Source organism: Scyliorhinus canicula, chromosome 12 (assembly GCF_902713615.1).
Source record: "Scyliorhinus canicula chromosome 12, sScyCan1.1, whole genome shotgun sequence".
Lineage (NCBI taxonomy): Eukaryota > Metazoa > Chordata > Chondrichthyes > Carcharhiniformes > Scyliorhinidae > Scyliorhinus > Scyliorhinus canicula.
In genome coordinates, this window is record NC_052157.1 from 106,144,359 (window position 1) to 106,387,596 (window position 243,238).

The 243,238-nt window shown below is 46.2% G+C and overlaps 1 long non-coding RNA gene across 4 annotated transcripts; it reads left to right on the forward strand.

Moving 5' to 3' along the window:
- The first annotated feature begins 80,949 nt into the window (after window positions 1–80,949).
- LOC119974635 lies at window positions 80,950–236,420 on the forward strand. 4 transcript variants are annotated; one of them, XR_005462543.1, is made up of 5 exons: window positions 80,950–81,116; window positions 189,263–189,393; window positions 190,557–190,749; window positions 209,718–210,151; window positions 235,307–236,420. It is a non-coding gene; the product is annotated as an uncharacterized LOC119974635 (long non-coding RNA). The 4 variants fall into 4 exon arrangements; XR_005462540.1 differs by lacking the exon at window positions 190,557–190,749; XR_005462541.1 differs by lacking the exons at window positions 189,263–189,393; window positions 190,557–190,749.
- Window positions 236,421–243,238: the final 6,818 nt, after the last annotated feature.

Here is a 243,238-nt window from a genome sequence, read left to right on the forward strand (position 1 = left end):
TGGAAACTAAAAAAAAAATGAAATCCCGCCAGCTGTTTTCAGAGGCTGCCGGCGGGATTTGCACAGCGCCGGTTTTTGGCCGGTCAGAGAATTAAAAACCCTGCGGGAGCGGGATTAACGCCGCTGCCAGCGGATTTCGCCCCTGATGAGCATCGTTTGTAGCAGGTCTCTGTGTCAGCCTGCAGCCTCCGGATAGGTGACATCAGTTATGACCGCAGCAGATAACCCCTGTCATCCAAGAGCCAACCCCAGCTACTCCCCCCGGCCCTGGCAGATCCCCCCCCCCCCCCCACCACCCCTGCCAGCAGCAGCCCCGGCAGCCCACAGTGGCGCCTCCTACCCACTCTCTCTCCCTCAGCGGCCACAGTGCCTGTTTCCCAATTTGAAACACTACAAGTGAACCTTGCCATTGGTAATTCCTCCTGCCGCAGGTGGAGCATTGCAGGAGGTCCGCAGAATACCGGCGTTTCCTGCACAATTTACTGTACAATTTGCATGCCCATGCCAGCGTGTGGCGTAGAACGCATTCACGCTGCTGTCGAGGCACCGGACCACAGCATTTTGTTGGGCACCGGCCTCGATTTACGGCTCACGCACGATTCTCCACCCAATCGCGATTCCGGTGTCGCTGGATGGAGAATCCTGCCCCTAGTGTCCCAAATGGAGAATTTCACCCACTGATTTTTAATTAACCTGAGCAATCTGAAAGTAGAGTCAATTACTTGCATTCTTTGAACTATTTGAGTGGGAACCTGAAAGCAAGAGGCCAGGTTAGATGCTTCAAATCCACAGGGGACCTGTTAGTATCAATTTATAAATCTTGTAATTCCAATACATTGAAGTTCATCACAATACATCCCGTGTGACTGTCATAATACTTCCAACTGAATCAGTTATAAACGTAATATTTTTTATAAATCTGGACTATAATGTTAGTCTCATCAATGGTGACCACGCCAACTACCATTGATCATTGTGAAAAACCCATATTATTCATTAATGTCCGTTAAGGAAGGAAATCGGCCATCCTTACCTGGTCTGGCCTACATGTGACTCCAGACCTACAACAATGTGGTTAACTCTTAACTCTCCTTGAAATGGTCCTAGCAAGCCACTTTGTTCAAGGGCAATTAGGGGTGGGCAAGAAATGCTGTTTTTTTTACCAGCAATGTCCATATCCCATGAAAGAAGAAATAAAATATGATTTAGACGAGAAAAGCAAAAAGATGTTGCAGATGCTGGGATGACAAAATAAAAACAGAAAATGCCGGGGACACTCAGCAGATCAGGTAGCCTCTGCGTGGAGGAACAAAAACCTTCATGACCCCATTGTTTACAAGGGGGTGGGTAGGATGGTGTGCGGGAGGACAGGGGGTGGGGGGGGGGGGGGGGGATAGAATGAGGGTCAAATGACCCAAGAAGGTCGGGACACGGAGGCCCGACTGAAGTCAATGGCTGAGCCTCACTAACATTTTTACAGCTTCATTTATTTTTTTAAATATAAATTTAGAGTACCCAATTATTTTTTCCAATTAAGGGGCAATTTACCGTGGCCAATCCACCTATCCTGCACATCTTTTGGGTTGTGGGGGTGAAACCCACGCAGGCATGGGGAGAATGTACAAACTCCTCATGGACAGTGACCCAGAGCTGGGATTCGAACCCGGGTCTTCAGCGCCATAGGCAGCAATGCTAACCACTGTGCCACCATGCTGCCCTACAGCTTCATTTCTAACCTGCAACTGACCAAATGGACAGTCTGGTCAGTAATGGGAGGAAACAGCAGCAGCCGGAGACCTTTGGAGATGGGAGCCCACAAATGGGAGGTACAGAGTCCTGGCAATCAGGAAGGATGGAGATTTTAATGCAGCTGTACAGGGTCTTGGTGAGGCCATATCTGGAGTGTTCTGTACAGTTTTGGTCTGTTTATTTGAAAAATATATATAATTGCTTTAGAAGCAATTCAGAAAAGGTACACTTGACTAATTCCTGGAGGAGCAAATCTAATGAAGAAAGATTGGATAGGTTGGGCCTATGCACAACAGACTTTTGAAGAATGAAAGGTGATCTTAATGGAACTTATAAGATTCTGAGAGGATTTGATAGGGTAGGTTTTTTGGAGATCAGTCATCTCAGTTCCAGGAGCAACCACCTTCAGCTGCTTCATCAGTGACCTTCCTTCCATCATAAGGTCAGAAGTGGCAATGTTCGCTAATAATTGTACAAAATTCAGCATCATTTGTGATTGCTCAGGTACTGAAGCAGCCCATGTCCAAATGCAGGAATATCCATGCTTGGGCTAACAGGTGGCAGGGAACATTTGCACCACACAAAGGGTAACCAATGACTATCTCCAACAAGAGAGAATCTAACCATCACCCCTTGATAGCAATGGCATTGCCATCGCTCAATCCTCCACTATCAACATTCTGGGGGCTTTCCGTTAATCAGAAACTCAACTGGACAAGCCACATTAATACAGTGGCTACCAGGGCACATTAAAGGCTAGGAATCCTACAGCAAGAAGCTCACCTCATGACTCCCCAAAGCCTGCCAACCATCTGCAAGGCACAAGTCAGGAGAGATGAAATACTCCCCACTTGCCTGGATGAGTGCAGCTCCAACACTCAAGAAACTTGACATCATCCAGGACAAAGCAGACCACTTGATTGGCAGCCCTTCCACATACATTCACTCCATCCACTGCCACCACTGCACAGTGGCAGCTAAGAGTAGGGACCATTAAGGACCAAGGGGGAAATCTGTGGGTGGAGCAGGAGGACATTGGTAGGGTATTTAACGATTATTTCACATCCGTCTTCACTCAAGAAAATGAGGAGGTAGATATGGAACTCGGGGAGAGAGACTGAGATGTTTTTGAGCAAATTGACATAGGGAGTGACAAGGTATTGGAGGTAGTGGCGAGCTTAAAAGTGGACAAATCTCCAGGTCCAGATGTATTGTGCCCCAGGCTTCTGTGGGAGGCGAGGGAGGAGATTGCCGGGGCTCTGACCCAAACTTTTAATTCCTGTCTGGCCATGGGGGAGGTGCCAGAGGACTGGAGAACAGTTAACGTGGTCCCACTATTTGATAACGGTCGTGGAGACAAACCAGGAACTACAGACCAGAGAGCCTCACATCAGTGGTAGGGAAACTATTGGAGAAAATTCTGAAGGAGAGAATGTGTCCCCACATGGAGAGGCAAGGTTTGATCAGAAATCGTCAGCATGGCTCTGTCAGAGGGAAGTCATGCCTAACAAATTTGAATTTTTTAAGCATGTAACCAAGTGTATAGATGAGGGTAGTGCAATTGATGTAGTTTACATGGATTTCAGCAAAGCCTTTGACAAGGTCCCACATGAGAGACTTATTAAGAAGGCAAACACACGTGGCATACAGGGTGATTTGATAAGGTAGATTCATAATTGGCTGAGGAGACAGAGGGTGATGATAGGCGGCTGCTTCAGTGTCTGGAAACCAATGATCCATGCTGGATCCGCTACTGTTTGTCATTTACATAAATGACATAGATGACAATGTCGGATCAGTAAATTTACGGATGACACAAAGCTTGGCCAGGTGGTTAACAGTAAAGCTGAGTGTCTTGGGTTACAGGAAGATGTAGACGTAATGGTCAAATGGGCGAATAAGTGGCAGTTGGAATTTAACCCTGAAACGTGTGAGGTGATACACTTTGGAAGGAGTAAATTAACAAGGCAGTATACTATGAAAGGTATGAAACTGGGAAGTTCCGAAGAACAAAAGGACCTTGGCGTGTTTGTCCGTAGATCTCTGAAGCAGAAGGGCAGGTTAATATGGTGGTGGAAACGGCACATGAGACACTCACTTTTATCAATCGGGGCACAGATTACAAAAGCAAGGCGGTTATGATGGAGCTGTGTAGAACTTCGGTGAGGCTACAGCTGGAGTACTGTGTGCAATTCTGGTCGCCACATTATAGGAAGGATGTGATTGCACTGGAGAGGGCGCAGAGAAGATTCAGCAGAATGTTGCCTGGGATGGAACATTTAGGTTATAAAGAGAGGTCGGATAGGCTTGGATTGTTTTCTCTGGAGCAGAGAAGACTGAGGCGTGACCTGATTGAGGTGTACAAGATTATCAGGGGCATGAACAGGGTGGTTAGGGATCAGCTGTTCCCCTCAGTTGAAGTGGCAGTTACGAGGGGACACAGGTTCAAAGTGAGGGGTGGGAGGCTTAGGGGGAGATTTGAGGAAAAATGTTTTTACCCAGAGAGTGGTGATGGTCTGGAATGTTCTGCCTTGGAGGGTGTTAGAGGCGAGCTGCCTCACATCCTTTAAAAGTACCTGGATGAGTACTTGGCACGTCATAACACTCAAGGCTATGGGCCAAGTGCTGGCAAATGGGATTAGATGGACAGGCCAGGGCATTTCATGCGTCCATGCAGACTCGATGGGCCGAAGGACCTCTTCTGAATTGTAGTATTCTGTGATACCCTCTGTAGGATTCACTGCGAGAACTCACCATGCCACCAGAGTTAATCAGGTTCCTGATAGTTGAGGGAGTCAAGGGTTATGTACAGCAGAGAGCAAAGTGGTGTTGAGTCATAACCAGATCAGCCATGATGTTATTGAATGGTGGAGCAAGGTGATAACCTACTCCTCCTCCTAACTTCCTATGTCCCTGTGAACTGCCCTTATGCATAGAACTTGTCATTATCACAATTTCTGTCTTTTTGTCTACTCTCTTCCCTTTCATATGTTTCAAACTATTATTTACATTACCTTTTCAACTGAGCTAACCCAAAGAATTTACTAATTAAACAGTTCCTACCTCAGGGCAATACTGATACCAGTGTCCTATGAAATAGAAACCACCTTCCCAAGACCATTCATTAACCATGTACACCTCTCTAATCTGTGTAACCAAGTACTCCTCTCTAATCTGTTTATCCATGTACACCTCTCTAATCTGTTTATCCATGTACACCTCTTTAATCTGTTTATCCATGTACACCTCTCTAATCTGTGTCACCATGTACACCTCTCTAATTTGTTTATCCATATATACATCTCCAATCTGTTTAACCATGCACATATCTCTAATATGTTTATTCATGTACACCTCTCTAATCTGTTTATCCATGTACACCTCTCTAATCTGTGTAACTATGTACACCTCTCTAATCTTTTTATCCATGTACACCTCTCTAATCTTTTTATCCATGTACACCTCTCTAATCTGTTTATCCATGTACACCTCTCTAATCATGTTATCCATGTACACCTCTCTGATCTGTTTATCCATGTACACCTCTCTAATCTTCTTATCCATGTACACCTCTCTAATCTGTGTAACCATGTATACCTCTCTAATCTGTTTATCCATGTACAGCTCTCTAATCTGTTTATCCATGTACACCTCCCTAATCCTTTTATCCATATATACCTCTCTAATCTGTTTATCCATGCACACCTCTCTAATCATTTTATCCATGTACACCTCTCTAATCGGTTTATCCATGCACACCTCTCTAATCATTTTATCCATGCACACCTCTCTAATCATTTTATCCATGTACACCTCTCTAATCTGTTTATCCATGCACACCTCTCTAATCATTTTATCCATGCACACCTCTCTAATCATTTTATCCATGTACACCTCTCTAATCGGTTTATCCATGTAAAATTCTCTAATCTGTTTATCCATGCACACCTCTCTAATCTGTTTATCCATGCACACCTCTCTAATCATTTTATCCATGTACACCTCTCTAATCTGTTTATCCATGTACACCTCTCTAATCTGTGTAACTATGTACACCTCTCTAATCTTTTTATCCATGTACACCTCTCTAATCTGTTTATCCATGTACCCCTCTCTAATCTGCGTAACCACGTACACCTGTCTAATCTGTTTATCCATGTGCACCTCTCTAATCTGTTTATCCATGTACACCTCTCAAATCTGTGTAACCATGTACACCTCTCTAATCTGTTTATCCATGTACACCTCTCTAATCTGTTTATCCATGTACACCTCACTAATTTCTTTATTCATGTACACCTCATAGAATCATAGAATGTACAGCGCAGAAGGAGGCCATTCAGCCCATTGAGTCTACAATGGCCCCTGAAAGAGCACTCTACCTAAGGCCACAACTCTACCCTATGCCCGTAACTCAGCAACCCCTAACGAGAGGGTAATTTAGTGTAACCAATCCACCTAACTCGTACATCTTTCGACTGTGGGGTGAAACCGGAGCACCCGGAGGAAACCCATGCAGATCGGGAGAGAACGTGCAGACTCCGCACAGACAATGACCCACGCTGGAAATCACATCTCTGATCTATTTATCCATGTACACTTCTCTAATCTGTGTAACCACGTACACCTCTCTAATCTGTTTGTCCATGTACACCTCTCTAATCCATTTACCCATGTACACATCTCTGATCTGTTTATCCATGTACACTTCTCTAATCTGTGTAACCACGTACACCTCTCTAATCTGTTTATCCATGTACACCTCTTTAATCTGTGTAACCATGTACACCTCTCTAATCTGTTTGTCCATGTACACCTCTCTAATCATTTTATCCATGTACACCTCTCTAATCCGTTTATCTATGTACACCTCTCTAATCTGGTTATCCATGTGCACCTCTCTAATCTGTTTATCTATGTACACTTATCTAATCTGTGTAACCACATACACCTCTCTAATCTGTTTATCTATATACACCTCTCTAATCCGTTTATCCATGTATACGTCTCCAATCTGTTTATCTACGCACACATCTCTAATACGTTTATTCATGTACACCTCTCTAATCTGTTTATCCATGTACACCTCTCTAATCTGTGTAACCACGTACACCTCTCTAATCTGTTTATCCATGTACACCTCTCTAATTTGTTTATCCATGTACACCTCTCTAATCTGTGTAACCACGTACACCTCTCTAATCTGTTTATCCATGTACACCTCTCTAATTTGTTTATCCATGTACCCCTCTCTAATCTGCGTAACCACGTACACCTGTCTAATCTGTTTATCCATGTGCACCTCTCTAATCTGTTTATCCATGTACACCTCTCAAATCTGTGTAACCATGTACACCTCTCTAATCTGTTTATCCATGTACACCTCTCTAATCTGTTTATCCATGTACACCTCTCTAATTTGTTTATCCATGTACCCCTCTCTAATCTGCGTAACCACGTACACCTGTCTAATCTGTTTATGCATGTGCACCTCTCTAATCTGTTTATCCATGTACACCTCTCAAATCTGTGTAACCATGTACACCTCTCTAATCTGTTTATCCATGTACAACTCACTAATCTGTTTATCCATGTACACCTCTCTCATCCTTTTGACCATGGACACTCTAATCTGTTTATCCATGTGCAACTCTAATCCTTTTGACCATGTACAACTCTAATCTGTTCATCCCTGTACACCTCTCTAATCTGTTTAACCAGATACACCTCTCTCATCCTAAAATCTAACTAACAGCGCATGCTGTGAAATACTTTGCTCCAGAAAGATCTGGTACATACAGATAAAGGCTTAAGAATTTTAGTAATAGACTATTACCCTGAATGCTTCCAGTTTGTGGTTGCAACTTTAGTGATCACCTACCCTCATATTATTAAGCAGCTCTCAGAGCAATGTTGTAGCCATAATAATCATTCTTAATAATTGAAGTGAATAATTAAGAACTAAAAGTGATCCCTAAATTGCTAATTACATTGCGTTTAACCTTTCCGCACCATATAATTTAAAATGTAACCTTCCTGTGCTTTGCATTGTTAACCATTATTTCATTTAATCAATCGCTCTTAACCTTCTTTATCTATGACATCAAGTGAGTTAACTGCTGGCCTTTTATCTCTGAGATCTGATTTCAGAGCTATTACGAACCAGAAACAATGAGCGGAAATTTCCAATTTTTTTTTGGAGTATCAGTTCGGGTGGGAAATGTGGTTTGTCGCTTACTGGCTGCACTGCCAGCTTTTCCCAATAATGTTTTAAACACTTTTGGGGGAAAAAACAAGAAAATGGGTCCCACAACACCATGCAGACGGGATGATTCACTCGGAGTCTGCTCTGCCAGCAACTTAAGCTTGTGAGACTTTGGGGCACCCCAGTGTAAAAAGAAATGTCACGGACCCCTCCCACCTCCAGAAAGCTCTCCCCCCCCCCACCCCCCCACCCCCCCCTCACATGGACATGGAACACCCCTCCCCCAGGGAATCACCACTCCCCTCCTCCAGGAATCTCCCACTAAGGACAGATAACCCCCCCCCCCCCCCCCCCCCCCCCCCCGCTCCAAACCTCCTCAACAGAAGCCCAGCCCCTGGCATGGTCCCCTGGCACTGCCCGGGTATGACCCTCTGCCACCTTTCTAACCTTTCTTAGCATGTATCGCCAGACAGTACAATATTTGCCCCAGTTTGACAATAAATTGGTTATTTCATTCCAAGACATAAGGATGGATTTTTAAAATGTTGTCCTCCTGGAAGTGGGCAACAGTGATTCAAGAGGCACTGAGTCCACTTGGATGTCTTGTGTCTCCCAGAACAAATCCCTTCTTTCAAGGACACATGTGACTCAATTGAGTGTTAACCATCCATCATATTTTTTATATTCTTTCGCCATCACTGGCTAGGCCAGTATTTTATTGCCCATTTCTAATTGCCCTTAAGTAGGTCATGGTGAGCTGCCTTCTTAAACTGCTGCAGTCCATGTGGTGTAGATACACCCACAGTGCTGTTAGAAAGTGATTTCCAGGCTTTTGTCTGAGTGACAGTGAAGGAATGGCAATATATTTCCAAGTCAGGATGATGAGTATCTTGGAGGGGAACTTTGACCTTGTGATCCTGGAATTCGACCTTGTGATCCATCCGCTTGCTCATCTGGCACCATTAACATTCCGGTCCTGCCTCCACTACGGTGAAATTAATGTCACACAAGGACAGTGAGGGAGAAACCCCAGTCAGCAGAGAGCACCAGGGGAGGAGGTGTCTAGCAAAAACAATTGAGGATTCTTGGAAGTGTGAAAGAATGACGTCAATATTGGAGTCACAGCAAATATGGCGGTCGAACTCTGAGGGTGAATAGATGAGGTGAGTTGAGTGGAAATAATTTCTTCTTTTAACAAGTTCAAAGAGCCTTGGAGATAAGGAGAGCGGAACAAGGTTGGGAGCCAGAATATTGCATTGGGAAGGGGGAACCTGCTGCATAATGAACTAAGAGAGACGCATATCACAGTAACTTAATAGCTGGGGTCAGAGTAACAGGGAATGTAATAAGGTCTAAATTAGGCTTACACTGCATGTATGTTGGGCAACATGGTGATGCAGTGGTTAGCACTGCTGCCTCACGGCACTGAGGACCCAGGTTCAATCCCAGCACTCGGTCACTGTCCGTGTGGAGTTTGCACATTCTCCCCGTGTCTGCGTGGATCTCGCCCCCACAACCCAAGAAAGATGTGCAGGCTAGGTCAATTGGACATGCTAAATTGCCCCTTAATCGGAAAAAAAAAATTAGGTTCTCTAAATTTAAAAAAACAATGCAAGTATAGAACATAGAACAGCACAGAACTGGCCCTTCGGCCCTCGATGTTGTGCCGAGCAATGATCACCCTACTCAAACCCAAGTATCCACCCTATACCCGTAACCCAACAACTCCCCCCCTTAACCTTACTATTAGGACACTACGGGCAATTTAGCATGGCCAATCCACCTAACCCGCACATCTTTGGACTGTGGGAGGAAACCGGAGCACCCGGAGGAAACCCACGCACACACGGGGAGGACGTGCAGACTCCACACAGACAGTGACCCAGCTGGGAATCGAACCTGGGACCCTGGAGCTGTGAAGCATTTATGCTAACCACCATGCTACCGTGCTGCCCCAAGTATGTTAACTTGCCAAGTGTGGCTAATAAGGTTCATAAGCTGTAGGTGCAGATAACTATGTGTGAATACAATGTCATGGCAATAACACAGATGTGGCTTAAGAAAGGGCAGGACTGGGTACAAAATATTCCTGGATACAATGGGCGAGATTCTCCGCGCTCCTGACGGTGCGGAGAATAGCGTGGCTCGTAAAATTTTACGGCCACGCTGTTCCGACGCCCTCCCGCTATTCGGGCCCCGTGGGGGACGCCCGACTCCCGATACGAATCGCTGCCGCCGTTTTTTTACGGCCGGCAGTGATTCTCAGCTGATCGATGGGCCGAGTTCCCAGCCCTTTACGGCTGTTTTTACGAACGGCAAACACACCTGGTCTGGCCATTCGTAAAAACGGCCGTAAACACTCGCATTTTATAACCATGGCACCGATTGGCACGGCAGTACCACGGCCGTGCCAAGGGTGCCATGGGCCCGCAATCGGTGCCCACCGATCGCGGGCAGCGGGCCCGATGCCCGCGCACTATTTGTCCTTCCGCCGCCCCGCAGTATCCATTCGCGGGGCGGCTGAGGGGCATCCCGGCCCGCGCATGCGCAGGTTTCGCGCAAATACGCGATGACGTCATCCGCGCATGCGCGGGTTGGAGTCTTCCAATCCGCGCATGCGCGGCTGACGTCATATGACGCGTCAGCCGGCGCTAACTCGGGCAAGCGGGCTTAACGAAATTCGTTAAGCCCGTGATGCCGGACCTTACGGCGTCGGGCTGCTAGCCCCGACCGGGGACCAGAATCGGTTCCCGGTCGGGAAGAGGGGGGCTGCCGTCAAACCCGCCCGGGTTTGACGCCAGCCTTACGATTTCTCCCGGTTTGGGAGAATCGCGCCCAATGTGTTTAGCAACGATAGGGAAGCAAATGAAGGAGGAGGGTGGCAGTATTGATTAAGGAGAGTATTGCACTGCTGGAGAGAGGATGTCCTGCAGTCAAGGATAGAATCTATTCAGTTTGAGTGTTTAATAAATTTTGACTGATCAATTCAGCCTAATTACCACATCCGAAACTAACCCTTTAAACTGATTCAGTTCGACAGTGATATAAACATCAGGCAAAGACTCAGACACTGAATTGGCAAATCGTACCAAGCTTTATTGGACATAACGAAAATGGAACAACAATACACTTATCAATTAACCACAGACTTATGAATGAACACAAAGTGTGCTTATCAACCAAACACTACAGACCTCTGTCTGTCTCAGAAGGAAGCTGCACTATCCGGGGTCCACACAGACAGGAATTCTGACTCTGTGCCTGGGCTCAGTGCTTCACTATCCAATCCCTGCGCAGACAGGAGCTACCTCTGTCTCCAAAGGATCTGTTGATGAAACTCATTTCACTTCACTTGGTGTACACACAAAAAATAGTTCCTGAAATCTTTTGTACCTAATCCTTGCATCACCTCACCTCAGCCCACAATTGTTGCAAATAGCCAATTGGTCAGTAATGTTGTCAAGTGAAAAAAGAGATATGCTGGGCATGATTCAGCAGATTCAAGTTCAAGTTTGCTGAATTGTGTGTTTCGCAGGGTGCTGGTGAGCAGGAAGAGTACTCGTGGATCAGGACATCATTTTTAAAGGCAGCCCAGATCTTTCAACCTCCCCTCTCAGACACTGAATTATCAAATAGTGCCAAAGTTTATTGGAGTTAAAGTTTCTAGGGAAAATGGAACAACAGTAATAGCCCCCCCCCCCCACAGACACACCCCGACTTCATCCAGTTCACCTCTTCAGGGGTCTTCAAGCCCCTCCCCCCACCTCACTCCAACTCTTATGGACAAGATTCCCCCTGGGCCCTGATGTGTTAGGCAGGCTGGGTCGACGTGGACTGCACTTGATGCAGTGTAGCGAGAGACAGACCTCCAATACTTGATAAGATGCAACACGATTTTATTTAACATCTTAACTACTATACATATTCAGCTGTAGGTCGACACTATACTGACTTGACTGGAGACCTGGTACTAGCCTGACCAGATTTACTGGCTACCACATGGTGTTTGCACTGGCTAGCTCACGAACTCTGACTGTCTCAGAGGCTGCATCCCGAGAGAGCGGGAAACCTAGTGCCCTCTGGCTTTATAGTGGTGGTGTCCTGTCTGGTGATTGGCTGCCCTGTTCTGTGTGCTTACTGGTCATCCTGTGTGTCAATCGCTGCCTGTCTGCACTTCATTATATACATAGATGTATATTATGACAGGCCCAATCCCTGGATGGGAAATGTGGCATCTGAGCATCTTGGCACTGGCAGCCTGGCACCCTGCAGTGCACTTGCCAGCTTGGCAGTGCCACCCGGGAACCCTGACAGTGATAGTGTGGCACTACCAGGGTGCCCGGGTGACAGTGCCATGATACCAGGCTGGCAGTGCAAAGGTGCCCAGGTGTCGGGGGACTGCCAGGGTACCACCCTACCCTGTCCCAGACCACCAGGTGGCCTCAACCCCCGAATGAGATCCCCAAAGGTGCCATCATGAATTGGGTGAGTAAATATTTAAATTAGCCTCAAGGTTTCCTCCAAGTAGTTCAACTGATTTATCAGCGAAGGGAGAGTGGTAGGTGATGGTCAGCAGGAAGTTTCCTTGCCCATGTTTGGAGTGAACATTTTGCGCAATCCAAAACAGAGGTGGACTTACAATGAAACTGCAGCGCGGGGCCCCGTCAATGGGGGGAGGGACCCATACTGAAAAGTGACTGTGGTATGGGAGCACCAATCAGAACCTGTTGGCTCTGAATTTGCTGATATGCTCATTCAAACTTCGGGTCTTGATAGGTGGACTCCCTTTTAGAGCCGGAAAACAGTTTGCCAGAGATTGGGAGATGGTGGAGACTTTCCGAGGGGAGCAATGGGGCGACTCTCGACCTCTAGGCCAGGGCTGAGGATGTCAGGCAGGGGACCAACCAAACAAAGAACAGAGGCCAGGCCAGATAAAGCTAGCAGCAGCCAAGCAGCAAGTGGTCGTCGAGGTTTGAGGCCTGGCCACCCACCCGAGCGAGAACCAGGAGGTGAGCAGTCGGGAGGTTCGAAGGACAGGCAAGGGCCGGCATTGTGGTTTTCAGGGAGCAATGGCAAGCTGGGCAACTTGACTAGAGCCAGAAGCTGAGGTCTGAGTGGGCTAGGAGGAATCAGATCGCGAGGGCCAGAGTGTAGAGGCCAGGCCAGATAGCTAGCAGCAACGGCCAGGCAGTCAGCCAGGAGCACACATGGCCGTTGAGGATATCGTGTAGATAGTGAGTTAAAGTTTTTCCTTTTATTTAAGAACTGTTTAACTGTTAATTGTAAAGCTATTTCTTTGAAGTTACTGTGAAAAACCCTTTGTCACCACATACCTGCGCCTGATCGGGTACACAGAGGGAGAATTCAGAATGTCCAAATTACCCAACAGCACATCTTTCGGCACTTGTGGGAGGAAACCGGAGGAAACTCAGCGGACACAGGGAGAACGTGCAGACAGTGATCCAAGCCGGGAATCGAACCTGGGACCCTGGCGCTGTGGATTGAACTGCGAAGTACCACCACCACTTCCCTTTCCCCCGATAGGACTGCCCCGTTTCCCAGTTTGGACTGCCCCGACTCCCTGACAAGGCTGCCCGTTTACTTCATTACAGTGTTCTTGACGGTGAGTCTGCTTGCTGTAATGGCGGTTATTGTCATAAAATATTTTGGTGAGAATGCAAGCTCTCTTTGTGTTAGTTTATCTGGCATTGCATATTCCATTCAATCGTAAATCAGGGTCAATTGCACTTCTACATGCACGCGTATTCTCTCCCTCCCGAAAAATCAAGCTGCACTTTTCCAGATAAAATGGAATTTGCTCCATGCAAATTCTGATTGAACTAGTTGATTAAGGAACCTCAGTGGGGAATTGGAGATGCAAGTCAAGTTGCTGGGCAACGGATCGTGAAGTACCGTAAAGCTCTGTTGTGTTCTTTGGCTAAGAAATGATCATTAACTCGACATGAATTGTTTCTCAAGTGATACACAGTTTATAATTTCCTTCTGCAGAAGTAGATTTCACAACAGGTGTGCTTTGCAAGTGCAGAATGCAGCATGCTGCTTAATAGGATAATGACATTGACTCCACCCACTTAATTTGCACAAATAGAGACACATCTTTCTAAATGGAATATAGGCATATTAGCTCAAGGAGCATGAAATGAACAGATCCCGTGGGTTATCAGCGTGCCAGAAAGAAATAGGAATGACAAGTAAAAGGTTATGTCCTTTCACTGCTATGTAGTCCTTCAAAGCTAAATGATTGCATTACAGCTAGATGTAGATGTTGAACATAGAATTCCTACAGTGCAGAAGGCCATTCAGCCCATCGAGTCTGCGCTGAACCTCTGAAAGAGCATCCTACCTAGGTCCACTCCCCCGCCCTATTCCTGTAACCCCACCTAACCTGAAAATCATTTGTACACTAAGAGGCAATTTAGCGTCGCGGAGGGTGCACATGAGGCTCTCTGCAGTGGGGTGCAAGGCTCACCCGTGCCTGACACTATGTCGCCCCTCATACCCTCTGGTGGACTCCCGGAATCTGGCACATCATAATTGAAGGTTCTTTTGTTTTTTACTGCCTCCGTAGATAGTTCAGTCATTGTCCTGTTAGGCCCCATCACCCTCCTCACCCCTCTCTCACCACCACACCCCCTTCCTTTCCCTTCTGTTGGTACAGAGGCGAGGGTATCTGGGCCGCAATTCTCTGGCCTGGCGCCAGAGTGCCGGCGCCAAAACGGGAGTACTTTACCCCGGTGCCGGTTCCGAGACCCGATTCTCGGGTCCTGGGGGGGGGGGGCCAGCATGGCGCTGGGGCAGCCATGCCGTTTCAGCTGCCAGTCGCGGGGTCCGCGCATGCACAGTTGGGCCGGCGCCAACTAGCACATGCGCAGTGGCCTTCTTCCCCGCGCCGGCCCCGATCCAGGAGCCGGCCGGAGGAAAGGATGCCGCCCCGACAGAGAGACTGGCCCGCTGATCGGTGGGCTCCGATCGCGGACCAGGCCACTACAGAGGCCCTCCCCAGGGTTGGACCCCTCCTCTCCCCCCCACAAGCCACCCCGGACCCTTCAAGCCCGAAGTCCCGCCGGTCCAGAGAATGTTAGAACGGCACCGGCGGGACTCGGATTTTTTCGGACGGCTGCTCAGCCCATCCGTGCTGGAGAATCTCGGAGCCGCCGGAGCAGCGCCGCTGCGGCCGTTTGCAGCGATTCTCCATGTGGTCCGGCGCCATGCGCGCCCACCCATTTTTTCATGGGCGGGAGAATAGCGTTGTGGCACCAGGATGGCGTGGCGCGATCCGCGTGCCCCCCCCCCCCCGCCGATTCTCCGGCACGGCGGGGGGTCGGAGAGTCGCGCCCCTGGTCTCTCCAGCGCAAAGTTTAGTGCTTGTACCATTTGTTTTTTGTACAACTACATTGTGAACTGTTTTGATAATCAGAGTATCCTACAGCCCCCCCCCCCCCCCCCACCCCTGCGCGTTGGTACTGAGGGGAGGGTACTCTGTTTCTCCAACACAAAATTAATGTTTGTACCGTTTGGCCGTATCTATATTTGTTACTGTTTTAATGAAAAGATATGGCCACCCTCCTAACCTGCACATCTTTGGACTGTGGGAGAAAATCAGAGCACCCAGAGGAAACCCACGCAGACAGTCACCAAAGGCTGGAATTGAACCCGGGTCCCAGTGCTGTGAGGCAGCAGTGCTAACCACTGTGCCATCGTGCCGCCTGAAGTTAAAGTGTTTTCACCTGGAGCAGTGTTTGTCATAAAGTGCTGGAGAAAGGGCCAATCTTCCTGCCTTTGCACAAGAAATTTGCAAAAGATAATCTATTCGAAAGAAGTCAGCTGGCAAAACACAATGCTTGATGGAAGTGGCAATTTTTCCTGTCAAAACTGCATGCTGGGGTCCTCCCTCACCGGTCCTCCCAAGTGAGAAAGTGATTGGCACAAAATCAGCTTCTTCACATCCAAGGATACCGTTAATTCAGTAACCTGCAGTTTGTGGTATAATGACGGCATCATGATGTGCTGTTATTCCCACTGTGTGGAGTGAATTGGGAACACAGTCAGTGGCACTTCCTCGCCATTGCACGATGATTGAGCCCATTCACATTTGCTGCTTGGGGAAAATCACAGATCAGGCTTTGACACATAACATTCGGGATGATTTTGACTTTGGTAATGAGATGAGATGGGCATTGCAGAGATTGAATTCAATCTCTCACATTGAATTCAATAGAAAGGAAAATGAGGCCGATCCAGGCAGCTGTTTTCTGTTCTCGGTCAGAGTCATATTATTGTCCGTGTCCCTGTTTTGCTGTGTTGTCACGAGGAGGTGACCGATGCAATGCATGTGGTCAGATGGAACTTTCTGCTTCATCCTGCTGTTTGATCCCGCTTGGATTTCAGGCCTCAGCAAGGCGCCTCTGCCAAACTCATATTCAATTTGGGGTCGGGAACCTGATGCCTCCATTATTTCCATGTCCCGACCAGTGTCACATCTACACCATTCACGCGACGCAATCGAGAGTTGGGCTGGAGGCGAGTTCAGCGCTGTGCTCTGCCAGGAGGTGAGAGCTGCCTGCACAACATGAGCAGAAAAGGCAGACGGCAGCCATCACAGGGTCTGCTACTGCCTTGCAGGACAGGGGAGGTCGGACATCGGAGAGCTAGCAACCTCATTGCACAGAGAAATAGCCAAAATGCCAATTTAAGAATTCTGTGACTACTGCTGCTCACCAAAAACTTGCTTGGTGGCAAAAATTTTATTTAAAAATGTTACTTAATTTCTCTCCTCATTAAACCCTGTGCATAATGTGTACTAGACTGTCTGGGTTTAGAGATTTGTGAATTGAAGTTGCTTTCTGGCCCTCCCCAGCCAGTTACCCTGCACCTCAAGGGGCTTAATAGGCCGTTAATTGGAAGTGAATGGGTTTGTGTTTCTAGTCCCTCGCCCTCGCTTTGCAAACACCCTTAGACATCAGGGGCGGGATTCTTCCGTAATCGGTGGGGCGGGAAACTCCTGTGGGATGGAGTGGCGTTAACCACTCCGACGTCGAGCCACCCCAAAGGTGCGGAATCCTCTGCACCTTCAAGGGCTAGGCCTGCCCGGGAGTGGTTTGCGCCCCGCCGGCTGGCGGGGAAGGGGCTTGGCACCACGCCAACCGGCACCGAAGGACCTCTGCCGGCCGGCGCATGCGTGGAGTGCCAGCGCGCGCTGGCGTCATTCCCACGCATGCGCAGAGGGCTTTGTTTACGCACCGGCAATGGCGGACTGCTACAGCCGCTGGTGCGGAACAATAGAGTGTCCCGATGGCACAGGCCCACCCGCGGATCGGTGGACCCCGATCGTAGGCCAGGTCACCGTGGGGGCACCTCCTGGGGCCAGATCCCCCCATGCCCCCGAAGAACCCCGGAGGCTGTCTACAGCACCAGATCCCGCCGGTAAGGATCTACTCCAATTTACGCCGGTGGGACTTGCAAAAGACGGGTGGGACTTCGCCCCATCATGGGCCGGAGAATTTGGACAACCATGGGGCCCATTGAGTCGCGCCGGACCCCGCCATTCTCCGAGGTGGGCGGCGCGACTCACGCCGGGCCGATTTTAGGGGGTGGGAGAATATGGAGGACGGCGGGTGCGGGATTCATGCCGACTCCCGGCGATTCTCTGACCCGGCGGGGGGGTTGGAGAATCCCGCCCCAGGTCACTGACACGCCATCCAGGAGCGACATTTTCAATCATGTCCTCTCATGTTCTCACCCCCAAGGAAATTGAAAATCATGGCCCAGATATCCCAGGAAGCAGGGTCTGTATTTTGAAGCGAGTCAGTAAATGCAGAAAATATAAATGATAAAATAACAACACCACTAAATAATGAGGGAAATTAAAATCAGGGCTTACTGATAAGTCTCAAATTAGAAATAGTTAATTTAAAACCAAATTAATCTTTCAGCATTTTCAATTTGAAATTCCATAATTGGTCAAGTTCACATTTCAACAGACGTCCGGTGACAGCCATGGAGTGAACGGTCGCATATTTAGTGGCTTCCACTCAAGGTGGTATTTTTCTGTACTTTCCCCATCTGAGGGGAAAAATGTTGGATGGAAAGAGGCATAGGAGTACCTGGAGAAGGTGTAACTCCCCTGGTGTCGGCTGGTGGATCGATCCACAAACTAGTAGTGGGTGGAGGAGAAAGGAATGGTTGGAGCAGAAGAAGCTTCATGCTCCGCCATAGCTAAGACGACGTAGGGTAAAGGGGCTGTTTTGCCTGACCAGTGGTCGACGGAGCAGCTGGTGGAATTTCTGAATGCTAAATTCAGCCAGTCGAGGAAAGAGGCCCTGGAGGACCTGGCCAAAATGGTGGAGCGGGTTAAAGTAGGCATTGAGAGAGTGGAGCAGAGGCTGGAGTCACAGAAAGTGGAGGAGGTGGTGGGGGAGCATGTGGAGCAGTTGGTCACGTTGGTGGCCGTGATGGGGGTGATGCAGGAGACCCAGAAGAGGCTGAAGGAGAAGGTGGAGGATTTAGAGAACCGCTCCAGAAGTCAAAATCTGAGGATCGTGGGGATGCCTGAAGTCATCAAAGGTGCAGAGGCCGGCATGTATGTGGCCAAAATGTTGGCGCAGTTGATGAGGGAGGGGGCCATCGACCAACCATGGTGGGCTATTGACTTGTGCCTTCTAGATAGTGGACACGCTTTGGGGGGTCAGGAGGGATGTTATTACCCGCAGGATTCCTAGACTGGTAGCCAAAGTATTAATATGGCTAATCTAGTTCACGTCCGTTTCTGACAGTGATAATGCCATTGAATGTCAAGGTACGATGGTTAGATCCTCTCTTGTAGGAGATGCCTGCCACTTATGTAGCATGAATGTAACTTGCTCTTGCCAGCCCGAGCCTGGATGTTGTCCAAGTCTTGCTGCATTTGTGCACAGATTGCTTCATTATCTGAGGAATAGCGAATGTTGCTGAACATTCTGCAGCCACCTGCGAGCATTTCCACTTCTGACCTTATGATGGAAGGGAGTGCTATGGAATCTCATTATGAATGTTTGGCTGAGTTCTAAACCCCAATAACGGATTCAGCTCAACAGTAGGTGTTGATAAGCTGTCAAGGGAACTATGAGCTTGTTTATCGATACAGTTTTATTACCACTTAATAGAATTATATTATTATTAAGTGGATTTTGAATGACCGATTGGATTGGATTGGATTTGTTTATTGTCACGTGTACCGAGGTACAGTGAAAAGTATTTTTCTGCAAGCAGCTCAACAGATCATTCAGTACATGGAAGAAAAGGGAATTAAACAAAATTCAAGAAAATACTAGAAAATACATGAGAGTACATAATAGGGCAACACAAGATATACAATGTAACTACATAAGCATTGGCATCGGTTAAAGCATACAGGGTGTAGTGTTAATGAGGTTGGTCAATAAGAGGGTCATTTAGGAGTCTGGTGACAGTGGGGAAGAAGCTGTTTTTCAGTCTGTTTGTGCGTGTTCTCAGACTTCTGTATCTCCTGCCCGATTGAAGAAGTTGGAAAAGTGAGTAAGCCGGGTGGGAGGGATCCTTGATTATGCTGCCCGCTTTCCCCCGGCAGCGGGAGGTGTAGATGGAGTCCATGGATGGGAGGCAGGTTCGTGTGATGGACTGGGCGGTATTCACGACTCTCTGAAGTTCCTTGCGGTCCTGGGCCGAGCAGTTGCCATACCAGGCTCTGATGCAGCCTGATAGGATGCTTTCTATAGTGCATCTGTAAAAGTTGGTAAGGGTTAATGTGGACATGCCGAATTTCCTTAGTTTCCTGAGAAAGTATAGGCGCTGTTGTGCTTTCTTGGTGATAGCGTCGACGTGAGTGGACCAGGATAGATTTTTGGTGATGTGCACCCCTAGGAATTTGAAACTGCTAATCATCTCCACCTCGGCCCCGTTGATGCTGACAGGGGTGTGTACAGTACTTTGCTTCCTGAAGTCGATGACCAACTCTTTAGTTTTGCTGGCATTGAGGGAGAGATTGTTGTCGTTACACCACTCCACTAGGTTCTCTATCTCCCTCCTGTATTCGGACTCGTCGTTATTCGAGATCCGGCCCACTATGGTTGTATCGCCAGCAAACTTGTAGATGGAGTTGGAACCAAGTTTTGCCACGCAGTCGTGTGTGTACAGGGAGTAGAGTAGGGGGCTAAGTACGCAGCCTTGCGGGGCACCGGTATTGAGGACTATTGTGGAGGAGGTGTTGGTGTTCATTCTAACTGATTGTGGTCTGTTGGTCAGAAAGTCAAGGATCCAGTTGCAGAGTGGAGAGCCAAGTCCTAGGTTTTGGAGCTTTGATATGAGCTTGGCTGGGATTATGGTGTTGAAGGCGGAGCTGTAGTCAATAAATAGGAGTCTGATGTAGGAGTCCTTGTTTTCAAGATGCTCTAGGGATGTGTGTAGGGCCAGGGAAATGGCGTCTGATGTGGACCGGTTGCGATGGTATGCGAATTGAAGTGGGTCAAGGCGTTCCGGGAGTATGGAGGTGATGCGCTTCATGATCAGCCTCTCGAAGCACTTCATTACAACTGACGTCAGGGCCACCGGGCGGTAGTCACTGAGCCATGTTGCCTGGTTCTTCTTTGGTACCGGTATGATGGTGGTCTTCTTGAAGCAGGTGGGGACCTCGGAGTGGAGTAGGGATAGGTTAAAGATGTCTGTGAATACCTCTGCCAGCTGGTATGCGCAGGCTCTGAGTGCATGACCAGGGATCCCGTCCGGGCCCATCGCCTTCCGTGGGTTCACTTTCAGGAAGGCCGATCTGACTTCGGAAACTGTGATGGTGGGTATGGGTGAATTATGGGCTGCTAGGGCACTCGACAGCAGATTGTTAGTTACCTGCTCAAACCGAGCATAGAATGCATTAAGTTCATCGGGGAAGGGTGCGCTGCTGCCAGAGATACTGCTCGGCTTCGCTTTGTAGCCCGTTATGTAGTTTAGTCCTTGCCACAACCGCCGAAAGTCTGTCTGTGACTCTAGCTTAGTTTGATATTCTCTCTTGGCATCTCGGATGGCTTTGCGGAGGTCGTACCTGGATTTCTTGTATAGGACAGGGTCGTCTGCCTTGAACACCTCAGATCTGTCCTTCAGCAGGGAGTCAATCTCGCGGTTGAGCCATGGTTTCCGGTTGGGGAACGTATGTACTGCTTTCTTTGGCACGCAGTCGTCCACACATTTGCTGATGAAGTCTGTGACGGTGGTGGCATACTCATTTAAGTTAGTCGCTGAGTTCTTAAATATGGACCAATCCACTGTCTCTAAGCAGTCACGTAAGAGCTCTTCTGTCTCCTCGGACCAGCACTGCACAGCCTTCTTAGCTGGATTCTCCCGCTTGAGTTTCTGCTTGTAAGCTGGGGGAAGGAGCACAGTCTTATGGTCTGATTTCCCAAAATGCGGTCTGGGGATGGAACGGTAGGCGCCCTTGATTTTTGAGTAGCAGTGGTCAAGAGTGTTGTCGCCCCTGGTGGGACAGGAGATGTGCTGGTGGAAGTTTGGCAGTACACTCTTGAGGTTGGCTTTGTTGAAGCCTGTGATAAGACTGTGTCTTATCTTGACAGTTCTGACAACTTAATACGATGGCATTTTTTGAAATGGTATTTGAATAACTGTTTGCTTATCTTGACAGTTTTATGAGCATCTCAAAGATTTCTCAATGTTATACAGGGCTCAAGAGTTCCATACAATGCATACTGGGTATATGTGCATGGGGGAGCTGATAGGCTGAGAGGGCATGGGAGGTGGGGGGAGGAGCGGGCAGGAGGATATTAGGACCATGAGGGTTATGAGAGTTGAGTGGAGGCAAGTGGGTGATGGGGAAGTATGAAGGGCATGTGGGGGAGAGATATGGGTGAAAGGTAGGTGGGGGGGTGAGGTATATGGGGCCTCATGCTCATCTACCGTACTGGGTGATATCCCACTAATTGGAGTTGGGCCATCTAACCTACTGCCTCTATCTCCGTTTCTGACTCCTCTCTATTTTGGGAGGTGGTGGCCCCTGTCTTGTTATGCTCTTGGCGTACATAAGCTGCTTCCTTGATGTTAACACTGACAAAGCAAGGTTCAAACGTGGAGATAACTTCAACACGTTTATTAAACTATTTACAATTCTCCTACTCGGATTCGCCTCTACTGTTAATCCTTCTATAGCTACTCAGACTGACGAACCAGTTTGCTACAATCCACGTGGTGGGTGTGATGTTGAATAACCCTGTGTCTGTACTCACTGAGTGTCTATATTGGAAAGAGGAAGATCATGTGTGATGTGTCCTTTATTTCTGGATTGGTGTAATGCCCCCCTGTGGTAGTGTCACCTCTGTGTGTATCGTGAATGCCCATTGGTCGTGTCCTATCTTACTGACCTATTTGTTGAGTGTCTATGTGTCATATCTCTGGTGCTCCCACTAGTGTCTTGCTAGTCTACGTGTACTTACATTAACCCCTTGTGTATCTACAGTGATGCATGTCACCACAGTCCGAACTCCAGCCTGCCCCCAATATTGGGAAGTGAAAATACAATGCTTGGGCATGGCACTCAGGAGACAAAATTGCAAGGTTGGAAAGTGGCCCGATTCCCATTACCCATCTCAAATGGGGAAATTTGGCCCTATGTCTCTATAAAGCCCAGAGTCATAATCATTAAACTTTTAACACAATGCCATACAGCCTCTTTAATGAGCGCCAGCAGGCATTTATGTGGCAATCCATATCCGGTGGCTCTTTCTCGTGCTGACTTTGACTCCTTTACCAGCAGGATGACATATTGTGCTAAGCTTGGGTTAAATTGGTGTTTTAGCTCAAGAGGTGCTCATCTTGACCACCTTGGAGGAACATTACCAATGAATGTGATGATTTCCGGTGGCGGCCATGGCGTGATCGCACACAAGGTGGCTCCTGCCTAGAGGCCTTGGTTTTGGATCTTTTTACCGGATTTTTATGGGGAATTTGGTGGAAAGTCGTGAGGAAAGATGAAGGCGATCGGTTCTCTCCTGGACTGGAATGTCGATGGGATATCACATACCAGTTAAAGGCAGTGAGAACCCGGGCCCAGGAGTGGAAGGGTCTCGTGACGCAGCACAAGCTGAGAAGATGGCGGAGGGGGAAGGGTCGTCATTGATGGCGAAGCTGCCAATAGGACAGTTGATGAGTTTCATCAAGGGGGAATTTCGGCAGCAACGGAAGGAGCTGCAGGGGGACTGATCGAAGGCGATTGAGGGGGCAGTTGCACCTCTTTGCAGGACCTTGGATCAGGTGGAGAAGCGCCTGGAGGTGCAAGGAGTGATGATCCAAGAGGTGGAGAAGGTAGTGTCCGACTAGAGTGACCAGATCATGCCACTGGAAGCGGAGATGGGAAATGTTTCCAAGGTGTTGCGGATGAGGGTGGAGCAGCAAGATAATCGATCTCAGCGGCAGAATTTGTATATTGTGGGCCTGCCAGAGGAGTTATTTCATGAGGACTTTGGTGAAGTTGGTGGAGGAGAAGTTTCTAGACAAAGCCCCGGAGGTGGACCAGGCCCACGGGTCCTTGAGGCAGAAGCATATGCACAAGCTTCAGGACAAAGAAAAGATTTTGAGGTGGGCCAGGGTGAGTCAAGACTGCAGCTGGGAAGGAAATCGGGTCTGGATATACCAGGACATTGGTGCAGGCCTGGCCAAGAGACGGGTGGGGTTTAATAATGCCAAAGTGGTGCTATATCGGCGCATTTCCACTTTGGGGTACTGTACTGGCCAAACTTTGGGTAACCTTTGAGGTCCAGTATATTATGGGCGTCGGAAGAGGCAAATGACTTTGTCAAGGAGCATGGGTTGCAGTGGGGCTGAATGATGGACTTTGGTACCTGTTGTATATAATTTCACTTGTTCGCTCGCTTGTCTGAGGAATTTTGTATGTTATATGTTTGCTGCACCCTTTGTAACTGGCAGAAGTCACTGTGCCCTCCAGGCCTCTCGGTGCCAGGTCTATACTGGTTAACTTTTTTTGTACCTTTTTGTACCTTTTTGTACGCTTGGTACAGTTTATGATTGGTTAGGTTCACGTTTGCGTGGGTCCTTGGAGGTAATTGAGAACTTACTGTATGGGAGCCGCTTTGATGCGTTTTCTTCTTTTTAATAGATATGGGTTCGGGACACTAGGGGAGGGGCTGGGGTGTGGGGAAAGGAGGGGAGGCGGTGGAATAGGTGAGAAAAGGGGGATGGGTGAATAGGAAAGGGTCGGTTAACCTCTTTGTTTGGGTCTCTAGGTGGGAGTCGTCACGCTAGCAGGCAATGCTGGTGAACGGAAGCGGAGTGGGGGTGGTAGCTGCAGCGGTCAGCCAATGTACAGGAGGAGGGGGGTAGTGGGGGGGTATGGGAGATGAATTTGGGTGAGGACAAAGGTGCCGACCATCTTGGGTGGGATCGGTCTAGGGAATGGAAGAGAGACTGGGTAGAATTCGAGTTGGGTGATGATGACGGATTTTAGGGGAGCGGGGAGGCAGAGGCCTCTGGTAAGATTTGTTATGTGGAATGTCCGTGGGTTGAATGGGCTAGTCAAATGATGGGCAGCACGGTAGCATGGTGGTTAGCATAAATGCTTCACAGCTCCAGGGTCCCAGGTTCGATTCCCGGCTGGGTCACTGTCTGTGTGGAGTCTGCACATCCTCCCCGTGTGTGCGTGGGTTTCCTCCGGGTGCTCCGGTTTCCTCCCACAGTCCAAAAGATGTGCGGGTTAGGTGGATTGGCCATGCTAAATTGCCCGTAGTGTCCTAATAGTAAGGTTAAGGGGGGGAGTTGTTGGGTTACGGGTATAGGGTGGATACGTGGGTTTGAGTAGGGTGATCATTACTCGGCACAACATCGAGGGCCGAAGGGCCTGTTCTGTGCTGTACTGTTCTAAGTTCTATGTTCTATCCCGGATGTTCACGCATCTAAAAGGTTTAAGGGCAAAGATGATTAGGGCAGAGGATAAGGGCAGAGGAGACACTTGTGGGTGAAGGACCAGATGCAGCTGAGGAAGGGTGGATGGGTCAAACCCAGGGTTTGACTAGGAGTCGAGGGGTCACTATCTAGTTCAGCAAGAAAATGGAGATTGAGGTGGTGAAGGAGGTAGTTTTGTGATAGTGAGTGTGATGTTAGCGGGAGTGCCGGTTGTGCTGGTGTATGTGCATGCGCCCAACTGGGACAATATTTGAGTTTGTGAAGAAGTTGTTAGGAGTGATTCTGGACCTGGGGCGTGAATGCTGCCCATGCCGGCTGCCGAATTCTCCGGCGCCGGAGATTTGGCGGGGGCGGGAATCGCGGCGCGCCAATTGGCGGCCGCTCACAGCGCCCCCCCCCCCCCGGCGATTCTCCAAACCGCGATGGGCCAAAGTCCCGCTTGTTCTATGCAGGTCCCGCCAGCGTAAATTGGACTTACCGGCAGGACCTGGCGGCGCGAGCGGGCTCCGGGGTCCGGGGGGGGGGGGCGATCTGGCCCCGGAGGGTGTCCCCATGGTGGCCTGGCCCGCAATCGGGGCACACCGATTTGCCGGCGGGCCTGTGCCATGGGGGCACTCTTTTCCTACGCGCCGGCCGTGTAGGCCTCCGTGATGGCCGGTGCGAAGGTGGCATGCGCGGGGATGACTTCAGCAGCCACTGACGCTCCCGCGCATGCGCGGACCTATGCCTGCCAGCGGAGTCCCTTCGGCCTCGGCTGGCGAGGCGCCAAAGGCCTTACACACGGGCTGGCGGGGCGCTAACCACTCCGGCGCCGATCTGGCCCCTGAAGGTGCGGAGGATTCCGCACCTTTGGAGCGGCCTGGCGCTGGAGTGGTTCATCCCACTCCATCCCGCCGGGACCCCCTCCCGCTGGGTACGGGAGAAGCCCGCTCCTGGTCTCTCACCAATTGATTATAGGTAGGGACTTTAATTGTGTGATGGAGCCGAGGATGGACAGATCCTGTTTAATGTCAAGGGTGGGGGAGATTGGGAATGGCGAGGGAGCTAGGGGCGTTCATGGATCAGATAGGGATGGTGGACCCATGGAGGTTTAGGCACCCGGGGGAGAGGCAGTACTACTTCTTATATTCCCATATTGACTTTTTCATGGTGGGCAAGGCAATGTTGCCAGAGTTGGTGGGGACGGAATACACGGGATTGTGATCTCGGACTACATGCCGCATCTCTTGGATGTTAGGCTTAGGTCAGATCAGGCACGGAGCCCGGGGTGCAGGTTGGATTCGGCTCTGTTGCCGGATAAGGTGTTCTGTGGTAAGGTGGTAGGTCGATCATGAATTATGTGAGCTCAATCAAAATGGGGAGCCGGAGAGAATTAATGAGGTGTTTGAGGTCTTCTGTCGAGGCTTGCAAAGGGCATGGTAAGTGTGATGAAAATGAGATGAACTTGGGATACTTTGGGCTGCATAGGGGGACGAGACATGGGTGCCCACTGTCACAGTTGCTGTTCACGCTGGCAATTGAACCTCTGGCGACATCTTTGCAGGCTTCCACCAAGTATAAGAGATTGTAAGAGATTGGGTTGGGAGCACAGGGTGTTGTTGTATGCTGACTATTTATTGTTGTTTCTGGTGAACCCACTTTGATTTGATTTATTGTCACATGGACCGAAATACAGTGAAAAATATTTTTCTGCGGCTGAGGAATGTACCAGAGGCTACGTACAAGGAATATACCTAAACCAGGGGCTGGTTTAGCACAGTGGGCTAAGCAGCTGGCTTGCAATGAGGAACAATGCCAGCAGCGCGGGTTCAATTCCCGTACCGGCCTCCCCAAACAAGCGCCGGAATGTGGCGACTAGGGGCTTTTCACATTAACTTAATTGAAGCCTACTTGTGACAATAAGCAGTTATTATTATTATATTATTATTACACAGTACGTACATAGTAGGTACAAGAATAATTAACAGGGAACATTGACAAATGGTACATCGACAAAACATTGATTGGTTATAGTGCGGAACAAGGGACCAAAGAAAGCAAATACATGAGCAGGAGCAGCATAGGGCATCGTGAATAGTGTTCTTACAGGGAACAGATCAGACCGAGGGGGAGTCGTTGAGGAGTCTAGTAGCTGTGGGGAAGAAGCTGCTCCTATGACTGGATGTGCGGGTCTTCAGACTTTTGTACCTTCTGCCTGATGGAAGGGTCTGGAAGAAGGCAATGCCTGGGTGGGAGGGGTCTCTGATAATGCTGTCTGCTTTCCTGAGGCAGTGGTAGGTGTAGACAGAATCAATGTTGGGGTGGCAAGCTTATGCGATGCGTTAGGCTGAGTTCACCACAGTCTGTAGCTTCTTGCGATCTTGGACCGAGCAGTTGCCATACCAGGCTGTGATGCAGCCAGATAGGAAGCTCTCTATGGCACATCTGTAGAAGTTTGTCAGAGTCGATGCAGACATGCCAAATTTCTTTAGCTTCCGTAGGAAGTAGAGATGTTGTTGGGCTTTCTTGACTGTTGCATCAACGTGACTGGGCCAGGACAGACTGTTGGTGATGGTGACCCCCAGGAACTTAAAGCTATCGACCATCTCCACTTCGGAGCCATTGATGCAGGCGGGAGTGTGTGTCGTGCTGCGCTTCCTGAAGTCGATGATCAGTTCCTTGGTCCTTCCAACATTTAGAGAGAGGTTGTTTTTGGTCCACCATGCAACCAAGTGATTTATCTCCCTCCTGTAGTCTGATTCGTCATTGTTTGAGATACGGCTGGCCACTGGAGAGCGTGGGGAGAATTATGGCCCTGTGGAGGAAATTTGGGATCTTTTCAGTTTGTAAATTGGATTTTGGGAAAAGTGAAATCTTTCCGGTGAATGCTTCGGGACGGACAGCGAATCTGGGGGCTCTGCCGTTTAAATTGGCGGGGATTAGATTTAGGTATCTTGAGATTCAGGGGGCGCACAACTGGGCCACCATGCCGAAAAATGGAACCTGACGGGCTTGGTAGAGGAGGTTAGAGGGGATACCCTGCCCTTAACACTGGCGGGGGAGGTGGGTACAAATGGTAAAAATGAATGTACTGCCGAGTCTCTTGTTTGTCTTCCAGTCCCTTTCAACTTTTCTTCCAAAGGACTTTTTTCCGGAGGGTGGACAAGCTGATCTCGGAGTTTGTTTGGGCTGGCAGGACGCCAAGGGTTAGTAGGGCCCTGTTGCAGAGGCAGAGTGGGGGCTGGCGCTTGTTGCATTATTACTGGGCGGAAAATGCCGAAAAGATGCAACAATGGGTGTGGAGGGAAGGGGGATTGGATTGGGTCCAGTTGGAGGAGGACTCGTGTAAGGGGATGAGCCTGAGGGTCCTGATGATGATCCCGTTGTCATTCTCCCTTCGGGAAGTATACAAGTAGTATTCGATGTGATATAGAGAAAATAGCTGGAGGAAGTGATAGTGCGGGTTAGAGACCTGTTTGTGGAGTATGTTTGAGGGGCTGGAGATGCTGTGTGAGAGTTACCTGGGGTGGGGGGGGGGGGGGGGGGGGTGGGGGGGGTGTTTATTGGCAGGCGGGCAAGAAACTACTCTCATTTACCCAGATACCAGAATACACGGTGTTGGAGAATTTGTTGCTCCCGGATGTGTGGGTGGATGGAAGGATGGGGGATATATATGGGTGGTTGGGATAAAAGGGAGCGGCCTTAATGCAGGGGATCAAGCAGAAGTGGGAGGAGTTGGGTATGGAGATTGGGTGGGGAATTGGAGTGAAATAATGCACCGGGTCAACTCAACCTCCTTCTGCACAAGTTTAAGGTGGTGCATATGGTTCATTTGGTTCAGGCCCGGGTGAGTGAGTTCTTCCGGGGGGTAGCCGATGTTTGCAAGAGGTGTAGGAGGGAGCCGGAAAAACACGACTGTATGTTTTGGGGGGTTGCGAAATTGGACAGCTTCTGGGAGGTGGTGTTTGAGAATGTGTCGTGGATTATGGGGGTTAAGATGACATCCAACGCTATAGTGGCAATTTTTGGGGTGTCGGAGCTGCAGGAGGGGAAGGGGGCAATGTCGTAGCCTTCGCCTCTCTGATTGCCCGGCGATAGATCCTGTAAAATTGGAGGTCAGCTGTGCCACCGGTGATCGTGACGTGGTTAGGGGACTTTTATGAGTTCCTCAGGTTGGAGAAGATTAGATTTGCCCTCAGGGGGTCTTTGTATGAAGGCGACCATTTCTGTCCATGTTTGAGGATTTGTTTATCCCGGGGGGGGGGGATTAAAAGGGAGAAAATGAACAAACAGGAGGTGGGATTCTCCGTTTCTAAGACTAGTGTTGACACCAGCGCAGGATCTGTGGACTTTCACGACAGAAACACCTGGACCGATTTTGCTACTGTTGAGGGCCTAGCACCAACGCCACGTGGAACACAATCGAATCCAATAGGATTCACCGGTCTTGCGATTGACACTCAGGAGGTTGGCAAGGTGCAGCCGCAAATACACACTTCACTCCCCACACACACCATCCCAGCCAACAAGGTGGCAGTGAGGAGAGCAGCCCCGAGCTCTACTGATGCTGAGCTGGAGACCCTCTTGGACGAGGTGGAGGAGAGGCGGATGACCCTGTACCCCAGCCCAGGAAAGAGGCTGCCAGCCACCGCCATTCGCCATGCCTGGGCGCAGGTGGCAGAGGCCGTCAGCACAGTGGGTAACAGCATCCGGACCGGCCAGCAGTTCCGTAAAAAATGGGCGACCTCCTCAGAGTAGCCAGGGAGAGGAGGCAGCACTGTGCCCCTGGCAATAACTCCCATCCCACACACCCATAACCAACACTCCCCACCACCCCCCCCCCCCCAACCTGGGGGCTGGCCGAACTCCCACTCTGCACCACATGTCGGCACAAATACAACCGCCCTGGCCACTGAGGCCACCTTCTACCCATCCATGGGCTGCACGCATTGGACTGTCCAACACTTTGTTTTCTGTTGGCCGTCGTCCCCCCCTCCCCTCCCCCGGAGAAGGTCACGGATAACTGCCAGGAGCTGGAGAAGACAGGAGGGGGACCAACGGACCTGCAGCCCCTCATTGTGGGTTGGCAGACTGGAGGAAAGGAAGGTCAGCGAGATGGAGTGCGGCACGGGCGCGGACGTGAGACCCTACTTGGTTGCGAGTTTCCCATGACACATATCAACTGCCCCCCCAACACCACCCTCACCCCCACACCACCTCCACAATATCCTCACCCTACATCACCCCCGCACCACCGTCACCCTCACTCCACACGTAAAGGTTCATGGTAAACGTCACCTTGATGGCCACCGGAAGTGGGTGTCCTCTCCCATACACCTGCGGCACCAGGTGTGCCATCATCTGGCAGATATGTCGCACTGTTCCTCTGCTGAGCTGGATTCTTCGATGGCATGCCCGGTCCGGCAGGTCCTCGAATGACAGGTGGTGCCGGCACACACCGAGGCCTCATGCGGCGCCTCCTTGGGATCTCCTCCTCATCGGTCTGTTGGACAGCTTGCTCTCCACCCTGGGAGGCTGCCTCCTGTTCCTCTGCTGCACGCTCTGCTGTTGCAGCTTCCTCCTCCTCAAGCAGCTCCAGCTCGTACAGCCACAGGGGCATCCCCCAGGGCTGCGTCAGCTAGCAGGAAGGCCACCATTGCTGATTGAATTCCAATACCCATTGTCTGCAGGGGTGAAAGCTCGACATGTTAGCATGTTAGCATGTTGCATACCTCCATGCCCAACCAGGTCCAACGGGCTATATGGTGACCCCGGTTGGCACCGCGGCTTTGCCCCGCCTGTCTCCCGCCCAATTCCCCTGGCTCCATTGGTGGCCAGCACCGCGGGGGCATCCGACCCTTGTGCCCATCCCTGATGCCCAGGGTACTGTTGGTTCGCACTGCCGTCGCCAGCAGTACACTCCATGGCTCCCAATGGATGGGGCACTGGAGGGTGGCAGCCGGGTGGAGGGGGGGATGTGGCGGAGGGGTGTGGCAGCGGGAGTGATGCGGTGGTTGGGCCGCCCTTACGGCCGGTGTCACTCTGCAGAACCAGGGGCAGCAAAATGGCCGCGGTAATGGCAGTCCATGTTTGGACACCGCCCCAGTCTTGTGGTGGGTCACCTTGGCCGCTTGGTATTCCAGTACCACCCGCCTATCCGGCCCTGGCAGGTTGCCCACCAACCCAGCCAGCCCGACCACTGTCCAGCCCGACAGCCCAGAATCACTCTTCTCCATGTCCTACCTCTTCTCTCTCTCCTTCATCAGCCACGATGCCAGTTTCATGATTTTTAAAAGCACAAGTGAACCGCGCTTCAGAGGAGGAGAATAGCGGAGGCCCCAGAGAATATCGGGTTGGGCCCACTACTGATATGCAAATGGTGTCGACTGTACATGCATTCTGGTAAGCATTGACATCTTGTCGAGGTGACGGGTATCGCAATTTGGCATCAAACCGCCGCCCGCCGCGATTTTGATTTCGGAACCTATTCTCCAACCAATCACGTTTTGCGATTTTGGCGTCGGCCGACGGAGAACCTTGCCCGATATGTGTTTTCATTGGTGCGATGTGACTGTTTTTTTGGAGTGTTTGGGATAAAATCTATTTTTAAAAATACAATGATATGCTGTGGAAAATTGCCCTTTCTTGCTTCAAGACGGCTTCTTCATCCAGAAACACAACTATAAAAATGATGCTAATGGTGAGAACAGAGGGTGGCAAGGTGGCACAGTGGTTAGCACTGGTGCCTCACAGCGCTGAGGACCTGGGTTCGATCCTGGCCCTGTTTGAAGTTTGCACATTGTTCCCATGTCTACGTGGGTCTCACCCCCACAACCCAAAGATGTGCAGGCTAGGTGGATTGGCCACACTAAAATTGCACCTTAATTGGAAAAAAAAAGAATTGGGCACTAAAATTTCCCTTAAAAAATAGGATGAAGGTCCATGTTTTAGAATACAGGATATCACCAAGATTTGAAAGGATAGTGGAGGAGGCAAAGCAAATCAGAAAGTAATGGCTACATGGGTTTCTGAAGCCTGGATTTTAGGCAGAAAGTAAGTGTGAGGGAGGGAATGTACACCACAGCCTTAGGGTTCAGTGAAAGAAAGGATCAGAGTAAGAGTTGAATCTAGATTTAAACACTGAGGGGGTGAAATTGATCTATGCCAACAACACAAAACAGGTTTATAGAAAAACAGCAGCCGAATTTTCACCATACGAATCTACCAAGATTCACAAAGAACAATACTCCAGACCCCTTTTGCACACGCATTTTCCATACTCAGTCACTCTTCCTCAGTTTGAAATGAAAAACCTTGGCAATATTTTCCAAATCATTGTAAAATAAAAACTGGCGCAGTGAATTCTCAGCTGCTGATTTCGCTACAAGCCTATTTACAAACCACCCGGACGGCACGGTAGCACAGTGCCAGTGTCCCAGGTTCGATTCCCGGCAATGGGTCACTGTCTGTGCGGAGTCACCCTGCACCTTCTCCCTGTGTCTGCGCGGGTTTCCTCCGCGTGCTCCGGTTTCCTCCCACAAGTCCCCAAATAGCGCTGTTAGGTGAATCGGACATTCAGAATTCTTGCTCTGTGTATCCGAACAGGGGCTTTTCACAGTAACTCCATTGCAGTGTTAATGTAAGCCTACTTGTGACAATAAAGATTATTATTCACGCTGGTGGCACAGGCTGGTTTCACCCTCTGAAAGGATAAATTGGTGAAACCCTTCCAGCCAAGGTAACCCTGGGACCCAAACATGTCACTGGTTATAAAGGAAGTGAATCTTTGTGCAGCTTTGGATGTTGCCCCTGGGTATTCCAGTGTTATTTGTTTTAATAAAATGTAGCGTTACAACCCGACTTCCAGAATTTGGTCCATCTCGCAGAAGGATAAAATAACAGTTCCATCTATTTTTTCTAGGTTTGCAAGATGTCATTTATGCCATTCGAATGTTCCTTTTATTGGAATTCATGTTTCCCTGACACCACGTCAGGACTCACCCCCTGAGATCTCCTTCAGTTGAGAGGATGCTTGAGAGAACTGCACACTTATTCAAGGCTTTAATTCCCATGTGGATCAGCACTCAGATAACACAGGATACACAGAAAGCAGGTTTAGAATTAGTCAAAATGTTCTTCCCTTTGATGTGAAACACAAAAGTTTCCATAAGGCAATAACCTGTTAAGACTCATCCCGAGTAGTTAACAGATTTAAATACACGGTGAAAAGAAAAATCAAACAGCACCATAAAAGTAGAAAATGTTTGAAATGTAGAAAAGAAATATACACAGAAATATCATAGACGATAGAAAGACCTTCATCAAAGCAGCTTTCTTCATGAGCTCATTATCTTCCAAAGTACTGTACAACCAATTAAATTATTTTTGTTAAGTGTTTTTCGTCACTGTTGTAAATTAGGAAGCACAGTAACTAAATGTGGCAGTATGCCTCAGGGCAGGTCGCCTGTTCCTTTCTCCACGCCTCTCAGTCGTTTTCCGTCACTCGTAGGAACCTTCGATTTTAAGTTTCAATGAGCAACATGGCAAGGGGGAAGGATAGATCTTGCGGTTTCTGTTTTCTCCCTCATGTGTTCCAAGGAAACAGCATGTTCCCATCCCGAAGGATCCTCCTTCACCTGAAAGCGGCCGCAGTCCTGAGAGGTTCTAACTTTTTCTCTATCACCACCAGAAATTTCTTGATTCAGCTGCCAGAGGCCATGGCTCATAACGCTGAGCATGGGACACGTAACTTGGCCTGGGGCAACTCGCAAAAAGGTACAGGTAACCACCCCCTGAGGTACAAAATGGCCTTGATACTCTTCAGATGCACACCATAGACACAATTAAATAAATGATAAGATTGTTTTAGTGATGCTGGTCGAATAATCAATATTGGACAGGACACCAGAAGAACTTGCTTGGTCTTCCTCTAATACGCATCCTAGAGGGTAGGCAGGGTTTCAGTTTAATGTGTTATCTGAAAGATGGCACCGCTTGTTGTAGTATGCCTTTAAGGGATAGCATCATGCCATCACTAGAGGGGAAGTGTGTCATGTGATCCAGCCTCAGTTTCACTTTGTTCTGTGTGCAGAGAAGGCAGCTTGTAGCTCGGCCGCTGATTTCTTCAAGCTTTCTACTCATGTATATACGTTCTCATGTATCTGGTATAAATAAATCAGCCTGCAATGTATATACACAATTCCATATGAGTGATTAATCTCTTCATATCATTATAAAATGTGAAGTGGTGCTCAGCTGTGGTCAAACAGCATGGCAGCAAGCAGACATACAGGTACAACATGGTGAACAGCCTTGATCAAGCTAAGTGGCATTTGGCCCATCGAGTCTTTATTGACCCCTTGAAAGATCACCCTACCTAGACCCAATCCCCCATCCCATCCTTGCAACCCCGTAACCCCACCTAACTTTTGGACACTTAGGGACAATTTAGCATGGCCAATCCACCTAACCTGCATACGTTTGGAACTCTGAGAGAAAACCAGAGCACCCAGAGGAACTCACACAGACACGGGAAGAATGTGCAAACTCCACACAGTCACCCAAGGTCAGAATCGAACCCAGGTCCCTGGCGCTGTGAGGCAGCAGTGCTAACCACTGTGCCACTGTGCTGCCCTTGACATTTTGGTCAGACCACAATATGTTCACAACGTTGGAGAGTGTTGAAACTTCAGTGTGGCGACTGTCCAGAAAAACTTGGAAGACACAGTGAGTTAGCACTCAAATAAAGAGCTAGTAAGCAGATGGTGAGGTTGTCACACATAGCATGTCAATTCCATAAGTGGGATAGCGCATCGAGAGGACCAACATCAGGTTAGCTCAGTTGGGAATGGCGCATGATCCAGGTATGGGCCGGGTCAATTGTGAGTGAGGGAGAATAAAACAGAAAAAAGGACATAAAAACTGGTCCCAACAAGGTTGTGATTATAATGGGGTAGCTTTGGAAGTCGCTGAACAATATATTGGATAAAACAAGGAAGGTGAAAGGGATATTGTCAAAATTTCCACAAAATTCCCTGGTTTGAATTGGGAAGCAGCTGACCTGCAATCCAAATTTGAAATCTTTAAATGGCGTAACTAGCTGTGTTTCATGATTCAGGTGTGGCTGAAACAGACAAGCGAGCCATAAGAATTCGCTTAGCAATTGAGAACAAAGGTCTACACATGCTGAACATGTAAGGGTTAACAGAAGGTGAGTTCAAACATTCCCAAAAGCTAAGGAATACATGGGGCGCGATTCTCCGCAAATGCGGCGAATCGTAAAGGCTGCCGTGAAACTGGCCGTGTCTCACGGCAGCCTGCGCGCCCCCTCCCGGGACCCGATTCTCCCCCCCGGGCGGGGCTAGCAGCGGGGCCCTGTGAAGCATGGCATCGCGGACTTAGCGACTGTCGCTAAGTCCGCGCGCCAAGCGTCACGCCGGCTGACGCGCACGATGACGTCAGCCGCGCATGCGCGGGTTGGACGGCTCCAACCCGCACATGCGCAAGGATGTCATCTCCCTCGGCCGCCCCGCGGACTGATCCTGCGAGGCGGCGGAGGGACAAAGAGTGCGTCCGTTACGGACGCACTGCCCGCGATCGGTGGGCACCGATCACGGGCCCATGCCCCCCTTGGCACGGCCATGGTACTGCCATGCCAATCGGCGCCCTGGATGCCCAAAACGGGCATGTTGCGGCCGTTTTTATGACGGCAGCAAGCAGGTGTGTTTGCTGCTGTATAAAGGGCCATAAAGGCCTGGGAACTCGGCCCATCGGCCTGGGGAGAATCGCTGTTCGCCGTAAAAAACCGAGCAGCGATTCGTGTCGTGGGGCGGCCGTGGGGGGGGGGGGAGAATAGCGGGAGGGCATGAAAAATGTCGGGGACGCCCTCCCGCTATTCTCTGACCCGTCGTGGGCAGCGGAGAATCGCGCCCATGGTGTCATGTGAGCGTACCTTTAAGAAATGGGTGTTTATAAATGGGTGTGTATATAAATATCTGTAGTGAGAGTACCTTTAAGAAATGGGTGTTTATAAATGGGTGTGTATATAAATATCTGTAGTGAGAGTACCTTTAAGAAATGGGTGTTCATTACAGCAGTGATGTCAGAGAGTGGGTGGAGCTGTGCTGTCTGTCAGCTTTTTGCTTTCACTTTAGGCTTTTTGCTGCAGGGTGGGTTTGGTTTCATTTTAGTTTTGGAGAAGCTGCAATCACAGCAGGATGCGTGTGAATCTCTGCAAGCTTATGAATGTCCATTTTGCTGATTTCAATGTGGTAACCGTTCTCAGTAGTGGATTTAAACCTTAGGTGCTTCTGTTAAAAGGTTTTGTTTCAAGTCTTATGGATGTTAAAAGGAAAGCTTAAAGGATTACATAGTGTTGTAGTCTTTGGGAGTTGTATTTGAATTAATGGTTGCTAAGGTGTTCAAAAAGGTTAACTTGAGTTCATAGAATAAACATTGTTTTTCTTTAAAAAATACTTTTCCATTTCTGCTGTACCACACCTGTAGAGTGGGCCGTGTGCTCCCCGTACCACAATCTATTAAAAGTTGTGGGTCAGGTGAACTCCATGATACACTTTGGGGTTTTCTCAACCCTGGCCCATAACAATGGGAAGACTGATTTAGAATCAAGTTAACATCCAAGTTCATCGATTGGCGCTCATATCATTTGACAACAGTTGACAGAATCTATAGGCCACTTTGTCAGCAGATACAGAGAAAAGACTCTGTGGCAAATTTTCCAGACCCACCTGCTACGTCGTTAAAGGCTCGTTGTCCCCGATGGAAATTTCCGGTCTCGGGGTCGGTGCGACCAGAAAATCCCACCCTGTATATTATGATTTTCCAACTGCAGAGTTAGCAGACAGAATTGTTGAGTTGGTTATTGCATTCACTCCCATAGAAGCATTCCAGAAAGATTTGCTAGACAAGCCCAAAACATATAGCATTGAAGAGCTACTCGCAAACGGAACATGAAGGGATCCTCTCAAGTCAACAATGTTAACAGGTCCTAAGTGCAGAAATAGAAGGCCATAGCGAAACCTACTACTGTGCAACATTCAGCTTTCAATAGTTCACTCATTCGATGTGCAGGATCCATAGTCCTGGAGTGCAAATACTTTTTTTTTTCTTGTTTAAAAAAAAAATTTAGAATACCCAATTAATTTTTCCAATTAAGGGGCAATTTAGTGTGGCCAATCCACCTACACTGCACATCTTTGGGTTGTGGGGGAGAAACCCACGCAAACACGGGGAGAATGTGCAAACTCCACATGGACAGTGACCCAGAGCCGGGATTGAACCTGGGACCTTGGTGCCGTGAGGCAGCAGGGCTAACCCACTCCGTGCTACCCTCTGGAGTGCAACTACAATCAATCCTCCTGGGTGTCATGATGTTCTAAATCATGGAGACTAATGGCCCAGCAATTGCAGGTCTACCAACATGCTGTCATCTAACACTGGCAACAATCCATGGAATTAATCAGACTTCATGAGAAAGATTAACCTCATAAACTACTACTATCACCTCAGTTCACGACCTAACATCAAAATATCCAGAATGTTTTGGTAAAATTTGTAGCTTCAATTGAGCTGGAATGTTATGAGCATGAGAATAATCAATTGATCTGATACATTTTACAAAACTCATAAAGCCAACAGCTACAGACGAAATGGTGAAAGAATCCACAGTACAGAAACTGAGGAAAACCTTCATTGAAGGATGGCCTGATTCAATTCAGTATGTCCAAGAAAAAGGACATTATTTTGACCTTAGCAGGATGAGCTAGGGGAGTCATTTTTAAAGGCATTACTGGATTTTTTGCAATTGATATTCTTCAAAAACGTCATCACTTACACGTGGACATAGATTGGAGGAAAGACTCGTAAGAGAAACAGCCCAATGGCTGGGTACAAACAATGACAATGAAGTCATCATCAACACGGGGCAACACGGTAGCATGGTGGTTAGCATAAATGCTTCACAGCTCCAGGGTCCCAGGTTCGATTCCCGGCTGGGTCACTGTCTGTGCGGAGTCTGCACGTCCTCCCCGTGTGTGCGTGGGTTTCCTCCGGGTGCTCCGGTTTCCTCCCACAGTCCAAAGATGTACGGGTTAGGTGGATTGGCCATGCTAAATTTCCCGTAGTGTCCTAAAAGGTTAAGGGGGGTGGGGGAGGGTTGTTGGGTTACGGGATAGGGTGGATACGTGGGTTTGAGTAGGGTGATCATTGTTTGGTACAACATTGAGGGCCGAAGGGCCTATTCTGTGCTGTACTGTTCTATGTTCTATGTTCTAACTGTGAGGCATATCAAGAGCACATGCCAAGTCTGCACAAAGAACCACTGATTCCACATGAAGTTTCTACCATCCTTGGTCTAAAATTGCATCTGTCCTCTTTCATGTCCATGGCTTTAACTTCTTTGTCATCATTGACTACTTTACAAAGTACCCCATTATTCGACAATTACACAATACGTCAAGTACAGCTGTCGCATACATTCTAAGTGCTACTGTCAGTTTATTTGGCGAGTCTAGAGAGATTATTAAAGATAATTTATTGGTAACTCATTTCCAGATGTATGCGAGAAGTGGAATTTTGATCACACTACCTCAAGGCAGACCAGTACATATCAATCTACCTCCTCTTACCTCTTCCACTCTCTCCAAAACTAGAGACCAACTTTTAAAACTGCAAGAGAAGATGACAAATGCACACCTCCCATGAGGGGTACATAGCAACCAGTTGTGGTGACAAGGATTTGTTCCAAACCAATATCCTATGAAGTAAAGCTTCCAGAACATGTAATATTACAGAGAGCATAGAAAGCGTCAGGGATCTAACTTCAGGCACAGCAAAGAAGGGGACAGCTATGAGTAGGGGGGCGATCAACACAGGACTGAGGGTGTTGTACCCAAATGTGTACGGTAAATGAAACAAGGTAAATGAGCTTGTTACGCACATTGAAATGTTGTGGTAATCACAGATACGGGCTGCAAGTGGATCAGGGCTGATATCTAAATATCCAAGGATATGTGTCCTATCGACAGGACAGGCAGATTGGCAGAGGGGGGCGGGGTTGCATTGCTTGTAGGAAATGAGCTTAAATCGATAGCAAGAAGAATATAGGATCGGAAAGCATAGAATTTGTGTGGGTAGAGTTGAGGAACCGCAAAGGAAAAAAGACTGATGGGAGTTATGTACAGGCCCCCTGGCAGGAACACTTAGGGGGCAGTGACCACAATATGATAGAATTCACCCTGCAGTTTGAGACGGAGAAGCTAAAATCAGATGTAACGGTTTTACAATTGGATAAAGGTAACTACAAAGAAATGAGGTAGGAGCTAGTCAGAGTTGATTAGAAGGGAAGCCTAGCAGGGAAGACGCCTTTTAGCTAAGATGAACGTGAGGTCAGGTGTAATGCCTGGATGTGTCTCTCTTGTGAAGACCATGAATTGGATTCAATTTGAATTGGTTTTTGGAGCAGGCAAGGAGCTAGATTAGAAGTTTGTCCCTGTCCACGCTCTGAGCTCTAGCTTTGTAACTCTGATAAAGTAATAAAAAAAAAGACAGTTGAACAGCAATGGTAGGAGCTTTTTGGGGTTATTCAGGAGACACCACAGAAATTCATCCCAAGGAGGAGGGAACATGCCAAGGGGAGGACAAGACAACAATGGCTGACAAGGGAAGTCAACAACAGTATAAAAGCAAAGGAAAAAGCATACAAAATGGCGAGGATTAGTGGGAAGTCAGAAGATTGAGAAGCCTTAAAAAGCAGGCAGAGGACAACTGAAAACACACAAAAAGGGGAGAGAAGATTAAATACGAGTGTAAGTTAGCTGGTAATATAGAAATTTTTTTGATGTATAAACGGTAAGAGAGAGGCAAGAATGGACATTGGACCACTTGAAAATAAGGCTGGAGAAGTAGTAAAAGAAATGGCAGAGGAACTGAAGCATTACTTTGCATCAGTCTTCACAGAGGAAGACACCAGTGCAACCCAGAACTTCAACAGAGTCAGGGGGCAGAGGTGAATGTCGTGGTTATCACTAACGAGAAGGTTCTGGAGAAACTGAAAGGTCTGAAGGTGGATAAATCACCCGGACTGGATGGACCACACCCCAGGGTTCTGAAGCAGATAGCTGACGAGGTTGTAAAGGCATTCGTGGTGATCTTTCAGATATCACCGGAGGCAGGGAGGATCCAAGAGGATTGGAAAATGGCTAATGTAAGGCCCTTGTTTAAGAAGAGAGGGAGGCAGAAGACGGGAAATTATAGGCCGGTTAGCCTGACTTTGGTTGTTGGTAAGATTTTAGAGTCTATTATTAAGGAACACATTGCAAAGTACTTGGAAGTGCATGGTAAAATAGGACTGAGTCAGCACGGATTCGTCAAGGGGAGGTCATGCCTGACAAATCTGTTAGACTTCTTTGAGGAGGTAACAAGGAAGTTAGACAAAGGAGAACCAGTGGGTGTGATCTATTTGGATTTCCAGAAGGCCTTTGACAAGGCGCTGTACAGGATGTTGCTAAATAAGTTAAGAGCCCATGGTGTTAGGGCAAGGTACTAGAATGGATAGAGGATTGGCTGACTGGCAGAAGGCAGGGAGTGGGGATAAATGGGTCTTTTCCAGGATGGCAGCCAGTGACTAGTGGTGTTCCGCAGAGGTCAGTGTTGCGACCCCAGCTATTGATGATATACATTAATGATCTGGAAGAAGGAACTGAGGGCATTGTTGCCAAATTTGCAGATGATACAAATATATATAGTGGGGCAGGGTGCGTTGAGGAAGCAGGGAGGCTGCAGAAGGACCTGGGCAGGCTACGAGGGTGGGCAAAGAAGTGGCAGATGGAATACAATGTGGAAAAGTGTGAGATTATGCACTTTGGTAGGAAGAATAGAGGCATAGACTATTTTCTAAATAGGAAAAGGCTTCAGAAGTCAGAAGCACCAAGGGACTTAGGAGTCCTAGTTCAAGATTTTCTTCAGGTTAACATACAGGTTCAGTTGGCAGTTAGGAAGGCAAATGCAAGATTAGCATTAATGTAGAGAGGGCTAAAATACAAGACTAGGGATTTACCATTGAGGTTATATAAGGCTCTGGTCAGACCCCATTTGGTATATTGTGAGCACTTTTGGGCCCTGTACCTAAGGAAGGATGTGTTAGCCTTGGAGAGGGTCCAGAAGAATCTGTTCACATGAATGATCCCCGGAATGAAGGACTTGTCATATGAGAAGCGGTTGAGGACTCTGGGTCTGTATTTGTTTCAGTTAAGAAGGATGAGAGGGGATCTCATTGAAACTTACAGAATACTGAGAGGCCTATATAGAGTGAACATGGAGAAGATGTTTCCACTGGCAGGAGAAACTAGAAAAAAAGGGCACAGCCTCAGACTGAAGGGAAGAGTTTTCAAAACAGAGATGAGGAGAAATTTCTTCAGCCAGAGGGTGGTGAATCTGTGGAACTCATTGCCGCAGAAGGCTGTGGAGGCCAAATCATTGAGTGTCTTTAAGACAGAGATAGATAGGTTCTTGATAAGGGGATCAGGGGTTATGGGGAGAAGGCAGGAGAATGGGGATGAGAAAATATCAGCCATGATTGAATGGCAGAGCAGACTCGATGGCCCGAGTGTCCTAATTCTCCTCCTATGTCTTATGGTCTTATTACATTTGAAGGTGCAATGGGGAGTTGTAACCGAAGAAAAATTAGACCCATTTCAGTTCCTCAATAACCGTGCAACCCTATTCCCTCGAGGGCAAGATCCCAATGCAACCAGAAACAACATCCAAGAATGACAATCCCAGAGATCACCGTGAAAAATTAAAGAAACCTCCAGACAAGGCTACCATCATAAGATCTGAGAGTACCAGCAGTTTACCTTTATGTTTTAAAGACTCATAGATTCATCAATTCTAAACACTTCTGTAATGATAACTAAACATGAACATATATTATAAATAGTCCAATTTCTTTGGAAGGGGGAAAGCATATATTTAAATAGAAAGGAGATGCCTTAAGGGATAGCAGCATGTCACACGAGAAGGGAATGTGCCAAGCAATCCAGTCTCAGTTTCAACCTGTGAGCAGAACACTGACAACACAGCTCGGCTACTGATGCCTTCAAGTTTTCGATCGATATATACATGTATATATTCTCATTATCCCAGTTTAAATAGATAAACCCACAATGTGTTTACACATCCCTTATGAGTGATTAGTGCCTTTATATCATTAGAAGCCACAGCATACCTTCAGGCTGCACTGGAGTGTGAGTCTGAATTAAATGCTCAAGTTTCTGGCAAGCGACTTGCAACTCAAGAAGATGTCTGAAAGGGATTGGTTCCTGTTTCTGATGCTGTCGGTTATTTCACGTTGTGTCATGTTCTTTTTTCAAGAACAGATACACAATCCTGCGCCGGCGTTAACTTCATGCACCAGCCTGAAGTTCTGTGCAGCGAGAATTTATTTATAGTCAATCACAAAAGAGATTTAAAAATTGGTGGCTTACAAAGGTAGCAGGGGCATGGGAACGCCATCATGTCCAAGTCACACAGCATCCTGACTCGGAAACGCATCACCATTGCTCGATTGAAATTGCGGCGTTTCCTTTCCCAACAGGGAATACCTTCATGTAAGAACATAAGACCCAAACACTGCATCGGTCACATGCCCTTTGAGCTTGTTCTGCCATTCAAAAAAATTGTGGCCTATCTTCCTCCTCAATGTAATTTTCCCGCAATATCTCCATATCCCCATCCCTTAGTACCCAAAACCTTATAAACCTCTATCTTGAATATACTCAACTATACTTCGACACATGGACTGCAGCAGTTCAACAAGGCTCACCACCACCTTGCAATGGGCAATTAGGGAGGGGCAATAAATGCCAGAGAATGATTTTTCTTTGAAGCCAACTTTAAAAGGCAACATCATCAGTTACACACAGTGTCAGGACTATCACGTAACATATTAAACTCTCAACTTGTCTTGAAATGGGGGGGGGGGGGGGGGATCACATTTCAAACAAACTACAGGATCAGCTTTCCATGCTGATCCATTGTGGGGATTTATTATTTGCACAAAATGAAATATTGGCTGAGAGTGTGCAAATAGATGCCAGTGCTGGGTGTGAGGCAGAACTAGGAATGCAACAAGATCAATTTGTGAGAAGCTGATGCTCCACTGGATCCCCTGTACCACAGAACAAAAGGCTAGTCTGTTGAAAGTGAAAGCCACAGAGCTGGGGTCTTTTATATGGTTGGAGAGGGCGGCCTGTGCCTCAAAACCTGTTCTGAATTGACAGCTCACAACTTCCCCAATAGGGGGAATCCAGAGGCTCACCCAGGAGCTTGGGAAAATATGAAAGCTTTTTAGTCTTCAGCTCCTAGGGGAATGCAAATGTCTTTTTATTAAGACAATCCATTTTCTCTGAGATTTACTATCTTGAATTCAACAAATCCTGAAACCTCTGCAAGAGCTTCAGTAAAATTTACAGAATCTTTCAATAGAGGATGCAGCCACAGTGCAGGATGTGGTCATAGACGTTCCCTGAAACACAGTGCCTTATGAAAAGTTAGTTGTGAAAATGTTGCTCTAAGGGGTCCTCAGGATGAGCAGGGATGAAAGAGAGAGCATCGTTAGTGTGTTACCATCTCAGCCCAGCACAAGTCATTGAACATCCTTGGGCATCATTCTGCAGACACCAAGAATCATTATCAACCAATATTGACTATAACCCCACCAATTCCTACAGCTGCCATAGGCTGGAACTTCCTGTCCTGCTGAAGACGACCCCCCGTGGTGTGCTCCCCAGCAGCTGAACGGACGAGCCACACAAAACACCGTAGACGTCAGCAGGACCTGAAGATCCCACCAGCGGCCAATGATGAGCCACCTCTGAAGCCGAGATATGTCTTCTTTTGATACGTCTTCCTTTTTTCGCTACCAAGGATTTTCCCCACCACTGTGGTCAACAAGACACTCAGCCAAGCCCATTCCATTTCCAGTCATTTGTTCCAGATTTGTTCAGTGCTGAATGTACCACTCAATTTGGTCTGCAAATTTACAAAATGTGTTTTTCATTCCAAACCCTAAATTGCTCATATAAATTGTGAACAGCTATGGTCCCAGCACCGATCCTTGTGGGACCCTGTTTTCTATCTTCTGTCATTCACAATACCACTCTCTGCCTTTGGCCTTGCAATTCGCCAGCTGTCTGGGTTTCAGGATTTTGCAGAAAGGAATTACTTGTGCATTCCGGGGGTGGCAGGACTGACTACCCACACACCCCAGAATTAGAATCTGGCCATTCAGGCAGTGTTTCCTAAGATGGGTACATTGAGCTAAATGGGACATTGCTGAGCACATGTTAGAAGCCATGTTTATCTACATCACAATAGTGACCAGACTTTTTTGAAACACCTCATTAGTTGAGCGGAACCTCAGAATTTAATCCCCTCAACAAGCAGCATACTTGTCAATGGCCACACTGCCGATCCGTGCCTGCATCTGCCGACTGAAATATCGAGCAGATGCACAATGTTGTTGCGATAAGCACCTGTCTGGTGCGGCACGGTGGCGCAGTGATTAGCACTGCTGCCTAATGGCGGCAAGGACCCAATTCAATCCTGGCTCTGGGTCACTGTCCATGTGGAGTTTGCACGTGTCTGCACGGGTCTCATCCCCAAAGATGTGCAGGGTAGGTGGATTCGCCATGCTAAATTGCCCCTTAATTGGAATTTTTTAAATAATTGGGTACTCTAAATTTCTTTTAAAAAGGGATCAGTGCACGATGTTATCTCATGCTTTTTAATGTGCTTGCCTGTCTGCCTGGCAGACAAAAAATTCTATCCATAGAGTGAGCCATTCAGAAATGTCAAAAGTGGGAAGATACTTTTTCTTTAAACATATCTTTAGGGTGTAGACAGCTCTGGTAAAGTTTGATTTTGTTGTTTGTTCCTCAATGCCCTTTCAGGGTCAGCAGGGGCAATTTAGCATGTGGAGGCAGCCACAGGGGCTGTTTAAAAGACTGACCCATGGTCCACTCACTCATCCCTATGACCCTTCTAGCCCCTATGTCACTTAGTGTCAATTCATGCCAATCCACGTCTCCTATCCACCGTATTTGGTCCTTACATCGCCAATGCTAACTCACCCAGTATCCATCATAGGCGGACATCATGAACCATGTTGAGGTTAAATGAAATGCTTCATCTCATATGAAAACAAAAATGTGTATTCATCGTCCCACATCAAGAACTTCTAATCCCTTTATAACCTCTTGAAGCTGTCAATCAAACTATGAATTTACAGCCACCCATCCCCACCATTGTGACAATGATAGATGGTAAAGCAGTCTGTGGTACTGGCTGTTAACAGAAATGGCCCTCTGAGCCCCTAGCTGAATTGATACTGGCGGCCTGCAAGAGCACTCAATTCAACACATAAACTCATTATCGCTATATGGACTTTGTGATTGCCCACTCAAGTTTACACAAAACCACAAAGCCATGATATGAATATGTAACAAATTTTCAGACACAGGTGATCAACTTTGTAGCAGGATGAAGGACAAACAAAAGAAGCCATCAGACTCCATAATGGGCTACTAGCTGGTCAGATGAGGGTATTTCAAAGGACAAAGGATGATTGAATCACCCTGGATGATAGGAGTATCCTGTTTATTTCCATTAACGACTTTGGGTTTGGATGTCCAATTCAGAGAAACAATGGAACTCAAGCCAGCTGTGGCCGTATACCAATGAGTCAATGCTAGCAGACCAGTAGAAAGGAAGGAACATTGGAACAGATCTTCAGCGATAACCTAGGAGTACCCCAGGCACAACCATCGTATGAAGGGACCCTGGGTTCAGAAGCCGAGAAAAGATATCCACATCGAGTGACCGTAGCTTGGTCAACCTCCTTCACTAAGTGTAAGTAATACCTAGAGCTCAGCTGTGTCTGGATGAGTCATATTTTGTGTGAGTGACAGAATTGTGAATTAAATTGTATGAAACCGTGTACCTGTTTTGTCCTTTGTTCATCTCGCAACTAAAACGTAACACATTTGAATAATAAACTGGTCAAATTTTCTGCGATTTTACAGATGCAACAAGTCAAGCAGCAATAATATAATAATAACAGCCCTCAGGATTATGTCAATAGCCAGTTATTAAAATTGCAAACACCATTTCTTTTCCAATCCAGAGACACAGCAAGTTGGGTTTTCTTCAAAATTTAAAGAGCTGGTTATTTAAATAACGTGACAATGTGACAGTTCCACAGACCTTATTTATCTTTTTGCACATTCACATCTACTCCTACAAATTGTTGGTCAATCACTACAGGAAACAAATCTCACCCCAGCACTGAGTTTAAATCATTGTGCTAGTTTCATGTGTCCCCCTCACATGAAACACACCCTGCTCCCATCCCCCTCTCATCGATGAAAGTAGAATCTGTTGGAAAGGGGGGGGGGTGGATTCCAGACATTGTTTTGGGTAAGGTGCATTGTGTTTTCCTCCTTAAATCTCTGGGCCTGGGTCTCAGATGAACATTTCATCCAAGCAACTGCCCCTCTGACAGTGTAGCACTTACTCAGCTGGGCACTGGATTGTGCTCAACTCTCTGAGGTGAGAGGACTACCAGGGGACAAACATTGACACCTGATACTACACACATTGTAGTCCATCGATTTAATTGCATAATTTATGTAAAATGTAGTTCACCTTTGTTATAATATGCTAATTAAGCTATGAAATTAGCATTTTGTAACAAATGAAAAAAAACTTGTCAGTAATTGATTAAACCCTGTGCTGCCACCTGTTATGGATGTCTTGTTTCAGTTGTGATAGCACCATAGGGGCGCCACAAGGGCACTGTGGTTAACACTGCTGCCTCACAGTGCCAGAGACCAGGATTCAATTCCAGCCTTGGGTTACTGCCCGTGTGGAGTCTGTACGTTCTCCCCATGTCTGCGTGGGTTTCCGCTGGGTGCTCCGGTTTCCTGCTACAACCCAAAGATGTTCAGGTTAGGTGAATCGGCCATGATAAAATTGCCCCTTAGTGTTCAGGGATGTGCAGGCTAAGTGGGATTACAGGGACAGGGCAGGGGAGTGGGCCTGGGTGGAGTGCACTTTCAAATTGTTTGTGCAGACTCGATGGACCAAATGGCCCTTTTCAGCACTGTAGAGATTGTATGGTTCTATAAAAGTTTAAGTCGGCTTTGTGGTGTTGTTTGTGTTGCTAAATTTAGGACGGTTGGCATAGTGTTCACAAAGACTACAAAATAGCTTTAAATTGAACAAAGCTATAAATTTATTAACACTACTAATTTGGATTTGATGCTTTCTCCTAGATAATACACAGTTGATAATAAACATATAGGGCGGAATTCTCCGCTCCCAGGAAAAATCGGGAGGGCCGTCGTGAACTCGGCCGAGTTTCATGACGGCCTCAGAGGCCGTTCCTCGCTCCTTATTCTCCCCTCCCGGCGGGGCTAGGAGCAGAGCTCCATAAATCTCGGCCGCGGGGGCATCGCGCCGAGAATGACACAGCCGGCGCACCTAATGATGTCAGCCACGCATGCGCAGGTTGGCCGGCTCCAACCCGCGCATGCGCGGCTGACGTCACAACGTGACAGCTCGAACCTGCGCATGCGCGGTGGCCGTCTTTCCCCTTCAGCCGCCCCGCAAGATGTGGCGGCTTGATCTTGCGGGGCGGCGGAGGGGAAATAGTGCGTCCGATTGAGACGCCGGCCCGACGATCGATGGGCACTGGTCGCGGGCCTGTCCCCTCCCGAGCACAGTCGTGGTGCTCATTCCCCACCAGGCCCCCTACAAGCCCCAAACGGGCATCTCCACACCCGTTTCATGATAGCAGCGACCAGGTGTGGTTGCCGCCGTCGTGAAACGGTCGCAAACGGCAGGCCGCTCGGCCCATCCAGGTCGGAGAATCGCCGGTCACTGTGAAAAATGGCGAGACATGAAATTTGTCAAGGGGCCCTCCCGTGATTCTCCCATGCGGCTTGATGAGTGGAGAATCGCGCCCATAATCTGCACTCATCTACTACTAATCTTTACATTGTAACATTAACTATGATATGCTCTCACTCACACTATCTTTTCTTTCAGTCTGTTCTCTCGCTTTCTCCTCAACCTCTCACCCATTAGGCTTAGCATCAATGTCTTATATACTTGTACATCTAGCTCCCTCGAGTGGTTAAATTAGACATTTCACTAACCCTTGCAGTTCTTAAATTTATGGTTGGATTTATGGAGGGGCTGCTTTAGCTCACTCAGCTAAATCGCTGGCTTTTAAAGCAGACCAAGCAGGCCAGCAGCACGGTTCAATTCCCGTACCAGCCTCCCCGGACAGGCGCCGGAATGTGGCGACGAGGGGCTTTTCACAGTAACTTCTCGTGCCTACTCGTGACAATAAGCGATTTTCATTTTCATTTCATTTCATTTTCATTCACGATAAAGCCACAGGGTAGTTCATAAAGACCTCACAATAAGATGATCAGTTATGAGATCTTGCAGCAGTAACTAATTTGGAATGGAAATATTTACATTTCCAGAGCAACATTCACAAATCCAGGATGTCCGGAAGCTCTTGTCGCTAACAAAACAATCTTGATGTGTTACTATTGCAGTGTTGGAAAACTGGCAGCCAGTTGGCGTACATGATGTCCTCAGAAAACAGTATGGTAATGGCAAATAATTTTTTTTTCATTGATTTTGGTTTGAACCTGTTTGAAATAAGTGAGTTAATGCCAGAGCTAAGATAGCATTGACTGTAAAATCTAGGCGACTGTCAATGTGTGAGAGCCATCAGCAGTGTAATTTAAAATGTGTGGAGTTGATTTTTCCCCACAGCAGATTGTTTTTATATTGAAAGCCAGGCGTGAAGGACAAGACTTATAACGCGGAACATTAGCGAGTCTGGAGTTGGGGGAAAGTAATGATTAAATGCTGTTGAGTATAGATTTTAAAAGCCTGTAGGTTTGGCTGGAGGGAATTCTGTTCCTTCACAAAGAGAAAAGCAAAGGTTTGTTTGGCTAGGGGTACTCTAGAAATGCATTCCATGTGTTCATTTAGATTGAATTGTTGAGTGACTCCTTAAACGAATAACATTCTGTGGAAGAATAGTTTTGTGTTTACCAATACTCAAGCTGCAATGGCAAACAGATCTTTGAGTGTGAAAGAATTTGCAAAGAAATAAGACATGAATAACGCTGACAATAGCAGCAAGATAATGTTCATGCAATCAGATTGGATGTAATACATTCCAAACGTGACCATTCATCACTAAACAGCCCTGTTTTGAATCGCCCTGACAAGCTGTCTAGAATAATAAAACTGGAGGAATGGGAAAATGTCAGTGGACCTATCAAGCTGGCTGGACTCGACATCGCCCAGTTAAATTCTTGAGAAAAAATCCTGCATTAATATTCCCTAACTCCAAAGATAAAACATTACGTAACTTAGTCGCACGTTGCTATTAATTAACAGTGGTTTATTCTTCTCCAAACAATTTTCTCTGTCCCCACATATTGCATCCCAGCAAAACCATTGCGCTTCATAGAATATTGGATTAAAATTTATATTCTATATCTCGATATTTGAATCCTATTTTAGTAAAGTCCTTGAAGGGGAAGTTTTATCTTAATGAGCTACCTCAGATAAGCAGGTACCTAATTTCAGTAGTTTAATCAACATTCTATGTAAATTTAACAGTAATTTCTCTGCCTTCCATTCCTTTGGAGGCCAGTTTAGCTCAGTTTGCTGCACAACTGGTTTGTGATGCAGAGTAAGCACAGGTTCAATTCCTGTACCAGCTGAGGTTATTCATGAAGGCCCTTCCTTCTCAACTTTGCCCCCCCCCCCCCCCCCCCCCCCCCCCTTGCCTGAGGTGTGGTGACCCTCAGGTTAAATCACCACAAATCAGCTCTCCCCTCAAAAAGCAAAGCAGCCTGTGGTCATCTGGGACTATGGCAACTTTACTTTATTCCTTTAGAAATGAACTCCAGTGCATTGCTCATCATATACATGATGAGTACAACTGTAGAAAGAAATAAAAACAGAAAATGTTGATACTCTTCACGTCGGTCAGCATCTGTGCAAAGAGAAACAAAGTTAATGTTTTAGGTCGATGACCTTTGATTAGGGCAGTGGGGTGAAAATGTTCTGCTCTGATGCAGCGAAGGGCAAAAATTTGCTTGCATCACACCAACTTCCCACATGATCCATCTGCCATTCCTCATTAACATCACCAAGAAACTCACGGGGGTAGCGTAGATAGTCTGACCGCAGGGAATCAACTTTGTCTGCTAAGTAGGTTGCAAACTGTGCTTTTCCATATTCTACTTGAAGAAATCTTTCTCCCCAAGTGTCCTAAGTGATCGGTCTTTGGGCAGACTTAACTCAGCTTTTAGTCAATGAGCGGAATTTTGAGCCTGTGTTAGCCGTCAGCATAAATGGTGATGTTGGTCCAGAATTCCTTAAGAGTCAGGCAACGACATTCCCGCTGGTGAGATCCGTTTCCTGTTTTACCACGCCTGTTGCACGTGATATAACAAGGTTCCAACCCAGGAAGGTCGGGAACCTCATGTTAATAAATTATAATATAATAAGCGAGTCGTCCCACCATCACTTTCCCCCTCAGTCATGTCCGCGAGGTTTATAACAGCTATATAAAAACGTGACCCTGGTGACTGCACCTCCGAAGGGCATATCAGAGGTGCGTCCCACTGGGGAGGCCAAAGGAGAGGGGTCACTGGAGAGGGTGTGAGAAAACCAGATAAGTCATTCTCAGGGAAGGGGTGGGATTGAGTCCCAGCAGTTTGGAGGGGGTTTGTTCCTTGCCGCACTTTGCGCGCCTTCGTTATTGTGATGCTGTTGGTCTCCAATGGAACTGGTGCTTGATTGGAGGAGGGGGCCTTAGTGTGGATTTTGAGCCTCTCGAGCCGTCCTTTCTGGGGTTGAGGCGATGTTTCCTTGGAGAGATTGCCTTTTTATCGTGACAACTAGAGGTGGGATCATCCACAGGGTCAGCATAGGGGGCAAGTGCGAGGTCCCAAGGTAGGGTTTGGTGACACTCCAGGTCAGATGGGTGATGCGGGGTACTGTGACATGAGGTTCTGATTAGCTCTATGAGGGCAATAGGACCCCAACACAGAGGGGATGATGAGGCCAGTCACAATTATCCCTCCCGCCCTCAGGCTGCAAGGGACAACTGGAGGGCATGAGCAGTGCTGCTGGGCACTGCCTATGGTCCAGGAGGCCAGGCCATATGGGATGTTATCATGGATGGCTGGGTGTATAAGATGGGAGACTAGTATGATCTGCTACTCATGAGAGCTGGGGGAATGCAAGTTAAAGTTAATGATCAACCTGAGGGTAATGTGGAAACTTAAAATAAATCAGGTGAACCTTGCCTGCAATGGGAGGAACTGATTTCCTAAGAATATCCCTTGCCCTTCTTTGATGAGTCAATTATGCCCATTAAGTCAGCATTGTAATGCATGATTCTGCCACTGATTGGCACCTACTAGTCTGAAAAAGTCTGTTCTTGGAAGCTAAGCAGACTCGGGTCTGGCTAGTAATTGGATGGGAGACCGCTTGAGAATATCAGGTAAAGTAGGCTCCAGGATGGTATGTTGCCTCTTTGGTGCAAGGGTCAAGGATGTCTCGAAGCAGCTGCAGGACATTCTGGGGACGGAGGGTGAACAGCCAGCTGTCATGGTGCACATAGGCACCAACGATATAGGTAAAAAACGGAATGAGGTCCTACAAGCTGAATTCAGGGAGTTAGGAGTTAAACTAAAAAGGTAGGACCTCAAAGGTAGTAATCTCAGGATTGCCTCCAGTGCCACGAGCTAGTCAGAGGAGGAATGTCAGGATAGAGAGGATAAATGCGTTGCTCGAGAGATGGTGAAAAAGGGAGGGATTCAAATTCCTGGGGCATTGAAACCGGTTCTGGGGAGGTGGGACCAGTACAAACCGGCCGCCCTGCACCTGGGCAGGACTGGAACCGATGTCCAAGTTGAGGGGGGGGGGGGGGTTTGCTAGAGCTGTTGAGGAGGGTTTAAACTAATGTGGTAGGGGGTGGTATCCAATGTAGCAAGTCGGAGGGAAGTAAAACAGGGTCAGAAACAAAAAGCAGTAAGGGGGAAAGTGTAAGGCAGAGAAATCATATTCAAAAATCAAAAAGTGCCACAGTACAGGGTACAGTAACTGAGGAGAGTGTGAAAAGAGAGGTGGCCAATGCAGGATTGAGGGTGTTGTACCTAAATGTGTGCAGTATACGGAACAAGGTAAATGAGCTTGTTGTGCACATTGAAATTGGCCGGTGCGATGTTGTGGGCATCACAGAAACGTGACTGCAAGGGGATCAGGGCTGGGATCTAAATATCCAAGGATACATGTCCTATCGAAAGGGCAGGCAGATGGGCAAAGGGGGTGGGGTTGCATTGTTAGAAAGGAATGAAGTTAAATCGAGAGCAAGGAGCGATATAGGATCAGAAGACATAGATTCTCTGTGGATCGAGCTGAGGAATCACAAAGTTAAAAAGACCCTAATGGGAGTTATGTACATGCCCCCTAGCAGTACTCAGGATGTAGGGCAGAAAATAAATCAGGAGATAGAAAAGGCATGTAAAAAAGGCAATATTACAATCATGCGGGACTTCAATATGCAGGTGGACTGGGAAAATCAGGTTGGAAGTGGATCCCAATAAATGGAATTTGTGGAATGTCTAAGCGATGTTTTTTTGGAGCAGCTTGTGACAGAGCCTACTAGGGAACAGGCAATTCTGGATTTGATGACGTGTAATGAGGCAGACTTGATTAGGGAACTTAAGGTGAAGGAACTCTTAGGGAGCAGGGATCACAACATCATAGAATTTACCCTGCAGTTTGAGATGTAATCAGATGTAACAGTATTACAATTAAATAAGGGTAACTACAAAGACATGAGGGAGGAGCTGACCAGAGCTGTTTGGAGAAGGAGCCTAGCAGGGAAGGCAGTGGAACAGTAATAGCAGGAGTTTTTGGGGATTATTAGGGAGGCACAACAGAAATTCATCCCAAGGAGGAGGAAACATGCTGAGGGGAGGAGAAGGCATCCATGGCTGACGAGGGATGTGAAGGACAGCATAAAAGCTAAGGAAAAAGCATACAAAGTGGCGAGGATTAGTGGGAAATCTGAGGATTGTAAAGCCTTTAAAAGCGAGCAGAGGAGAACTAAAAAAGCACGAAGGGGGGGAGAAGTTGAAGTACAAGTGCAAGCTAGCTAGTTATATGAAGGAAGATAGGAAGAGATTTTTTCATTATATAAAAGGTAAGAGAGAGACAAAAATAAACATTGGACCACTAGAAAATGTGGCTGGAGAAGTAATAATAGGAAACAAAGAAATGGCAGACGAACTGAATAGTTACTTTGCTTTCAGTCTTCACGGTGGAAGACACCAGTGGGATGCCAGAGCTCCAGGAGAACCAGGGGGCAGAAGTGAGTGCAGTGGCCATCACTAAGGAGAAGGTTCTGGTGAAACTGAAAGTTCTGAAGGTGGATAAGTCACCTGGACCAGAGGGACTAGACCCCAGGGTCCTAAAAGAGATAGCTGAGGAAATTGTGGAGGCTTTACTGACAATCTTTGAGGAATCACTGGAGGCAGGAAGGATCCCAGAGGACTGGAAGGTGGCTAATGTAACACCACTGTTTAAGAAGGGAGGGAGGCAGAAGATGGGAAATTATAGGCTGGTTAGCCTGACTTCGGTCATTGGTGAGATTATAGAGTCTGTTATTAAAGATGAGATCGCGAAGCACTTGGAAGTGCATGGTAAAATCGGACTGAGTCAGCACGGCTTTGTCAAACGGAGGTCGTGTCTGACAAATCTTAGAATTCTTTGAGGAGGTAACAAGCAAGTTAGACAAAGGAGAATCAGTGGACATGATTTATTTAGATTTCCAGAAGGCCTTTGACAAGGTGCCGCATAGGAGACTGTTAAATAAGTTAAAATCCCATGGTGTTAAGGGTAAGATCCTGGCATGGATAGAGGATTGGCTGACTTGCAGAAGTCAAAGAGTGCGGATAAAGGGGACTTTTTCAGGATGGCAGCCGATGACTAGTGGTGTGCCTCAGAGGACTGTGCTGGGACCACAATTTCTTACAATATACAGTAAGGATCTGGAAGAAGGTACTGAAGGCACTGTTGCTAGGTTTGCAGATGATACAAAGATCTGTAGAGGGACAGGTAGTATTGAGGAAGCAAGGGGGCTGCAGAACAACAAAGAACAAAGAAAATTACAGCACAGGAACAAGCCCTTCGGCCCTCCCAGCCTGCACTGATCCAGATCCTTTATCTAAACCTGTCCCCTATTTTCCAAGGTCTACTTCCCTCTGTTCCCCGCCTGTTCATATATCTGTCTAGATGCATCTTAAATGATGCTATCGTGCCCGCCTCTACCACCTCTGCTGCCAAAGCGTTCCAGGCACCCACCACCCTCTGTGTAAAAAACTTTCCACGCACATCTCCCTTAAACTTTCCCCCTCTCACCTTGAAACCATGACCCCTTGTAATTGACACCCCCAATCTTGGAAAAAGCTTGTTGCTATCCACCCTGTCCATACCTCTCATAATTTTGTAGACCTCAATCAGGTCCCCCCTCAACCTCCGTCTTTCCAACGAAAACAATCCTAATCTACTCAACCTTTCTTCATAGCTAGCACCCTCCATACCAGGCAACACCCTGGTGAACCTCCTCTGCACCCTCTCTAAAGCATCCACATCCTTCTGGTAATGTGGCGACCAGAACTGCACGCAGTATTCCAAATGTGGCCTAGCCAAAATCCTATACAACTGTAACATGACCTGCCGACTGTTGAACTCAATACCCCATCTGATGAAGGCAAACATGCTGTATGCCTTCTTGACCACTCTATCAACCTGCGTTGCCACCTTCAGGGTACAATGGACCTGAACTCCCAGATCTCTCTATACATCAATTTTCCCCAGGACTCTTCCATTGACCATATAGTCCGCTCTTGAATTTGATCTTCCAAAATGCATCACCTCGCATTTGCCTGGAGTGAACTCCATCTGCCATTTCTCCACCCAACTCTCCAATCTATCTATATTTTGCTGTATTCTCTGACAGTCCTCCTCGCTATCTGCAACTCCACCAATCTTAGTATCATCTGCAAACTTGCTAATCAGACCACCTATACCTTCCTCCAGGTCATTTATGTAGATCACAAACAACAGTGGTCCGAGCACGGATCCCTGTGGAACACCACTAGTCACCCTTCTCCATTTTGAGACACTCCCTTCCACCACTACTCTCTGCCTCCTGTTGCCCAGCCAGTTCTTTATCCATCTAGCTAGTACACCCTGAACCCCATATGACTTCACTTTTTCCATCAACCTGCCATAGGAAACTTTATTAAACGCCTTACTAAAGTCCATGTATATGACATCTACAGCCCTTCCCTCATCAATTAACTTTGTCACTTCCTCAAAGAATTCTATTAGGTTTGTAAGACATGACCTTCCCTGCACAAAACCATGCTGCCTATCACTGATAAGTCTATTTTTCATAGAATTTTCAGAGAATTTACAGTGCAGAAGGAGGCCATTTGGCCCATCGAGTCTGCACCGGCTCTTGGAAAGAGCACCGTACCCAAGGTCAACACCTCCACCCTATCCCCATAACCCAGTAACCCCACCCAACACTAAGGGTAATTTTGGTTACTAAGGGCAATTTATCATGGCCAATCCACCTAACCTGCACATCTTTGGACTGTGGGAGGAAACCGGAGCACCCGGAGGAAACCCACGCACACACGGGGAGGATGTGCAGACTCCGCACAGACAGTGACCCAAGCCGGAATCGAACCTGGGACCCTGGAGCTATGAAGCGATTGTGCTATCCACAATGCTACCGTGCTGCCCTATCCCTCAGTATCTTCTCCAACAGTTTGCCTACCACTGACGTCAAGCTCACAGGTCTATAATTCCCTGGATTATCCCTGCTACCCTTCTTAAACAAAGGGACAACATTAGCAATTCTCCAGTCCTCCGGGACCTCACCCGTGCTCAAGGATGCTGCAAAGATATCTGTTAAGGCTCCAGCTATTTCGACCCTCGCTTCCCTCAGTAACCTGGGATAGATCCCATCCGGTCCTGGGGACTTGTCCACCTTAATGTCTTTTAGAATACCCAAAACTTCCCCCTTCCGTATGACGACTTGACCTAGAGTATTTAAACATCCATCCCTAGCCTCAACATCCGTCATGTCCCTCTCCTTGGTGAATACCGATGCAAAGTACTCATTAAGAATCTCACCCATTTCCTCTGACTCCACGCATAAATTCCCTCTTTTGTCTTTGAGTGGGCCAATCCTTTCTCTAGTTACCCTCTTACTCCTCATATACAAATAAAAGGCTTTGGGATTTTCCTTAACCCTGTTAGCCAAAGATATTTCATGACCCCTTTTAGCCCTCTTTATTGTGCATTTGAAATTCGTCCTACTTTCCCGATATTCCTCCGAAGCTTCATCAGTTTTGAGTTGCCTCAATCTTATGTATGCTTCCTTTTTCGTCTTAGCTAGTCTCACAATTCCACCCATCATCCATGGTTCCCTAATCTTGCCATTTCTATCCCTCATTTTCACAGGGACATGTCTGTCCTGCACTCTAATCAACCTCCTTAAATGACTCCCACATTTCAAATGTGGATTTACCCTTAAACAGTTGCTCCCAGTCCACATTCCCTAGCTCCTGCCGAATTTTGTTATGCTCTGCCTTTCCCCAATTTAGCACTCTTCCATTAGGACCACTCTCGTCTTTGTCCATGAGTATTCTAAAACTTACAGATTTGTGATCGCTATTCCCTAAGTAATCACCGACTGAAACTTCAACCACCTGGCCGGGATCATTCCCCAATACCAGGTCCAGTATGGCCCCTTCCCGAGTTGGACTATTTACATATCTTTTATTGTGATCACAATTGGACTATTTACATACTGCTCTAAAAAACTCCCCTGGATGCTCCTTACAAACTCTGCTCCATCTACGCTTCCAACACTACAGAAGGACTTGGACAAGCTAGGAGAGTGGGCAATGAAGTGGCAAATGAAATACAATATGGAAAAGTGTGAGGTTATGCACTTTAGAAGGAGGAATCGAGGCATAGACTATTTTCTAAATGGGGAAATGCTTCGGAAAGCAGAAGCACAAAGGGACTTGGGAGTCCTTGTTCACTATTCTCTTAAGGTTAATGTGCAGGTTCAGTCTGCAGTTAAGAAGGCAAATGCAATTTTAGCATTCATGTCAAGAGGGCTAGAATACAAGACCAGGGATGTACTTCTGAGGCTGTAAAAGGCTCTGGTCAGACCCCATTTGGAATATTGTGAGCAGTTTTGGGCCCCATATCTAAGGAAGGATGTACTGGCCTTGGAAAGGGTCCAGTGGAGGTTCACAAGAATGATCCCTGGAATGAAGAACTTGTCGTATGGGGAACATTTGAGGATTCTGGGTCTGTACTTGTTGGAGTCTAGAAGGATGAGAGGGGATCTTATTGAAACGTACAAGATACTGCGAGGCCTGGATAGAGTGGATGTGGAGAGGATGTTTCCACTTGTCAGATAAACTAGAACGAGAGGACACCATCTCAGATTAAAGGGACGATTCTTTAAAACAGAGATGAGAAGGAATTATTTCAGCCAGAGGGTGGTGAATCTTTGGAACTCTGCCACAGAAGGCTGTGGAGGCCAATTCACTGACTATCTTTAAGACAGAGATAGGTAGTTTCTTAATTAATAAGGGGATCAGGGGATCTGGGGAGAAGGCAGGAGAATGGGGATGAGAAAAATATCAGCCATGATTGAATGGCGGAGCAGACTCGATGGGCCAAGTGGCCTAATTCTTCTCCTATTCCTTATGGTCTTCAGCTGATGTAGAGAAGGGCAGGAGTGGAGGAGCACTTCTCGTGAACCTGCTCCTGAGCCTGGCCATACACAGCATAAACAGATCCAGGCAGTGGGCGATTGAGGGGATTGTCTGACCTGACTGTCTGACCCTCTACCTTGGCTACACTCGTCGGTGGGTGTCCCTGGAGAGGGAGCATGTGGTGTCCACTGGCATCCTTGAGACTTTCTGTGCCCATTGGGCACCGCAGGGGCTGGGGTGCTTTACTGACCCCGTCAATCACATTTTGGTTTAATGTTTAAGGTCTGATTTGTGATTCGCCTTTTGGTTGAGGCAGTTTCCCTTTAAGGGACTGTCACAATTTGTCCCTCAGTTCATTTGATTTAGTTTACTTGGATATTTATGTCAATGAAAATAATTTGGAACTGAGCTCCCAAGTATTGAACTTCGTGGTTTGTGCTCACCTCTCAATGAGAGAGAGGTGACACAGGTTTAGCTCCAAATACAAACGGCAAAGGTAACAGTGTTCAGCAGGCAGCCCTGAAACGTGAGGTGGTGTGGCAGCATTTCATACCCCCGGGACGTCAGCGCACAGGGCCAGTCAATGTACGCATGTGCCCTCAGCCCTCACCTTTGGGGGATTCTGAGAGCCACTATGGCTACCCAAGGTAGATACCCATCTGTCATGCGGAGTTGAGAGCGTTTGTGTGGGGACATGTCCACTGTTTGTGAGAGTAAGGGATTGTAGCTCATTGAAATGGTGCTGACATAAGGAAGTATGCATGTGTGGATGTCCCATGTCCTGATAGGGCAATGAGTCAAGGCATTGACATGACTCCTCGTTGCTCACAGTTCTTCACTTTCAGTTCAAAGATCATAGAATTTACAGTGCAGAAGGAGCCCATTCAGCCCATCGAGTCTGCATCGTCCCTTGGAAAGAGCACCTTACTTCAACACGTGTCTCCTCCCCATCCCCGTAACCCAGTAACCCAACGTAACCTTTCAGACACTAAGGGCAATTTAGCATGGCCAATCCACCTAACCTGCACATCTTTGGACTGTGGGAAGAAACCAGAGCACCCGCAGGAAACACACGCACACACGGGGAGAAAGTGTAAACTCCGCACAGACAGTCACCCGAGGCCGGAATTGAACCTGGAACCTGGGGGTTTGAGGCAGCAGTGCTAACCACTGTGCCACCGTGCTGCCCTCTTGGATTGTGAGGATGATGGAGCCAGTGGAGTTCGCTGTTTTTTTGATTGCAGTGGAACAGGAGAGAGGATGTCAATGTGCGGCTGCACGTGTACAGGACCAGCACCCTGCAGAGGAGGACATGGCAAGGCCTGCTTTGTGACCGGGGGTAGGGCCACACATTGAGCCGACTTGGAGGTGACGGGTTTACTGGAGGAAAGTATGCCTCCAGATGACGGCAAACCGGTGCCGGCGATGACTGTGTCTACCCCTGAGGGATGGTGAGCCACCTGTGCCAGGTCATGCAGGAGCTGGCGCCATGTGGACTGGGAGGTCACCCATTTCCTGTGACCCTGACGGTTACAGGATCATTGAACTTTAATACTAACGACTCATTTCAAGGCTGCACAGGAGACTTCTGCTGTAAATCCCATTCCATCATACATAAGCGCATAAGGGTGGTGACGGATGCTTCATTTGCAAGGACTCATAACCACATAAACTTTGACCGGGACCAGGCCAGCCAGGATGCCAGAGCCATGAGCTATGCCTGCATGGCTAGCCTGACCAAAGTGCAGAGTCTAAATGATTGTACTCACTGGCTCTGTGTTGCCCATGGCAGTATGGAGTCCTTTCATCAACCCAAGTGATGCCACTCCTTCAAGGTGCAGATCATCTGCGACAGCGCAAGTGTGTGCCCGGTTCCCAGGGAGTCTCCACGACACGTACGTTCTTGGACCTTCTCAAATCCCAGCCAACTGTGAGGGAGACCACCAGCTGACCGGATGGCTCCTTGGGGACAGGGCTCCCCTCGGGTGGTAGCTGATGATGCCAATTTGGAGGACACAAACACCTGCTGAGACTGAATGAACCTCATGCTTCTTCGCATGCACAGTTTGAGCAGGCAATTGGTCTGCTGAATATGCAGTTCTGGTGCCTGGACCGGTCAGGAGAAACATTCCTACAGCTCCCAGAGGACATCATGCTGAGCTCTCCATAACCTGCCACTACAACAGGGCAAGGAGCTGGATGAGGAGATGGAGGAATGCCACTACGCTTCAGATGAGAAGGACGGCAAGGAGGGAGGTGAGGCGCAACCCTGAAGGAGGCTGAGGAAGGACGTAGGGCGATGGCCAAGGCCCAAATGGGGCGCAAGGCTCAGGACACCTTGATAGCCTCTCACTTTGGGAAATACCAGGACTCGGGTGGGTATATATGTCCCCCCATGGGCTCTGGGATTTTATAACGTGTGTTGCCAGTGGGAGATCTCCTGGATAATCGCTCCTTTCATGGGCAGGGCACTGAACACAATGACCAGACAATGCAGGAGAATGATGATGGCTTGCAGTGAGGACAGAGCCATACTCCTCAAATCTCCCGTGAATGTGTGACTCCTGCCTGACTGAAACCTGATCATGATTTACCACTGAACAGGGTGATCGTAGTCGATGACACATCTCAGCCGCTATTGCCTCCTCCAAGGTTAGGGATGCTAGTGTGGGTCTGCACCTATAGTGCAGGCGGACAGACTCTCACAAGTTGTCAGACGAAGACTCCCTCCTGCTGAAGGAATGCTTCCACAGATGCCAGTGCAGTGGGCTGGGTTGGGGTGGGGGGTGTCTGTGACCAGGATTACATCAGCATGACTGCGCTGTTACAGTGGGAGGGGAGGAATACCATTGAGCTGCCATCCTCTCTGGAGAGGATGTTGAGAATGAGACAATGTTCTGCTTCCAGCCTGAAAATGGAGGTTGGCTGTGCACACTGCAATGAAATGAGAGCAGGCGGGGGAGCTGTACTTTAAGGGTGCAAAACATGATTTGCAATGCATTAAGTGGTGCTAACATTGGTGGTTAATATCTACTATTGCCTAAACTCACTAGTACCAACACTGTGACTATAATTCCTTTGCTTCACTAGCGCTGCCATCTCCTCCCACATGGGAGGTTCGCCACCTGGCTGACAGGCCATTTGCTGCATACCCCACTGGCCATTCACCTTGGCCCCTTGATCTGCAGAGTGACACCGGCCGAATGGCTGTCACACCCACCCCCCAGCCTGCATCCTCCACTCTATCACCCCTGCACCGACTCTCCACCGTATCAACCCCCGCCCCTCCCAAACAAGCTGCCACCCTCTGAGGGGGCATAATGCAGCCCATGCAAGGGCAACGCCCACAGTAGCCCCTACAGGAGGGCAGCAGACGTGGTGTGGAGCATACTGCTGGCGAGGTTTGCTCCCGTTGATGATACCCCTGGCATCAGGGACAGGCCAGGGCCAGTGCCCCCCATGGTGCTGGGCACTGATGGGGCTAGAAGCATGGGGATAGGGTGGTGGGGCACCCGGGAGCAGAGTCTGCAGTGCCACCTGCGGCCATCGCGTAGCCCATTGGACCTCATTGGGCAATGGGTTTGCACCACACTAACATGTCAACAATAGTGGCTTTCCTCCTAGTTGCCATAGCTCTGGGGGATGCACTGTGATTGTACAAGCTGGAGCAGCTTGAAGAGGAAGAAGCTGCAGCAGTAGAACCTGCCCCAGGGGTACTGGAGGCAGCCGCTGATGATGCAGAGCCAGCCACGCAACTAGCCAAAGAGGAGGAGGTGCAAATGAGGTGCCCCATGAGGCCTCGTGTGTACTGGCAGCGCCTGTTTAGCCACCGAAGTTGGCCATTTCCCGAATACAAAATGGAGGAACGCAAAGCATACAGGATAAAATGGACAATGTTTGCAGCCCCAGTAGGCTGCACCTAGCAGGTGTGGATTCTGTCTGCTAAGAAAGCAGACAGCACCGAAACGAACATTCTGCATACTAATGAGGCAATCACCTGGATAATTAGCATGTTAATGGAACGATTCCAGAGACAATGGACACAATTGGGGAAGCAACTGCAACATTGTAAAGGATACCAGACACTCAGGCACCAGCAAGGTCCGAAAACAAAGAGCCTGAAGGCCCGCCCAGTATCTAAGGAACAGCCTCAATATTGGGGGGATTCAAACATATCGATTGGGAAGAGACCCAATCGATTCCAAGCAGGTAAGGGTGTCCGCCCAAAGGGGCGCGGATCCCTGGGACCTATAAAAGACAGGTCCCACACATGGTTCAGTCTTCTCGTCCAGCCCTCCTCTCTCTTTGACTAGTACTCCTCCGTGGACCAGCACCTCGACCAGCTTTTGCCAAGAAGACCCTGAAGGAGAGAGAGAGAGGTTCGGACAGCAGCCGCCATCAAGTAAGTGCCTCACATCGATCGCTACCAGAGATCCTGACCCCTTTTAACTTATACCAACCTGAAGTCTGCAGACCAGAGCAGAGCAAGAGGCCTTGTTCCCTGACCCGGCAGTTCTTTCGAGATAAGTATTAATTTATTTAGCGGTAGGAATAAGTTTAATCCTTTTAGCGTGTGCATGGGTAGTTATTATAAATGTATTATAATAAACTCAGTTGTTTGAACTTACTAATTGGTGTATGGTTTTATTGCTTTGAACTTCACCTTGAACTTGTGGCGGTGTCTTAACGATACCCGGCGACTCCAGAGCTAAGTAAAGAAACAGAGCCAAATTGAGTGTTAAGCACACTCACCCAGAACGACCAACATTTAGTGGCAGACTCTGCCAGGACTCGATTAGAAGTGGCCCCCCCACTCCGAGAGAACCCAGAAATTTGAATTGGAAATCCAATTGGGAAAAGGAAAAACCACAAGTGTTCAAGGAGTTCAAATCAATAGTCATAATTCGAAAGTGTGTTTCTGCATGCGTAACTAACAGGGTTGTGAGGTTAAACCGAGAGATTTTTGTTGTGTCAAACTGTCGGGAGTTTTATAATCGGAACATAGTGAAAGCCGTACCCATATTTTAAAAGCATTACCTTATCAACCCTTGTTCCAAATTAAAGAGAGAAAGAGGAAATGGCCATGCAGGCAATGGAACGCCTCATGAACCCAGAGCAGTTCGTGGTCGCAGCGACCAGCAGTAGCAGAGTAGGCCAGTGTCCCGTATGGGAGCTGGAACTTAGGAAATATCTCAAAGGGAAAGGATGGCCCCTTTGGAGTGAGTTTTGTGTGAATGAGGAGACAGGTCCCGGGAGTATAGGACATACTTGGTGGGAGAACCTTTCTCAAATTCACAAGAAGAGTTTAGGAAAAGCACGCAAGCTGATGGCAATGGTGTCCTGCTTGGAACAATTGCGAGGCACAGAGGAGGTCGTTCGGACGCTCCACAAAGAATTAGAGGAAAGGAATAGGATGAGCAAAGTGGATGTCAGGGACATCGAAAAGGAAAACCTAGAGTTAAGAAGGAAGCTGGCAGAGAAGGATAGAGAGGTGGATGATGCCAAGAGGGCATATCAGCCTTGTCTAGCCCATCTGAGCAGTTCCCAAACCCAGTATGAGATAGTCTATCAGGATGTGCAGCGAGCAGTTCTGATAAGGGAAAATTCAGAGAAGCAGGTAGAGGCACTACAAAGGCAATGCTCTGACCTAAAGGCAGCTTTAAGGGCACTCCATGCTGCCACCACTGAGCAAAGGCAAAGCACAGTGGATCACGCAAAGTGTAGGAAGCAGATTGCGCAGCTGCAATCTCTGCTTTCCGTACAGAATGGGTTCCAAGAAACATTTGGAACCCAGTTAGATGAGGAAAATGCCCCAGATTGGCAAGAATTGAGCGAGACAGCACAGCGCTATGTTCAGGGAACATGTGCGTCAGCAGTGCAACAGAAAAGGAAAGCGCCCCAACCCCCCACAGATCAGATAGCACCCGCAACTATTAACCCAGTCACCACCCAAAGAAAGGCAACCACAGAAGGCGCACCCGACATCACCTACACCACCCCCTTAACTGTAACACAACTCAGGGACGCTTGTGAGAAAATCACCCCGTTCCTCCCCACTGTAGACCCCCACCAATTTTTCGCAAAAGTGAAGCAACAGGCTACCATGTACGGCCTGGATAAGCGAGAGCAAGTGAAGCTCATAGTTTTGAGTTTAGACTCATCGGTTGTAGCAGCCCTCCCCGACCCACAGAACGTTGGAGGAGGCACACTAGAGGAAATGCATACATCTATTTTAGACGCGATAGGGTACAATAGAGGAGACCCAGTCGAAGGCCTAAATAAGTGTAGGCAGAAAAGGACAGAGCATCCCACAGCTTTCGCAGGAAGGCTGTGGATCCATTTCACTGCTGTTTTTGGCGATTTAGACCGCGCTCATTTAACCCGCGATAATATGGTTAAATGGACCCGCACCATAATCTTCCACGCCACAGATGCAGGACAGAATGTCTGCAGCAGTTATGACCCCTCAGAAGAGGCCCATAATGAAAAATGGGTATTGAAAAGATTGTCCCGCGCTTGGGAGAAATCTGTCCAAGGCAAAGTAAAGGTAAAAACCCCAGAAGAAGCTCAGGCCGCAGCAGATATACAGGCAGTAAGAGCGCACCAAAACCCCGCATGGGTAAATGAAGGAAAGAACAGCCCCCCACAGAAGTCGCAGGAATGTTACAACTGCGGACAGTTAGGGCATTTCGCTAGGAAATGCAACGGCCCACAGAGATCTCAGAGAGGCCAGCAGACAGGCACTCTGAACAGGAACAAAGCGAAGCCAATACACAGTATAGAGACGCAGTCAGGACAGACCAATGTGGACGGAACGGACTGACGGTGTTCGGGCTCCCCCACTTGGGTCTGTGACACCCTCTGGGACCGATCCGGAAGGCCGGTGGTCACAGCAAAGATTAGAGGGAAGCCCATAGAATTACTTTGGGACACAGGAGGGTCCCGCACAACCATTAACTCATCCACTACAGCACAGGCAGACACGTGGCCCACCACATCCACAATTACACTCAGCGGATTTACAGGTCACTCGCAGCAGGGACACATTACAGCCCCTGTATCAATTCAGCTAGGGAACATCTCCACCAGACACCCCATTGTTTTAGTTAGTCTGCCCCACACAGCAGAACACATACTGGGTATTGATTTTATGAATGCCCACAGCCTATCGTTTGATCCAGTTAATCAATGTGTCTGGAGAATGGCAAAATCTGACAGAGCACCCGCAACTCTCACAGTGGGAGAGTATGCAAACAGGATTAGCGCAGTAGGCGACTATTGTTTTGACCCGACCACGCTTAGCACGGACAAACAGGTTAGGGCAGTTTTGAACCGACACAGGACAGCATTTGCCAGTCACCGGCACGACTGCAGCAGAATGACTGGACAAGTTCAAGTTACTGGACCTGACCCAAGACCACAGAGACAGTACCGATTTCCCCTAGAAGCAGAGGGAGAAATTGGAAAAGTTATAGAGAGCTTATTAGAGCAGGGTGTACTTAGGACAGTACCCTCAACTAATAATGCCCCTATTTGGCCAGTGAGAAAGCCCGACGTATCATGGCGTCTGACCATTGATTATCGGGAACTCAACAAAGTAACCCCAGCAGTAGCCCCCACGGTAGCAACAGGTCCCGAGACCATGCTCAAGCAGGGACTCCACTCCAAATATTTCACGGTATTGGACATTAGCAATAGCTTCTGGTCAATCCCATTGGCAAAAGCGTGCCAGTACAAATTTGCCTTCACATTTAAAGGACAGCAGTATACGTGGACATGCCTCCCACAAGGATTCCACAATTCCCCCTCCATTTTCCACCGACAGCTGGCAAATGGATTAGCCAAATTTTCCCAACCCGAATGTCTGGTACAGTATGTGGACGACCTATTACTGCAGACAGACACCAAGGCAGAGCACATCACGCTTCTGTCCGAGCTCCTGGAAATTTTACAAGAGATTGGATGTAAAGTTAACTCCAGAAAGGCCCAGATATTGGAGAATCAAGTGATGTATTTGGGTACAGTCATCACGCACGGCAAACGCGAGATCGAGTTCAAAAGAATTGAATCGATTGTCAAATTGCCCCTTCCCCAGAATGTTTCAGCCCTCCGGTCGTTTTTAGGACTGGTTGGGTATTGTCGGAACCATATCGATGGTTTCGCGACAAAGGCAGCCCCACTCTCAGGCCTCCTTAAGAAAGGAGCCCCTTGGGAATGGCTTCCACAGCATACAGAGGCTGTGGAAGAGTTAAAGAAGGCCCTTAGCACAGCACCCGCGCTACAAGTTCCAGACCAACTCTCCCCCTATGCAATAGAAGTAGCTAGCACCGATCTGACCCTCTCAGCCGTGCTCCTTCAGGAACGGCACGAGCAGCTACGACCAGTGGCTTATGCCTCCAGACTTTTAGACCCCGTAGAACAGGGATTTTCAGCCTGCGAGAGGGACCTACTAGCAGTTTTTTGGGCAGTTCAGTACTTCTCGTACATTACCGGACTTAATCCCATCACCATTTTGACCGAGCACACCCCCACACAGTTACTTTTAGACGGTCGACTGCAGGACGGTTCAGTGAGCCAGATAAGAGCAGCTAGGTGGACACTACTGTTACAAGGACGGGACATAACAGTTAAAAGGACAAAAACACACACATTTTTAGCGGACAACCTCCAATATCCAGGACAACCCCATGAATGCGAGATTGTATCACCTCTACACAACACAGGACCCTTCATTGCAAAGACGCCCCCCAGGAAGATAGGAAATTCAAGACAGAGCCCCCAGCACACAGACACGTGTGCCCCATTGAAAATATATGTGGACGGTTCATCCACAGTTTTAGATGGAGAACGCATCACTGGATGCGGGATCTATGTTGAGGATGCGCAGGGTCGCGCACTAGAAGAGATTGCATTCAAATTACCAGGTAACTTAGGCGCGCAGGCAGCAGAGCTCGCGGCCATTGCATATATAGTGGACCACCCAGATTCGTTCCCCAGGCCAGCAGACATATATTCGGACAGCTTATATGTCTGTAACAGCCTGACCGATTTTCTACCTTTGTGGAGGACAAGAGGTTTTGTCTCCGCGGACGGGAAGCCCCTTCCATCAGCCCCATTACTCCGCCATATCCTAGAGAAGGCAAAGGACAGGACGTATGGCATTATTAAAGTTAGAAGTCACCATAGATCATCCCCCCCCGGAAGTATAAAAGCCGACGCACTGGCAAAAGCAGGTTCCAGGCGAGGTCACTTTTGGACACCCCCAGCTAGCGCACCAGCTAGCGCCCCTGTGAGTGCAGTTCAGGTCTCACAGACAGAAATCGAAGATTTAGTACAGGCACAGAAGCAGGACGAAAATCTCCGGGAAATTTCTAAAGGAAACTTTGTGGCCCAGTACGATAAATTCAAACACGCTTTGACCACACATGAGGGTGTGATCATAAAAGATAAATTGTATGTGGTTCCTGAACAGGACAGGAATCAAATGATTGCCTTATTCCATGACAGTCATGGACACCAAGGGATCGACCCTACCACAAGACACCTTAGACAACTCTGTTGGTGGCCCAACTTACAACAAGATGTAACCCACTATATTGAGAATTGTTTAATTTGTGCACAGAATAACCCGGAGAGGTATTCAAAGAAGGCACAACTCAGCCACACTCGCCCCGTTAATGGCCCCTGGACAAACCTCCAGATCGATTTTATAGGACCATTGCCCCCTTGCAGGAATGGCTATAAATATGTTCTGGTGGTCATAGATACCTTTGCCAAATGGGTAGAGGCATTCCCTTCACGCACCAACACAGCTAAGACAGCTGCAAAAATCCTGACCCACCACATCTTTACGAGATGGGGTCTCCCCAGAAGTATAGAATCAGATCAGGGATCTCACTTTACAGGATGGTCATGAAGAACGTCCTGACCATATTCGGAATAAAACAGAATTTCCACATTGCGTATCACCCCCAGTCAAGTGGGATAGTAGAACGCATGAATCGGACCCTAAAATCGACCCTTAGGAAGATGGTACAGGAGAAAAATGTGATTTGGGATTCAGTGCTCCCATTCGCACTAATGTTCATCCGAAATACAGTTTCATCATCTACAGGTTTCACCCCACACACACTCATGACCGGACGCCCTATGAAAGGATCAGAATTCCTTTTAGGACTGGACATGACCAGCCTAGAAGTGACGGCCCTCACACACGAAAAAGCAGTCAAAGAATTAGTTGAGACTGTAAGGTCTGCACAGTTAGCAGCCGCAGTAACATTGGGAAAAAGACGGAAACAGAGCAGGGCCTGTTTCAACAAGAATGTACACCCCACAGAATTTCAGGTTGGGCAACAGGTTATGCTATCTGTTTATAACCCCAGCACGTTTTTGGCTCCTAAATTTTCCGGCCCGTACTCAATTTCGGACAAAATCAGCCCCTCAGTATACAGAATAAAATACCCAAACGGTAAGACTGTGTGGTTTCATATTAACCAGCTAAATGCTTATGGAACACAGTCAAACCACACGCACCATGTCCTGCTGGATGCAGCAGAACACCTCGCTCCGCCCACAAGAGACACATTTCCACCCTCCCCCTCACAGACCAGTTCCTCATCGGACTCGACCTCGACTCCGCCCACTGACTTCAGACCACGCCCCGGAACGCCCACAAGCTGCCACAGCAGAGACAGTGACACTGACTGTGAAACTGAGGACAGCCACAGCACTCCACCCTACAGCCCCCACTTCAGCGACTACGACCCCGACTCCAGTGACCCCATGGAGATCACCTACATTAAAAATCCGGACCCACACCTACACTCACCAGCCAACACTGACAACCCCGACAACGCTCCTTCAATTTTAGACCCCACAATTTGGCACAGGGACAATTCTTGGCGACTTGTCCGCAATGACGAGAGTGACCCCCGGTCACATAATGCAAAGATTGCATGCCTGATCCGTACAAGGATATGGGATCCGGGAGAAGAGGATGACTTGATGTCTGACTCCCGACACGGCAACCCCTTTGCGACCCTGTTCGCAGAGCATGAGGAGAAGTGAGGTGTCCAGATGATGTAAAAAGAGGAACCGCTTGAGAGAAGCGCTGTCCTTTCTGATGGAACTGCACGTATGTTTGTTTGTTTGTATGTTAAATGTTTGATTTGGAGATTGGCCACTTACTTTTCAGCTGAAAAGCTTGTGACCACCTCACATGCACGTCAGTTTATCCGCCGATATTTCTGAGAACTTCACTCAGTTGAAATGTCCTCTGGTGAACCGACAATGTTCACGACTTGTCTTCTGTTTACAGATGTTGGAGCATCTTGGCTCCTCCCTTTTTTTAAGTGCCCCTCTATTCTGGGAATAGAGGCTGCAATTCCTCTATGACTAGATTCCTGCCCGTTCATTTCAGGTTGCTTAGGCAGTGGAGAAACGGCATTGAGGACCCGCCCTGTCTGAGGACCCCCCTTTGGTCAGCTAAGCTCGGGTACAGCACAGCATGCCCTACCCGGGGATCCCATACAACTCTTACCCGTCGCGGCCCATACGCAACTCATTCGACCTTTTCGTTTCTAAACCTTGGTTTCATTTTTGTTTAAGGTAGCCCTTCGGCCGCCACTCCATATGCTATTTACATCCAAGAACATTTTGGGATGGTAAATTTCAACACTCTGCGAGACGGCTCGCACTGGTTTAAGATAAGTATATGTCTGGTCCTAAATCTGTTTTTGAAAAAAATAATGAGGGAGTCACATGGAGGTGACCATCATAAAGGGAAAATTGGAACAAGAGGACAGATATACTTAAAGTCAAGATATTAAGCTGAACACTAACAGATAATATGCTTGATCCCCTTAGCTTTCGGAGGTTTGCGAGAGGAACCGAAGAAACAGCACAGCAAGATCCCAGAAGAGAAGAGGAAAGAAGAGAAGAGAAGATGAAGAGCACTCGAATTGCTATGGTTTTAGCTATTGTGGCATCTGTGTGGTTGCGCGTGGACGCGGGCCCCCTTTCCCACAGTACAACGTTTGCTAACTTCTCCCAAACCCAGACCACCCCCAGCCCAGTCAATGGTAACAGTACCCCGACCTGGTGTACCAAATTTCTGACATGGTACTCCTTGTCATATGTAATAGAATCACTTTTGGTGATTGCAATCTGTATCATAGTCCAGACCCTCAGGATGAGGAAATGGAGAAGGAGAGCCCACCGCTCGCGGGCCTCAACAGTGTACAGAGTACAATCCCCCATTTTCGGATTCCACCAATCCCCCCAACCCCTTGATGTATAATAAAAGATTTAATTTTGATACGATCTGTAAATAAAGATTATTGCGGATGTATTATAATGTTCTACGCTCGACTGCCGAGTCAGAAAACAAAATGTAAAGATGCTGTTGTATGAATAAGGGTTTAGAATGTTATAGGATGTTTTAAATGTGAGATGAGAATAGTTTATTGAGATAGTTAAAGGTTCCCGATTCGAATTGGTAATGCATGTCCCCTTTGACATAGCGCCAATCAGACACTGTTAGTTAACATTTTTTGCCATATTTGAGGAAAGATTAGAAGCCATGGAACTCGCTGAGGTCAGCGGACCCAAAGACACCGTAGTTAGGTGATCCTTCATGATTTCTCATGAGGATCACAAGGAGGGAGTGTAGCCATCGAAGTAGGCCATTTCCCTAAATACAAAATGGAGGAACGCAAAGCATACAGGATAAAATGGACAATGTTTGCAGCCCCAGTAGGCTGCACCTAGCAGGTGTGGATTCTGTCTGCTAAGAAAGCCAACAGCACCGAAACGAACATTCCACATACTAATGAGGCAATCACCTGGATAATTAGCATGTTAATGGAACGATTCCAGAGACAATGGACACAATTGGGGAAGCAACTGCAACATTGTAAAGGATACCAGACACCCCGGCACCAGCAAGGTTCGAAAACAAAGAGCCTGAAGGCCCACCCAGTAGCTAAGGAACAGCCTCAGTATTGGGGGGATTCAAACATATCGATTGGGAAGCGACCCAATCGATTCCAAGCAGGTAAGGGAGTCCGCCCAAAGGGGCGCGGATCCCTGGTACCTATAAAAGACAGGTCCCACACATGATTCAGTCTTCTCGTCCAGCCTTCCTCTCTCTTTGACCAGCACTCCTCCGTGGACCAGCACCTCGACCAGCTTTTGCCAAGAAGACCTTGAACGAGAGAGAGGAGAGGGTTCGGACAGCAGCCGCCAGCAAGTAAGTGTCTCAACGATCGCTACCAGAGATAGACACTCCTGACCCCTTTTAACTTATACCAACCTGAAGTCTGCAGACCAGAGCAGAGCAAGAGGCCTTGTTCCCTGACCCGGCAGTTCCTTCGAGATAAGTATTAGTTTATTTAGCGGTAGGAATAAGTTTAATCCTTTTAGCGTGTGCATGGGTAGTTATTATAAATGTATTATAATAAACTCAGTTGTTTGAACTTACTAATTGGTGTATGGTTTTATTGCTTTGAACTTCACCTTGAACTTGTGGCGGTGTCTTAACGATACCTGGCGACTCCAGAGCTAAGTAAAGAAACAGAGCCAAATTGAGTGTTAAGCACACTCACCCAGAACGACCAATACCTGTCATTTGAGGACCTGTTGGATCGGGCATGCCATCGAAGGCTCCGGTTGATCATGGCCCACTTGAAGGCCACAACGCTTCAGATGAGAAGGACGGCAAGGAGGGAGGTGAGGCGCAACCCTGAAGGAGGCTGAGGAAGGACATAGGGCGATGGCCAAGGCCCAAATGGGGCACAAGGCTCAGGACACCTTGATAGCCTCTCACATTGGGAAATACCAGGACTCGGGTGGGTATATATGTCCCCCCATAGGCTCTGGGATTTAATAACTTGTGTTGCCAGTGGGAGGTCTCCTGGCAGGACCGGCCCAAGGTACCGGCAACTCGGGCAGTCGCCCGGGGCGCCATGTGCTCAGGGGCGCCAGAGACTCGGGTCCCGCGCATGCGCAGTTGGGCCGGCGCCAACCAGCGCATGCGCGGTGGCCGCCCGCCCCCCTCCGTCCGCCGCCACCCCCTCCATCCCCCTTCCGTCCGTCCCTCCCCTCGGCCCCCCCCCCCCCCCCCTCAGCCCGCCCCCCCCCTCGGCCCGCCCCCCCCTCGGCCTCGGCCTCGCCCCCCCCCCCCCCCCCGGGCCCGCCCCCGCCCGAAGGCCGCCGAAGTTCAGCTTGCCCGGGGCGCCAGCAACCCTAGGGCCGGCGCTGTCTCCTGGATAATCGCTCCTTTCATGGGCAGGGCACTGAACACAATGACCAGACAATGCAGGAGAATGATGATGGCTTGCAGTGAGGACAGAGCCATACTCCTCAAATCTCCCGTGAATGTGTGACTCCTGCCTGACTGAAACCTGATCATGACTTACCACTGAACAGGGTGATCGTAGTCGATGGCACATCTCAGCCGCTATTGCCTCCTCCAAGGTTAGGGATGCTAGTGTGGGTCTGCACCTATAGTGCAGGCGGACAGACTCTCACAAGTTGTCAGACGATGACTCCCTCCTGCTGAAGGAATGCTTCCACAGATGCCAGTGCAGTGGGCTGGGTTGGGGTGGGGGGTGTCTGTGACCAGGATTACATCAGCATGACTGCGCTATTACAGTGGGTGGGAAGGAATACCATTGAGCTGCCATCCTCTCTGGAGAGGAGGTTGAGAATGAGACAATGTTCTGCTTCCAGCCTGAAAATGGAGGTTGGCTGTGCACACTGCAATGAAATGAGAGCAGGCGGGGGAGCTGTACTTTAAGGATGCATAACATGATTTGCAATGCATTAAGTGGTGCTAACATTGGTGGTTAATATCTACTCATGCCTAAACTCACTAGTACCAACACTGTGACTATAATTCCTTTGCTTCACTAGCGCTGCCATCTCCTCCCACATGGGAGGTTCGCCACCTGGCTGGCAGGCCATTTGCTGCATACCCCACTGGCCATTCACCTTGGCCCCTTGATCTGCAGAGTGACACCGGCCGAATGGCTGTCACACCCACCCCCCAGCCCGCATCCTCCACTCTATCACCCCTGCACCGACTCTCCACCGTATCAACCCCCCCCCCCCCCAAACCAGCTGCCACCCTCTGAGGGGGCATAACGCAGCCCATGCAAGGGTAACGCCCACAGTAGCCCCTACAGGAGGGCAGCAGACATGGTGTGGAGCATACTGCTGGCGAGGTTTGCTCTCGTTGATGAAAGCCCTGGCATCATGGACAGGCCAGGGCCAGTGCCCCCATGGTGCTGGGCACTGATGGGGCTATAAGCATGGGGATAGGGTGGTGGGGCACCCGGGAGCAGAGTCTGCAGTGCCACCCGCGGCCATCGCGTAGCCCATTGGACCTCATTGGGTAATGGGTTTGCACCACACTAACATGTCAACAATAGTGGCTTTCCTCCTAGTTGCCATAGCTCTGGGGGATGCACTGTGATTGTACGAGCTCGAGCTGCTTGAAGAGGAAGAAGCTGCAGCAGTGGAACCTGCCCCAGAGGTACTGGAGGCAGCCGCTGATGATGCAGAGCCAGCCACGCAACTAGGCAAAGAGGAGGAGGTGCAAATGAGGTGCCCCATGAGGCCTCATGTGTACTGGCAGCGCCTGTTATTTGAGGACCTGTTGGATCGGGCATGCCATCGAAGGCTCCGGCTGATCATGGCCCACTTGGCACTGCGAGGGAATGGGGGAGGTCACCCTCTCCCGGTGGCAACCCCCTCCATGATACATACCTGCTGCACTATGGGATGTGGGCCAAAGGTTGGTAGTAACAGTGGGTATATTCCATTAGATGGAGGACGCTGACAACACGCTCTGCGATGAGTTCTGGTGCTCGGCATCATCCGACAACATCTGACTCCTGCCCACTGTAGGACTTTACACCATCTTTCTGGGTGGTTCCCGCATGTGAAGTGGCCATTCCATCAAGTGGTCCCATCAAATCCCCTGGGGTGACGAAGGTGGGGCGGGGGGGGGGGGGGGGGGGGGGGGGGGGGGGGGGCTCCAGTAGCGGGTGATGCGATGGGGGTGGGACACTGGAGGGTGAGCAATGGCTGAGCCAAGCCCACCCACAATGTCCACCCATTTTCCCCCCCACTCCCACCTGCACCCGCACTGCTGCCAGCCCTGAACAGCCCACCCTCATACCCTTCTGATAGAGCACCAAGGCAGGATATAACATTGTGCACAGGTGTTTAATGTGAAAACATATATACAGATTTGTGCCCCAATAACTAAACCCGTGCCAACTTCACTAGTGTTTATATTTCTGGCCTTATGGGCCCTAACGCTACGTCTAGGTGGATCCCCAGATGGTACATCGGAGTGGAGATGGCCTGCTGTGATTCTTACCCTGCTACCTGGGTCTCCTTTGGCGGGCATATTCAGGGGCAACCAGGCCTGGAAGTGTCCGGCTGTTGCTCGGATGCCCCAGTTGGTGTGGTGCACCATGTTCTGCCCACTGCCCACCAGATGCGGCAGGCAGAGGAGGGGGGCAACCTGAGGCACTGCGGTGTTCCGGCACCTTTCCCGCAGGAGTCTCCGGCACAGGCCCTATCTCCTCCTCCTCCCTCGGGGTGCCCCATTTCCCCCGGGCTACCCATGGGATGGGGTGCGAGCGGAGCTATCCCCTCAGGGTCCCACACCACCTGGCGCTGCCAGTCCTGGAGGCCGGCTATTGTCTCGGCCAGGATCTGCATGCTGGGAGCCATGAAGCACAGGGCATGGACCACCTCCATCTGGGACTGCGCCACATCACCCATTGACTGTGCCACCACCTTCTGGGTCTGCGTCACATCAGCCAGTGACTGCGCCGTTACCCTCTGAGACTGGGCCACCTCCCTCTGTTTCTGTGCCACGTCGGCCAGCGTCTGGACAATGCCGCTGATGCTCTCAGCCATACCCGCTGTGACTGGGCCAGGCTCAGGAGCCTCGGCCACTGCCTGCACATATTGCCCCAGGCCTTGGACATGCGGATCCATAGCCGAAACCCATGCCTGAAGGCCTCCACCGCGGACGCTACCTGTGTGATGTCGGCCTGGGTAACACGCATGTCCGGCTTCACCTCCTGCTCCTGCACACTGTTGGACTCCTGTGTCTGCAGGTGCTGGATGCTGGCTGACAACCCCTCATGCAGTCCCTGGCTCTTCAACTGCATCTTCATAATCAATGGGGCTGTCCATTCCAGAAGCCTGAAACCTGACGGCAGCTAGTCCCTGGGGTCAGACACCCTCCGATCATCCACCCTCTCGGGAGTTCCTACCTCCACCTGATGTAACGCAGCATGAATATGGTGCGCACCAGATAGTGTCTCAGGAGCTTCTTCACTAAAGTGCCCAGCCGAGATGAGTACGTCCGGGATGTTGGAGAGTGTTGGCGAGAGCTGTGCCGGGAAATCACCATCAGACTCGAGCTCCGGGTGTCCTGCGCCTCAGATGGATGGATCTCGTTTGTGTCGATGTCCTTGTCGCTGCTCGGCACCTTGGTTTCTGGCTGTGGTTGGTGGCAGCGGGCACCGGAAGGATCCGCCCCATTACCCAAAGCTCCTGGAAGACACAAGACAAGAAGTATGATTACACCGTGGGCCGAGGGGGAAGTGAGGGTGGTGTGGGGGTGAGGGAGATGTGAGGATGGTGTGGGGCTGCGAGCAGTGTGGGGTGTGAGAGTAGTGTGAGGGTAGAGTGGGGGTGAGGGTGTTCCGGCACTTTTCCTGGTGTTGAAGGGGAAACACATGAGTCAAGGGGATCCGTAACTCAGCGGGGTCTCACTTCCTCACACAATGCCGATCTGCACCCCGGCAACTGCCCTTTCCTCAGGCCCACCAACCATGTCAAGGGCCCTCTGCTCTGCTGTGGTGAGGGGCTGCAGGTCCGGCGGTTTACCTCCACTCTTTACCCTCGCCCGAAGGTTATGGGCAGCCTTCTCCTTGATGGGACAGATGACGACGCATTCAGCCCAGCAAGTATGTATCTAGTGGCTTCAGTAGCCAGGGCACCCGGCCATGGCGGCCAATATGGGTGCTGGCATATGGTGTGGTGTGGGGGTTCAAGACGCCCTCTGGATGGGCGGGCACGGTTACAGGTGTGTGGGACGAGGGTTGGTGCCAGGGGCACACTGTTGCCTACTCACCCTGGCCGCCCTGAGGAGGTTGTGTATTTTGTTCCGGCACTGCTGGCCAGTTCGGACAGTGTTGCTCGTGGCACCGATGGCGTCTGCCACCTGCGCCCAGGCACGGCGAAAGGCGGCAGCTGTCATCCTCCTTCCTGTGCCAAGGTACAGGGTCTCCTGCCTCTCCTCCACAGTGTCCAACAGCGTCTCAATCTCGACGTCCGAGAACGTTGGTGCCACTCTCCTTGCTGCCATCGCACCTAGAGCCAAGACCCTCCACATAGAGAAGCCTGACGAAGGCGAGTGCTTGCAGTTGAATTGCATCACTGTACCGCAAATATCTCCCATCAAAATTCCTGTCCAGGTGAATGGTCACCCACTAGAAATGGAGCTGGGCACGGGAGCTGCAATCTCAGTGATAGGATGGCACACATTCGAAAAGATTAGGATGGGAATCCAGCATTCGAACTTAAGTGACACCAAGGCGAGGGTGATAGCATACATGGGATAACCACTAGCCAGTCTTCCCAGTTTCCTCCGCATTGCTGACAAAGTTGGAGGATGAACTCAACCGCTTGGAAAGCCGAGGAATCATCTGCTTGGTACAATTCGCAGATTGGTCAGTGCCGATACTGAAATCTGACAAAACTGTCCGTCTGTTTGGGGATTACAAGCTGACAGTGGACAAGGCCTCTCCTTTGGACAGATACCTGATGCCAATAATAGAGGAGCTCAACTCGAAGTTGGCTGGAGGACATGAGTCACGGATACTCCAATTGGAGCTAGAAGCGGTTTCCAGAAAATTTGTGACCATTAATACCCATAGAGGCTTTTATGAATTTACAAGGTTGCCATCCAGAGTGCCATCGGCATGCACTATTTTCCAGGGAGTCATGGAGAACATCCTCCAATGACTACCGCGAATGGCGGTCAACTGGGATGACGTCCTGGTCACCGGAGCCACCGACAAGGAGCAAATTGGAGGAAGTCCTCCATTGGCTTTCTGAAACAGGTGACAGGCATTAAGAGAGGAAACTGTGTTTTCTACGTTATGAGGTCACAGACTTAGGATATTGTGTCGCCCGAGACAACTTGCATCCAGTAGAGGAGAAGATGCAAGCAACCAAACAGCTCCCACACCAGAGAACGCGACCGAATTGTGGTCATTCTTAGGACTTGTGAATTATTACAGGAAGTTTATCCCTAACCTGGTGACCATCCTCGCACCACTGTATGCGCTACTGAAGAAGCATCAAGAATGGCATAGAGACTGGCGCAAGAAGAAGCCTTCGCCAGGGTAAAGTGGTGGCTGTCGTCATCAGGGTCATTGACCTATTACGACCACTCAAATCTCCTTTTTGTCACTTGTGATGCCTCCCCGTACGGAATTGGGGTGGTGTTATCCTACCCACATGGATGACGGAAAGGAGAGACTGATAGCCTATGCCTTGCGGACATTGGCCGCTGTGGACTTCAACTATGCCCAGATTGAGAAAGAAGGACTGACCGTCGTCTTTGCGTTGAAGAAATGTCACCAGTTTGTGTATGGGCATCGATTCACCATCATAACGGACCACAAGCAATTGCTCGAATCATTTGAAAAGGACAAGGCAAGTCCGCCAATAGCATCTTCCCAGATACAGGCCCTATTGTTAGCGGCGTACAAGTATGTGTTTGAGTATCGCCCAGGCATGCAGATCCTAAATGTGGACTCTCCGAGCCGACTCCTGTTGTTGACACGCACTGCCCCCCCGTCCTCCCCCTGCATCTCCACCAAGACCGACGAGGTCGTATTGACCTTAAGTTTGATGGATACCTTTCCAGTCACTGCCGCACAAATACGTGACTGGACACTGAAGGACCCAACATTGGCCAAGTTACATCATACTGTCTTACACGGGGGCCAGCAAGGGAAACTGCCTCAGCAGCTGCGGGCTTTTGAGACCAAGCAGCAAGAGCTCAGCGTGGAGGGCTGTATCCTCCTGTGGGGAGCTCAAGTTCTGATCCTAAGTCAGGGAAGACAGGTCGTACTCCAAGATCTACACAATGGACACCCGGAGTATCAAAGATGAAAATGCTAGTCAGCTGATGTGTATGGTGGCCAGGCCTGGATTATGAGATTGAGCGACTGGCCCAGAAATGCACCACGTGCCAGAAACATTAGAAGCTCCCCACAGCTGCACCACTGCACCCAGGGGAATAGCTGAGCTGGCCCTGTGTGCGGCTACATGCAGAGTTTGACAGGCTCAATGTTTTTGCTGATAGTGGAGCCCATTCCAAATGGCTTGATGTCCATCTAATGCCATTCACCGCTTCAAAGCTTCAAAGGCCAACATCGAGAAGTGACCACTCTCATTCAGTACCCATGGTATCCAAGAGGTGTGAGACACGTACCCCGTTAACCAGTGAGGGCTTTGCATGCTTCATGAAGACAAAAAGGTGAAGCACATCCAGGCGGCCCTGTACTACTCTTCTTAAGGATCTGGCTGAACAAGCAGTGCAGACTTTCAAGAATGGTATGACGAAACAGGCCAAGAGATCTGTGGAGACAAGACTGGTGCAGGTTTTGTTCAGATACCATACTACACCAAACGTTACGAATGGAGTGGCACCGGCTTCGTCATTTTTCCCTCAAAGTGGTATTTGCCATTTTCTGTATAGTTTTCTGTTTTATATAACTGCAAGGTCCCCTCAATTATTTTATTCAAAATTGAATGGGCAAATTTCTTGTCTTTCAATAACTGATTTTGGGGACACATCTCATGGTTTCTTGGATTGGTTAGCTCAGTTGACTAGATGGCTAGAGTATGGTGCAGAATAATGCCAACAGTGCAGGTTCAGTGCATGCAATAGTACATGTTCAAATGCAGCAATGCCTGGAAAATATCCACAGTAAGAAGTCTTACAACACCAGGTTAAAGTCCAACAGGTTTGTTTCAAACACGAGCTTTCGGAGCACGGCTCCTTCTTCAGGTGAATCTACCGCGAAAGGTGCCACTGAGCTCCAAAGCGTGGCTGAAGAGGAGGTCAATCAAATATGAGGCAGTATGGCAACAAGGTGCTTGGCAAGATCAACAGGCACCGCAGAGAACCAGACATGGTCCTTAGGAATGGACCAGAGTCAAAGGACAGGGAAAAAGTCGGGCGGGTCAACCCTAGTCAGTGGTGGTCTGCTATTGTTGCTGGGGAGACCATTCTCAAGAGACCTGTCACGTTTGGGACTTCATCTGTTTCTGATGAAATCATGAGGGGTTACATTCAAGCATGCTGCTGTGCTGGACAAAGTACGACAATGCAAAAAAAAAAAACAACAGCAGCAGCAGTCCAAGCGCACTGAACATAGTGGAGAAGAGCTCTGAAGAAGAGCATGCAATGTGTGGGTTGAATGCGATCCAGTTAAATAAGATGGTCCCGACCGAAACTATCTTATGGGCAAATGGCAAACCCCTCATAATAGAAGTTGACACCGGTGCTTCAGTGACCATTGTGGGACCACAGACTTTCAAATATATTTGTGATGGAACTCAGCCTTTAAGTTTGAATAGTACCACAGCCAAGCTTTCCACTGACACAGGTGAATCCTTGGAAATTCTTGGAACCACCAGGTGGTTTATAACAATGGGCTAACCTGCCCTTGGTTGTTGTGGAAGGGCACAGGCCCAGCTTGATGGGAAGAGACTGGCTACAGAAGATTGGGTTCAATTGGCTGAAAAATGTTTATAGTTCCAACAGTGTCCTCCAAGATTTCCTGAGGAGGTATGAAGGTGTTTTTCACAAGGAACTGGGGTGGATCAAAGGTGTCAAAGCTGAAATTTATGTCAATCCGAATTTGACATCCAAGTTCTTCAGAACCAGACCAGTGCCCCATACCCTGAATCTGAATTTAAGAGATTAGAAGAGCTGGGCATCATCAAACTGGTTCAGTTCTCAGAGTGGGCAGTACCCACAGCCCTGTTCTCAAACTGGATTCTTTGATAAGAATTTGTGGGGGCTACCAACTAACCATAAATTAGCTGTCCAGGTGGAAAGGTAGCCGATTCCTTGGATTTAGGACCTCTGTGCCAATTTGGCGTGGGCCTTACATACTCAAAATAAGACCTCAGCCATCTAAATCTGCAACTGGAATTGGATGAAGAGCCCCAGCTGCTTGCCACAATAAACACCCACAAGAGCCTCTTTCAGTACACAAGACTACCATTTGACATCACTTTAGCCAGCATTATTTCCAGCATTCGATGGAAAGTTTCCTCCAAGGAACTCCCAAGGTGATGATCTACCTCAATGACATCCTAGTCACCGACACCACCCCGAAGAGAACATGTCTAGCCTGGAGGAATGTACTTTCCAGGCCTCAGAACTGACGTGTTTAGGATTTTGTGTTGATGCGACAGGGTTGCATCCCCTTGAAGAAAAAAGCAAGACCATACATGAAGTCCCAGCACCCAGAAATGTCAGTGAGCTCAAATCTTCCCTCGGTATTGTAAATTATTATGGAACTTTCATTTCAAATTTAGCCATAACATTGGCACCATTACACCAGTTACTAAAGAAGCATCAGCAGTGGCAGTGGAGGGAACTCCAAGAGGAAGCTTTTCGAAAAGGCCACAGATGCTGAAAATCTGAAATAAAAATGCTGCATATGTTCAGGCAGCCTTTCTTTTGGAGGGATGAAGATGGAAGCCGGCAACTTGAAATGTTAACCCTGTTCCTCTCCACGGTAGCTACATGGCCTGCTGAGTATTATGATTGCATTGAATTGGTCTCTGCAATGAACCCCAATCTCTCCGAGATTGAGAGACAGACCGTGTCTTGAGTGGCCCCGCGGAGAGTCTCATGGGTCATCACCTTCAGGAGAGGAATGTACCAGAGGTCAGCTGAGGGTCGAGTATCTGGCTCTCCGAGCCTGTAGTTGGCGCTGTGTCCCGCTTCCCTCCCTCTCGCTTGTGGCAGCGTCGCCTCTCTCCGCTCGGGCAGCGTGTTGTTGGCGGGATGGGCCGCCGCCTCCATAGCAACGGATTGGCGGCTTCCTCTGGCCCTGGAGTTGGGAGGGATTGGGCTAAAAAAAAAAGATGCACAAGTGGCGGGGCCTCTGCGTCGACAGCTCGGGATTGAAGGAGGACCGCGGCTGAAGGCTCCCGGTCTCAGGGTAGGTGAGAGTGGGGATGATGATGATGATGATGATGATCAAGAGAGTGGTACCCTGGAGGATGGGGAGCAAAGCCCAGCCAGTGTAGGGAGATGCTGCTCCTCACCTCAGTAACGGCCTCTGCTGCCAAACACCCCAGTGCAGACGAATTGTAAATCCCGTGGCTTTTATTGCGTATCCTCGCCAAATGTTAAGCATTCATCTCTTTTTGAAGGATTTAGTTTGGGACAATATTGACATACCCATCATTGTGTGGGCTGCAGACTTTATTGGAAGAGCAAATCAACATTTGGCAACACCCCCTGCCCCACACGCATTTTGCACAATTCCTGCGGGTTGGAAATTAGCCCCTTGTAACTCGGCAGGTTCCGGGAGAACAAAGAAACGCAAGGCACGGTTCAGTGTTGGTTTTTTGTTTTGTAAAACACCTACTGGGCTGAGTCTCGCCGGCTCTGATGTTTACTGGCAGCCCTCATCCCGAACAAGAACAAAACAAATGAGCGTTCGCTTGTCCATGTTAATTGGCTTAATGAATGATTTAAAACAAATAGCTCAGAGGATTATAGTAATAGTGTTTGACAATATATTAAAATGTTGGAGTTAATATCGTGTTGCTTTATTCAGTATAATATAGTATTCAATATATGGTTAAGTGTTGCTTGCTTCAAGCAAATTATGAACATTATCAATAAATTTTAGTTAAAGCATTAAAACATTTTATGAAAATGCTGTTTACCTGCTAATTATGATTGAAACAAAAACTATTGTAGTTAACACTGTCAAACTATATCAAATTCTTAATTCCTGAAGTATTAAAAGTTTGATTTTCATACTATATGAAATTAAAAATATCAAAATTGTCCTATTTTGAAGAATGTTGTTTCTTGTTATAATATTATTATGGTTTATAATATACTTTTTTATGTTTCATCAGTTTAACTTACAAGGAGCATTGCTATAATGGTAGTCATGTTTAATAGACAAAAATCCCCAAACCATTTCAATTGTGAATGCAATTGTTTTAAATGGACAAAACTCCAAGGGGAGCTGATGGTGGTAACTATTATTAAGCTCTGCCTGTGGCTTCTGATATTCTTTTCAAGATCCCAATCACACTGTCTCCCCAAGGTACTGCTGCTCATTTTAAAGTTACAGACTTGTTGATGTCAGCACTGTGGAGTTGCCGACTTTAAAAAAAATGTTCCTGGGACGTGGGCATCACAGGTTGTGCCAGCATTTATTGCCTATTCCTAATTGCCCTTTCGGGGTAGTTAAGAGTCAACCACATTGATCTGGAGTCATGTGTCGGCCATACCAGGTAAGGATGGCAGATTTCCTTCCCTAAAGGACATTAGTGAACCAGATGGGTTTTTACGATAATCGACAATGGTTTCAAGGTCATTGTTGGACTTTTATAAGACCATAAGACATAGGAGCTGAATTAGGCCACTTGGCACATCGAGTCTGCTCCGCCATTCAATCATGGCTGCTATTTTCACATCCCCATTCTCCTGCCTTCTCCATATAACCCCTGATCCCCTTATTAATCAAGAACCTATCTATCTCTGTCTTAAAGACCAATTTTAATTCCAGATTTTTTTATTAAATTCTGCAGTGGTGGGATTTGAACCTGGGTCCCCAGAGCATTATTCTGAGTTTCTGGTTTACTAGCCCAGTGCCAATACTATTATGCCACCATCTCCCGCGCATAGCGACTGCCTTTTTAAACATGCAGTTGTAGTGGTGAACAAAACGCGTGCTGAATATAACATCAGCTGGAATGACATTCGATTTCTCGTACATTTAGACTCAATGAAACTATAATCTTCCAAAATCAGCTGGTTACAGATACCTATCTTCAGTTTGTAAGTGACACAATGCAATCTTAGAAGCAGCTTAAACTGCACTGTCATGACATCAAAAAAAAGAACAATTCTCTCAAAAAATTGAAGCATTTCTAGGAATATGGAAAGTTGTGATGCAGTTGCACTTATTCCTTTCATTACTAGGATTTATGTGTTAATCAAGCCCAAACTAGTGGGGTGAAGATCTTCCTCTCTATAGGGCTGCAGAGATCCTATGTGATTTGATTTTTGGCACTCTGGTCTTGTTCTGAAGGATATAGGTCAATGGCTTAAAATCACCTGTAATTCATTATAGATTGGCATAAAAATTACATCCTTGGGTCCCTTCACTTCAGTCAGATGATTGTATAAAATAGAAATGTCATGGCTGCCGTAGAATTGGCGAGACTAAGGGTGGCATGATGGCACAGTGGTTAGCACTGCTGCTTTTGCCGCTGAGGACCCGAGTTCGAACCCGGCCCTGGGTCACTATCTGTGTGGAGTTTGCACATTCTCCTCGTGTCTGCTTGTGTTTCACCCCCACAACCTAAAGATGTGAAGGTTAGGTGGATTGGCCATGCTAAATTGCCCCTTAATTGGAAAAAATAATTGGGTACTCTAAATTTTTTTAAATAGAACTGGCGAGACTAACTGGAGCTTGCATGAAATGTGTTCCACTTACTTTTCATGGAAGAGTTTTGACAAGGGCACAATTCCTTTCTTTGTGTACTTAAATTGATCCAGCTTTCAGGCACTTCCAGTGATGCCTAAAAACTGTGGAGACAAACATGGCATCAGCCATGTTGCCACTGCAGGACCTTGTGGCCAGAAAGTCGAATACATTGTACCTGTTTATACCAGGTAAAAACACACACTGATCTATTCCAATGCATCCAAATATCTTTTGTGGCATGTGGCCCATGTCAAGTCGAGGTACAGGACAGCCATGATCTAATTGAAATTCGGAGGGGCTGAATGACCTACACTTGTTTCTATTTATGCAGAATTTTTACATATCTGGGAATGCTTGATGTTGGCTGACAAGAGAATAAATGAAACAGTTTCCATTTTCTCAGCAACGACATTCATCACTGAACTTAAAATTGACAAATATATTTATATATATATATATATATTATATATATATATATATCTATATAAGTTACATAAAACTAATTTGAGAATATATGTTGCTCGAATAACTTCTGATATGGGGAGTATGATTAAAACTTCCGATTTCAAATTTACATATAAATAGAATCATTTTGCAGTGGTACAGTATTAAATTAAGATACGAGATAACATGTTGCATAATAATGGAATGAAGATTTCATTTTGTCCATTACCTTTGCGACAACAGTAGTTCTAAACTGACAGATTGAGGTCATTGCTTTGCAAATCTATGCCTTTCTTGGTTACAGTTGGGAGCTGGACATCCATTTTGAATTGCGTTTTGGTCCTACATATTGCTAAATGAGTTGAAATCTGGACATATTGAATCTTTGCTGACCCTCTTAAATATGTTGTGTTTTAACCTGTATGATGGGCTCTAATTTTTTAAAAAGTTATTTTAAAATCACTGTTTGAAGCAAAACCATAAAATTCACAATTCATCTTCTAGCCATATTCCAACCTGTTAGCTGTCATGCTCCATGTTTCCTATGTTCTTTTCATGTTTCATTTGACTGTAATAATTTTTAAATAGTGAAGTACTTGTACCTATTGCTTCAACAACAGTGTGCATTTATAAAACATTCCAAGGTGTCTCACAGAAGTGTTATCCAAACAATATTTGACATCAAGCCGTACAAGGAGACATTAGGGCAGATAAGGGTTAAAGAGGTAAGCTTTAAGGAGTATCTTAAAAGACAGATGAAAAGTGAGGAGGTTTAGAGACAGAATTCCAGAGTCTGGCCTAGGCTGAAGGCCCAGGCGCCAATGCTGGAGCTACTACAATTGGGGATGTGTGGGGGTTCGGAATTGGAGGAATACAGATATCCTGGAGGGTTGTAGGGCGAGAGGACATTGCAGGGGTCAAAATGGGCAAGGCCATGGAGGGATTGGAGAACAAAGATGAGAATTTGAAAATCGAGGAATTGTTTATTTGGGAGCCAGGTCAGCAAGGACAAGGGTGATAACTGAATAGGGCTTGTTGTGAGTTAGGATATGGACAGCTATGTTAGGATTACGGTGGGTGGGAGATTGCAGATTGACAAGGAATGTGTTGGAATAGTCAAGTCTGGAGGAATAGTCAAGTAAGGAGTTTCAACTGGGTAAAAAAAACGCACACTACTCTTGTGCAAATGAATTGTTCCATATAGGAACAAAGTTTACAAACATTGGACTAGGATCTAAAAACTGACATTGATATTGTTTTGAACACTTCGATTACTAAAGCTGTGACATTAAAATTAGTTTGATAAATAAACTATTTTTGCTAAATTGTGTCATCCTTCCTCAGTTGGTAGAACTCTTATATTGAGCCAGACGGTCTTCTGTTTGAGCCCTAATTGAGAGATGAACACATTTCAGTGCAATTGCTGGTCTGATGTATTGTCAGAGGTCCCATCCTTTTCATGAGATATTAGTCTGAGGCCCTATTGTTCCTTTTGTGATGAATATGGGAATTTCAGATGTGTTATATTACAGGTATTTAGTGTAGCAGGAAATTCTGGGTTAGTGTGTTTGAATGCTGCAGTCATGTTTCAAAATAATCTTGGTTTGAAAGGTTGGGAGCAGGGATGCAATTAAAGCATCGTAAAACGCTTGGCCTCATTGCATTTTGTTTGATTTGGGGATTCCCTGCGGAACTAATTAGATTTCAGCTTGGTGGGATGATGTTACTGGGTGGAGCTAGGGTTTTGGGCGTTCTGTTGGAAAAGCAGGTCATAGGCAGCACGGTGGGGCAGTGGGTTAGCCCTGGTGCCTCACGGCGCCGAGGTCCCAGGTTCAATCCTGGCTCTGGGTCACTGTCCATGTGGAGTTTGAACATTCTCCCCGTGTTTGCGTGGGTTTCGCCCCCACAACCCAAAGATGTGCAAGGTAGGTGGATTGGACACGTTAAATTGTCCCTTAATTGGAAAAAATGAATTGGGTACTCTTAATTTAAAAAAAAAGGAAAAGCAGGTCACTGCAGTTCTGGATGAAGCTGTGACCACAAGTCAGGCAGCTTTGCTCTCTGCAATTCCGTTAAAAGAGATCAACAGTCTTTAAAGACTGTCTGAAAACAAGGGGGGAGCTGAAACAAGCTGAATAACAGCTTCTGAAGACATACGGCCAGAGTTTATGGTCTCTTGTCTTTAAAGCAGTGTCAACAAATCTCGCTTAAATAACATTGCTGTAAAGCAAGTGTTCCTATGTGCCATTAGTGGTTGCAGTATATTGAGAGCTAACATGGCTCTTTTTCTTGTTTTAAGTGGGAATAAAGATTGGATTGGATTGGATTGGATTTGTTTATTGTCACGTGTACCGAGGTACAGTGAAAAGTATTTTTCTGCAAGCAGCTCAACAGATCATTCAGTACATGGGAAGAAAAGGGAATTAAACAGAATTCAAGAAAATACATGAGAATACATAATAGGGCACCACAATATATACAATGTACTACATAAGCATTGGCATCGGATGAAGCAGACACGGGTGTAGTGTTAATGAGGTCAGTCCATAAGAGGGTCATTTAGGAGTCTGGTGACAGGGGTATGATAAAGATTTTAATACTGTGCGAGTAATAACATTTTTTTCATATTCCATATCCTTATTTCCTTTTAACACTCCAGGAGCGAGGTATCCTTTCCTCACAGTCTTACAAAAATAAAAATAAAATATTGGGGTTTCTGTCTGGTATCCTAGAAGTACAGGAAAGTTCCACATGTCCTGGCCAACATTTATCTTTTAACTTGCATAACAAAAATTGATTATTTTGACATTTGTGCTTGCCTGCTGTCCATAAATTAGCTGCAACATTTCCTACATTACAACAGTAACCATACTTCACAAGTACTTAGCTTTAAGATACTTGAGGAATCACTAAATCGTGAAAAGCGCTATATAAATATGATTTAAAAAAAAAACATTGAAATGCACAGCAAGTTGATCAACATTTGAGAGAGAAAAAAGATGAACATTCCTGGGTAAACGCTTCATCAGTTATCCATTGACATGTTAACTTACCTTTTACTTTTTTAACTGGGATGCTGGATGTTTCTATAGTTTTATGTTTTATTTCATAGTTTTGCATATTTCCTAAGCTGGCGTAGCTTTCTTCCTTATATATGTTACTAGAAGCCAAATGTACACCTGCAAAGCCTGAAGAAAGGCATGAGTTTGTCAATGTATTAGTAATTTGAAGATCTCACTCAATGGTATATGACACCTTAATACAATATTTCTTCTCATTGTGGATGAACAAAGCAAATCTAATTTTGAAATAGCCACAATTTAAATGGAAGTTATTTATCCTTAGTTGCGTCTTATAGTTTGCTGAGCAGTCTTGAGTTATTGTGACAGCATGCACTTTTTACTTACATGTTGTCATCTGGAGCTATGAATAGTGATGAAAGAGGCTCCAACATTCTTTCTACATAATTGCGGACCAAGAATCTCTCCCACTCTTACCGTGTTTGAAGGATTTGCAGGTTGATACTCAATCTGTTTGGCCACTTTGAATATATGTTCATTGGCCATCAAGTCCTTCAAACCTTGAGCTCCTAGCTAAGAGGCAGGAGTGTGGGCCACTGCACCACAAGACCTCCATTGTTTTCTCTCGCCAAATATTGAAATTATTAAGAATGGTTCATATCTTCAACCTTTCAATACCTGCCACCACCTGTCTGCCCAACCCAAACTGCACCACCATATCCCACTTTGGCCTTTTGTACCCTACTCCTTTGCGTTCTCCTCAATTGAGTGCCTCATCGTATTCCTTCAAGCTTGTCTATCCATTAAAATCCTCTTGCTCGACTATCCACTCAAGCTCTGCCCTAAGTTTCTTATTGAGCTATCCTCACTGCTTTCCTCCCTCAGCCTCTGCACTGAACAACTACTGATCCTCAATTATTTCAGCCTCCATCTCAATCCACCATACACCCCCTCCCCCCATCCAAACTTTCAATGTCATTCTGTCCTCCTTAACCTTTCCCTCCATGATTACTTTTTTGTATCCCTCAGTTTCCTCCTCCTCCTGTCCTTGGTGAAATTCCCCCCAAGACACTTGCAAACCTCTGACTCTCTAATCTTTGGTCTTCTGTTCACTGTGATTCTTCCCACCTTGAATCTACTCAAAATCACTTCCTTCTACCTTTCATGGGAGTGGCCCTTGAAGAAACGTTTTTGTCTTATCGCATGGCTTCAGTGATGTCATTTTGTGGGTTGAGCTGAGCTGTGGCTGAGAGATTTGTTTTAGTTTTGCTTTCAGATTTGACTGCTGTGGACTACAGACAGAGAAAATAAGTATTTTGGCCTGTCTCTCACTATTTTCATTTTAAAGAGTTGTTCCAGCAAATAAAACCCATTAATTATAGTTACCTGCTTTGGTAACATAAAATATATGGTTTGCTTTCCAGAAGGGTTTAAGCCTGTTGGTGAGATGGGGTCAGAATCTCAGGGAATCCCACTCTTATTCAAGTGAGAATGCAGAGTGCTGGGCCACTCCCTTGAAAAAGCATTTTTGGTTTGTGGGATTTTGTTTTTGAATTGGAACAGTTAAGGGGGAGTCCATTGTGTTATACATAGATTACTGTAGCTGAGTGGTGTCTTTATAATGTTTGTAATTTATAAGAAGAATTCTTGCTGTGTGTTTATATAAATGCTAAGTGCTTAGATTAAAGCTTGTTTTATTAAAGTGTCTCGGAAGACTGTTGAATCACACCTGAATGGAAGGCTCTTGTGCTCATCCTAGCCCAATTCAACATAAAGGTTGTAGGTCAAGTGATTTAATTATATACTTTGGAGTTTCCAAACCCTGGCCCATAACATTACCTTATCCTGAGTAAATATTTTACTGTCTTCCAACCCTGTTATTTACCTTTTATCCAGCTCCCTTAAGCTAAAGGACCAACGTTGAATAAGATATGTATTGAATAATACAGTCTATATGGATGTATACATTGTATGTCAGATTTCATGCAGATGCAGTGAAAACCAGCTCTCTCTGACCACTCCTTTCTCGCTAACTCCACCGCCCTCATGTATTGGATAAGCAGCAATTTTCTCAAGTTGAACATTGAGAAGATTGAAGCAAATGTTTTCAGTCCCTGCCCAATTCCTGCTCCACAGCCACTAACTCCATCCCTCTCTCTGACCACTACATTATGTTGAACCAGATTGTTTGCAACCATGGCAATCAGTCTGACCTGAGATGGGCTTCCTCACTATCATCAAGACCATTTCTTGCCAGCGTTATAATATCCCCTTTCTCTGTCTGGCCCATTGACTATTGAGTCCCTCATCCTTTGTTACTTCTAAATTACCCCAAAACACTTTGGCCGTATCCAAAATTTTGCTGCCTTTAACCTAAGCTGAGCCAAGACCCTCTGTTCGCTGTCGTGTAATGGTTCCTCATCTGGCACAACCAAATTTAAAATTCCTATCCTTTTTAAAATGCTCCATGGACTTGCCCTCATTATTTCTGTAACGTCCTTCTACAAGCCTCCGAGGTCTCTGCTCATCCAACTCTGGGCCGGGATTTTCCAATCTGAGTTCACCCAGCCATCCCTGTCAGCGAGAATGGAGAATTTGGCTTTCAGCCAAAAGTCTGTTCATTGCAGCAGGACAGAAGAATACGCTGGCGTGAACGGATGGAGAATTCCAGCCCTGGCCTCTCGTGCACCCCCGATCTTTTTTTTGAAAATAATTTTAATTCAAATTTTCCAACAACAAATTTTATCCCAACAATGAAAAGTGAAAAACAAACCCCCCTCCCCCCCATACAAAACAATAAATTAACAAGAAATAGTAATAAACATAGAACCATAAAAACAAACCCTCATAACGAACCCATAGTCCCCCCGGTTGCTGCTGAAATTGACCACCCTCTGATGCTCTACCAGGAAATCAAGAAAAGGCGGCCACCGCCAGAAGAACCCTTGCCGACCCCCTCAGGGCAAACTTGACCCTCTCCAGTTTGATGAACCCAGCCATGTCGTTGACCCAGGATTCCGGGCTCGGGGGCTTTGTGTCCTTCCACTGCAAAAGGATCCTTCGCTGGGCTACTAGGGACGCAAAGGCCAGAATACTGGCCTCTCTCGCCTCCTGCACTCCCGGCTCCGATGATACTCCAAAAATAGCGAGCCCTCAGCCCGGTTCCACCCTGGAGCCAACCACCTTGGACAAGGTCCCCGCCACCCCCTTCCAGAAACCCTCCAATGCCGGACACGCCCAGAACATGTGGGTGTGATTCGCTGGCTCCCCGAACACCTGCCACACCTGTCCTTTTCCCCCAAAGAACCGGCTCAGCCAGGGCCCAGTCATATGTGCCCTATGTAGCACCTTTAGCTGAATTAGACTAAGCTGCGCACAAGAAGAGGAATTCACCTTCCCCAGGGCACCTGCCCACGCCCCCTCTTCAATTTCCTCCCCCAACTCCTCCCACTTCACTTTCAGCTCCTCCACTAAGGCCTCCTCCCCCTCCTGCATCACCTGATAAATTGCAGAGATCTTACCCTCGCCGACCCACGTCCCCGAGAGCACCCTGTCCTGAACCCCCCTTGGCAGCAATAGCGGAAACTCCGCTACCTGCCGCCTAACAAACGCCCTAATCTGCATGTACCTAAAGAAATTCCCTGGGGGGAGACCCCACTTCCCCTCCAACTCCTCTAAGGTCGCAAACTTCCCGTCTAGGAAGAGGTTCCCCCATCCGCCTGATTCCTGCCCTCTGCCAACTCAAAAACCCTTCATCTATCCTCCCCGGTACAAACCGGTGGTTTCCCCGTATCGGGGACCAAACCGAGGCCTTCACTTCCCCCCTATGCTTCCTCCACTGCCCCCAGATTTTGAGGGTAGCCACCACTACCGGACTCGAAGAGTACATTGCCGGGGGGAGCGGCAACAGGGCCGTCACCAGCGCCTCTAAACTCGTGCCCACACAGGACGCCGCCTCCATCCTCTTCCATGAGGCTCCCTCCCCCTCCATCACCCACCTACGAATCATTGCCACGTTCGCAGCCCAGTAATACCCACACAGGTTGGGCAGCGCCAATCCACCCACCTCCCTGTCTCGCTCCAAGAATACCCTCCCCACCCTTGGTGTCTTCTGCGCCCACACGAACCCCGTAATGCTCCTGTTAACCCTCCTAAAGAAAGCCTTCGGAATCATAATGGGTAAACACTGGAAGAGAAACAAAACCTCGGGAGCACCGTCATCTTAACCGACTGGACTCTGCCCGCTAGGGAAAGTGGCAACACATCCCACCTCCTGAACTCCTCCATCTGCTCCACCAGCCTTGTGAAGTTTAACCTATGTAGGGCCCCCCAGCTCCTGGCTATCTGGACTCCCAGGTATCTGAAGCTCCTCTCTGCCCTTTTCAGCGGGAACTCTCCTATCTCTTTCTCCTGGTCCCCCATATGCACCACAAACAGCTCGCTCTTCCCCACATTGAGCTTATAGCCAGAGAAGTCCCCACGGTAGCATTGTGGATAGCTCAATCGCTTCACAGCTCCAGGGTCCCAAGTTCAATTCCGGCTTGGGTCACTGTCTGTGCGGAGTCTGCACATCCTCCCCGTGTGTGCGTGGGTTCCCTCCGGGTGCTCCGGTTTCCTCCCACAGTCCAAAGATGTGCAGGTTAGGTGGATTGGCCATGATAAATTGCCCTTAGTGTCCAAAATTGCCCTTAGTGCCCTGGGTGGGGTTACTGGGTTATGGGGATAGGGTGGAGGTGTTAACCTTGGGTAAGGTGCTCTTTCCAGGAGCCGGTGCAGACTCGATGGGCCGAATGGCCTCCTTCTGCACTGTAAATTCTATGTAAAAAAAGTCTCCGAACTCCCCCAGAGTCCTCATCACCTCTTGCATCCCACCTGCCTGATCCGCAATGTACCGCAGTACATTGTCCGTCCCCCCCCCTCCCCCCCGCACGATCCCCCTCCTGTTCCTCGATTCCCTCAGTGCCATGGCCAGGCGTTCAATCGCCAACGCGAAGAGCAGGGGAGACAAGGGGCACCCCTGCCTCGTCCCCCGGGACAACCGAAAGTCCTCCGACCTCCTCCCATTCGTCACCACGGAGCACTATACAACAGCCTCACCCACCTAATAAATCCCTCACCAAACCCAAATCTCCTCAACACCTCCCACAAGTAGCTCCACTCCACCCTGTCAAAAGCTTTCTCCGCATCCATCAATGCTACTGTTTCCGCCTCCCCATCCGCCGCCGACATCATTATAACATTAAGAAGCCGCTGCACATTGACATTTAGCTGCCTCCCCTTCACAAACCCTGTCTGGTCCTCATGGATAACCAGCGGGACCACATCTTCCACCCTCCTGGGTAGTATCTTAGCCAACAACTTTGCGTCCACGTTGAGGAGCGAGATCGGCCTGTAAGACCCACACTGGAGGGGGTCCTTATCCCGCTTCAAGATCAAAGAAATTAATGCTCTGGACATTGTCGGGGGAAAGCCCCCACCCCCCTTGCCTCATTCAGGGTCCGCATTAACAGCGGGCCGAGCAGGTCTGAGAACTTCTTTTAAATTCCAGCGGGAACCCGTCAGGCCCCGGTGCCTTCCCTGACTGCATACTCCCCAATGCCTTGATCAGCTCCTCCAAATCTTTTGGGGCCCCCAGACCCTCCACCCGCTCCTCCCCCACTCTCGGGAACTACAGCTTGTCCAAGAAGCGGTCCATCCCACCCTCCTCCCCAGGGGGCACCGACCAGTACAACTCCTCATAAAAGGAAATGAACACCCTGTTAATGCCCTTTGCACTCCGCACCAGGTTCCCTCTTACATCTCTAACCGCTTCCGGAGCTGGTGGGCCAGCATCCAACTTGCCTTCTCCCCGTACTCGTATACCGCTCCCTGCGCCCTCCTCCACTGCACCTCCGCTTTCCGGGTGGTCGATATGTCAAACTCCTCTTGGAGACTACGTCGCTTCCTCAAAAGCCCTTCTTCCGGGACCTCCGCGTACCTCCTGTCCACCCTTACCATTTCTTCCACCTACCCCTCCCTCTCATTTTTCTCCCCCCTCTCCCTGTGTGCACCCCCGATCTTCATTGCCCCACCATTGGCAGCTGTACTCTCAGCTGGCTGGGTACTAAATTCTGTCCCTAAATTACTTTACCTTTTTGATTTAAGATTTGCTCACTAATTGGGCAGCACGGTAGCAGTGGGCTAATTGTGGGCATTTAGGGCATTGTGGATAGCACAATTGCTTCACAGCTCCAGGGTCCCAGGTTCGATTCCGGCTTGGGTCACTGTCTGTGCGGAGTCTGCACATCCTCCCCGTGTGTGCGTGGGTTTCCTCTGGGTGCTCCGGTTTCCTCCCACAGTCCAAAGATGTGCAGGTTAGGTGGATTGGCCATGATAAATTGCCCTTCGTGTCCAAAATTGCCCTTGGTGTTGGGTGGGGTCACTGGGTTATGGGATAGGGTGGAGGTGTTGACCTTGGGTAGGGTGCTCTTTCCAAGAGCTGGTTCAGACTCGATGGGCCAAATGGCACCCTTCTGCGCTGTAAATTTTATGTTCATAATATCTCTCCTTGTGGCTGGTTGTCAAATTATATTCAATTAAGCTTTTTTAAAGCGCCTTGGGATACTTTACAATATTAAAGACACTACGTAAATGTGAGCTGCTGTTACATACAATGCACATGGGCCCTGCTCTTCTCTGTCAAAGCTACTAATTTCTCTCTGATTATTCTGGAATGCAAGGAGAGCCCCGTTACTTTTTTTTTTCCAATTGTTTCCTCAAACTCCTTTTCGCTGCACCTGCCACTGCCACTTCCAATGAAAGTGCAAAGAACTCATGGATTTCCTTGTTCTTATTGATATGATATTTTTAGCTGCCTTCCCTTGATGGTTTACCAATCCAAGCTGCCCCAAACGTTATCTCCCTGAAGCCACATACTTTACTTTCTCTCCGACCTCTCCTTTGGGATGTATTCCTACTTTCAAAGGTGCTATAAAAATTAAATTCGACTAAGTGGAAGGTATTTTATGCTGGAAGAAAGATAGGGTAATTTAAATGAATAGTGTCAAGGTAGCAAGAGGAGAGGCTGACAGAAAAATTGGGAATAGTTAATAGCTTCACGGAACCGTGTCCACACACTGCATAGCAGCACTTAAGAAAGCAAACAGCTGAGCTATTAAGTCAGAGGGCAACATTGCTGAAGTTGGATTGAGCCACTGATCAGCACCTTGAATACTGCAACAGAGGAACATCATGACCTCAAAGTAATGTGAAGAATGATGATGAGACTGATCTCTTGCTTTAGAGAACTTAAAAGACTGAAAACATTTGCTTTAGAGTGTGGAAAGGTTAGAAAAACATTGACTCCTCAGCCTTGAAGTGAGACGACTGAGAAAGAGTCTTAACAGAGCCAAATAAATGGAATACTAAAGATTAATCCTGAGCACTATTTAGAGTTAAACCATAGCTGCATGGCCAGCAGACATGGGCAGAAACTGGTAAGTTTGTGTTAGGTAGTGGTGTCATTTAAGTGGCGGCGAAGATCATGGGTTTTTATGGAGGATAAGATGTCAAGAGAGGTGCGGCAAGTTTGTAGTCAGTGTACAGACAAGACACTGGTGAAATACTGGAAAACAATGGATGATAATGTCATGATATGCAAACATGCAACCAATGAACACTCAGAATAGGACACAACCAATGGGCAGTCAGGACACTCAGAGGTGGCATCACCACAAGGGGGCATGACATAAGCACTATAAAAGGGATGCGGCACTCACACCCAGCCTCTTTTCACAGACTGACATCTAGAGAGTTAGGGTTGATCAGCAGCATCACACCCCAGCACGTGGCTTAGAGCAAGCTGGTACAGTTAGACTGAGTTACTACAGTTAGATTAGCAGAGAGTCAAACTCATTTGAGAACTGGTGTTAATAGTTCAATAAACACGTTGAACTAATTTCAGAGTCTGGAGCATCCTTTAGTTAAGACGCCATTAAGTAGCAGCCTGTGTTATCCAAATAACATAACACAACATGGTACCAGGGGTGACTGTTCAATGTATTTAATTCAACTCGGCAAGATCTGTGACAACCAGCTACTGAATACAGGCACAGTGGACAAGATTCAGGCTCCTCATTGACTCAGGACCACCGGCAATCTTAGTGCCAACCGGCGATCATTCAAGCAGAAATTTCAACTATACGGGGAAGGATCCGACTTCAGTGGTGCGACCGATGCTCGGAACATAGCTCTGCTACTCACCATTGCGGGTGATCATGTGATCGAGATCTTCAACTCCTTTCACTTTTCTGAAGGTCAGGACAAAACAAAGCACCAAACCATCCTGGACAAATTCGACAGCCACTGCGAGGTGGACACCAACAAAACCTTTGAGCGCTACATCTTCAAGCAGAAGATGCAAAGTAAAGACGAATTCTTCAACTCCTATCTAACTAACCTTAGACTACTAGTGCAATCCTGCAACTTCGGTGATATCACTGACTCCATGAAAAGAGACAAAATTGTTTTTGGAGACCACTCTGATCCTCTGCGAGAGCAATTGTTGAAAATCAAGCACATGACCCTGCCAGTCGTGATTGAAATGTGTACTGTGCATGAGCACTCTATAAAAATCGTTATTCACAGTACAAAATGGCAGAAAGTGAAAACCAAGCCTCCCACGAGGCGGAGAGTGTTCAGGCCACCTCCCAGATGCAGTGCCTCCACATTGACGAAAGCGGCCATTTCGCGCGCAATGCAATCGAGAACACGAAGCGGCAGAAAATTGCGCTGCGCAGGTGCAGACGTCCGAGAACCGCACCGCGCATGCGCAGTGACGCACTGAGCGCATGACGTGTCCGAACTGCGGCACCGTCCAGTTTAAAAAAAAAAAAAGAGAAAATTACCCTGCAAGAGGCAAACGCTGTTTAAACTGTGGGAAACCAAACCACTATGTAGCCCTGCACCACCAGTCAGGAGCCGTCGCATCAGAAGTGTGCAACACCGAATGCACGACTCTGATTCAGGCAGTGCGACGGGTCCAGATGATGAATACCTGGACAACACATAGCGAGTGGGCATTATTACGAAGTGCGAATACACCACACCAGACACATCGCAAGTCCAATCAATCCAGGCCGTGGATTCCGAGGACGAATGGCATGCAGTGATGAAGTTTACCCACTACCCCATCCAGTTCAAACTGGACACGGGTGCCTCCGTCAGCCTGATTTCGCAGGTGGACTTCAAGAGAATCAATAAGCCCCCCACAATCTTTCCAGCTGACTGCAAATTCCTGGACTACAATGGAAACGCAATCAAGGCACTGGGGTCCTGCCATCTGCAGGTGTCCAGCCGACACACAAGCAAGCTTACGCTTCGAGATTGTTAAACCAGACAGGGCGTCCCTACTATATGTGCAGACCTGCAAGCAAATGAACCTCATTCAAAGGGTCTACACCACGACGCCGTCCCATTCGGATCTTCAGGGCAGCATCGATGACATCCTAACCTAGTACCCAGATGTATTTATAGGGATGGGCACGCTGCCGTACGAGTACAAGATTCTACTGCGGTCTGATGCCGAGCCAGTGGTCCATGCACCTCGACGAGTCTGTGCTCCACGAAGAATGAACCATGTGTGGGACCTATCTTTTATAGGTCCCAGGGATCCGCGCCCCTTTGGGCAGACCCCTTTACCTGCTCAGAATCGATTGGGTCTCTTCCCAATCGATATGTTTGAATCCCCCCAATACTGAGGCTGTTCCTTGGCTACTGGGCGGGCTTTCAGGTGCTTTGTTTTCGGACCCCGCTGGTGCCGGGGTGTCTGGTATCCTATACAATGTTGCAGTTACTTCCCCATTTGTGTCCATTGTCTCTGGGATCGTTTCATTACAGTACTATGTTAACTATCCTGGAGATTGCCTCATTAGTATTCGGAATGTTCGTTTCAGTGATGTCTGCTCTCGTATCAGACAGAATCCACATTTGCTTGATGTAGCCTGCTGGTGCTGCAAACGTTGTCCATTTTAACTTGTATGCTTTGCGTTCCTCCATTTTGTATTTAGGGAATGGCCAACCTCGGTGGCTACAGGGTGGTGTTGCTTCAAAGAGACGACACGTCATCCTAGGTACAAGGAGCATACACGTCACGGGCAATGACACTCACTGAGACCAGATATGCGCAGATTGAGAAGGAGTGTTTAGGTCTTCTCACCGGCATCCTCAAATTTCATGATTATGTCTACGGCTTGCCAACATTTACTATTGAGATGGATCATAGGCCTCTGGTCCGCATCATCCAAAAGTACCTGAACAGCGTGACGCCTCGTTTGCAGAGAATTCTGCTCAAACTCCGGAGGTATGATTTCAATTTGGTGTACACACCTGGCAAGGAGCTCATCATGCCAATGCATTGTCCTGCTCCGCCAACTCACCCAGTGAACCACTGGAGATCATCCAGCACATTGAATTGCAGGTACAACTGTGTGCAAGCACTCTCCCGGCAACAGATGAGAAGATCGTTCTCATCCGAGAAGAGATGGCCAAAGACCCCCTGTTGCAGCGAGTCATCCACAACCTCAGCAATGGCTGGCAGAAAGAGCAATGGCCTCAATTCTACAACGTCAAGGACGACCTGACGCTGATCGACGGCATCCTGCTCAAGCTGGACAGGATAGTCATCCAGCTTTGTCTCCAGAGCATGGTGCTGCAGCAGATTCATGAGGGACACCGGGGCGTAGAAAAGTGCAGACGCAGGGCCCGGCAAGCTGTCTACTGGCCCATCATCAACCAGGACATCACGGACATGGTCCTGAACTGCGAAACCTGTCAGAGGTTCCAACCAGCGCAGAGCAAGGAGACGCTCCAGCCACATGACCGAGAGACCTCGCCGTGGTCCAAGGTTGGCATTGACCTATTCCACGCGAATGGTCGCGACTAAATCTTAATCATCGATTATGTTTCGAACTATCCTGAGGCGCTGAAACTGCCAGACCTCACCTGACGGACCGTTATCAAAGCGAGTAAAGAGACATCCTCACGGCATGGCATCCCGAACACTGTCATGAGCGACAATGGCCCATGCTTCCACAGTCTGGAATGGTCCACGTTTGTCAAGAGCTACAATTTCAGGCATCCGCAGTCCAATGGAGTGCAGGCCCTGGGTTGGCAGTAACACCGGGTCTGGTCCATGGGATGGAGGATGATGACAACCGACTCTGCGATGAGCGCTGGTGCTCTCATCGTATGACAACGTCTAACTCCTGCCCACAATGGCGATTGAGAGGTATTGTGAAAACTACTGCTTTCATCCACCTTCCCTTGCCAGTGTCCAACTTTCACACTGAGGATGGTAAGAGGGTTTGCCGTGGCAAGATGTGGCAACATTTTTGTAATGTAGTGATATCTCTTCAGAACTTTTATTACACCAAGTGAAGGGGAATAGGCTGGTTTTCTGCTTTCCCGTTCCTTGTTTTGTTGTAGTATATGTTTTAAATTTTAATAAAAGATGCCATGTTGCCAATTCAGTCTGTACTTGACTCTTTACAGTTGGTAAGAATTGAGCCAGACAGGGTTTTCTTCAATTAAACATGAAAGGGTGCTCGTAAAAATAGTCATTTAGTAGTACAGAACTTGAATATTACTGAAAAAGACACTTTGTTGGAATCTTTTGTTTTGCACTCGCGCTTTAGCGTGTTAAAACTCACTAAGGTAAAAATATTAAAAATGTAGAACCATGTCTTCTGAATGCGCATTATGCACAGTCAAACCTCAAGAAAAAATACAAATTTTACCGAGTATCGGATGTTAAACTTGGACAAGGTAAAGTGCAGATTAAAAAATGGAAGTCAATAAAGATTCACTGTATTTGGAGGTTTTGGTTCTTCGGGTGAAGCAGTTGGTTTAAAGTCATTGCTGCTGTGTCCCTTTTCTCCTGGAACCATGTAGATTATTAAAAAAATCGATGGCGGCGTCTCTCCAGAACCGGTGGCAGAGAGCAGGTCACGTGCCTCGTTTACTGACATCACGTGCTCTGCGAGTGAGATTCCTCCATTTTGTAGTTGCCAGCAGTGATAGTGTGAACTCCAGGGCCTCTGATGAACAACCCATCAAGAAGAAGCTGAAAGCAGATATAAAGATTTCTTGAGGTCTGGGTTTATTAATTGTGCCACTGGAAATAAGGATGAAAAGTTCATGTGTTATATGCAGGGAAGTACTGGGAAATGAAAGTTTAAAACCCTCAAAACTTCAAAGGCATTTGAAGACTTGAGCATGGCGAGTTTGAGAACAAACCTCTTGATTTTTCTTTTCAACGGATTCAGTGAGCACTTAAATCATCAGCTGAAGCCCTTAGCAGAAATGTAGCATTGAATGACAAAGCAAGTGAGATCATGAGCTCATCTGTCACATTAAAGACAAGTGAAAATGGTGGGTCGCGAAGGTAGTCCGCCGTGGGTCGTGTAGGTCGACTGCCTTGGGTAGCGAAGGATGGCCAGTTGGTAAAAATGGGTCCTGGGCAAAAAATCTTACAAAACATTGTGCTAGGAATGTAGACACACTTTTTTCTCAGCAAAACAGGGTTCAAAGCTTAGATGGAATAATGTAGAGAGAGAGATGGCAAGAGATAGCTGTGCTGTCCAGCAGTGAGAATATATTTGCCAAATCCAAAATTCTAGCAACCACCCAAAAAATTGTGTCACGTGACCCCTCTCCATTTTGGTTGTATATTCTAAAAGGAAGTTGATCGACTTCTGTTTGGTACAGCTTCTCTCAGCCAGTGTGCTAGTTGAGATGATTCATTTTTGATCTTCTAGTAGCTAATTCTTGACTGGTTCATTCTTCTATTTGGAGAAGATAGAAAGCAAAGCTTTGTATACCTCCTTTGTCTGTTGGAGCCTCCATGGACCCTACATCTCCATGAAGCGCACTGTGACTATACAGATGCAAATTGGCAGCCTTAGTCTCACCTACATCGAGATAATATTCACTGAATGCATCCAAGAATTGAGAAAAAAACTTTGTAATTACACTGGACCTGTTCAGCAGTCAATGGCTTGGTGCCATGCCAAACACTGCAATCTTTTCTGGGACGTGGAGGGTTACCACTCCAAGTATTTGACTTGTTTCAGCCAAGATGAGGTGATTTTGCTTCATGTCTACTATCTGAAACTGCACTTTCTCTTTCTTCCCAGAACATTGGTCTCTCAATTTAGTGTGTCCTCTTGGGGTGAGCATGGTTCCATCACATAGCCTCAACTTTTCCTTTAGTTTCATTTTTGGGTCACCAGCTTGAATAACTGCACACGGGTCTGTGAAGCTCATGATGTTGCACATAACACGGGTATCTATCAGACATTTCACATTAACTTGATGCTCTCCTTCTGCAATCATCATTCCAGTCATCACAAACCATCTTTTTACATTTGATACTTGATGGTGCCAACCTGTTCTAGGCTGTTGAGTGACTTGTCAGAATCATTATTCAACATCTCTCCAGCACTGATAACACTGCTACTCTTATCTGTTAACTCAATGATCAAATCATAATTCAGCCACTGAGACTGGAAGAATTTCTAATTCATTTTTAAATCCCCCTTAATTTCCACAGGAGCAGGGACTGGAATATTCAAAGCCATATTGACTCATCAATCAGTTAATGTCCTGGGGCAGCACGGTAGCATTGTGGTTAGCACAATTGCTTCACAGCTCCAAGGTCCCAGGTTCGATTCCCGGCTTGGGTCACTGTCTGTGCTGAGTCTGCACGTTCTCCTGTGTATGCGTGGGTTTCCTCCCGGGTGCACTGGTTTCCTCCCACAGTCCAAAGATGTGCAGGTTAGGTGGATTGACCATGCTAAATTGCCCTTAGTGTTGGGTGGGGTTACTGGGTAATGGGGATAGGGTGGAGGTGTGGGCTTGGGTAGGGTGCTCTTTCCAAGAGCCGGTGCAGACTCGATGGGTCAAATGGCCTCCTTCTGCACTGAAAATTCTATGAAAACTGTGCAAAGTTGTAGACTAAAGTTTTAAAAATGCTTTGGTGTTTCTTTTGGTGCACCTGGCTCCCCACAGCTATCAAAATCCATTGGATTCAGCTGCACATATACACCTGACACACGTTCTATATATTGAATAAAAATGGCATTTGCCCAAAGCCTTTGTTTTTTCCCAGATGTTACGGTTAGATCTGTTAACTCAATGATCGAGAGGTTACATGACTATGGCAAGCCACAGTGGACACAAAACGCAGCAGTGCACTTGTCAAAACAATCGGCAAAGTGCCGTGATTTTTTTTAACTACTGTTCGGGCAAGGAGGCAAGCCCCCTAGTCTACCTTAGCAGGAACAGAAACTGAATCCCACATTGTTGGTATTAATCTAATTCACATGCTAACCGTATAGCCAACTGAGCTAACAGTAACCCATTGTGTCAGAGCTTAGGGCCTTGGCAGCTGAAGGCACAGGCTCCAGTAGTGGAATGAGTAAAATTGCTGATGCTCATGAGGCCAGAATTCCAGGAGGTATCTTGGATGGTTGTGTGGCTATAGGAGATTAAGGAGGTAGGGAGAGTTGAGACCGTGGAATGATTCGAAAATGAGGCTGAGAATCTTTTACATAGAGGGGTTACATACTGGGAGCTGGTATAGACCAACAAGTAGAGTTGATTGGTGAATAACAGTTAGCAGCAGAGTTTGGATACTCTCACGTTTATGGAGATGGAGAATAGCCTAGAAAAACAAGCAGGATTATGTTGGAATAGTCATGTTTATATGTGACAGAGGCATGATTTAGTTTTTTTTGCAGTAGATGAGCTGAGGGAGGGTCAGAATTAGCCGACATTACGAAGTTGGAGGTGGTGTTCTTAGTGATGAGGTGGATTTGCGGATGAGAAGCTCATTTTGCGGCCAAATGTGACATTTGGGCTCAACCTTGGACAGTTGCCAGGGAGTGTGATTGAGCCGGGAGCGGCTAGCTACGCAACAGTTTATGGCGTGGACTGAGGATCATGGCTTTGGTCTTCTCAGAATTTAGTTGGAGCAAATTATTGCTTATCTTGTTCAAGAGCTGGATGTCAGACAAGGTGTCAGGCAGTGGAAGGTTCGAAGGAGGTGGTGATGAGGTAGAGGTGGATAACATCCGCATACATCGGATCTTTGAATGAGGTCACCAAGGAGTAGCAATAGATGAGATATAGATTCTGCCTTCATCTGAAGTCCAGCTATGGAATCATTTACGGCACTGAAGGTGGCTGTGTGGTCCATCAAATCCAAACTCGTTCACCATGGATCAATCCATTCCTTAAGTTTATTTCCCACAAGTACTTACCCTGTTTCTTTAATCATTTATCATCGCCTCTTCCACCGCCCTTGAGTTCCAGGCCATTACCACTGACTCGGTAAAAAGATGTTTCCTCACATCCAAAGAAGAACAAAGAAAAGTACAGCACAGGAACAGGCCCTTCGGCCCTCCAAGCCTGCGCTGACCATGATGCCCGTCGAAGATCCCTCCTGTATCTTTTGCCTAATACCTTAAATTTGTGTTCCCTGATCCTTTGTGCCATAAGCTAACAGGAACAGCTTTTCTTTATCTACTTTTACCACCCCTTCCTGCAGTTACCATGCCATGAAATTGTTCCTTGCGCTTCTCCATTACTAATCTATACCTTACGACAGTCATCTTCAAACTCAACGCCACGACCATAGGTGAGTCATGGGAGATGTAGGGAGAGTCATGGGCAGATATAGGGAGGGTCGCAGGGCCATTGTTCACGGGAAGAAGTGCCTAACGGCCGCGACCGACTTTTAAAAATGCTGCTGTGATTGGCTTTTAGAATTCCGGCCGTCCTGCCCCTCAGCAGTGCACAGGCCGGAGCCCAGCAAAGAAGACCGCCTCCTCTGACATCAGCGCACTGACCCATGAGTAGATTATTTGAAGAAATCGATAGAGCCTTCTCCCCAGAAGCAGCGACAGAGAGCAGGTCATGCACATTGTACACTGACGACATGTGCTCTGGGCACAAGAGAGATTCCTCCATTTTGTAGCTGCCAACAGTGCTGGTGTGAGCTCCAGGGCCTCTGATGAACAACCCATTAAAAAGAAGCTGAAAACAGTATAAAGATGATTTCTTGAGGTATGGGTTTAATAATTATGCCACTACAAATCAGGATGCAAAGCTCACGTGTTATGTGCAGGGAAGTGTTGGCAAATGAAAGTTTAAAACCCCTAAAACTTCAAAGGCGTTTGAAGAGTAAGCATGGCAAGTTCGAGGACAAACCTCTTGATTTCTTTCAAATCATCAGCTGAAGTCCTTTAGCAGAAATGTAACATTGAATGACAAAGCAAGTGATGTCGTGAGGACCAAGCAGGCTCACCTGTCACATTAAAGGTAAGTGAAAATGGTGGGTCCTGAAGGTCGGCCGGCGTGGGGTCCAAAGATCAGCCGGTGTGGGTCCCGAAGGTCGGCCGTCGTGGATCTCGAAGGTCGGCCGTCGTGGATCTCGAAGGTCGGCCGTCGTGGATCCCGAAGGTCGGCCGTCGTGTGTTCCGAAGGTCGGCCGTCGTGTGTTCTTAAGGTCGGCCGGCGTTGCTCCCGAAGGCCGGCCAGTTGGTAAAATTGGGCCCCGGTCAAGAAAAATGCTGCTTATGATACCATTATCATTCTTTGCCAAATGTTCTCCTGCAGCCACTCGATCTACTTGGTCCAGTTCACTCCCCAGCATCAGATTAAGCAATGCCTTCATGGTTGGACCGAAAACCTTGGGTACTCTAAATTTAAAAACAAAAGGCATCTGGGAATATGATGTAGTAACAACAATGGAAACATTACATATAAATGGTGATGACTGGGTGCTTAGTATTCATAACTGTTTTCTTGAGCACGTTATAAGTTCAGAAGATGGAGGAGCATAATTAGGCCAATCACTCCACCATTCGTTCATGGCTAATCTCATCCTGGCCTTAACTCTACCGCCCTGTCTTGCCTATTCTCCATAAACCTTCAGCCCATTATCAATTCAAAATTTGTCCAACTCCTTAATTTTACTCACTGTCCCAGCATGCATCTCGCTGTGTGGTAGCAAATTCCATAGATTCACAACCCTTTGGGAGAAGTAGTTTCTCCTCACTCGGTTTTAAATTTGCTGCCTCTTATCCTAACACTATGATCTTTCATTCTAGAATGCTTCACAAAAGGAAGCATCTGCTCCACGTCTACATTATCCATACCTTTTATCATCTTGTGTAGCTCAATTCGATCTCCTTTCATTCTTCTTAACTCGAGAGTGTATAGGTCTAAACCAGGGGTGGGCAAACTACGGCCCGCGGGCCGCATGCGGCCCGCCAAAAGTCTTTATGCAGCCCACCAAGATCAAGTCATTAAACATTTTTTTTTTAATTTAAAAAAAAAATGTTTATTTTTTTTATGGTTAATGGGGGGGGGGGGGGGGGGGGGGGGCTGTTGGGTTACTGGTACAGGGTGGATACGTTGACTTGAGTAGGGTGATCATTGCTCGGCACAACATGTGTTTCATGTGACGTTTCTACTTTAAAATATTAATTAATAAAAATTAATTGCTTTTTTTTCTTTAAACTGAGTTACTTTGTTTTTCAAATAAATATGTTTCATGTAAAGTTTCTACTTTAAAATATTAATTAATAAAAATTAATTGCTTTTTTTTTCTTTAAAAACCTTTTATTTTGGCTATTTTAAATATTAATTATTTTACTTAATATACTATGCGGCCCTTTAAAATTGTGAATTTCTGAATGTGGCCCTTGCACGGAAAAGTTTGCCCACCCCTGGTCTAAACCGTTCAATCGCTCTTCACATGACAAATCCCTTGTCTCTGGAATTAACCTAGTGAACCTCCTCTGAACTGCCTCCAATGCCGCAACATCTTTTCTCAAATAAGCGGACCAAAACTGTGCACAATACTCCAGGTGTGGTCTCACCAATGCCTTGTATAATTGCAACAACACTTTCTTTCCTTTATACTATATTCCTTTAGTTATAAATGCCAAATTAGAAATGCCTCCCCTCTCCTTTTCCTTTACTGCAACATTATTCCAACCGATATTTGGGTAAATTAAGTCCCCCAGTACCAGCACTCTATAGTTCTTGTGATTTCCCTGCAGAATTGTTTTCTATCGATCTTGTATTATGTGGTGGCCTTCAAAAAACCTCAGGTAGTGTGATCAAGCCCTTTTTGCTTCTCAGCTCTAACCAGATGGATTCTGTGCTTGCCCTCCATAAGGACATTCACTTGTTTCAATGTCTTCCCTGAACAACACTGCCACCCCACTTCCATTTTTCCTTCACTTACCTTTTCTTAAGACTTTGCAGTTATGAATACTAAGCACCCAGCCCTCACAGTTTATATGTCACATTTCCTTCATTGCTACTACATTATATTCCCAGATGGCTTTTGTTTTTAAATTTAGAGTACCTAACTCATTTTTTCCAAATAAGGGGCAATTTAGTGTGGCCAATCCACCTACCCTGCACATCTTTGGGTTCTTGGGGTGAAACCCACGTATACATGGGGTGCAGCCACCTGGGGTGGCCATGTCCTGATTTCAAAATGGACACTTGCAAAGAGTAAAGGGAAAATTGGACAGTGCTAAGAAAACAAGCAGGTTCAAGGTTTGCCTGTGGATTGGAGTTTGCAGCTCCCAGACAAAACCGATGCTACAAGCCATTAGCGTAGTAATGAGCTATGTCCGGGGACAAAAGAGAAACATTTAAGCAATCAGTACCAGAGCAGACTCCCCGGCGCAGTGGAGACTAAAACAAAGGCAGGCCAATGGTCACCTAGGACCTGCCCAGTGATCAAGCAACGACCCCTTTATTGGAGAAATCAATACAAATGATTAGGACATGGTCCAATTAATTGGGGCCAAGTTCAAGGACCGCCCAAAAGGGTGCAAAGCCCCTTTGGGGTATAAAGAGGAGTCCCCAAGACAGATTGCACTCTTCTTCTTCACCTTCATCTTGGCCTTGGCTCTCAGCGACGAGAGACCCGCCAAGCACCAGACAAGTAAGTCTAAAGTCAACGCACGCTACGAGATACGTGCTCTTAGCTACTGTTCTATACCAGTTCGATGCCAGCAGCCTCGGAACCGGACAACGGCCATTGTTCCTCTGACTGAGTGGGCACCTGCAGCTAAGTATAGGCCTTTAGTAGTAGTTGTAGTTTAGTGAGTAGAGTTTGTGCATGAGTATAATTGACTGTGTGTGTAAATAAATGTGCATTGATTTCAAACTTACAAACTGGTGTGTCGAGTCTGATCAGTATTCGGTTTTGAACCTTGTGGCGGTATGAAAAAGATACCTGGCACATTCGTGAGCAAACGTAATTAAAACAGAGCAAATTAAGGAGAGCATAACGAGCAACAGGGGAAAATGTGCAAACTCCACACGGACAACGATCCAGAGCTGGGATCAAACCTGGGACCTCAGCGCCGTGAGGCAGCAATGCTAACCACTGCGCCACCATTCTGCCGTCCCAGATGGCTTTTTAGGCTTGTAGCATTCAAATCTATTCACCACAGTTTGTATTAACATGTGTGAATTTTAAACCCATCTTTGTATTCCTCACAGTCCTTCCTATTCTGCTCTTATTTAATATGGTACTACCCCCTTTTTCTAATTCTGTCCAACATTTTCATTCCTTTATGCACCTTATTCCTCTTTTCTACCTCTACAAAACTGGCGCTGACCCTTTCCTCCTGCTTGGCTTAAACCTGTCCCAACTATACCAATAAACCAACCCTTTTGTCATTTAATAGAACATAGAACATAGAACAGTACAGCACAGAACAGGCCCTTCGGCCCTCGATGTTGTGCCGAGCAATGATCACCCTACTCAAACCCACGTATCCACCCTGTACCCGTAACCCAACAACCCCCCCCTTAACCTTACTTTTTGGGACACTACGGGCAATTTAGCATGGCCAATCCACCTAACCCGCACATCTTTGGACTGTGGGAGGAAACCGGAGCACCCGGAGGAAACCCACGCACACACGGGGAGGACGTGCAGACTCCGCAGAGACAGTGACCCAGCCGGGAATCGAACCTGGGACCCTGGAGCTGTGAAGCATTTATGCTAACCACCATGCTATCGTGCTGCCCCAATCTCTCCTGTCTTCCGTCCAGTCACAAACCTTCCCTTAGTTGCCTCCCCCCTTTCACTAACTTACATCTCTGACTTTTCCCAGTTCTGATAAAGACCATCAACTTGAACTGTTAACTCTGTTTTTCTCTTATCAGTTGCTGCTTAACCTGTTGAGTGTTTCCAGAAAGTTCTGTTTTTTGTTTAGCATCGTGGCATTTTGCTTTTAAATAAGTACTTTACCAGCAGTTTGCGTCTGGTGAACACTTGAATGCAACCAGGCTTGCTAAAATCAAAGCATCAATAACATAAGTACATTTATTAAGTTGGGTTAAGGGTATAGTTTCTTAATTGTCCAGGACAATTTAATGTGAAGAAGCTTTGCCATCTGAAACCAATGCCTTGCGGGTGTTGATTCTGAAATGCATTTTCTAGTCTATTACTGCAGTTTATATGCTATTATATTGGGCTCCTGGTTCAGTCAAAACATTCTGTCCATCTGACCGCACCATTCATTTTTCAATCTGTGCCTTGAGCAAGAGCCCTAACCTGATAAATTTGGTGAGTAGGTACTCTAAATGTACACTGAAGCCATTTCATACTTTTGTGCTGCATCTTATTACATTTCAGTAATCTCTTTAATAGCCTTGAGGAATATGTAAGATTACTGAAAGTGAGAAGGGGCAGAATATAATTCAGTGCTATTTGAAGATTAAAAAATAGAAGTTTTGTCTTGGAAAGATGCATCCAGTTCACAAAAGCCATTACAATATGTTGTGCAGTTCTGGAATCGACATCAATGAATACGCTCCTGTATTGTACCAGTTACTAATTGTACATAAGTACAAAGAAAATATAAGCTAAAAAAATACTGAGCTATATGTCCTCTTTTTTTTCCTTTTAGCTTGGCTGATAGAATCATAGAATTTACAGTGCAGAAGGAGGCCATTTGGCCCATTGAGCCTGTACCGGCTCTTGGAAAGAGCACCCTACTTAAGCCCAGGCCTCCCCCCTGTCCCAGTAACTCCACCTAACATTTTTGGTCACTAGGGCAATTTATCATGGCCAATCCACCGAACTTGCTCATCTTTGGACTGTGGAAGGAAACCGGAGCACCCGGAGGAAACCCACGCTCAGTTGGTAGTACAGTCAACTGAGTCAAAAACCTGTGAGTTTAACATAAAAAAAACAACCCTTGACCCCACTAACCTGACTCCAACCTGCCTTTCTTCTGCAGAATCCTCGAACATGTTGTCACTTCCCAAATCCATGCACAAATTTCCCAGAATTCCATGTTTGAATACCTCCATGAGATTCTGCCCCTTCCACGGATACAAAACAGTTCTTAATTAAAACCACACATTATATCTTCTGTGACTCTGACAAAGGTAAACTATCCCTCCTCGTACCTATCTGCAGCCTAGGACATGGTTGACCAAACCAACCTTCACCAATGCCCTCACCGCCCTCATCCAGCTGAAGGACTTCAACTTCTGGTTCTGTTTTTATTGATTTAATTGCAGCCAGAATACCTCCCGCTACTCCTGTACTGTTATGTCTGGTGTTCCCTAAGGGTTTTATCTTGTGTATCCTGCTGAATGCTGCCTCTCAGCTACACCATCTGAAAGCACAGTGTTAGTTTTCACATGTACACTAACGAGACCCAGTTTGACCTCATCATCACCTCTCTCGACTCCTCCACTGTTGCTAAATTCTCGGGCTGCTCATCTGACATTCAGTATTGAGTGATCCGAGATTTCGTCCAATTAAATATTGGGAGACTAAAGCCATTGTTTCTGGTTCCTGCTCATAACTATGTTCCCTGGGCACAGCCTCTCTCCCTCTCTCTGAAAGATTTCAAAGAGAGAATCAGACTGTTTGCATTTTGGTGTCATATTTGACCCCAAGCTGAGCTTCTGACCACATATCTGTGCCATCACTAAGACCCCTATTTGCACCTCAGTAACTTCACCCAACTTTGGCCCTGTGTCGGCTCATTGTGTTTGCGCAGGTGTTTTGGAGAAAAACCTATATTTTATGTTGGGTTGATGGCCATTTTAAGGACTAAGTTTCTTTGAAAAGGGAGTTCTGGTAAAACACCTAGTCAGAGAAAACGGAAGTAAAGCTGTCACCAACGGCCCGAATCTAGCCCCCCTACATGACCTCACTATCTTTCCCCATACGGAACCTAGGTCACTGTAGCACTCCAGTACCTTCTCAGCATTGGCCACCCAACAATAATAAAGCAAATTATTAAAGCAAACCCCTTGCCTCCCTCTCTATATGCACCTTGTACGATATAATCTCTCCCCTAATCACCGGCATCTAGGCCTCCCAAAGCATGAGGGTGAGACAGAATCATTCCTATTGAATTCCACATGCTCACCGATGGCCTTGGACATGCGCCCACAAAACCCCAAATCCGCCAATAACCTCCACATCTAAACTCCACAGCCGGTGCTGAATAGGGCTAAACTTCAAAACGAAGTCCACCAGATGAGGGGTATGATCTGAGATGACAATGGCTGAATGTTCTGCAGCTTTCACCCAAGGGAGAAGAGACCTTCCCACCAGAAAAAAATAAATCCTGGACTGCACCTTGTGTACTGGAAAAAGAACGAGAATTGCTTACCCTGCCCTGCCCTGCCCCCCCCCCCCCCCCCCCCCCCCCCCCCCCCCCCCAATCTTTGGATACTAAGAGGCAATTTAGCATGGCCTATCCACCTAACCTGCACATCTTTGGACTGTGGGAGGAAACCGGAGCACCAGGAGTTAAACAGGCTCTGAATTGACTTGTTTTGGATGTTTATGGGAAGGGGTTTTGGGTTATTTTGTATGTATTTGTTGTTATTTCTTACAATAAAATCACCACCACTCCCCAGAATGTCTCCTTCCCCAACCCAGGTCGGGGTTTTTATACTAGAAGGGCTACAACACCGACCCCAGAAGGCACAGGAAACCTGATGGTTTCTATCCTGTGACCTCTGCTGGGGTTATAACTGCAGAATTTCTCTTTTTTTGGAAATATATTGCTCCCGGTGGGATGACAGGCGGCACAATGGTTAGCACAGCTGCCTCAAAACTTAAGGGACCCATATTCAATTCAAGCCTCCGGTGACAGTCTGTGTAGAGTTTGCACTTTCTCCCTGTGTCTGCATGGGTTTCCTCCTGGTGCTCCGGTTTCCTCCCACAGTCCAAAACTGTGCAGGTTAGGTGGATAGGCCATGCAAAAAGTATGCAGTTGGATTCAGGCCCTCCACGTCCTCCGGCAACCCTACGATCCTAAGGTTCTGCCTTATCGCCCGATTCTCCAGGTCACCCACTTTCACCTTCAGATTCTTATTCTTCTCCGCCACCACCGAGATCTCAGTCCCCAGTGAGGCTATTTGGTCGCTGTGCCTCGAAAAAGATTCCTCCACCCGTTTCAACATTCCACCATGTTCCTTCATAATTTCCAAAGGCCTCACCAATTTCTTACGGACAGGACCCAGCACCGTCTCAATCGACTTATGGAGAGCACTCTCCATTGCTTCTCAAATCTTTTTCAAACTGCTTTTCAAACTCTGTAGTCAGCACCCCAGTTAGCATATCCGCTGTGATCGGGGCGGCCGCCTCCGTTACTATATTCCATGCTGAGGCACGACGTAAAGCCTCTTGAGTCAGTTGAGGAATTTCCACCTGCAGAATTCTTAGTTGTTGTTTTTTTTTGACATATTTCCACACTAGGATCCCTCTACTGTCTTACAGGAAGAGATTACCCACCAAAAAACCCTGGGCAAAAAGGGCCAAGTATAAAAGCAAATTACTGCGGATGCTGGAATCTGAAATGTAAGCGAAAATGCTGGAAAATCTCAGCAGGTCTGGAAGCATGTGTAGGGAGAGAAAAGAGCCAACGTTTCGAGTCCAATGACTTTGTCAAAGCCAACAGACAGAGAAAGTGGGAATATTTATACTGTGGGGTGAGAATGAAAGATGAGTCAGAACCACAGAAACCCAGGGAAACGGGGTACTAATATCCACAGAAACCAAGGGGCAAGAGTGCTAATGGCAGTCCCCAGAGAGAATAAAAGATGTGAAAGTTCAAACTGCAGGGAAACTAACATCAGAGGATGAACTGTAGATGTGCGGGGAGGGGAAGTGGGCAGCAAAGAGGAGAAAGATAAAGGAAAGGTGGATAAGATTTGGGGGGGGGGAAGGGAATTAAATATATATTAAGAAAGGAAGAAATGGTAAAAGACAGTTAAACTGAAATGGGATGAAAACAAATGGGTCGAGGTGGGGTAGAGCTGATCATCTGAAATTGTTCAATTCGATGTTCAGGCCGGAAGGCTGTAGCGTGCCTAACTGGAAGATGAGATGTTGTTCAAAGAACAAAGAAAAATTGAACTTTCCATGCATATCTCCTTTAAACTTTTCTCCTCTCACCTTGAACTTGTGACCCCTAGTAATTGAGTCCCCCACTCTGGGGGCAAAAGCTTCTTGCTATCCACCCTGTCTATACCTCTCATGATTTTGTAGACCTCAATGAGGTCCCCCCTCAACCTCCGTCTTTCTAATGAAAATAATCCTAATCTACTCAACCTCTCTTCATAGCTAGCACCCTCCATACCAGGCAACATCCTGGTGAACCTCCTTTGCACCTTCTCCAAAGCATCCGCATCCTTTTGGTAATGTGGCGACCAGAACTGTACTCAGTATTCCAAATGTGGCCGAACCAAAGTCTTGTACAACTGTAACGTGACCTCCCAATTCTTGTACTCAATACCCCTTCTGATGAAGGAAAGCATGCCGTATGCCTTCTTGACCCTTCTATCGACCTGCACAGCCACCTTCAGGGTACAATGGACCTGAACATCCAGATATCTCTGTACATCAATTTTCCCCAGGGCTTTTTCATTTACCGTATAGTTTGGTCTTGAATTGGATCTTCCAAAATGCATCACCTCGCATTTGCCCGAATTGAACTCCTTCTGCCATTTCTCCGCCCAACTCTCCAATCTATCTATATTCTGCTGTATTCTCTGACAGTCCCCTTCACTATCTGCTACTCTACCAATCTTAGTGTCATCTGCAAACTTGCTTATCAGACCACCTCTACCTTCCTCCAGATCATTTATGTATATCACAAACAACAGTGGCCCCAACACAGATCCCTGTGGAACACCACTGGTCACAGTTCTCCATTTTGAGAAACATCCTTCCACTACTACTCTGTCTCCTGTTGCCCAGCCAGTTCTTTATCCATCTAGCTAGTACACCCTGGACCTCATGAGACTTCACTTTCTCCATCAGCCTATCATGGGGAACCTTATCAAATGCCTTACTGAAAGCCATGCATATGAATGACATCTACAGCTCTTCCCTCATCAATCAACTTTGTCACTCCCTCAAAGAATTCTATTAAGTTGGTAAGACATGACCTTCCCTGCACAAAACCATGTTGCATATCACTGATAAGGCCATTTTCTTCCAAATGGGAATAGATCCTATCCCTCAGTATTTTCTCCAGCAGCTTCCCTACCACTGACGTCAGGTTCACTGGTCTATAATTACCTGGATTATCCCTGCTACCCTTCTTAAACAAGGGGACAACATTAGCAATTCTCCAGTCCTCTGGTACCTCATCCGTGTTCAAGGATGCTGCAAATATATCTGTTAAGGCCCCAGCTATTTCCTCTTTCACTTCCCTCGGTAACCTGGGATAGATCCCATCTTGACCTGGGCACTTGTCCACCTTAATGCCTTTGGGAATACCCAAAATGCATCACCTCGCATTACCCAATACCTCCCTCCTTATGCCGACTTAACCTAGAGTAATCAAATATCTATCCCCTAACCTCAACATCCGTCATGTCCCTCTCCTCGGTGAATACCGATGCAAAGTACTCATTAAGAATCTCTCCCATTTTCTCTGACTCCACACATAACTTTCCTCCTTTGTCCTTGAGTAGGCCAACCCTTTCTCTTGTTACCCTCTTGCTCCTTATATATGAATAAAAGGCTTTGGTATTTTCCTTAACCCTGTTTGCTCAAGATATTTCATGACCCCTTTTAGCCCTCTTGATTCCTCGTTTCAGATTGGTCCTACATTCCCGATATTCTTCCAAAGCTTTGTCTGTCTTCAGTCGCCGAGACCTTATGTATGCTTCATTTTTCCTCTTAGCTAGTCTCACAATTCCACCCGTCATCCATGGTTCCCTAATCTTGCCATTTCTATCCCTCATTTTCACAAGGACATGGCTGTCCTGCACTCTAATCAACCTCTCTTTAAAAGCCTCCCACATATCAAATGTGGATTTACCTTCAAACAGCTGCTCCCAATCCACATTCCCCAGCTCCTGCCGAATTTTGGTATAGTTGGCCCTCCCCCAATTTAGCACGCTTCCTTTCAGACCACTCTCATCTTTGTCCATGAGTAACCTAAAACTTAAGGAATTGTGATCACTATTCCCAAAGTATTCCCCAACTGAAACTTCAGCCACCTAGCCGGGCTCATTCCCCAACACCAGGTCCAGTATGGCCCCTTCCCGAGTTGGACTATTTACATACTGCTCCAGAAAACCCTCCTGGATGCTCCTTACAAATTCTGCTCCATCGAGACCTCTGACACTGTGTATCCCAGTCAAGGTTGGGAAAATTAAAATCTCCTGTCACCATCACCCTGTTGCTCCTACATCTTTCCATAATCTGTTTACATATTTGTACCTCTATCTCATGCTCGCTGTTGGGAGGTCTGTAGTACAGCCCCAACATTGTTACCGCACCCTTCCTATTTCTGAGCTCTGCCCACATTGCTTCACTGCTCGAGGCCTCCATAGTGCCCTCCTTCAGCACAGCTGTGATATCCTCTCTGACCAGTAATGCAACTCCTCCACCCCTTTTACCTCCCTCGCTATCCTGCCTGAAGCATCGATATCCTGGGATATTTAGTTGCCAATCATGCCCTTCCCTCAACCAAGTCTCGGTAATAGCAATAACATCATACTCCCAGGCACTAATCCAAGCCCTAAATTCATCTGCCTTACCTACTACACTTCTTGCTCGAGGGGCCAGATGGCCTACTCCTGCTCCTAGTTCTTATGTTCTTATGTTCTAAAACAAATGCACCTCAGACCACCAGTCCCTTTGTGTTCTTCATCTGCTCCCTGCCTACTCTTCCCCTTAGTCACGCTGACTTCATGATCTAGTTCCTTACAGGCTTTAGTTGTCTGTAAGGGGAGTAGGTAGGCGGTTGCTGTCCACTAACCTCATTTGGTTCCCATCCCCCTGCCACATTAGTTTAAACCCTCCCCAACAGCGTTAGCAAAAGCACCCCCAAGGACATTGGTTCCAGTCCGGCCCAGGTGCAGACTGTCCAATTTGTAGTAGTCCCAACTCCCCCAGAACTGGTCCCAATGTCCCAAAAATCTGAACCCCTCCCTAAATTCTGCTTGTAGGACCTCATCCCGTTTTTCACCTATATCATTGGTGCCTATATGCACCACAACAACTGGCTGTTCACCCTCCCCCTTCACAATGTTCTGCAGCCGATCTGAGACATCCCTGACCCGTGCACCTGGGAGGCAACATACCATTCGGGAGTCTTGTTTTCGACCACAGAACCGCCTACCTACTCCCCTTACAATTGAACCCCCTATGACTACAGCCCTTCCACTCTTTTTCCCGCCCTTCTGTACAGCAGAGCCAGCCACGGTGCCGTGAAGGCAGCTACTGCTGCCTTCCCCTGGTGAGCCATCTCCCCCAACAGTATCCAAAACGGTATACTTGTTTTGGAGGGAGATGTCCGCAGGGGACACCTGCACTGTCTTCCTGCTTTTTCTCTGTCTTTTGGTCACCCATGCCCTTTCTCCCTCAGCAATCCTAATCTGTGGTGTGACCAATTCGCTAAACGTGCTATCCACGACCTCCTCAGCATCGCTGATGCTCCAAAGTGAGTCCATCTGCAGCTCCAGAGCCGTCATGCGGTCTAACGAGCTGCAGCTGGACACACTTCCAGCACATGAAGGAGCCAGGGACATCAGCCACGTCCCTGAGCTCCCACATTGAGCAAGTGGAGCATAACAGGGGTCTGAGATCTCCTGCCATAATCTTAAGCTTAACTTAGTCCAACTATAATATCAAATAATAGATAAATGAAAAAGGAAAAAAAAAATTGCTACCAATCACATGATAAAAAAAAAATAGAAATAGATAAACCTTACCTTATCAACACACCTTAAGGAAAAGAAAAACTACTTACCAGTCACCAGCCAATCACTTACCTGCTGGCTGTGACTTCACGGTTCAACTTCTTTCTACTTCTACCTGCCCTCGAGTCTCCCTCTTGATCTTTACTCGGCTGGGATCCTTACAGTGATTGTTATTTTTGGTTAGAGGAGGAGGTAGGGAGGGAAATACTGAAGAAGTGTTTGGGGTTTAACTGTCACTTGACAACTGCTCCTCCACAAACCACCAGATGCTCCAGTTTGCGTTGAGCTTCACTGGAACATTGCAGCAGGCCAAGAACAGACATGTGGGCATGGGAGCAGGGTCTTTTGTTAAAATGGCAAGCAACAGGAAGGACAGGTTCCTGAATGCGCACAGACTGAAGATGCTCAGCGAAGCGATCACCCAGTCTGAGTTTCGTCTCTCCGATATAGAGGAGACCACATTGGGAGCAGCGAATGCAATAGACCAAATTGGAAGAGATGCAAGTGAAACGCTGCTTAACCTGGAAAGTGTGTTTTGGGCCTGGGATGTTAAGCATTGGAAGAGGTAAAGGGGCAGGTGTTAACCTGCGATTGCATGGGAAGGTGCCATGGGTAATGAAATGAAAATCACTTATTGTCAGGAGTAGGCTTCAAATGAAGTTACTGTTAAAAGCCCCTAGTCGCCACATTCCGGCGCCTGTTCGGGGAGGCTGGTATGGGAATGGGAGATGGGAGAGGTACTGCGTATGGTGGAGGAGTGGACTAGATTGTCTCGGAGGGAACGGTCTCTGTGGAATGTTGACAGAGGAATTGAAGGGAAGATGTGTTTGGTGGTGGCATCACACTGGAATTGGCGAAAATGGCGGAGGATTATGCTTTTCTTACGGAGGCTGGCGGGATGAAATGTGAGAACGAGGGAGCCTCTATCCTTGTTCTGGGATGGAGTGGAGGGGGTGAGGGTAGTGGCGTGGGAGAGGGTAGTGGCGCGGGAGATGGACCGCACACTGTTGAGGGCCCTGTCCACAACTGTAGGTGGGAAATCACGGTTGAGGAAGAAGGAACACATTTTCAAAGCACCATTTTGGAAAGTGGCAACATCGAAACAAATGGGATGGAGGCAAAGGAGTTGAGAGAAAGGATGGAGTCCTTACAGGGTGTAGGATGCAAAGAGATATGGTCCAGATAGCTGTGGGAGTCAATGGGCTTATAGTGGATATTAGTGGATAGTCTATTGCCGATATGGAGACAGAAAGATCAAGGAAGGGAAGGGAAGTGTCCGAGATGGACCAGGTGAAAGTGATGGAGGGTGGAAACTGGAAGCGAAGTTGATGAATTTTTCCAGTCCAGGTGAGAGCATAACGTGGCACCAAAATAGTCATCAATGTATCGGTAAAGGAGTTGTGGGAGGGGGCCGGGATAGGCCTGGAACAAGGAATGCAGAAAAGTGTGAGGTGATTCATTTTGGAAGGAATAACAGGAAGGCAGAGTACTGGGCTAATGGTAAGATTCTTGGTAGTGTGGACGAGCAGAGAGATCTTGGTGTCCATGTCCATAGATCCCTGAAAGTTGCCACCCAGGTTGAGAGGGTTGTTAAGAAGGCGTACGGTGTGTTAGCTTTTATTGGTAGAGGAATTGAGTTTCGGAGCCATGAGGTCATGTTGCAGTTGTACAAAACTCTGGTGCGGCCGCATTTGGAGTATTGTGTGCAGTTCTGGTCGCCACATTATAGGAAGGATGTGGAAGCATTGGAAAGGGTACAGAGGAGATTTACAAGAATGTTGCCTGGTATGGAGGGAAGATCATATGAGGAAAGGCTGAAGGACTTGAGGCTGTTTTCGTTAGAGAGAAGAAGGTTAAGAGGGGACTTAATTGAGGCATACAAGATGATCAGAGGATTAGATAGGGTGGACATCGAGAGCCTTTTTCCTTGGATGGTGATGTCCAGCACGAGGGGACATAGCTTTAAATTGAGGGGAGATAGATATAGGACAGATGTCAGAGGTAGGTTCTTTACTCAGAGAGTAGTAAGGGCGTGGAATGCCCTGCCTGCAACAGTAGTGGACTCACCAACACTAAACGCATTCAAATGGTCATTGGATAGGCATATAGACGATAAGGGAATAGTGTAGAGGGACTTCAGAAGGGTTTCACAGGACGGTGCAACATCGTGGGCCGAAGGGCCTGTACTGCGCTCTAATGTTCCACATACCCATAAAAGGCAAGTGTAGCTGGGACCCATGCGGGTACCCATTGCTGCACTTATGATTTGGCGAAAGTGAGATGAGTTAAAGGAGAAGTTGTTGAGAGATAGAACGAGTTCAGCCAGGCGGAGGAGAGTGGTGGTGGATGGGAATTGTCCGGGCCTCTTTTCAATAAAGAAGCAAAGAGCTCTTCGGCCATCCTGGTGTGGGATGAAGGTGTAGAGGGATTGCACATCCATGGTGATAAGAATGTAGTTAGGGTCCGCGAACTGGAAACTGTCAATATGACGCAGGGCATCAGAGGAATCCTGGATGTCGATGGGGAGGGAATGGACCAGAGGAGTGAGGATGGAGTCAAGATAAGAGGAAATAGGTTCGTTGGGGCAAGAGCATGCTGATATAATGGGCCTGCCGGGACAGTCCTTTTTGTGGATTTTGGGAAGTAGGTAAAAGTGGGCAGTCCGGGGTTGGGAGACGATGTGGTTGGAAGCCGTAGGGAGAAGGCATCCAAAGGAAATGTGGTCGTTGACAGTGTTGGAGGTAATGGCTTGATGTTCAGTGGTTTGGTCATGGTCCAGGGGGAGGTAAGAGGAAGTATCTGAGAGTTGGCGCTCAGCCTCTGCGAGGTAGAGGTTAGTGCGCCAGACGACAACAGCACCCCCTTTATCGGCAGGTTTGATGACAAAGTCGGGGTTAGACCTGACGGAGTGAAGAGCAGAAAGTTCAGAAGAAGAGGTTGGAATGAGTGAGGGGGCAGAAAATTTAACACGGCCAGTGTCCCGTCGACAGTTCTCAATGATAAGATCAAGGGCAGGTAATTGTCCCGGCAGGGGGGTCCACTTGGAGGCAGAATGTTGGAGGCACATGAAAGGATCAGTGGAGGGGAGAGGATTCTTGCCCAAAGAAGTGGGCATAGAGACAAAGGCGGAGAAAGAAGAGTTCAACATCATGTCGAGCCTGGAATTCATTGAGGTGGGGATGTAAGGGTACAAAGCTGAGTCCTTTGCTGAGAGCAGCTAGGTCTGTCATGGTTCTACCGAGCCACCCTTAGTGATGGACATTGAAGTCTCCCACCCAGAGCATATTCTGAACCCTTGCCACCCTCAGTGCTTCCTCCAAATGGTGCTCAACATGGAGAAGTACTGATTCATCAGCTGATGATGGCCAGTGCATGGTAATCAACAGGAAGTTTCCTTGCCCATGTTTAACCTGAAGCCATGAGACTTCATGGGGTCCAGAGTCGATGTTGAGGACTCCCAGGGCAACTCCTTCCCGACTGTGGTCATTGCTAGATGAGATTGCAGTTTTGCAAGAGAGATATTCCATCCCCCCCAAAAAATCACTAAATAAAGAAAGGCCAAATGACAAAAAAAACCAAATTCAATTGGCATGGTGAACTTTTCAAGTCTGGAATGTTCATCAAAGGTTTAACCATCTGGTACTACACTTTCAATGGAAGGGAAATAATCTTTAAGATGCAACTTGCTGATGGTAAATGCAAAGAGTATTTTTCTATGAAATCAATGTAATGTGAATGTTATAAGTAGCCTTTTTCATCAGATTTTTAAAGGAGTGTAATTTTTCATTCTGATTATCTGGATGTAGGGTGTAGCATAAGGGTGGTGTAACATTTGGAAGGCAAATTATTTCAAAGTCAAAGAACATGGGATGCAGGTGTTTGTTCCCGAGCCTCTGGAGAATCAGGCACAGACATATTTAAATGAACGTAATGGCTCTGGGTGAGATCCAGATCACGACATCTCGTGAGGCGTTCCGAGCATTGCAAATCTCGTGAGCGGCCTCTCGAGCAATTTAGTGGCCTCATTGCGTCGTCAAGGTGGGAGTGTCGAGGACATTAAATCACACCATAAGTGTTGATGCCGAGACTGAATTCGCTTTTGGTGAGAGAGACAGGACATGCAAATAGTCCTGCACTCTGCTGGTGCGGATTGAGAGCAATTCCTGGTTCTGCAGGAGTTCTAACTGCTGGGGCTGGGCCTGACAGCTGGAGGTTTTTTAAAGCGCTCCACTTACCACACACTCACTGTAGCCACCAAGGTGGCTCACAGAAGACCTGGCTCCCGATTTGATAGTTTGAGGTGCACCCACCACTCGATGTCAGTGAGGAGCAGAGGAACACCCTCTTCCTGAGGGTGGACAGCAGGCGCAAACCCACCCTACTGAACACCACATGGAAGGTGATGGCAGAGGCAGTCAGTGCTACCAGTCTCACCAGCAGGAGACAGCTGGTGATCCGGAGGGGTGGGGGGTCACGAGTGAGTACTCTGCTCTGAGAAGGGCAGAGAACCAGGAAAGGTTCCTAAGGCCACTGTGCACGTGTCCTCTGGCTTAGGTGAGCTCTGCTGATCACCTGCTTCCTCTGCAGTGAGGCAGTGTTTCTGAGAAGTGCCAACACCGTATAATAATCTTCTTCGTACCCCTGATTGAGGTTGACCACGCCCATCCGCTTGCTACAGCTGGGGTATGAGTGGGTCCAGAGGGGTGGTCTGGCTCCCAGATGACCTGAGGTCTTCTCAGCATTCAAAGAATACAGGCAGCACTCAGCAGTGTGAGCAACCAAAAGCCTATAAGTAGCACCAAAGGGGTGCGTTTAAAAGACAGACTGCAGCGATGGCGGTCTGAGTAAAGCCACGCCAATCTCGAGGGGCCAAGTCACTCTCTGCTACTGCCCTGCCCCGACAGCCACTCCCCAGCAAGCCCGACAGTTTTCAATGGTTTTTCAGTTTTTGTTTAGCCTCCTGCTCCGCCTTGTCCCTGTTTGTAAATACTTGTAATTCGCGCCCCGTGACTTCTGCTTGAGAGGGGCAGAGCATTGCGGAAGGGTGGAGCATACTGGGTCCAACCTAGTAAATATGTTCAAATGAATGCAAATGCTGGTTTTGTATGCCCCTGTCGGCATGGGGCGCAAACCTCATTTTTGCCACTAGGGATGGACTGGAGCATGGGGCTTGAATCAGCGCCAGGCACGAACCTTGATTTTTTTTTCACCCCGATTCTCCACTCGATCATGATTCACGTTTACGTGAGGCGGAGAATCCAGCCCTTAATTTTGACTTCTAGGTGAGAACAACAGGATGTTTTTTTTTAAGTATATGTTTGAAGCTTTATATAATAGCAATAACAATATAACAAACAATCAACCAATGAAGATGTAAGGGTGCAAAGTCAAAAAGATACAAACAAAACCCCAGTAAAAAACACTAAATCTAAAACCTGACCACTGTAACTAAACCTTCTAATGGCTGAACGGTGTCTAGATCCTTAAAAAAGAAATAAGAGGTTGCCATCTAAGGTTGAACTTTCCTACCGACTCCCTGTTGGTATATTAAAATTTTTCTAAGTGCACGAATATCATTAATTCACCCAGCCAGGCAGATGCACTGGGTGGAATGGGAGACCTCCAGCTCAGCAATGAACTAAAGGCGACAACATCTGCCCCAATCCCAGGGTGAAATGATAAATATGGTTTCCTATGGAAATGGTTCTAGAACCATTTATAATGTTCCGATATAGTGTTGAAAAAAGAAACCCAGAATCTGGCAAGTATGGGATTGGATCAAAATATAAGTGTGTGGTTAGCTGGGGCAAGCGAACAATGATCACACTTGTTCTCTACTTTTGGGAAAAACCCACTTGTCCTTGCCTTGGTCAGTTGCGTCCTGTTTAGCACTTCAAACTGGATTAAGCTCAACCGGGCACAAAATGACGTCGAGTTGACCCTGTAGAGGGCCTCTCTCCATGCTTCATCAGTAAACACAGGACCCAGTTCCCTCTTCCATGCCGTCTTCACCCTATCCAATGGGGCAGGATCTGACGAGAGAATATAGCCATATAGGTCTGAAATAGGTCCCTCGTCAGGTTGAGCCAAGGATAAAACCTTTTTCAGCAAAGAGGAGGGCGGGACTGAGGGAAAGGAAGGAAAAGTAATGAATCTGAAAATAACGAAAAAAGCTAGAATTGGGCAACCGAAATTTCTAAGCCAGCTCCCTAAAGCCTGCAAATCTCCCCTCTACAAATAGGTCCCTAAAATGCTCAAGTCTGTTTGCCTTCCAAGATTTAAATGAAGGGTCCAAACCTACAAGTAGAGGCTAAAGAAGACCGGAATGAAAGCTTAAAAGTGCTGCTAAAACTGTTTCCAAACCCTGAAGGAGGAGACCACAACTGGATTTGAGGAAAATCTAGCAGGAGAGAAGGGCAGTGTTGCAGTAATTATGGCATGAAGAGTAGAGGTAGTACATGAGCGAGTCTCAATTCTGCCCCAAATCAAGTCGGGGTCACTAACCAATCCAAATGTTTTTGGATGTTCGCAGCCCAATAGTAAACAAAAGATTTGGAGGCGCCAAGCCTCCCACCCACCTGTCTCTTTGGAGCAGAACAGTGTGGATTCTGGGACTCTTACCCACTGAAAATGAAAGCAGAAATCAATCTGTTAACCTTAATAAAAAAGGATTTGGGCAAAATAAATAGGGATACATTGAAAGAAAAATAAAAACCTAGGAGGCACATTCATTTTAATTGTTTGGATCATATCTGCCAGATTCACAGGGAGGTTGTTCCACCTCTGTAGATCCGCTCTGACATTATTGATCAGGCTTGAGTAGTTTAATTTTTTAAAATATTTTTATTCGGATTTGCATTTTACATAATACACAATGATTCAAAACAAGACACGGTAAAATACCGGTACAAATGTAAAACCCCAAAATAGCATACCCTCCCCCTCCCCACACTTTTTACATATTGTTATTTACAGGAGGCTGGTAGCAGCATTGTCACATTAGTGCTCAAACATACAAGAAGCAAGTATAAGTAACAAGGTATCTATTTAGTACAAAATATAGTGCAAACGGGGGGTTAACGTATTTTGTTGCAAGGAGAACATGCATGCATACATGCTCGTCTGGGGGAGGGGGGGAGGCTGTTTTATGGGCAGCACGGTAGCACAAGTGGATAGCACTGCGGCTTCACAGCGCCTAGGTCCCAGGTTCGATTCCCCGCTGGGTCACTGTCTGTGTGGAGTCTACACATTCTCCCCGTGTCTGCGTGGGTTTCCTCCGGGTGCTCCGGTTTCCTCCCACAGTCCAAAGACGTGCAGGTTAGGTGGATTGGCCATGATAAATTGCCCTTGGTGACCAAAAAGTTTGGAGGGGTTATTGGGTTATGGGGATAGGGTGGAAGTGAGGGCTTAAGTGGTTCGATGCAGACTCGATGGGCCAAATGGCCTCCTTCTGCACTGTATGTTCTATGTACTATGTTTGCTTTAGGCTCCCGGAGATCGGGTACCCGACCTGTTCTACTATTTATGTGTAGCTCCCTGGTATTGAAACATACCAGGGGCATGCTTGCGGTCCCCGTTGCAGTTCTGAGTATCCTTTAAGGGCAGCACGGTAGCATTGTGGATAGCACAATTGCTTCACAGCTCCAGGGTCCCAAGTTCGATTTCGACTTGAGTCACTGTCTGTGTGGAGTCTGCACATCCTCCCCGTGTGTGCGTGGGTTTCCTCCGGGTACTCCGGTTTCCTCCCACAGTCCAAAGATGTGCAGGTTGGATGGGTTTGCCATGAAAAATAGCCCTTAGTGTCCAAAATTCTATGATTAACCTAGGACAAAAGTTCGGCACAACATCGTGGGCCGAAGGGCCTGTTCTGTGCTGTATTTCTCTATCTATCTATCTTCCTAGGCTGTCCTCTCCTCCCCTGTGCCCTTTTGGCCCCTCTGCCCTACATCCCCTATGTTCTGGGTTGTGTCTTCTCCCCCTTCTTAGAACATTCCCCCCCTCCTCCCTTTCCTCCTTTGTCTATTTCAGTCCGACCCTCCCCTTAGTGGCTGCTGGTTATGAACAGGAGTTGGTAAATTGCTTTGCAGAAGCCCTTTTCCAAACCTCTGGTGAATTTAATTTTTTCTAATTTGAGGAATTTGGCTAGGTCGGACAGCCAATCCACGGTCATGCATGGTGCTGATGATTTCCAGCCAAGCAGGATTCTCCGGCGGGCGACTAGGGAGGCGCAAAGGCTAGGGTGTCTGCTTCTCTCCTTGTGAAGAGTTCTGGCTGCTCTGATACTCCGAAGACCTCCACTTTTGGGCACAGCTCCACCCTCACTCCCACAACCCTGGACATGGCCTCGAAGAAGGCTGTCCATTACCCAACAAGTCTGAGATGTGACCAGAACATGTGGGTGTGGTTGGCCGGGCCTCCTTTGCACCATTCATGTTTGAGAGTAGTTTAATTTATGATGTGAGGCCCAATTATGGGCCACCTGGACGTTCAAATAATGGAAACTGGTATTGGAAAGGCGGAAAGATAATGAGCTAAACTGAGCTCTTCTACTGGGGGTACGGTTCACCGGAAAACACTCACTCTTGCATAAATTCAATTTATAATCCAAGGAAGAACCAAATATATCAATTGCGCTACCTGTGGAGGGATTCTGGTCTGTATTCTGGTCTGTAATGTAAAGAAGTAGGTCATCCGCATAAAGCTTACCCGATGCTCCACTCCATCCCAAAAAAATACACCTCCATTGACCAGAGCCCCATAACGCTGTAGAGAGAGGCTCTGTTACCTAGGCAAACAAAAGTGGGGAAAGAGGGCAGCCCTCTCTGGTGCCTCTACCCAATGTGAGGTAATCAGAGTTTAGAATGTTTGTACGAACACTGCCAACATGGGCATTATACAACAGACAAATCCAGGAAGCAAATTTATGACCGATTCCAACTATCCTGAGCATCTTGAATATTCCCATTCCATCCTATCAAAGATGCTATGACCTCAGGCTCAGCTGCTAGGGATGGGGAACGAATAATGTTTAAAAGGTGACATATATTGACCGACAATTGTCGGCCCTTCACAAAGCCTGTTTGATCCTCTGAAATTATAACTGGGAGGCAAGGCTCCCGCCACAGCGCCAGGACCTTAGCCAGCTTAACACCTGTGTTTAAAAGGGAGATGGATCAGTATAAACCGCACTGTTTAAGGAGCAAAGAATTAGAGGCTTGAGTGAGGGTCGGAGGCAATGAACCCTGAGACGGTGAGTCATTAAATATACACCCTTGAGACAGTTAAACATAAACCCTGATACAGTGAGTCATTAAACATAAACCCCGAGACAGTGAGTCATTAAATATAAACCCTGATACAGTGAGTCATTGAACATAAACCCCGATACAGTGAGTCATTAAATATAAATCCCGATACAGTGAGTCATTAAATATAAACCCTGATACAGTGAGTCATTAAATATAAACCCCGATACAGTGAGTCATTAAATATAAACCCCGATACAGTGAGTCATTAAATATAAATCCCGATACAGTGAGTCATTAAACATAAACCCCGATACAGTGAGTCATTAAATATAAACCCTGAGACAGTGAGTCATTAAATATAAACCCCGATACAGTGAGTCATTAAATATAAACCCCGAGACAGTGAGTCATTAAACATAAACCCCGATACAGTGAGCCATTAAATATAAACCCCGATACAGTGAGTCATTAAATATAAACCCCGATACAGTGAGTCATTAAATATAAACCCCGATACAGTGAGTCATTAAATATAAACCCTGATACAGTGAGTCATTAAACATAAACCCCCATACAGTGAGTCATTAAATATAAACCCCGATACAGTGAGTCATTAAACATAAACCCCCATACAGTGAGTCATTAAATATAAACCCTGATACAGTGAGTCATTAAATATAAACCCCGATACTGTGAGTCATTAAATATAAACCCCGATACAGTGAGTCATTAAATATAAACCCTGATACAGTGAGTCATTAAATATAAACCCCGAGACAGTGAGTCATTAAACATAAACCCCGAGACAGTGAGTCATTAAATATAAACCCCGATACAGTGAGTCATTAAATATAAACCCTGATACAGTGAGTCATTAAACATAAACCCTGATACAGTGAGTCATTAAATATAAACCCTGATACAGTGAGTCATTAAACATAAACCCTGATACAGTGAGTCATTAAACATAAACCCCGAGACAGTGAGCCATTAAACATCGACCCCGAGACAGTGCGTCATTGAACATAAACCCTGATACAGTGAGCCATTAAACATAAACCCCGAGACAGTGAGCCATTAAACATAAACCCCGAGACAGTGAGTCATTAAACATCGACCCCGAGACAGTGCGTTATTGAACATAAACCCTGATACAGTGCGTCATTGAACATAAACCCTGATACAGTGCGTCATTGAACATAAACCCTGATACAGTGCGTCATTGAACATAAACCCTGATACAGTGCGTCATGAACTAAACCCTGATACAGTGCGTCATTGAACATAAACCCTGATACAGTGCGTCATTGAACATAAACCCTGATACAGTGCGTCATTGAACATAAACCCTGATACAGTGCGTCATTGAACATAAACCCTGATACAGTGCGTCATTGAACATAAACCCTGATACAGTGCGTCATTGAACATAAACCCTGATACAGTGCGTCATTGAACATAAACCCTGATACAGTGCGTCATTGAACATAAACCCCGAGACAGTGAGCCATTAAACATAAACCCCGAGACAGTGAGCCATTAAACATAAACCCCGAGACAGTGAGCCATTAAACATAAACCCCGAGACAGTGCGTCATTGAACATAAACCCTGATACAGTGAGCCATTAAACATAAACCCCGAGACAGTGAGCCATTAAACATAAACCCCGAGACAGTGCGTCATTAAACATCGACCCCGAGACAGTGCGTCATTGAACATAGACTCTGAGACAGTGTGTCATTGAAGATATCCAATGTTAAAGGTATGAGTTCTTCCCAGAATCCTTTGAAAAACTTGATCGGGAAGTCAGCAGAACCCAGGGCCTTGCCAGTTGTATCAGCCCAATACATTTTAAAATCTCATCGGGGCGCAATAAGAGGCGGGATTCTCCAATAATGGGGCTATGTCCCCATGCCAGCATCAAAACGTGGGTGTTTCATTCTGGGCTTTCGTAAGGAAAGTGATTCTCCCATTTGCAGGGGGCTAGCAGGGCCCTGGAGTGCTCCTCGCAGCTCTGGCTGTGGATACGGAGCTTTGCACTTCCGGTCGGGGGTCTGTGCATCTGCACAGCGGCGGCCACCCCGTGCAACATGGCGGACTCGCCTGCGGAGTGGCACCACAAATGTAGTCCCCCGAGATCACGCACGCCTGTGGATCGGTGTCGCACGATCGCCTTCCGGCCATCTGTGAGGCCCCCCCCCCCGATGAAGGTTTCCACCACCCCCACCAGGGGCCACTCAGTCTGCGGCCACCGCCAACCGTTCCCGACAGGCAAAACGTGGTTAGAATCACGCAGTCGAGAACTCAGCCAGTTGTCCTCACAGAATCGGGGCGCGGGCCTCTGTCAATGGCCCTCTACCCGCGGCGATTCTTCGAGGACCGTAGAATCGTGGGAGCGGCACCGCGCCGGATATCGGTATCAACGCCCATTCTCCGCCCCACGCTGATCGCGATTTTGGCTCGGAAAATCCCGCCCAGGTAATCCAATTCACAACTCTAACCTACTTGAACAGTCGGGATGTGCAGACCATCCAAGAAGTCGGGATTTGGGGATTTCAAGTGGGGCTGCTTACCGTTTGAGTTGATGAGCCAGAAGATGACTGGCTTTCTGCCCATTCTTATAAAACCTACACCTGGAGCGTTGTAACTGACGCACAGCCTTGCCAGTGGACACCAGCTCAAACTGGGTCTGTACTCTTTTCCTGTTAGCCAGTAGTTCTGGAGTAGGCTCAAGCGTGTATTAGTGGTCCACCTCTAGGTTGGAATCCACCAGCCTCTGCTGCTCCAATTTCGCTGTCTTCGGCATATACACTGTAAGAAATAATTTACTCCCTAATGACATCCTTAAAAGCCTCCCAAAGCCTGGAGTGAGAGATTGAGTATGACTTGTTTAGTTTAATATAAGCTTTAATGGAGGTAGTCAAACATTCACAAAATTTATTGTCTCACAGCAGAGTGGTATCTAGTCTCCAGGGTGGATGTTGGGCAGGGCGGACTCTAACAGTAGACTGACAGTAGACTAGTGGGGCGTGGTCAGAGATTACAATCACTGAGTACTCAGTCGCACCCACCGAAGGGAGGACAGCCCTATCAAAAATAAAAAAGCCAAAGCTGGAATACGCTTGATGGACATGTCAAAAAAAATTAAAATCCTTATTGTTTGGGTTAAAAAAACACCAGGGATCCACCCCCCGCATCCCATCTGTGCCATAAAATAGGACAAAGCCCTGGCCATCCTGGATGGGACTGGTGGGGCGTGGTCAGAGATTACAATCACTGAGTACTCGGTCGCACCCACCGAAGGGAGGACAGCCCTATCAAAAATAAAATGTAGAATGGTCCAATTTAGGGTCCAAAACAGTGTGAGTCAAGGTTCGGGAGAGAGTTTAAAAGAGAATTGATAAAATATGTTCCAGTTAGGAGCATAAACATTAACCATCACTACTGGAGTGTTCACCAGGGAGCCGCAAACAATAATATATAATATACAATAATATATAGGGTCGGCTATAATCTGAGAGGAGCAGAATTGAATTCTCTTATTAATTAAAATTGCCATGCCCCTGGCCTTGCCTTTAGAACTGGAGTAAAAACCCGCCTGAACCAACCCTTATGTAACCTGGTCTGGTCCTCTACGGACAAGTGGCTTCCTGCAAGACGACAACATCAGAGTTTATGCTCTGATGATGGGTGAATGCCCTCGACCATTTTACTGGGCCGTTCAGACCCTGAAGATTCCAGGATCTGAACGGTTTTTTCCACAGTAAAAAATAAATCCCTTATCCCAAACCCTGCAGTTAACAAAATACAACTAACTGTATGTACGAAGCTCATTCTCACAAACTGTTGTGAAGAAGTGCAGAAAACTCTCTATCACAGCTTCCGTTAGCTAACCCCTTTGCAAGCAGGAAGACTCTCAACTGGAAAGTAAAACCTTTATCTAGTTTGCAACGACACATTCATGTTCAATTACCAAACTCAACAACAATGATGAAAAGAGAAAGAGAACAAACAACTGACAACCAAAAAAAAGGACTGAGTAGCAGAAAACTTTCAAATTTAACCCAAGAGTGTTGAGGAAACATAAAATATGAAGTGCCTGTCCACAGGCCGTAAAATAGATTAAAAATGGATTAAACAGTGCCCACCCTCACCCACTATCTTGCAAAACATGCCTGAAAAATATTCTGTAGGAGTAAGGCCGTCCATCCTATCCGATAATTCCACAATGCGACTGTTCTGCCTCCTGGATCTAATGTCCAGGTCCCTCAGTTTGGCCTTCAATTACTTATATTTGACCACTAAAGTAAGATCAGCCTACAGAGAGGTGATCCGATCACTGTGGTCTGTCAATGCCGTCTCGATGACTTTAATTGTGGCTCCATGAGCCTTGATAGTCTTATTTGTGCTTTCTAAGGCCAAATGAATGGGGGCCGAGACCTCTTTTAAGATCTGCTGCCAAACTTTGACAGTGTTTCTAGTTCTTTTTACAAAATGAAAACGAGATCCTAGGCCGTCAGTGGAGTGGACGGAAAAGGAAAAGGAGATGCCACCCCCACCATCTTACTCCCAGAAGAATTCTACGAGCTTTCGGAATACGTCCACAGACTTCAGCCTTGATCCTTCTTAATTTTGTCTCTCTTTGGCATCTCCATAAGGTAGAAACTCATTTCACTAAATTATTAGAGCTTCATTTTGTCTTGACCATTGCATACTTTGAATGGAGCCTGCACCCGTGACTAATTGTATCTGTTGTAAACTTTTTTCTGGCACAATAAAGGGGATAGGGGAATTTACCTTTTTCATACTGTTACCTACTATAATCCAGAATAGAACAGTTTGGCCAGAAAAAAAACTTACAAATATTTGTCTTTAATTGTGGGCGGCACGGTCGCACAGTGATTAACACAGTTGCTTCACAGCTCCAGGATCGATTCCCGGCTTGGATCACAGTCTGTGCGGAGTCTGCACATCCTCTCTGTGTCTGCGTGGGGTTCCTCCCACAGTCCAAAGATAGAACATAGAGTGATACAGCGCAATACAGGCCCTTCGGCCCTCGATGTTGCACCGACATGGAAAAAAACTAAAGGCCATCTAACCTACACTATGCCCTTATCATCCATATGCTTATCCAATAAACTTTTAAATGCCCTCAATGTTGGCGAATTCACTACTGTTACAGATAGGGCATTCCACGGCCTCACCACTCTTTGCGTAAAAAACCGACCTCTGACCTCTGTCCTATATCTATTACCCCTCAATTGCAGGTGTGCAGGTTAGGTGGATTGGCCATGCTAAATTGCCCTTCAGTTAGGTGGGGTTAAGGGGAAAGGGTGAAGGTGTGGGCTTAAGTAGGGTGCTCTTTCCAAGAGCCAGTGCAGACTCGATGGGTCGAATGGCCTCTTTCTGCACTGTAAATGCTATGATTGTACCTTGTTTTCAGATTCCACTGACTTGCCTTCCAACTTGGAGAACCTGGTTATTGTCTTCCATGTCTTTGCTATTTCTTGTAATGAAAATACCATTGGCCCTGTACCTTCATCCTACTGTGATTAGATGGAGCAGACCATCTAGATTCTAGAGACAGTGTTACTTGACTTAAAATGGTATCTTTTGGTAGTTTGGCTGCGCTGGCATCACACCAACTAAACTAACACTTGATTATCCAGAAAATGCTAACGGTTTGTGGCACCAGAAAAGTGGGTTAAAAAAAAAATCGGCTTTCAAACAGTAGCCACCTCATGTGCGTCCTCCCCTTGCATTGTGCCACCAGAAGTACAACAGGATCTATTTGATAATGTGTAATTTAGTGTATTTTCTTTTTAAAAAAAACCTAAATTATGATTAGTTTGTTATTTTGTATTTAAAAAATTACATACTTTAATGAAGTTTGAGGATTGAAGATATCTCCTATCACCAATGATATAATTAATTTATTTTCTCTGAAACTTAAAATTCATGCCACTGTTTCATGTTAATTTTGTTGAACCATCAGTTTCTATTTCAATTGAAGATTAACTTTGGATTCTTGGAGGCAGTAGATAAGTATAGGGTTGGGAATAAGCTCCATCACATTAACATTAAGACAGATTGTCTCAAAATGACGAGATAATACTGAAACGATGCAGTGTTGCTAGATTTACCTAGCTTATGGCTTGGATCCATTTGGACGGGTGTGAACGCAGGGGTACTGGTAAAGACTGATAGGAATTGAGGCCAGTGTGTCACATATTTTTACCCCATCAGCTCCCTTGTCATTCTAACCAGGGAGACTGGAGTTCTACGCTCATGTCTAATGTTAGCAAAAGCTAAATGGTCTGTTGGCTCTTAATAACATTAAGGATATTAAAAATGTAATTTGGAAAGTACCTGATCAGTCTTGGAACTTTCAATTTTTCAGTGTGCATGTGAAGTGATGATACTGAAGTCTGCTTCAGGGGAATTTTCATCTGAAATGCACCAATGCATTGTCAAATCTTCTTATCATTGACACTATTGTGCAGCATTACTTGGCTTCTAATTTGCTTGGTTTTGACAAGTGTATTGTATATGTTATGTCCTTAAGGATGCATTAAAGTCTGTATTAAATATAACCAGTTAGATTTAATTTGCATGTACTGCACGGAGGCAAAACAGAAAATGTACCAATGCATTCAATTAGCAAAATCTTGCTTCTGGGTAGTTCATTGATCTTTTTTGAATTAACAGAAGGCACATAACCAATGGAGCAATGTTTCCTACATAGGGCTTTAACTCTTCTCTCTTTGTCCCCCAAGCTATAGTTTTATCGTCCGAATAAAACATGGTGACATGGTTTGGGCACCATTTGTACAAAATATACTCAAATTGTTTAAGATGACAGGTCTACTCCCCCAGGCTTATTGGGGAAAAACTCACTGTTCTGCCAGTTGCCATCCAGATTTGATTGCAAATTCACTAACCTATCAGAAGATGTCTCCGATGAATCTGAGAAAGATATGTTGATAGAATTAGATAGGAATATGATGAGGCTTTTGTGGAGCAAAAGCGCTAGCACAGACCAGTTGGGCTGAATGGTCTCTGTCTGTTCTGTAAATTCCATGTAAGTGTGTATATTACATATTTTAGAGCTCGAGGCAGAAGTGTAAGACTGAATTGAAATTCTGAATGAGCTAATGCATTTAGAAATACGAACCCAGTTATAGTCCGCCTCTTGTCATCTTGGAAAAAGCTTATAGGGTGTGGGGAGGTAGTGGGCAATGGAGGGGGAGAGGTGGTGAAGAAAGGACTCAAAAAGGACAAAATACCCCTAAGATTTCTTCTGTTGCTATTCATTTGTTTTTAATTCCAGTCCGTTGAGGGACAGCGAGTTATAATTTGTTGCAGGAGTGAATCTAACAGTGTGTGCCCTTTGGAGACTTGCCCATTAATTTTATACGATACTTTGCAGGACATTTTGCTGCATGTGCGAGCTGATAATATCACTTGAATGAATCTGGGACCTCAGGGTAAGCAATAAGTCTGGTACAGAAAGAGGAATCAAACAAGGGAAAGATAGAAAACAGAAAATGCTCCAGGGATGGGGAGATGGCGGTGTAGTAGTAATGTCATTGGACTAGTAATTCAGAGGCCCAGACAAATGCTCCATGGACAAGAGTTTAAATGCCACCATGGCAGCTGGTGAAATTTAAATTCAATGAATAAATCTAGAATGAAAGGTAGTCTCAGTCACGGTGACCATGAAACTATCATCTATTGGTGTAAAAACCCATCTGGTTCCCTAATGTACCTTCAGGGAAGGAAATCTGCCATCCTAACCTCGTCTGATCAACATGTGGCTCCAGACCCACAACAATGAGGTTGACTTTCAACCACCCTCTGAAATGGCCTCGCAAGCCACTCATTTTAAGGGCAATTAAGGATGGGCAACAAATGCAGGCCTTGCCAGCGATGCCCATAACCCAGGAATTTTTTTTTTAAAAACTCAGCAGGTCAGACGAGTCTTGCAATGTTAATTCTCTCCACAGATGCTGTCTGATCTGTTGAGTGTTTTCAGCATTTTCTGTTTTTTTTAGATTTCCAGCATCTGCAGGATGTATAAGTGAAAGGTGAGAGTGGATTAGAAGAGAGAAAAGACATAAAAAGTCAAAAGAAGTTCAAATTTTAAAAATATTCAACCACTATAAAAACCTGAAGGAATGAAATTCGACATTTGAATAGTTACTGTTCACTGGTAGTAATGAAGTTGGCATATCAGTAAAATCATTTTGACAGGTAATTTGTGCTTGATTAAATATGTACAGACCTTCAATGGCTCCAAAACGGGCTCCTAGTGGCACATCCGACCAGCTCTGATTTTCTGTTTCTGTCTTTGTATCTACCAGACAAAAACAGCAATTTCATGCTGTTCAGTGTACTTTAGTGGTGAACCAGATAGCTTATTGCAAAACTAACGGCAGAGAGCCCCATCTTGCAGCAATTTTTGATTTTCTGTGCTGAACCGTACATTTGCCTTTGCCTGATGTTACAGCGGCTTTTAAAAAAGTAAATTTATAGAATTTACAGTGCGGAAGGAGGCGATTTCGGCCCATCGAGTCTGCACCGGCCCTTGGAAAGAGCACCCTACTTAAGCCCACACATCTACCCTATCCCGTAACCCAGTAACCCCACCTAACCTTTTTTGGACACAAAGGGCAATTTACATAGAACATAGGACATAGAACATATAGTGCAGAAGAAGGCCATTTGGCCCATCGAGTCTGCACCAACCCACTTAAGCTCTCTCTTCCATCCTATCCCCATAACCCAATAACCCCATCTAACCTTTTGGACACTAAGGGCAATTTAGCATGGCCAATCCATCTAATCTGCACATATTTGGACTGTGGGAGAAAACCGGAGCACCCAGAAAGAATCCACGTAGACACTGGGAGAACGTGCAGACTGTATAGACGGTGACCCAGCAGGGAATCGAACCTGGGACCCCGGCGCTGTGAAGCCACAATGCTAGTCACTTGAGCTACCGTGCTGCCCACGAATTTAACATGCTCAATCCACCTAACCTGCACGTCTTTGGACTATGGGAGAAAATCAGAGCACCAGGAGGAACCCATGCAGACACGGGGAGAATGTGCAAACTTCCCACAGACAGTGACCCAATCCTGGAATTGAACCTGGACTCTGAAGCTGTGAAGCAACAGTGCTAACCACTGTGCTACCGTGCTGCTAGAGTACCCAATTCATTTTTTTCCAATTAAGGGGCAATTTAGCGTGGGCAATCCACCCAGCCTGCACATCTTTGGGTTGTGGGGGTGAGTCCCACGCAAACGTGGGGAGAATGGCAAACTCCACACGGGTAGTGACCCAGAGCCGGGATTGAACTTGGCACCTTGGCGCCATGAAGCAGCAGTGCTAACCACTGCGCCACTGAGTTACTCAGACCTGAACAAACAGGCCATTGCGCCACTGTGCTGTCCCAACGTTGCAGCAGCTTTGTGCGTAAATAACATCGAGTGGTTTTAGCTTCACGTTATTTTGACAGAAAATTATGGACCACCGTGTTTTGTGAGTTGAGTAGCTGCAGTCATCAATTGGCGTGTACATGTGGTAGAGACTGTGTGACTATTCATCATATTTTTTTTAAATGGTGTGAAACCGCAGTTGTTCAGTTAGTGAAAACAACTTCTGGATGTATTGTCTATTATGTGAGCTTCCATTGTGTTTTATTACTGATTTCTCTCCTGCACTTCAATCCCATTGATCTCCTTTGCAAATTATTGAAGCAAACCTCTAGCAGCTTTTGACCAGCCTTGATACTAAAAAGAAAACAGACCATGCCTTTCTGTAGTTATAACCACAGTAAACGCATCTTACAATAAAGATGCTTATCAAAGCCACATTTGGTATTGTTGAAGCCAAGGTATTGGTAAGTTACCACCCTGTCTAGGTTTTGGCAATACATTCCTCAAGCAGGGTTGGAATTATTGCTAGCCACAGACGGTGCGTTAAATGGTAATTAACAGTTTTGTGTTTTTGGAAAAATTGATTCTCTCACTTCCAAGAGGAACACATAACTTTGCTCAGTGTTTGGATGTGTAGCCACCATTTTGGTTCCATGAAGTACATCAGTTCTCACGACTGAATTTCCAAAGCATTTATAAAGTGTAAATCAAGTCCTTGTTAATTTAAATGTATATTAATCACAAAATCACAAGGCACTTGAGGAAGCCATTTGACCCATCTCTTTGAAAGAGCGATCCACTTAGTTCCCACTTCCTACTCTTTTTCGAATTGTTCCTTTTCAAATAGTTACCTAATTCCCTTTTGAAAGTTACTGCTGAATCTGGAATCACCCTTCTGGGCAATGTATTCCTGATCATCATACCTCACGACATTTAAAAACAAATCTCCCCATCTCCCGGCTGGTTCATTTGTCAAATAAAGTCACCACTTAAACCTGCTGACGCTAACAAATTTGGTGTGTTGATTAAGCAACTACCCACTAATAAGGCAAAACTATTAATATCCGTGTTAATAAAGTAACCACGTGAATAACATTTCTCACTAAACCCTTCTTTCCACAACATCATTCAAGCAAGCTTTCCTAAACTTTAATGGCAAGATTGTGAAGCTTTTGGAGTGGCATTTGAATCGCTAGCGACAATCGAGATATGTCTGCATTAGGTCAGCTAAAAATAACCCACAAATAAATCAGTGATTCAGAGATCCTGTAGGGATAAAACAGACTGAAAGCTGATTTAAGAACTTGGCCAACATTGGTTTTCAGTCATTCTCAAAGTGATGCCAGTTTTTAGTCTGCAGCTGCCTTTGGCCATGTGAGAAAAGGCTCACTAAAGGTAGAATACCATTGTCCATTTCTGGCTCAAAGGCAGCCTAGTCCCTGACTGCTGTGCATCAAGACAATAGCCAATTTGATCGCAGGCATGCCTGAATAAAGAGACAACAGATCTCCTTAAATTTTGAAATGAATGACTTCCAAGCAAAGATAGCACAGTACTGAAGGGGGATATTCTGCTCAATGTGCTTGTGCTCACTGGCTTAAAAAACTGTACATTTAGTGACATTCTGTGCACTTTTCCCTTCTGCAGCAATATTGATGATTACTTTGAATTATACTTTAATTTTTATACAAAATCTAAAAGTAGTTAGTCTTCGGGAAAGATGATGTGAAGATGCCGGCGTTGGACTGGGGTGAGCACAGTAAGAAGTCTTATAAAACCAGGTTAAAGTCCAACAGGTTTCTTTCTAATCACTAGCTTTCGGAGCACTGCTCCTTCCTCGGGTCCGGGAAAAGACTGTAAGGAGATATTTCATATTCCAGCCTGAAATGAGACTTTGTGTGCTGCACCATTACCGCTGAAGGCTAGAGGGAAATCTTACAGGAGTGAAGATGATATAATTTGAGAATTTCCAGCATTTAACCCATTCATGGGTTTATTTCATTCACAGGTGACACAGTGGATAGCACTGTGGTCTTACAGCGCCAGAGACCTGGGTTCGATTCCGGCCTTGGGTGACTGTGGAGGTTGCACGTTCTCCCTGTGTCTGTGTGGGTTTCCTCTGGGTGCTCGGGTTTCCTGCCACAGTTCGAAGGTGAACAGGTTAAGTGGATTGGCATGCTAAATTTCCCCTTCGTGTCCAGTGAAGATTATAACAATAGGGTGGGGAGTGGGCCTAGGTAGGGTGCACTTTCAGAAGGTCAGTGTAGATTTGTTGGATCAAATTCTCTGTTTCTAAGAGTAACTCTGGGTTTTGGTATCTTGGTGTGCCATATGTCATGCTGAGAAGGCAGGAAGAAAAAATTGTTTCTCTTCCACAGTCTCTTGTTTAAAATCTGTGTTTGAAAATGGACAAAGGTTCATGCATTGTATGAACATTCCAGCCAATCCAACCCAAAGGATGAGTAAATGAGAGGTCTGCACCAGTGGCGCAGCAACAATTGGAAAGTTGGCAGAGGGGGAAGGGTTGTCACATGCTGAAAAACCCCCGATAGAGCAGTTGATGGCGTTCATCAGAGGGGAGTTCCGCCAGCAACGAAAGGAGATGCAGGAAGCAACAATAGCATCCTTGAAAGGTTCAATGGAGAGAGTCGAGAATTGCTTGGAGGCACAGGGGTCGCAGATCTGGGCGATGTCTGACCACAGTGTTTGGAACTGACCTCTGTGGCATTGAAGGTAGAGGTGGGGCTCCTGAGGGAGCTTTGCAAGTCGCGATAGGCAAAGGTAGGGAAGCAGGAGTGTAGATCTAGAAGGCAGAACCTGCGTATCGTCGGTCACAAGTGCTATGAGATATGTCTCGAGGATACTGGCGGGGCTGGTGGTGGAAGGGGTTTTGGACAAGGCCCCAGAGGTGATAGTGCACAGGTCACTAAGGCAGAAGCCAAAAACCAGGAGCCGCCGCGGGTGGTGATTGTAAGACTCCACAGGTTTGTGGAGAAGGAGAAGATCCTGCAGCGGGTCAAGGAGAAGTGGAAATGCGAATGGGCAGGGAACAAGGTCCGAATGTATCAGGACATTGGAGCGGAGCTAGTGAAAAAGTGTGCTGGGTTCAACGGGCTCTTTATTGAAGGCAGATCAGGTTTGTGGTGTCAAACCTGGAAAAACTGTGGGTGACTTTTGAAGACTGGGAATACTATTTTAAAACCACATTCTCACCGTGTCTGCGTGGGTTTCACCCCCATAACCCAAAGATGTGCTGGTAGGTGGATTGGCCACGCTAAATTGTCCCTTAATTGGGGAAAAAAAAATAATTGGGTACTCAAAATGTATTTTTTAAAAAACAGGTTAGGTTGAGAAAGGGATGGGTGGGTCAGGTATTTCACTTGGGGTATGATTCAAAGTTGCGGGGGGGGTAACCATCCTGTTCAGTCAGTAGACAGGTTTTGTAAGTGCCAAGTAAGTGTGGGATCCAGCTGGAGATACCTGATAGTGAAGGATGGGTATGCAGGACCTGTGGAGCTTTAAGAATCTGGGGGAGAGGGGGTATTCCTTCTCGCACGTATACAAAGTATACTCCAGAATTGATGTTTTTTTTTTGTGGAGCCGAGTGGGGGTGTTGGGGGCAGCATATGCAGGAATCGTGATTTCTCACCATGCAACTCAATGGCTGGAGGTTCGACTTAGCTTGAGGCAGGAACAGAGGCTGGGATGGATTCTAGACCCAAGGCTTTTAGCGGACAGGGTTTCTGTGATAAGGTGCGGTCAGTGATTAAGGACTACGTGGAGCTGAACCAAAATGGAGCAGTATCGGCCACCACATTCTGGGAGGCATTGAAGGTAGTGGTTCAGGGGAAGATTATTTCGTTCAAGGCGCATGGAGATGGGAGGAGGAGAGAGGTGTATGGACGATTATTGGGCAAGATAATAGAGGTGGACAGGAAGTATTCGAGGGCCCCCACAGTGAAGGGATTGGCAAAGAGAAAGAAGTTACAGGGGCAGTTCGACAGGCGGACAACGGGAAAGGCTATTGGCAGCTGCAGAGGGCGAGGGGGTTGCAGTATGAATATGGAGAGAAGGTGAGCCGCATGCTAGCCCATCAGCTACAGAGGCAGGCTACGTCCAGAGAAATCCTGAGAGTGCGGACAGGGAAGGGGGAGAGTAGTGTCGGAGCCAGAAAAGATAAATGAGGCATTTAGGGAATAATAATAATAATCTTCATTATTGTCACAAGCAGGCTTACATTAACACTGCAATAAAGTTACTGTGAAAATCCCCTAGTTGCCACAGTCTAGCGCTGTTCGGGTACGCAGAGGAAGATTTCAGAATGTCCAATTCACCTAAAAGCACGTCTTTTGGGACTTGCGGGAGGAAACTGAAGCATCCGGAGGAAACCCACGCAGACACAGAGAGAACGTGCAGACTCCGCACAGACAGTGACCCAAGCGGGAATCGAACGCGGGACCCTGGGTGGTGTATTATGAGATGTTGTATCGGGCTGATTTGGGAGGTGAGGAAGGGGATATGAAGCGGTTTCTGGACCGGTTGGAATTCCCACGGCTGGATAAGGAGAAGAGGCAGACGCTGGAGAAACCATTAGGGTTGAGAGAGATGATGGAAAGCATAAAATTGGTGAAGTTGGGGAAGGCTCTGGGGCCGGAGGGTTATCCGGCGGGGTTCCATAAGGTGTTTGAAATGGAGTTGGCACCATATTTATTGGGGCATTTAGCGAAGCGCTGGAGAAGGAGCCGCCGGAGACACTGACATAGTCAATTATCATGCTAATTCTGAAGAAAGGGAAGGACCCGCTCGAGTGCTGATCATACTGATCCCTATGACTGCTGAATATAGATGTGAAAGTGTTGGCTAGATTTGTGGCGGGAAGAATGGAAGGATGTGTTCCAGGGGTAGTTGCAGAGGACCAAACTGATTTTGTGAAGGGTAGGCAAGTTTCCAGCAAAATGAGGCGGTTTCTAAATGTGATCATGACCTCACCGAGGGGACGGGTAGGACCGGAGGTAGTGGTATCTACGGACATGGAGAAGGCTTTCGACCGGGTGGAGTGATGGTACCTGTTCGAGGTTCTGGGAAGGTTTGGATTCCAGCAGAAGTTTGTGGCGTGTGGCTGGTTTAGCTCACAAGGCTAAATCGCTGGCTTATAAAGCAGGCCAGCAGCACGGTTCGATTCCCGTACCAGCCTCCCCGGACAGGCGCCGGAATGTGGCGACTAGGGGCTTTTCACAGTAACTTCATTGAAGACTACTCGTGACAATAAGTGATTTTCATTTCATTTCATTTCATCTGCTGTCTGTGGTCCTAGTGGAAAGGGTAGATGAGAATAGTTCACGGAGCTTCAGGTTGCATAGGGGAATGAGGCAGGGGTGTCCACTGTCGCCGCTGCTGTTCATGCTGTCAATAGAGCCCTTGGCAATGACCATTAAGTGGTCAGCAGAGTGGCAGGGGATTATGAGGGGGAGTAGGGAACACCGGGTGTCATTGTCTACAGACGACCTGCTGCTGTTTGTGTCAGACTTGTTGGAGAGTATGGGGAGAATTATGGGGATATCAGAGAGTTTCGGGGCATTCATGGGCTATACGTTGAATGTGGGTAAAAGCAAGGTATTTCCAGTGAACAGGGCGGGTTGGGGAGCTAATTTAGGGGTGTTGCTATTTAGGGTAGCCATCGATACGTTTGCGTATCAGGGAATCCAGGTGATGGGGGAGTAGGCGACATTGCGCAAATGGAACATAACAAAGTTGGAGGAGATAAAGGAGGACTTTAGAAGGTGGGATACACTGCACCTGCGCTAGTGGATAGGGTTCAAGTGGTGAAAATGAACGTCTTTCCAAGGTTCCTATTCGTATTCCAGACCCTCCCAATCTTCATTGTGAAGGCTTTTTCCAGAAGCTGGATGCAGCGATCTCAGAGTTTATATGGGCAGGGAAGGTACCAATGGTAGAGAAAATACTGGAAAATCTCAGCAGGTCTGGCGGCATCTGTCGGGAGAGAAAAGAACTAACGTTTTGAGTCCGATGACTCTTTGTCAAAGCTCAGCTTTGTCAAAGCTCGACAAAGAGTCATCAGAGCTCTTTTCTCTCCCTACAGATACTGCCAGACCTGCTAAGATTTTCCAGCATTTTCTCTATTGTTTCGGATTCCAGCATCCACAGTAATTTGCTTTTTCCAAGGTACCAATGGTGAAGAGGGTTCTGCTACAGAGGCAGAAATGGTGGTTGGCGTTGCCGAATCTGCTGCACTATTATTGGGTGGGAAATAAGACCATAAGACCATAAGACATAGGAGTGGAAGTAAGGCCATTCGGCCCATCGAGTCCACTCCACCATTCAATCATGGTTGATTTCAACTCCAGTTACCCGCTCTCTCCCCATAGCCCTTAATTCCTCGAGAAATCAAGAATTTATCAATTTCTGTCTTAAAGACACTCAATGTCCCGGCCTCCACCGCCCTCTGTGGCAATGAATTCCACAGACCTACCACTCTCTGGCTGAAGAAATTTCTCCTCATCTCTGTTCTAAAGTGACTCCCTTTTATTCTAAGGCTGTGCCCCCGCGTCCTAGTCTCCCCTGCTAATGGAAACAACTTCCCTACGTCCATCCTATCCAAGCCATTCATTATCTTGTACGTTTCTATTAGATCTCCCCTCAACCTCCTAAACTCCAATGAATATAATCCCACGATCCTCAGACATTCATCGTATGTTAGGCCTACCATTCCTGGGATCATCCGTGTGAATCTCCGCTGGACCCGCTCCAGTGCCAGTATGTCCTTCCTGAGGTATGGGGCCCAAAATTGCTCACAGTATTCTAAATGGGGCCTAACTAGTGCTTTATAAAGCCTCAGAAGTACATCCCGCTTTTATATTCCAAGCCTCTTGAGATAAATGACAACATTACATTTGCTTTCTTAATTACGGACTCAACCTGCAAGTTTACCTTTAGAGAATCCTGGACTAGGACTCCCAAGTCCCTTTGCACTTTAGCATTATGAATTTTGTCACCGTTTAGAAAATAGTCCATGCCTCTATTCTTTTTTCCAAAGTGCAAGACCTCGCACTTGCCCACGTTGAATTTCATCAACCACTTCTTGGACCATTCTCCTAAACTGTCTAAATCTTTCTGCAGCCTCCCCACCTCCTCAATACTACCTGCCCCTCCACCTATCTTTGTATCATCGGCAAATGTGGAGGAAGTGGTGGGAAGGGGTGGGGTTAGAATGGGTTCGGATGGAAAGGGAGTCCTGTAGGGATCCAGCCTGAGGGCCATGGTGACGGCGGCGTTACCGCTGGCACCGAGAGGATATACTGAGCGTCTGGTGGTACAGTCCATGATCAGAGTGTGGAACCAGCTGTGGAAACACTTCAGGATGGAGGGGATGTCAGTGTGAACACCGCTGCGTGAGAACCATGAGTTCAAGCCGGGGGAGACGGATGGCATGTTTAGGAGGTGGCGAGAGGTGGGGCTGGTGGGAGCGAGGGATCTATATCTGGATGAGAGGTTTGTAAGTCTGGAAGAGCTGCAGGAGAGGAGAGAGCTTCCAAAGTGAAGCAAATCTAGGTATATGCATAGAAGATATGGAGAGGGTTTCGCTAGCTGCCTAAAAATACACGGTTGGAATGATTGCTGCCTCTGGATGAGGAAGTGAGAGGGTAGGATCGGGGACATATACGGATGGCTGAGGGAACAGGGGGGAGTGCAAGTGGTGAAGATTAAGGAGAAATGGGAGGAGGAGTTGGGGGGGGCGGAGGGTGAAGAGATAGGATGTGGAGTGAGGCGATGCACAGGGAGAATTCGACCTCGTGTGCGAGGATGTTTGATACATTTTAAGGTGGTACACAGGGTGCACATGACTCAGGCGAGGATGAGTGGGTTCTTCCAGGGGGTGGCAGAAGAGTGTGAGAAGTGTGGACGAAGATCAGCATTTGATGCATGTCATAATAAATCCATGCATGTAATGGAGTGCAGACAGGCAGTGATTGACACACAGGATAACCAGTAAGCACACAGAACACAGCAGCCAATCATCAGACAGGACACAACCACTATAAAGCCAGAGGGCACCAGTTTTCCCGCTCTCTTGGGATCCAGCCTCTGAGACAGTCAGAGCTCGTGAGCATAGCCAGTGCAAACACCATGTGGTAGTCAGTAAGTCTGGTCAGGCTAGCATCAGGTCTCCAGTCAAGTCAGCATAGTGTCAACCCACAGTTGGATATGTAAAATAGTTAGATGTTAAATAAAATTGTGTTGCATCTCATCAAATGTTTGAAGTCTGTCTCTCTCGCTCCAGTGCATCAAACGCAGTCCACCTAGACCCAGCCTACCCAACACATCAACGCACATATGTTCTGGGGTTGTGAAACGTTGGAGAGGTACTGGGAGGGAGTGTTCGAGACACTGGCAAAGATTGTGGGAGTAGCTGCCGGGCCGGACGCTCAAGTGGTGAGTTTTGGGGTATTGGAAATGCTGGAGCAGATGGAGAGAAGGAAAGCCCATGTGGTGGCCTTCGCCTCTCTAGTTGCCTGGCGAAGGAATTTGCTGGAATGGCAGTTGACTTCTTCACCGGGCGTGGAGACCTGGCTAGGGGACCTGTATGACTTCCTCCAGTTGGAGAAGATTATATTTGAATTGAGGGGATCAGCGGAGGGCTTTGATACACGTGGGGACTGTTCATGGCCATGTTTGAGGAACTGTTCCTCAACAGTGGGGGGGGGGGGGGGGGGGGAGAGAACGGGGCACGTGTAAAGGGGGAAAACCTGTACAAATTGTGAGATGTGGAGATTGTACTCTGGCTTATTTATGTTTTTGTATCTTTTGTACTTGGGCAACACGGTAGCACAGTGGGTAGTACTGTTGCTTCACAGTTCCAAGGTCCCAGGTTCGATTCCCGGCTTGGGTCACTGTCTGTGTGGAGTCTACACGTTCTGCGTGGGTTTCCTCCGGATGCTTTGGTTTCCTCCCACAGTCCAAAGATGTGCATGTTAGGTGGATTGGCCATGCTAGATTGCCCTTAGTGTCGAAAAGGTTAGGTGGGGTTACTGGTTACGGGGAGAGGGTAGAAGCATGCTCTTTCCAAGGGCTGGTGCTGACTTGATCGGCCGAATGACCACCTTCTGCACTGTAAATTCTGTGATTCTATGAATATGTTTGGAATAAAATAGATTTTAAAAAAAAGAATGATACTTGCCTGTTAAGGTTAAATTCAGGAAAGAATATACAAACTGTGGATGAAACCCTATAATAGAGACGATTAAAGGGTAATTTGATTGAAGTATTCAAGGTGTTGAGGGTAATGGGTAGAAAGATAGAGAGAAAGTATGGGCGCGAGTCTCTGGAAATATTTCTAAGCTTGGTAGCGAGTGGGAATTGCCGCGAGCTTCCCGGTGCGCGGGCCAGCGTGGCCGGCAATGCTATTCAATGTTAATTAGTCCACTTAACGCCCTCATGGGCTTCTCGTCGCAAATTATGGCTCACCAGCTAATTCGCTGGGACCACGCTCGCCAACCCCCCCCCCCCGCAAATAGGGTCGAGCAGCATTGTTGCCTGGGATGAGGTGGCGGCTGCCGCAAGTTCGGGGTGTGTGACCAGGACGACTGGCCTTCAATTCAGGAAGAAGGTCAATGACCGACGCCGGGCATCACGAGTGAGTAGACACCAATGCCACCTACCTCCTTCAACTCCCTAACCATTCCTCCAACCCTTCCACACCCCCTCCCACCACTGTGAACCATGCATGTGGCTAACGATGCCCTCTCTGTGCCTCCTCAGGAAAGGCTCTCCCACAATCAGCTGGAGAGGGCCCAGCCTGGCAGAGGGATGCCAGATATTAGAATCCTCATCTCCTTCGATGAGCAGGCTCTGGAGGTGACCGGTGTGGCCGAGGACAGGGCAGTCACCAACGCGAAGGCTGTCAGCCGCCACAGAGGTGAGGAACCACATGGCTCCACCTGGAGGTCCTGTCAAATGTGAGTACTAATTGCCTTACTGAATGACCTATCCCTTCCACTAACCGCTTGTCCATTCTCCCACAGCTCCTCCAGCCAACGGAGCTGGCCCATCCCGGGCGAACCTGTCTCCTGACTCCGATGCAAATACCTCGAAGTGGATTTCCAAAGATGCAACTGTTATAGTTGCGGCACAGCTGTCATCCCCATCCTCCAGCAGCGCAAAAACACACATTTCGGTGGGAAATATTAGTGGTCAGGCGTCTGGGGCACAGTCTGGTGAGCACCGCACTCCTGACCACTCGCATCTGGTGAAGGCAGGAACCTCCCAGGCGCGAAAGCAGTCGGAGGGTTGCTGGACCCCAGGACCCAGCTTGGACCCAGCCTGATGCTGAGCCTCTGGAAGTGGGTTACCCGGAGCTGATGGAGATGACAGGGTGTTGCCGGGACATTTTGTGGGAGATATCCGCGTTGCTCCAACAGATCCATAGCTGCTTGGGGAAGTCCCAGAGGCTATGGGTGCATGCAATGGTGCAGGCTCGGGTGGTGACTGCAGTGGGGAGCCTGGTGTACGGCATCGGCACCATAATAATAATCTTTATTGTCACAAGTAGGCTTACATTAACACTACAGTGAAGTTACTGTGGAAAGGTCCTAGTCGCCTCATTCCAGCACCTGTCCGGGCACGGCTACACAGATGGAGAATTCAGAATGTCCAAAGTACCTAACAGCGCGTCTTTCAGGACTTGTGGGAGGAAACCGGTGCACCCGGAGGAAACCCACGCAGATGCGGGGCGAATATGCAGACTCCGCACAGAGAGTGACCCAAGCCGGGAATTGAACCTGGGACCCAGGCGCTGTGCTACCGTGCCACCATGAGTGAAGGCGTGGCGAAGTTGGTGTTGGCCATGGCTTGGGATCGCGACAGAATGTCACCGAATACCAGGCGACCTTGATGAGGTTCTGCAGGATATAGCCCAGGCATTGCAGAGCTTGTCCCAGTCGCAGGTGGGCATTGCCAAGAGGCTGCAGAGCATGTCCTGGTCACTGGTGGATATGTCCCAGTCACTGGGAGGCATTGCCAAGGACGTCGACACCATGGTGCAGACATTGGGGAACCGCTAGGGCTGGCAGAACCAGATGATGCAGGGCAGCCGGGCCTCAAACCGCTGCCGCTCTGCCCCAAGGTGGACCCCAGGACCCTGTGGGCACCGACTGGGAGAAGCGGGTGCTGAGTGCCAACCCGGACCTGTCCCATGGAGTCGCGAAGGTGGCCACCAGCTTCCCCTGAGTTCCCCTGTGAAGAGGCTGCGTCTGGGGGTCAGCACACGGGACAGGGTGGCTATGGGGATAGGTAGAGGATACTTGAGGGGTAGGGAGGGGGGATAGGTGGGGTCAGGTAGGGACTGGGGAGAGGGGCTTGGGGCAGCACCACTGTGAATGGGGTATTTTAGAGTACATTAAACTCCTTTTTGCACAAATATTATGATGCCACTGTCACTTTCTTCCGCAATGCAGGGTGGTGAACACCAGAGGCTTTGCCCATCTCTCCAGGAATTCCTCCTCCCTATGGCACCCACCCACTCTCCAGCTGTGGACATGTCCAGGGAGCTGTGTCCCATCCCCTGGGTGTTTGGATGTTGTGTGTGTCTGGTCTTGCCACCCCCACTGTCCAGGCATCAAGTTTTGATTGGGATGTTAGGCAATGTCTCCCTCGGGCTATATGGCTCACCCACCCACGGAATCCACTTGGCACCTGTGAAGTGCTCACTTAACCACGATTGCCAGTTCCTTATCAGCAATAGCCTTCAGCCGTGCAGCCAGAGGCCTCAGCAGTTGGTGGCGGTTACGGGTGGTCGTTGTACCAGACGGGCAGGGACAAGGGTTTCGTCCGGAACGAGAACACACGATCCAGGGTTGGCGTGGTGGTGCCACGAGTGGTTGTTTACCCCCCCCCCCCCCCCCCCCCCCACAGCGCCTCTCCCCTCTCCTCCAACCACCATGGCGACTCACCTCTGTGGAGGGTCCCCCACCCCCAGCCGAGGGTCCCCCACCTCACGCCTAGCGCGGGGATGGCAAAAACAGCGCCCCCAGTCTCTTTGCTTGTTAGCTAAGATTTCTTTTTAAAATTTCGAGTGCCCAATTCATTTTTTCCAATTAAGGGGCAATTTAGCGTGGCGTATCCATCTAGCCTGCACATCTTTTGGGTTGTGGGGGCGAAACCGTGCAAACTCCACTCGGACAGTGACCCAGAGCCGGGATCGAACTTGGGACCTCGGCGCCGTGAGGCAACAGGGCTAACCCATTGCGCCACCGTGCTGCTTGTTGGCAAAGATGGCTACTCATCCCCTCGGCTCCCTACAGAAGCCCTTCACCAGTTTTACCAGCATGATCTCATTGAATGGTGGAAGAAATAAGGGGGGCTATTCTGGTTCCTAACAAGAAATGTCATAAATTCTGGAAGCTGCGGAATCGCACAGTAGAGATTACAGGCTTTTTCTCATGTTGTGCATGCATCTTTTGTCCTGCATAAAAGTCTAGATCCTCTTTGAATCTGTGATCTTGTTCAGCAAAGATAAAACCAAGCTATGTTCTCGTTAAATTGTGACTTGTATGTATTGCATATGTAAAGTAAATTAATCATTGATCGAGTTTAATTTAAAAACCACTTGAGTTTTGCTGTTGAAGTTTTATATAAACCTCTCAATTGAATTGTAGTCTTGTAGCTCATTCCCAGCTATCTATAATTTTGTATGTAATCAATGGGACCTAGCAAGCATGTAATAGAGTTAAACTGCTACTACTGAATAACCATACTCGTGATTAATACCCAGCTGGCCAGTGAGATAAACCTCTATTTATAAGCATGTGGATAGCATGGCCTTGAACAGTCATCTTGTGATTAACTATCCTGGCATCTACCTTATCATCAGAAATAAACAAATTGAAAGGACTAAGTCGACATTGACAGGAAGTGTACATGAAGTGACAAATTATTGTAAAATTTTTCAATGGAAGATTTCAATTTAGATAAAGATTTTACAAGAGATGCAATACAGTTTCAGAGCAATGTTTAATTTCAATTTTAGACACAAAATTCAGTGATTATAAAGGTGGCCAGGGTTTGTTATAAAGGAGACTATACAGCTAAAATCAATTGTTTTATTATTGAGAAACCTAGATAGATGGTCAAGGCTCCACGCATGACAACATGATTATTGATTTTACTACCATCATCAACTTCCAGCTTTGACTGAAGAGGTTGGCAAGCTTGCTAAAACAGTTTGGAAATTTTTGTGGTACAGTGGCTGCAGAGACGGATCATTCCTTATTCCTATGGATTCAACCCACTCTGCGACACAAAATAGATGCAGAGGACTGATAAAACTGCTGCAAGATCGTGATTACAGCAGTGCAATAGGGATGGCTACCACTTAAGTTACATTTCTATACTTATTCCAAAAACAGCTAGTGCGGAGGTGTGTGCTTTCTGCACCCGTCCAAATTTCTGCATTGAGTACAACAACAAATTGCTATTGTATGGCACCGTGACATAATGAAAAAAATCCTAAAATGCTTTATGCGAACATTATACTGCCCTTGACAATAAGCCACATTGAAGGACAGGTGACAAATTAGGTTTTGAGAGAATTTGAGAGGCTTAGACAGTGAAAAACAGAGCTTGAACAGCTGCAGGCACAACTGAACAAAATCAGGGATGTGAAAGGGAGAAAATTGGAGGAATTCTGTTCTCTGAGAGTTGTAGAGGTGAAGTAGTTCATAAAGATATGAAAAGGTAGGCTATGTAGATTTTTTTAAAAAGAGCTGATCTACCCAGTCTGCGAAAGTGGGCCTGGTGAGTAAAATTGTAAAACAGATATCCAATTTAAACCTGGTCCATTTCTACTGGGCACTTAAAGTTGAGTTTTGGTCATACTTGACCCTTTGTGGGTTAAAATAGTGCTGTGTGATGTTAATGCATTTGGATCCACTTGCAGTTTTATCAAAGGCATTGATATGAACCAATGTTAAAATTGGAGAGAGGAATTTGTGTTACAAAGATGTGAGTAAGTTGAAATCACCTTGACACCACCTTGGACCAAACATGGACTAACATTTTTTTAAAACAGAAGAATTTTATTGGCTATTGTTGGATGCCATGGCTTCAACCTATTAGGCCAATATTTTTCTACAATTAAACAGATAAATTATAGACATCTTAAGCTAATCCCACCAGCATCCCTTATTTACAGGCATTTTTGTTATCCAAATGGTCGCTGGATGTACTGTGAAATTTTCTCAGTCGCAAATAGCTGACAGTATAATAAGTATTTCATCAATAATGCTAAGAACGTTAAGTTTGGAAGCTAACGTTGCAAGTACAGTAACAGCGGAGGCACCTGTTCATAACCACAAGATGATGGGTAATCGTGTTACCTGGTATCTTAACACCTTCTGGGTCTGCATGAGGTCTAGCAGGACCACATAGTTCCTTTCTTCTATGGTTCTATGCTTTTCACTTTCTGTATCTTTGAAACTATTGAAAGTCGGGCTTCATGCAGGTCCTCTGTCCCTGTGAGTTCAGAAGCGTGAGAAGTTTCTGGGTTTCCTTGGGTCCTGATGCATGCATATCATCTTGGTCCACATTGGATTGTGTATTTGTGCATTTTCTGATGTATATTTTCTGATGTGCATTGTCAACGAAGAGTTGCAATTGGAAGCAGAGGCAATGGTTGCAGGGATTCATACTTAGATACTGGCAGAAACAGATTAGCTATCCATTGCTCATCATTATTTTTAGCCTTGGAGAATTTTGAAGTGTGACGCCACAAAGTGTAAGATAGTTTGGTGCATTAGAAGCTCCTAATTTGCGATGGGTCTGTGATTTCAGAATGCTTCTTGTATGTTTTACAGTGTCAGTGTCAGTGTCTCAGTCAGAACCAATTTGACTGCAGATATCTGATTTTGGGTGTCCATTTATTTATTTATAAAATAAAAATAAATAAATTTAGAGTGCCCAATTCATTTTTCCAATTAAGGGGCAATTTTAGTGTGGCCAATCCACATACCCTACACATCTTTGAATTGTGGGGGCGGAACCCGTGCAAACATGGGGAGAATGTGAAAACTCCACATGGACAGTGACCCAGAATTGTGCAACAGTGCTAACCACTGCACCACCGTGCTTCCAAGGAGGGGGTGTGTGTCCATTTAGATAGGTTTTGCTTTATACTGTTTTTAAGAAAATTAGATGATATAAATATGTTTGGTCATAGACGATTTCAGAATGCACCTGACACTTCAAATATTGAAGTGAAATACACAGAAACACATCTGGACCCTCATGAACCATTGTAAGTTTTCAAGAAATTAAATTAATGAAAGCAGAATAATTTATTTGTAGAAAACTGAAAAAAGGTTATTGTCCAAAATAGCGCAGGGACGTTGATTGCCTAAAATAATACAGCTCTTTTTGTTTCAAGGAGGTTTAATATAAATGCACTCCACATGTTACTACTTCTGTCTTTCTGAACACGTAACTTTTTTTTATTGGAAAACCTTGGTGAGATGACAGGCTTAAGATGCATCTGACAAGTAGCACAATGAAAGTCACAGCACTTCCAAGCAATTTATTGTGTGTGAAGAGCTTTAAGATATTATGACTTGATAAGATGCTCCATAAATGCTGGTATTATATTCACTTAGACTGAAGCCCCTGTTGAGTCCTTTTCATAACCTGTTGGTTTGATTTTCAAACTTCCTAACATTTGAGAACATTTTTAAAAGTAGCCTTTAAAATTCCCTTCACACCACCCCTACCCCATTCACGCTGAAGAGGTGAGTAATGTCGTACATTCATCCTCCGTAATACTGACAAAATGTCTGCTTTGTCATTTGAGTGCAGTGAACATCATAGTTTTATGCCACTAACCTTTACTCTTTCATCACGATGTTAAGTGAAGTTGGGATGTTAACTGTTAATATTTAAATTGAGTCCACCTAATTTCAAAGTACTTTTAAGTGATCACTTGTTTTACTTACCGTACATAGTCAGCATTATTGCAGTCGAAGTTGTACCAAAGTGAATATACAAATATAAGAATTACAGGAATATATAGTAAACTGGCTAAAGTTCATCTGCGGGATTGTCCGTCTGGGGGGATCCTCTGCTTCGCTGGCAGCGTACCCACGCCTGAGGATTACCCAACGGCGTGGGGTGGCCACAATGAGAAACCACATTGGCCAGCTGCGGGAACGGAAAATGCTGCTGCCGGTGGGGCGCGCCTGAAAACGGGGCTGGCAGGACGGAGAATCTTGCCCCATAAATTTTGTTAATTATTATGACAATTATGGATAAAATATTAAAACTTCAATTTGTATCGATGCTTGGTGAATATTCTTGGTAGCCTTTGTAAAATATATTGCAAAAATAGGCTGCTTAATATTTTATATCAATGGTTTTAATAGATTCTTCATAAATATTGGTTACTGTATTAGAATAGATTAACAGATTTGAAGAGTGCAACAAGATTACATTTCCTACAAAGTTGATAGAATAAATTGCTCTGTTTTCAAGAAAGAGGAGCAAAATACTGTGACTGCTAAAATCTGAAATTAAAAACAGAAAATGCAGGGCGGTACTGTGGTTAGCACTGCTGCCTCAGGGCACAGAGGAACGGGTTTGCTCCCGGCCCTGCGTGGGTCTCACCCCCAAAACCCAAAGATGTGCAGGGTAGGTGGATTGACAACGCTAAATTGACCCTTAATTAGAAAAAAAAATTAAAAAACAGAAAATGTTTCTCTGTCCATAGGTGCTTTCAAATCTATTGAGTATTTCCAGCATTTATTGCTTGAATATAAAACCTTTTAGTCTCGAAGCTTGAGGTGCTTAGATTGGGCACTAAAATACAAGAATCCCAATGATGGAAATAATCTGTTTGTCCGTGGGGAACCTGGCATTTTATAACTGCACACTGAAAACAAAATAATAACATATTTCACAGGCAGACTGTTATAAAAAGGAGGGCTCTTGATGGAAATAGGACCATTAAAGGTTAGACAGGATAATCCCACAGGTAATTTTCAGCTGGAAGAAGTATTAAATAATTATTTTACATTGGTATTTACATGAGAGTTAGAACAGTATAACATAGCAATGAATGATGAGATGAGTGTATTGAAACGTTTTTTTAAAAAAAGGGATGTATTGAATATACTGATCAAATTCCCAAAGGATAAGACCCCAGTCTGGATGGATTAGATTAACACATTTTAAAAGAATCTAGGTTGAGATATCAGATGCATTATACACATAACTGATAATTTGTTGGAAAATGATGGCGTACCAGAGGAATGCCAGATCACTAACATAATTCCTATATCCTCTAGTCAATTCCATGCAAATTTTTCTCCAATATTCAAGTTTAAATAATACGATTACAGTTACGCAGTAATTTTAATAAAGCAATCTTCTATTTTAAATACATCTGAGACTTGTTTCTATGTAAAAATGTACTCATGAAATATTGCCTCCAAAGCTCCGCACGTTAAACGCTGTTAAGCTTTGTTCACGGCCAGTCATGATCATATCATGGAATCTTGCATGGCGTGAAATAGAATCAAAAATTGAGTTTTTGACTCGCATTTAAGACTTTAGTTAGTTATAGAAAGAGATCTTTCAAAGTTTGTAACTCTGGAGTTAACCATCTGGCAGGCATTCACAGTGGCATGGGTTAAACACCCATTCATCTTTAACGCTACAGGAAACTCATCAGAATTTGCTACTTTGTTAGTTAGAATTTTGACCATTTTGCACATCAATTATTTCACTGTCCATGAAAGATACATTTTTATGATCCAATTCTATTTATTGGGTGGCTGAGATGTTTAGCAACCTTCCCTACTATCTGCAACTGACACATTAATTAATGTATTTACAGTGACAGGAATGGTTTAAGTCCATTTTTTCCAAACTGTGGGTTACAACCTGTGGGTGGCTTGCGGGCGGGTGTCAGTAGGGTCGCGGAGCTATCGGTCATGGAGTTCCCAATTGCACGAGGAACACCCAAGGCCCCGACAGGCTTTTATATTGAGAATGCCGGCCGTGATCGACTTTTAATAGAACAGTGCAGCCTTCTGGGCAGAAGCGATGGTAGAGATGAAGTCATGTGCCCAGCACATACACTGATGCCTCGTGCCTTGTACGTCCTTGCTTTTGGCACAAAATCATGGAGGAGAGATTCCTCCATTTTTTGCTGCGAGCAAGCAAGGATTGTGAGGAACTGAAGATGGATCCTTTTATTATAAGGAAGAGAGAGCCAGAGACACAAACAAGCCAGGATCTCGCAACTGAATCTGCTGGAGTGCTAGTGTTAGCTCTGTACAGAGCTCCAAGGCCTCTGGTGAACAGCCAACAAAGAAAAAACTGAACTTGGGAACAAAGCAATGTAAAGAGGATTTCTTGAAGCATGGCTTTGTTAATTGTGCCAGTGCAAATCAGGTTGCAGGTCCATATGTGTTATATACAGGGAAGTACTGGAAAATGAGAGTTTAAAGTCCTCAAAACTACAAAGGCATTTGAGGACTAAGCATGGCCTCTTGATCTTTTCCAAAGGATGCAGCGAGAACCTCAAATCATCATGAAGTCCTTAGCAGAAATGTAACATTAACCGACAAAGCAAGGGGGATCTTGAGGATCACGCAAGCTCACCTGTCGCATTATAGGTAAGTGAAAATGGTGGGTCGCAAAGGCCGGCCGGCATGGGTCGTGAAGGTCGGCTGGATGGTAGAATAAGTTCCTTGGGGGAAAAAGTAAACTGTCAACTGGTTCAAGTTGAAGCTGCTGTGGGCTCAAACTTAAGTGAAAAATTATGTCTAGCTTCTCCTACTACGTGATTGCTGGAGGCCCATGTTCTCATAAAGCATATTTAGCCTGAGGACAGAACAATCGGCCACAATGAAATCTTCAAATCTCTTTCTCTTGACAAAAACAAACAATATAAATGTCACCGTGTCTGAAATGGTTTCCTTTGCAATTGGTCTCATCAGTCCTGCTTCACCTGGCAGGTGGTTGGAGGACTGGGCTGTGGGTACAAAGAATAAAGTAGCATTTTGGCTAGAATTGCACAGAAATTATAATGTGGGAACAGATCTTTTGCCCCAAACTCTCTGTGAAACCTACCTTTTTGACCACTGTCCTAATACCTCTTTATGAAACTTTGTGTAAAATTTGTTTGACAATGCTCCTGTGAAGCACCTTTACTGTGTTAATGGTTCTGTATTAATGCAGGTTCTTATGGTTTATGCTTATCCTTCACATGAGCAGTATACTCAATTTTGTACAACTGCCCTGTTCCACATCACTTTAGTTCTCTTTCCTTTAATCACCTAAGTTTAATTGTTAACACAAATCACTGGCCAGCTTTGCAGTGAATTTTGCAGTCATACAACCTTGCTCTCTGTCATAAATCTCTTACTATTAATTTGCATCATTATTTTCTTGCTCTTGACCCATCCAATCACTGGAATCAATCTGCTTCTATCTACTATATCTCTTGCGACACGATTTTAACCCCAATCCCCAACAATCAAACCATTGCTTAATCTCCTTTCTCGGAATGAAAACAGCCCCAATTCTTTTTTCGTATTTGCGTTTCCTCGTACTAGGCAGAAATGTCAAGAACCTGCGCTAATCTTTTCTGTTTCCTCAACATCCTTTTATGTGGAGCCCAAAACTGCTTGTAATTCTGTAACAATTATTTTATTAAGGTTTTTGATAAAGTCACCATTAAATCTCAACTTTTATATCTTTTGCCTAAAACTTAGTATTCCATTTGATTTTTAAAAATGATATCCAATTGTAAATGTCGGTTTTAATACATTGTAAATTTGAATCCCAACCGCCTTTGAAAAGATTATTTCACGGGATGTGAGCGTTGCTGGCAAGGCCAGTATTTGTTACCCATCTCTATTTTCCCTTGTTCTTGCACATCAGCCTGTTTTTCTCTATCCAAAGTATAATTATTTTGTTTACCAGAAATTGCTATTTTGCAGTCAAGCTGCGAAAATAATGAGCAGTTACATGGGTTTGTTTCGGGAGTTAGATGCTGCCTTGATGTTTATTAGCTGACTTGGATAAGCCTAGGAACTCGCATGACTTCATGCAGCTTACGCAGATACAGGCCTGTGATAAGATACATTGTCCAAGGCAGTTCCAACACTAAATGCCATTGTGAAAGTAAAGGCAATAATTTTCTCGTCATCTGATTTTTTTCTTTAAATGTTGCAAACCTTATTTTGGTGTTCAGTTTAATGGACAACTAAAATGGCAACAAAAAGCTCTTCAACCAATATTTTGAATTACTTTATTGCTATAGCTTTTGTTTATAGTTGATTCTAGTTGATTCTAATCGCTTACCTTTTGATTTGTAGATTTTTGAACTTCACGGTTGGTGATTTCATTCCTCTTTGCTGTTTCACACATTTTCTACTTGCAGCAGTTTGATTGACTATTGTTGTATGAGGGTGACATTTAAAGCAATCTGGTGCAAGCGTAACACGACAATTTGGTGTGCAAGATGGCGTTGACAACAATATTTTCTTTGTCTAACATGGCAACTTTGCTGTTGATCTATGATTACCTGGAAACAAACTCACTGGCAGATGTAGCATACAGTACATACCTTAGTTATAAGTATAAAACAGTTTTATTTTTGATGATTGGTTCTATAGGGAGGCATGGTAGCACAGTGGTTAGCACTTTGTTCTTTGCTGCCTCGCAGTGCTAGGGACCCGGGTTCGATTGGGTGACTGTGTGGAATTTGCACTTTCTCCTGGTCCCCGCGTGGGTTTCCTTTAGGTGCCCCGGTTTCCTCTTTATGTTCAAAGCTGTGGCAGGTTACTTAGGCCAGACTTGGAGTATAGTGCTCAATTCTGGTCACCACACTAGCAGAAGGATGTGGAAGCTTTAGAGAGGGTGCAGAAGAGATTTACTAGGATGTTGCCTGGTATGGAGGGCATCAGCTATAAGGAGAGGTTGAATAAACCCGGTTTGTTCTCACTGCAACGATGGAGGTTGAGGGGTGACCTGATAGAGGGCTACTAAATTATGAGGGGCATAAACATCGTGGATAGTCATAGGCTTTTCCCCAGGGTAGAGGGGTCAATTACTAGGGGGCATAGGTTTACGGTGTGATGCACGATCCATGACACAAAGACGAGAGTTGGATGCAATCGAGGCATTATTACACTAAGATGTGTGGCCTCCGACAGCAGCTGGCGAAATGGCTGCTGTATGGGGAGCACACATATTTATACTCCACCTACTGGGCGGAGCCAGCAGGCAGGGAACTGCCCCCGTCCCTGTAGTACAGGGCCTTACCATAAAGCACCTATATTGACATCCTCTATATACAATATATACACCAGTGGTGACTACCACATTCACCCCCTGTTAAAAAAATTGAGTCCGGCGGGGTTGGTGGAGAACTATATACAGAAATATGTGTTTTAAAAGTACAGATAATAGTACAACTTCAGGTGGTCCGGAGCTTCGATTGGTCGTTGAGAGCGACGCAGTGCTGGCGGTGACTCTGGCGTCGGTTTGGTTTTCGGTGACTCTGGGAGCGTGCCAAAATCCTCTTCATTCCCGGGTGCGGTGGGTCTCGCCTGAGGAGGGGAGGGTGGCGCCGTGTTGGGTGTGTGTGTGTGGTGTGTGTGGGTCTGTGTGTGTGATGTACCATTAATTCACTGCAAGACATTGAGAGTGAGTGAACTTGGGCTTTATTAACCAAGAACTTGCCTGACTGTGTCTGCTGTACACATGAGCGCCGCCCCCAGGCGGCCGATCTATATACTGTCCGGGGGGGGGGGTGGAGCCCACCAGGTTCCAGTACAATACCTGTGATCACATTACCATTGGGCCACAGTGCTACACAAACAGCTTATACTATGGTGAATGCATTCACCACATTCACCCCCTGTTTAAAAAAATGAATTCCAGTGGGGGTGAAGTGGGCTCATCATATCTTCAGTCTGTCTGGAGGCCGGACTGTTCTTTTGGACCTCCTCAGCTTTGGCGGTGCGGCGGGTACGGGCGTGGCAATTGTTGACTCCGAGAACGTGTTGTCTGGAGCTTCGGTCCAGTGTGTCGGCGATGGTTGAGGGATGGGGCTAGGCAGGGGGTGGTGGATGGCGGCAGGGGGGTGGTGGATGGCGGCAGTGTAGGCTTGGGACAGTACAGGAGCCCTGGGGGGAGCGTAAGGGATCCGGGGGGGTGGTGATAGGTGGTGGTGGGAGGGGGGGGCGCATTGGCCTGAGACAAAGCGGGCGTCAGGTCACGGAGGGAGACCGTGTCTTGCCGTCCGTCTTGGTGTGCGACGTAGGCATATTGGGTTGGCGTGCAACAGCTGGACGCTCTCGACCAGGGGTTCGGTCTTGTGGCTCCTCGTATGCTTCTGGAGAAGGACAGGTCCCGGACTTGTCAGCCAGGATGGAGGTGAGATCCCGGAGATGGACCTCCTTGGGAAGACAAACAAACGGTCGTGAGGGGTCTCGTTCATGGCTGTGCGGAGGAGTGATCTAATGGAGTGGAACGTGTCGGGGAGGACCTCCTGCCAGCGGGGAATCTGGAGACTTCTCGACCGAAGGGCAAGAAGCAAGGCCTTCCATACCGTCGCGTTCTCCCTCCCCACTTGCCTGTTTCCCTGCGGGTTGTAGCTCGTAGTCGTACTCGAGATGATGCCCTTACTGAGCAGATACTGACGCTGCTCATCGCTCATGAAAGAGGAGCCCTGGTCACTGTGGATGTATGGAGGGAAACCGAACAGGGTGAAGATGCTGCGCAGTGCCTTTATAACGGTGGCCGAGGTCATGTCGGGACATGGGATAGCAACGAGGGAAGCGGGTGTACTCGTCAATGACGGTCAGGAAGTATACTTTACGGCTGGCGGAAGGGAGGGGCCCTTTGAAGTCGATACTGAGGCGCTCAAAGGGCCGGGAGGCTTTTACCAGGTGGGCCTTGTCTGGCTGGTAGAAGTGCGGTTTTCACTCTGCACAGACTTGGCAATCCCTGGTCATAGCCCTGACCTCCTCGGTGGAGTAGGGCAGATTGCGGGCCTCAATAAAGTGGATGTGCCGGGTGACCCCCATATGACAGATGTCATTGTGGATGGCCCGAAATCGGTCATCTTGCGCGCTGGCGCACGTACCGCGGGACAGGACGTCTGAGGGCTCATTGAGCTTCCGAGGACGATACTTGATATCGTAAGTATAGGTGGAGAGCTCGATCCTCCACCTCAAGATTTTGTCGTTTTTTTATTTTGCCCCGTTGTGCATTGTCAAACATGAAGGCTACCGACCGTTGGTCGGTGACGAGGGTGAACCTTCTACCGGCTAGGTAGTGCCTCCAGTGCCACACAGCTTCCACAATGGCTTGTGCTTCCTTCTCGACAGGGGAGTGTCGAATCTCAGAGGAGTGGAGGGTTCTAGAAAAGAAGGCTACTGGCCTGACTGCCTGGTTGACGGTGACGGCCAGGGCAACATCTGACGCATCGCAAAAAGGGATGGACTCATCCACTGCGTGCATCGCGCCTTTGGCAATATCTGCCTTGATGCGGCTGAAGGCTGAACGGGCCTCAGCCGGCAGGGGGAATATCGTGGCTTTGAAAAGTGGGCGGGCTTTGTCCGCATAGTTGGGGACCCACTGGGGTTTTAGGAGAATAGCCCCAGGCATTGTTTGAGGGCCTTGGGGCTGTGGGGAAATGGAAGTTCGATGAGGGGGTGCATGTTGTCGGGATCAGGCCCCAGGACCCCGTTTTCGACGACATAGCCAAGGTTGGCTAGTCGGGTAGTGCGGAAAACGCACTTCTCTTTGTTGTATATGAGGTTGAGGGATTGGGCGGCCTGGAGGGACCTCTAAAAGTTGGAGTCGTGGTCCTGCTGATTATGGTCGCAGATGGTAACATTGTCCAAGTACGGGTATGTAGCCCGCAACCCGTACTGGTCCACCATTCGGTCCATCGTTCTCTGAAAAACCGAGAGCCGTTAGTGACACTGAAAGGGACCCTGAGGAAGTGGAAGAGTTGGCCGGCTGCTTCAAATGGGGCTGGTTTAGCTCACTCAGCTAAATCGACTGGCTTTTAAAGCAGACCAAGCAGGCCAGCAGCACGGTTCGATTCCCGTACCAGCCTCCCCGGACAGGCGCCGGAATGTGGCGACTAGGGGCTTTTCACAGTAACTTTATTGTTACTCGTGACAATAAGCGATTTTCATTTCATTTTTCATTTCAAAAGCAGTGTAGTGGCACTTTTCCGGGCGAATCGGGAGCTGATGATAGGCAGACTTCAGATCGACCACGGAGAACACCCGGCACAGTGCGATCTGGTTGACCACCTCCGCTATGCGGGGGAGGGGGTACGCATCAAGTTGCAGGTAGTCTGCGTGGTCTGAGGTGTCGAGGTCACAAGATGGCTTCCCCCACGGGTCGCATGTGTCGGGCTGAGTCGAAGATGGCGACCAGGATGGCTGTCCCCATCGGTCGCACGTGTCGGGCTGGGTTAAAGATGGCGCCCCCCACGAGCTGCACAAGGCGGGTGACCGGCAGGCACGCAGCCACCTTGTGGGTTCTGTGAGTCCGTGGATCGGGCCTGGTGAACTTTCGACTTCGGGGCTTTGGATCGGGCCAGACAGACTCTGGAAAAATGTCCCTTTTTGCTGCATCCGCTGCATGTCGCGGTGCGGGCTGGGCAACGTTGCCGGGGGTGTTGGCCCTGCCCGCAGCAGTAGCACGGCGGTACCCCGGGCTGCACGGACAGCCGTGTGGCACAGGCCCGAGACGTAGTCGGGTCCGATGATGGCCGTGCCTACGATGGGTTCGCTGGGTCTGCCAGGAACGTGCTGAGGCTCTGGTGGCCCACCTGCAACAAGGTGTCTAGTTTTACCGTGGCCTGTAGGTCAGTGGCCCTGTTTTCCAGCAGTCGCTGCCGGATGTAGTTAGACCGGACCCCAGCCGCGTAAGTGTTTCGGATCATCAGTTTCATGTGCTCATCGGCCGTCACGGCCTTGCAGTTGCGAACGAGTAGCGCAGGTTCTCTCGGTATTCGTCCAGCAATTCCCCGGCGTGTTGACGGCGAGTAGTGAGGAGGTGCGTCCATGGGCTTCACGAACTGTCACTTTAGGATCGCGACTGCTGCTTCGTACGTGGCCGCGTCCTAAATCATACTCTATATTCGGTGGCTCACCCGGCCGTGGAGGATGCGCAGCTTGAAGGCATCGGAAAGGGGCGCTGCGAAGGAGTCAAGGTAGGCCTCAAAACAACGGAGCCAGTGGGAGAAGATTTCCTTAGCTTCTGCTGCTCTTGCGTCGAGTTCCAGTTTATCAGGCTTTAGAGCGGCTTCCATAGTGATGTCTTTGGTTAATAAATTGATGTACCATTAATTCACTGGAAGACGATTCACTCAGAGTGTGAGTCTGAGTGCATGTCAGTGTGACATAGAATTTACAGTGCAGAAGGAGGCCATTCGGCCCATCGAGTCTGCACCGGCTCCTGGAAAGAGCACCCTACCCAAGGTTAACCTCCACCCTATCCCCATAACCCAGTAACCCCACCCAACACTAAGGGCAATTTAGCCTCGCCAATCCACCTAACCTGCACATCTTTGGACTGTGGGAGGAAACCGGAGCACCCGGAGGAAACCCATGCGCACACGGGGAGGATGTGCAGACTCCGCACAGACAGTGACCCAAGCCGGAATCGAACCTGGGACCCTGGAGCTGTGAAGCGATTGTGCTATCCACAATGCTACCATGTGAGTCTGAGTGCATGTCAGTGTGAGTGTGTGTGTGCCAGTGTGAGTCTGTGTTTGTGTCTGTGTGTTGGAGAGAGTAAGTTTTCACTCCATACACAATGAATTTCCCAGCTTTCCCCGTCAGAGATTTGGGGCAGCTTCATAGAGAATCACTTTTAGTTCCAGAAATTGTGCTTTAAAAGCTGAAAGGAAAATGTGCACACGGGGGGCCAGGGAGATCAGGCTCCAGATTGTCAGCAATCTGGCCTCTTCAGCAGGGCCAACGAGAGATCAAAGGAGATAGAGGCCGTTTATCCACTTAAATCTACTCTCCAGTCCAATCAGATCAGAGCGGATTCTCCACGTTCCCCAATCAATCCCCAATAATCCTGGTCCTGAACAGACTTGAGAACTGAGCTCTCGGAAATGGAGAATTTCAAAGAGTCACATCCCACTGGGTGAGAGAGCTTCTCGTCATTTCACCCCCAAATCATTTGCCCGTTAATTCTGAGATTGTGATGATGAGCTCGACTTGCCATCCAAAGAAACATCAGGTCTACAAATTTATGAGGGGCATAGTCAGAATGGATAGTCAGAGACTTTTTCCCAGGGTAGAGGGGTCAATTACTAGGGGGCATATGTTTAAGGAGCGAGGGGAAAGGTTTAGAGGAGATGTACAAGGTAAGTTTTTTTTACACAGAGGATAGGGGGCGCCTGGAACTCGCTGCCGGAGGAGGTGGTGGGACGATAGTGATGTTTAAGGGGCATCTTGACAAATACATGAATAAGATGGGAATAGAGGGATATAGACCCCGGAAGTGTAGAAGATTTTAGTTTAGACGGGCATCGGCGCAGGGTTGGAGGGCTGAAGGGCCTGTTCCTGTGCTGTACTTTTCTTTGTTCTTTGTTAGGTGGGGTTTTAGAGATAGGGCAGGGAGTGGGCCTAAGTACAGTGTTCTTTCATAGGGTCAGTGCAAACATGATGGTCAGAATGGCCTCTTTCTGTAGGGATTGAATACATTCTATGGAGCACTTGTGTATCTCCTTTTTAGAGAAATCCTCACATCATCTAATGGAGGGGAAACACAATAAAACATACAAACAATGCATACCATGCCAAAATATTTGCAAACGTTATGACTATTTTGATGCAATAGTTTATCAATAATGACCTTATGGCAGAATTCATTATCCTTAAATATTTCTCAGATTTCTAAACCACTAGATGAGCGGAGAAATTATCTTTGGAATATGAAAACTATTTTAGAGTGTCCATTCATGTTTCCTATTATGAGACGTGCCTCCCGTAACTTCTAATCAGGGCTTGTTCAGAAAAAATCTTTTGCGTCCCGATCTGAAAATCTCGTCTAGCTCCGTTTTGAATTCTGTTTACATATTATCCTAATCTATGACTAAAGAAGAGGGTAAATCTCTGAATTTGGTGGAGCTTTAGTAGCAAATGACCTCCTTATCCTCTTTTTGATTTATCTGGCTCCATAGATATTTTACCCCCCCTTTTTCCAGGTTCATGGATTTCTCTAATAGCTGCACTGCTTTGTTGACGGATTTAAGTGCGTGTGTCGATTAACTGAGTTCCGAGCATGGTATATCCTGATCCATGCTTGTACTCTTTCCAAGAGACTATTTTAATTTTGGGTATGACAAAATAAAAGTGGTAGGAGCCGCATTTAATCAAATCTTTAATTTTGAGAAAACGGGCCTGTCAACATGATGGAATTAAGAGGAGAAAAGATTGTTTTTGTTGCATTGGATATCATAACTTCAACATAATTAAACTTTAGTGGAAAATTATATTGTCTCTTGATGGACTCAGTTGCTGTTGAAAACTAGTGAACAGAAGCTTAAAATTTGCCCAAGGAAAGGGAGGGAGAGACAACGATGAGAATGCTCTTATGTATCTTCTGAAGACCATTAAGAACACCACTTTTTTTTTGAGGCTTAGGAACAGCTGCCAGACAATCTTTTGCCTCAATGGGTTATGATACAAGGATCTCAAAGAGAGAAATATCATTTTACCTTTAAAATCTCAAAAGATCCATTTCTCAGCAGGTAAATACTACATGTTGAAGTTCCAGAATGCTATTCTCTGGTATGTTGAGGCAGGAGCTCTCACTTCCAATACTCCAGTGTGAATTGCTAATATCAACCATTTTGTTGAGGGACCAGCCACAGATGACCAGATGTTTTCACAGAGAGTGGAATGCAGAGAAAATTGAGAGGGGGGGGGGGGGGGGGGGGGGGAGGACATGCTTCCCAAATATATATATTTTCCATTTGTCTATGGGATGTGAGTATTGTGACAATAATAGCATTTATTGTCCTTGAGAAGCTGGTGGTTTCTGATCAATAGTGCGACTTGGAGAGAAAATTGTAGATGGTGGTGTTCCACGTGTTTGCTGCCTAGGCTTCAGAGGTCATGGGCTTAGAAGGTGCAGTTGAAGGAGCCTTGATGAGTTGCTACCGTGCATCTTTTCAATAGTACGCACCTCACATTATTTATATGCCTGGTATAGTTACTTTTCTGCTCAGTGGTAATACCCAGGGCATTGATAGTGGGAGAGAATGGGATGCTTGAGTTTCCAAGGATTTGCAAATGGAACTGAAGACTGTAATCTTCGGCGAACTTCCCACTTCTGACCTTATGATGGCGAGAAGGCTATTGATGAAGTCGCTGAAAATGGTTTGGCGTGGACACTGTTCTGAGGAAAGCGTGCAATTATGTCCTGGGGCTGACATGGATGGGGTCTGGCAACAACAACCTATGACACTAGCTGATGGAGAGTTTTCCCCTAATTCCTGTCAATGTCAATTTTGCTGGGGCTGCTTAATACCACACACTGGCAAGGGTGGTCAGTCTCACCTTACCTCTGGAATTCAACACTTTTGTCCATTGAGCATATTGAGTTCTACAACTTTAGACAGTAAACTTTCCTTTCCATCTTGACCACTTTTTTGTTTCCTTTCTCAAACACCCTGCTGCCCTGCAGGGCCTACAGTCACCTTTTCTTTAGTGTTGCTTTCACTGAGCACTGACCTTTGTTCTCCTATTAACACATTCTGCTTTCTTAACTTCATGTCACCATCAGCACCTTCTTTAGTCATTAATGCTCCCATACGTCAGTTGTAGGGAAATTACTGGAGAGAATTCTTCGAGACAGGATCTACTCCCATTTGGAAGCAAATGGACGTATTAGTGAGAGGCAGCATGGTTTTGTGAAGCGGAGGTCGTGTCTCACTAACTTGATAGAGTTTTTCGAAGAGGTCACAAAGATGATTGATGCAGGGAGGGCTGTGGATGTTGTCTATATGGACTTCAGTAAGGCCTTTGACAAGGTCCCTCATGGTAGACTGGTACAAAAGGTGAAGTCACACAGGATCAGGGGTGAGCTGGCAAGGTGGATACAGAACTGGCTAGCTCATAGAAGGCAGAGAGTAGCAATGGAAGGGTGCTTTTCTGATTGGAGGGCTGTGACTAGTGGTGTTCCGCAGGGATCAGTGCTGGGACCTTTGCTGTTCGTAGTATATATAAATGATTTGGAGGAAAATTTAACTGGTCTGATTAGTAAGTTTGCAGGCGACACAAAGCTTGGTGGAATTGTGGATAGTGATGAGGACTGTCGGAGGATACAGCAGGATTTAGATCATTTGGAGACTTGGGGGGAGAGATGGCAGATGGAGTTTAATCCGGACAAATGTGAAGTAATGCATTTTGAAAGGTCTAATGCAAGTAGGGAATATACAGTGAATGGTAGAACTCTAAAGAGTATTGACAGTCAGAGAGATTTAGGTATACAGGTCCGCAGATCACTGAAAGGGGCAACACAGGTGGAGAAGGTAGTCAAGAAGGCATACGGCATGCTTGCCTTCATTGGCCGGGCCATTGAGTATAAGAATTGGCAAGTCATGTTGCAGCTGTATAGAACCTTAGTTTAGCCACACTTGGAGTATAGTGTTCAATTCTGGTCGCCACACTACGAGAAGGATGTGAAGGATTTAGAGAGGGTGCAGAAGAGATTTACCAGGATGTTGCCTGGTATGGAGGGCATTAGCTATGAGGCGCGGTTGAATAAACTCGGTTTGTTCTCACTGGAATGACGGAGATTGAGGGGTGACCTGATAGAGGTCTACAAAATTATGAGGGGCATAGACAGAGTGGATAGTCAGAGGCTTTTCCCCAGGGTAGAGGGGTTAATTACTAGGGGGCATAGGTTTAAGGTGCGAGGGGCAAGGTTTAGAGTAGATGTACGAGGCAAGTTTTTTTACAGAGTGTAGTGGGTGCCTGGAACTCGCTGCCGGAGGAGGTGGTGGAAGCAGGGACGATAGTGACATTTAAGGGGCATCTTGATAAATACATGAATAGGATGGGAATAGATGGATACGGACTCAGGAAGTGTAGAACATTGTAGTTTAGTCGGGCAGCATGGGTCGGCACGGGCTTGGAGGGCTGAAGGGCCTGTTCCTATGCTGTACTTTTCTTTGTTCTTAAGTGCTGCTCGACCTTGTTAATGGGAGGCTGGGTAGCGTGGTCCCGGCGAGTCAGCTGGCGAGCCTTCATTTGCAGCACGAGGCCTCGTTAACTGGACCAATTAACGTTGAATAGCGTTGCTGAGCTCGCTGAGCGCCGGGAAGCTCGTGATAATTCTCGCTCCTTACAACACTTGGAAATCTTTCCGGAGAATCGCACCCCAAGTGTGTTCTAAACCGGTGAGAAATTCCCCAGGACCCAACAAAGTGAGTAAGTGTTGTTTGACAGCGGTGGGGATCTCGCCGGTAGAGCTGACAGGAAATTCCTTGCAAAACCGGCTATGAATGGTTCTCCCACCACCTGGATACCTTATCTTAGGCTCTTTAATAATATTGCTGCAAGAAATTTATGCCTTAACCCAAGCTTTTAATAACATTATTGCCACAAGTATAAAATATAATACATGACAATTTCTGCATTCATCAGACCTCCCCTTAAAAAAAATGAACCAGCAATATGAAAAGATGGCTTCATTTTCCAAATCCTTTTCAGCATTACACTCTATTCATTACTAAGCAGTACAATTACACTCTATGATACATATCTCATCATATTTCTGCATGCAAATTTAAACATTAATATAGTCCATTTCAGTCTTTCCTAACTTAAAAAAAAGATTTTACATTTTTTTCCCATTTATTCCCTCCTGACCCCCCACCACAAAGAGCTCCTCAACTCTAGCCATGATTCACCTCCACCGTACCTCAAAGCCCTCCTCTGACCTCCTTCGGGCAAATTTGATTTTCTCCAACCTGAGAAACTCGCACAAGACTTCCAATTCAGAAGTATCCGTCGCCGGGCAATCAGAGAGGCAAAGACCTGACATTGGCCCCCTTCCCATCCAGCAGGTCTTGTACCTCCAACACCTCACAGATCGCCACCATAGGGTCTGGCTTCATTTCAACACATACATTCCTCGACAAATTCCTGAACACTGCCTCCCAAAGGTTCTCCAACTTCTCACACTCCCAGAAAATACGAGCAAGGTTCGCCGTCCCTCCTACCCTCCGACACCTCTCGCACCAGTCCGCTACCCCCCGGAAAAAATAACACAAATCTGGGCCCAAGTCATGTGGACCCTGTGCACCACCTTAAATTATCCTCCATTCTCTCTCTCCCCCCCCCCCTCTCTCTTCATCTGGGAGCAGCTTTTTCTCGAAAAGCGTTCACCGGGCACCTGAGGAACAAAGGCAACTCCTTGCACGCAAACTCCCGGACCTGCCAATATCGAAACTCACTCCCCCCTGGTAGCTCAAACCTCTCCTGCAACTCGAGCTCAGTAAACCTCCCCTCCGCAAACATGTCCCTGACCTGCACTAACCCCTCCTCCCTCCATCTCTTGTATATCCCATCCATCTCCCCCCTCGGCATAAACCTATGATTCCCACACAGTGGAGACAGCACTGACATGTGACCCAGTTTAAAGTGCCTCCTAAGCTGGTTACAAATTTTTATAGATGACTCCACCACCAGACTCCTCATATACTTCCTCGGGGCGAACCAGTAGTGGGGCTGTCACCAGAGCCCTCAGGCTGGTACCCTTGCAAGACTCCTCCTCTAACCTTTTTTTTTTTTTATAAATTTAGATTACCCAATTATTTTTTCCAATTAAGGGGCAATTTAGCGTGGCCAATCCACCTACTCTGCACATTTTTGGGTTGTGGGGGTGAAACCCACGCAAACACGGGGAGAATGTGCAAACTCCACACGGACAGTGACCCAGAGCCGGGATCGAACCTGGGACCTCAGCGCCGTGAGGCGGTTGTGCTAACCACTAGGCCACCGTGCTGCCCACTCCTCCTCTAACCTGACCCAATCTGCTCACTCCCCCTCCCAACATCATCTCACTTTCTCCACATATGTTGCCCAACAATAATGCAACAAATTCGGATGCGCCAGCCCACTTAACGCCTCTGCTTTTGTAACAGAGCCCTCTTCACACTTGGCACCTTACCTGTCCACACACATTCTGAGATGAATGCATCTACCTTCTGAAAAAAGGCCTTGGGGAGGAAAATCGTGAGAGACTGAAACACAAACAGGAATCTTGGCAGTATATTCATCTTCACCACCTGCACCCTCCCCACCAATGTCAGGTGCAGTGCATGCCACTGCCACCTTTTAAGGTTCCTCTTAACCTCCTCCACCAACCCCGTCAAATTCCACCTATGCATTGTGGCCACGCATGTTACCTGAATCCCCAAGTACTCGAAATGCTACCTTGCCATCTTAAATGGCAGTAACCCCGGGTTCATCCCCTGCCCCGCTGCATTCACTGAAAATACCTTGCTTTTCCCTACATTCAATTTATAGTCCGAAATTCCCCAAACCTCTCAAGTAAACCCATGATTCTGCCCATGCTTTTTAACGAGTCCGTCACGAACAGCAATAGGTCATCAGCATACAATGACACCTAATGCTCCCTGCCCCCCTCTCAATCCCCTGCCACTCAGCCGAGGCCTGAAGTGCCATCGCCAAGGGCTCATTCACCAATGCGAACAAATGTGACAGTGGACACCCCTGCCTCATACCCTTGTGCAGTGCCAATCCACCTAGTGGAAATCACCTGTGATCCCCACCTGAAATGGCACTTAAGTCATTTTTCGGGAGAATCACACCCTTTGTGTCTTTGTGTTAGAGCTTGCACCTTTGAATAAATTTCACTTTGAGTTTCTATTTCCATAACTGGCCAGTCACATTGTTTGTCTCGAGGCAGATACAGTATGAGGTCCCATTCCCCTCTCCGACCTAGTTCATTTTACGTTGAGTTAAGGGAGACCTTAAACATGACCGTCTTACAATGTCCATTGGTCATTACAGAACTGACGTATTGAATTTACATATTGTCCAGAGTCGATACATAAAATTCCGAGACTTATTTCTCCTGACTACGCACCACTCTGCCATCAACCGCTAGTGGTTCTGTCTTGCTGGTGGGACAAGAAATACGGAGGGATGCTGATGGAAGAATCTGGGGCATTGGTTGTGAGGTATGATTCGGTGAGCATGATTGTCAGGTAGTGTAGGAAACCGATATCTCAATTTTGGCACAAGTCCTGTATGTTGGTGAGGAGAAACTTGCAGGGTTGACTAGGCAGAACAAAATGCTTTTGCTGCTTCTGGTGTTGTGGTCAACATTAAGTGGTCTCTCTGGGTGCAGCATGGCGGCGCAGTGGGTTAGCACTGCAGCCTCACGGCGCTGACATCCCAGGTTCGATCCCGGCTCTGGATCACTCTCCGTGTGAAATTTGCACATTCTCCCTGTGTTTGCGTCGTTTTCGCCCCCACAACCCAAAAATGTGCACGCTAGGTGGATTGGCCACGCTAAATTGCCCCTTAATTGGAAAAAATGAATTGGGTATCTAAAATATTTTTTTAAAAAGTGGTCTCTCTGGTTTTATTTTTCAACTTTTCTGTAAGTTTGACGCAACTGTGATTAGCTTGTTAGGCCATTCCAAAGGGTAGTTAAGAGACAACTGCATTTTAAAATTCATTTACAGGATGTGAACGTCGGATTAGGCCAGCATTTATTGCCCATCCTAGTACACCCACAGTACTGTTAGAGAGGGAGCTCCAGGATTTTGACCCAGCGACAGTGAAGAAACGGCAAGATATTTCCAAGTTGGGGCGGTGAGTGACTTGGAGGGGAACCTGTAGATGGTAATGTTCCAGATATCTGCTGCTCTTGTCCTTCCCAATGGTAGTGGTTCTGGGTTTGGAAGGTGTTGTCTAAGGACCCTTGGTGAGTTCCTGCAGTGCATCTTGTAGATGGTACACATGGTTGCCATTTTTTGTCGGTGGTGGAGGGATTAAATGGTTGTGGATGGGGTAGCAAACAAGTGGGCTGCTTTGTCCTGGATGGTGTCGAGCTCTTTAATATTGTTGGAGCTGCACTCATCCAAGCAAGCAGAGAGTATTCCATTACACTCCTGACTTGTGCCTTGTAGATGCTGGACAGGCTTTGGGGAATCAGGAGGTGAGTTAATAGCATTTGACTTGCTCTGGTAGCCACAATATTAATATGGTAGTCCAGTTCAGTTTCTGATCAATGGTAACGCCCAGGATGTTGATTGTGGGGGATTCAGTGGTGGTAATCACATTGAATGTCAAGGGGCGATGGTTAGATCCTCTCTTGTTGGAGATGCTCCTTGTCTGGCACTTGTGTGGCACAAATCTAACTTGCCATTTGTTAGTGCAAGCCTGGATATTGTCCAGGTCTTGCTGCATTTGGACAAAGACTGCTTCATTCTCTGAGGAATCGCAAATGATGCTGAACATTGCGCATTGATCTGCGTATAGCTCCACTTTTGACCTTCTGATAGAAGAGAGGACATTGATGAACCAGCTGAAGGTGGTTGGGCCGAGGACACTACTCAGAGGAACTCCTGCAGTGATGTCCTGGAGCTGAAATGATTGACCTCCAACCGCCATAACCACCTTCCTTTGTGCCAGCGGAGAGTTTTCCCCTGATTCCCATTGACTCCAGTTTAGCTCGGACTCCTTGATGCCACACTCTGTCAAATGCTGCCTTAATGTCGAGGGCAGTCACACTCTCCTCATTTCTGGCATTCAGCTGTTTTGTCCATGTTTGAACCAAGGCTGTAATGAGGTCAGGAGCTGAGTGACCCTGGTGGAATCCAAACTGAACTTCTGTGAGTATTGCTTTGAGTCTGGGGGCGCATTTAAGCCAGACCAAGCAAGGATTGCAGATTTAATGATCCGGATTAGTCCTGTGGTTTCATGATTATCATTACTAAAACTAGCCTTAGGAGTATATTACATTAGCCTCAAGGCTATTTATATACCTCTTGCAGGGTTAGGTTTTATTGCCGTACTAGGGTTGTTCAATATTAACCCCATTAATTTCAGCACAGCATTATTATTTGTCTTTGCTTTTGTCTTTGTTTAGAATTTTCAGAATACAGGTCATTGATTAGCCAAATAGCAGCACAATGCATTTGGCAATTGGGCATGCTATAAATGATCTGGACTTAGGAATTGACAGAACGATGTTGAATCAGGTTATATTAGACTTGATGAACCAACCAGAGAGCAGTTTATGTTAGACTTGTTATTGTGTAATGTGACAGGGTTAATTAATGACCTGAGAATAACAACACCCTAGATTGCAGTGACAGCAATATGATTGAATTTTACATCCAGTTTGAAAGGGAGAAGAGTGGGTCCAAGGTCAGTATTTTAAACTTAATTAGAGCAACTATCTGGGTGTGAAAATTGAGCCAGCTGAAGTGAACTGGGTTACTCAGCTAGAGGATAGACCGATAGAGAAGCAGTGGGGCTATTTCAGAATACTCAGAATGCGTATATTCCGACTATGAAGAAAAATTTGAAGGGGAGGTCTCATAATCCATGGTTAACTAAAGAAATTAAGTAAAGCATCAAACTTGAGGACAAAGCAGATAACTGCGCAAAGGCAACTAATGTTTGGTCAGAATATAAAGAACAGTAGAGAATGACTACTGTCTTTTGTTTTTACTCTCCTCGTTCCCTACTCCTGGAGATGCAATGTTCGCTATTGTATCCCATGCCTTCCTTCCGGCTCTCATTTCCCTCCCTCCCTCCCACCTCCCTGGTTCTCCTCTCTTGTTTCCTGTCTCTTCCCTCCACCCCCCCCCCCCTCCCCCCCCCTCTATCTCTCCCTCCCATGCTTTGGCTACTTTCCCCTGATTCTTGGCTACCTGGCTATTCTTCCGCTTGTTCCTTGGCCACAAACAAGTCCCGGAACAATTGCGTGAATAGCTCCCACGTTCTGTGGAAGCTGTCGTCTGACCCTCGGATGGCGAATTTGATTCTCCATTTGGAGAGATTCCAAGAGGTCGGACAGCCAGTTTGCAGCTTTGGGTGGTGCTGCTGACTGCCAGCCGAACAGGATTCTACGGCGGGTGATCAGGGAGGCAAAGGCAAGGGTGTCCGCCCTCCTCCCCAGGAGAATAAAGACTGGAGGAACGGCAGAAGCGGAGGTGAGCGTGAGACGGCAGCGAGATCTGTCCGGGAGAAGCAAGCGACAGCACCAACACCAAACCCATTCGAGTATTGCCCATTGTAATTGTTTCTCTGGCACCCAAATGTATATTTACCTCCCCAGTCACCAACTCCCTCTCCTCCCCGCAAATAGTCATCTACTTAAGTGTTGTAAATAATTTTGCCAGGTGTACAGAGTTGTTGCTGTTGAGCTGGTGCACAATACCCTACCAGTTTTTCTATTTTATTTTTTATTGTATTTTTTTTATTATTCACTATTTTCTTTTCTTTGGTATGTTGGGTGTGCCCTTCTCTTCTATATATGTGTGTGTATATATATATACAAATATATGTTTCTTATCCTGTGTACATAACGGTAAATATACTTTGTTCAAAAACCCAATAAAAAACATTCATTAAAAAAAAGAGAATGACTACAAGGTTAATCTGGAGAAAGAAATGAGAGCACAAGAAGAAGCTAGCTAGCTAGAAATGTAAAAGCGGTCAGCAAGACTTTCTAAAGGGATTGTTGGTCTCTACAGGGTGACAATGGGGAGTTGATAGCAGATAATAAGAAAATGGTGGATGAAATAATATTTTGCTTCTGTATTCACTATAGAAGATATGTAAAACATTCCAGAAGTGCTGTAAATTGGGAGTTGGAGGAGAGAGAGGAACTTGGTGAAATTACAATCACTAGGGAAGCAGTGCTGAGCAAAATGATTGAGTTGTGGGCTGACATGTATCCAGGTTCTGATTAAATTCATCCTACGATCTTAAAAGTGGTGGCTAATGAAGTAGTGGATGCCTTGGTATTAATTTCCCAAAATTCGCTATTTCTGGAAAGGTTCCATGCATAGTCCCTCTGTTCAAGAAAAGAGGGAGGCAAAAAACAGGAAACTACATGCCAGTTAGCTTGACATCTGTCATGGGGAAGGTGTTAGAAATAATCATTAAAGAGGTTATAGTTGGGCACTTAGAAACACTCAAAGAAATCGGGGAGAATCAGCATGATTTTCACAGAATTGTGAAGGAACAGCGATATATTTTCGAGACAGGATGGCAGTGACTTGGAGGGGAACTCTCAGGTGGTGGTGTTCCTATGTATCTGCTGTCTTTGTCATTCTAGATGGTAGTCGTCATAGGTTTGGAAAGTCCTGCCTAAGAAGCCTTGGTGAGTTCCTGCAGTGTACCTTGTAGATGGTACATACTGCTGCCACTGTGCATCAGTGGTGGAGCGAATGAATGTTTGTGGAGGAAGAGCCAATCAAGTGGGCTGCTTTGTCCTGGATGATGGTGAGCTTCTTCAGTGTTGGAACTGCAAGCATCCAGGCAATGGGGAGTATTCCATCACCCTGCTGACTTGTGCCTTGTAGCTGATGAACAGACTTTGGGTAGTCAGGAGGTGAGTTACTCACTGGAAGAGTCCTAGCCTCTGATCTTTTCTTGTAACCACAGCATTTGTATGGACTGTCTAGTTCAGTTCCTAGTCGATGGTAACCCCCAAGGAATTTTACAATAGGAGATTCAGTAATGGCAATGCCATTGAATGTCAAATGGGTGATGGTTTGATTCTCTCTTATTAGTGATTGTCATTGCCAGGCACTTAAGTGGAGCACATGTTACCTTCCACTGACCTGGATATTGTCCAGGTCTTGCTGCATTCGCACTTCAGTGTCTGAGGAGTTGCAAATGGTGCGGAACATTGTGCAATCATCAATGAACATCCTCATACCTGCCTATATTGGAAGGAAGGTCATCGATGAAGCAGTTGAAGATGAGTAGGCCTAGGTCACTAGCCTGAGGAACTCCTGCAGTGATGTCCTGGTACTGAGTTGACTGACCTCCAACAACCATAACCTTTGAGCTAGGTATAACTCCTGTTTAACCTTGATTCCCATTGAGCCCAGTTTTGCTAGGGCTCCTTGATGCCATATTTGGTCAAATGTTGTCAAGGGCCATCACTCTCTCCTCAGCATTCAGTTCTTTTGTCAAACGAGCATCATGGCTTAGTACCATTCCCCTGCATTTTGTCGTACCCCTGCACAATTCCATCACAGTTCCAGTCAGTGCATTCCAGACCCGAACACTTGTGTGAAAAAGTTTTTCATCAGGCAGCACGGTGGCGCAGTGAGTAACACTGCAGCCATACGACGCCGAGGTCCCAGGTTCGATCCCGGCTCTGGGTCACGGTCCGTGTGGAGTTTGCACATTCTCCCCGCATTTGCGTGGTTTTCGCCCCCACAACCCAAAGATGTGCAGGGTAGGTGGATTGGCCACACTAAATTGCCCCTTAATTGGAAAAATGAATTGGATACTATATTAAAAAAAGAAAAAGTTTTTTCTCACGTCACATTTGCTTCTTTTGTAAATCACTTCAAATTGCAAATTGCCTTCTCGTTCTTGATCCTTTTAGTTTCTCTCTATCCACTCTGTTCAGCCCCTTCATGATTTTGAACACCTCTGTTAAATCTCCTCTGAGTCGCCTTCTCTCTGAAGGAGAACAGTCCCAACCTCTCCAATCTACCATCATAACAGAAGTTTTTCATCCTTGGAACCATTCCTGTAAACTCCTCTCCAGTGCGTTCACATCTTTCCTATCGTGAGGCACTCAGAACTGTACACTATAGTCCAGCTGAGGTCGAAATGGTGTCTTGAATAAGTTCAGCATTAACTCCTTGCTCTTGTACCCTATGCTCCTATTAATAAAGCCCAGAATGCTGTATGCTTTATTAATTGCTCTCTCCATCTGCCCTGCCACCTTCAATGATCTATGCATATGTACACCCAGGTCCATCTTAAGAGATGCTCCTGCATCTACTTAAGAATATTACCCCTTATTTTATATTGTTGCCCCAAGATGAAATGCATCATTTCACACTGCTCTGCATTGTGAAAGGGAAGTTATGTTTCACCAATTTATTGGAGTTCTTTGAAGGAGTGACATGCACAGCAGTTAAAGATGTGCTGCACTTCTAGAAGACATTTGATATTGTTCCACATCAAAGGTTATGGCGGAAAATAAAAGCTCATAGTGCCAGGGGTAAACAAATTAGCCTGGACAGAAGATTGGCTGGCTGGCAGGAAACCAAAAGTGTGCGTTATTGTTTTTTTTTGATTGGCACAAGTGGTGTCCCGCAGGGGGCTGTTTTGAAGCCTTAACTTTTAACAATTCATATCAATGACATAGACAAAGGGAGTGAAGGCATGGTAGCTAAATTTGCAGATGACACGCAGATAGGTAGGAAAGTATGTTGTTAAAAGGAGAGAAGAAGGTTGCAGATGGAAATAAATAGGTTGAGTGGGTGACCAAAATCTGGAAGATGGCGTATACTGTGTGAAAATGTGAAGTTGTTCACTTTGGCAGGAAGAATAAAAAAAGCAGAATAATAAACGGAGAACAGCTGAAAAATTCCGAGGTGCCGAAGGAGCTAGGTACTCTAATGTTTGAATCACAAAAAGTTTGTATGCTGGTTCAGCAAGTGACTAAGAAGACTAATGCTCCCTTGTTATGAGAAAAATTGAACTTAAAAGTAAGGGTGTTAAGCTTCAGTTAGACAGATGTGTGAGACCACATCTCGAATACTGCAGGGTCACAGAATATTTTTAAGGCAGAGATAGATAGTTTCTTGTTGGGCTAGGGAATCAAAGGTTATCTGTGGTAGGTGGGAATGTAGAATTTGAAACACAATTAGATCATCCATGATCTTACTGAATGGCCTATTATGCTCCTATTTATATGTCTGTATTTGCTCATGACATCAAATTGGGGTTATGTCAAGTTTCCATGAGGATTGTTAAAGACTGGAGAAGGACGTAGGTAGGTGACAGAAGCTTGGAAATGAACCTTAGAGGGTGGTTAGAATGTGGAACGATTGCTGGTTAAGTTTTATAAAAAGAGATTAGACAGTGGCTTGACAAAGAGGAATATTAAAGAGAATGGACAGGAAAGTGGGATTAGACTAGGTATTTTGTAGAGAAAGCAAGCCCATGGTGTCTAATTGATACGCCAGATTTGCTGCTGTTCTATAATTTTCACATTTCACCATAGAAGAAGCTGAGAAATGCTCTCTTTTTATTTCCGTCCAGTTACCCTGTTTTGCACACTACTGGGCTAGATACTGGTTTAAATTGGTTTCTGAATATTCTGCACATACCTATTGTGTTGACCAGTTTAATATATATATAAATTATATTTCATGTTAACAGTGCTGCTGATGTAAATACTGTAATATTTACCCAAAAGATTTTGGTGTAGCTTTCAGTGAGTAATGTCTGTCACTGTTTCTTAATTTGATTGATACTTTCTGTGTATGGAAACAGCATTTTGCACACTGCAATTCCTCTTGCTGCTAATGGTGTCTGCTTTGGTTAAAGGGTCATATAATATTGTGTGCATGTGAAGTGAACAGATTGCAATCTGGTGCGTGTTCTGAGGCAGAGAGTTCCAAAGTTGCACAATCCTCTGAGACAAAATGTTTTTCTTCATCTCTGTCCTAAAAGGGTGACCCCTAATTTAAAAACCATGCCCCCTCGGCTGGATGCCCCCAAAAGAGGAAACATCCTTTCCACTTCCATCCTGCCAAGATCATTCAGGATCTTATAAATTTCAATCAAATCACCCATTACTCTTACATAGATACATAGAAGATAGGAGCAGGAGGAGGCCTTTTGACCTTTCGAACCTGCTCCGCCATTCATCATGATCATAGATGATCATCCAACTCAATAGCCTAATCCTGCTTTCTCTCCTGCTAGAGTGGTTTGTCCCCTACTACTCTCCCCCTCTTCTCAACTACAGTGGGAACAATCCCAACCTGTCCATCTTTTCCTCATAAGACAACCCACTCATTCCAGGTATCAATTCGGGCAGCATGGTAGCACAAGTTATTAGCACTGTGGCTTCACAGGGCCAGGGTCCCAGGTTCGATTCCCTGCTGGGTCACTGTCTGTGCAGAGTCTGCACGTTCTCCCCGTGTCTGCGTGGGTTTCCTCCGGGTGCTCCGGTTTCCTCCCACAGTCCAAAGACGTGCAGATTAGGTGGATTGACTATGATAAATTGCCCTTAGTGACCAAAAAAGGTTGGGAGGGGTTATTGGGACAGGGTGGAAGTGAGGGCTTAAGTAGGTTGGTGCAGACTCGATGGGCCGAATGGCCTCCTTCTGCACTTATGTTCTATGTTTAATCTTGTAAAGTGTTTCTGAACCACCCGCTTCATATTTATATTCTTATCATAGCCTAGGTCAGCCATCGTCCTATTCAATGGCGGGGCAGGCTTGACGGGCCTGGTGGCCTACCCCTCCTTCTGTTTCTTGTGTTCTTGTGTGTATTCCTTAAATAAGCAGACCAAAGCAGCGCACAGTATTTGAGATGTGGTCGCACTAATACTCTGGGTCACTGAAGCTTAACATCCTTACGTTTTATGTTCTATGTTAGTACAGTGTACTCTTAAGGCACACTTCCCAGATGACCCTTCAAAGTACTCTTCATTTAATCTGGGGATTTGTCCCAAAATTTGGAGAGCTGTTCCACAAACTAGTCGAGAAACAGGCAGACACAGTCACACTCACCAATCCAATCAATGTGTCAGATTGCCTGTTCCTCTGGCAGGGCATACTACCAGAGGTGTACAGTCAGTAGAGTGGTCCTGGAAGTCTTCAACATTGACTCTATGACCCTATGAAGTCACATTGTATCGGGTCAGACACTGACAAGGAAACATCCTGCTGATTATCACAGAAGAACAGATGAATCTGTACTCCTCCATGTTGAACCTTGTAAACAGCGAGGCTTGCATGGGCATGGACTACAATCCGAGCAGGCAACTTGCCCATAACCAAGGGTGGCTTCTTAGCACCTCTGATGACCATGCTTGCCAAGTACAAAGGAAACATCTGCCAGACAGGGTCTGCGAGAGAAAAACCTATTTGACTTCACCCTCACCAATCACATGCATCGGTCCATGAAAATACTGGTAGGAGCGACTACTGCACAGTCCTGTGGAGATGAAGCCCCATCTTCCCCCTGTTGGTCGTTCTGGGTGAGTGTGCTTAATACTCACCTTGGCTCTGTTTCTTGTTCTAAGCTCTGGAGTAGCCAGGTGCCGTTAAGACACCGCCACAAGCTTCAAGGTGAAGTTCAAAGCAATAAAACCGTACACCAATTAGTAAGTCCAAACAACTAGAGTTTATTATAATATAATTATAATAACTACCCATGCACACGCTAAAGGATTAAACTTACTCCTACCGCTAAACAACTAATACTTATCTCGAAGGAACTGCTGGGTCAGGGAACAAGGCCTCTTGCTCTGCTCTGGTCTGCAGACTTCGGATTGTTATCAATTGCAAAGGGTGTCAGGAGTGCCTATTTCTGGTAGCGGTCGTCGTTAGGCACTTGTTGGTGGCTGCTGCTCGACGGCTAGAGTAGAAGACAGGAGACAGGAGACTGAACCATGTGTGGGACCTTTCTTTTATAGGTCCCAGGGGGTCCGCGCCCCTTTGGGCGGACTCCCTTACCTGCTTGGAATCGATTGGGTCTCTTCCCAATCTATATGTTTGAACCCCCCAATCATAGGGCAGTTCCTCGGTCACTGGGGCGGTTCTTGGGACCTATTGTTTTGGGCTTCTCTGGCGCCACAGTGTCTGGCCTTCCATAGAATGTATCGATTTGTGCTTAACTTGTGTCCATTGTATCTGGGACTCGCCCGGTATTGCCTCATTAGTATGTTAACTGGTTTCTTTTCACAGTGCTGTCTGGTTTCTGCAACAGTCAAAACTGGTTTCTGCAGTCGTCCCAATATACAATCGCCTAGCAAGCTGCTTGCTTTCCAACATGTCCATTTTCCCTGCATTCCTTGCAATCTTCCATTTTGTGTTGGGCAGTGGCCACCCCAGGTGGCTACACTCCTGAGGCCACACTCCGTTGTATGGCATTGATTCAGAATAGATCTTGGAACTCAAAAGTGGGATTCTGTGTGGCAATGTGGGGTATGAGCAGCAGCAAAACTGTATTCAGCTATTACCATTACCATTAAGCAGGCAACTAACTGGTTCAATAGGCAGTGTATGACAGCATGCCATGAGCAACACCACGTAGACCTAAAATGTAGTGCTAACCTGGTGAAGCTACAACACAAGACATGTAGTTTCAACACGCTAAAGAGCATAAGCAGAATTCTATAGAAAGAGCTAAGCGTTCCCACAAACAACACATTAGATCAAAGTGCTGCAGTCCTGACGCATCCAGACATGAATAGTAGTATGAGATTAAACAATTGACAGGCGGAGGCACCAAAAAATCTCCATCCTCACTGATTGCAAAGCCCAGCGCATCAATGCAAAGACGAGACTGAAGCATTTGCAACCACCTTCAGGCAGAAATGCCAGGTTGGATGGTCCACCTCAGCTGCATCATAGATGCCAGTCATCGGTGAATTCAGTTCACTCCATGTGACCTCAAGAAATGGCTGTAAGCACTGACTATGGCTCCTGCCAAGATCTTAGCTGTATTGAAGACTTGTGCTCCAGAACCTAGTTCTGCCCTGAGCCAAGCTGTTCCATTACAGCTCCAATTCTGGCAATAATCTGCCAATATGTAAAATTTCCCAGGTATGCCTTATCCACAAAATGAAGAACAAATGTAACCCAGCTAATTAATGCATCTATCTGTTTTTAATCATCAGCAAAGTAATGGAGGGTGTTGTTGACAGTGTTATTAAGCAGCACTCACTCAGCAACAACCTGCTCACCAATACTCAGTTTGGGTTCCACCAAGGATATTTAACTCCTTGTTATAGACCCTCACAATCCAAAACTGACAAAAGAACGAGATGCCTTGGGTGAGGCGAGAGCAACTTGACATCAAGGCAGTATTTGATGAAGCATGGCATCAACAAGCCCTGGCAACATTGAAGTTGATGGAAATCTGTGGGAAAACTGTCCATTGGCTGGAGCACAAAGGTAAATGGTAATGGCTGCTGGAGGGCAGTCAGCTCAGTCCAGGGCATCTCTGTAGGTCTTCCACAGGGTAGTGTCCTGGGCCTAATCATCTTCAGCTTGTCCATCATAAGGTCAGAATTGGAACTTGATGGTTTGAGTTATCAGGAGAGGCTGGATAGACCTGGACTTTTTTCTCTGGAGTATAGGAGGTGATCTTGGGATGATCTTATAGAGGCCTATAAAATAATGAGGGACATAGATAAGGTATGATGTGGAAATGCCGGCGTTGGTCTGGAGTGAGCACAGTGAAAAGTCTTACAACACCTGATTAAAGTCCAACAGGTTTGTTTTGAATCACTAGCTTTCGGAGCAGTGCTCCTTCCTCAGGTGATTAGGTAGATAGTCAACATCTTTTCCCAAAGGTAGATGGTCTTAAACTAGAGGTCATAAGTTTAAGGAGAGAGGGGAGCGACACAAAAGGACCCAGAGGGGCAATTATTTCACACAGAGGGTGGTGAGTGTCTGGAACGTGCTGCCAGAGGCAGTAGTACAGGTGGGTATAATTTTGTCTTTTAAAAAGCATTTAGACAGTTATCTGGGAAAGCTGGGTATAGAGGGATATGGGCCAAATATGAACAATTGGGACTAGCTTAGAAGTAAAAACTTAGCGGCATGATGTAAACCTCTATGACTCTCTGTTCTTGAAGATTGCACAGTGTTCAGGACCATTTGCAACTCCTCAGATATTGAAATAGTCCATGCCTGCATGCAGGAAGATGTGGACAATATTCAGGCTTGTGGCAAATAACAGTTATACCATACAAGTACCAGGCAGTGACCATCTCCAACAAGAGGGAATCTATCTGTCTCCCCTTGACATTCAGGGGCAATAAAATCGTTAAATTCCCCACGATCCGCATCAGAAACCTAACTGAATGAGCCATATAAATATTTAGGCTGCAAGAGCAGGTCAGAAGTTGGCTATTGAGTGATAAATAATGCCACTCCTGACTCTATAAAGCTTGTCTACCATCTAAAAGGCATATGTTATGAGTCTGATAGCATATTCTCTTGCCTGGGTGAGTGCAGCTCCAAGAATACTCCGGAAGCTTGACACCACCAAGACAAAGCAGCCTACTTGACTGGCATTCCACCTAGCATTTTAAACATTCACTCCCCCCACCCATGCCACAAGTGTACCAGGTTAAAGATGCATTATAGCAACTTGCTAAGGCTCTTTTGACAGCATCTTCCAAATCAGATACATAGGGAGCACCACAATTTGCAAGTTCTCTTCCAAGCCATGCACCCATCCTGACTTTGAATTATATTGTCATTCCTTCACTGTTGCTGAGCCAGAACCCTGGAACAGCACTCTGGGTGTAACTACATGGACTGCAGCGATTCAAGAAGGTGGCTCAATGCCCTCTGCTCAAGGGCAATGAGGGGTCGGCAATACATGCTGGCTTGCCAGTGATGCACATATCCCAAGAATAAATAATAAAATATATTTAAATTGTCAGGTAATTCAAGTTTCTCAGCACAAAAGTTCTATTTTTCTGTTGTTTATGTGGCTTAATTCAAAAACAGTCCCTTATATGATTTTCCTTTCTATTTCTGATCATTCATTTCCAATGTTTTGGCTATTTGATTTATTGACTGCACTGAACTTTGTTTAGTTTGACCAAATACATTGAACTAGAAACTGAATCCAAACAGTTCAAACTGCTGTATAGGAATGAATGGAACAGGTGAAAAACGGCTTTGTATTTCCATTTAAGAGTCATAGATTTATAGAATTATACAGCACAGAAAAGGTCCTACGCCCATCGCATCTGTGCCGGTCAAAAGAAACCACCTAACCATTCTAATCCCATTTTCGAGCATTTGGCCTAGAGCCTTGCATGCCCTAGGATTGCAAGTTCATTTCTAAATACTACTTAAATGTTATGAGGGCCTCTGCTTCCATCACACTTTGAGGCAGCGAATTCCAAACTCCCACCACCCTCAGGGTAAAAAAATAATTTCCTCACATCCCCTCTAAACCTCCTGCTCCTTACCTTAAACTGTGCCCCCTGGTCATTGACTCTACCAAGGGGAAAAGTTTGTTCCTGACTACTCTTATCTATGCCCCCCATAATTTCATACATCTCAATCATGTTCCCGCTCAGTCTCCGTTGCTCTAATTAATGAAAGCAATCCAAGTCTATCCAATCTCTCTTCATAACTAACACTCTCTTGGTAAATCTCCTCTGTACCCTTCTCAGTGCTATCACATCCCTCCTATAATGTGTATTCCAGAACTGCGCACAATACTCTGTGGCCGAACCAATGTTTTATACAGTTCCAGCATAACCTCTCTGCACTTAAACTCTACCTCGACTAATAAAGGCAAGTATGCCATTTGTCTTCTTAGCCACTGTATCCATCCTCTCTGCCATCTTGAGGATCCGGTATATATGCACACCAAGATACCTCTGATTCCTCTGCAATTTTTGCTGAAACTGCTGGAATTAATCCACTAAGAATGCAGTCTTTACTGTTGATTTTAGACTTTTTAAAAAAGCATTGCTATTCTTTGTGTAAGTCAGTTAAATATTTCACTCATGGGGGAATTTAATGCAGGAATGCTCCAGATAAAAGAATTGTATGTTTCACTTTTATATAAACTTAATACTTTCCTGTGGAATCATATGATATTGGTGAGGTCCTCTGTCATCGCATGGACAATGGCAGAGAGCGGCCAATTGCATTTGCCTCCAAGACACTGGCCGTGGCAGAGCACAACTATGCGCAGATTGAGAAAGAAGGGTTGCCGTTGTATTTGCTGAAAATAAATAAATTTTACCCGTACATGTACGGTCGAGCCATCCCTCCCATCAGTCCCACTTCCTCCCTAAAAAGTAGTCAATGTGTGGTCAGACACTGCTAATTCCTCAACCTGTTTCTCTCAGCTCCTCTCCTGAATCCCACTCCTGCTTGTCCATTCTTGTCTATCTCTGAGGCTTTCTTTACTATTAAAATTCACCTTTTATGTTTCTTTTAAGTCAACTTAGAATGAGAAAATACATTTTTCATGTCTCACACTCTTTCCCGATGGGGATAATTGAATTGCAACAAAAGCGAAGGTATGGGGATGCTGGGAGGGAGATAGTGAAGAGCAAAGAGAGAGAAAATGAGGTGACAGGACGGAACAGAGGATGAAAGGGGGGACATTATTCAGTGCAGGAGCAGGCGATTTCAAAGGGGTGTTCCTGGTGGATTTTTGAAAATGTGCTTATTTAGGTTAGTGCGTTCTTTGGTTTAAGTGCCAGGCGTCACTTTTTCACAGACATAAGATCATGAGACATCGGAGCAGAATTAGGCCATTCGGCCCATTGAGTCAACTTCACCATTCAATCATGGCTGATATTTTTCTCACCCCCATTCTCCTCCCTTCTCCCCATATCCCCTGATCCTCTTATTAATCAAGAAAATGTTAGCATTTGTCAGTGAGTGGCTGTTTATTATCTTAAATCCAATGCTTTGCTGTTCTGCTTCTGCTTTTGTCAACAGTTCAATTTCTTCATGCTATCCACATTTTTAGTTTTATATTCCACTGTTATATGTACTCTCTCTTGATTACATTAGGTGAAATGGGGCACATGTATTCAATGTTCTTCTTCCAGTTGGTTCCTTTTTTTACCTTAATTTTTTTTACTGTGGGCCTGGAGTTATATTTGCCCTTCCTTTATTTGACTTCACTAAGATATTGTAAGCAATGCTATGACACCAAGTCACGAACTTCAGTTATTATTGCCTGCTGAGACTTGCATTCAGTGCAAGAGCAGGCAATTTCAAAGGGAACACTCCTCGTCACAATGGACATCTCAGCATTCTACACGGGCATCCCCCATGATGACAGTATTGTTGCAACAGCCTCAGTACTCAACACCGCCAACTACCAATCTGCAGACGCAATTCTACAACTCATCTGTTTCATCCTGGACCACAACGTCTTTATCATCGACAACCAGTTTTTCATCCAGACACACGAAACAGCCATGGGGAACAGGTTCGCAACTCAATATGCCAACATCTTCATGCACAAGTTCAAGCAAGACCTCGTCGCTGCACAGGACCTTCAACCGATGCTATGCACTGTGAGCCGGATTCTTTCACCCTGCCTGCCGCAAGAACACCACGGGCAAGACGGCAACAATGGAGAAAACCATTGACCTCGGAAGGGATTCTCCGGTTGCTGGGTGGCCGTGGCCGGAGAATCCCACCCTATATACATTGACAACATTTTCTTTCTTTGGACTCACGGCAAAGAATCAATGAAACGACTACAACATCAACAAGTTCCATCCCACCATCAGACTCGCCATGGACTACTCTCCAGAATCGGTTGCATTCTTGGACTCATCCCTATCAAGGACGGACTCCTTAGCACTTCATTCTACCGCAAGCCCACAGATAACTTCACGATGCTCCACTTCTCGAGTTTCCACCCTAAACACGTAAAGAAGCCATCCCCTACAGACAAGCCCTCCGTATACACAGGAGCTGCTCCAACGAGGAGGAATGCGACAGACAACTAAAGATGCTAAAAAACACCCTTGTAAGAGTGGGATATGGACATCGATCGACAATTCTGACGTGCCACGGCAAAAAACCGTACTGACCTCCTCAGAAGACGAACACGGGACACGACCCACAGAGTACCTTTCGTCATTTAAAGCTTTCCCGGAGTGGAGAAACTATGACATCTCCTTCGGAGCCTTCAACATGTCATCGGTGATGACGAACATCTCGCCAAGGCCATTCCCACACCTCCACTACTTGCCTTCAAACAATCGTCTAACCTCAAACAGACCATTGTTCGCAGCAAACTACCTAACCTTCAGGAGAACAGCGACCACGACACACACAACCCTGCCACGGCAACCTCTGCAAGATATGACAGATCATTGACATTGGTACTATCATCACACAAGAGAACACTATCCACCAGGTACACGATACATACTCAAGCAACTCGGCCAATGTTGTCTACCTCGTAGGCTGCAGGAAAGGATATCCCGAGACGTGATACATTGGTGAGACTATGTAGGCGCTACAACAACGGATGAACGGACACCTCACGACAATTGCCAGGCAGGTGTGTTCCCTTCCAGTTGGGGAACATTTCAGTAGTAAAGGACATTCAGCCTGTGATCTTTGGGTAAACATTCTCCAAGACGGCCTTCATGACATACAACAATGCAGAAACGCCGATCAGAAACTGGTAGCCAAGTTCAGCATACATGAGGAGGGTCTCAACCTGGATCTTGGGTTCATGTCAACCCCCATCGTACTACCCAGGTTTGCAGAAGCTTACCAACTGTCCTAGCTTGAGACAATTCACACCTCGATTACCTGTGATTATCCCTCACTCCACTCACACTGTTTGGACCTGTTTACCTGTAACGAACTCGCATTCCAACTATTCTTCACATTCCAATCTGTAATTATCTTGCAATTGTGTCTCTGCCTATAAATGCTGTGTTTGTGAACCTGCCTCCGCTTCACCTGGTGAAGAAGCAGTGCTCCGAAAGCTTGCGATTTTAAATACACCTGTTGGTCTTTAATCTTCTTACAGTGCATTCCGTTGATTAGTAGCCATGTATACTATTGGGTCGCAAGATGGTAGTTTGCTATGCCATCTACAGATATAACACGATTAGTTGGTCAGCTATAGCCCTCAACTACCTCTCCTGACTCCTTGACTGTTGCTGTCCTGTCTCGTATCAAGTTATAGATGAGCCAGAAGTGCTTGCAGCTCAAGACTGGCAAGATCAAAGTCACTCAATTGTCTCTGCTAGAGAAATTACATGCTTTTGCTCCAGAACCATTCCACTTCTTTCATACTCGCACAAGTTCAGCCTGACATTTGCAGTCTTAGTGCCCTGTTTTACCCTGAACTGAATGTCATACAGTCACGTTCCGTAACTAAGACTTCCTATTTCCAACTCCAAGTGCCATATCTATTTTCTAGCTCTTCTCCACTGCCATCTTCATTCATCCATTTGCCAATTCCACAATCCACTTTCACTTGCTCACTGTCTCTTGCAACATTTTTCTCCACCTTCAAAAACCCTCTTAAATTCTATTTCTTGCATTGCGGTTTTTGTCATACCCCCTTGGTAATGTTGGAATCATGCTGCAATGGAGTGCATCTTTTAAGTTGCTAGTTAAGAGCTTTTGCCCCCAATCGCGGAAAGTTTAAGGGATTTTAATAAACACAGATAGGTCTGAGGTGAGTGGATATCGAAAAAATAGTTCAAGCAATAATATGTACAATACCCTCCAGATCCCATCTGGGTCTACACTTTCGGTTCCAAGTCTGGCAGACTTTTATATCAAAGTCCATTACCCTGTTCATGGGCTCCTCGTCCCTCAGCACGGAGCCCGTACACAATAAGGCTCACAGGGAGACTAATTGCTCTAACCCCTGTGGGCCATGTGTGGGTTATAATACCCCTACATCCGAAGACTCTTCCGATGAGGGTGGAGTAGGAGTCTGCTCCTTTTTGTTTGTGGCTGCGCATTTTCCGCCTGCTGGGCCAGGCCAGGCAACGTATACTTGGTCAGTGAACACCGGTTCCGCATTAAACGCCGCGGTGAAGGTACTGGCCTAGGCTGCTGAACGATTTGTTCACGGTCGGAAACTTCCGACCCCGCAGGTCTCCATGTCAGAATCCGAATCAGCAGCCGCTCTCAGTTCTGTATCTGCCTCCCTTGACTCTTGAGAGTGTGAAGTAGACTGGGAAGTAGTTTGCTTCCCCTGAGCAGCTCTGTGCATTGCTGGGCCGCTGTTCCTGATATGATTTTAAAAAAAATAAAAAATTTTGAGTACCCAATTATTTATTTTTCCAATTAAGGGGCAATTGAGCGTGGCCAAACCACCTAACCTGCACATCTTTGGGTTGTGAGGGTGAGACCCATGCAACATGGGGACAATGTGCTGGGTCCTTAATGCTGTAGGCAGCAGTGTTAACCACTGTGCCGCGCGCTGCCCCTCTGTTCCTGATATGATTGACGTGTTTTTTTCATGGCGTGACCCTGTGCCTGAACCTGGTACGATACCGCCCTGTTTGGTGAAGAATTGTGCCTGTGAAGTTCCAAATGTTGACCTCGTCACCTGGTAGAAACAGTCTGGTTTGCCTACATCCATCCAGGCATCGCCCTTGCTGCTCTTGGCTGCAGGGTACTTTCCCACCAGTGTCTGGGAACAGAAGACTGAGATGGGTGTGGAATCACCGGCCCACTAATAATTCTGCCGGTGCTACCCTGGTGTGAGGTTTGGCAACAGAACAGGAATCTGGCCAGCTGAGTGTCCATTGAACCCAAAGTCTGCTCTTTCAATGTTTGCACCACCAGCTCTGGCAATTCATTGGAAGCCGGGTGATACAGGGCCATGCAGATGTGCCGTACTCCAGTCACCTTCATAAATCCAGCAAATTCCTCTCTAATAAAGGGTGTCCCAATGTCAGTAACCAGAACTTCTGGGATACGTGCATGTTGAAAGAGCCGGAATTTTTAGATAAGAATCTTTATTGTCACAAGTAGGTTTACTTTAACATGAAGTTACTGTGAAAAGCCCCTGGTTGTCACATTCCGGTGCCTGTTCAGGTACACAGAGGGAGAATTCAGAATGTCCAAATTACCTAATAGCACATCTTTCGGGACTTGTGGGAGGAAACCGGAGTACCTGGTGAGAACGTGCAGACCCTGCACAGACAGTGATCCAAGCCGGGAATCTAACCTGGGACCCTGGCGCTGTGAAGCAACAGTGCTAAATACTGTGTTACCGTGCCGCCTTTGAGGTACCTGACTACAGTAGGTGGACTTCTAGGCATTTTGAGTCGGAGTCTACTATAATCAAGAACATAGACCCTACGAACGGACCAGCAAAGTCGGCATGGAACCGCGCCAAAGGACACCTGGCTATTCCCAAGGGTGAAGCAGTGCGGCGGGAGGCAGTTATATTACTGACAAATCCTTTTTTTTTTAATTTAGGGTACCCAATTCATTTTTGCCAATTAAGGGGCAATTTAGCGTGGCCAATCCAATCTAATCTGCACATCTCTGGTTGTGGGGGCGAAACCCACACAAACACGGGAGAATGTGCAAACTCCACATATACAGTGACCCAGAGCCGGATCGAACCTGGGACCTCTGCACCGTGAGGCAGCAATGCTAACCGCTGCGCCACCGTACTGCTCCTGCTGCTGACAAATCCTGCACTGTTGAGCCACTTGATCTATCTGGGCATCCAGGCCCACCCACTAGACATAGCTGCGGGCGAACATCTTCATTTTCGACACGCCTGGGTACCATTATGCAGACCCCGCAAACTGGAGTCCAGGCCTTTGTGTGGGATGCTGACAACAGTAGGATGCTGTCTTCAATACTGCACTCGACATTTTGGTCGGAAATACCCATACCTCATTGGGTAGCTTCCAGTGCTGGCCACCGTACAGCACTATGTAGAAGGCTTTGGACAGTATCGGATCTGGCTGCGTCCACTGGTGAATCTGAAACACCGTAACTAGCAATGTCCATAAAAGTTAGCATGGTTACTACTTCATCAGAGCTGGATGGAGACAGAGGACGTGCTGGCAATGACATTCTGCTTAATTGAAAAAAAATTATTTTTCATTTAATTTAATTTAATTTTCAATTGATCCTCATTCACTAGCATTCACTATTTGGGTATGTCATGTGAGAGTACCCTTTAAGAAATGGGTGTTTAAGACATGTATCTTTAAGAAATGGATCTGCTCATGTTACTGGAGTGATGTCAGAGTGTGGGTGGAGCTCAGCTCTACTTCTGCTTTTTAGTTTCAGTTTGAGAAAAGCTTGGGGTGTGTCTGTTTTTTCAGTGAACTGCACTGCTGTTGATCTCTGCCATCTAAAGACTATCTACGGATCATTTGGCAAACACAGAATTGTAAAAAGAGTCTCAGTATTAAGTGTAAACCTAATGTGCTCCTGTTTGAAGGTTTGTTAAGTCTTTTGGGTGTAAAAGGACAGCTTACAGGTTACTTAGTGTTGTATTCTTTGGGGGGTATTTGATTTACTGGTTGCTAAGATATTCACTGTTTGTTTTAAAAAGGTTAACTTGAGATCATAGAATAAACATTGTTTTGTTTTAAAAATCACTGGTCCATTTTCTGCTGTACCATACCTGTAGAGTGAGCCATGCGTTTCCCATACCACAATCTTAATTAAAAGTTGTGGGTCAGGTGAACTGCATGATACAACGAACAAAGAAAAGTACAGCACAGGAACAGACACTTCGGCCCTACAAACCTGTGCCAACCATGCTGTCCGTCTAAACGAAAATCTTCTACACTTCCTGGGTCCGTATCCCTCTATTCCCATCCTATTCATGTATTTGCCAAGATGCCCCTTAAATGCCACTATCGTCCCTGCTTCCACCACCTCCTCCGGCAGCGTGTTCCAGGCACCCACTACCCTCTGCGTAAAAAACTTGCCTCGTACATCGCCTCTAAACCTCGCCCCTCGCACCTTAAATCTATGCCCCCTCGTAATTGACCCTTCTACCCTGGGGAGAAGCCTCTGACTATCCACTCTGTCTATGCCCCTCATAATTTTGTTGACCTCTATCAGGTCGCCCCTCAACCTCCATCGTTCCAGTGAGAACAAACTGAGTTTATTCAACCGCTCCTCATAGCTAATGCCCTCCATACCAGGCAACATCCTGGTAAATCTACTCTGCACCTTCTCTAAAGTCTCCACATCGTTCTGGTAGTGTGGCAACCAGAATTGAACACTATACTCCAAGTGTGGCTGAACTAAGGTTCTATACAGCTGCAACATGACTTGCCAATTCTTATACTCAATGCCCCGACCAATGAAGGCAAGCATGCCGGATGGCTTCTTTACTATCTTCTCCACCTGTGTTGCCCCTTTCAGTGACCTGTGGACCTCTACACCCAGATCTCTCTGACTTGAAATACTCTTGGGGGTTCTGCCATTCACTGTATATACCCTACCTGCCAAAATGCATTACCTCATATTTGTCCGGATTAAACTCCATCTGCCATTTATCCGCCCAAGTCCCCAAACTATCTAAATCTTGCTGTATCCTCAGACAGTCCTCAGCGCTATCCGCAATTCCACCATCCTTTGTGTCGTCTGCAAACTTACTAATCTGACCAGTTACATTTCCCTCCAATCATTTATATATACTACGAACAGCAAAGGTCCCAGCACTGATCCCTGCAGAACGCCACTAGTCACAGCCCCCCAATCAGAAAAGCACCCTTCCATTGCTACTCTCTGCCTTCTATGACCTAGCCAGTTCTGTATCCACCTTGCCAGCTCACCCCTGATCCCGTGTGACTTCACCTTTTGTACCAGTCTACCATGAGGGACTTTGTCAAAGGCCTTACTGAAGTCCATCTGGACAACATCCACTGCTCTACCTGCATCAATCATCTTTGTGACCTCTTCGAAAAACTCTATCAAGTTAGTGAGACACGACCTCCGCTTCACAAAACCATGCTGCCTCTCACTAATACGTCCATTTGCTTCCAAATGGGAGTAGATCCTGTCTTGAAGAATTCTCTCCAGTAATTTCCCCACCACTGACATGAGGCTCACCGGCCTGTAGTTCCCTGGGTTATCCTTGCTACCCTTCTTAAACAAAGGAACAACATTGGCTATTCTCCAGTCCTCCGGGACATCACCTGAAGACAGGATCCAAAGATTTCTGTCAAGAAATACACTTTGGGGTTCTCTAAACTCTGGCCCATAACAGGTACCTGGCCGATTCTCAAACAAGTATTCATATGTGACCAGTAAAAGAGCCAATCTCTGTATCCTAACGGAGGCAATGGGCAGAATTTTTTTGTCCTCTTTAAAAAGTCTCAGTCGTGGCTCGTGGTCTGTAATGATTGTGAACCGATGACCATGCACTTATTGGTGAATTTTTTTTCCAGCAAATACGACGGCCAACCCGTTTCTCAATCTGCAATTGCGCTCTGTTGCGGCCAACATTCTGGAGGCAACGCCACTGGCTACTCTCCGCTATTGTCCATGAGATGGGACAAGACGGCACCAATGCCGTACGGTGAGGCACCAATGAGCGGTTGGCGGCATCGTAATGCGTGAACAAGCCTGAATAGGTCAACTGTTTTTGACTTGAGTAAATGCTTCTCCACGCCTACTCCTGGTTTATTTTTAGTAAGAGGTATCGGGGGGCCAACATAGTTGTGAGACAAGGAATGAACTTTGCATAGTAGTTTACTAGCCCTAGGAAAGAATGTAGTTCTGTCATGGTCTTTGGTGTAGGGGCTTGTTGGATAGCCCACTCGTTCCCCACAAAAAGTTGCAGCACCTCCCGGTCTATATGGTAGCCGAGATAAGCTACCTCCTTTGTGTGGAACACACATTTTGCCCTTTTTAAACAAATGCCTGCCTCCGAGAAACAGCGGAGAACTTTGTCAAAATGTCTCGAGTGCACTTGTTAGGGGGTGTCCCAGTGACCAAAACGTCATTGAGATCGGCTGCCACATTTGGCAATCCTCTCAATATATTCTTTATGATCCTCTGGAAAATTGTACAAGCCGATGATACTCCAAAGGACAGCCTAGTATATTCATAAAGGCCATGGTGGGTATTGATAGTGACATAGTTCCGTAATTCAGGGTCTAGTTCAAGCTGCAGGTATGCATGGTTCATGTCAAGTTGCATAAATGAATGATCCCCACCAACTTGGTATGACCAAGTCTTCGATGTGTTGCATCGGGTATCTGTCCAGCCTGGAATCCCTATTTACCGTCAGCTTGCAGTCTAACCATACATGCTTACGGGAACCACTGGAGCCGCCGATCGGCAATCCCCACTGGTTGGATCGTTCCAATGCCCTCTAATTGGCTCAATTTGGCTTCGACTTTTGCCAATAGCGCATAGGGAACTGGGTGGGCCCTAAAATATTTTGGCTGTGTGTCTGGATCCATCTGTACTTTCGCCATGGCCCCTTTCCTTTTTCCTAATCCCGACTGGAAAGCCTCAGGGTGTTTCTGCAACAGTCCACAGCTAAAACAATTGTTGCCAGTTCAGGTGGAGGCGTTGAAACCAGTCGCAGCCCAACAGGCTGGACCCATGTTCCTTTACTACAATCAGTGGGAGTGTTACCGCCTGCTGCCCGTAAAGTGCTGGTGTAATCATGGTTCCCACAATGGCGAGTGGTTCAGCCATATATGTTGCTAACCTCGTTTCTGTGTCCTGCAGATTCAGTTGTTGTATCCCTGATTTTATCTCATCAAACGTCTGCCTTCCAATGGCTGAGACCGCGGCTCCCGTGTGTAGTTCCATCGCTAAAGGGTGACCATTGATTCGTACGGTGATCATGATGGGAGCCACTCTTGGTGCCGCGATGCAATTTAGTTGTATGCATTCCTCATCCAGTTGGTCGTCGTGAAAGGTACTGTCTCTGGATTGGCGCCTGGCTCTGTTGAGGTGGCAGGGTGCCAGCTGCTTTGGGATTGCATTCCCTGCTGTTTCTGCGTCCACATGTACCACATCTCCTGGTCTCCTACATCGCCTGGGTTCCCCTTCTACCGACTCGGGGGAGGTATTGTGTCCGGCCGTCTCGGTCCCAGACCAACGGACCAGGCCACTACGGCATCTGGTCCAGTGTGGGTTTTCCATTTTGGTGGTGCCGCTTGCTAGGAGGAGGCGTGTCCAATAGTCTGCACCGCCGTTCTTTGGAGCTCCTGCACTGTTGTCGGCACTTTCTCTTGAGGGTGCAATCTGCACGGCCTGTTGAAGGTCTAAAGATGGCTCGGCCAGCAACTTCCTTTGGGTTGTCATATTATTAATGCCACAGACCAATCTGTCCTGTAGTATCTTGGAGAGTGAATTGCCATGCTCCAAAAACTCAGCCAGTTTTCTCAATCATGTTAGGAACTCAGTCATTGACTTCCCTGGGGTCCTCTCAGCCATATTAAAAGGATATCTTTGCACAATGATTGTCGGCCTGGGGTTATAATGATGTGCGACCAAGGTCACCAGCTGTTCAAAGGACTTTGTGTCCGGGGCTGCGGGATACGTCAGGCTCTTTATCACCCCACAGACAGTTAAAAGAATTATCGTCTGTCGGTCTTCACCTGTGATAATATTTGCATGAAAAAAATAATGCAATAGTTCAACGTATTGTGTCCAATCCTCGATATTCACATTGAACGTGTCCAAATAGCAGCGTTTTGGAAAAGAAAAATTTCCGACCGTAATCTGGTAGTGCAGAGGAGGTGGTCATCCATCCAATAGTCAGTAGCTTTGATTGTAGCTCCACTATTATTCTCATCGCCAGTTTAGTAACCTCAGGCAAGTCCAAGGCGAGTGGAGAACAAAATTATAGTTTTATTGCTAATATGTACAATGCTTTCGAGATCCCAGCTGGGTCTGGATTGTTGGTGCCAAGTCTGGCCGACATTTTTATCAAAGTCCATTACCCTGTCTATGGGCAGACTTGATGGGCCGAATACCTTCTTTCTGCACTGTAAATTCTATGATTCCATAAAAACTAGTTTGGGTTGGTTTGAGGGGGGGGTGTGGGGTGTGGGGAGAGGGGGAGACAGGACAGGAGACAAGAGGAATCTGTGCCATTACTCTGTAGTCTTGGAAATAAATCTGGCTTGGGGAAAAGACCAGCTTCAGATTATTTTTTTCTCAATATATGATTAAGACTAACACTCTAATTACTGGTACTTTCTGCTAATCTCTGAACCGTTTTTAGATGATTGTTAAAAATATTTTATAATTGAAAGTTGTAAATACAATGGCAATTTTCCCAGGCCTAGCTCAACAAATTAATTGAAGCAGTACATCCACATGACTGATGAGGTAAAAACAATGCTGCAGTGTGAAAATATTATAGTAATTTGGTTAATTTGATGCTGATTGTAGGATTTTAAAAAATGAGTAATTTGATAGGATGGTTTTGTGGCGATTACTTCATACCGATAGTGAATGGAAGTGGCTTTTGATAGCTTCATAGTGAGTTAATGAAATATTTCAGCCAAGTAGCGCCATTAACTTAATGGGGAGTATTTATTTCAACCAATTATAATTTTATTTCTATTTTTCAGACATATGTAAAATGACAGGTGTGTTTATAGGTCACAGGTGTAATTGTTTTGATTTTGTATTTATCTTGGATAGCGGCTGGTATTTGGGATCAAGTGCACTTGGATTAGACAAATAAAAAATAAATGCAGAGTAAAGAATGTACTTCACAAAAGCACTCCTAATTACACCAGTCTGACCGTTTACATTTCACACACCATCTATCCTGTGTCCTTTCCTGCGAGAGAGATTGCCAGTTGGTCCGAGGACGGTTGGGACTGGTTTGAGATGATTCAAAGCATTGATCTGGACTGGATTTGAACACTGGTCTCAAAGTAAAAGTACATTGTACTACCAGTTCCAAGTGGTACAGTTTTACATATCTACATTAAATGATAACACTCTAAACTAGCATCATTTTTCAGAATGTTTATTATATACACTGTTCCAGTCATGCTTTCATATTGCTCTTGTTCAATATGGTATTCAGAAAAGGTTTGTACATGGGTTTCTGGCAATAATACTTGGTTTCATTTTGTTTCACCTCAGTACCCCAGCACTCATTTTATGCATGGCTTCAATGATTTTAACATCACACTGTCACTATTGCTTTGCTCTGTAGCAGTACCTTCACAGATGGATAATACATTTGCTGTGACTTTTAAAATTTCTGCTGATTCTTTTTCTGGAGCCTGTACATCACAGATGTAAAAGACAAATGGTAAAACTCATTAGGCAAATGGCAAAGCCCATTAAAGAGATTTAGATTTCAAGTTATTTTATCAAGAAGGAAAGCAATTTAATTGCAATAGCTTGCTACATTTAAAATATATTTATTGTACTGGACAATAATGTCAAAAAGGCCTATTGTTCAACCAAAAAAGCTGGATGTGTATTTCAGCTAAGCAATTTATAAATGTTCTGGAAAATGAACAGTTTAGAGTAAATGCAAGTTCTTTGTTTTCATTGCTATTCTGTAAAATGTGTTAAGCTTACCATGTGTAATGTCTAGATCATTGATGTTTAATGCCTGAAGTCAAAACATTTACTTAAATGTTAGTTTGAAAACATCTTGTAAGTGATTACTAATTCAATAAATGTGACTAATTTGGTAACTCATTTAGTTACACCCAAGGGAAAGACATCACTAGCAGAGCTTGGTGACTAGGTGCTTGTCATTATACAGCAGCGGTTTGGAGATAATCATCCAGCTACAACTACATTATAAAGACCAAATAAACCTTGATATGATTAAGATCTGAATTGATTGTAGTATTATTTCAGGTTGTAACGTACTCTCGGGCTCAAATTATCTCCTAGGATAATATAATCATCTGCATCTTTGTTCATACCTACAAATTATATTGTTTTCATTGTCTAATTGTATTTGCAATCTCATTATCTAAGTTTTAGAACTTGCAGACTGCAGTTCAGCAGTTTAAAGTTTCTTCTGCCACAATTTTTCATGCCATTTTGTCACTAGTCAATTTTGTGATCTGACATGTAAGATCATATTTCTGCAGTCAGTTTAGGAAATGTGAACGTATTGGGTTCCTGAAACACTGACAACAAGGATTTGTAACGAACAGTAGTTTATTCACTAGCTTCATTCTTCTACTCTGCCCATGCCTCCTGGGGAGAACTGCCCCGTGCCTCCCAGGGAGAACTGCCCCGTGCCTCCCAGGGAGAACTGCCCCTTGCCTCCCAGGGAGAACTGCCCCTTGCCTCCCAGGGAGAACTGCCCCGTGCCTCCCAGGGAGAACTGCCCCACGCCTCCCGGGGAGAACTCTTTCCTCCCCACCCTCCAGCGCCTTCCGGAAGAACTCTTTCCCCCCCCACAGCGCCTCCTGGGGAGAACCCCCCCCCCCCTCTCCCAGTGTCAGAACATTAGCATCAGTGTTGAAAGTCTTTAATAATGACTGCAGCTACGTTATTATCAAAATGGCTGCACTTTGACCAGTGATTGCAATGTACTCACTGCAGCATACATAGCAAAAGGAACCTATCCATTAGTTATTGTCAGTTGGTACACTAATGCACACCATTGGGTTCACTAATGTCCTTTAAGGAAAGAAATCTATCATGCTTACTTGGCCTGGCCTACATGTGACTCCAGATCCACAGCAATGTGGTTGACTCTTAAATGCCCTCCGGAATGGGCAATAAATGCGGGTAAATCAGCGACATCTGCATCCCATAAACGCATAAAGAAAAAATAATTCATACTTCAGTAAAACTTTAAAAATTCTTGTGCTTCACAATGCTATGGTGCTAATGTGCCACTTGAAACGCTACTTTTAGCATTCAACATTTTCAACATTCACTGCATTCACAAATATTGCAAATGTACATTGAAATAGTTTGACAGTATTATGTGATCATGGAGACTTGCATCACTTCTAGACCTGGCATTGAGGCTTATAAAAGCGATGTGTGTTGTGAACTGTGTATATAATTGCACTTGTCGTTTAGCATTAATGTGTCTTGTTAGTCTTGTTGACTGACTCTGAAAGTTCCCAGAGTATACATAGAACATAGAACATTACAGCGCAGTGCAGGCCCTTCAGGCCTCGATGTGCCGACCTGTAAAACCACTCTAAAGCCCATCTACACTATTCCCTTATCATCCATATGTTTATCCAATGACCATTTAAATGCCCTTAATGTTGGTGAGTCCACTACTGATGCAGGCAGGTTATTCCACGCCCTTACTACTCTGAGTAAAGAACCTACCTCTGACATCTGTCCTATATCGATCTCCCCTCAATATAAAGCTATGCCCCCTTGTGCTAGCCATCACCATCCGAGGAAAAAGGCTCTCACTGTCCACCCTATCTAATCCTCTGATCATCTTGTATGCCTCAATTAAGTCACCTCTTCTCTCTAACAAAAACAGCCTTAAGTCCCTCAGCCTTTCCCCATAAGATCTTCCCTCCATACCAGGCAACATCCTGGTAAATCTCCTCTGCAACCTTTCCAATGCTTCCCCATCCTTCGTATAATGCAGCGACCAGAACTGCACGCAATACTCCAAATGCGGCCGCACCAGAGTTTTGTACAGCTGCAACATGACCTCATGGCTCTGAAACCCAATCTCTCTGCCAATAAAAGTTAACACACCGTATGCCTTCTTAACAACCTTATCAACCTGGGTGGCAACTTTCAGGGATCTATGTACATGGACATCCAGATATCTCTGCTCACCCACACTACCAAGAAGCTTACCATTAGCCCAGTACTCTGTCTTTCTGTTATTCCTTCCAAAATGTATCACCTCACACTTTTCTGCATTAAACTCCATTTGCCACCTCTCAGCCCAGCTCTACAGCTTATCTATGTCCCTCTGTAACCTGCAACATCCTTCCGCACTGTCCACAACTCCACCGACTTTAGTGTCATCTGCAAATTTACTCACCCATCCTTCTACGCCCTCCTCCAGCTCACTTATAAAAATGACAAACAGCAGTGGCCCCAAAACAGATCCTTGTGGTACACCACTAGTAACTGAACTCCAGGCTGAACATTTCCCATCAACCACCACCCTCTGTCTTCTTACAGCGAACCAATTTCTGATCCAAACTGCTAAATCACCCTGAATGCCATGCCTTCGTATTTTCTGCAATAGCCTACCGTGGGGAACCTTATCAAAAGCCTTACTGAAATCCATATACACCACATCGACCGCTTTACCCTCGTCCACCTGTTTGGTCACCTTCTCAAAGAACTCAATAAGGTTTGTGAGGCACGACCTACCCTTCACAAAACCGTGTTGACTATCCCTAATCAAATTATTCCTTTCTAGATGATTATAAATCCTATCTCTAATAAACCTTTCCAAGACTTTGACCACAACAGAAGTAAGGCTCACTGGTCTATAGTTACCAGGGTTGTCTCTACTCCCCTTCTTGAACAAGGGGACAACATTTGCTATCCTCCAGTCTTCTGGCACTATTCCTGTAGACAGTGACGACATAATGGTCAAAGCCAAAGGCTCAGCAATCTCCTCCCTAGCTTCCCAGAGAATCCTAGGATAAATCCCATCCGGCCCAGGGGACTTATCTATTTTCACACTTTCCAGAATTGCACCTCCTCCTTATGAACCTCAAGCCCTATTAGTCTAGTAGCCTGTATCTCAGTATTCTCCTCAACAACATTGTCTTTTTCCTGCGTGAATACTGATGAAAAATATTAATTTAGCACCTCTCCTATCTCCTTGGACTCCACGCACAACTTCCCACTACTGTCCTTGACTGGCCCTACTCTTACCCTAGTCATTCGTTTATTCCTGACATACCTATAGAAAGCTTAGGGTTATCCTTGAACCTACCTGCCAAAGACTTCTCATGTCCCATCCTGGCTCCTCTTAACTCTCTCTTTAGGTCCTTCCTCGCTAACCTGTAACTCTCGAGCGCCCTAACTGAACCTTCACGTCTCATCTTTACATATGCCTCCTTCTTCCTCTTGACAAGTGATTCAACTACTTTAGTAAACCACTGTTCCCTCGCTCGACCACTTGCATGATGTCTTCCTTCCAGAGCAGTGCAGTCTCACAGTTTTGTTAAGAAGAGGGAGGATTGTTGGGTGTCCTCTTGTAGATTTAGACTATACGCTGTCATTGCAAGTTGTGCTATCTCTATATAACCCCCAACCCCTGGCAAAGAGGAAGTACAGTGATGCACAAAGATGAAACGAGTGGGAAGTTGGGAAGCTAAAGTTAATGTTTAACTGGTTTAACTAGTCGGAGAAAATGATGATATTGTTATAGACCGAGGCCTAAGGAAGGATATACTTGACATGGAGGGCGAAGCATAGGGAAAGTTCACTTGACTGATTTCTGGCAGACTTGGTCTAAGGTTTAGCATTTTGAGGAATAAAACCCTTCTAATTTAAAAAAACTGTCTGAATTCTTAATTTCTAACAAGAAATTAGTGTTGTGCTTGGTCTGCAAGATATGATTAACTAGTACTAATAAATCAAGTAGAATATCTTAAACAAAAGGAGGCCCGGTAGCACAGTGGTTAACACAGTTGCTTCACAGCTCCAGGGTCACAGGTTCAATTCCCGGCTTGGGTCACTGTGTGCGCGGAGTTTGCACTTTCTCCCTGTGACCTCTGGGGGGGTTTAAACTCTCACAAAATTCTTCTGGGGCTTGACAGGATAGATGCAGGCAAGATGGGTGGGATTCTCCCAACGGGAATCTAAGTGTCGACGCAGGTGTAAAAACTGGAGTGTTTTACTCCGGCATCGGCGCCCGATCCCAGACCCCTATTCTCCCCCCTCTGTGGGGCTAGTAGGGGCGTCATGCGGTTTACGGGGGTGGGGCATCGACGTGGCGTCAGAGACCTGGCAGCGCGTAAAAGACGCGCTTGGGTCCCGCGCATGCGCAGTTGGCCCGGAGCCAACTAGCGCATGTGTGGTTACCTTGCGGACCGCTCCGGCCCCTCACCAACATGGCGCCGGGGTTCTGGGGCCGGTCGCGGAAGGAAGTAGGCCCGGTGGGGGGCCGGGGGGGGTAGAGGCTTGCCCGCTCATCGGTGAGCCCCGATCGCGGGCCAGACCCCATCGGAGGCCCCCCCCCCCGGGAACGGAGCCCCCCCCCCCCCCCCCACAGGCCACCCCCAAGCCTTTGCAACGAGTACCTGCCGGCAGTGAACAGGTGTGGAAGGCGCCGGCGGGACCCGGCCGTTTATGCGCGGCCGCTCTGCCAATGCGGGCCGGAGACTCGGCGCTCCCCGAGTGGCCCGGCGCGATTTGCGCAGTGCTGGTTTCAGGTGAGTGGGAGAATCACGTGCGGGTGTCTGGGCAGTATTGCGCGGTTCGCGCGCTGGCCCGGCGATTCTCCCATCCGGGGGGGAGAATACCGCCCGATGTTTCTCCTGGGTGGGAGGTGGTTCTAGAACCAGGGTAAACAATCTGAGAAAAATAGGTACGCCATTTTGGAAAGAGATGAGGAGGAATTTCTTTAATCAGAGGGTCGCGTGATCTTTGGGATTCTTTGCCCCAGAGGTCTGCTGAGCATCAGTCATTGAATATGCTCAAGAAGCTGACTGTTATATTTCTAGATATTAAAGACATCAAGGGATATGGGGATTATGTGATAAAATGGCTTTAAGCATAGAAGGTCAGCCATGAGCTTGTTGAATGACAGAGCAGGCTCAAGGGGCTGCACTGTATTCTGTAGATCATGGCATATTTGATTAATTATACCACCTGGCCCGCACAACACAACCCTTCAACATTTAGAATTCATGAAGTTTCTAGACTTTTCTGCCAAACAGATCTATTGGTTCCTTACAGAGCAAGTTCTTTGGCTGCACCACTCACCCTTCCAACTTGTGTTGTATGCTGATTTTTCCTTCGAAGAAAAGAACATTGTGGACTTGGGAAGAATATTTTGGTCAGTAATGCCTTGAATATACAGCACAGAAACAGACCATTCAGCCCATCTACTCTATGCCAATGTCTATACTCCACGCAATGAACCACCTCGCACTTATCGATATTGAAATTCATTTGCCAATTACCAATTCTGTAAGCGTGTTAATATTGGGCTGGATTCTCTGATCCTCCAACTACGTGTTTCTCGGTGGCGCGACATTCGCTGGCAGCGGGATTGTATACTCCTGTTGTTTGCCAATGGGATTTCCCATTGATGCTACTCCATGCTGCCGAGAAACCCGCTGGCAGGGGTGTGCTGCCAGCGGAAAGGAGAATCCCGACTACCAGAGAATTCCGGCCATTGTATTCAATTTTGTCACAGTCTTGACACCTCTTAATTTGGTGTCATTTTGAAATTGATCTTTTGATTCTTGAGTCAAAATCATTGCTTCCAGTACCGATCCTTATGGAACACTGCTCCTCATTTTTTTTTGCCTGTCCGAGTAACAAACCTAACCCCTTCTCTATGTTTGGTGTCTTATAGCTAGTTTGCTGTCTATCCTGCTGCACATCCCCTGACTCCACACATTATGACTTTTGTCATGAGTTCATATGTGGTGCTTTATTGAAGGCCTTTTGAAAATCCAAATATGTTCGATTACCCTTGTCTACCTTCTCTTAATCAAGGAATTCAGCAATTTTGGTGAAGGCTCTTGTTGGTATCCATACACTTTATTATGTTTTCATTACCTAGTTGTTTATCTATCAAGACTTTTAGTAATGATTCCATTATGTATCCTGCCATCATCATAAACAATGCATTTTGAATATTTCTGTTACATTTGCTTGCTATGGATTTTATAACACTTTTCAAAAATACTGTCACAGGAGAAACTGTAATTTTTCTTCATCTCTTTGTGTCAAGTACTGCTATTGCAGAGTAATGCTCCCTTGCCTTTGTGCCCCTTTCTTAAGTTTTTCTTCTTCCAGACCTTTTGGTTCTTGGAAATGAGATCTAGTTCACATTTGCCATTTTCAATTACTGTATTTGTTACCTTCATTCCTTCCCTAACATAAAGATCGAGATGCGCTTGAGAAATTAGAAGTTCTATGGATCCGATCTAAATTTGGTAGAGTTCAAAGCCCAAGTTTTGAGTCTAAAATAGTTACACAAGATTAGGTACGGTAGTAAACAGAAGCAATTTAGTATGTCAACAGTAAGACCCAACACACGAACTGCATCCCGTATCATCTTGTCGCTCAACAATCTTTTTTGAAACAAATTGTCTAGTTCATGCTGCAGCATCCCATGAAAAAGCCCCTCTGTTACGTGCTTATTGATCTCTAATTCCTCAAAGAAATGTTTTTTTTATCCTTTAGATTTGAACCTGATACTTTTAAAAGAGGTTAAGCAACCGTTCGAATTTACGAAGACACATTCTTTGATGTAACTAATAGGGTGGATAGAGGGAAACCAGTAGATATAATATACCTAGATTTCCAATTGACATACGATAAGGTGCCGGACAAAAGGTTAATAGGTAAGATAAGTGCTCACTGAGTTGGGAATAATATATTAGCATGGATGGAGGACTGGTTAACAGATAGAACAGAGAGTATGCATAAACGGGGCTTTTTCAAGTTGGCAGTCAGTGAATAGTGAAATGCTGCAAAGATTAGTGCTGGACAGCGGCTATTTATAATCTTATATGTAAATGACTTAAGGATGAGATAGAGAGTAATGTATCCTGATGGAAAGTTAAAAGTAAACTACAGAGGCTGCATAGGACATTGGAACAGGAGTAGACCACTCAGCCCGTTGAGCCCGCTCTGCCATTCAATACAACAATGGATGATCAGACATTTCAATGCCTTCTACAAACACTATCCCCATAGCCAGTTACATTATTATTAATCAGAAATCGATCAAGCTCTGCTTTAAATTTTCTCAATGACTGAGCTTCCACAATCCTCCAGGGTAGAGAATTCCAAAGATTCACAACTCTCTGCTTAAAGAGATTTCTCCTCATCTCAGTCCTAAGTGACATTCCTCTTATTTTGAAATTGTGCCTGCTGGTTCTAGACTCCCCAACCAAGAGAAACATCTTCTTCATCTCGTCCGTCTATTCCTTTATTTTGTAGATTTCAACTGGATCAACTCCGAATGGCCTCCTTCTGCACTGTAAATTCTATGATTCTAATTCTTGAAAATTCTAGAGAATGCAGGCCCAGTTTTCCCAATCTCTTCTAAGGACAGTCCCACCATCCCTGGCACATGTCTGCAGAACCTTCGTTGTACTCCCTCTGTGACAATAGTATCCTTTCTGAGGGAAGGGGACCAAATCTGCACAAAATGCTCCAAATGTGATCTAACCAATCTTCTATACAATTGAAGCAAGACGTTACTACTTCTGTATTCAAATCCTCTTGCAAAGAGATATAGACAGGTTATGTGAGTGGGCTGCACGATTGTAGCTGGAATTTAATATAGAGAAATGTGAAGTTATTCACTTTGATCATAAGAATAAAAAAAAGAATATTTTTCACAAGATGTGAAACTTGTGAGTGTCGATGTTCAAAGAGACATGGGTGTACTTGTATAAGGAATGCAGAAGTTAACATGCAAGTTCAGCAAGCAATTAGAAAGGCAAATGTTGGCCTTTATTGCAGAGGGGATTAGAGTACAAGAATAACGGAGTCTTGCTGCAGTTGTGCAAGGTTTTGATGAGACCGCACCTGGAGTACTGTACACAGTTTTGGTCTCCACATTTAAGAAAAGATCTAGTTGCTTTGGAGGAGGTACAGCAAAGGTTCACTAATTTGGTTCCTGCTGTTGTCTGATGATGGGAGCTTGAGTAAATTGGGGTTATATTCTCTGAAGTTGAGAAGAATGAGAGGTGATCTCATTGAAGCACACAAAATTCTGAAGGGGCTTGTTGGGTGAATGTCGAGAGATTGCTTCCACTGATCGGGAAATGTAAAGCACAGGGCTGCAGTCTCAGGATGAGGGGCTGATCAGTTAGGAATGAGTTACGGAGAAATTACTTAACCCAAAGGGTTGCAAATGTTTAAATTCTCTGCTCCAGGGGTAATGGATGTTCCATAGTTTAAAAAATAAATAAAAATTAGAGTACCCAATTCATTTTTTCCAATAAATCTAGAACCGGCAATTTAGTGTGGCCAATCCACATACCCTGCACATCTTTGGATTGTGGAGGCGAAACCCACACAAACACAGGGATAATGTGCAAACTCCACATGGACAGTGACCCAGAGCTGGGATCGAACCTGGGACCTTGGCGTCGTGAGGCATCAGTGCTATGGATGTCCCATAGTTGAATACATTTAAGGCTGGAATAGACAGTTTTTTGTGTTCTCAGGGTACAAAGGAATGTGGGGAGTGGGCAAAGCAATGGAGTTGAAGCCCAAGATCAGTCATGATCGTATTGAATAATGGAGCAGGCTCGAAGGGCCGTGTGCTCTATTCTTGCTTCTATTTCTTAGGCTGCGTGCTTGTGCCAATGCTAGCCCCTCCTCCAGAGTCGGCTACTGTAATTCCATTTCTCTGCTTTTTCTGTAACCTTTTATATTGTTTTACAAATGCTTTTTAATTCCATTTAAGTGACAATATAGTCTCTGCCTTCATGCCACTTAAGGAAAACAGAGCAAGAGGGAAACCTGTTTGTGTACTGCTGCTTCCATGTGGGGGCCGGCAGTAATGACACTAATTCGCTATAAACCTTTCAGAGTTTTAAAAATGAAAATGAAAAATGAAAATAGTTTATTGTCACGAGTAGGCTTCGAATGAAGTTACTGTGAAAAGCCCCTAGTCGCCATATTCCGGCGCCTGTTCGGGGAGGCTGGTACGAAAAAACCTCTGTGAGCTATATTCTTTGTTCCAGTGAAGAAGACCCCATTCCAGTGAAGAAGACCCCAATTTTAAAACCTTACTGCAGATGAACATACAAATTAGGAGCAGGAGTAGGCCACTCACCCCTCGAGTCTGCTCCGCCATTCAATAAGATTATGGCTGATCTAATTGTAACGTCAACTCCATATTCCTGCCTACTGCCAATAACCTTTCATCTCCTTGCTTATCAAGAATCTATTTACCTCTGCCTTAAATACTCAAAGACTCTGCTTTCATCACCTTTCATGAAGAGAGTTCCAAAGACTCATGACCCTCAGAGAACAAAATTCTCCTCATCTCTGCTTTCTATAACTGAAGCATGACCTCCCTACTTTTGTATTATGTTCTCTTTGCAATAAATGATAACATTCTTTTAGCTTTCCTAATTATTTGCTGCACCTGCACACTAGCCTTTTGCAATTTAAGCACAAGGACACCCATATCCCTCTGCATCTCAGAGCTCTGCAATCTCTCACCATTTAGATAATATCCTCCTTTTTTATTCTTTCTTTCAAATGGACAATTCCACATTTTCTTGCTTTATACTCCATTTGACAAATCTTTCCCCACTCTTTTACCATATCTTTATTCCTTTGTGCCTCCTTATGCCCTCTTCACAACTTACTTTCCTACCTATCTTTGTGCCAGAGAGTAGCAATGAAAGGGTGCTTTTCTGATTGGAGGGCTGTGACTAGTGGTGTTCCGCAGGGATCAATGCTGGGACCTTTGATGTTCGTAGTATATATAAATGATTTGGAGGAAAATGTAACTGGTCTGATTAAGAAGTTTGCAGGCGACACAGAGGTTGGTGGAATTGCGGATAGCGATGAGGACTGTCAGAGGATACAGCAGGATTTAGATCGTTTGGAGACTTGGGCGGAGAAATGGCAGATGGAATTTAATCCGGACAAATGTGAGGTAATGCATTTTGGAAGGTCTAATGCAGGTAGGGAATATACAGTGAATGGTAGAACCCTCAAGAGTAATGAAAGTCAGAGAGATCTAGGTGTACAGGTCCACAGGTCACTGAAAGGGGCAACACAGGTGGAGAAGGTAGTCAAGAAGGCATACGGCATGCTTGCCTTCATTGGCCGGGGCATTGAGTATAAGAATTGGCAAGTCATGTTGCAGCTGTATAGAACCTTAGTTCGGCCACACTTGGAGTATAGTGTTCAATTCTGGTCGCCACACTACCAGAAGGGTTTGGAGGCTTTATAGAGGGTGCAGAAGAGATTTACCAGGATGTTGCCAAGTATTGAGGGCATTAGGTGTGAGGAGCGGTTGAATAAACTCGGTTTGTTCTCACTGGAATGACGGAGGTTGAGGGGCGACCTGATAGAGGTCTACAAAATTATCAGGGGCATAGACAGGGTGGATAGTCAGTGGCTTTTTCCCAGGGTAGAGGGGTCAATTACTAGGGGACATAGGTTTAAGGTGCGAGGGGCAAGGTTTAGAGATGTACGAGACAAGCTTTTTACACAGAGGGTAGTGGGTGCCTGGAACTCTCTACCGGAGGAGGTGGTGGAAGCAGGGACGATAGTGACGTTTAAGGGGCATCTTGACAAATACATGAATAGGATGGTATTAGATGGATATGGACCGAATACACCCAAGAAGTGTAGAAGATTTTAGTTTAGACGGGCAGCATGGTCGGCACAGGCTTGAAGGGCCGAAGGGCCTGTTTCTGTGCTGTACTTTTCTTTGTTCTTTGAAGTAGCAAATTTAGCAACCAAGTTATTTATCTGAATTGTAAATGGCTGAGACCGACTAGTTATATCTTGCCAACCAGAAAATGAACCATTTATGCCAACTCTTAGTTTCCTGTTAGCCATCCAATCTTCTACTCATGCCAATGTGTAACCCACTACACCTTGAGCTTTGATTTTCCACAATAGCCTTTGATGTGGCTTCTTATCAAATGCCTTCTGGAAATCAGTACATCCACCGGCTCCCCTTTATTCCAGAACGTTACTTCTTCAGAGAACTCCAATAAATTTGTTAAATATGATTTCCCTTTCACATCATGTTGACTCTGCCTGGTTATCTTGAATTTATTTCTGTGCCCTGTTATAACTCTTTAATAACAGCTTCCAACATTTTACCGATGACAGTTAGGCTAATTGGCCTGTAGTTTTACTATTGTTCTGTTCCCTCTTGTTTTGAACAAATGAGCTGCATCTCTAAACCTTGCCCCTCGCACCTTAAACCTATGCCCCCTAGTAATTGACCCCTCTACCCTGGGAAAAAGCCACTGACTATCCACCCTGTCTATGCCCCTCATAATTTTGTAGACCTCTATCAGGTCGCCCCTCAACCTCCGTCATTCCAGTGAGAACAAACCGAGTTTATTCAACCGCTCCTCACACCTAATGCCCTCAATACTTGGCAACATCCTGGTAAATCTCTTCTGCACCCTCTCTAAAGCCTCCACACCCTTCTGGTAGTGTGGCGACCAGAATTGAACACTATACTCCAAGTGTGGGGCAGCAGGGTAGCATGGTGGTTAGCATAAATGCTTCACAGCTCCAGGGTCCCAGGTTCGATTCCCGGCTGGGTCACTGTCTGTGTGGAGTCTGCACGTCCTCCCCCTGTGTGCGTGGGTTTCCTCCGGGTGCTCCGGTTTCCTCCCACAGTCCAAAGATGTGCGGGTTAGGTGGATTGGCCATGCTAAATTGCCCGTAGTGTCCTAATAAAAGTAAGGTTAAGGGGGGGGGGGGGGGGGGGGGGCGTTGTTGGGTTATGGGTATAGGGTGGATACGTGGGTTTGAGTAGGGTGACCATGGCTCGGCACAACATTGAGGGCCGAAGGGCCTGTTCTGTGCTGTACTGTTCTATGTTCTATGTTCTAAGTGTTATTTTCAAATCTAATGAGCCTTCCTTCAATCTATGGAGTTTTGGAAAATTAAAACCATCACGTCAACTATCTCATTGGCTGGATCTTTTAAGACCTGAGGATGAAGTCCATTAGGACCGGAGACCTGTCAGCTCCAGCAATTTCCATAATTCTAGTCTCCTCTCCCTGGTGTCCTTCGAGTGAGTTCTTGCTCTCCACTACCCTTGGCTCCCTGAACGAAAGCAGCCTTCTTTTGTACACACAATCCATTTTCCCAAATGTTTTGATTAAAGAAATCATCTCTGGTTTGGTCACACAATGATAGTAAATTCAACTGCCAGTGGAGTACTCTTCTTTGTTCTTTAGCAACATTTAAGAGGCATCTGAATGGGTCCATGAATCGGGAGGAAATAGAGGGATACGGACTGGGTAAGGGCAGACAGCTTTGTTTTTAGTTAGGGTATCATGATCGGCACAGGCCTGGAGTGCTGAAGGGCCTGTTCCTATGCTGTACTTTACTTTGTTCTTGGAAAGAAGCTGTAAGAGCATGCACTGCCCTCCTAATATAATGCTCTATATGCCAGTCATAATTATCTGATGTAATGTTAGAGAAAGCCTTTCTGAAAAGTTAAGATCACTGGCCATTTATTAACAGAATTCCAAGAGAAGCTTAATTTCTTAAAACGTAACGTTTGGCTGGATGGTCAATCTCTTTTTCAATTTCTTTGGAGTGTTTAATTTTTTAATGTTATATATTAGACTTAACTATCCTTCTCTCTTTTTTTCCCACTATGTATAAAAGTTACCAATTAGTGTGTGCTAATTCACCAATCTCGTTGGTCTTCCATTTGTATCTAGCACAGGCTCATTTCACCCCAGCAACTAGAATGACCTGTAGGGAATTGAATCACACTTTTAAAAGAGGCTTTAAAATAAATCCACCTCTGCAGGCATTCATGATGAATGTGATGTAAAGCACCCATTTCTATTTATGAACATCTTCAAGGAAACCTCTAGATATGCTGCAATGCCCTTGTTTCCTGCAAACCTGTTTGACTTTTTCAGGATTTTATATTACAATAAGAAGAAAAAAATGTGGCCAGTAAGGATTTTCATGCTGACCCTCAAGGAATCTTAGCACACTTGCAGAAACCATAGGACAGTGCTCTTCCAGCATTTCTCATTTCACTGCTTTTCCTTTGGGATTATGCAGATTATGAGTGGCACAGCACACAGTGTTTGGCACTGTTGCTTCACAGCGGCAGGGTCCCAGGTTCGATTCCGGCTTGGGTCACTGTCTGTGCGGAGTCTGGACGTTCTCCCCGTCTCTGCGTGGGTTTCCTCCGGGTGCTCCAGTTTCCTTCCACAAGTCCCGAAAGACGTGCTTGTTAGGTGAATTGGACATTCTGAATTTTCCCTCGGGTGTATTCGAACAGGTGCTGGAATGTGGCGACTACGGGCTTTTCAAAGTAGCTTTGTTGCAGTGTTGATGTAAGCCTACTTGCGACAATAATAAAGATTATTATTATGTGTAGAAATGGACCAGACTGAAACCCACAAAATATAAAAAAAACAGGGATTTCTATCGTGCTGAAATTCACATCTGGGCATAGTTTATAAAGAAATGTCGAACGTCTTTTTTAGCCATTATATGGAGATGCCAGCATTGGACTGAGGTGGGGCACAGTAAGAATTCTTACAGCACCAGTTTAAAGTCCAACAGGTTTATTTGGAATCACTAGCTTTTGGAACGTAGCTCCTTCACTAGCTCCAAAAGCTAGTAATTCCAAATAAACCTGTTGGACTTTAACCTGGTGTTGTAAGACTTCTTACTGTATCTTTTTTAGAATACTGGAATTAAAGTTTGATGCTTTGTTGATTCTGTTGTTCCTATTGCGATACTCTTGGTGTATCGATTTTCAGTGGAATATGTGGATGATGTGGTCCTGTATTTTACCAATAAATGTTAGTATTCAGAAATCAAATTATTCATGAGAACAGCTTTTCATCGTTCTCCACACTTTATTGGATTGTAGCTTATGAAAGAACTGGGGTGGGATTCTTCGAAAACCGGCGGGGCAGACATCTCCGGCACGAAGGAGTGGCGTGAACCACTCCGGCGTTGGGCCGCCCCAAAGGTGCGGAATCCTCTGCACCTTAAGGGTCTAGGCTGGCGCCAGAGTGGTTTGCACCGTGCCGCCCGGCACGGAAGGGGCTTGGCGCCACGCCAACCTGTGCCGAAGGGCCTCTGCCGGCCAGCGCGAGTTGCCGCATGTGCGGGAGCGCCAGCGTGTGCATGCGCAGGATTGTTCATCTCCACGCGGCCATCGCGGATTGTTACAGTGGTTGACACGGAGGAATAGAGTGCCCCCACGGCACAGGCCCACCCGCGGATCGGTGGGGTCCGATCCCCATGGGGGCACCCCCAGATCCTCCCACGCCCTTCCCCCGAGGACCCCGGAGGCCGCCTGCGGAGCCAGGTCCCGCCGGTAAGTACCTGGCGTAACATAGGCCAGTGGGATCGGCCGAAAACGGGCGGCCACTCGGCCCAATGCGGGCTGGAGAATCGTGGGGGGGGGGGGGGGAAACGCTGCCAACAGCCCCTGCCCGGCGTGGCGCGATTCCCGCCCACGCCAAATCCCCGGCACTGGGGAATTCGGCGTGGACGGGATTCACGCCACCCCCCCCCCCCCCCCCCCCCCCACCCCCCAACCTCCCCCGGCGATTCTCCGACCCGGAGGGGATTGGAGAATCCCGCCTCTAGTCTTTACAATTTAAATAGTGCTCACTGCCTGATACATGATATATCAGGGGTGGGCAAACTACGGCCCGCCAAAGGTCTTTATGCGGCCCACCAAGTCATTAAAAAAAAAATTTTTTTAAACATTTTTTTTTTAAGGTTAATGGGGGGGGTGGGGGGGCTGTTGGGTTACTTACTGGTATAGGGTGGATACGTTGACTTGAGTAGGGTGAACATTGCTCGGCACAACATCGAGGGCCGAAGGGCCTGTTCTGTGCTGTACTGTTCTATGTTCTATATGAGGCGCCCAGAATCATAACCGGGTGAAGTAATTATTTTACTTAATATACTATGCGGCCCTTTAAAATTGTGAATTTCTGAATGTGGCCCTTGCACGGAAAAGTTTGCCCACCCCTGTGATATATGCATTATTGGAAAAAGTTAAAAGTGCACTACAATACAATTTTCAAGCTCTCTAGAAATGAAAAAAATGTGCATTTCCAGTCTCTTGTTTAAAAGTCCTTGAATGGCAAAAAAATAATTTGACTACAGTTTGCAATGGTTTATAGATTTTCAAGTTATTTTCTTCCAATCAATAACTAATCAACTTTATTGTACTTTTTCCGCCAATTTGGATTTGGTAACTTTTTTGAATTTATTTTGTCTATTTATGGTTATCTTTATCCCTTTTATTAACAACAATTCCTCTTTATAAAAGATTTGTTTTATTTCCTCTGCTGATGATGGAAAAACATTGAGTAGTAAGTAAAAAAAAAAGAGGAAAATAAAATTACTGAACACTTAAGAAACCAAAAAAAGTTAAATATAAACATATGAAGGTTGCAAAATGAATAGAAAATATTTTAACATAGTAAATGTGTTAAATGTCCCTCCCTCCCAGAAATACAACTTTTATTATAGTATCATTCCCGTTAGGCATGAAAGAAACCAAAACTTTTAAGTTTCACTTTTTGTTATTTTCAAAATGGACTTTTGCTTGATCACAAGATGGCTGCTACAGGTCTCCTGATGGCAAGGGTGTCGACTGTTTCTAGAAAGTTCCAGCAGCAGTTCCTAGAACAAATAATTGCTCCCAAAGCTTGTGGAATCTCGCACCTCACTGTACAGATCCTTTGTAATCAACAATGCAGAGGACGTGTAGACAAAGTGGCTCCCCAACCTGAACTATCATAAAAATGAGAGATTGAAACTTGTTATACTTGAAGAGATGAGACAAAGTGGCTCCCCAACCTGAACTATCATAAAAATGAGAGATTGAAACTTGTTATACTTGAAGAGATGATAATAGCTACCTCATGTCTCTTCTAAGGGAGAACAGTGGATTCTAGACAAAAGGACAGAAACTGATTTTTAAGCTGCAATCAATCCATTAATGGGTCACATCACATTACCCAAGCCTCTGACCTTGTGGACAATTTTAACACTGTATCTTTGGCCTCACAGGGAGTCTGCTGTTTAACATCCAACCTGTGAACACCAAGAAGCAGGACTCCAGGCCGAACAATAGCCTGCTCCTCAAAGCCCGTCCGTGCTGGAAGATTTCCTACCATCGCCTGCAGAATTGACCCAGTCTCTACCAAATTTACCTTGCAGTATCAGCACCAACCTTAAAAAGAACTCTACGACTTTGATCTTCAGCCAGCTGCACTCGACTTCCTAAGTGAAATCACTCCTCTCACCGGACTAACTCAGGACTCTGATAATCGTGTGAACTGATATTTATTTATGTCGTTCTTTTATTGCCACCATCCATAGTTGTAAAACTTTGTTTTTCTATCCCCACTTTATGTGTGCGTGTGTACATACGTGCACGTGGTGTGATGTTGTGAACAGGGTCGATAGGAATGCGGAATTGGAAACACAAACAGATCCACCAGGTTTGAGTGTGTAAATAAATGATGAAGCAACTTATTTAAAATTAGATCACAAAAATGGAGGGTTTGGGAAACACGACACAGCCTACTTAAAGCAATTCAAAAACACCTTCAGATTTTGGACAGTCAGTGAGAGGTTAAAGAAGTTCCGTTTGCCTTTCTCTCCTGCCCATAATAATAGGTGCAACTAGTGGGTTTGAAATAGTATAAAGAGGGAGAGAGACTGTTGTGATGATGGAGAAAAAAACTCATGGAATATATACATGGAAATGTTGACCTGAGTTTTATATTTTAAAATGGACACAACCCTCTGAAGATGGCTGAGAACGTACAGTTAGTCACTGACAGGAATGGCTGCAAGGTGTACCTATAATGGACACTGGAGATTGAGAAATGAATAGAAAATAGGTTTACACAGTTTCTGTGTTTCCAGACAAGGTACTTCTAAAAGCATCTAAGGACTGATTACCATCTCTGCTAAAGACTAAGGAACATAATGGCTACCTCATCTAAAAGGCTTCCTGTCTGTGTTTGCCTTGCTGGTTTGAGTGTGTCTGTGCAATTGGATTCAGGGTCCAGTTGGAACACACAAGAAGGGGGTTCAAAAGCTAGCTACTTGTCGACCTACATGCATCCTATGTCTGCCGTGTGTGTGTGTGTGCGTGCTGTGAGGAAAATCAGCTGGAAGTTTTTCATGCTGAAGGTGTGTGATACAGTAACCAAAACAGGGCCACTGAAACAATAGCCATCTTTTACAGGAATATAAAAATACCCCCTCTGACTGGAGAAGTTTACCAGCTAGCAAAAAGGGATCACAGCTAGAAATAAAACTTAAATATCGCTACCAAACCACAGGACACTAAACCAAAGAATCTACTATTCGCCAGCAGAAGTCACCTATACTGGAATCAATTTGTAATGGCCACAACACTTCATCATCTACTCTTCACAAATCAAGGACTGTTCCACATAACTTTTTATTTTCTTACTATTGGACTCGGTTCTTTCTTCTAGTTCATATATATGTAGATACACGTGTTTTATCATATCTCCCTATCACTTTAGCAAGTTTAGGAACTTATTCCATCTAAACTCAAATAGGCCTGATTAAATTGGCACCTTTTCAAGCATGACTATTGGGTCTGTAAAAGGTACCTAAGGGAAAGGGAACCTTGTTAGATTAAACTTTGTTATTACCAGCATAGAGTGAGTTGAATAAGGACAGTCAGTCAACCCTCATTGACCCGGGTTTATGACACTTTGGGGGTGTCCTCGCTGGTTGGGGACAAATCTAGGGGCCTCGCCTGGATCAACAACTTTTGGGGACCCCCCACCTGGAGCTGGTTCTAACAAGATACTCAATTGATTATTTATTTAGACATGATGTAGGACGTAAATAATATGAGAATTTGACATTTCCAACTATTTACAAAGCAACAGATGGGTCTCAAATTCAGTTCATATACTGAAAGTTGGCCTTGGAGTATAAAGTACAGATCATAAATTAATGACCATCCCATTTCTCTTGCAGCAGTGTGTAGTGTCATGTAGGTGAGCTTCTAAATAAAAAAAAGTAATGGTTCTGTGGGTAGCTGTGCATCATTATGTAATGACATGTGGAGGTCATAGTAATGCTACATTCCCTACTGTTTTCCAAGTTTGCTGAAGATATCTCACGTCAGTTAGTGGGTTCAATACTCATTTTGTTCTGTAATAAATCCAGTTCTTCTGAGAATAAGATGTTAATTGCGAAACACACAGTTGTTAACCTTCACTTAAGAACTGGCAATGTAGACAACTTCAGCTTTGTTTGCTGTGCTAACTGGAAAATTTTAAAATGTGAATCTGCTGCAGTGAACATTCTCCTGTCCCCTTCTCAGCCTAAAAAAAGGACAATGTATATATGAACACTATATTGCTTGCGTAAGAGGCTCAAAATGCAGCTTCTTTTTGTGAACAGCAAATAATATTCCAGATGATTGGACTCTGAAATATAGACAAAAATGTAGAACATATCCAGTTGGTTAATCAGCATCATTGGGGGAAAAAAATGAAGTTAGCCGGTGGACGTGCTTTTCGGCATCGGAGGCGGCCCACCAGCAGGATCTACCAGTCCCGCTGTTGTCAACGGGGTTGCCCATTGACTTCACCTCTCGTCACCGGGAAACCCGTCCACTGGTGTGGGACCAGAATAGCCCACCTTGGCCCACCGGTGTGAACAGTTGGTAAATCCCGTCCTGTGTTTCAGGCTTTCAAATTTTTCCTCAGGATTAGGAAATAATACGGATGAATGCAAGAAGTCAATGGGAATTAGGGGGGTGGAATCTTGACTGGTTGAAGTCATATCTAGCACAAAGGTAAATGGTTGTGGTTGTTGGAGGTCAATCATCTCTGTTCCAACATCAAAAGCAGCTAAGTAGTTTCACTTCCTCTTTTGAATGGCAGAAAGTACTTAGCTCCTTTTGGTATGGCAACCAGCTTTCAATCATAGCAAGAGTGTTTATCAACACTGGTTAGCACCAATGCATAGTACTTGCGATGCATTCAAGGGTGAAGGGAAAGATCAAAAAATAATCCACCAAGCAGCTGTGCCTGACACACACAAACTGTCAACCACAGGCTAGTGAAAGGTTTTTCTCAGTGAAATTGAAAAGGAGTTTTGCATTTTAAAGGTTGTCAGGGGATTTGAAGCCGTTTCAAGCATTCTGGGCTTTCAAGGAAGCCTTTGACACTTTTAATAGCTGCGGCTTTAAATATTTTTCACTGTACTGCCTGGGCTGCCCTTCAGCTTTCAGGCACGTGTACTGATGGGGTGACTTCTGGGGGGTTTGATGGGGATGACTGATGGGTGTTTCTGATGGGTGGCTGAGGAGGTCAGTAGGGGGAACTGTGTTCCCCTTGTGCATGTGTGCTGTGGGGGGGGGGGGACCTGTTTTTCTTGAGGTGAGGAACTCGCACCTGGGCGCTACTCCCAGTGCCAGCAGGGACCAGTCACAATTTACCGCTGGCGGGAGCACTTAGGCTCCAGAATGGAGAATCCAGGCCAATGAATTACTTTCCATAAACAAGTGCTTTCTTATTCAATCAACCAAAACACAAATTTTAGATCTTTTCTGTACCTTTTACTAATAACTGTTCCCAAGTTTCACCGATACAGCTTGTGTTCAATCTGAATTTTTGAAGTTGCAAATGGGGATAGAAGCAAAATGAAAACTGGGCGGGATTCTCTGATCCTGAGGCTTACTCTTGACGCTGTCGGAAACGACGTAATGTTTCCCGACGGCACCAACACAGCCGCTGTATCAGCAATTTTGGCCCCTACAGGCGGCCAGCAGGGCGCGGGAGCAGTTCACGCTGCTCCAGCTGCTGATCCGGTCCTGGAATGGGGGCCGGGGGGGTGCTGGGTCTGGCGCGAACCCGCGCATGCGCAGTCCCACCGGCGCGATTTCCGCGCATGCGTGGTGTCTCCCTTGTCCGCGCCGGCCCCGACTGAACATAGCGCATCAGTACAGGGGCCGGCACGGAATTAAAGAGGCCGGTACACGGAGGCCATCCCACTGATCGGTGGGTCCCGATCGGAGTCAGGCCACATCGGAAGCCCCTCCCAGGGCTGAACACCACTAATCCCCCCCCCCCCAAACAGGCCGCCACCCGACCCTTCAACGCCGAGGTCCCGCTGGCTCAGAGCAGGTTAGAAAGGCGCCGGCAGGACTCTTTTTTTTTAACGGCCACTCGGCCCATACGGAGCGGAGCGTAGAGCGGCCCCCCGACCGGTGCGGCGCCGACCACGCCGGCCCCAATGACTGGGCATCGGCGCGGCATGGTGTGATTCACGCGGCCCCCCCCGGCGTTTCTTCGACCCGCCGCGGGGTCGGAGAATCCCGCCCACTAACTCTCCATTGGAATTGGAAACGACTCGGAGGAAAATTGATTCAGAAAAACTGTATACGGCATGTTAAACAGCTAAAGCTGAGTTACATAAGGACTATGGTGACCCATTAATTCTTGAGATTGTGACCTGCCTTGGGATCAACAATGAGTCGGCACTCTGATCTCCACTAATGTTTGGGTCCAAGTTCAGTTCATTTCTGGAATGTGGGGTAAAAGAAGAGTGGGATGAATTGGATGACTCAAAGAACCAGTGAAAAGATGACGGACTGAATGGCCTACTCTGCTGTATAATTCAATTATCTGACCAGAGTAACTGGACTATGCGGGATGATTGACAAAATGAACGTGATACTTTATGCTGCAATGGATGGATAAAGATTGTTGCGTTGCAATAATTTTATCAGATCTACGCTGATCTTAAGTTTACTGCACAAAATGTGAAGAACCAAACACTTTTTAAAAACTAATATAGTCAAATAAACTGATTATAAAATGAATAACATGACAGTGATTGACTACCCTCCTCTCTTTATGGGCTGTTGGAAAACTCAATAAAATTCACTGTAAAATATAATGAAATTAGTTGAGGCATATCAGGATGACTGGAATTTATTAAGGAAGATTGTTTTACAACACAATATTTGTCAATTATGTAAATCAATAATATGTGTAGTGTCTCATGAAAATTGAAGTTAATTGTATTATTATACAGACAACTCCTACTGTAATTATGCTCCTCGAGTTTTGTTAATAAAATTTAGTGGTATTACAATAACCTCTTGTTTTTCTGCCCCTTCAGCTTTTCTGTACCTCCCTCTTTTGCGGGAACAGACTAGCTAAATGGAACTATAATATAATGGCAATAACAAATAACTACCTGAAGGGGATATTTGAGAAACTTTATATTTCTGGCTGCATGTTGGTTTTAGGAAAAAGAGAGAAGGAAAAAGGAAGATTAGTGGTGCATTGGTCAAATAATCTATTTTATAACACTGGAGAGATGTTATTTGAGGGTTCAGACAAACTATTTGGTTCAGTTAATAAAAGAGGAGCTATTATCTAAATGGATGTATACAATAGGTCACCAAATAGCAGGAAAAAAGATAGATGGATATTTCTTTAGGCAAATTTTGAAAAGATGCAAGAACTTTCAACCGGCTGGGTCACTGTCTGTGTGGAGTCTGCACGTCCTCCCCCTGTGTGCGTGGGTTTCCTCCGGGTGCTCCGGTTTCCTCCCACAGTCCAAAGATGTGCGGGTTAGGTGGATTGGCCATGCTAAATTGCCCGTAGTGTCCTAATAAAAGTAAGGTTAAGGGGGGGTTGTTGGGTTACGGGTATAGGGTGGATACGTGGGTTTGAGTAGGGGTGATCATGGCTCGGCACAACATTGAGGGCCGAAGGGCCTGTTCTGTGCTGTACTGTTCTATGTTCTAACTGCAGAGTAGTTTCCATAAGAACATAGGAGCAGGAGTGGGCCATTCAGCCCATTGAGCAGTTTTCCCAACTATCCCCCATATTCCTTTCTGTCGTTGGTATTTAGAAATCTGTCAATCTTTGCTTTAAACATACTCAATGACTGAGTTTCCACAGCCCTCTGGGGTAGAGAATTTCAGTGATTCACAATCTTTTATGAGGGCCACAAAGAATCCAGCACGAGTTTGTGGAGTCAAACAGAAAGTAACTTTATTTACAATAATATGTTTACAGTAATATGTTTAGCTCACTCGGCTAAATCACTGGCTTTTAAAGCAGAGCAAGCAGGCCAGCAGCACGGTTCGATTCCCGTACCAGCCTCCCCGGACAGGCGCCGGAATGTGGCGACTAGGGGCTTTTCACAGTAACTTCATTGAAGCCTACTCGTGACAATAAGCGATTTTCATTTTATTTTCATTTCATGTAACAGTGCACTAATATTCCACTACTGGTCAACTCTATTTACACAACTGCACTGCTAATGATTGCACTCCCCCCCCCCCCCCCCTCCCCCCCCCCCGGGGCCACCTCATTGGGGGCGCTTAGGACCATGGGGTAACCAGTCGTCCCCAGCCGATAGGATCCGGGAAGGTTATAACAACAACACTCTGCGTAAAACAAATTCTCCTAATCTTGGTCCTGAGTGGCTTCGCCCTTTATTTTGAAATTGTGTCCCCTATTTTTAGACTCCCCAACCAGGGTGGAAAAATAAATATCTATTTCTATTCTGTCTATCCCTAAAACTATTCTGCAGATATCATTGAGATAATCTCTCATTCTTTGAAATTCAAGAGAATACAAGCCCAGTTTCCCCAAGCGCTTTCCATAGGACAATCCCGCCATGTTAATGGAGGGGACTTCAATTATCCTAATGTGTATTAGGATAGTAACAGTGTAAGGGCAAAGAGAGGAAGGAATTCTTCAAATGTGTACAAGCAAATGTTCTTGTTCATTGTATTTCCAACTAATGAGAAGGAAGTAGCACTAGATCTAGGTCTTGGAAGTGGCGTGTGTTTCAATGGGGAGCATTAGAATTATGGAAAAGGCCAAGGAATGAGCAAGTGTCAAAATACTTAACAGTAAAGTGCTAACTTCCATGAATTGAAAAGGGATCTGGTCCAGGTTGATTTAAATCAAATATTAGTAAGCAAAATAGTAATTGAAAAGAGGGAGGAGGTGATAGATCAGTCACAGAATAGATATATTTCCATGAGGGGGGAAGGAAGGGCACTGAAGGTTTGAGTTCACCAGAATGACAAAAGATATAGAAATTAAATTGAAGCAGGAGAAAAGATATGATGAATGTAAAGTTGTAAAACAATGGAGAACCAAGCGGAATATTGACAGAAAAGAGGAGATTTATAAAAAGTGAATAAGAATTGGAAAACTAAAGGGCGGGATTCTCCCCTACCCGGCGGGGCGGGAGATCCTGGCGGGACGGAGTGGCATGAACCACTCCGGCGTCGGGCCGCCCCAGAAGTACGGAATCCTCCGCACCTTCAGGGGCTAGGCTCACCCCGGAGTGGTTTGTGCCCCTGGCTGGCGGGAAAGGGGCTTGGCGCCATGTCAACCGGCACCGAAGGGCCTCCGCCGGCCGGCGCGAGTCAGCACATGTGCGGGAGTGCCAGTGTGTGCTGGCATCATCCCCGTGCATACGCAGAGGGCTTCGCTTCCGCACCGGGAATGGCGGATGACCACAGCCCTGGTGCGGAAGGATAGAGTGCCTCCACGACACAAGCCCGCCCGCGGATCGGTGGGCCCCGATCGTGGGCCAGGCCACCGTGGGGGCACCTCCCGGGGCCAGATTCCCCCCACCACCCCCCAAGAACCCCGGAGGCCGCCCGCGCTGCCAGGTCCCGCCGGTAAGGGACGTACTCCAATTTACGCCAGCGGGACTGGCAAAGAACAGGCGGGACTTCGGCCATCGCGGGCCGGAGAATTCGGGCAGCCCCGGGCCCATTGAGTCACGCCGGTCCCCGCCATTCTCCGAGGCGGGAGGCGCGACTCGCGCTGGCCCGATTTTTGGGGGGTGGGAGAATTTGGAGGACGGTGGGGGCGGGATTCACGCCGACCCCCAGCGATTTTCCGACCCGGCGGGGGGTCGGAGAATCCCACCCAAAGTATGAGAATAGATAGTGGCTAACATAAATTGAATCTTGCTTTTTAGAAGCACATGGACAGGAAAAGGACAGTTAGAGGAAAGGTGGGCTGATTAGGGACCAAAATGGAAATAATTTCGAGGAGGCAGAGAGCATACCTGTCGTACTAAATTAGTACTTTACATCTCTCTTCACTAGAGCAGGCAAACTGTCAATATAGCAGTAAAGGAAGAATCAGCAGTGATATTGGACTGGATAAAAATAAACAGTAGGAACTTAAAAGTCTCAATAGTAGTAAAGTCACTCCACCCAAACAAGATTCCTGGGTGACTGAGGGAAGCAAGAGATGAATTTTTGGAGACTATGGTCACAATCTTGCAGTTTTCCTTGGGTATTGGAACGATGCCAGAGAATAGGGATTGCAAATGTTATGCCCCTGTTTGGGAAAGGGGGGAGGGATAAACATAGTAACTACAGGCCAGACAACTTAATGTCAGTGGATGAGTAACCTTTTTGAGACAGCAATCCTGGACAAAATTAATTTGCACTTGGAAAATAATTTGTAAGCTATCAAGAAAAGTACAATGAAGAGTATAGAGATGGTGGTGTATGGCTGGTTAGATAAGCAGCAGCATAATGTTGGGCTGAATGGGCTCTGTGAGTGCTGTATTACAATCCAAGACCAGACCTCAACAGTGGCAAGGGTACTGGACCGAAATCTGAATATTTTAGTTTATTTTGGAAGACTGTGCGGAAAGAATGTTTCGCTTCAGGGATGATTGCGTGAAAAGTTGGACTTTGGTATTTCAAAAAAAACTTTATGATGAATACAATATTAAACTCTAACTTCACACCTGAAAAGAACAGCTTGCAATTACCCTTAACATTTATACTCAATTTCCCATTAAACAACAAGAAAATAAGCTTACAGCTCTCAACCCAGTTTAAAAGCAGCAGGGCATAGAGTAATACTCCAGCGTGATGCCACCACCAAACACATCCTCCCTTCACTCCCTCTGTCAGCATTCTGCAGAGACCGTTCCCTCAGAGATAATCTGGTCCACTTCTCCACCATACCCAACTCTTCTACCATCACCCATGGCACCTTCCCATGCAATCACAGAAGGTGTAACAACTGCCCCTTTAACATCCCAGGCCCAACACACTCATTCCAGGTTAAGCAGCGTTTCACTTGCACCTCTTTCAATCAGGTCTATTGCATTCGCTGCTCCCAATGTGGTCTCTATATCGGAGAGACCAAACGCAGACTGGGTGATCGCTTTGCTGAGCATCTTCGGTCTGTGCGCATTCAGGATCCCGACCTTCCCGTTAGAATAGACATAGAACAGTACAGCACAGAACAGGCCCTTCGGCCCTCAATGTTGTGCCGAGCCATGATCACCCTACTCAAACCCACGTATCCACCCTATACCGTAACCCAACAACCCCCCCCCCCCCCCCCCCTAACCTTACTTTTTAATTAGGACACTACGGGCAATTTAGCATGGCCAATCCACCTAACCCGCACATCTTTGGACTGTGGGAGGAAACCGGAGCACCCGGAGGAAACCCACGCACACAGGGGGAGGACGTGCAGACTCCACACAGACAGTGACCCAGCCGGGAATCGAACCTGGGACCCTGGAGCTGTGAAGCATTTATGCTAACCACCATGCTACCCTGCTGCCCCGTTGCTTGCCATTTTAAAACAAGACCCTGCTCCCATGCCCACATGTCTGTCCTTGGCCTGCTGCAATGTTCCAGTGAAGCTGAACGCAAACTGAAGGAACAACATCTCATCTTCCGGTTAGGCACGCCCTTCCGGTCTCAACAGCGAATTTAACAACTTCAGATAATTAGCTCTACCCCTCCTCGACCCATTTGTTTTCATCCCATTTCATTTGAACTGTTTTTTACCATTTATTTCTCTCCTGTCTTTCTTTATTTATAATTAACCCCCCCACCTTATCCACCTTTCCTTACCCTTTCTCCCCTTTGGTTCCCCCTTCCCCTCCCCCCGCATCTACATCTGTCACAGTTTATCTTCTGATGTTAGTTTCCCTGCTAATTGGTCTTTCACACCTTTTGTTCTCTCTGGGGACTGTCTCTTTCCGCTTGGTTTCTGTATCTATTAGAACCCCGTTTCCCTGGGTTTCTGTGGCTATGATTCCTCGTTCGTTCTCACTCCACAGTATAAATATTTCCCACTTTCTCTGTATTATAGCTTCGACAAAGGTCATCTGTACTCGAAACATTAGCTCTTTTCTCTCCCTATTAATGCTGCCGGACCTGTTGAGATTTTCCAACATTTTCTCTTTGGATAGAGTAATACTTGCTTTGCAGAACAAATTTGGGCCCCAGTTAAAACCCCTGCAGCATCTGCCGAATGTCTTTAGATTACTGCTTCAACAGGGTTTTTTCAACCTTTTCTTTGTCTTCAGACAAGATTGCTCTGCTTTAAAATATTATTAATCATTTTTAACCTATCCTACTGGGAAAGAAAACTGCCTTTACTTGTGGTCTTAAACAGGGGTTGCCCGATCAGGATCCAATGCTTTTCTCCAAAGCTTTTTCAAAATGTCTTTCTCTCCCTCAGCTCCATTATCATCTCACCAAGCTGTAAAACAAATTCACTTTCCAGGGACTGAAAGCACATTAACCCCCCCAGGGACTGTCCGCAGTCAAACCACAGTGCATTAGCTCAGACTGAAAAACACATTCCTCTGTTAATTTCATCTTCTGGCTGCTAAAAGCTCCCAGGATCTGCAAAACAGAATCTTTTTTTTAAAAAAAGGACCACCGCAGTCAATCACACTCTAACCCTAGACTTTCAACCCTTAAATTGCCCAATACATTTATATTCCAATTTTCCTAAAATTCTCCATTTGTCTTACTCCCCTTAAAAAAAACTAACCAGCAATATAAACAGATGGCTTCATTTTTAACTTTAAACATTTCTTATGATTACATGTAACTTACAATGTGTAAGATATAAGATAAACAGGCAAATATAAACATGAATATAGTCAATTTTATTTTTTCTCACATGTTAGTCGTGATTAGGGGCTCGTTTACCTCACTGGGCTAAATCGCAGGCTTTTAAAGCAGACCAAGCAGGCCAGCAGCACGGTTCGATTCCCGTATCACCCTCCCCGGAAGGCGCCGGAATGTGGCAACTCGGGGCTTTTCACAGTAACTTCATTGAAGCATACTCGTGACAATAAGCGATTTTCAATTTTTCATTTTCATAAAGCATCAGCAATCACATTTTCTCTTCCTGCCACATTCCTGCCAAAATTTCCTAAATTAAATGGTTGTAACAATCTCCATCTGAATAGTCTTGCGTTTGTTACATTTTTCCAAGAATTTTAATGGATGAAGATTTGTATATACATTCATCTCAGATATATTGTTCCTAACATAAATGTTAAAATGTAATGCCAATACTAAACTCAATGTCTTCTTCTCAATGGTCGAATATTTCCTTTGCTTAATATTGAGTTTCCTAGAAAAATACCCGTTTGATCTTTCAATTCTTTCATTGTCTTCCTACATTAGTGCAGAACCGACATCCACATTACTTGCATCAATTGGCACCTTAAATAGCTTGGCATAATTAGGCGTCATCAACCCTCGTGCAGTGGTGAACACAGTCATTATAGAACACCTCCAATGCGGAAGGAGACCATTCAGTCCATCAATTCTGCACTGACCCTTTGAAAACCCACCCTACCTAGGTCCAATCTCCTGCCCTATTCCTGAAACCGCACCTCATCCACTACCCTGCACATCTTTGGACTTTGGGAGGAAACCAGAGCACCCGGAGGAAATCCACACAGAGACAGGGAAAATATACACACAGTGACACAAGGTCGGAATTGAGCCTAGGTACCTGGCGCTGTGAGGCAGCAGTGCTTGCCACTGTGCCGCCCTGTCTTCAAATTATCGAATGCCTCCTGACATTTTGACGGCCACTGAAATATTTTTGTGTATTTTTAGAAGTTCATTCAGTGGAGCAACGACGCTGCTGAAATTTGGCACGAATTTCCAGGAGAAACCATTCATACCCAGAAATCTCAGAACTTCTTTTCTAGTTGATGGTATTGGAAATTCTCCGATTAACTTTCGTTTTCACATTCCATGGGACTATCTGACCATGGCCTAAGGATGTGTCTTGAGTTTTCGCACATTCACTCCTCGCCAAAGTTGCCACCAATCCAGCTTCCTTCAGTCGATTTGAATAATTCTTTCAAATGTTCCAAATACTCCTTCCATGTTTTACCGAACACCACCAAATCGTCAATGTACACTGCACAATAGTTTAGTCCAGAAATGACTTGGTTTCCTTCTGTCTGTCATTCTTATCAAATAATTCACCTCACTCAATTCCCTTTCAATTTGATAAGGGCCACTAAATGGTGCTTTTAATGGTTCACCTACAATTGATAACAATACTAGTATTTTCTCCCCACTAACAAAGCTACAAAGGCGTGATCTAACCAAATTGCAACAAAGTCCCGTGACAAGGGCATTTAGTAGGATGTTTCCCGGCTCTCTCAGGGCCGAGAAACACCATGGTATCTATCGATACTTTGCTGCAATTCGGGGCCTCAGCGTGGAACGTCCCGCCGAGGCCGCACTTCCGTTTCCTGCACCGAGGAACTCCACCCGCTGGAACTCCTCCGTGCAGGAAGAGATAGTGATACCATTTTTAAATAGCATCCCGATTGCTTGACGACCTCCCCCCACCCACCTCCCGACGCAACCCCCGACTGATCTATAGGGGAGTGCTCGAGGAACCCCCTCAACTCTTCTCACATGGGCACGGCATCCCCAGCACGGGAAAAATGTCAGCCCAGCATCCTGGCTGTGCCTCTGCCAGCTGGCAGTGCCAGCTAGCATCCAGGAGGCAGTGTCCGGGTGCCCGGGTGGCACCAACCGCACCAGGATGCCAGCATGCCCAAAGGGTAATCGGCAGGGTGCCTCCAATCCCCTGGGATACTCCCCCCAAGAGCCGTATTCACCAATTTCTCTTTGATCAATTTAGTAGTCCTCTCACCTAATGAAATGAAAATGAAAATCACTTATTGTCACAAGTAGGCTTCAAATGAAGATACTGTGAAAATTCCCTAGTCGCCACATTCTGGCGCCTGTTCGGGGAGGCTGGTACGGGAATTGAACAGTGCTGCTGGCCTGCCTTGGTCTGCTTTAAAAGCCAGCAATTTAGCCCTATGCTAAACCAAACATCAATTCAAATAGACTGAATTTAGTTGATTTGTTTGGTACGTTCCTAATTGCAAACAATTCCTTTATCCCAATCGTCTGGATAATCTTGACTATAGGACCTCAACATTGTCTTTAGAGTTTGATGCCATCTTTCTAATGCCCCTTGTGATTCCGGATGTTACGTTGTTGAGTTACATTGCTTTATTCCTAAAATTTGGATCCCTGAACTGATTGAATTTCTTTTGATAGTCTTTTGATTAATAAATTTGGTTATCTCCTCTACAACCCTCTTAGATGTATTGTTTCTTAATGGAGTTGCCTCCAGACATCTAGTAGACAACATCCATTATAGTCAATGGGTATGGATTCCCTCTTTGGTTTTAGGCAGGGATCCCAAGCAATCAATTAGACCTCTAGTAAAAGGTTCCTCAAATGCTGCAATGGCTATTAAAGGTGCTGGATTGGTTACCACCAGAGTTTTCCCTATTACCTGATGCATGACAAGCACGGCAAAATTCATCTACATCCTTATGCAGTCCAGACCAATAAAAATATTTTTGTATTTTTGCTCGAGGTTTCCTTACTCCTAAATAACCCCTACTGGAATTTCATACGCTACCTGCAAAACTTCCTTTCTGTAACCCATTGGTAATACCACTTGATGAACTTCTGCCCATTTCTCATCTGCTTGAATATGTAATGGTCTTCATTTTCTCATCAATACATTATTTCTAATGTAATAAAACCCTCTGGTATATACTCAGATTCTATTTCCGTATACGCTTTCTAATACAACTGTTTTATCTCAAATTCATTTTTCTGTAATTCAACTAACTTTTTTGAGCTAAAGATATGAATGAAAATGAAAATCGCTTATTGTCACGAGTAGGCTTCAATGAAGTTACTGTGAAAAGCCCCTAGTCGCCACATTCCGGCGCCTGTTCGGGGAGGCTAGTACGGGAATCGAACCGTGCTGCTGGCCTGCTTGGTCTGCTTTAAAAGCCAGAGATTTAGCCCAGTGTGCTAAACCAGCCCCGGGGGGATATCCACTTCATCCACCACTTGCTCTTGTTCTTTACCAACCATCTGATCAAACATGGTTTATGACAACTGAACCTCAGCCTCCCCATCGGTACTCCGCAAGCTATTTTCCTCCTGTCTCAATCTGTGGCTTTGTGATCTTGTTACCACACAATCAGGAAACACTCCTGGATATACCTCTTGCAACATCTCAGTTGTTTGACTTTCCACTGGCTTTTCAACTACAGCAAGCTGCACTCCCACCTGTGATCAAGCTATAAAAGTACCTAGCATAAATTGTACTCCTGAAAAAGGTCATTTTTATATTACTCCCACCACTTCACTTTTCACCAGACTTTCTAACCTTACCTTACACAGTGGCATACTATTACTCTCACCACTAATTCCACATATTACCACCTTCTCTGGCAATACTCCCTCCAAACTACATATCTCCTTATCTCTCACCATTAAAGATTGAATTGCTCCTGTATCCCTTGAGATCCTAATCTCCTTACCAACTCTATCTTGTACACACGAGTAAACCTTACCTTCACAAGTAAACTCCTTAAAAGAGTTCTGGTACCTGCTTATCCACCAACCTCTGAACAGGCTGTCCACTCTTTTGCCCTTCTTAGACTGGGACAATGTTTTTTTCTTCCCACTTTAATAAACTCCACTAGCTTATCCTGTTTTACGCGAGTCTGTCTTCCCAGTATTTTTCTTTAGCCACCAACACTGCAACTTCACATGTTCAACTTTATTATAATGGAAACGCTTAAGGTTTCTTACCTCTCTTCCACTATCAAAGTTTTCCTTTTTACTCTGAGCACACTGTCCTTAACATCACCAACTAAATCTTTGCATGGACCACCTGCAAATTTCTCATTTCCTTAGTTTCTATTCTTCTCAGGTTAAAATTGATATCAAAAAATGAAACTTTCCTTTGTGCCATTTCTGCTGCCTGTTTAGCAGTTTTAACTCTTTGCTCTTCCACATTGGTTCTCTTTGCTGTGGGACATGAATCTTCAAATTTCTCCAAAATAATTGTTTCCCTACGATCTTCATATGTTTGGTCTATTTTTAATCTCTTATCCACCTATTGAAATTATTTTGTTTAATTCTTTTGAACTCTATATATGTCTGACTTAGTTGTTCCCTTAGATTTTGAAACTTTTGTCTATAGGCTTCTGGCTAGTTAATCTGTTTTTTGAACCAACATAGTTTTTGGCCAAATCAATTGTCTAACCACTTCCTCAAATGAGATAAAAAAAAGGCTTCCACATCTTTCTGATCAAATCTTGGCAATGCTTGACTATGTTAAAACTTTTGACTTGGAAGTAATTCTTCTTTCTCTAGACTTTCCTCAGCTTCCACCTTTAACTCCAACCTTTTAAGTTGATGTTCTCCTTGCAGTGCCAGTTTCCAAAGTTCAAAGTCTCCCTTATCCCTTTCTTCCTTTGCTAATTTTTCTATTTCTACCTCAATCTTCCTCCTTTCCATTTCCTTTTGAAAAGCCCTCTCTTTTTCTTTTTCTTCTGCCTTTTCTTTCATTTCCAGTTTTTTCATTTCTATTTGTAATTGAATTCAGCTAATTCTAATGATTCAGGCTGCCTCTCTGGCAAATTTAAATATTGAGTTATGGTTTGTATTATCTCTACCTTCCTCACCCCTTTAAATAAAGTTAACTGCAGCTTCTCTGCCAAACCCAAAAGTTTTGCTTTAAGCTCCCTTTTGTAAATGATCACGAATAATCTCTTCCAAACCCAGGAACGTTGTTGCAACTTAAAGAGCCATCTCCAGTCATTCCATATTTAAATTTCAAACCTGAACGAATGCAAATGTTCCACACAAACGCACTGTCTTTGAATTCAATAACCGCAAGCCAAACAAGGAATTATACTTAAGATGCCGAATGAGCCCCCAATTTTTATTACAATCCCAGACCAGACCCCAGCAGTAGCTAGGATGCTGGACCGAAACTCCAATATTTTAGTTCATTTTTTAAGACTATGCGGAAAGAATGATTCCAGGGGTGATGGCATGAAAAATAGGGCTTGGGTATTTTAAAACAAAATTTTATTATGAATACAATATTAAACTCCATAACGTCATACCCGAAAAAACAGCTTAACACTTAACATTACTACTCAATTACCCATTAAATAACAAGAAAAGAAACATACAGCTCTCAATCTAGCTTGCAAATCAGCAGGGCATGGAGAGTAAAACTTGCTGTGCAGAACAGATTTGGGTCCCAGTTAAAATCCCTGCAAACTCTGGCTGAATATTTTCAAATAGCTGCTTCAACTGGATTGTTTCAGCCTCTTCCTTGTCTTCAGACAAGATTGCTCTGCTTTAAAATATTAATAATATTTTTAAAAATATCCCACTGGTAAAGAAAACTGCCTTTACTTGTGGTCTAAAACACAAGGGTTGCCAGATCAAACTTCAACTCTTCTCTCCGAAACCTTTTTTTTCAAAATGTCTCTCTTTCCCTTAGCTCCACCCAGCAAAGACATCATCTCCCCAAGTCGAAAAAAAAATCACTTTCCACAGACTGAAAGCACGTTAACTCCCTGGGGACTGACCTCAGTCAAACCACAGTGCATTAGCCCAGACTGAAAAACCCTCTCCTCTGTCAATTTCGCCTTTTGGCTGCTAAAACGCTCACAAGATCCGAAAAAGGGATTCTTTTTTTTTAAAAGGGCCACTGCAGTCAATCACACTCTAACCCTAGGCTTTGAACCCTTAAATTGTCCAATATGTTCATAATCCAATTTTCCTAAAATCCTCCATTCATCACAGCTGTATCGTTCTTTGATTCTATTGCGCTGCAGTGCGCCTGAATTGGGAGTAGCAGGGCAATTTTATTTCCAGAGATTTGACACTTATTAGCAATTGGATGCCAGGTTAGGTGGAGAAAACATTGACTTTGATACAAAACTGGAGTATGGTACTGATCCAAAATGCCACTCCCGTCAGGCTCGGCTGTTCTCGGTGAATAAGTAATTTTATCTGAGTATTGACCTGCTTCCATTCAGACCACTTTGTCCTGTGTGGCCTGTGGTGCATAGACTCAGTGGGTATGCTGAGTTTTTATTTCTAGCCGCAGATGTAGTGCTTCTGTTGTGAGCTGTGGCTGAAGCTTATTATTATGTCAGCAGTACAGTGATTTTCTGGTTGAATTCTAATCGTGTGAGCATCGGAGATTGGTTCCTTTAACCATATTCATAAGAAATAAATCACTTCGCTGTCAGGCTACCAACACCTTTATCTTTGGATCTTAAATTGCAGTGGTGTAGAAAGGGGCATTTATCTATCAAAATTTAGCAGTGTTGATCTCAATGGGGGTGGAATCTCTGCAGTTTTTGGCAGAGTAGTGGCAAAATTATAGAACATTTTAGGAAAATAAGGTGTGATATGAGATGGTCGAAGTGATTTAGAACATAAATTCCTCTTTTGTGCCATTCAAGGGTCCCTGCAATGTTGGTGCACTGTTGCAATGAAGCAAGTTGCTAGGAAGCTCTAGGTTAATAGCTGAGCTTGATCCTGCCCTGCATGCACATACACTGATCTTCTAGCAGGACTATTTAATACAAATCAGCAGTAGCAACCTTGGCTGTTTTGTGACCTCCTCTAGGTTAAGGCAGTGAGACCAACTTTAATGTTCTGGCTACAACCTCACCCAAGGCCAACTGATTCAGCACAGATCAGAAATTGAACCCTTAGAAGTGCTGGATTCCCAAACACTGACAGAAGGACTTGCAACAAACAATACTTTATTCACTAGCTAAGCAGCTACTCCATGCTTGTGCTCGGCCCGCACTCCAGGGAGAGCTCCCATGCTCCCATCACGTGACCCTTTTTGTAGTTGCTTCATCACATGACTGCTGTGTACATCTTCCCCATTCAAATTGGGTATTGAGATGTAACAGTGTGCACAAACAGTAACTGTGTATGAGCCCTTATACAACATACCGATTGAACAGGCTAACAGACAAAAAATAACTATTAACATAGGTGGAACAGGATTAAGCTGGTGCATAGCCCATCACGTCTCCTTTTCCCTCGCCGCTTTTTTATTGTGTATTGGATTGGATTCGACGGCCACTGTAGACTAGATGGTAACATAGTCCTGGAACCTTGTGTTTGGCTTGATCACACGCCCTGAGTGTGTGGTTATGTGAATTAGTTGTGGTATAGATTGGTGTCTTTGGTGTGGACGACCTGGGATGTACCATCAGCATTACAGGGCTGGTGCAGGGCTCGATGCATGGGCCTTTGGAGGAGTCTGCATGTCCACTGATGTAAGGGGTCTGCTTTGTATGCCAGATGACTGGAACGCTGTGGCATCCGTTGTTGCTGGTTCCGATATCTGTAGGAGGTGATGGCGATTGTGTAAGTAGTGGGTATCACCTGACGCCACCACATAGCTGTGTGGTTGTGGGGCATAGGATGTACCATGTAAACTGGTCATGGCTGTGTGCAGTCTGGATCCTGACAGTTTAACCAGGTGTTAGAGGGCCTAGTCTGTAAAAGAGGCATTGTGCTAACGAGGGCAGGTCCTGTCATGGTAGGTTTCACAGGCTGAGGAGTGCACAATAGTCATCTGTGCGATCCTGGGCACATTTCCATAGAATATTCTTAGTTAAGCGTTATCACCCGCTTGCCAGGCCATTGGAATGTGGAGATCGGGGACTATTTTTTATAATCCCATTTGTGTGTGAAGTTTTGAAATTCATTGAGGACGAATTGGTGAGTGTTATCTGTCATAAGCCTCCAAAGGGTGTAGTGTGTGCAAGGTCTCTTGAGCTTGATGGTGATTGTTATTTGTCAGGTTTGGCTGGTAATCTAGTTCAATCCACCCAGAGACTAATCGAATAAGAGTAAATGTTGTTTACCATTCCACTCAAAGATGTCAACTGCTGTGAATGACCATAAGAGATCCGGGACCTCCTGTAGGTACAGTGGTTATTTTGCTTGATACGGCTTGAGTGCATTGGAATGGCCACTAAAGTGATTTCTTGGCCCTGTGTCTGGTTGCTCCCAAACTAGTGTTGGGTTTAGTACCTCTGAAGAGAAGTAGGGATGATAAGTTGCTGACTTGTACCATTAGTCTGTACAGTTAGTTCATCTCTGATGGTGAAGAATGTGTGGAGCTTGTGAGGAAGCTCCTTTGAAGACTCTGGCTCGTTCCTCATGATGGTGTTGGGCAGTTGTCTGCATGTGGTGTCTGTCTGTAAGGCATCTTTGAATTCCTGGATTCTATGAGAGGACAGCATCTCCATTGTCATGATGTCTGTGTCTCCCTCATTTTCTGCCTGGTTTGTAGTGGGTAGGAAAGCTCAGGATAGAGCATCAGCCAAGTACAGCTCCTTACCACATTGTAGAAGACGCTCAGATTGTGACATTACAGCTTCAGCATCATGCATTGCAGTCTTACAGATGCAGTGTAAAAAAAATTTTTTTTAAGAAAGTGATGAATGGCTGGTGATTAGTTGCAACATTTGTAGGACGGCCATATATGAAATCATGAAATTTCTGACAGGTGAAGTCTGGAGCCAATCTGGCACGACTGTTTGAAAACCAGCTGTCCCTACCAGCAAAATAGCTGGTCTAAGAATAACGAGTCTCATTGTCAGTGAGGGCCATTGATGCAAAGACTAATGGTCTGCCATTCTGGCTACAGACTGTGCCAAGTTTGTGCTGGGAGGTGTCCACTGATATGCTTGCGGTTGCTTGAACATGGATGTGATGCAGCGCCGGTGGGGCTGAGTGCCTGTTTGAGTCTGTTGAAGACTGCTGAATGGTGCTCTTGCCAGCTCCATTTGACAGCCTTGTGGAATGGCCGACAACGAGGTCCAGTGCCCTCACTGTGACAAAGCATGAACTGAATAAATTAATTTATCATAGCAAGGAAGCTGTGTGAAGCCTGCTTGTCCATGGTGTGGCCATCTGTTGTACAGCCTTTGACTAGTTTGGATCAGGCATTACACCATTGACTGTGAGTAACTGACCCACATAAGGAACCTGATTGACCCTGAATCTGCATTCAACATGTTTAAGCTTCAGCTGTATGGTCCTGATTCTGTCGAGGACGGGACGAAGATGAGCATCATGTTCTTGCACAGCATGACCTCAAACAAGGATATCGTCGACAATGATTTTGCAAGGTTGGTCTGTACAGTGTTGCTCCACGTACCCCTAGAAGATCACCCTGCCAGTGACGATCTCATAGGACATCCAACGTTGGAACCAAACCTGTGACCTGGTTCAACTTGATCCGGGAAGACCCTGCCAGCGATTTAAACCCGACCTAATTCCCCAAAACCGTGACAATCCGAACACGCCAAAAGGTAGAACCGTCCTCGCGGAACCCCGCAGCCCGAATGTATCACGAACATGCCCCTTCCCGGCAACCCCAAAATTGCAACCAGCGCCCAGGACGCCGCCAGACCTTCCACAAGGTCAGACTTCTCCCATCGGATCCCCAGACCATCCAGAACCGATTGAAACATGGCGGTTAGCAGGTGAGACTAAAACAACACGATTCAAGTCTCCTCTTCCCAGCATACTCTTGGCAAACGTCTAAGCGATCGGAACCAAGCTGGATGAGCTTACCGAGCTTTCACAGAGACATGGTTCACTCCTGCCTCACCAGACTGTACCATACAATCTGACGGCTTCTCAATACACTGGATGGACCGCACAGTGTCATTGGGCAAAGCAAAGGGTGGAGGGGTTTGCCTCCTCATCAACTCCTCCTGGTACTCGGATGCAGCGACTCTGGCAAACTACTCCCTGGATCTGTAATAGATACCTTCCACGGGAGTTCACTTCTGCCATCATCACGGCGGTCTACACCGCGCCGCAGGCAGAAGTGAAGAAGGCACTTGATGAATTGTACACCGTTATAAATAACAATGAAACAGAATACTCGGGGTTCTTGTTCATCATGGCCAGGGGTTTCAACCAGGCCAACCTCAAGAGTGTACTGCCAAAATTCCACCAACCCATCTCCTGTTCCACCAGGGACCCCAACATCCTTGACCACTGTGACACAAACATCCAATCCGTCCCCGACTGCACTTCGGAAAATCGGACCACAAGACAGTGCTCCTTCTCCCGGCATACAAACAGAAATTTAAACCGGAGAATCCTGTTAAGAAGGTCATGCAATGCTGGTCCGAGGCAACGGAAGAGCTCCTACACTACTGGTTCATCAAGAACTCAGTGGCCAACCTAAATGAGTATGCCACCATCTTCACAGACCTCATCAGCAAGTGTGTAGAAGATTGCGTTCAAAGAAGGTAGTACATATGTTCCCCCCACCAGAAACCATGGTTCACCAGAGCGTTTCACTCCCTACCGAAGTCCAGATCTGAGGCGTTCAAGACAGGAGACCCTGACCTAAACAAGAAATTTAGCTACAACCTCCGCAAAGCCATTAGGAATGGCAAGAGACAATACCAGACTACGCTAGAGTCACAGACTAATGGCACAGTCTCTCGTCAGTTGTGACAAGGCTTAAACAACATAACGGGCTACAAAGCAAAGCCGGGTAGAATCTCCGGGAACAGCGCACCCCTCCCTGATGAACTCAATACATTCTTTGCTTGTTGTGAGCAGGAAACCGACAAACCGTTGTCAACTGCCCCAGCAGCCTCGGACGCACCCAAATCTACCATCGCAGCCTCCAAAGTCAGATTGGCCTTCTTGAAAGTGAACCCTTGGAAAGCAATGGGTCCTGATGGAGTCCCTAGTTGTGCACTTATATCCTGTGCGCACCTACTGGCGGGTGTGTTCGTGGACATCTTCAACCTCTCCCTACTCCGTTCCAAGGTTCCCACTTGCTTCAAGAAGACCACCATCATAGCGGTGCCATAGAAGAAGCTGGCAATGTGCCTCAACGACTACTGTCTGGTGGCCTTGACTTCTATCATTATGAAGTGCTTCGAGAGGTTGGTTACAAGACACATCCAACTCCATACTCCCAGAATGTGTTGCTTCACTGAAATTCGCATACCCCCACAACCGGTCCACAGCAGATGCTATCTCCCTGGCCCTACACTCATCCCTGGAGCATCTCGACAAGGACTCCTACCTCGGACTCCTATTCATTGACGACAGCTCCGCCTTCAATGCCATAATCTCAGCCAGGCTCATGTCAAAACTCCAAAACCAAGACTTGGCTCCTCCCTCTACAACTGGATCTTCAACTTCGTGACCCATAGACCACAATCAGTAAGGATAAACAACAACACCTCCTCCACGATAGCTCGCAAGGCTGTGCACTTAGCCTCCTACTATACTCCCTATAACACATGACTGTGTGGCAATGTTTGCTGAGGACATGACCGTAGTGGGTCGGATCTCAAACAACGATGAGTCAGAGTACAGGAGGGAGATCGAGAACCTAGTGGCATGGTGTAACAACAGTAATCTCTCCCTCAACATCAGCAAACCTAAGGAGTTGGTTATTGACTTCAGAAAGCAAAATATTGTACTCACCCCTGTCTGCATCAATGGTGCTGAGGTGGCGATGGTTGACAATCTTCAAATTCCTAGGTGTGCACATCACCAACAATCTGTCCTGGTGTTTGGCATGTCCACATTGACTGTTACAAATTTTTACAGTAAGAAGTCTTACAACACCAGGTTAAAGTCCAACAGTTTTGTTTCGAATCACTAGCTTTCGGAGCACTGCTCCTTCCTCAGGTGACTGAAGAGGTAGGTTCCAGAAACACAGAAACATATATAGATATATATATATATAGAGATATATATATATATATATAGACAAAGTCAAAGATGCAACACAATACTTTGAATGCGAGCATTTTCAGGTAATTAAGCCTTCACAGATCCAGAGAGACAGGTAATCCCAGGTTAAAGAGGTGTGAATTGTCTCAAGCCAGGACAGTTGGTAGGATTTTGCAAGCCCAGGCCAGATGGTGGGGGGTGAATGTAATGCAACATGAATCCAAGGTTCTGTTTGAGGCAAGTGTGCAGAACTTGGTTCTAAGTTTCTGTTCGGCGATTCTGCGTTGTTGCGCGACCTGAAGAACGCTTACCCGGAGATCAGAGGCTGAATGCCCTTGACTGCTGAAGTGTTCCCCGACTAGAAGGGAACATTCCTGCCGGGTGATTGTCGCACAATGTCCTTTCATTCATTGTCGCAGCTTCTGCATGGTCTCACCAATGTACCAAGCTTCGGGACATACTTTCCTGCAGATTATGAGGTACATAACATTGGCTGAGTCGCACGAGTATGTACTGCGTACCTGGTGGGTGGTATTCTCACGTGTAATGGTGGTACCCATGTCGATGATCTGGCACGTCCTGCAGAGATTGCCCTGGCAGGGTTGTGTGGTGTCGAGGTCGCTGTTCTGAAGGCTAGGTAGTTTGCTGCAAACAATGGTTTGTTTGAGGTTGCGCAGTTGTTTGAAGGCAAGTAGCGGAGGTGTGGGGATGACCTTAGCAAGATGTTCGTCTTCATCGATGACGTGTTGAAGGCTGCAAAGAAGTTGTCATAGTTTCTCCGCTCCGGGAAAGTACTGGATGACCAAGGGTACTGTGTTGGTTGTGTCCCGTGTATGTCTTCTGAGGAGGTCAGTGCGTTTTTTTTGCTGAGGCGCGTTGGAACTGTCGATCGATGAGTCGAGCGCCATATCCCGTTCGTGAAGTTATCCGTGGGCTTGCGGTAAAGCGAAGTGCTGAGATGACCGTCCTTGATGGAGATGAGTGTGTCCATGAATGCAACCGATTTTGGAGTGTAGTCCATGGTGAGTCTGATGGTGGGTTGGAACTTATTGATGTCATCATGTCGTCGTTTCAGTGATTTTTCGTCGTGGGTCCAAAGGAAAAAAATGTCATCGGTGTACCTGGTGTATAACGTCGGTTGAAGGTCCTGTGCGGTGAGGAGGTCTCGTTTAAACTTGTGCATGAATATGTTGGCATATTGAGGTGCGAATTTGGTCCCCATGGCTGTTCCGTGTGTCTGGTTGAAGAACTTGTTGTCGAAGGTGAAGACGTTGTGATCTAGAATGAAGCGGATGAGTTGCAGAATTGCGTCTGGAGATTGGCAATTGTCGGTGTTGAGTACTGAGGCTGTTGCAGCAATGCCGTCGTCATGGGGGATGCTGGTGTAGAGTGCCAAGACATCTATTGTGACGAGGAATGTTCCTGGTTCAACAGGTCCCTGCGTGCTGAGTTTCTGTAAGAAGTCTGTCGTGTCACGACAGAAGCTGGGCGTTCCGTGTATGATAGGTTTCAAGATGCCCTCAACGTACCCAGAGAGGTTCTCACATAGGGTCCCATTGCCTGAAACGATAGGACGGCCTGGTGTGTTGCCCTTGTGTATTTTCGGGAGATCTCCAACATGAGGAGTACGTGGGCTGAGAGCACTTGGGGTGCTCTGAAGGTCTGGATCCAAGGTCTTGATCAGTCTGTTGAGATGGTGGTGTGTTCCTTGGTCGGATCTGCGGGTAACGATGTTGCAGTTGGTCTTGAGAGCGCGGATGGTGTTGCGTTGTGCTTGGGTGACGTTCGGGGCTGTCTTGTGAATGCGACTGATGAATCTGGTATTGACGCGACTCCTGACGGCTTGAGCATACCTGTCGAGTCTAGGGCAGCGGCCTTCCGGAGCGGTCCAATTCGACTCTTTCCTCTTCGGTTGCCACACCGCAGATCTCTCTGTCTGCTGTTCCGGTTCATTGGTTGTCTCATTGGGTTCGCTGTCGTCCTCTTGTGGTCTGTGGAGGAACTCCTGGAGCCTCATTCGCCTGATGAATTCATCCGTGTCTGCCACAAGACTGATGGGGTCCATTTTGGTGCTGGTGCAGAAATTGAGCCCTCTGCTGAGGACTTCGATTTCGTCTGGTTGGAGGGTGTAGTCTGACAAGTTGACAATAGATTTCCCTGTATTGTTTTCTACTGTGGTACCGGGGGAGGCTTGGTTGCTGCCGGTGGTGATGTTGAGTTTCTCAAGCTCCCTGTTCTTGGTGTGCATATAGGTGGCGTAGTATCGTTGTCTCATCTGTTTGTCAGTGTTCCGCAGCTGGTCTGCTGCGTCCTGAGCGCAAGTTGAGAATATGGCCTCTATCTTGGTTTCCAGGTTGTGGCGTTTGCTGTAGAGCTGGTGTACGAGGTGGTTGAGGGGTGTGAGAGAGGTGCGACAGCATAGTCTGTGTTGTAGGTCGACTTGAATGGGTTTGTGATCTGCAGCCTTTCGGGATCTTGTCTGCTTTCTTGCACCTTTGTAGAAACTTGATGTCAGTGTCTAGATGCGCGATCTTCTTGGAGATCCTCTCCACTTTGAGCCAGCAGTTTGCAGTGTCGATGGTAGCCGTGATGTGGAGATGCCGGCATTGGATTGGGATGAGCACAGTCAGAAGTCTTACAACATCAGGTTAAAGTCTAACATGTTTGTTTCAAATTTTTACAGATGCACCTTAGAAAGCATCCTATCTGGCTGCAGCACAGGTTGGTATGGCATCTGCTCGGCCCAAGAGTGTATGAAACTACAGAGAGTCGTGAACACAGCCCAGTCCATCACACAAAACTGTCTCCTACCTTTTGACTGCCTGCACCTCCCACCCGAGTTATTCTCTCTTCCAACCTCTTCCATAGGGCAGGAGATACAAAAGTCTGAGAACACGCACTAACAGATTCAAAACAACTTCTTCCCCGCTGTTACCAGACTCCTGAATGACCCTCTTATGAACTGATCATATTTCTCCACGCATCTTCTTTATTGAATAGCACTACACTCTGTATGCTTCACCCAATGTTTATGTGTTTACTTTGTGTATTTATCATTATGTCCTATGATTTTTAATGTATCGAACGAGCTGTCTGGACTGGAAGCAGAACAATACTTTTCACTGTACCTCAGTACACGTGACAAATCCAAATCCAACCTTGTGACCACTCGGGTCAACAGAACTTGAAAATGTCTGTTCTACATACCTTCGCTTCACAGTGCCTTTTCCAATTACAACATCAAAGGAGCTCCATTGATGCATTGCAAACAGTTGTTTTTGTATTCTGTTTGTATGTCTATGGCATTGTCCAATTTTGTTGAAGCATTTGAATACATGTTTTACAGTACTGCAGAGATAAAGCACTGTAACTGATGGTGCAGAATGTCTTGATCAAGGGGCCCAGGGGTCTTTTTGCCACCGATGTTGATAATGTTTCAATTTTGGAAGGTATCTTGGATATTTATTTCTAAATTATTGTAAGTGAAATAGCAGGTATAGTGAAATAGCAGATATTGTATTTTTGTGGCGAATGAATTTGTGCACTCGCAGACAATCTCTTGCAGATTAATCCGTGATATTTTTATTGGATGTATTAATGTGCACTTTTCCTTCCATTTTACCCATTGATGCAAATATAATTTGTCACTTATGAGTTGAATTGATTTCCTTGCAAGTGTAAGGAAATCCTCTCATAAAACGTGTAAAACTATTGTTGGTGGGAACAGAAAATTCAATTTGCTGCACAGCTTGTACACTTTATAAAAAATTTGTGCAAGAAAGTCTGAATGTTTCCAAATTTACTATGTAAATACTTACACAATGGGTGGTGGTGGGGAGTGGGGTGGGGAACATTAAGAGTATCTTGTTCATTTGAGGTTGGGTCATCACTGATTTATGAAGAGCTCCTGGAGCAGAATGGGCAGGAAACCTGTTTCCAGGCGATGAGATGATTTAATTTGATACTGGATGAATTTGATATTTAAATTAGGTAGAATGAAATAATTAATTTTCCTAATGCTGGCATGTTAGGGTTAAACTGCAGGTTAAAGTGGTCTTGTGCTATACACTGGCATCGACTGGAAATTTAATTTGAGGCTATGCAATTTTAGTACACTTCTGATCCGGATTGATACAACAGAAAATAAACTTCTCATCTGCTTGGGCTAGATTTCAGTTCAGGCCCAGGAAGGCCTTTATACTCCCTGCTCCATCAATTTTCTTGTAGTATAATTAGCTTTATTTAACATTTGAACTTTGAAATGTACATCATGTAATAGAAACTGTTTCCTCAATTCCAGGTGTGACTGCTGTCATATTTAGTATCCATGCAATGGGATTCAAGTGTGAATATTAATGATACAGTTTTGGGCTGAAAGACTTTTATGAACATTTACCCTGAATTGGCTTCTCTGTTTTCTCCAACAGTGACCACACTTCAAAAGTACTTAATTGATGTAAAGGACCGTGGGACATCCTGAGGTTGTGAAAGGTGCTGACCAACTGCAAGTCTTTCATGCTAACTGACACATTGTATACCCAACCTGGGAGCAGGTTTGAGTGTAAATGTCTGCTGGGTCGAGTGGAAATTTAAAAAAAATTTAGAATGTCCAATTCATTTTTTCCAATTAAGGGGCAATTTAGCGTGGCCAATCCACCTTACCTGCACATCTTTTGGGTTGTGGTGATGAAATCCACACAGACATAGAGAGAATGTGCAAACTCCACACGGACAGTGACCAGAGCCGGGGTCGAACCTGGGACTCGGCGCCATGAGACAGCAGTGCTATCACTGCACCACCATGCCGGCCCCGTCGAGTGGGAAATTAACATTTCAGTGGGATGCTACGGAAGAGGTCCAGGGTATCCAAATTAGTTTAGCCTGGCAATGAAATAAAAGAAAGCTGACAGATTGTACCAATGTTTAGCACTCAACTCCTTGAATCTCATATTAAATTTATGACATTTGGCCATTAGGTCTAATCTGACATTTCTTGAGAGCAGTTAACACTGACATTCGGTGCAAAAAAAAATAAAGTTCCATTCTCCAGCATTGATGCTGCTTGCTATTTTTTCTAAAAACATGTCTAAGTTTCTTGAAGAAAGCAAGCAGTATTTCGAAGAATTATCTCTCCTTAGATTTAAATATGCATATTAAAAAGAAAGATCTTGCATTAATGATGTCCCAAAGCATCTTTCAGCCAATGAAGTATTTTTAAAGTATGGTCACTGATATAATGTAGGAAAGATGCTAATGCTGTGTTTGTGAATTGCAGCTGTTTTTGCTTTAATTTCAAAGTAATGAACTAGGATTATCCAAAATATATTCCTCGTTTGACCTGGAAAAATTAATTGGTTAGTAAATCAGTATGAAATGGAATTCTTATTAGTTTGCATTTTAACGTCTAAGCATGTTATCAAGCAATCAAACAAGATTCCGAGAAACACGATACCCTGCGGGAACAATCAGAACCTGAAATTTCTGGGTCACATAAACAAGAACAGCCTGTACTCTGGGCCAAAGGATGGAAGTTGGGTAGAGTCTGGTCTCATTATCATACTGCCTATTTTTTGTGAGGGTTATGTATATACCCCTAAACTGTAGTGGTGATGTTGGGCATTAAACAGGAAATTAGAGATGCTGCGATGAAGGAACATCTGCAATTATGGGAGATTTTAATCTGCATCTAGATTGGGCATATCAAATTCGTGACAATAATGTAGAGGAGGAATTTCTGGGATGGTTTTCACGACCAGTATGTTGAGGAACCAACTAGCGAACAGGCCATCCTGGACTGGATATCGTGTAATCAGAATGGAATAATTGGCAATCTAATTGTACGAGACCCCTTGGGGATGAGTGACCATAATATGACAGAATTCTTCAAGGTAGAGAGTGACATAGTTGATTCTAAGACTAGGGTCCTGAATCTTAATAAAGGAAACTACGATGGTAGGAGTTGGTGGTTTGGGGAACATTACTTAAAAGGATGACAGTGGATAGGCAATGGCAAATATTCAAAGAGCGCAATGTAAAAGGTTCTATCGATATATGAAGAGAAAAAGACTGGTGCAGTCAAATCTTGATCCCTTAAAATCAGAAACAAGGGAATTTATAATCGAGAAGAAAGCAATTACTGACCAACTAAATAAATACTTTGGTTCTGTCTGCACAAAGGAGGACACAAATAATGAATCAGAAATGTTGGTGAACACAGGGTTTAGTGAGAGGGAGGAATTGAGGGAAACTAATATTAGAAGGGAACTGGTGTTGGGCAAATTGATGGAATTGAAGGTCGATACATCCCAAGGGGTTGAAACATTATATCTGAGCACTTAAGGAAGTGGGCCCTCGTGGAATAATTGGTGATCATTTTCCAAGATTCTATAGACTCTGGACCAGTTCCTATTGATTGGAGATTAACTATTGTAATCCCACTACTTAAAAAGGGAGGTAGAGAGAAAACAGGAAATTACAGACCAGTCAGCCTGATGTCGATAGTGGAGAAAATGCTGAAGTCCATTATAAAAGATTTAATAACAGAGCACTTGGAAAACAGTTGCAGGATCAGACAGAGTCAGCATAGATTTATGAAAGGGAAATCATACTTGACAAATCTACTGGATGTAATTAGTAGAGTTGATGAAGTGGAACCAGTAGATGTGGCTTATTTGGACTTTAAGAAGGCTTCTAAAAAGGTCTCACTTAAGAGTTTAGTGTGTGCATAATTAAAGCGCATAGGATTTGGAAAGTGTATCGAGATGATTAGAAAACTGGTTGACAGAACGGGAAACAAAAGTAGGAATAAACGGGTCTTTTTCCAAGTGGCAGGCAATGACCAGGGTTACTGCAGGGATCAATGCTAGGACCCCAGCTATTCACAATGTTTATTAATGTTTTGGATGAGGGAACTAAATGTAATATCTCCAAATTTTCAGATGACACAAAGCTGGGTGGGAGGGTGAGCTGTGAGGAGGATTCAGAGATGCTTCAGTGTGGTTTGGACAAGTTGAGTGAGTGGGAAATGCAGTGAATAACGTGGATAAATTTGAGTTTATCCACTTTGGTAGCAAAACCAGGAAGGCAGATTATTATCCGAATGGCAATAGATTGAGAGAAGGTAATGTGCAACGAGACCTGGTGTCCTTGAACCCCAGTCGCTGAAAGTAAGGTGCAGCAGATGGTGAAGAAAGCAGATTGGTTTTCATATCAAGAGAATTTGAATGCAGGAGCAGAGATATTGTCCAGCAGTTGTATGTGGCATTGGTAAAACCACACCTGGAATATTGTGTGCAGCTTTGGTCTCATTATCTGATTAAGGATGTTCTTGCTTTAGAGGGAGTGTAGCCAAGGTTTACGAGACTGATTCCATGGATGGCGGGACTGATGTATGAGGAGAGATTGAGTCGGTTAGGATTGTACTCGTTGGAGTTTACAAGAATGAGGAGGGGATCTCATAGATACCTAGAAATATTTTAGAGGGCTAGATAGGATAGTTTCAGGAAAGATGTTCCTGATGGCGGGGGCGTCCAGAAGCAGGGTTCACAGTCTGAAGATGCGAGGATGACCATTTAGGACTGAGATGAGAAATTTCTTCACCTAAAGCTTGGTGAGCCTGTGAAATTCTCTACCACAGAAAGCATTTGAGGCCAAAACATTGTATGTTTTCAAGAAGGAGTTAGATCTGGTTCTTGGGACTAAAGGGATCAAAGGATATGGGGGGGAAGCAGTAACAGGTTACTGAGTTGGATGATCAGCCATGATCACAATGAATGGCGGAGCAGGCTCGAAGGGCCGAATGGCCTACTCCTCCTTTTCGATGAACAACCAAACATCTAAAGGTATGAAGATGAAGAGCATCTCTACTCTCAGTGCTGATGGTGCCTAGTATCAGTGTAAAACGTGAGGCTAAAACATTTGTAACCATGCTCAGCTAGAGGTCCCGAATAGATGATCCATCTTGTTCTCCTCCTGAGGCCCCAAATGTTACAGATGCCAGTGCTCAGCTAATATGGTTCACTGCCTGTGATATCAAGAAATGACTAAGTGTACTGAGTGCAGCAAAGGCTATGGGCCCTGACAACATCCTGGCTGCAGTATTGACCATTTGAGCTCCAGAATTAGCCATGCCTCGCACCAAGCTTTCGTAAGACAGCAGCAAAGTGAAAAGTTGCCCAAGTATGTCCTGTCCACAAAATGCAGGACAAATTTGATCTAATCAGTTAACACTGTATAAGCTTATTCATCACCATCAGCAAGTCTTTTCATCCAGAGTGCTATAAAGCATCCACTTACTCACCACTTAACCCTGTTCACTGGTGCTAATATTGGTTTCTTCCAGGACAACTAAGCTCCAGAACTCATTACAGCATTGGTTCAAGCATGGATGAAATAGCTGAATTCCAGCTGTGACGTGAAAGTGCCTGCTTTCGATGTCAAGACAGCATTTATGTGAGCATGGAACAAGGATTCCGAGTGAAGTTGAATTTGATGGGGATTGGACAAAGACTGTCCACTTAATGCAACATAGTTGGAGGTCAAACATCTCTGCTCCAGCATTTAAAAAATATATATTTCTCCATGGGATGTGGGCATTCCAGGTAAATTCGCATTTATTGCAATTCCCTAAATGACTTTCAGAAGGTGGTGTGAGTTTCTACAGTCCATGTGCTGTAGGTACACCCACGGTGCTGTTCGGTTTGGTGTTCTCGGATTTTGACACGTCAATGATGAAGAAATGATGATAAAGTTCAAAGTCGAGAACTTAAGGTTCAGCATGGTAGCATAGTGGTTAGCACAATTGCTTCACAGCTCCAGGGTCCCAGGTTCGATTCCCGGCTTGGGTCACTGTCTGTGCAGAGTCTGCATGTTCTCCCCGTGTCTGCGTGGGTTTCCTCCCACAGTCCAAGACGTGCAGGTTAGGTGAATTGGCCATGATAAATTGCCCTTAGTGTCCAAAATTGCCCTTAGTGTTGGGTGGGGTTACTGGGTTATGGGGATAGGGTGGGGTGTGGACTTTGGTAAGGTGCTCTTTCCAAGAGCCGGTGCAGACTCGGTGGGCCGAATGGCCTCCTTCTGCACTGTAAATTCTATAATTCTATGAAGATCGGCGGCTCACCATTACCATCTCTCGGGCATTAGAAATGGTTAATATATGTTGGCTTTGTCCACGCTGCCCACAGTCTATAAATTAATACATTATTAAAATTGACCAATTTTAATCTCCGCCCCTTGTTTCTAATCACGGACGTTTTTGTGCTGAAACATTGATGATTATGTGGCAACAGCGGCTGTGTGATATTAGTTGGATAATGTAAGAGTCCTTCCTGTTGTTTCCCTTTCTCTCCTCTTTATTTTTGCTGTTATCATTTTGATCCATAGACGCTTAATGGACATATCTATAAGTCAAGCAGGGGAAATGAGGAATTAAAAAGGTTACAACAGAGAAGACGCTGCTAGCTTTTGACAGAAAACCTCAGACTTTTTGGGACACCCGAGAGATGGGGTGGGACTCTGTTCAATTGGTTGGCTGGTGGGCAATGAATTGGCCAAAAGGCTGTATTCTGCCTGGTAACAGGTGGTGATTGGATCTTGCCTGTGTGAGATGATTTCCAGAGACCTCAGGAAAACAGAGTTGAGACCTGGAGACACAGAGAAAAGGACCTGCTCTCTCAGCCTCATGTTTTCTACAGAAATGCTGCAAGCTGCTGTATTTCTGAAACTGCAGAGATCTAAATGAATCTACAGTGAAAGCCATTATAGACTTAGAAAGCAGAAATATCACCCTGAAAGCCCGGTTTGAAGGACAGTGTGATAGAAACAACCATCTGAATTAAAGACTTTTATCCTTTTTATTGTTATTTTTACATCCCACTTCTCCCTCCTGTGTATGTCTGTCTTGTATGTGTGTGTGTGTGTAGAGGGTGGGGAAGTTCAAGTTGGGTATTAGGAATTAAATGATAATTAACCAATGGTAGTTGCTGCATATTTTATTATAGTTCTTGTTATAAATAAAAAGTCATTGTGTTTAAATTTACAAATCTGGTGACTGTAATTATTGGGTGGCCAAGGGCCAAAGGCCTCATGCATTTTTCTGAGAATTATTGGTTAATTCAATTATGTTGCGACTCCGGGTCAAGTGAGACTGGATTTGACCGTGCACTATGGGGGTCATAACAATAACCAGAACGCAAACGGGGAAGCTAATAGTGTAAGGAAAAGTCAGCTCAGTTATCAGAGCGTTTCTCATTGACCTGTGTCGAGAATTGCAGTGGAGATTAGGTGCTGAATTTGAAATTGCTGTTTGGTTGGGGCTATAAAATCTATATGCTTCCAGCTGCTTCCTGACATCTTATGAAGGAATACCAGACACTTTGAATTGCGTCCATGCTTTATTTACAAAAGCAGATCTATATCGTAAAAAGTAGTAACCATTTATTCTGTTATTGATTTTTGTTAATACTGGGAACCGTTCCTGCTTATGTTTTGCGAAATCGACATCTAAATATGCTGGAACAAGAAGGTTGGGAGAGGGTGGAGAAAAGGAGCTGAATTTTATGGCTCCATCATGGAGGGAGTAGGGCTGGAAAATGCAGAAAGCCATTTAAAAGCCCAT